Raw genomic sequence first — 235274 nt, forward strand, 5'->3', positions numbered from 1 at the left:
GAAGAGTGATGAAAATATGTTCCACTTTTAATTTTCTCAATCCCTTTTAAGGCCTTAAACAGTTGCCTAGATTGTAGGGTAAGGCTACCAGCTGTTTCATGTAAACACCTGGTAGCTTTACAGTACTGAGAAAACTTCATGTCAGATTGTTATTATCACTAGATCTTTTTCATCTTCAACCACGTTAGTTTCATCTTTACCCATGTTATCCTCTACTTCATAATTTGAGAGTACTGTGGCCCAAATGAAGAGTGATTCATTTATCAGTGTTAACTTAATTGCCATTTTTAGATCTACTGTAATGCCAGTGGAATTTTGATAAAAACTTATATCATTCTAAGAGTTTCAGTCAAAATAATGTTCTACCAGTTATAATTTGAATCAAAGGAGGTGACTATACAACTTTTTTTTTTTTTTGTAGTCGCCTCCTTTCCAATTTTTTTCCTGATTCCTTACTTTCCTTATTCTAATTTCAAAAATTTTATTAATACATGGTCAGAAAATTCAATTTTGAAAAGTTGCATAAAGAGGAAAAAAATGTATTTAGGATTAACCTGTACTTACCCACAATAGTAACTTATTACCAATGCTGTTTATTTCTCCAAATTATTTACAGATGTGTGAAACTGTATCAAGATGCTAAAATCTAAATTACAGTAAACCCCCGCTATTCACGGGGGTTACATTCCTGAGAAATGCCCCGAAAATGCGAATACTGAGTTATGGCTCCCATAGTAATAAAGGAGTTCCGTTCCAAAGTATGAAATATATAAGAAAAACTAGTCTAAAATTTTGTCTATGTATGTATTATATGTACCTTCATAATATGACTATGTACGTAAACAGTACATAGTGAAATGCAAGCATATGGCATCGAAATGAAAATAAGAAACAATTTAATATTAAATGTAATATTTATTAGAAATTTCAAATAAATCTTTCAAACTAGCGCCTTTGCTAGCTAAAAAACTTATCCCGCCAGTGCTATCACCAGTTTCGCTAAAGTGTTGATAAAGGAGTTTTGCCTTTTCACGAATGATGAGTGAACTTAATGGAATTTTATTTTGAGTTCGGTCTTCTATCTACAGATTTAAAGCCTTTTCCATTTTTTCTAATTTAACATCACGAGTTACAGAGCAAATTTTTTAAGCAATTAGCGCGTTTTCATGGACACTACGGCGGATTTTTTCTTCCGATTTTTTGATTGATCGTACCGTTGACTCATTGATTTTATAATGTTTTGCCACTGAGGAGACACGTTTACCATTAGAAATTTTGTCTAATAACTCAATTTTATTCGCTAATGTCATCACCTTCTTTGATCTTTTCACATTTCCCTCGTTATTTGTAGCCATATTTTTGTACGGGTTAGAAAGAACTTGTCCACAATAAAGTCACTTTCTTCCGTTAACACACTCGAAAAAGTCTGTTTTACACTGCAAAACGGTAGATTTATCACTTTTGTAAGCATATCAATTTATAAATTGATAAATTTATTCAATTTATAAGCATATAAATTAAAAGCAAACGGTGAAACCTTCCATGACAAGCGCATAACACATACTGAACAAGGATTAGCGAGAAACATCCACGCTCGCGATTTTGTTTTGACCGGGGGAAAGATAATTTTAGCCACGCCCATATTTTTTTATGGCGGAAAATGTTCACGGCACTTTAAAATTCACATTTTTTTAGGTTTCATTTTATATTAAATCAGCGACCGTGAATAGCGGGGGTTTACTGTATATCAATACTATCCCTTTTGGCTCTTGTGTAACTATCTCATAATATCTTAGCAGACTGGCCATACAAGACCTTACAAAACCATGTTGCAACTTTCTTTTAATACCATTTCTATTGAGCTAACCATTTACTGCAATTTTAATCACAGATTCTATAATTTTATCTTTGTCTTGAACTTTACTTGAATCCAAGGTTATCTTCTGGATAAAAGTTTTGTGACCCACTTTTTTTAGTATAATGAGATAGATACCATAAGCTGTTCTTTATTATCTTTTAAACTGGTTAATTTGTCCTTGAATGTGTTTTTTTTTTTTTTTTTTTTTTTTATTATCATCACCAGTTCACTGAACTACAATTAATTGTTAGCTGAACTTACAACTTCTTCCCCTTAAAAAAAAAAAAAAAAAAAAATACATATATGTATTCCTTTGATTGTGAATGTAAAAACAAAAAGAAAAAACTACAGCTTGCCAGACATTTGTGAGAAATTATCTATACAGGTGCAACCCCCCCTCACCTACACTTAAGTGCTCTTAATTAGGCTGTAAAAACAAGAGTGTTGAGTGAATCTGCATTAAGTAGAGATTTATCTATAGGATAAAGCATAAATAATTTTAACTGGTCGGCGTGACTCGGTTTCTGGCTGACTTTTTATAACTACATTAATTGTAGAAGCTTGCTTTAAATATAAAGCTTAAATACACAAATTATGCGATAAACATAAAAACGGTATACTGTATGTTCAATAAAATGCAAGAAAGCTCACCTTAAAATTACTGAACCTTTTATATATACAGGTTGTATTTACATTATTCATAATAACAGCTTGCAATACTCTTGATTTTCAAAACAAAACCACTAAATCTAGTGCTCATCTCAATCGTCTTTTTAGAATGGCCAATTTAGTTTCTAACAAAACTTCTAACATCTTCTAACACAAAGATGAAAAGCTATCTCTTGATAGCTTTTCATCTTTGTGTTATTAGTACTAGCTGATTCACATGATCTTATTGAGGCCATTTAAAAAAAAAAAAAAATAGCATATTTACAGAATATGCTAAATCAATTACTTGGACACAAAATACACAGAAATAATAAGTAAACTAAAACTCAACTGAAAACAGCATTTCTAATAAGCACTGTGTGGAAGTTTTATAAACAACACTTCAATAAACTTTAGCTAATTGTAACCAGTAGTGGGCACTCAACGGCCTCCGTAGCCGAGTGGGTAGGAGCGGGAGTGCAGTAGCACACGCTCTTGAGTAGACCGGGGTTCAAGCCCCTGACTGCTGAATACGGTCAATCTGCCAACCCGCACTGGACCAGCGTGGCAGATTATGGTCCATTTCCCTCAGCATGATTTGTTGAGGAGGCTTCCATCCTGCAGTGGGTTGATAATGGCTGCACTTTACTTTTTTTTTTTTTAGTGGGCACTCCATTTTCAGTTACACCACTATGCTGGATGATGTATAAAGTGTACATTTTTGTAATGTGTAAGAAATGATGCAGAGACCACTTTTGCACCTATAGTTTGAATGACTATACCATTTTAGAGCCATGGCACAGGAAACTTGTGGCAATACAAACAACCACAGAAAACTGACATAGATGTAAATTTCCAATGGGGACAAAAAAAAAAAAAAAAAGCTTTTGGGGCAAATAAACAGACAGCTTTCAAATTTGCTCCTTGTCATAAATTGGAAATGCTTTACATCCTTTCCAGTTTGGCTGGCAATTCAGCTATATTTTCATTAATTACAACAATCAGTTAAAAGTCAGTTTAAGTCAAAGAATACCGATTTGAATGCAAGTACTGTGAAGAGGGTTTCCATAGCCCAGTGGTCAGGAGCTGGAGTGCAGTAGCACACGCTCTTTGAGTAGACCAGGGTTCAAGCCCCTGACTGCTAAATACGGTTGATCTGCCAACCCGCACTGGACCAGCGTGGCAGATTATGGTCCATTTCCCTCAACGTGAATTGTTGAGGAGGCTTCCATCCTGCAGTGGGTTGATAAAGGCTGCAGTTTTTTACTGTAAATTACACTTGATTAAAAAATTGATTTGAAGACCATTAAAAAATGTTAATACTGTAAATTGATACTGTTGCACATAAAAGACTGCTGCACAAACTGGAGCAATGTGCCCTTAAGGGCATGTTACTGCTATGGATAAAGATATGGTTCAATGGGAAGACAGAGAGTGGTTATCAATGGGTATTGCTCTTTGTGAACTAACGTTATTAGTGGAGTCCTCCAGGTTCAGTTCTGGCTCCTTTGTTGTTTTCAATATTTATTAATGATAGTGATGTAGGTATATCTGGCTTAATGTCTAAGTTTGAGATGGTACAAAGATTTGACAGAGTTGTTAAGTAGATATGTATCTTGTTGCAGTAGTATTAAGCTACTGCAACAATATCTAGGAAAATTAGGTCATGGGCTGAGAAATGGCAGTTGAAGTTTAACATTGACAAATACAAGGTACTAGCATATGGGTAGCAGTAATCCCAGATTAACATACCAAGTGTGTGGTACTACACTCAAGGTAGAGGGAAATGAAAAAGGCCTGAGGGTAATCGTGCAGTGCAAATAGTCTGTGAGGACAGCTTATGGAGGTTTTGTCAATGATATACAGAAACTTTGCTAGCAAGGATAAGGAGGTGATTATCCCTTTGTATAAGGCCATGGTTAAGCTACATATTGAGTACTGTTATACAGGTGTGGAGGTCTCATTTTAGAACAGATGTAGGAACGGGTGCAGAGAAGGGCAACCAGATTGGTGAAGCGAGTAAAAGGGTGTTGTTACCTAGAAAGGCTTCAGTTCTGAAAATTGCAACATATGTAGACTATGTGGGGAGATTTGATTGAGGTGTTTAAGGCCTTGAATGGATTGAGTAAACTAAATGTTGATGGCATTATTCCTCTTGTTTGAGGGGCATAGATTCAAATTGTGGAAGGATGGTTTCAGGATAGATGTGCAGAAATTTGCCTTCAGCCAGTGGATTGTTGATTGTTGGAAAAAACCATATGTTGAAGTGGATGGTTTGAATAAATTCAAGGAAGAACTAGACAGATTTTTGGAGTGTATGGATGGGTGAAATATGTCAACTTTTTTTTTCTGTTTTTGGCTGATGTCTAAGTTTGCTTAAATGTATCATTTGCCACTACTAATACTAAATCAAAGAACACCTCTTTGAAGGCAAATACTGTGAATTGCACTTGATTGGAAAATTGAATTGAAGTGTGTTAAAAAGATTTTTCAGTGGAATGCCTCAGGCATCAAAAAAACCTACTAATGGCTAACTCCTCTGAAGGTGTTTGAAGTGAATGGTGCTATTCTGGGAGATCAGAGTAACTCTTGGGGAGGGTACCAAAAATACAGAGTTCTTATGTGAACAAGCACACTGAGTGAACTGTGCTATAGTGGGGGACAACTATACTGATTCCAGTATTTCCCTCTAGTGGAAGGCGCTTCCGTAGCCAGGTGGGAAGGAGCAGCAGTGCGTAGCACACGCTTCTTGATTAGACCGGGGTTTGAGCCCATTACCACCAAATACGGAAAGGTCAGGGAATAACCACAGCGTATCCCAGAGCAATATGGCCTTAGTTGCTAATGCTCCTAAAAACCAAATAACAAACAAACAACCTCTAGTGGACCAATACAATTTATTTTTCTTTTAAGTATTCATGAATATCTTATCATATGATAAGATATGCATGAAAGAGGCCACGGGAAACTTGTGATTTTGGGAAAGATATGGAAAACAAGTATGAGGAAGGCAGAAATATGTTTTAGTTTTCAGATAAAAGTATCAGAATGGGATGAAAACTATAACTAAGGTAATAAAATAAGGAACACTTTGACTAATATTTTAAAATAAAGAGTAAATACTTTGATGATCTGGTAAATGAAAAAGCTTAAAAAAAAATTGAAATAGGGGAAATGTTGGACACTAGTACTGAGGTAGGAAATATCAAGTATAGAAACTCTGGAGCAAGACATTAATTGTGCCAATATATAAAAGGCGAAAATGAAGCTGAATGTGGAAATTACAAAGGAATATCTCTCTTAAGTGTATCTGGTAAAATCTGCAATTATCTTGGAGAAGAGAAAGGTATTGTTCAATGTGATCTTGGAGAAGAGAAAAGTATTGTTCAATGTGAACTTGGGAAAGAGCAGTCAGATTTCAGGTCAAAGGGATGCTGGGATCAAATTAGACTTCTAATTAACTGGGATCTGTGTCCTGCTTAATTCCATCTTCTCATCTGTGGAGATTCCACTTGATTACATGGTAAAAGGAGGAGACAGTGTTGCTGAAAAAAATGTTTGAAATTTATGTAGTACTATGCACAGGAAGGACAATCAAGAGTAAAAGCAAACTCTGTTGTTTTCCTTTTTCAAAAAATACACTAGTGTTCAAAGAAAGTGCATCACCCCTTAAAATTGCAATTGTCGTCAAATAACATAAGTATATGGCAATATTTCTTACAGATTGCATCAGATAAGATTGACATAACATTGAATTAGCTGTTACTTTCAGCTATATAAGCACGCTCTGCAAGAGTTGCCATCATTCCTTGCTTGTGTCAGGATGGCGAGTTACTTGCAGTTTACATCACAAAGAAAGAGTGCTGTTGTTGCTTTATGTGAGGAAGGATGTTCTTCCAGTCATATTGCTTGTAGTGTCTTGTAATCAGTCGACAGTGAGTAGATTTCTTTCCCAAACTCAAGAATACTGGTTCTGCTGTTAGGAAAAAAGGAACTGGATGCAAACGTGGCTCTATGCCAAAACAGGACTGCATTTTGAAGCACTTATGCCTTAAAAACTGTAAAGCGTCTTTGCCTGAGCTGAAAAGAGAATGGGAAAAACATACAGGAGTGGTAGCAAGTGCAGTAACAGTCAAAAGACGCCTCTTCAAAAATGGATTTGTAGCCCTTCATCCTAAGAAGCCCCTCCTCACAAAAAAAAAAAAGAAAAAGGCCCAATTAATTTGGTGTAAGGAGCATGTCAAATGGACCCCCGAGCAGTGTAAGTCAGTTATTTTCTTGGATTAGAAGAAATTCAACCTGCATGGCTGATGGGAGACAAACGATTCACCGTAGACGTGAAGAATCCCATCCAGACAGTATGGTGTCTACAGTGAAATTCACTACCAGCCAAATGATATCGGGGTGCATTTCATATTGTGGAATAGGTCACCTGCAGTTTATAAAAGGTTCCGTATTCTGGCTATATTGGAAGGCAAATTGCTGCCAACCATTAGAGATCATTTCAACATGCCAAGTAACTGCAGCATCTTTCAGGATGACTCTGCTCCTTGTCATCGGGCAAAAAGTATAAGTAGGCACTTCTGTAGTTACTTTACCTTCATTTCTGCATTAGAGGTTCGACAGTAATATGTTTACATTTGTTACAGGTGAAAAAATGGTCCATTACAACTTTTAGCTGGCTAGAACACAGCCCGGACCTGAATCCTATAGAGAACTGTCGGCATTGTGTGGAATCTGCAGTTGCCAGAAAGAAACCAAAGACCGTTCGTGAACTTCAGGAAGCCATAATTTGTGTTTGGAACCACAAAATATCAGTTGATTATCTTCAGAAATTGATCTTGTCAGTGCTTCGACAGTGTGCTACTGTCATCAGGGATAGTGGCAGTTAAACTAAATATTAGTTTGCACCTGGTGAACTTTTCATTTTGTTTTCCATTTAAAATGATAAACTGAAGCAATTTTGAGGGCTTTTGATAACATTTCAGCTATAATTGTCATGTTTACCAAAACTATTGTATAAAGGTTGCAATATGCTTATTTTGGAATATTTTGAAAGCACCTGTCAAATATTACTTAGCTTTCCTTAACTATTAATAAATATTGTTTATAATTCTATTTGTGATGCTAGTCATTAATGAAACATACTATTGCGAAAAAAAAGGTTAGAAATGTGAAATTCCTAGGTGATGCACTTTCTTTGAACACCAATGTATGTATACATTAAATTTTAAGTCAAATCTTTCCTTCCATAGTATATTTTTATAAATATGAATATGTAAATAAATTTGTTTTTGTCACATTTACAAGTTTTTATTTCATTTTGCAGTTAATCTAGGAAATTTTATTTGCCAATCACCTTAGATAGTGTCTACTGTACTCACATAAGACAAATTATAGAAAAACCATGGGTTCAAAACAAGAACCTCATTTTTTAGTGTTTGTTAATCTTGAATAAAACCTGGAAACAAGTAGATCAATTTTAGAAAAATATGGCATTAAGAATAATATTTAGAAAATAAAAAATTTGTATAACATTGGAAAATGTGAATTTGAAGAAAGCATGAGAAGATGGTTTAAGAAACTTTGACTGAGACAAGATTACACCTCACAGAGTTTTTTTTTTTTTTTTTTTACTTTTCTTGGATCATAAACAAAAGGTGGATTACTGGCAAAGGTTTTTGGAGCTGTAAAAATTAGATCATCATTGTACAAGGATGATTTTGGTGCTTTTAAACAGTAGCTTGCAGGGTTTCTGAAATTTTTGAATAAATTAGATGTAAATTGTAGACAATTTCACATGCAAATTAGTTACATAAAAATAGAAGTTAGAAGTGATAAGGAAAATTTATATTGTAGACTAAATAGCCAAAAATTGGAACGAGGTAGTAATTATGTGTATGCAGGAACAAAGATTGCACATAGAAATAAATAACAGCATAAGAAAAGCAGGAAGTACGGGAAACCCGTTAAACAAATTTCTTTGAAGAAAAACAGAAATTAGTCAAAATAAAAAATTATTTGTTTATAACAGTTTTTAAGTCTATTTTAACCTATGGAGCTGAGAGTGGATAAGAAATAAAGGAAATGATAAAAAAATTTGAATCTTCTGAAATGAGCTAAGGGAAGCAAACTTAAGATGGCATGTACAGGGTGTCCACAAATTTGCTGTACATCTGCATTTGCCCTGTCAAAAGCATGTCATTTTAGAGGTGTGAAAGCTAGATCTGTTGTTGATCATCCTTTTACCTTGATACATGCAAGCAGTAACTGTTGCTCATCTGGTTATCTCCCCCCCCCACTTCATGCTCAAGATTTTTCTACTGTTTAGTTTGTTCAGTTGATTCATGTGTATTTTTGGTAGAGAAAAATGTTTAATGATGGTGTTAAATATACTGAAATGGTAAAATGGAAATTTAACACATGGTCTCCCAACAGTGATATTCTGCATTGTAACTGTATAAGGCAGTTACTGCAAAGTTCTGTTCAACAGGTTGTTTGTGATGGTGTGCAAGGTCTGGCAAACCAACAGCCTTATTGGAAGAAGTTAATAAGGTTTCACTTTGTAGTAACACATTTGCTGCCACTTATATTTGCAAGGGTCCTTTATATGTGCCTTGAGGCACTGGAACAAGCAGGCAGTGCTCTTTAGTAAATGGATTTCATCTGTGAAGAATCATCACTTCAAGTAAAACCAGCATCTATTCTTTGCATCGTTGTAACAACAACAGATTCATTTGAACAAGATCTAGAATTAGCATCACCTGAACAAAATGCAAAAATATTGTTAAAAATTTATTCAAATTTGTGGAGTCACGTTAAACTTTTATTACTAATTTATATTTAATATTATGTGATTGTTATTTTGTTTAAGTTATTGTTTAATAGAATTAAATTTAATTAGAATATGAAACACCTGCCAAATTGAGTGTATGACCTACACTCACAACCAAATCACAACCGTCTTTTGGGAAATGTATGCCATCTTATCACAGATGAATTGACATAAGTTTGTGTTACAAACCCATGTTTATTGGGAATCAGTAAATATTATTTTGATTGTTTGCTTTAAGTACTTTTTACCTGAAATGGTATCCATATAATACATTTCACTTATAAAACCAAATATTACAGATATAAGTGTTCCAGTCCCAACATTGTCAATATTATTTCCTGTTGCACATTCAACCTGACAAACATCTAGCAAAATGGAAAAGTACCATTTATGAAATGCCTCATTTACATAGAAATTTCATGAAAATTGCTTGGGGGGGGGGGGAACCCTCATACACTGTTTCTTTGTTATGATAACAGGACACCTCACTCAAATGTGGAATGATCCTGTTAAAAAAGGGGCTGGTCATCCTGGGTAACATTTAAAATTGGGACATTTACTAGAAGTAAGTGACTGTCAAAGAAATAATGGTACATGTAATATGTATCAAAGTACGTTACACATGGGTAATCTAATCAGATAACTAAAATGGAAAATTGGAATAAATCATTCAATCCCAAAGGGTTAAAAATTCAGATTCATCACTTAGTTTTTTTTTTTGTTATTATACACACAGTCATTAACAAAATTCAAGCAAATCAAAGAAAACCAATTATTGCAACAAAAAAATTCTTTTTATAATACTGTCAAGTTGTTGACTTTAATTTTTTATTGTTACATATATATTTGCCCTTTAATGATTTTCTGAGCGTTTTTTTTTTTTTTTTTTTTTTTTTGTTAATTTTGATAACTAAATTCGCAAATCAGGATAAACTATTCAAATTCACTTGCACCCCAAGGAGAAAACTGTCAATAATTTGGAATATTTTATAAATATTTATTTTTGATATATATTATACAAAAATTTAACAAATATTCAAGAAAAACAATTACTGCAATAAAGGGGAAATTCTTAATTTTGTAATACTATAATGCAGTTGTTGCCTATTTAATTTTTATTGTTTATATTATATATTTGTCCTTTAATATGATTTTTTGAGTATTTTTCTTTGAACTATGTACTAGTAAAGTCAAAATTATTTCTCCATTAATTCTACTTCTAACACACCAAGTCACTAGTCTATTTCTTTCACTTTGCTATGCATTCTTCATCAGACTAAAGATTTGCCTAGTCATGATACTAGGATATGGAATTGACAAAACAAAATGAATTCTGTTAATTTAGTCTTTTTACTTCAGCAACCCTACTCCTAGATCCTGTTATACTTGCTCGTCATGGTATGGTGGCTTGCAGGGGCCCTTGACAACTGATCCTGTCATCCTCCTTTTCTCTCTCTTCCATATGTCTGTTTTCATCTTGCCTTCCCATCATAGTGGGGATTCTTGCCGTGGAGCTCCTCTAAATAGTTGACTCACATTTCTACTCTTGTTACACATCCAATCTCATCATCTGTATCTCTGTACTGTCTTCCTATCCATATTTTTTGTGTAGGTCTGTGTTGTGTAGTTTTCTCCTCTTCATCTTTCTGGATCCAAAAATTTTCCTTAAGATCTTATTTTCAAAAATTATAAGTTTACATTCATCTTTTATCCTTATAGTCGTAGATGACTATGGGATAATTGCTTTTCTATATATTTATAATTTTACCTTTTTTTGGTTGATATGTTCTGTTATGCCAAAACTTTTAAAAAGTGTGTGTAGTGCAGACATTACCACTTTTGAAGTCTTCAGCTAACTTTTCTTAAAGGCTCCTGCTGTTTAACATGGTTCCTAGATATTTAAAATTTATTACTTTTTCATATTCTGTATTAACGTAATGCATTGCTATTGATTACGTTATTGTCAGGAAAACAGAGTCATATATTTTGTTTTCTTTATATAGGGTGGCCACTGAAAGATTGAAGGGTTTGAAAAAGTCATAACTTGTTCATTTTTAATCTTTTTTTTTTTTTTTCTTTCTTTTTTTACAGGTTATAGAGCATCCCTTGGAGATTAAAATGTGGCCACTGAAAGACTGACCACCCTTTCAGAATCTTCTGAAGTGATGTTCTGGCGATGCCTAGTTGAGCAGAGCGACGACGGGTAGAGGCAGATGGATCCTCAAGGACACTCTGCCGTACAGCTTCCACCGCTGCCTCAGTGCACTTAGGACCTCTTCCCGGAAGATCGCCGACTGATCCAGTTCTTTCAAACCGGGCGATTAGGTTCCGAATCATGTTATCGCTAGGACTTTAAAATGTTGCCGGTATTTTCTCTGAGTTTTAATAATTGATCTTTCACTGGAATAGAAAAACCCAATGAGTTTTACTCGTTGCTGGACATCATACGTAGCCATTTTAATCCCCAAGGGATGCTCTATAACCTGTAAAAAAAAGAAAATAAAGATTAAAAATGAACAAGTTATGACTTTTTCAAACCCTTCAGTCTTTCAGTGGCCACCCTGTATTAATTTTGAATCCTATGGTGGTGGGATTTTCACTAACAAGTCAAATGTCATACACAAACACCTGTTGTGGTCCATTCAGAAGTATACTTTTACCAGTCGGTTCTGTTTTTCTAATGATTTTTTTCAAGTGCATTATTAACCAAGAGTGGAGAGAGTGCATTGCGTTGTTTTAGTGACTTAAAATATCTCTATTCCTACCTTGTTTTGATGGTGTTTTCTGTCACACATTTTATCATATTAATAAGTTCTCTGGTATGCCAAATTCTTTCATTATTGTTCAGTTTTTTTCTTCTAATGCTTTACTGAAATCTGTAAGCATAAGATGGGCACCTTGAGAAAATTCAAACTTATTTTTCACGAGCAGGCATAATAAAGCTCCAATGAAGTACTACTTGTTAGATTCTGTTATGGACTAAAATAAAATATGAAAAATTAAGTTTAATAATAAAATGAAGGAAACCCTTTCTCATAACATTTTTGCTCTTGGGAGCTTTTTTTTTTTTTTTATATGTTAATTTGAGATAAGGGATTCAGCCTTAATCTATCAAATTCATTGAATTTTCTGTTATTTTGATAACTAAAAGACGAAAGCATTCTTCTATAATTCCATCTTTTTTCCCATATGATTTTTTTTTACTTTGTAGACACGGAAAGTACCTTTTAGCTAATCCACTAGTGAAACCTTTGGTATAGCTGAATGAATCAAATTCATTTAAGCCATACCAAATTAAAGTCAATGAATTATTTAAAGGTTGCATTTTCTTATCTCTGGCCTTCCTTTATTTGTGCCAAATTAATTCAGTTAGGTTTAAGTTGCAGTGATAAAGTGGCAGTCATATAACTGTTTATTTTTCTAATTTTACAATGCTAATGCATTGTAAAATTAGAAACTTCAGCCAAAATGTGCCACCAAATAACTACGTTCCTGTTCGTTGAAACTGTTTAGTCAATTGCATATATGTTTGTAACATTGTTTTATATAGAAAGGGTAGTAAGAGGCTGCATAAATAAGCCTGACATTTTGTTTGTGGCAGCTTTGTTATTAAAAAGTGAAGGGAAAACATTACAAAGTTAATTCTTTCACGAGCACGTATATACATAAACTCATACTATAACAACTCCTGCTTTTAATGCTCTTTTCTTCTGGCCCCATGGTCATCCCGTGAAGTTCCATGCATTTTTTAATATCTGTAGCACCCCATTTAAAATGCTTTCCTACTTATAACTTTTTTTTTTAAGGAGGCAAAAAGTTAAAACCCAGATATAACGATTTTCTTCCTCTTGCTTTTTGGTCCTAGGAAAGGTATGATAGCACCTAAATCCTAGGAATTGTTTAGTTTGTAGACAGTTTCCAGTGCAGGTTACATTTATTTCATATTTAACTTGAGTCTCAGAAGGTAGAAATGCTGCCCTTTACAACTCCATATCTAGCCATTTCTTTTTGCATTCATTCACTCTCTCCTTAGTATGTGTGTGCAGATCTGTTTAACATGGCATCAATACATTTCATTAACGACAGTACTATTATTAATACTGCATTTAACACATTAATGATGTATGTTTAGTTTAATAGAATCTTTTAAAAAATTTTTCTTTTAATAGCATGCCAAAAAGTAAGAAATAGTACATTTAAAAAAAAAAAAAATCAATGTTATTTATCAAAATACTGATGAAATATGAAAAACAGCCTCCAAAGGCAGGTGGGGGGGTGCCTTTAGGGCTAGTTCCTTATAAAGCACTATAATGGAAGCTCACTGTATACCAAGGATGGCCAATTTTTTCCTCCAGTGTGCACCAAGAAACTACTGGAATCAATACCTCCTTCCACTCCCTTTCTGATCTGTTTCTAGCACCACCAAAATGTTTTTGCATAAAAACTACATAAAGCAATTCTATGCAAAGTGCTTGTAATAAAAAAAAATTAAACAATTTTACATTAGGTTAACAAATAAATGTTTGATAAATGATATAGTTCTTTACTGGTTTTTAGCTAAAGGAGTGAAGCTAAAAACCAGCAAGTAAGAATCACAGTATCCCATCCCATTGAAACCCAGGTAATAATTTATGGTAATGAAAGTTAAATTTAAGCTATATGTGTTTAGCTTCAGCTCTGATTTTTCAAGTTTGGTTGTATAATTTTTTACTTTGTTTTTTTCACATCATGCCACTAACAAGATCTGCATGTGCCACAAGTAGTAGTGGCTGGCTGTCCTTGCTGTATATTTTTTATGTTTGAGCTCTGATCTATAAGTCAATGAAACTGAATCATGTGACACACACACACACACACACACACACACAGAGAGAGAGAGAGAGAGAGATGAAGAGGATATATATTTTTTTTTCATGATTTTTTGCCTTTTTTTTTATTCTGATTTCATTTGACCATCAAAATAAGAACACTAACATTTAAAGTGTTTATTTTTACAGAACTTAAATTCTAGAATTTACTGCCTATAGTCATCTGCATTCGGGAAATTCACTGCTGCAGCCTTCTTGGGTTCTGGGAAAGATTTAAAAGGAGTATTTTGGGATAAAACATGGGCTTCACACAAAGTTTGTCACTCTTGTATTGAACAGGTAGGAAATGGGATTGAGGTCATGAAAATTACTGCTATATCTGAGGGGTAAGGCTATAACAATAAAAAGGGCATTTTATATGCCCTTTTTACTGTTATAGCCTTACCATATCTACCATAAGACCCATCATGCATGGATCTCTCTATACCTTCTCCACCAGAAACTTAGTATATATATATATATATATATATAGTGATTAAAGTGATTATTCCTGAATGAAAACACAAAGTGAAACTAAACGATCTTGTGAGAGAGAGATCCAAGCCTTCCAAAATCTTCTGTAGGGCCTGGGATCAAGACTACATACTAATTTTTTCCAGGAACATCATTTTCTTAATACAGACACTGTTAAGACTGATTTGATAAATCAATTGCAGGAATATTTTAGAATTAATGACTATCTTCAGAGCACCAGTATAGGAGCTAAGTGAGTGTAGACTGTTTATCAGTCCTTCCAAAACCTTAAATAAGCCTTAAAGGCTTATTTTATGATACATCTCTGCTCCTTACATACCTGAAAATGGAAGCATTGTGTTCTCCTTTATAAAAAGAAATTTGTTTCTGTTCTAATTGCATATTTGGTTCACTTGTGAAAGAGATGTATGAAAATTCTTCATAAAGTTAAATAAAAGCCTAGCTAAAGACTTGAAGGTTCTATATATATATATATATATATATGTATGAAAATTCTTCATAAAGTTAAATAAAAGCCTAGCTAAAGACTTGAAGGTTCTATATATATATATATATATATATATATATATATATATATATATTGTTGGTCTATGGAATCAGATTAAAATAAAATGCCATGTATCACATATGAATGAGACAGCATGGCACAAAGTTATCAAAAAAGGCAACCTTGATACAAGATTCAAAAAGTGTATATTTAATACATCAATGAAGTACTACTTGCATTACCTTTACTTCGTAGCAAATTAGAGTTAGAGGCAGTTTGTAAAGAATGGTAATATTTTAAGTATATTTACAATCAAGTTTATCTGATGAAAAACTCAAGTACGATAAAGTTCAAAAGAATAATGAACAATTAGGGAGGGAAATGTAAACCAGCTTCAAAAATGTTCGCATCTAAGAACAAGATAGATACCAATCAAAAAAGTACTGTTGAAAAGCTGCTCAAGAAATTTCAAAAATTAGCATGCAAGATGAGCTCAAAGGTTCTTGTTATAGTAGGGTTTTAGGAGCATCAACGACTAAGGCTGTATTGCTTCGTATATATTGTCTGTAAATTGCATGTGTTCTGAGATCAAGTTTCTGTTTGCTGGACAAAAAAAAGTTTCCAGGAGAAAAAAAACCATGCTACCTTCACCTGAGACTGACTAACTCAGCCACATTGTGAAAAATGCCCATAAAATTTCCTTACATCATCAACTGGATTCGAACTCAGGTCTTTTCAACAAGGTGTGGGGAATAGGGTGATTCTAACTGCTACCCACAAGGGCCAAGGGCTCTTCCACTTCTACATAGACATCTCTGGAAAATCTTGGTACTGTCAGTGAAGAACAGGTGAATGATTTCATTGAGATATAAATGTGATGGGAACCAAGGAAGGTGCAATGTAAACATAATGGCAAATTACCATTGGTTTTTTAAAAGAGAGATGTCTGGCTTTAATGCATACACAAAAAAACCATTTATTTAAGACCACAATATCACATTTATTCAAAGAAATCTGGTTAATATGCATAAACATTCATTTCTGTATTAATTTCCACCATTTCTTCACTTTGAGTTGTCACTTTTATTAAGAAAAAGTAAAATTATTTGGATAATTAAATAAAATTTATGGAATAAGAAACAACATTTTCCCCAGTATGTGGAAAATCTTGTGGTACAAAAACCATCAATATTGAAACAGTCATAGCAAACTTAGGGAAAGTAATATTTTAAAAAATAAAATGCTGGTTTCAGTTTGTAGGTCTATGTTATCTGTCTAATTTTTGGTTGCTCGTAAACTTATTTGTATAACTTTGCAAGGTCAGAATGAAATTTGTTGTTTGCATTATTTAGATACATAACACCAATGTCTTACTAGCATTTATCTTAATCTGATGTTTTTGATTTTTTTAATAATAAAAGCGTATTTGTTTCTATGTTCCTTTGCTTTTGAGCACCAGTATAGAAAGGGCAATCTCAGAGTTCTGTTAAGAGAACAAAAGGTATGTATACAAAAGTTTTATTAAAATATATGGTTGAAGAATCATAAAAGCAGGAAATATAAATGTTGATTTTATGCACAGCACCACCTTCCCAATTTAAATCACTCCTACAAAAGACTATTTTGTCTTCTCTGTCAGCTGAGCACATTTAAAGAGTATAAAAATTGTAAATTAAATTGTGAAAACACTAACAGAACTTGAACTTTCCAACATACTTCTCTCAGTACTTGTAAAACTTTGATTAATATAAAAGTAGATATAAAATTAAGCTTAATCAAGTATGTACATTCAAGCAAAATGTTCTCCTGGGGACCCATCTGATCAGTAACAAAAAAAAAAAACCCACTGAACTCAACACCAACAACATTATCACTAAATTGTACACTCATATTGAAAACATACACTAAGCTCAGTCCTTAAGTTTTGGCAGCCTTTTAATATTATTAGTTACTTATTTTCATTTAAGTTTCTTACACTCCATGCAGAGATGTATCATTTACATAAATGAAAAAGACTATGTATAGTGGTTCAAAACTATTAGAAATTATTTTTGAGTAAAGTGGAACAGAAAACCATCTTAAGTTTCTGTGGTGAAAAAATAAAAGTTTCAATTACTACAGTTATAGAAATAACAAAGCTTGTAATTTCTAAACTTTATAGAATAAAACTGGAGTTATTTATTTTAAAAAATATATAAAATATTTCTTGATATATTTACTTCTCTTATATCAAAGAACATATATAAATAATATGTGCATACATGAAATTATTTAGATTCACAATATTTAGATATTAATAATAAACAAAAATTGCCCTTAACTTTATATACATTCAATTTCTTAATAGATAATCTCAGAAAATATCTGAGGAACTTTAGCATCGGTGCATTCATAGATCTGTAACACACATTGCTGATGTAAGTTTGGAAGAAATTTAATTAAGTACAAAGTCGTATGGTACTTTTTCCAGTTACAACAATAAATTCATCATCCTGTAGGTCTCTTAATGCATCTTCAAATATTTCCCGAGTAATCATCTGAAAAGAGAAAGAAAAATAACACTGATTTTTAAGCAAGGAAAATATCTTTTAATTATAGTATAGTATAAATCAATTAAATTTTTTTATATTATTTCAGATAACATATTCATTAATAATTAAAAGTTTTATTATATTTGCACAAGAAACTAAAAGTAAAAAAGATATCAAATAATAAAGCAGCCCTAATGGAAAATTTGCCAATAGAATTTACGAAGTCTAATAACACATTCAAGTCAGTTCTGGAAACTTTAAATATTGGTTTTTAATAATTACATTTTAATTAGAGTTAAATTGATAAGGGTCTTTGTGTTGTAAATACATATTCATTAATAAACAGATTAATTAATACTCATATATTAAACAAGTATTAGCATAACAGAAGAAAATGTTTATATCATTATAGCTTGATATTTGTCAACTTCTTGTGGAAGAAAGTTTTGAATTGTTGCTGCTTTGTTAAAAAAAACTGCCCAATTTTTTGCAGGAAATGCACTCTGAGAAACCCTACTCAAACAGTCAATCCAAATTGCCTTGAATCACTTTTAACAACTTTTTTTTAGGACTACATGAGGATATTTAAAAATCTTCTATATTAATTTGTAATAAAAAAACCTATGTGCAAACAACTAGGTCCTTGAGGTTGTCTCAGACATTCTCTCAGATATGCCAGACAAGCTGTTCTTGCTACCTGGGAGTCTAAAACGCTGATGGAACTGATATTCGGGTGACACTCAAGTCAAGTGGACCCAATTTCGGCGAAGTCCGGACGGTCTATGACAGCCAAATCCTCTGCTTGCACCTTCACGATGGTGGGACTGTTAGTAATCCTGGGTATAACCTTCATGCACAAGTACATGGTGGGTGACCACCCAGGTGTGAACCAACGTAAGCAGGGGTCGAGGTGTGGCGCCCTCACCACATGGAGGAACGCCGCCCCTCTATGTTACCAGGCAGTACTAGGTGGTAGATGACTCTCATCAACCGGTGAAATACCACCACTTTGCTTATTGGAGGCTTGAAGTGGTGGAACCCATGTTTAGTCTCTAGAGCTAAGTTCCGGCCAACCCTTCCCTATCTCTTCCATCATGCAGTATGATTGATGATTTTTGAGGTTATGATGAATGTCGTGGTGAGATCCAATATTCCTTACATTTCGAGGGTACAGCTCTAAAACGGTGTTCGCAGGCCGGCCGCTAGATAGTACACCGGACCTAACCTATTGGTAATTCTCTAGGAGGCTTCCGGATCAGCTAGTGTATAATCTTGCTACCTCTACTCTGCCAGATAGTGACTGGAGGGAGTCCGAGCAGTGTGTATGCGGGGGAGCATTGTCAAGGCCACGTTATGTCAAGGATCTGGGTATATTCTTACCACGTGTATGCCATATCCAAACATTTCATTACTTCATACAGCATGTCCCACCCACTTTTTCTTACTATTGAATACACCATGAATTGTCAAAATAATAGAGCAAGCTTATCTGCGAAAAGATCTAAACCTCCCAAGGACTTCCTAATTCATTTCACAAATATACGTGGACTCAATTCCAATCTCAACGATGTCCATTTCCACTTGCAGTCTTCCAAACCCCATGTACTTTTTCTGACTGAATCTCAGTTATCAGTTGATTCAACTACTGCTCATCTCAGATGTCCAAATTATTTGCTGTATGATTCCTTTCGCCTCAAAGGTGGTACTTGTGCATATGTCCGTTCTGATATTCCCTGTCAGAGACTTAGCAATTTGGAATCTCCCCTCCTTGATCTTCTCTGGCTTAAAATCTCTCTACCTCATTGTGTAAAATTCATCTGTTGTCTCTACCGTTCTCCCAACTCCACTAATCACTTGGAGCTCTTTGACTTCCTCTCTTTGCAACTTGACTTTCTCCAGTCCAACTTTCCTAACAGTGAGGTAATTTTCCTTGGTGATTTTAATGTTCACAACTCCAGCTGGCTTCCGTTTTCTAGTCACACCGACCCAGCAGGTCGAGATGCTGAGGCTTTTGCAATTACTAATGACCTAGCACAGATTGTTCATTTACCTACAAGAATACCGGACAATCCTAATCATACAGCCAATACGCTTGATCTTTTTCTCACAATCAACCCTTCTAAGTACAAGGTTGAAGTGAGAGGTCCTTTAGGCACTTCAGATCACAACTTGGTGATTGTCTCTTCTCCAATGGAACCTTTATCTCATGGCTATTCCCAACCTCGTATTGTTTGGCATTACAAGAATGCACAATGGGATGACCTTCGAGACTTCTTTTCTTCTTTTCCTTGGTCGGATTACTGTTTCAAAACTTCTGATGTCAGCGTTTGCTCAGATCGTGTCAGTGAAATTATTCTAGCAGGAATGGAATCCTTTATCCCACACTCCACTCTAAAATCTCGTCCTTTATCTAAACCTTGGTTTTCCAATAAATGTGCTAAGGCTGTCCAAGAGAAGAATGTTGCATATCGTAATTGGCTTCTTGATAATTCTTCAGTTTCATTTTCTGCCTACACCAAAGCTCGCAACAATTGTAAAGCAGTTATTAATCAGTCCAAACTAGAGTTTGAACAGGCTAAGAGTAGAAAACTTGCTTCTTGCCCTAATGGTAGCCGAGCATTCTGGTCTCTTGCCAAAGGTATTGGCCGCAACTTTTGCCCATCTCTGCTCCCACCTCTGTCCAAACCAGATGGTTCTGTTGTCACTTCAGCCAAGGATAAAGCTGACCTGCTAGCATCCCATTTTTCTTCCAGCTCATGTATTAATGATCTTGGTAAAACACCTCCCACCATTCCTAACACGCTCCATTCAATGCCTCCTGTGGTCTTCCGTCAAAAGGATATCAGAAGGATTTTGATGAATCTTGATGCTAAGAAAGCTCCAGGTCCTGATGGTATTTCTCCACTTGTTCTCAAAACCTGTGCTCCTGAACTTACTCCTATTCTTTGCCGCCTTTTTTCACTTTCTTATTCCAAAGGTGTTTTTCCTTCTGCTTGGAAATTTGCTCATATCCAGCCAGTTCCTAAAAAGGGTGACAAATCCCTCCCATCCAATTATCGTCCCATTGCAATTACTTCTACTCTTTCTAAAGTAATGGAGAAATCAATTAACCGCCAACTCTTAAACTACCTAGAAACCTTCCATCTGATCAACGATCGCCAGTATGGATTCCGTCAGTGTCGATCCACTGGTGATATTCTGGCTTATGTTACCCATTTATGGACTAATTCAATGGAAAGGTTCGGTGAAACACAAGTAGTTGCTCTTGACATCTCAAAGGCTTTTGATCGTGTTTGGCATAAAGGTCTTCTAAACAAGCTTCCATCTTATGGTTTGCCAACTGGTTTTAGTAATTGGTTATCCAGTTTTCTCTCTGATCGCTCACTGAGGGTGATGGTAGATGGCTCTCTGTCTTCTAACTTCTCCACTAATGACGGTGTCCCCCAAGGTTCAGTTCTTTCCCCCACTCTTTTCCTCTTGTATATCAATGACCTTCTTCCATTGACTGGAAATCCTATCCATAGTTTTGCCGATGATAGCACATTGCATTCAACTTTCCATTTTGAGAAACCTTGTCCAGCTGAATCAGCTTCAAGTTCTCGAAAATCTGCTGCCAATTCCTTAAATGTCGATCTTCAGGTAATTCTCCAGTGGGGCAAAGACAACTTAGTTGATTTCAACCCTTCTAAAACTCAATCTTGTCTTATATCTTGCAAAAAGGATTCTTCTGCTCCTATGCTTATCTTTAGTGACACTCCGATTTCTAGGCAAAATGATATATCTCTTTTGGGGATTACCCTGACTTCTAATCTCTCTTGGCACAAGCACATTACAAATATTGCTTCCTCTGCATCTAAAAAACTTGGTTTTCTCTTTCGCTCTCGGCGTTACTTTTCTTCCAAACAGCTGCTCACTCTGTATAAATCACAAATCCGCCCTGCCATGGAATATTGTTCCCACATCTGGGGTGGTGCCCCCAAAACCTCTCTCAGGCTTCTTGATTCCATTCAGAAGAGGGCAGTTAGGTTAATTAACGATTCATCTCTAACAGAGTCTCTCCACTCGCTTTCTCATAGACGCACTGTTTCTGCTGCATGCCTCTTCTACAGATACTTCCATGGGCACTGTTCTTCTGAATTGGCTTCTATAATTCCTGCTCTCTCTTTCAAAACAGTCCAAACACGTGCTGCCACCAGCCAACATCCATTTACTGTCCAACTTCAAACCCACAGAACCAACTTTTCATCTTCCTCATTTATTCATTCAATTGCCGTTTTCTGGAACAACCTTCCTTCATACGTATTTCCTGAAAATTACAATCTACAGAAGTTCAAGTCCAATATCAACAAATATCTTCTTTCGTCTTCTCAACCTCCAACCCAAGCACGGTACTAAGTACTATAGGTTCTAATACCTCTCGTGTTTGGGGTTCTCATAAAAAAAAACAAAAAAAAAAAAAAGATAAAGACAATTTTGCCCTCCTGGTGGTTTATGAATGTTTCCAATCATTCTTATACTCTTCTCAACTGATTTTTTTCAATTAACTTCTGTAAATGGGCTTTGGTACTTTACCTTTGAAAATTTAATCTTGAAAAAGAAGCAAAACACAAAGCACTTAACTGTTTCTGCAGTAAAATATCTCAAGTTTTGTAATTTTTTATTCTATCATTATCTCATATATTTGATAATTTGAAAACTGCTAGTTTTATGGGCATCAAAGTAAGACTTATTTTGTTTGCCATTGTTTTCACATCAACAGAAATGATGGCAACACCCTAATAAATAGGCCAAAGTCCATTTCATTATTGAAGTAGCTGTACTAGTGTGGCCAGTATATGACCCACAAATTACATGTACAAAAAAAAAATTAAATAAATTTTCTAGTCACACAGGGTCAGAGAATTTAATGGTGATATTCTCTGTTGATTTTAATTATAGTAACTCTGTACTTTCAAATTTACTTCTCAGTTAAAAAACAAAAAAAAAAACAAAAAAAAAACAACAGTTTGTTTGTTTGGTTTTATTGGTAGCATTAGCTACTAAGGCTATAATGCGCCAAACTAAGGTCAAATATAAAAAATTTCAATTTTTCACTGACCTAATTACTTAGGCCAGCATGTCAGTATAAAAAATAACAAAGGTATAAAATGTAGAAAAGATAAATCAATAAGGAAATAACAGTAACATGTAAATATTAAATACAAGTAAAAACCTTTATTGATTTAAAATAACTAAAAATAGCAGACACATGGTCATTGTCGGATAAAATCTGACTGAGTGTATACGGCTCAGTCAGATGATTAAAGACGCTAGAACGGATATTGCTAAAATCTGGACAGTCTATTAAAAGGTGTCTAATTGATAAAATTGTGCCACAAGACTCACACATAGGAGGGTCATCAGCCCTCAGCAGAAAAGAATGTGTCAAATGACTGTGTCCTATGCGGGTCCGGGCAAGAACAACTTCCTCCTTACGATTCCTGCGCAGACTAGACTGCCACGGTTCAATTACAGGCTTTATACAATATAGTTTATTTCCAGTCTGTCTATTCCACGAGTCCTGCCATTGGGAGTGTATGTTTTGGTGTATTATTTGCCTGTAGTCTGTATAGGGGACTGACAGGCAGCGGTTATTATTGGGAATTGCTGATTTGGCTGCGGCGTCAGCCAAATCATTTCCCCTAATCCCAATGTGGCTGGGAATCCAGCAGAAGCGGTTCATGGAGAACGTGAATCTTCTGCTGAATGCTAGACAGAACTGGATGAGGATTATACCTCACAGATATTAAAGCCTGTAACACACTGAGAGAGTCGGAATATAAAATGAACCGTTGGTATTGGCATTCACTAATGTGATCCAAGGCTAACCTATAGCATGCAGCTCTGCAGTAAATATACTGCATTCAGAGGGAATCTGCCCCGATGTAGTGCTGTCTGTAAAGACAGCAGCAGATCCCACATATGATTCCGACTTCGAACCGTCTGTGTAGACTGGCGCGAAGTCAGAATGTTCAGCTCGGTGTGCTGAATAAAGCTGCAGGTAGACTGAAGACGGACTGTCCGACTTTCCCCAATTTCTAAGGGACAAGTCACATGCCGGGACATGAGCATGCCAGGGTGGAAAGGGTTGCTTTGGTGTTTGGGTTCTTTAGTTCTTAAGTTCTTTGAGTAGCTCTTGGAGACGAATACCAAAAAGGACGATTGGCAGTATTACGGGTGTTGTACAAATTTTCCCATCGTGGCTCAAAAAAGAATGGCCACGTAGGATGGTCTGGCAGGGATTTTAGTTTTAAGGCGTACATTAGAGACAACTGCTTACGACGAAGCAATAACGGTGGTTCGTTTGCTTCGACGTATAAGCTCTGGACAGGAGATGTTCGAAATGCTCCAGTAGCGATACGTAGAGCCTGATGATGGACAGGGTCCAGCCATCGAAGGGCACTGTCTCTGGCTGAAGAATATACTTGGGACCCATAATCTAATTTGGATCGCACAAGTGCACGGTAAAGCCGTAGAAGGGTGCATCGGTCTGCACCCCAAGATAAAGAGGAGAGCGAGCGGAGCATATTAAGGCCTCTTGTGCACTTTGTGCGGAGTTGACAAATATGATCCAAAAAGGTCATTTTTTTATCGAATATGAGTCCCAAGAATTTTGTGTTCGCTGCTACCGGAATAGCATTTTGTCCGAGCCTTAATTCAGGTTCAGGATGAAGATTACGTTTGTGACAAAAGTGTACGCAAACGGTCTTCTCCGGCGAGAACCTGAAGCCATTAGCAAGTGCCCAGGAATTCAAATTATCAATGGCTTTTTGCAGTTGTCTTTCAATAACCCTCATGTTGCACGACTGACAAAAAATGCTCAAGTCATCAACATAGAGGGCACTGTTTACAGTTGGAGGAAGTTGTTCTGTGATGGAATTTATTTTGATGGCAAAAAGCGTGACACTTAATACTGATCCTTGTGGTACTCCCTCCTCTTAGCTAAAGGAGCGAGAGAGTGAGGATCCCACACGAACTTGGAACGATCGATTGGCTAAAAAGTTTTGAATAAAAAAGGGCAGATGCCCTCTTAGGCCTAGGCTATGTAAATCTTTTAAAATGCCAAATCTCCAAGTTGTGTCATACGCTTTCTCCATGTCAAAGAACACAGACACCAAGTGTTCGCGTTTTAGGAAAGCATCCCGGATGGATGCTTCCAATCTAATAAGATGGTCCAAAGTGGACCGGTTCCTTCGGAAGCCGCACTGGATGCTGGAGAGAAGGTCATTTGATTCTAAATACCATATTAAACGAGAATTGACCATTCTCTCCAGGATTTTGCACAGACAGCTAGTCAGAGCAATAGGACGATAATTGGTGGTGACATTTGGATCCTTTCCTGGCTTAGGAAAGGCAAGAACGATCGTCTTTCGCCAGGAGTCCGGAAACTGCCCTTCAGTAAAGATTCTGTTATACAGAAGGAGCAGACAATCCATAGATTTTGGTGAAAGATGTTTAATCATTTCATAATGGATGCCATCTGGTCCAACAGCACTTGCTTTGGAAAGAGTGAGGGCTCTTTTCAGTTCCTCTATACTGAATGCCCCGTTGTAGGGATAGAGGCCCTTGGTCTTAAAATTAAGTGCTTGTTTTTCTAGTTTATGTTTCAGGACCAGGAACTCTGGGGAATACGAAGATGTTGCAGTGATATTAGAGAATGTTTCCCCAAGAGCATTGGCTATTGCAGTTGGATCTGCAATAGCGCATCCATTATAATCTAGGATTGAAGAAGGGTGGGATGTATATTTTCCCTTCATTTTCCGGATTTTATCCCAGACTACCTTAGAGTTGGTAGACTGGTTAATAGATGATGTAAAACGGATCCATGATTCCTTTTGACTCTGACAGCGGATATATCGTGCTTTGGCTCGTGCACGTTTAAAGGTTATAAGGTTGGTCGTGGTGGGATATCGGCGGAATATCCCCCACGCTTTGTTTGAGCCTTTTTTGCTGCTGTGCATTGTGAATTCCACCAAGGTTTAGGAAATGGTGGAAACCGGGCAGATGTTTTTGGAACAGCATTCGCAGCTGCTTGGACAATATTTTCTGTGATGTACTTAACTGCATCATTGATAGACTCTTGACTGACTGTGCTAAGATCAAAATTTGCCTGATATTGGAAGGCAGTCCAGTCAGCCTGATCAATCTTCCACCGTGGTAACCTAAAAGGAAGACATGGTCTCCCACTGTGTAACAAGGTTATCACGGGGAAGTGATCGCTTCCGTATGGATTCTCCTCCACTTCCCAAGTGAGTGAAGGGAGTACAGAAGGGGAGCAGATAGAGAGATCAATGGCAGAAAAAGTACGGGTAGGCATGTGGAAGAGGGTGTTCCAGTATTTAGAAGGGAAAGGTCATTGTCATTGAGCATACACTCTATGAGTCGTCCCCTTCCGTTGATATTAGCACTACCCCACAGGGTGTTATGTCCGTTAAAATCCCCGAGAACTAAGAAAGGGGGTGGCAGCTGCGTAAGGAGATCATCAAGGTCTGCCTGGGGGATGTCAGTCCCAGGTGGCAAATAAATGGAGCACACAGTTAATAGAAATCCCACTGAAAGGCGAATTGCAACAGCCTCCATGCTGGTTGTAATTAGCAAAGGCTGCACTGGGGTCTGGTTACCCACAAGGATAGCCACTCCCCCATGTACAGGGCCATCCGCAATTCTATCCTTTCGAAAAAATGTGATGTTGTGCATGGTGGGATCATCATTTGCCTTTAGATATGTCTCCTGCAAGCAAAAGCAAACTGGCTCGTGCTTTTGCAGGAGGGCCTTGATGTCATCCATATTTTGCCGGAATCCACGACAATTCCATTGTAGGAATTTAGCCATTATTTTGGCTTGGTGGGTCCATCAGGTGGCTTCCGAGGTGCTGAGGGCTTACTTTTATCAGTCTTGGATTTATCTTTTTTGGGGAAGAATGGACGCTGTCCCGTGTCCATTTCTTCCTCCGCAAAGAGTTCCAAGACTGAATCTTCGGGTACCTCCTTCTGCTCGACATCCATATTTTCTTGGGTACTGGGGGGACTTCCCCTTTCTTATTCTTTTCTTTCATAATTAACTTAGTTACTTGTGGAGCATTAGGAGGTACTGATATAGGAGTGGCAGCTGATTGGTCCTTTTGTGCAGATTTTTGAGAACTTAAGAGATACCGCGCGATGGGAGTGAAAGACTCCTTTGGAGGAATGGTCATGTCCATCTGAGTTCCGACGGAACATCTCCCTGCTACCTTCTGGGCGTAGGTAGGTCTGTTGATATTCAGGGGTTTGACCGATTTCCTTGCCTCCTGGTATGATATATTTAGCTCTGCCTTCAGCCGTTGAATTTCTTTTTCTTCTTTCCACCTCTGTTATGCTCGTGAGTAGGCCGGGTGTTCGCCCTCACAGTTAATACAGGTGGGTTTTGTGGCTGAACATGCTGCTGTTTCGTGGTCCTTTGCACCGCATCGAGCGCATGCAAGGACTCCACGGCAGGCCATTTGAGAATGTCCATACTTCTGGCATTTAAAACACCGCAAAGGGTTCGGAATGTATGGACGCACTGAACAGTTGATGTATCCAGCTTTGATCTCGTCAGGAGGTTTAGGGGAGTTAAAAGTCAGGATAACGCTCCTGGTTTTAACTATTTTTCCATCCCTTCGCGCAGTAATTCTCTTGACGGCAATAACTCCCTGGGGTTTTAATTCGGAGCAGATTTCCTCCTCGGTTACGTCGAGAAGGTCCCACTCCGAAATGACACCTCTCGATGAATTGAGTGTTCTGTGTGGTGTCACCGTTATAGGTATTCCTCCGATTGATGTTGTTCAGAGTAGATGTTCGGATTGCCTGTCATTTTTAGTTTCAATTAAGAGGTCTCCAGAACGGAGCCTCTTAACTGATTTGGGAGAACCTGTTAAACCATCTAACCCTTTTTGAATAAAAAAGGGCGACATTTTACCAATCGGTTTTTCACCGGTTGAGTGCATAATCAGGAACCTTGGAACAGGCCCTGATGGTACTTCTGTTCGCTGCTTCTTTGTACTAATAGTACTATCTGGGTCTTCGTCTAAGTTTGCAGATAGGGACCGGGTTGGGGCCCCTGAAGAAATGAGTTTATCAGGATTCATAGAGTTTTTTTAATTGTTCAGTGCCCGGGCTCCGCACCCACCACGGAGCCCAAAGGGACGCCCACTACCCGGCATGCAATAAATGCGCTCGGGAGTGGGACGCCAGGGCTACCCAGACACTATACCCGCACCGCCGCCAGCCTGAATCCTGTCCCTCGGACCATTGATACAGGATACTAGCCGATTGATCCTAGCCGGGCCTTCCAGGACCACCCTTGTCTTGTCGAAGCAGGGGCCAAAGTGGTGTATTGAAGCTGGGCCCCTCAACCACCAGGATCCCCCTTTCCGAATTTCCACGGGTCGCAGCGCACGGCAAACACGCCGGATTCCATTGATGTAAGCCTGGAACCTGGGCTGTGGGCGTTAGATCCCAGTGATGCTAGTCTGGAAGTCCCGCAGCATCACTGGGAGGTCCCCTCACCACGTACAGGTGCCCACGTCGAGGGGAAAAACAACAGTATAATGGAGACTATTCTTCACAAAAGATGCTTTTATCAAAAGTTATTTATAAGCTGATAAGAATGTGATATGATTTCTTTTCAAAGGTAAGCATAAAGCAAGGGTCAATGCACGTCTCAGTACTGCTACTCCTCTCAACTTATTATCTCAATCATAAATTTTTCAGTTTGCCATATTGCAAAAAAAAAAAAAAAAAAGGGTGGTGGGGGGAGGGTATAAAATCAAGTGTTTTGTATGGAAAAAGTGCAGTCAAATTATTGCTGTTTCAGGCTCTTGTCAATGTCAATGATATTCCTGTACTTTTAGCAGAATCCACTGTTCTCCATAAATAATGATGTGCTATAAGACCTCAGCTTCTGGATATTAGCACTCTAACCACTCCAATCTGATACTGTTCATTGCTAATTTCAACTTTGGTATTTATACTCCCTCCTCTCAGAAATTTAATATTTTGTTTTTCAAAACAGTTATCTATCATATAGTATGTGAAAGTTTCCTTCCCCTGCCTAAAAGGTTTAAGCCAGATCAGGTAAACATTAAAAAAAAAGTGTCTTTTCATAGTCTTCTGTTACTACCCTGCCGAACAAAACAATCAGATTGAAAAGATCAAACATGATCTTTCTCTGTTACTGCCCCACCCAACACAACAACTGCAGTGAACATGCCACTTTTATCAGTCATATTAATAAAGATCTAGTCAACTTTCATTTTGCTCTCTCTCTCTCTCTCTCTCTCTCTCTCGGTCGGTAGGCACCTCCATAGCCAGGTGGGAAGGAGCAGCAGTGCGTAGCACACGCTTCTTGATTATACCGGGTTCGAGCCCATCACCACCAAATACAGAGGATGCGGAAAGGTCAGGGAATGACCACCGCATATCCCGGAGCAATATGGCCTTAGTTGCTAATGCTCCTAAAAACCAAATAACAAACAACAACAAGCTCTCTCTCTCTCTCTCTCTCTCTCTCTCTCTCTCTCTCTCTCTCTCTCTCTCTCTTGGTCTATTTGTCTTCAGATTCTTTTATTAGATGCTGGTTCTGGATCGCCCACTAGCCTCAATCCCAGTCTCTATACCTGGGATATTCAGCATGAAACTGCTAGTGATAATTCATTTAACTACCTGTAAAATTAACACACCTTCTATTTCCATTGCCCTCCTCTCAGAGATTGAGGTGAGGCAAACAGAAACAGCATTCCAAAAAAAAATAATTCATTTGCTGCTTTACTGTGTCTATAGATCCTAATGGCATCTCAAACCTTTGCATTAAAACTGCAAGTTATAGATATCTTGGTTATCTTGTATAATATATCTGAAATATCAAGCTGCCATATATCTGAAAGATGGAAAATAAGCAAAGACATCCCTGTTTCTAAATATCAGTATTAAGCCAAAATCCATTCATTATATTACTATTACACAGGCTTCATATGGTTTTATTTTCTTAAATACTTTACCTGTTGTATAGCAATTTTTGCCATCCAGTACAATTTTTTTTTTACAAAACCTCTTCACTTTTATATAACTGAGTGGGTCAAAATTTCATTTGGTTTTAAACATTAAGACCATTGGTTGTATATAGATTTCTCCAGAATATTTAAAATGCATGTGTTTTATTATCCCTGGCTTTTTCACTGCCAAATGGAACGGTTTGTGAAGGAAAAGCATTAGCTGAGACACTGCTATAGATATAAGTGGCTGACAGACAATGGATAGACAATGCAATTTTTGTATGGGTACTTGTTTTTACATGCACATGTTTTCATTTTATTTTTCTTTATTTATGACTATAACAGTTCACATCCAGCCAGTTCCTAAAAAAAGGGTGATAACTCTCTCCCATCCAATAATCATCCCATTGCACTTCTACTCTTTCTAATGACATGGAGAAATCCATTAGCCACCAACTCCTAAATTTGTTATCTAGAAACCTTCCATCTAATCAATGATCGCCAATATGGATTCTGTTGGTGTTGATCCACTGGTAATATACTGGCTTATGTTCAATGGAAGGGTTTAGTGAAATTTAAGCAGTACTCTTGGCATTCCAAAGGTTTTTGATCATATTTGGCAAAAAGGTTTTCTAAATTAGCTTCCAACTTATGGATTGCCAATGTAATTGGGTATCCAGTTTTGCCTCTGACCACTCACTACAGGTGATGGTAGATGGTGCTCCATCTTCTAACTTCTCCACTAATACTGGTGTTCCCCAAGGTTCAGTTCTTTCTTCCACTCTTTTCTTCTTGTATACTAATGACCCCTCCCCCCTTCTACTGCTGGAAATCCTATCCACAGTTTTGCTGATGATAGCATTACATTCCACCCTCCAGTTTGAAAAAAAAAAAAAAACTTGCCTTGCACAAATAACTTCAACTTCTCAAACATCCACTGCCAATTCCGTAAATGCTGGTCTACAGGTAATTCTCCAGTAGGAAAAAATAACTTAGTTAATTTCAATCCTTGTAAAACTCAGTGCTATCTTTGAACTTGCAAAAAGGATTCTTCTGCTCCTATGCTTATCTTCAACTCAGATTTCTAAATAAGATCACATTCCTCCTAATCTGGGAGAAGCACATCACAAATATTGCTTCCTCTGCATCTAAAAAACTGGGCTTTTCCTTTGCTCTCAGCATTACTTTCCTTCTAAACAGCTGCTCACTCTGTACAAATCCCAAATCCACCTTACTATGGAATATGCTCCCACGTCTATGGCATTGCCCCATAACCTCTCTCTCAGGCTTCTAGACTCCATTCAAAAGAGGGCAATTAGTTTAATTAATTACCCATCTCTTACAAAGATTATTCACTGTCTCAAGACCTTTTCTGTTTCAGCTGAATGCCTTTCCTATAGACACCAACTTGGGCACTGTCTTCTGAATTGGCTTCTATAATTCCCACTCTTTCTTTCTCTCTCTCTTCCAAATCAGTCCGAATATGTGCTACAATCCTTTTACTGTCCAACTTGTCTGCAAGTTGCAGCATCTGGAGACTAGGCACCCACCTACGAGGTGATCTAATTGAGGTGTATAAGGCTTTGAATGGTTTGAGCAAGTGTATGCCGATGGGTTCTTCCTCTTGCTCAGATTATGCACTTGAAGGGGCATAAATTCAAATTGAGGAAAGATATTTGCAGAATAGATGTGCAGATATTTGCCTTTAGTCGGCAGATGGTTGATTGCTGGAATAAACTTCAATCTGTCGATGTGTAAGTCAATAACTTAAATAGATTCATAGAAAAACTGTACAAAAGTTTGGAGCAAATGGGAAGTTTTTTTTTTTTCCCCCTTTTGGATGATGCTGTATAAGCTTGCTTTACTTCTTTTCTTCTTCCTCATTTATTCCTTCCATTTTCTAGAACAACCTCCAATTCTGAAAATTAAAATCTACAAAAATTCAAATCTAATGCCAACAAGTAACCTTTTTACATTTTCTCAACCTTCAACCCACATGTAGTACTAAGTAGGTTCAGTGACATAATCAATGCCTCCATAAATAAGCAAATTAAAAACTAGATGGTCAACAATATGCAAGATACAAAAGCTAATGGCAAAGAAGGAGGGGTCAACTTTTATGGAAAATATATGATTAAGCATGAATTTTCAAGCAGAAAATAAAATTGACTTATGAGGTGTGGGAATAAAGTTCCTGGTGAAGTTCAATGAGTTTGAAACTAAACAGAAGTACTACATAGTAGTTCTGATTTCATCTAAAAGATGGTAGTACAGAGATAGTCCAGTAGGCTGACAGTTGTAAGTGATGACCAATTTCATTAGCAGCATTAAAGCTCTAAGTCACAATTTTGCAATGAACAAATAAATATCAAATTTTGCTTTAAACTGGGAAAATCTGCAACAGAAATATACAAAATGATGAATTGTTAACTCATCAGAGATGGATGTGAGGATGTTCACAATGACCCAAGAAGTAGGTGTCTGTCAGTTTCTTAAAATGACAACAGAGTGCAAATCTTCAGAAAATTGTGGCAAGAGATTGTCATTTGACCATCAGAATGATGTTTTGAGTCTGATATGAATAAAATGTGTCGTCAAATTCTGCAAGAAGATTTAGGGAAAAAGGAATGTGTGCCATATATCCTTACGGATGAGCAGAAGCAGTGAAGGATGTTATCTGAACTCTTCATCCAGATTTGTTGAGATAATCCTAATTTTCTTGACTGCATTGTCACTAGAGATGAGTGTTTCAGTGCAACCCAGGAACGGTGTCAGAGCATGCAGTGGACGTCAAAATGACTAAGGCCCAAAATGTTTTGTTTACAGAAGTCCAGGATCAAGACTATACTGATCATGTTTTTCAATAAACAGGGTATGATTCACAAGGAATTTGAAAGGGGCGGGGGAGTCATTTCAATGTACAGATGCTTCAAACAATATTGAAGCATATTTCCTGGGTGAAGCTGCAATTGAAGAAAAAGGCAGCTGGTTCTTGTTGCACAACAATGCCTCACCCATTCTGCACTTGTGCAAACATTTCTAAAAAAACATGACATCATACAGATCAACCATCCACCCTATACTCTGGGTCTAGCATCTGCGTGCCTCTTTCTCAAGGTCAAAACTGCCCTCAAAGGAAAGAGATTTCAGGACACTGAAGACAAAGAAAAACATAACCGCTGAACTGAACATCCCTTTGAATGCCACTGCTGACTAATTTCAGAAACTTTCATAACAGTGTAATAAATGCATTCAATCAAGTGGTGATTATTTTGAATAAAAATAAAACCATTTTTGAGCTCCTTCACTTTGTGTTCTTTTTATTGCGCTAGTCCTGGAACTTTACTGAGACACTTTGTACATGCTTCAATATAGTTTCTTGTCACTGGGTTGCTCAGGTCTTCGTAGTGGCCACCCACCCACTAATGAGATCACAAGCAGGCATACATCTTAAATAAATAGCAATATACTTCTCCATTATAGTGTTTTTTTTATTTAGAGTAGCACTATATCAAGGCAACGTGTGGTAAAGTGCTGCTTCCACAATATGTGATCAATGCACTAAGTAGCAAAACTATTACTTATTTTCTACATACAGAATGAGGTTATTCCTTATATGTTTTATATACAATATCTTGTAGATAAGGCTTTTCGCCTAAAGTTTCTTGAGTTTATTTAACCAAAAAAAAAAAAATAAATAAAATAAAATTTCCAGGCTGGTGTTTTTTTCTCCAGATATGCTAAAACTTGCTTTCAGTACATAGCAAGTAAAACAGCTTGCCAGGCAATGAAGACACCTACAGTACCATTTTTATTGACATGTTACTGTGGCATTCAATGAGGTGATGACCACAGTTTTGTTGCTCTATTTAATGCGCTACTTTTTCATTTCAGGTCCAATTTTCCAACTTCTTAAATTTCTGTTAAATGACAGGGCACTTATCTTTTCATGTGACTGTAACTCTTTTATACATGCCGTTAGTTTAGGTTTCCTCCTCAGGTGGGAATTGCTCTATCAGTGCTGGGTTTTTTATTTATTTATTTTATTTTATTATTTTTTTCCCAGTGGTTTTAGTGCTTTGGAGCAAATACTATACAAACAAATAAATCCATTTTTTATTTGTTAAACTCACCACATCTGATTGCTCTTTCAAATCTGAAAAGACTTTCTGGTAATTAAATATTTGTGTCTTTCCTTTAGATTGCAACATCTTTCTTAAAGCTTGGGCTACCTCTGCCCTGCGCCGACGAGCAGAACTGCTCATACCTGTTGTAAGGATAGAAATGTCAATTCTGCCTGAAGATGGGTCTGTTGCTGACTGTTTCAGAGCTTCTCGATGCAACCTAATACAAAAATATAATTCAAAGTAATTACATCTTATACACACATTTAAATACCTTTAAGATATTCTTCGTCATAATATACTTAAAACAGTCACCTGTTAAATATTAAAACAAATATATATTTAGGTTGGATATACTGTATTTTCTTGTATAAGACTTTTTATTTTAAAAAAATTATCCCAAAATCAGGGTGCATCTTATACAAGAGATTGAGGCATTGCAAACACAGCTGGCCAGCCACAAGAGATTCACAGAAATACAATGCCACAGTCTTCATTAAACATGTAGTTTGGCTGGTGTTCATATGTTCTTATGTGATATAAAAGTGAGTGATCAAATTTAAATTACCCTTATGTACACCACAGAGAAAAAAATCATGTATGTCACACACTGCAGGATTAAAATTGAAAGTTGTAAAGTACACAGAAATTCAGGGGAATAGGGCAGCTGAAAGACAATTTGGACCTCTTCAAACTGAAAAAAACATAACTTGGAAAAATCAAAAGTATGTGGTTAAACTTTAAAGAGAAAATGTGCTTTGTGTGGAAAAGGCAACTTATTGCAAAATGGCCAGAATTAAAGTGATTTATTGAAATTGAAATGGATAGAAAATCAGAGACAAAATGGCATTACCATAACAACAAAAAATTATAAGAATTCAGGCTTAAAATATAGCTTCTGAAAAGGATATAGCTGACTTTAAAGGCAGCACAACTTGGTGCTATAGATTTATGAATTGCAAAAATTTAAGTATGCATGCCAAAACCAAATTAGGGCTGAAAATGGCCATTTTCTGCACTAATATGAAGATAAAATTGTTTCATTTCATTGCTTCGTGATCAGTTGTAGGAAAGAAAGAATACCGAACTAAGCCAAATAGGAAATATGAATGAAATTCCTATCACATTTGATGTTCTTTCTGATAGGACAGTATCAAAAAAGGAAAAAAATGCATTACAATGGAGTCCTTGCATGTTGTGCAGATGGAACGAAATTACCTCCAATGTTAATTTTCAAAAGACAAGATACCACAAGGAGTCATTCACCAAAAAGGTTGGATGGATGAGACTGGAATGAAAATATCGATAGAACATGTGAAGGAAAAACAAAATGGGATATTAAGAAGTAAAAAAAAAAAAAAAAAAAAAAAAATGCATTGCTTGTTTTTGACCAATTTAAAACCCATCTCATGGAGGCCATTGAACAAAAAATAAGAAGTGTTAGTGGTGAATTGGTTGTAATATCTGGAGGATTGATATCAAGTTCAACCACTAGATGTGTCTATCAGTGAGCCATTTAAAAGCTCTGCTGAGAGAAAAATAGAATAAGTGGATGCTAATAATAAAGAGTTTACTAAATCTGACAAATTAAAGAGAGCATCTATCACACAAGTGTGTGAATGGGTCAAAATAGTGCAGGCAAAGATCAATACAAATATAATAAAATGTGGAATCAGTAATGCTTTGGATGGTAGTGAAGATGATTCAGAGGAAGTGCTTTTGGAGTTTAATGAGCGAGAAGTGGCTGAAGATACTATAACTGAAGATGAAAACCAGGATTCAGAGGAAGATTTCTTGGGATTCACTGGTCATGCCAGTGATTAATATAACTATATTATAAAACTTATTAGGATTAAGAATTTTATTTTTGTTCTGTGATATGGAAAAATAATTAACTTTAATAAAAGGTGTCTTATACACAGGAAAATACGGTACATGTAGTTGCGCCTGGGTGTGTATAAAGACAAGGAATAAGGATACTGTTAGCTCACTAAAAATACTTCTTTTTTCAAGTTGTAGTGCATCTTCAAAAATCAGTGTTCCTCTTGCATAGTTCTGAAGAAATACTAATTGTTAAAAGCTTAAGGACATTGGGCCATAGTGATGGTATAGTGTATGTGCTCAAACCAATAAATTGCCACAAATTCCATGATCCATTGTCATGTCACATGAGCACTCTTGGATTAGTTTCCATAATGATGAAGTTGCGAATTACCACATGCCTGGTGTGTGTCTTGAAATATTAAAAAAGGAACTTAATACTATGCACCTCAACAGAGGTATAATATAAATTCATATGAACCACCATTAAATATCCAAAATCTGTAAGCAGGCACACAGAAATAGTAATTATTACCAATGCTAAATACACTCTTCCCAACCATAAAATTATGTCATATACTGAAACTCTGAATACATTTAAGGGACAGTAGGAGGAATGAGTCGGTACAATAAAGTTATTTATTGTAATGAATGAATAGAAGTCTTTCAAAGAGGCATAATTCAATTTAATTGAAAGGCTAGTCATGTAAGGATTTCTCAAAAACCTTTCAGAGAAAGTTGTTTCAGTCATTTGTTCATCTCTTAAAGACAGACTCTATGAAAGGGTTCTTGCTGATCCTCAACTGGTCAAACAAAGTGCATTTTCTGTTCTCATGTTCTAATTATAGTGTTCTTTACTATAAGTTATTTCATGTTCAGATGATGTACCTATGGATTAGAGCAAAGTAAAAGGCGAAGTAATTACCTGTAAGCTTAACTTCTGCTGCAGGGAAAATAATGAAGTATTGCATGATCATCTTGACAGGAATGCAGTTATATGGAAATCACAACATGGATTTGTTAAGGAAGAGATTTTGTCTGACCAATCTGATTGGCTTACTATTATGCAGTAACTAAGGGATTGGATGCAAAAAATAATTTTGACATAATATACTTAGATTTCAGCAAAGCTTTTGATACTGTTCTCAATGAAAGACTTCTGTACAAATTGGAACAATGCAGTATTAGAGACAAGTTACTGCCATGGATAAAGAGATGGCCAAGTGGCAGAAAATGGTGGCAATTAAATGGTACAGCTTTTTGGACTAATATTATTAGTGTCATCCCTTACGTTTTCAATATTTATTAATGATGTTGATGTAGGCATATCAAGCTTATTTCCTAAGTTTGCAGGTGATACACAAGTTGCAGGGAATCAAGGCATACTACTGCAACAAGATGTAGAAAATTAGACAGATGGGCAATAAACCCAGAATAACGTACCAATTTGGTGGTACCATACTCAGATTGGTTGAGACGGAGAGGAGAGGCTTAGAGGTAATTGTACAGTCCAAAGTGAAGTTCTCTGAACAGTGCAGATAGGCTGCTAGGACAGCTCATGGGGTTCTAGCAGTGATATACAAGAATTCTACCAGCAGCACAAGGAGGTGATTATCCCATTGTATAAAGTAAGTTATGCTGCATCTTTAGTACTCAAAATTTGGAAGCCTCATTTTAAGAAGGATGTGGATCTGTTGGATTGGGTGCAGAGAAGAGCAACACGAGTCAAGGAGGGCGTCTCCGTAGCCAGGTGAGCAGAAGCAGCAGTGCGTAGCACACGCTTCTTGATTAGACCGGGGTTCGAGCCCGTGGCCACCAAAAACGGAGGATGCGGGAAGGTCAGGGAATGATCACTGCATATGCCCGGAGCAATACAGCCTTAGTTGCTAATGCTACTAAAAAAAAAACGAGTCAAGGACACAAGGGCATTTCTACCATGAAATACTTCAGTTCTGCAAATCACAGCACTTGGAAAATGTGCACCTGCAAGAAGACCTAATATGTGTCTACAGCTTTCAATAGACTGAGTAAACTAAATGCTATCTGCAATTTAGTGTACTCAATTTACTCGTTCTTAAAAAATACTCTGTTGAGAAATTTCAAATTAAGTCTCTTTATGTATGTTTGCCTGAGAAAGAGTAAATTGAGTAAACAAAAAAAGGATGGCTGCAGGACAGATGTGTGAAATTTTGTTTTCAGTCAGAGTAATTGATAGTTAAAATAAGCTTCTGTTTGGTGTTTCAGAAATGGATTGGTGCATCTTTCAAATCACTGGAATGTGGCAGTTAATTCAACTGCACATGTATCTTTGGAAATTCTGTCCTTTAAATCATTTAAAACATCATGAGGTTTTGGTGCATATACCACAGCCATTTCCAGAGACATCCAAAAGCAGTGTCCAGGTAGGCATGCATAGTGTGGGCAACACCATCCTGTTGAAAGTATCTATGATCTAAGACAGTGGTTCTCAAACTTTTTAATGTGAAGACACCCTAAATCCGTTATGAAAAATTCCGGGCACCCCCAGCACCGGGTGCATGCAGAATATTTTGTAAGGTTTATTTAATAAACTTTTGAGGTAATTTTGTGTCTAATTAGAAAGGTTGCTATGTTTTGTAGTGAAATGTCGCGATAATTTGCTTGGATTCATAGTGTCATTTGCTAATATTACTCCACAAACAATACACATAGGATTAGGTGCAAAACTATCACCACACCACGTAAATCCCATTTCTAAGTAACTGTCTTGATACCTACAAGTTGTTTTCTTTTTTATAGTTGAACTTGTGCTTGCTTCAGTTTTTCTGCTGCTCTGTGAAGTATCTTCATTGTATGCCACTATTTCTTGATTCAAATTTTCATTACTATCTTGATTTTTTCTCTTTTTAATAATAAAGTTTTCCAAGGCCACTGTTTTAAAGTATTTGAAATAGAAATATTAACTAAACTTTAACGTGCAAAACATGCTTGACTATATGGCATATCAGTGTGATATGCACACTGATACGCCAAAGGAGGAATGCAAGCTAAGGAATCAGCTAAGTGAGTATGAGCATTCGCAGCGGTGCCGTGCTGTTTCAAATACAGTGTACGCAACGGGCGGCTCAGCTTTCCGTATATGTAGGTGTATGTACAGCAATTATTTCATGACAACTAATTTACACAGTTGCATGAAAATCAACGAGGTTTTGTAGCGACGGCCACAATGTAAGCCAATGATAAATTTGATGTCGCGGCACCCACTTTGAGAACCACTGCTCTAAGATACTGATAGCCAGTTCATCAGAGGCATATTCTTGCAACATGTTGAGGTAATTATCAACATTCATTGTTTCTTCCTGGAAGAAGTAAAGTCCAATCACTTTGTGGCAAGTAACAGCAAACCAAGTGTTCACCTTAGCCCAAGACTCTCTCATATTCACATATGTAATGAGTATTTTCTGGCCCCCAAATAACACCATTGTGCCAGTTCACTTTCTCACAGACATAGAATGTTGCCTCATCTGAGAAGTAGTGTTATGGATAATGTTAGAATTAATGTTCTGCATTTCAAGGAAGATTTCACAGTGCCTTATGCAATTCACTTTATCGCATTCTGATAGTTAATGAAAACTTTGTACATATGGCTGCAAGTATAATTCCTAAGTTACAATTCCCCATACTGTCACGTATAACAAAGCTGTTTGCAGACTGAGCTGCTGCAATGATTTAGAAAGCAATGTTAATAATGCATCTTGGACTTTGTAAATGTTTCAAACAGTGATAACTGTTTTCAGATGACAACTACATGAGGCATCAGCAACAGCGCCACCAGGCACAAACCTTTGGCTGATTCTCCAAATAGAAAGTCGGTTTTTGGGCGTCTTCTCAAAGTAAGCTGCAAACACCCTCTGCACTCATGGAAGATGAGTACATTCCATCAATGTGGCCACTTTCCAATGTTTGTCTAACATAAGTCTGTCAGTTAAATTTTTTTTTTCTGATTCAAAACAGCAATCTAAAACAAACTCCCATAAGAATGGTAACATACTTATGAATCATCCTGTATAACCACATCAGTGATAAAGATGAGTAGGAAAATCCTATCAGAAACGTTTGGGGAAGTATTTGCACAGATGCAGTCTTCTACATGCTACCCCAGTAATTTCTGCAAGCTTTCTTTTAGTGGAGCTCTCAAGAGTTTCTAATGCATCTTTATCTCCATGAGCCTATAGTTCACTTTCCAACTTTACAACTGCTCTTTGAGTCTGTTTACTTCAATTCCTCAGAACGATATATATTTTTCTCATCTGTTCAATTGTCATTTCTTCCATTTTGGATTACAGATATAGAACAGTGTTTCAGCTTCATATTGTTCAGTTACCTACATATTTTCAGTTTTACCATGATCAACAGAGATAATCATGATAAAACTGAAACAGAGATTAAACACTATAAACAAATCTGAATTTCAATTTCATAGCTTGTGCTATAAATGTAGTCTGTATCAATATTGATGTGTCTTATATTCTTCACCTGTGGTGACTATCATCCTTGAACTTGGATTATTATTGTTCACATTCCTTATGTATGATTTTAATACACCATGTACAGAGAATTTCTATGCATGAATTTTGTGAGTTCAACACACCTTGGATAAGCACTGTTATTCTTTGTTATATTACCACATGTGTACGGCTTCCTTGTTCTAATAATCTACCCATTTCCAATGTTTTCACCATGCCTCAAAGTAACAGAGATTGTCTGCCCAGTAATTAAAGGCAGTCTTACAGGATTCCATCACCCCCCCCCCAAATGATAAACTCAAATGGTTTCTTCTTCTTCACACCAACATTTAAACAACATATAAAAATACTTTTTCCGAGAATATGACTGCCAAACTAACATGCCTATAAATATGCAAATCCATGACAGGCCCACGGCTGTACTTTTTGCATGGAAGCAGTCATCCTGTAAGATGTAGATAAAATCTGCCAAGTGTCCTTCTCATCTCACTGATCAGGCCACCACTAATAATTAAAATAAAATGCTGAGAGAGAGAGATCCTCAGTTATATTAAACTCTCATTCAGCCATAATTCCCACCAAACCATAACTCTTAGCCAAGTGCACAACAGTCTGATCACTTGTTTCTCCACTACTGTAACCATCAAGCAAACAGAAATCAAGTGTGAAATGCTGCTGGATGTAACTGTTGTATCACTGCACAGGTTCTCCTCACTTCATACACGTGTGACTGACATTTATCAGGATAATAATTTGAAGTTTAACCTCAACATTAGTATGCTTGAAAAGGAGTTCCAACTTTGAATGTCTGTGTAGGGGCTTTTAAAAATGGATGGTGATATTGTTTCAGGTCAGGTTACAGTTTCAGATAAAAGACCTTTTATCAAAATTAAAACTTTACATGGCCAAGGTCAAATTAAAAACAAGGGATTGCAGACTGGGGATTCCCATACTTGCTGTCAGATGAACAATAAGCAAAGTGAAAATTAGTCAATTACTCACATGTTGCCGACAAGGTGAAGACTTTTTAAAAGGTATTGTTGCCATTGATGAAACATGGACACATGACTTTGAACCTGAACCGAATTCACATTAGTAGATTCAGCTTAGTGAATTCACATTCAGCTCAGTTTCTACTGAGCTGAATGTGAATTCGGTTCAGGTTTGTTTATAGTGTTTTATCTTTGCATGCCCCCTTACATGTTACTAGCAATAATCAAAGGTTGAAACAATGGTTTTCATGGGTAAGAGGGCATTATTCCTGCTGATCATGTGCCAATTGGAAGACTAGTAACGGGAGGCTACTATGCAACATTTCTTCATCAAAAATTGAAAATTCGTCAGAAGCAGCCACAGATGTTGGATGCTGGTGCTCATATTCCATGGAGTCTTGATATGAGTCCTTGCGATTATCATCTATTCCCCAAGCTCAAGGAACTATTGCACGGACAAAGATTTCTGTCTTTAGAAGTGTTGCATGCAGCTGTGCCCAATGCATCAGACAGCTTAACTTCAACAAATAGTTAACAGCATTTGAAAATTATCTGAATGGAGGGAAGCAGTCATAAGGCGTGAAGGAACCACACTGAGGGGTTTTAGTGTAAATTAAGTTATAAATTAACCACTTTTACGCGTTACTTTTGAATAACCCTCTTAAAAAGTTTGTTTTTTGCCATAATGTTTTAATTGGTTCATGGATTAAGAAATGTGGTTCTGAGTCATTTCATGTTTGCCATGGGAAGTTTTCAACTCTTAGATGATTTTATGGTTGAATAGGTATCATACCTAAGATGAATAGGTATGATACCTATTCATCTTATAACTGTATAAGATGAATAGGTATCATACTGCATTGCAAATGAGAATGAAAAAATGCTGCCTTTCAATTGCCATTTATGAAGCAGTAAGTTTTCTAGAGCAGTCTTAGTTAGACAAGCCAAGGTATGGAGCTGTTAGCATCTTTATCACTGATGTGGTTATACAGGATGATTCATAAGTATGTTTCCATTCTTATGGGAGTTTGTTTTAGATTGTTGTTTTGAATCAGAAAAAAAAAATTTAACTGACAGACTTTGTTAACTTCAATCCTAAAACTTGGTCCTGTTTTTATTTCTCTCAAAAAAGAGCCTACTGCTCCTAGCTCATCTTTGATAAGACTGAGTTCTAGATGAAATCACATAATATGTGATCATGCATCAAAAAACTAAGTTTTATTTTTAGCTCTCGACTTTATTTTTCTTCTAAACAATTACTCACTCTGTAAAAGTCTCAAATCCACCCTAACATGGAATATTGTTCCTACATTTGCCCTGAAAACCTCTCTCAAGCATCTTTGATGCCATTAAAAAAAAAAGGCAGTCAGGTTAATTAATGACCTATCTCTTACAAAGTCTCTTCAGTCTTTCAAATACTCAATAGAGCTACTTGCATTTTCTATAGTTACTTCCATGGAGACTGTTCTTTTGAATTGGCTGCTATAATTCCTACCCCCCCCCCCCCATCCAAACCAGTCAAAATGCATGCAGCAGCCAGTCAGCATCCATTTACTGTCCAACTTAAAACTCACAGAACCAACCTTTCCTCTTCCTCATTTATTCTTCTTTTTTTCTGGAACAACTTTCCTTCCTTCACATTTATTTATTGAAAATTACAGCCTACAGAAATTCATGTCTAATGTTTTAATACCTTTTGTGCTTACTTTCATTTATTAAAAAAAAAAACAAGGCTCTGAATTAAGAAAGTTACCTTCAGTAAAATCAATCACATCAATGTAGGATTCGTATTCATATCTTCTCTGTAAAAATTAATCTCTGGTAGAAGTGCATTTTAATGAAAAACTGGAATAATTGTACACCTAATTAAAAAGGATCATTCTTTAGACTAAGTGCCGACCGGGCTATCCAGGTGGGTAAAGTGCCTGCATGGCAACCCAAAGGTCGCGGGTTTGAATCCTGCCTCGGGCTTGGATCACAGTAAAATGCAAAAACCTTGGGAGGTGCATTATGGCCACTGAAGCTGATGCACCAACAACTAACAAAAAAAAAAAAAAAAAATTAGACTAAGTAAAAATACAAGTATGTTCCTATCATATAAATTTAATCTCTACACAAACCTTCTTGCTTCATCCACATCAACTAATTCGACTACACTTGAGAAACGAACCTTAGCATGAGCTTCGGATAATCTTATAAGAGACTCAAGCTGACGAGGATAAGCAGATATTTGACCTCGTCCACTACCTATTTTTCTCATTTCAACATATGCCTGAATGAGAGCCTGCCCAGCTTCTTCACTCAGTCGAGGATGAATGTATGTTCTGGCATATGCAATGTAGTCTTTTAGCAATCCCAAATCCTAACAAATGAAAGTGAAACTGATAAATAATATATAATAATTCAAAACAAATTGAGTTAATGATAAATTTGCTAAAATCTAATTAATAATAATGTTAATGAATATATTTTAAGCAAATTAATTTAATAACAGGCACTCTATAAAGCATAAGTTAATGTATAATAATAAAATTCTTTATTCATAGAAATATAGGACATGATTCCCACTACAGCAATCAGAGGAATCTCACAATTACCTGGATACGTTATAATATTATAATAGATTATACAGAGCTTATATTGAATTATATAGATTTTACAGTTATTATATACAAGCTGCAACACATTGAGACAGTCTGGTAACTTTCACTAGGAGTTGACTAGTTCCACTGACAATTGCAGGAATGCTGACTGCACTTGACTATGGATTTGCACTTTTCTTCTCTGTAGGCAGAAACTCTGGACCACACATCCAAATCAATGTCTGCGGAGTTCAGTGAGCCGATGATGCTGTTTGGAAAGTGCCACTTAAAGGTCGAGAGCTTCTGCAGGTGAGAACAGAGCACTGGACGGTTTCTGAGGGCTCTACCAGGGATTTTCCAGCCTATGATTTCCCAGATATTAACCAAGTTAAGAGCAGCGGAACACAGATTAAGTGCCATTGTGAGCTTCCTCGCATATGTCAAGTGCTAGGCTGGGGTGTATCTGAAATTTATGCAGAACTGTGATTTTGATGTTGTATAGGGTAGATGAGCCCAATTGTTGGCCCACTTTAGGATCCAGAATTCCAGACCCCCGAGCATCTTCAGACTGGACATAGGAGCAGCTGACCAAACTTCAATACCATAACTGATGATAGAACTAAAATAGTAGAGGAGAAATTTTCTGACTGTTTCCTTGTTGTGCGCTCTACAGAGATCAAGTTTCATACCTCAGAAAGTTCGTAATGCTCTTGAACGCAGTTGCTGGATTTGTTCCTTATATTTTAGGTTTTCTTCCTAAGAATTTTACGGAATGAGTGGTGACGAGAACAGGTTGCAGAGAGGCTGCTGGAGTTTTTCAGGGTTTATTTTAAGCCCAAAATAGGCAGTGTATTCACAGAAAGAGGACAGATATATTTGTTCAGGATGACAGACTTCGATAATTCCTCCGCTTGGGCTTGAGAGGTAATATACAATATCGTTGGCGTAGGCCATAAATGCAGGTATCTCATTCATTAGCGGAATAAATATTGCTGAAAAAAGCAGTGCCGACAACAATCCACCTTGGGGTATATCGACTTCCACCTGTTTTGTGATCTAGGTGAGATGATGATATATTTGGATTTTTCAGGGTTTATTTTAGGCCCAAAATAGGCAGTGTATTCACAGAAAGAGGACAGATATTTGTTCAGGATGACAGACTTCAATAATTCCTCTGCTTGGTCTGGTGAGGTGTTAGCCGGGCTTGAGAGGTAACATACAATATTGTTGGCTTAGGCCATAAACGCAGGTATCTCATTCATTAGCGGAATAAATATCGCTGAAAAAAGCAGTGCCAACACTGATCCACCTTGGGGTATACCGACCTCCACCTATTTTGTGATGCAGTTATTCCCTTGCTGGATGGTAAGGCACCTCTTGGTTAGCAGATTCCTGAGGGGCTTTGAGACATTACCTGTGAAACCGTAGTAGTTCTCCAGGAGGCACATAAGTGGCTTGGCTTGCACTGGGTCAAAGGCCACTTTCAGATCCAGAAAAACAGCATGAATGACATATCCTTGCTCCCAGGCTTGAAGGGCTTTCAAATTCAGAGCCTGTATGCGTGTTATTGGTGATCTTTGTGAGAGTGCATAATGTGTATGCTGAGGTCTCTGGGAAAGGATCTGATTGGCAACCACTTTAAACATGCACTTCTCCAGGCATTTGAGAAAAGGGAAGGAGATTGAAATAGGCCTATAGTCAGCAGTTGGGATCAGATTTTGCACCTTTGGGACGGGGATGACTATAATTTAGAGTCATGGAAGCGTCCCAAACATTTGGGAGCGTCCCAAACATTTGGGACGCTTCCCTGTTGTAAGATTCTGTTAAACAACTTCATCAACTCATCGCTGATAAAGTGGGAGACAACTTTAAGGCAAAAGGTGGGAATAGAGTCACTTCCCATTGTTTTCTTATTGGACAGGTCATTGATGGGCTCAATTAGCTCCTCTTCGCCAATCGTCACGTTAGTGAGATTAGTTATGTCGTAGTGGGCACTGTTCCAGGGGAAGTCTGCAGCTGCACTATCTGTTTTGATGAACCGGGTTACATGATCACATCATTTGGCCAGGTCTAACAATTCTGCTGACCGGATGTGATTGGCCGACCAGGATCGCTAGCCACATGCTATCGTCTTTGCCATGAACAAGTTGATAGCCTTCTTCTTGGATTTCTGGAAACTGCATCTAGCTATTGTGTATGCTGAGTATCATCTTTCTGTGAGTGATCTCTTGAATTGGGCATGTAATCATTTTTCTTTAAAATGGTGCATAAGGATGCTGGACTGCCACGGCTTCGAGTGTGGGCAGATGATGCATATTCTTGACATGGCCACTCTAGCAATGAGTGGCCATGTAGCACTCTAGCAATGGCCACTATATATCGATTTCTATATCGATTTCACTGAGAGTTTGCCAGGGGTAGAGCCTAAAGAGATCCATTGCTGTTTCAATTTTTAGGTATTTTGGATCATAAACAGCCTTCCTGATCTGTTCAATCAAGTTCAATTGGTTTGGTTGGTTATAGCATTCTTTCAACAGGATGAGAGAAGCTTCAATTGGCCTGTGGTCAGAGGGAAATGCCGAATTAGAACTGATTACTGCTTAAACATTCCCATGGCCGGAAAAGATTCTGTGTAACGTGGTTTCTCCGTGAGGGGGGGTTGAACACAGATGCAATGGATGTTGAGACTCGACAGATTCAAAATTAACTGATTAAGGAGCTTCAATGCAGCTGGCAGGGGCAGGTTGAAGTCTCCGAGAATTATTACTTTCTGGTTGCACTTGATAGAGGTCAGGAGCCAAGCAGAAAAATTCGTAATGCATTGATCTGCAACGGGTGGGGGTAAGTAAACTGTACACACTAGCAACTGTAGTCCATCGACTAGACAGCAGCCCAGAACAGCCTCAAAATCGCTACCAGGGTATGCCCAAGATTTGATAAGAGGGAACTGCTGCCTTTGGCAGATTAAGACTCCACCTCCTTTCCTATTCGCCAGAATAGACTAATAACCGATGTTGGTAGTTAAAGGCGATATGTCCATGTTGCCACAAAGTCGGATTTCAATAAGGATAACAAAGTCATAATCCGCACTTAGAAGTATGTCAATCACGGCACTGGAGCTTGTTCTTCAGACTCCTGATGTTCTGCATGAAGCATTTCACATGTTTATCGTTGATGGGCTTGATCTGGATTAAGTTTCTAGGGTTCCTTTCCCTGAGGATGGTGGTTGATTGGAGGTGGATTCCTCTTGAGCAGGGTGTGGCACTAGGACCCGCCCTACTAGTAATGTGCACTTGTAGCTGGTTATCAGACTTGAAATGATTGCAGGATTTAGTCAGCACAGTGAAAGGTACAGTCTGGTTTGCTGCCTAGCTATGCAGAGATGTCAAATATATGTATCTACTAATTAATGAATTGAAAGTATTTTAATGTTTATCTAGTAATAACCACACAGCAAACAAGAATATTTCCAAAGACAAAACTATCTTAATTTGCAAGACTGAAAGGTTAAACTAAATAACTTTGATTTATAAATTTTAAAACATGGCACATTATTAACTGCCACGAAAATGCAGCAATGTAGTCCAGCGTAGCGAATTCATAATATTCACCACTTTGTTGTGTCATCAATATTAGAAACATGCTCAAAAAAGCACAGAGGTAACGAGTGACTTGCGAGCAATTACAGAGACAGAACATGGTTGTTTCTCCAAGACTGATTAAACCACCAAAAATAATATTTTGCTAATGCAGCAATTAAGGTTATACTTAGTAAGGTGTGATTCTTCTGAGTACTAAAGGTATCTTAATATTCAAAATAAAATTAAATCATAAAATTTAAAATAAATAAATACATAATTTTTAAAAAACCAAAGGGAAAAAAAAGGTGTTTTACTTTTAAACAATTAAAAACCTAAAAATTTTATTTTAACTTTTTTAATTTTGATTTCATTTCATTAAAAATTAAATTTTATGATTTGTTTTATTTTGAATGTTAAGATACTTTTAGTACTAGGGTAGCAGAATCACACCATTTCAAAATTATAACCTTAATTGCTATGTTAACATGAAGCATTAGAATGGTGGTCTAACAGAGATCAGGTGCTTTCTCAAATGCATTTACCATAATTATTGCGAAATTTAAAGAAAAAGTGGACTAACACCTATGAAGTCACTGATTCTATATTTATATTTCAGTGCATAAAAAAAAAAAAAATACATTTCAAATATGTTATAGTATATAAACATACACTTTACAAAAAGTGTAGAAATCAAAAAAGTAGATTGATTAAGAATGCAATACAGAAACATATTTCACTTAATACTAGTGTATTTCATAGAACAAAGAATAAGTAGAGGGAATTTCTCTCTCTCAAACCATGTCCCCCATTACAAACGCTGAGCTCAACGTGCACTGCTTTAAACCCAAGAGCTGACATGTGAAGACACAGCTCTGAAAAACTGGTATTCCATTCTTATATGAAGTTTCCACCCTGGCATCCACTACAAGTTAAAAGTCAGAGAAAACATTTCACAGCATTTCTGAACCTTCCTTCTCATTCAACCATATTTTCATGGAGCAGAGGGAGAAGCAGAGCATGTTCACCAATGTTCTCCTCAAGAAGCACACGCTGCCATTTCCACCACAAGAGGTTGTTCATGGAGACAAGAGAACAATAGGAAAGCTTGTTCACCAACATCCTCCTTGAGGAAGCAAAAAACTGCCACTCCTCACCACAAGAGGGTATTCCTGGAGACAAGAGAATGGGAAAGTAACTGAGCAGGGTTTTGGTCAAGGAGGTTTAGTAACTTAAGATTAGCATTCATTAATTCTGAGTGATGAAATGTGCAAAATGTCCAAGGCATGGACCATTTGAAGGTTGACTTTCTTTCTGTTCTGGAAAAATTTAGCTCTTTCAATCTTGTAATTAATTGGACTGGTGAACTCTCCTTTCTCTTCATTTTCAAAAGGCCTTCTGCTTCCCCGTGAACATGGATTTCAAACTACTTCAAAACCATAGGCTGAGTTATGCCGTGATTGTGCATGATTTTTCCAATAGCTTTATCAACTGGTTTGGAAGAGATGTCCTACCAATCTGCGGCAGTGAGTTGCTGAAGAACAAGATGTCTGTTGAAGAAATCCAGTGAAAGAAATTTCAACCATGCTGGTAATTAACATAACAAATATGGCTACTTACATATTTTTTTTTCGATTAGCTACATAACTACAAAAAAAAAAAAAAAAAAATCTTTAATTAAAGTTCTTTATGAAAGTTCCTTGATTACATACCTGTCATAACTTTTGCTTCAGTGGAAAGTGTTGGTCCCCTTAAAGGTAATAGGTCCACTTTAAATATCCAATTTTTCTTGAGCCACAAAGCAAGTCAAGGTTGTGGTTCAATTAACGAGCACTACAGAACCTTACTGATAATTTATTCTTATTTAATGCTTAAACTATAACACAATCCATGAAATTTTTAATCAACACATGAAATTAATTCTATTTAAGAAAATATTCTACATAACGAAATTGTCACGAGTGTCTAAAATTATTATTGCAAATCATTTGATTAGAGGGCGCTGACTCTCTTTAAAAATTACAGCTGTCAGTTGCAGGCTCCGAAAAAAACGATAAGTGTTTGCCTTTTTATTTACATAATTGTTATTTTATATTGTACTTAATACGTAGTCTTATAGTTATAGTTACGCTGGTTATTTTTATTTTAATTTAGATAAACAGTTTTTGTAGATATACGTAATACTTAATATCCGTTATTTCGTTCGAATCTTGCAGCCATTGTTTTTGTATATAGTGGTAGGGAATTCAAATTTTTAATTGAGGTAGTTAGGTAGCTCTAACGTATAATTTATAGAGTATTACGCTTCACTGTTTCTATTAGATAGCGTAGTATTGACATTTAATTAATTTAATTTATTGATTTTATTAATTTAAAGTGTCATGCCCCAAACTAGAGCAGCAAAGCAACGGGCACAAAGTGGCAGGAGTGCTGTGACTCGGGGGAGAACTGAGGGGGGTGATTCTCCAACGCATCACAGCCTAAAAAAATGTGCAACTTGTGAAATGTTTGCCGAACTCTCTGGAACGGAACATGACATTGCCATGGGGGATGTCTTTGTGTGTGTGCGATGTAAGGAGTGTAAGGAAATCAGGCGACCACTCAGCGTTGTTATGGGCCTATATGAGAGTTTGAAGGACAGGGTGGATGCCCTCGAAAGATCTAAACTGAGGGTTCTCAGCTGCCCATATCAACGCCAGAGCTTGCACTTGGTCATCACGCAACACAGCAGCAACCCCCAAGGCAGAATGCACTGGTCCCTCAGGAACTAGTAGTTGTTGGAGACTCTATTGTCAGGGAAACGGGAAACATGCTTTGTAAAAAGGATAGGTGGAACAGGACCAGGGTATGTCTGCCAGGGGCAAAGGTTGATGACGTTGTAGAGCGGATATCATCTTTTAAGGGCACAAAAGGTGATATAGTTGTACACGTTGGCACAAATGATATTAGGAGTAGGAGACCGGCAGAATTACTTAACAAGTACAGGTCACTGTTGAACAAAAGCCGAGAATTAGGGTTGAATTTGAAAGTGTCTGCAATTCTGCCCAGACACGATAGAAGGGAGTATATGATGAGAGCCTTATCGATCAATTCGGCCCTGGAAAGAATGTGCAAGGCTCAAGGGGTAGAATTTTTTTCAGCCTGGACTGTACTTGTTAACAAGAGAGACTGCTTCTATAGGGATGGGATACACTTAAATAGAAAGGGTGCAAGAATATTTGCTGATGCTATCGAGACAGTGTTAGGTGGGTTGGGGGGGGGGGGTTCAAGGACTAATAGTTTAACAGTAGCCGTAGGCAGAGGTGAAGGTGATTCTTGCACAACTTCTATTAGAATAAGTAGCAACCTGGAGCGTGGGGTGTTGGGGGTTTCAGGGACGGATGGCAGTCATGCTGAAATAGGTGGGTATATGGGATGCGTTAGGGTAACTAAGAATAGGAATAGGAGCATGTATGCTTGCATGTATACCAATGCTAGAAGTATAGTAAATAAATTTGATGAATTTGAAGTGTTGGCCAAGACATCAAAGGCGGATATTGTTGGGATAGCAGAGACGTGGTGTCACACAGATATAAGGAATGCTGAACTGGAATTTGGGGAGTACAATGTGTACAGAAAGGATAGACAGGATAGAAAGGGAGGAGGTATTATGCTGTTAATTAAGAAAAACATAAAATTAAAAGAAGTGAATCCAGTTGATATATATGAACAGTGCACTGTTGAGTCAGTTTGGTGTGACATAAGCACTGCGAAAGCAAAAATAAGAGTAGGAGTGTGTTATAGGCCTAATGACTCGAATGAGTACAATGAACAATTGTACAGAGAAATAGAGTGGACTAGTAAATCGGAATGTCTTATAATGGGAGATTTTAACTTCCCAGATATTGACTGGAACTTGTGGGTTGGTCACTCACACACTAGTCAGACTTTTGTGGATTTATTGGATGATTGTTTTCTGCAGCAGCAGCAGCATGTTCGAGAGGCAACCAGAGAAAGTAATACTTTGATCTAGTTATCAGCAGTGATCATTCATGTATTAAGAATTTGCAAATAAAGGAACCGCTAGGTGGCAGTGATCACAGTGTACTGATGTGGGATTTACTTAAAGATTTAATTACCATCAGGGGTAAAGGAAAGAATTTTTGCTTCTGTAAAGGTGAGTACAGTGGTCTCAGAAAGTTTTTAAATTCTGTACAGTGGGATCAACTGACGATGTTACCAACAGTAGATTCTAAGTGGGAAGCATTCAAGGAATTAATCGTGGAAGCTACTAAAAGTTTCATACCTATTAAGAAATACTGTTCAAGGTTTAGGCCTAAATGGTTATCTAATGAACTAATGAGACTCGTAACATTGAAGAAAAATGCATGGGATGCATATAAATTATCAAGCGACTCAGAAGCCTATGGCAGATATAAGCTAGTCTGTAATCAGGTGACAAAGGAGGTTAGGCAGGCGAAGGCAGATTACAAGAAATCCTTGGCAAAAGATGCTAAGAAAAACAGCAAGGATTTCTTTACTTATATAAACTCTAAAAGGAAGGGGATGAATCTGATTGGTCCACTTGACATCGATGGTTCGACTGTTGATGATCCTGCTCAGATAGCAAACAAACTGAATGAGTATTTTGCATCTACATTCACACATGAGGAATTAAGGTTTGAAAATGGCAGAAGGTTATCAGATTGTAGCAGGATACTTAATGATTTTGTAATAACTGAAAGCAAAATGGAGGAGACATTGTTGAAGTTAAACATAAGAAAAGCACCTGGGGTGGATGGAATCTATCCAGTTATATTAAAGGAGGCGGCAAAGCAACTAAGCAAACCCTTAGCCATAATTATGAGAGCATCCTTGGACTCAGGGGAGGTTCCCACGGACTGGAGAGGTGCAAATGCATCCCCAATTCACAAAGGGGGATCGAAGGGTGACACGAGTAATTACAGACCAGTTAGTTTAACTTCTGTTACGGGTAAAATATGGAGTCACTGGTTAAAGATGCATTGCAGGATTATCTAGACAAGACTGCAGCAATAATTCAGACACAGCATGGGTGTGTTAAGGGAAAGTCTTGTCTGACAAATTTGATAGGATATTATGATGTGGTTACAAAGGAACTGGATGCAAAAAATAATTTTGATATCATATATTTGGATTTCAGGAAAGCTTTTGACACTGTTGCGCATGGAAAACTATTGTACAAATTGGAACAGAATGGTATTAAGGGTAAGTTACTACAATGGATAAAAGGATGGTTAAGTGGGAGAAGACAGAGGGTGGTAATCAATGGGTGCTGCTCTTCTTGGACTAATGTTATTAGTGGAGTCCCACAGGGTTCAGTGTTAGATCAACTGTTGTTTTGTATATTTATCAATGATATTGATGAAGGTATATCAGGCTTAATGTCGAAGTTTGCAGATGATACAAAGGTTGGCAGGGTTGTTAATGACAGTAATGGCAGTGTGCTACTGCAATGGGATCAAGATAATTTGGGCAGATGGGCTAAGAAGTGGCAACTGAAGTTTAACCTCGACAAATGCAAAGTACTGCATATGGGTAGAAGTAACCCCAGAGAAACGTACCAACTGTGTGGTACTACACTTAAGGTGGTAGAAAATGAAAAAGACCTGGGAGTAATTGTGCAGTCAGATATGAAGTTTTCTGAGCAATGCAGACATGCTGCCAGGGCAGGTCATGCGGTTTTGTCAATGATATATAGGAATTTTGCTAGCAGGGAAAAGGAGGTGATTATCACTCTGTATAAGGCAACGGTCAGGCCACGCCTTGAGTACTGTGTACAGGTCTGGAGGCCTCATTTTAGGAAGGATGTAGATTTACTTGAGTGTGTACAGAGAAGGGCAACAAGATTGGTGAGGGGAATGAAGGGATCCTCTTATCAAGAGAGGCTTAAGTTCTGCAAATTGCAGTGGCTGGAGACTAGGCACCTGCGCGGTGATCTGATTGAAGTGTATAAGGCCTTGAATGGGTTGAGCACGCTGAATTCTGATGGGATCCTTCCACTTGTTCAGATTACGAACCTAAGGGGGCATAAACTCAAATCAAGAAAAGACAGATGTAGATTAGATGTGCGGAAATTTGCCTTTAGCCAGTGGGTGGTTAATTGCTGGAACAAACTTCCATCTGTCGTTGTGGAAGTTGATAGGTTGAATAAATTTAAGGAGGAACTGGACAGGCATTTGGAGGGAATGGTGTGATTTTTTTTTTTTTTTTTTTTTTTTGGCTGATGCTGCATAAGCTCATAGACTTGCTTTCTTGCATCAAATGCCACTGCTACTACTACTACTATTTGCTACCCACAAACTCATGAATTTCATCTGTCCATCTTCCAGGTTTTCTTCTAGCTCCTCTTGGGACCATTCTGTTATTGCAAATATGATTAAACATTCAGCAGGAAATTAAAATATTGGCTTTCTAGATGTGAAATTTACCCTTCATACCACAGTGTCCCTTAAACCATTCTGAAGGTATGTTAATGACATACTCATATAACATTTTAAGCATATCATTCTGAATTTATCATCATCTGTCATTCCGATGATGGCAGAAGACAAGCTTATGCAGGATCAGCAAAAAAAACAATTTCACAACCATTCCCTCTAAAAGTTTATCCTTCCTCTTTGAATTTATTTAAGCTATCAACTTTCACAATGAGAGATGGAAGTTTGTTCCAGCAATTAACGTGGTTAATTGTTGGAATGGATGTGTATATTTGTTCTACGGGTTGACGTAAGAAGCCTCACCCCAATGCCCTGTCCTTGTTTTTCAATGAATGTTGATTTCATTCCAGTTTACTCCTCTCTTAATGACATTCTGTATTCTGCTTTCATCCTTTTCCTTCATAGTCCAAGTTTCAGATGCATACGTCACAATTGGTATGTAATAGGTCTGGTATATGGTCTTCTTACTTCAATGGTATGTTCCTGTTCCAGATCAGATCTCTTGTATGCCTGTAGATATTCCCGCCTGCTTGTATCCTGCTACTTATTTCTTTGTCTATCACTCCAGTCTTTGCGATTGTGCTTCCTAGATACTTGTTAACCATTTTAAGCTCTTTCCCTTGCATTGTAATGTATCCATCAGATACATTACACTCGCCACTCCTCTTTAGAACTATTACTTCACTCTTCTCCTGACTGAAAACCAATCCGAATTCATTGGCCATACTAGCCCACATATCAACTTGCCGCTGCACTTGTTCCCTGCTCTCCCCATATATAGAGGTTGGCTGCAACGAGCATGACTTTCATCTGGTCTTGTCCAAATTGTTTTGCCACTCTACATTGCACAGCATTCATGACAGCTATGAATAGTAGTGGTAACGGGACTCCTCCTTGCCTCAAACCTGATGTTATTTCGAAGCTCTCTGTCGACCCCACCACTGTCCTTACTTTGCTCACTGTGTTGGTGTAGATCTCTTTGCTCTGTTCTCTCCATAAGATGTTCCCCTATCCCCAAGTTTCTCAAAACCGCCCACACTTTCTCTCTATTCATGGCATCAAATGCCTTATGTCCAAAAATGCTATCCATAATCCTTTGTGTTCACATAACATTTTTCCATCAGTTTCCTGATGCAGGAAATTAGATCCACTGTCGACCTGCTAGGCCTAAAGCCATACTGTTTCTCAGCCATCTGGTTTGCAATAATTCCTCTTATCTTCTGCTCCAACACTCTCTCTTACAGCTTACTCACATGTGATGCCTCTATAATTTGAACACTCCTTCTTGAACAACTTCTTGATCAAACCTTCTTTCCAGTCCTTCGGCACCTGTCTCTCATCCCAGATCTTGCGAAACAGTCTGCATGTCCACGTTGTCCCTGCCTCACCTGTAGCCCACAGCATCTCTCCATTTATCTCATCCATACCAGCAGACTTACCTGTCTTGTATTTCCATGCCTGCACTGCATCATTACACGTCTCAAGTCTGTCTGGTCTCTCTCAGGTATCTTCTCTTTCATCCTCTCTTTTATGATCAACCTGCCTTTGTCTCTTTTGCTGACTGTCCTGTACATTCAAAGATTTTCGAAATACTTCTTCCATATTTCTCTTATCTCTTCATCCTTGGTTATTAGGTTCTCATTCTCATCCATCAAATATTTTCTCTGTTCACCATCTCTTCTATTCCTCACCATACCATACAGCATCTTTTTATTACCATCGATATCTTGTCATAGAGTTTCACTCCATTCTTCCAACCACAGTTTTTTTCTCCTCATTGACTATCCTCGTCGCTTCTCTCTTCACAGTTTCATATCTCTCTTTATTTGCCCCAATTTCTGTTGTGGAAGTAGATCCTGAACACATTCTTGTTTTTCACAGCCTCTCTCTCTCATCCTCTCATTCCACCATGGGGTTTCTTTCTATCTCCTTCTACTGTTTGTCCTTTCACTGTCAGTCCTACTATAGTCTTTGAATGCTTTCCATTCTGATTCCGCACCATTCACCACTGTCTTAGGTACAACCTTCCTGAACTCTTCTCTGAACAATGCCCCTTTTCCCTCTTCTTTCAACTTCCACACCCGCAGTTTTCTCTCTCTTGTTATTTTGATCCTCTTCAATTTAGGGAATCTTAAAACTACAACAAGTAATGTGATCACTACCAAGGGACACACCCAGAATGACCTTGACATCCATTAGTCTTCTGTGCTGCTCCTTATCCATGAGTATATAGTCAATGAGGGACTGTCCCAACCTTATCTTGTCACTTTGCGACTCTTTCTCTTCTTGTTTCTTATGACCAAGCTGTTCCGTAAACAGAAATCCAACAGCCTCTCACCATCATCATTCCTAGGCCCTCACCCAGGTGAACTCAGTGTCTTCTAGTCCTTGACTCTCCACTCCGACTCTCGCGTTCAGGTCACCTATGATGACTGTATCTCCATCTGTGATGTTCTCTTCGAGCTTGCCCTCAAACTCCAGCTTCTCCATTTCTTCGTAACCGGTTTGCAGAGATAGCATTGTACTATCTTCGATGTTTCACTGTCATTCATTTGTAATTTAATTGACATGAGTCTGTTGCTGATATTATTCACTTCCAGTAGCCTTTCCTTAATCCTGTAATCTATAATGATGGCTATACCCTTCCTCACTACATCACCTCCAGACCAAAGGAAGGTTATAGCCTCCTCTTAACTCTCTACACCCATTTCCTTTCCATTTTGATTCACTCAGTCCAAGTATGTTTATTTTTCTGTCCTTTAATATGTCTACACACATCAGTTTTTCCTGACAATGTCATAATATTGAGTATGACTAGTTTAATATAGGTCGTCCCAGATATCACCACTAAGATCAGGTGTGTCATGTCCTGGCTTATTACTTTTGAGGCTTCCTTTTCTGTTGAAGGCAAATTTAAGCTGCCGATCTGCCAAACCTGTTGCAGCCATATAGGTGTGGTAGCTCTTATTCAATGGTGTAGCTTCCCTGTGATTTCACAGTTCTATTCATGTATATACTAAATTAAAAACTTCAGCTTGTATGTCTTGATATTCCCTACCTCTTTCCTCCCAGAATTAAATAACCTTTCAACCGTTATCTATTGTAGAGATGGAAGCTAATAAACAATATTATGCAATTTATGCAGATTTTCCAGTCACCATTGAACAAGCAGGTGGCACTGCTGTAGCTCTTTTAACTAATGAAGAAGTCAAATAGCTGACTCTGTATAATTACCATAACCTTGAATTTTACAAAAATTAATAACTCGGCAACAAATGAATATTTTTAACTACAAATTGGTATTGTGAAAATCTCTATAGCAAAGCTATCAAGTAGCACCACTGTTCTATTAAGAAGTCCCAGTGACTGATCATAGTTCCTTAAAAATTTATCGACCTTGAAATTTCCTATGCTTTCTATACCCAAGGATAACAATAGTATATGGTAGCCATTTTGAAAAATGCTCACAGTCGGAAAATGATACCACCCTTAGATCCCAAATCTTAGCTAGCCTATCACTCACCAACATTTATTTTATCTAAAACATAACTTCTTTCTGAGCATAACTCCCTAAATCCTTTATTAATCAACTTTATAGGAGCACAAATTTAGCTAGCATACATCTGGTGCCACCAATTTGTAAGGATGAGTAAAATTAAAGAAAATGAAAATTTATTAACCAGAAACTCTTCTTCCTCTTCTTCTATTGTTCTATGGTATAGTGATACAAGGTGTCTGGCTAATCTCCGATCATATAGCTCATCTTGAGGGTCAAGAATTAGGAAAATTAGATCAAATCTAAAATAAAAAAAAAAAAAAAAAATAGAATTTGTAAATAGATATAACACTTACAGATAATTTTACATTTGAGTTTGTCAACATAATAAATATGGCTACTTACACATTTTTTTCCCCATTGGTTACGTAACTACAAAAAAAAAAACTTCTTTAATTAAAGTCCTTTGTGAAAGTTCCTTGAATGCATACTAGTCAACTTTTGCTTCAGTGGAAAAGTGTTGGTCCCCTTTAATAAGTTATTTAGTTTGTTAAAAAATATCTTTTTTCCAAGGCAGGAATTGCCTTGGAAAAAAGACTTCTTTTGATGAACAAGTGTTTCAACAAAATCAAGTAACATCCCAAAAAGGTTGCAGAAATTTGCATGTGTTTTAAACAGATGTCCATAACAGACTAATTTCTCAGAGTGAAGGCTTTCCGTTACCACCCCAAAATCCAGACTATCTTACCTGATACCTACATTTTCCCTAGGACTCTGCATTACTTGTGCAGCAATGTAAGATTTCTGAACATTGCTGCACAGGTTTGAGCATTTCTGAAGAAACTTTATCTTCATCATCATCAATGTTGACAAAGCAACTGATAAAACTGCCATTTTCTGTTGCAGAGTTTATTTGCTTACTTTCACAAAAGGAAACTGGGATACATACACCAAGATTAATTGTAATGTCACTGTTAAAGAATTTAATATTACACAATAGTAGTACCTGCATAAGCAACTTAAAGCTAGAAATGATAATGCCAGACTTCTGTACCCAAACCCCTTTCTTAAATTTCATAAACAAATCCAGCAGCTTCAGGTCTATCATCAGAAACGGTAGCTTTCACATTTCAAACAAAATTTGAGAAATTTGTTGAAAATTTCTCAAATTTTTTTTTTTTTTTTTTTTTTTTGGTGAGTCAGGAGTTGTCTGTCAGCATAGAATCTTTGTGGTGTAAGTTAGTTGGAAGCAAAGGTATAATTGAGAGGAGTAATCTACAGACAAGTGAGAATGTCTGATTATGGATGACTTCAATCTGCCTCATTGATTGGAATAAGTGGGAGATAAATTCACCATGGGGGACAAAAATTTTTAACTAAACTAGATGAAAAGGTTGGTGTCTCATTCATTTTAGTTCATAGTAATTCACCAAAGTAGATGAAATGACATTGCTTTTGCTATCTCACATTGTGAACGCTCTCACGAGTTGCCTGTTATTGCACTACCTTGAATAAGCAATGCTTCCCCAGTAGAGAAGACTAATGTGGCATCACTAACCCATGTGGCACCGTTTTGAGGCTTGTTGGCCTCTCATCAGTGGACAGGTAGGTACCCAGTGATACAATAACTGACAACCCAGTTATGAAGTTTAATTCCAGAATATAAGCGATGCCAGACAGTGTGCGATAGTAAAGTACTAAAAAGGTTTTAGGGCTAAAAGCCTCAGATTACAGGAAAGTTACTAGACAAACAAGTTAGGGCCAAGCATCTTAGTAAATCATTCTTATTAAATAATTTAAGTAGATAAAATGGCATCGTTTTTGTTACATCTCATTGTGAATGCCTTCAAAACAAATTGCCTGTTACTGCATTACCTCGAATAAGCAACATATTGTGAAGTTAAACTTCATAACTGGATATTGTCACTCACTGTATTACTGGGGATGTACCTACCTACCTACCTACCCACCCACACTTGGAGCAACCCCAAAATAAATTATACACTTGGTGGGGTTGAATTGAAAACAGTAGAGGAATCTGAGAGTTATGAAGTTTTCTGAACAGTGTAAACAGATGGCCAGGAAAGCCTGTGATGTTCTATGATTTATTGAAAATCATTTATTGAACAACATCCCATCCTGTAGAGATAAGGGAGGTTATAATCACACTGTATAAGGCAATTTTAAGACTGAATTTGGAATACAGTGTCCATTTATTGAGGGCAACAATTTGCAAGTGCCACAAGTGATCACTGATCAGATGCAAAGTGTTTCAATAGCTGTGTGGCTGAGAGTCTGCCTTGTTCCTATTCTTTTTACACATAGAAGTTGATGTAAATAAAGAAAATATGCATTTTATTATAGGCTTGGAGTTGTAAGTTCTGAGGGCGAGGTCCCAGTTCCTTTAGTGCTCTTTTAGCTATGTGGTAATTGCTTTTATAGATATCTAGACGAAGCTATGCAATTTTTGGAATTTCTTAAGAGTCCACAGACCATACTAAATATAAGTTTAGTTTAGTCTATAGATGAGATTAAGTAAGGAAAGAGGTTTGGATTTTTCAGTTTTGGGAATGAGGGTGTTCACATGCTCTGGAAACTGAGGGGCTAGAAAGGGTTTGTATTTGCTAGCCTCACATGTGAACTCATCTCCCCAAAGCTAACAACTCAAACTGGGAAGCCTTGCTTAGTCTCATCCATAATGATTCTGAATTATTAAATATCCTTTTCTAATATTTTTTGAATGATTCAGCAATTAGGAAATCATTCTTTTTTGTGTAGCTATTGAGAGAGACAAAATAAATATGAATTTTATAAGATAAACAGTAAACAATAGAATATTTTAAAATTGTGAACTATTTTATTCTCTTTCAAAACCAGCTGCATAACCATTTTTGAAATACTATACATAAGTCTTATTTAGGATTTCTGTTTTATACTGTAATTTATTTAACATATGGAAAGTGTGGCTTGTTCAAAATTCTGTTCTTGTAAAACTCAAGAAAGGAAGAAATTTTGATCTTGTGTGGAATTATATAATATGTACTTCACACATGTTCTGTTTAGTTTCTTAGTCTTTTAAAATCAGTTTATTTTAAGTAAAATAATGATAATTATGGACAAATAAAGTGTAGTGTTGGATTTTTCACTGTGTTACAAAAACACCTATGTGACAACATATAGTGTTATTTATCAATAACAAAACTGAAATCATTAAAAACTGAAAAAGACTTAATGAACATGGAATAAGTAAGAGGCACTCTAGTTTTCAGATGTTTTCATTCTATCTGTGACAAATATTTTTTTTCTACTTACATGGAAAAAATAAAATAAAACAAAACAAAAGAAGTTAATAAATGTATGTAGCTAGAAGGCAACGTTAATGTTAATAACATTAGAAATAAACCAATGCTAACAGATTCGGTTTTGTGTATTTACCTAGAGAGCAGCGTATGTGGCAACTGAATATTTTCAATTATTGTTTTATTCTTATTCCACTGGGATTCAACTGGGTTTGCTGCAGCTAAAATTGATGTTCTAGCATTCAGCTGACAAATAATTCCAGCTTTAGCAATAGAAAGAGTTTGCTGTTCCTAGACAAGAAATTGTAATTTTAGTATTACAAATACTTTATAATTACATGCAAATCAATCACATCTGATAAAAGAAAAATGAGATGAAGTAACACACACACGCTGAATTTTATATAAATAACACAGGTGAATTAATGGACGCTGCTCTTCATGGACTAATGTTATTAATGGAGTCCTCCAGGGTTCAGTATTGGGCTGCCCATCATTGTTTTGTACATTTATCAGTGATATACTGATGAAGGTATATTAGGCTTAACGTACAATTTTTCAGATGATACAAATGTTAGCAAGATTATTAATGACAGTATGCTACTCAACAAGATCTAAAAAAAAAGTTGGGCAGATGGGCTGAAAAGTGGCAACTGAAGTTTAACATTGACAAATACAAAGTATGGCATATGGAAGAGGTAACCCCAGAGAAACGTACAAACTGTGTATTAGTACTACATTCGGGGTGGTAGAGAATGAAAAAGACCTGGGGTAATTGTGCAGTCAGATATGAAGTTTTCTGAGCAGTGCAGATGGGCTACCAGAGCAGCTCGTGGTCTTGTCAATGACATACAGGAATTTTGCTAGTAGGGATAAGTAGGTGATTATCCCTTTGTATAAGGCAGTGGTCAGGCCATGCCTTGAGTACTGCATACAGGTCTGGAGGTCTCATTTTAGGCATGATGTAGAGTAGCTAGAACGAGTACAGAGAAGGGCAACAAGATTGATGAGGGGAACGAAGGGATCCTCTTACCAAGAAAGGCTTAAGTTCTGCAAATTGCAGTGTCTGCAACTAGGCACCTGCAAGGCGATCTGATTGAGGTGTATAGAAGAATGCCATCAGCACATTGAGTCTGCACAACTCTGAATGAGTTGTGCAGACTCAATGTGCTGATGGCATTCTTCCTCTTGCTCAGAATACGAACCTGAATTTCAATTTGAGGAAACACAGTTGTAGAATAGATGTGTTGAAATTTGCCTTTAGTTGATTATGGAACAAACTTCCATCTGTTGTTGTGGAAGATGATAGCTTAAATAAATTCAACTAAGAACTGGACAAACTTCAAAAGTGAATGGATGTGTGAAATAGGATTTTTTTTTTTTTTTTCGGCTGATGCTGTAGAAGCTTACTTTCTTGCATCATATGCCAATAATGAACACTGATAATTTGTTATAAACAGCAAGATTTGCATTTATTTTTTATTCTATATGCAATGGCACCAGTGTTACTTTCTAAGGAATTGTGACAAGTAGCCTCATTGCACTATGTATAACCACTTCTCATGGTGCCTCCGTAGCCAGGTGGGCAGGAGCAGCAGCAGCACACGCTTCTTGATTATACCAGGGTTCGAGCCCATGACCACCAAATATGGAGGATGCAGAAAGGTCAGGGAATGACCACCGCATATCCCCGGAGCAATATGGCCTTAGTTGCTAATGCTCCTAAAAACCAAATAACAACATAACCACTTCTCATAAGATTAGTATGTTGTTATTTATTTGTAATGCATAATAAATTACAGTGCATTACACCAGCATTTCCCAAACTGTTCTGCGGAACACTAGTGTTCCGTGAGATGTGAACAATTGTAATTAAAAAACAAAATAAAATAAATAAATCTTGCATATCTGTAGCGTACACCACTTTTATAATTTTTAACTTTTTTTTTTTACCCAGTTATTAATATACTGGCATAGACTAATAATCAAATAGACCGTGGAACACTGTATTTTGGCGGGCTTTTGCATAGAGAAAATGAACATCTATAAAAAAGTAGCAATGTTTTGTGCGTGATTCAGCCTAAGTACATGGGTTTGTTTGTTTTATTTGGTTTTTAGGAGCATTAGCAACTAAGGCCATATTGCTCTGGGATATGCGGTGGTCATTCCCTGACCTTTCCGCATTCTCCGTATTTGGTGGTGACGGGCTCGAACACCGGTCTAATCGAGAAGTGTGTGCTACGCACACGCCTAAGTACACGGGGTTGAAGGAGAAAGGAAAGTGAACCGATATAACTAAACTCACTTCCTTGTATATATATATATATATTTTGATAATTATCAGTATTTTGAAATATTATTATTAAAATAAATGACCACGGATTTGTGGTTATTAAAAGGAGAAGCAAGTATTTCTAAGTACTGCAACTGTGGTCGACAAAAACAAACAATTTTGTGTCTCTTCAAATTGAAGATGAACAATCGCAGCCTTTTAATAAAAGACCAAAACGAAAGTTATTTGAATTTCGGCTTTACATGTGTTAGAAATAAAGATGCTCCTGATACACGGTGCATTGTATGTAATAAAATATTAGCAAACAATTCTTTCACTCCCACTAAACTTGTTTCATAAGTGTTCCGTAAATATATTGTGAGATGAAAAGTGTTCCGTGACTAAAAAAAGTTTGGAAAATTCCGCATTACACTAATAATAGTGTAATGCGGAATTATGCCCTGTCTCACAGATGGACTTTTTGGTGGTGGTTCATTGCTGCAATACCTGAAAACCTAGATAATTTAAGCTTCAAGATGACAAATGGTGTTTAAAATTCTGTTTTAAACTCTATAAAACAGAATTTAAGAAAGTATTGTGCCTAAATAAATTATTATGAACAGCAGGACTTATCTATTTTTTTCTTACTGACCAGGGAGAAAAGAAATATTTTCATAATGTCACTGATCGCTAATTTGTAATATTATCGCACAATGAGTTTGTTCTCTTATTGCCCTACAAGCGGATGTTCATAAGAGTAGTAAACAATACAATTTATTCATAATGCAAATAAATAGTCTTTTACTGATACAGCATCCAACCTCTCACTAATAGCAAGGCATAATACTGAAATAGCTGTATGGGAGGCAGAGAGAGAGAGAGAGAGAGATTGCATTACAAAACATCACACCAAGAAAATCTTGTGCACTACCCTCACAAAATTAGAGATCAGTGCCATTGAAAATGTTATTTATCTTTACTACAACTTGTATGGATGTATAAGGTGTTATCACAAAGGAAGTTTACTGGCTATTCAGATTGATCTTCTTCAAAATAATTTCCTTGATGTATACACTGATTTCAATGCTTCTAAAACTTTTGAAAGCACTACTGATAGGAACTGCTAATAGTTCATGTATAGTGTTCAAAATAATTTCCTCAGTCATTGCAAACTTGTGACCTTTAAAGGGGGTTTAAGCTTAAGAAAGAAAAAATCAGAGGGAGCTAAATCTCATAAGTATTGGCAGATGGGGAGGAGGAACCACAGTGATGGATTGCTTCATAAGAAATTATTGAATGAAAAGTGCTGAGTGTACAGGGGCTTTGACTGGGTGCAAGTGCCAATTCCCTAAAGTCCACATTTGGCTGACCTGAAAATCAAAAAATACAATAAGCATGACATACATTTTATTGAGATTATCTTAACTTTTGGGCCCTGGAGAAGATGGACTCTTCCAATGAAGAGGAACCAGGCTTTTGTTTTCATGTCAGAGCTACAAACCCACAATTCATCACTAGTAATGATGGAAGAAACTAAGTGGGGGTCAGCGGCACATTGGTAAAGATCCTGATATGTCACAACTTGGCATGATCAGTTGAGGATGGAAAGCACATACTTGGCTTTGGTGTTATTCACCAAACAATTCTAGAAATACATCTTCAGAACAGATCAAGAGGACCTGCCAGTGTTAAACCACATATATATTTTCAGGCTGTTCAGAGAACAGCTTTCTTTCAATAGCCCAAAGAAAGCTACAGGAATAATTTAGAAGATAGGATGAAGAGAAATCCACAGTTCAATCCCACAAGCAGGGGGGGGGGGAGACAAACATTTTCTCCTAAACTTCCAGGATATAAATAAAAAATTCCTTCCATTCATTTTCCATTTGTTTTCAAAATTCCATTTGTTAAATGAAATGCAGTTTGGTTTTCCTGATTTGAATGGTTCAGTGAGGACCAGTTGATGGATGACTAATTTCAGTTGTCATACATCTACCTTTTATATATGAGCCTGGAATGTATCAAACTTTCTGTATGGTACTATGGGTCCACTACTAATTTGACTTACTGACCTTATTCCTGGAGCTCCCATGAACCCTAAATAGTAATCTTATTCCTTTTTCCGTAATGGCAGATTGATCTCACAATCTGCCATTATTTCCTCTGTACAGTTCCACCTGGCTAATTGTTTTCATTTAATGATTAATTGCAAATTTGCACCAATTTCTGTTAAGTTAGTTTTTTGCCATGTGCACAACAATTCGTTCTGGCCAGCTGACAGATTACTAACTTAAGTTTTCATTTAGAATTTCTCAACTTAGTAAGAATTAATTTCACTATTATATTTTCTATAATAATTTAATGATGTACACTCCTGCCTAAAAGTTTGGAATCACAGCACATGAAAACAGTTTTCATTAATTTTTTTGAAATTAGCTATGACAATGTAAGGTTTAAAATATATACAGGGTGATTCACTACCAGTGAGACAAACTTGCAGGAGGTGTAGGGGGCACAAAGACGAATCGGAATCACATAGCATTGCAGGGTCCGAAATGCCTTCGTCATGCGGTAGAGGACGTTGAACGGGAGGTTGCGTGAACAGCGATCCCGCTGGAAGTCAGCATTTGCGAACCGGTTCCCGAGGCAGTAGGATGGACGAGTATTCAAACACTGAACTGGCCGACATGCACCTCGCGTATGGAGCTGTGGATTGTAACAGGCACGCCGCTCTGCGCTTGTACCAGGAAAGTTTACCGCACAGGCATGCTCCTCATCATACGATTTTCGCATGTGTGCACAGAAGGTTACATAAGACTGGTTGTTTCACGAGAGGTACCATGAATCGAGAGCGAACGAGGACGCCAGACAATGAGGAGAATGTCCCACGTCTTGCAGAAGGCAATCCGAGTACGAGTACTCGAGCGATAGGCCAATGATTGGGTATTTCCCAATCCACTGTATGGAGGATACTGTCAACAAACCAAATGAGTTCATACCATCTGCAACGTGTCCAATCATTGGAGCCTGCGGATTATCCACTCCAGAGGACTTTTGCTATTTAGTTTCTTCAACAGAAACGGTTTGCAAATGCTGACTTCTGGCGGGATCGCTGTTCACGTGACCTCCCGTTCAACGTCCTCTACCGCATGACGAAGGCATTTCGGACCTGCAATGCTATGTGATTCCGATTCGTCTTTGTGCCCCCTACACCTCCTGCAAGTTTGTTGCACTCACTAGTAAATCACCCTGTATATAAAAAAAAAACTCCACTACAAAGTATTATAATATTTTTTTATTAAGCATTGAAAAATTTATAGCAAATATTGAAATGATTAATACATATTTTTCATCAAAATATCCTTCTTGAGATTTTATCACTGCCTTACACAGATGTGGCATTCTGGCTATTAATGCTATAATAGTATCTTGACTAACATTATTCCAAGCAATCTGTAAGCTTTCCCATATATTTTGTGAATCTGAGCAGATTTCACAGACTTGATGGTCTAGATCCGTGGTGGCGAACGTATGACACATGGGTCAGATACTGACCCACGAAGGCTTTGTAAGTAACCCACGTGCACACGTTTATTGTAATATTGGCCTACTTTTTTTAATTATAACAGAGAGAAAAGATAATCGAAAATATTAAACAATTATAAAATATAAATATTAGTAAATTGATAAGAGGAGTTTACCTCAATATAGTACGTGGAACACTTCCGTATGATACCCTCCAGAAATTAAAACGAAAAAATCGACAACTTACCGGTACATTAAAGTAAAATATAAATAATTAAAGTGAAATATAAATAATTAAATAATCAATTTAACACAATTCAAAATCAATTCAAAACAATTAAAATTCAAATTAACGCAATTAAAAGAATCTAACGAAAATATTCAAAACGATTTTCCTTCCTGAAGCTGACAATGCTTTTCGACCGACTGTCGTGATCACAGGAATGAAAATTATCGAATCAGGCTAAACCTGCAACTTAAATAGTGATTATGTGTCTTCGCGCATGCGCGTAAAGGTCCACGCATCGGAGATCAAATATGGCCGCCGAACATTAACAGAATTCTCGTGTAATTTAATTTCAACGGTTTCTGCAATTAATAGTCGCGTATAATTACGTTGAACGTTAAGTATTTTGGCCTCGTTAAATAAAAAAGTATGTTTTTCGTTAATGGCATGAAAGGCTAATTCTGACGCTGCTGAATTGAATTGTGTTAAATTGATTATTTAATTATTTATATTTCACTTTAATTATTTATATTTTACTTTAATGTACCGGTAAGTTGTCGATTTTTTCGTTTTAATTTCTGGAGGGTATCATACGGAAGTGTTCCACGTACTATATTGAGGTAAACTCCTCTTATCAATTTACTAATATTATTACCAACGTAGAACATATTGAGTAATACAGCTCTGATTCATACTATCTAAAAAATATAAATATGTAATGTCAGATTTATAAAAAAATAAATAAATAAAAAATAACAAAAATCCAAGTGGAATGTGGACGTTGCGCGTCGGCAAACTGTTCTATTATATTAAACTATGCGTGTGGGTGACTTTGTGACATAAACTTGGCGCGATTTGTCGTTGCATTGAAGAACGGAGATGTATCGGGCCAGTACCAAAGTTAGCAGCTCGCACTCTCGCAGTATTGGACTAAGAGGCAGACTTGACTGTTAATAATAAATTGATTATAACTTAATTTTTCTATTGTCAAATTTTCTCATCTACATAACCGATGTAAGTATATTAAGTGGGCCTACGTTTATAAAAGTTCATCTAAAATTATTGCATCCTACACATATAATATATATGTAGGTTATAAAAATATATATATTTTCTGCAGGCGTAGTCCTGAACTATGTCAGTGGTTAAAAAAATGAAAACTAACGGTACAAGCTCCAGACCATATCAAACAGAATGGTTTCATAAATATGGTGTGATTGAAAAGAATAAAACAACTCTGTGTGTTATTTGTAACGAAAAAGTCACCTCTATTATAATCAATGTAAAAAGACATTTTGAAAATTCAAATCTCGGCTTCTCAACAGACAAAGAAAGGAGAGAATATTTTTTACAAAATAAAAAACAGAATGATTCACAAACGAGTGTTTTAAAAACTTTTTTGACTCCGAAAAATAACATTACAGCTGCTAGTTTTCAAGTAGCCCATTGCATTGCTCGCCATGGGAAACCTCTTTCAGAAGGAGAGTTTGTAAAACAATCATTTTTAGAATGTAGTGCTACTCTGTTTTCTGATTTTAAAGAAAAAGACTCGATTATAAAGCGTATAAATGAGTTACCAATAAGTCGCAATACTATTAAAGATCGAGTAATAGAATTAGAAAGAAATATTAGACATTGTCTGATAAGAATTTCATTGTATAATACACCAGCGAGTTCTATGTGCGAAGCAAGGTTTAAAAACATTTTCTAATGTAATGCCAGTTGTAATTAAAGTTATTAACTTTATAAACGCAAGAGGTCTTAATAAGCGAGAATTTGCACAATTATTAGAGGAAATTGAGTGCCAATATTCTGGGATTTTGACAAACAACAATGTTCGATGGCTCAGTTGTGGCCACGTTCTTAATCGGTCATTTTATTAGACGAAATAAAGCTCTTTTTGAATGAAAAAAACAATAGTTATGACGAATTTTCAAATATAGATTGGCTAAATGATTTAATGTTCTTATGTGATATCACTCAACATTTCAATGAACTAAATAAAAAGACTTCAGGGACATGGACAAGTTGCATTAATGATGTTTTAAAATATCAAAATATTTATGAAAAAACTTGACATCTTTACTAAAGATTTGGAAATGAGCACCATGAAATATTTTCCTCAATTACAAAAACATTTTCGAAACACTAAAGATTTTGAAAATATTCTTGACATTCAAGAAAATGCAATTAAAAAATATTTAACTATTTTGCAAGAAATAAAACAAGCTTTCCGTGAGAGATATAATCAATTTAAAAGTTTGGAAAATGCATTTCGCTTTGTTTTATGCCCACTTAAAGCAGAGTACGATACAATACAGCTAAACAATTTTATGTGGCTAGGTATCACTAACTTAGAAATGGAATTAATTGAATTCCAAAGCAGCATAGTGTGGAAAAATAAATTTGAAAACTTGATTTTCGAAGTAGAAGGAAAAATTTCAGAAAGTAATGCAGATAGGCCTAATGAAGATCCCACACTAAAAGTTGAAAATGTTATATTAAATGCATGGTATTCTTTACCAAAAAATTTTACATGTATGAGGAAACTGGCTAACGCTCTTCTCACAATGTTCGGGTCCACAGATTCATGTAAAAAATTGTTTTCCTCAATGAATTTTGTTAAATCTTCCAACAGGAATAAACTTGGAAATGAACTGACCAAAATGTATTAAAGTAATGAACACGAAGTATGTACCTAATATTAAGAAACTGTCTGAAAGTAAGCAACAACAAATTTCGCATTAAATATACTTTTATCAACTTGATTACACATACTGTATCTGTAATTATGTTAATTATTAATGAAGAATATTTCAAAATAAAAGCGTTTTCTTTTATTCCTTGCTCATTCAAATACTTTTTTTTTTTAGCTCTTCACTTGCAAAAGTTAAAGTTATAAATCAAAAAAGGAAACTAAAACCTTTTTTGGATTATTTCAAAAGTGAGAACCAAAAAGATTCAACTGTCAACTTTACCTCTTAACAAAATGTTTGATGTTTCCAAATAATAGGCACCCTTTTTACCCCCCCCCCCCCACTTTCTAATTGAGGCCACTAACTTATGACTTACGGGCTAGTATTTAAAAAATAAATAAAAATAATTGACCCACTCTTCAAAAAGGTTCGCCATCACTGGTCTAGATCAAGGGTGCCAAATAAAATATCTGTGAGGTAAATGGGCCAATTTTTTTTTTTTTTTTTAGCTTTCCATGATTTTTAGTACAGTGGATTCCGGTTATTTGGGCACCGGTTAATCGGGGCAGCCGTTTATTTGGGGCAAATCTTAAAAAACAAAAACCAATCGAGAAAATAGCCAGAGTTTACTTCGCTTAATTGGGACAAAATGCCGTTTAATCGGGGCAGGAGACCTCAGCACTGGAGATTACCCTACGATTGTCTCTGACCGTACCACGTAGTTCGGAGGCGCCTCCGTAGCCAGGTGGGAAGGAGCAGCAGTGCGTAGCACACGCTTCTTGATTAGACCGGGGTTCGAGCCCGTCACCACCAAATACGGAGGATGCGGAAAGGTCAGGGAATGACCACCGCATATCCCGGAGCAATATGGCCTTAGTTGCTAATGCTCCTAAAAACCAAACAACAACAACAACCACGTAGTTCGGTCGGATTTCTGGAGGTCACGACCATAAAACAATAAAAACAATTAGCAGTCACCTGTTTATTGGGCTTTTCTGTTAGTGCAATCTATCATAAATGGACAGTAAACTCGATCTTACTGAATTTGCGGTAATACCGACAGCTGGAATTCTGTGGGTTATTATGGTAAAATATGTTTACACTTCCATGGAATCTTCCAAATCATATAAAAAAAATTATTTTCAGAATCTTCTCTTCATTCCTATTTTTAAAGCTTCCTAATTTGTTACTCCGTTCTCACTTGCGTGTTGTGTTACTTGCAATTTGTGTGTGCCCTGTTCTTCGTTATTGATTGCTTATCTTTTTACTGTTTTAAATTTCAGCCCCCACCAACAAATGTCAGTGAACAGAAGTGTCAACTAGTTTAGTTAGTATGTACATATTACAGTACGTATTAATTCTTCCTGTTATCACGTATATTCTTCCGATTTTCACGTATCATTTAATTTTTTTAATTAGTAAGGTAATAAAGAGTAAATTTGCGCTTAATATATCTTTACTTTTATAGCCTGATAATATTCCTCCTATTTTCGCTCATTAGAATCGCTGTTTAATAGAATTAAAATTCAATTCACAAACGTGATCACAATGACCGGCGCTTACTGCACATCGTATAGTGAACGGTACTTTACTATGGTGAGTTCGTCGTAACGTGATTTGATTGTACAGTGAACTAATTGTAGGGGGGGGGGTAAATTGTATTTTTAGCTACTTATGTGAAACTTCGGATAATTGGGGCAGCCGCTTAATCGGGCCAAAATGCACTAGTCCCAATGTGTCCCAAATAACCGGAATCGACTGTATTATTAAATTGGTGTATAATGAAAAAATTCTCAAACAGTTATGTTATTTACTGTAATATTTAGACATACATGTATATATAATTAATTTTATTAATAATAAAAAAAACTAAGAGAAACTAAATACAAATTCAAGATAAAAATACAATTAAAGTAACAAAACAGATATACAATTCCAGTAACAAAAATTGCAATATTTTATTTTTATATTTAATGAAAGATTTCATACAGTTTATTTTATCACCAAATCAATATCTGGATTGATATTTGTTATAGCAATGTGCAACCTGTATAAATGGCAGGCCAAATAAAATATCTGTAAGGTAAATTGGACCAATTTTTTTTTTTTTTTTTTAGCTTTTCATGATTTTTAGTATTATTAAAATAGTGTATAATGAAAAAATTGTCAAATAGTTATGTTATTTACTGTAATATTTAGACAATACATGTATACATAATTAATTTTATTAATAATAAAAAACTCTCCAAGAGAAACTAAATACAAATTCAAGATAAAAATACAATTAAAGTAACAAAATAGATATACAATTCCAGTAACAAAAATTGCAGTATTTTATTTTTATATTTAATGAGAGATTTCATACTGTTTATTTTATCACCAAATCAATATCTGGATTGATATTTGGATTGAAAATACTCCATGCATAGCAATGCATGGAGTATTTTCTAAATTTATGTCACAAATTCCATTAATTCAAAAATATATATAATAAACTTCACACCATTTATTATATATAATTTGAAAACGACCAGATTATGCACATTCACAAGGTCAGAGGTTGCCCACTGCTGGTCGAGATGATTGCATAAAAGTGATTCTTGCACTTTCTTCTACTGGAGAATGCAGCAGCCTAGAAAGGAAAGCAAGATGCTGGGCATTTCAAGGCCTGCTGTGGGTCATCATGGAACAAGGAAATACTAGTTATCTTAGTTACTCTAACAGACTGTTTTATGGTAAAAGAGTAAGAACAGGTACATGTATATTTCCATGTACACCAATGCTAGGAGCATAGTAAATAATTTGATAAATTTGGAGTGCTGGTCAAGTCAACAAATGCAGACATTTCAAGACAGAATTTCAATATGTAGAGTACAATGTGTACAGAAAGAGAAGGGAAAGTTATGCTCTCAGTTAAAAAACATAAAATCTAAGGCTATGCACCCAAATTATGGATGGCAAGTGCAATGTGGAGTCAGTTTAGTGACATCTGACATCTAGGAAAACAAAAATGTGAGTAGGGGCGTGTTATAGGCCAAATGTCTGTGATGGGTACAACAAACAACTGTACAAGGAAATAGTGGGCCAGTAAATCAGAATGACTTACAATGGGAGATTTTAACTTTTTCACATATTGACTGGAACTTGTCAGTTGGTCACTCACACACTGGCAAGACTTTTGTGAATTTACTGAATGATGTTTTCTACAACAGCATGTTAGAGATGCAACAAGGCAAAACAATACTCTTGATCTGATTATCAGCAGTGATTCTTCATGCATTAAGAAACTACAGATAAAAGAACCACTAGATAGCAGTAATCACAGTGTGTTGATGTGGGATTTACTTAAAGATGTAACTACAGTAGGCCCTCGATTTAACAGACAGCGCATTTGTCTGATGTGAGACGTTATCAGACAGATGTGCTGAAAATTCCTTATCATAAAATAAAGGCTGTTTTACTGGTAGATAATGCATCTGCTCATCCTAACGTTGAGAGGTTAGTTAGCAGGGATGGGAGAATTAAATGTGTTTTTCTGCCTCCTAACGCTATTTCACTGATACAACCGATGGATCAGGGTGTAATCATTGCATGTAAGAGGTTGTATAAGAAGTTTTTGGAAGAAACAGAAGACGCAAAAGAAGATACAAGAGGCACCAGGACACTGAAAAATTTACATGCATACAACACCAGATCTGCTATCTTCAACTTAGCAGCTGCATGGATAGATATGAAGATTACTACCTTGGCCAATGCTTGGAAGAAGTTGTACGACGTAGAACCTGAAATGGACTTTGAGGGAATTGAGGCGTCTAATTTTTGGGACACTCTTCTGAGGGTCGGCAACAAAAATGCAACTGAGAATGATGTGGAACAGTGGCTCGAAAATGATGAAGGTGATCCGGGCTATCAAATTTTTTCTGAGGTAGAGATTGCGGAGAATGTTCTTCGTGGAGAAGAGGACGATGATGATAACAAAGAATCAGTTGAGCCTCATCCTAAATTGTCTGTTATAAGACAACGTATGGATGATATCATACATTAGACCCTGATGTGCTTCCTTATTATGAACATTTTAGAAAATTTACAGTAATAAGGAAGCAGCACCAAGGTGTAAGTAAGGCAACTGAAGCCTGACGATTTCTTCAAAACCACTTCATTAAAACAGTACCTGTTTCACCAGAACCCTCTACCAGCAAGGAATTAACACCTCTTCCTCCATATGACAGTGTTTCTGACTCTGAAAATAGTGATTCTTTCAATTAAGTTAATATTGAATATTTTTTTTAATGTTTTTTATTCAATGGAGGTTAAGAATTTTAAAGTATTTTTTTCCCCTCTAAAATGGATTTAAATGAAAAGACATTTTTTTTTTTTTTTTTTTATGAAAACTCCAAACAAGAGAGGTATTAGAACCTATAGTACTTAGTGCCGCAACCTTTACATTCCCCGACTTACGTAAGGGTTGCATTCCACGGAATGCTATGTAAATCGGAATTTCCCCCATGCTTGTGCACCACTTGCAACTGTGCTCGCTGAATTGATTGAATCAAAAAAGAAATGTTTGATGAACATGTAAATAGAATTTTTTTTACTCAAGCACGAAAAATTACGAAAGCGTGCAATTTAAATAAATTTCAAAAAAAGAGAGGAGACAGGAATAACGTCAGCAAGTTTACTCTTGAAAATCACTGCCAGAATCAACGTCTTCAGCTGATAAGTACAGCGTTGTGGAGATTTAGAAGGAATCAGCTGCTCAACCTTATGAAAGAACATATTAATGGATGACTGGACAGTGGCTTTTTTCTTTTCATCGTGGATTTCTTTGTAGCAAGCAAGCATATCATTCACCCCTCTGTTAACTTTTAAGAATCGTTCGCTGTCAGGATTCATCTTCTCAAACCTCGACATTGTTGATGCAATTTCACAAAAAGCCATTGCCATCTCTCTGGTGATGAAGCGTCTCAGCCTTTTCTTCTTTCACTATCGCTACTTGCAATTCAATAAGTTCTTTGTTAGATAATTCCTTCTCTTCTTCCTCTATTAACTACACATCTTTGGCATCAATCTCCAACCAAAGTAGCTCTGCAACCTCTTCATATGATTTGTCTTTTTCAAATCTTTTGAAGCCTTTTATGTGCCATGGGCACATTTTCTTCCATGCACCATTTAAACAACTTTTAGTAATTTCTGCCCAGCTCTTATTAATGTTTAAGATGGCGTAGTAAATGTAAGATTTCCAAAAGTCTCTTAACGTATAATTTTTCTCATCATCTACTGCAGACAATGCGTGAGTAAATAGTATGCCTTTAAATTCGAAATAACTTCATTCAACCAACCCATAGGTTGGTTGAGTGAAGTCATGTCTGGCAGTAGAAAATATGACTCTCACATTTGAATTGAAATCATCTAGATGCGTAGAATGTCGAGGAGCATTATATAATAGAAGCAAAATCTTGAAAGGAACGTTGTTGTCTTTACAATATTTTTCAACCTTGGGAATGAAGCAGCATTTAAACCAATCCTCAAAGAGAGATATTGTTCTCCATGGTTCGATCAGAAATGCATGGGCAGGGTGGCTTTATTGATGCCCTTAAATGCACGAGGATTTCCAGAATGGTAACACAAGCAGTGGTTTTAATCTGTAATCTCCTGCTGCATTAGCTCCAAGCAAGAGTGTGGCCCTATATTTTGATGCCTTGAAACCTGGCATTGTATTTTCCTCTTTGGCAATGTATCTTCGACCCAGAATTTTTTCTAATACAGAGCAGTCTCATCAACGTTAAAAATTTGCTGTGTTGAATAGCCACCTTCATCAATAATTTTTTCCAACATATCACAAAATTTCTCTGCAGCTGCAGAATTGGCACTGGCGACTTCACTGCATACTTTAACGTTGTGCAAACCATCACGATGCTTGAACCTGTTAAACCACCCTTTACTTGCCACAAACTTGGGTTGGGATTCGCCGTACTTATCCTTAATATCTTTATAAATACTTGTTGCTTTTGCTTGAATGGTCATTAGACTCGGGCACTTGCTTCTGAATCTGATCTTCCATCCTTATTATTAACAGCTGTTCCATCTTCGATGTAGCACCTGAATGCTGTTTTCTGATCACTGTTGATCTTGAGTGCATTGATCCTTTGACATGTTCTTTTATACATGCACTGTCCTTTAAAATAGTATTCACTGTTGAAGCAGACCTAATTCCCTTGCAATAAATGACAACCTTTGTCCTGCTTCGTACTTCTTAATCATTTTCATCCTCATTTCTAAATCAATTTTGTTTCGTTTCCTAGAATTACCACCACTTATACTTTTCATTGGTCGCTTTGCCTTCATCATTGTAATACGTAAATAGGAATGAAGAGAAGTTTCTGAAAATTTGTTTTTATATGATTGAAGATTTCAGTGAAGGGAAACACATTTCACCATAATAACGTAAAAAACCCACACAATTGCAGTTATTGATATTATCGCAAATGCAATAAGATTGAGTTTACTACCCGTTTATAATTAGATGCACTAACCGAAAAGCCCAATAAACCGGAAAGTGCAAATTGTTTTTATTGTTTTATGGTCATGTCGTGACCTCCAGAAATGTGCTTTAGAAAAATATCACAAAGGCATTCAAAATTGGTTCTTATAATAGGAACATATGATAATGATGAAAGGACAGTGCAATTTCCATTATAAATATGACCTTTTAGAGAGATAAATAGCTTAGTTATATAGTGAAAATTTCAAATTCCAAGGACTTAGAACGAATTACCAAAAAAAAAAAAAAACACCTCAATGTGTTACTGGGTTCCCGTTATATTTTCATTTCACGATACCTCCATTTATTCATTTATTCCGATGAGACGCAAAATACGTTTCCACGATTTTTTTAAGTTTGCACCAGCCGGCAAAAACTTAAGTAAAGTCAGGAGTTCCTGTATTCCTAAAAAAATAGTATTAAACAATTTTACATGGTATTACTGATAATACAACTAATACTTTTAATATGAAAATATAAAACAAACAGAAGTTTCCCTTCTCATAAAATAACTATCATAGTATAATGTTATGTTGCTTTGGTTTAGGTTCTGGACAACAACAAAACAGCCAAATAAATGTAAGCATTTTGAACATTTTCATTAGCATTAGTAGAGGCACATGATGCAAGAAAGCAAGCTCATCAGCCAAAAAAACTCCCATTTCACACCTCCGTTTCTTCCAAATACCTGTCCAGCCCACCCTTAAATTTATATAGGCTATCAACTTCCACAACAAAGATTGGAAGTCCGTTCCACCAAACAACTACCTGCTGGCTAAAGGCAAACTTCCGCACATCTATCCTACATCTGTCTTTCCTCAATTTCAATTTATGCCCTCTCAGGTGATTATTCTGAGCAAGAATCCCATCAACACTGAGCATGCTCAAACCATTCAAGGCTTTATACATCTCAGTCAGATCACCTCGCAGGTGTCTAGTCTCCAGACACTGTAATTTGCAAAACTTAAGCCTTTCTTCATAAATCTTATTTTATATAAAATAATTAGCCACCTCAGTAGAGGCACTTGCCTAGTTCAACAGCATTGGTCAGTTTTAAATGTCATTAGTGATAAATAAATAAAAAATAGAGATCATTTATAATGTGGCCTGCAAACTTTTTTAACCTCTTGAATTGGCCCTCATGCCAAAAAGGTTGCTCACCACTGATCTTGATGATTAAACAACTTAATTTTTACACTGAAAAACACATTACCAGTATTCAAACTTTAAAAAATAAATTAACTATCATCACCTACCATAACTTCATGAAGTACAGACCGGGCACTGTCACTCATTTTATCAAATTCATCAATACAGCATATGCCATTATCACTCAACACTAGTGCTCCACTGGAAAGAAACAATATTATGTCGTTTTTTTTTTATGAAGTCAAAAGATTAAAAAGCTTCATTAAAAAAATATCTGATAGCATTTGAACAAATTAAGAAAATTTAGTGAAAAAGCTTCATTTATATATATCCCTCAGTATAAATCATGCAGTTTTAGTCCCTAAAAGCAAAGTCAAGTCTAATCATATTGAAAATTTTCAGTGACACAACATAGTTTCATGAATCACTCCGATTTCTTGTGGAATATTTCTCTTTTTTAATTTAGCAACATTTGAAAGGCAATCACAAAAAAGCTCTTTCCTTCAGAAAACCCCACTATTTCAATTTCAGGTGTTCTCAAATAAATCCTAGAACTGATGAAATATACCACTGCACAGAATGATATGAAGTTCTAATTTTTTGAATGACAAGATGATAACATCCATTTATTGCAGTTTTTTTTTTTTTTTTTTTTTTTTTTTACAAAATGAGTTATGAAGACTTATTTTGTAAGACCAGAGCAGAATAAAATTTATTTCTAAAAAGACAGAACAACCCACACTTCCAGTGCCACAACTCTAGTTTTACTCAGCAAATGACCCAATACATTGTTTCAAGATGTGGCAACATGGAATGGCTGCAAGGATCCCCTGATCTCTGTGAACATAACTGTTCCTGGGGATATATGTGAAAGGAGAGTTTTGTGACCATCTCTGGAATATCACAGAGTTAAAAGAAGATTCCACAAGAAAACATGAATGATTAATGAAAACGACTACTTCATATCATAAATTTTCAATGTATTTACAATACACACTTATCTTATTTTTAAGAACTAAAATTGCATTAGTAATACTGTGTATATATTTAGTGCAATAGCATCATTAATACACAGCCATTTCTGAATAAACAGAATATTTATAAGGCGGCATCGTTTTAAGTTATATACATATTCCTTATAAATATTCTGTTTATTCAGAAATGGCTGTGTATTAATGATGCTGTTGCACTAAATATATACATAGTCTAAATTTGCTCGCAGCTTGAGGCTTTAGCCCTAAATGCATCTTAGTCTAGTAATACTGTTAAATAAAGGTTTTTCCACAAAATAATGTCAATTTGTTCAAATGATACTGCACTAGCTCAATTCTGCACCCTATACATTTCATCATCATCATCATCATCAGCCATTTTCAATCCACTGCAGGATGAAGGCCTCTCCAGCAACTTTCCAGTTCCTTCTGTTTTGAGCACTGGCCATCCATTTACTACCCAAAAACTCATAAATTTCATCTATCCATCTCCGCCTTTGTCTTCCAGGTTTTCTTCTAGCTCTTCTTGGCTACCATTCTGTTATTTTCTTAGTCCATCTGTCATCATGTCTTCGAGCTATGTGTCCTGCCCAAGACCATTTTAGTTCTTTAGTTTTGATAAGAATGTCCTTTACTTGAGTTTGATGCCTAATCCATGTGTTTCTCTTCTTATCTAACAGTCTGATTCCCAATATAATTCGTTCCATTCTTCGCTGTGTAGTTCTCAGCTTCTCTTCCATTCTTTTGGTGAGTGCCCAAGTTTCACTCCCATAAGTCATGGTAGGGAGTATACATTGATTCATTATTTTACGTTTCAGACAAACTGGGATATTGCTCTTCAGTATGTGACTATATTTCCTGAATGCTATCCAACCAAAATTCATTCTTCTCTTGACTTCCAGCCATTTATCATTATTACAGCTAATAACTTGTCCCAGATAAGTATATGACTCCACCTTTTCAATTACTGCTCGTTCAATCATTATTTCCCTTTCCGTGGCATACTTGTTCATCATTACTTTTGTTTTAGCCATATTCATCTTTAGTCCAAAATCCTTACTAACTGTGCATAACTGATTAAGATTTTCCTCTAATTCTTTGGGATCGTGGCTTATGACCACAATGTCATCTGCAAATCGTAAATGGTTTAGGTACTCTCCGTTCACATTGACTCCTTTCTGCGACCAGTCTAATCTTCTGAAAGCTTCCTCAAGGGCAGCAGTAAACAGCTTCGGAGATATTGTGTCTCCTTGTCGAACTCCTTTCTCGATTTTAAATTTGCTACTGTCTTTGTCTAGTCTAATAAAGGATGTAGCACTCTCATATATTTTCTTCAAAATCATAATATATGGAGTATCTATGCCTTGTCTTTCCAGTGCCCGAAACATTGCCTTATGCTGTATGGAGTCAAATGCCTTTTCATAATCCACAAATGCCAGGCATAATGGTGTTTTATATTCATTTGCTTTCTCCATTAGCTGTGATATTACGTGAAGGTGATCCATAGTTGAGAATCCTGTCCTAAAGCCAGCTTGCTCTTTCGGTTGATTCTCATCAAGTATTCTTTCTAATCTGTTAGTAATGACCCTTGTGAACAACTTGTAGATATGGGATAACAAGCTAATTGGTCTATAATTTCCAATTTCTGATTTATCTCCTTTCTTATGCAGCAAAACTATGATTGCATTATTCCACTGCTTAGGCATCACACCTTTTCTAATGCACTTTGTGAAGAGCCTTGCCAGTTTTTGTGTTATGTCTCTTCTTTCCAATTTTAAAAACTCTACAGTAACTTCATCTTGCCCCGAGGCGTTCCGATTCTTCATTTTCTTCAATGCATGTTCTACCTCATCAGGAAGAATATCGGGTATGTCGTATGTGTTGCTACTTTGCAATCCATCTTCCCCACTGCTGGTATCATTCCCTCGCTCCTTGTATAATTCTCTATAGTAGTCTTCTGCTATTTGAATTATGCCTTCTCTGCTGTTTATAAGTACACCATCGCTATTCTTCAGTTTCAGTATCATTTGTCTTTCTGTATTACTGCTCATGGCTGCTGATTTAAATCCTTTGTTTTCCCTTAATGCTTGTTCTACTTTTCTTGTGTTAAATCTTCTTATGTCCTCTCTGAGTCTCTTTCTAATGGCTTTGCATAACTCAGTATACTCAATTTTCTCCCTGTCAGTGTTTTTCTTGCTCTTCATTTGTCGTCTTCGATTCATCACGACAAGTGTTTCTTGACTAATTTTTTCTTCTTTGGATTTCTGTTTCCCTATAGGTTTCTTGGGCTTTATCACTTTCAGAAAGTTGTAATATTCCTCGTCGATATCTTGGTCCTGAGCAGTCTGCAGAAGCTCAAACTTGTTCTTAAGTTCCAGTACATACTGCTTTTTCTCCTCCTCTGTTATTTCAAAGTCCTTTGTATTATTTACTCGAGTCAGTTTTTTCCTTTCCTTTCCTACATCTATATCAAGTGTACATCTTACCATTCTGTGATCACTACCAACATTTACCTTATTCAGGACGGTAACATCATTCACAATATATCTTCTGTTAGTGAGGATGAAGTCGATTTCATCAGTTGTTAATCCATTTGGACTCTTCCATGTCCACTTTCTGTTCACCCTTTTCTTGAAAAAAGTGTTCATTACTGACATTCCTTGAGATTCTGCAAATTCCACAAGTCTTTCACCTCTTTTATTTCTTTCACCAATTCCAAAATTTCCTATAGTTCCTCTTTCTGCGCTGTTTTGCCTTTTTCCAACCTTAGCATTGAAGTCCCCCATAATAATAGTGTAGTGGGTTTTCTGCTCATCTAGAAGACTCTCAATTTCAGTGTACATTTCTTCAACCTCTTCATCATCATGGCTCGATGTTGGTGCATAAATCATTATAATCTTTAGCTTGTATCTCTTAGAAATCTTGAGTATTAGTCTTGACACCCTTGGTGATGTACTTTTGAATTCCAAAATGTTGTTTTTAAAATCTTTATGGACCAGAAACCCAACTCCACCTTCACTCCTTTCACTGTTTCCATTGGTGTACAGCAGATTTCCACTTGATAAACTTATAAGTGCTTCATTTCTTCTTCTTGTTTCAGCCAAACCGATGATATTCCAATTCACATTTTCTAATTCCTTTTCCAGCTCTAATATCCTGTCTTCACCGATGAGTCATCGTCGTTATAACAGGCCAAGTTCAATTTCCGTGCATGGCAGCCTGGTTGTACCCAGAGATTCTTAGCACCCTCTGCTTCCACTCTAATCCTCTCGCTGCCGTAAGAGGGAGAGTGAAAGCTGCTGGGGACTGAGGGCCATTTGTATTGTTGTGCTCTCATTGCTGGAGGATTTGGTCTTTTCCTCTTCACGCTGACCAGGCGTCTTGAAGAGAACCACTCTACACGTTCGTTGCCTATACATTTAGATATATTTAAACAGAAGAGATAATTTAGAAGTGAAAAAATTCTACCCCTTGAGATTGTGCAAGGCTCAAGGGGTAGAATTTTTTTCAGCCTGGTCTGTGCTGTGCTGGTTGACAGGAGAGACTGCTTCTACAGGGATGGGGAACACTTAAATAGAAAGGGTGCAAAAATATTTGTTGATGCTATTGAGGCAGTGTTAGGTGGGTCAGAAAACTGCTAGCTTGGGAGGATACACAGACTAAAAGGTTAACAGTGGCCGCAGGCAGATGCAAAAGCGATTCTTGCACTGCTTCTATTAGAATGAGCAGCAGCCTGGAAAGCAAGGTAATGAAGATTTCCAGGACTGCTGGGAGTCATAATGGAACAAGTCAATACATGGGCTGTGTTAGGGTAACTAAGAGTAGAAACAGGTGCATGTATACTTGCATGTACACCAATGCTAGGAGTATAGTTAATAAATTTGATGAGCTTGAAGTGCTAGTCAAGACAGCAAAGGCAGATATTGTTGGGATATCAGAGACGTCAAACATATATAAGCAGTGCAGAATTGGAATTTGGGGAGTAAAATGGGTACAGGAAGAGAGGAGGGGTTATACTGTAAGTTAAGAAACAAAATCTAAGGAAGTGCATCCAGTTTATGTTGGTGGACAATGCAGTGCTGAGTCTGTTTGGTGTGAAATAAGCACTGGCAAAGGAAAAATGAGAGTAGGTGTGTGTTATAGGCCTAATGAATCTGATGAGTATGATGAGCAATTGTGCAGAGAAACAAAGTGGGCCAGTAAATCAGAATGGCTTATAATGGGGAATTTTAACTTTCCAAATATTGACTGGAACTTGTGGATTGGTCACTCGCACACTAGCAAGACTTTTGTGGATTTATTGGATGACTGTTTTCTACTGCAACATGTTTGAGAGACAACCAGAGGGAGTAATACTCTTGATCTGATTATCAGCAGTGATTACTCATGCATTAACAATTTGCAGATAAAGGAACCACTGGGTGACAGTGATCACAATGTACTGATGTGGGAATTACTTAAAGATGTAACTACCATCAAGGCTAAATGGAAGGGCTTTTGCTTTCGTAAAGGTGACTACAGTGATCTCAGCCAGTTTTTAAATTCTGTACAGTGGGATCAACTAATGTTACCAATGTTGAATTCTAAATGGGAAGCCTTCAGGGACTTAATTTGGAGGCTACTAGGCTTTTCATTCCAACTAAGAAATACTGTTCAAGGTTTAGGCCTAAATGGATGTCAGATGAATTAATGAGGCTCATGGAAGAGAAGAAAAATGCATAGGATGCATATGAATTATTATATAAATTATGCATATTAATTATATATAAATTATCAGGTGACACAGAAGCCTATGCCAGATATAAGCTAGTCTGTAATCAAGTTACAAAGGAGGTTAGACAGGCGAAGGCAGATTACGAGAAATCTTTGGCAAAGGATGCAAAGAAAAACAGCAAAGAGTTATTTACTTATGTAAACTCTAGAAGGAAAGTGATGAATCAGATTGGACCACTTAACATAGATGGGTTGACTATTGATGATCATGCTCAGGTAGCTGAAAAACTGAATGAGTATTTTGCATCTACCTGTTAGTTTGAGGAAAGTGCCAGAAGTTTATCAAACGCTAACAGGGATCTAAGTGATTTTGTAATAACTGAGAGCAAAGTGTAGGAGAAATTGTTGAAGTTAAACATAAAGAAGGCACCTGGAGTGGACGGGATCTATAGAGTTATATTAAATGAGGCACCAAAGGAAGTAAGCAAACCTTTAGCCATAATTATGAGATCTTCCTTGGACTCAGAGGAGTTCCCCATGAACTGGAGGAGTGCAAATGTATCCCCAATTCACAAAGGGGGTTCAAAAGGTGATACAAGTAATTATAGACCTGTTGGTTTAACTTGTGTTCCAGGTAAAATAATGGAGTCACTGTTAAAATTAGCATTGCAGGATCATCTAGACAAGACTGAAGTAATAGTTAAGACACATCATGGGTTTGTTAAAGGGAGGTCTTGTCTGACCAATTTGATTGGATACTATGATGTGGTCACAAAGGAACTGAATGCCAAAAATAATTCTGATATTATATACTTGGATTTCAGGAAAGCCTTTGATACTGTTGCACATGGAAAACTGCTGTACAAATTGGAGAGGTATGGCATTAAGGGTAAGTTGCTACGATGGATAAAGGGATGGTTGAATGGGAAATGAAAATTTTAATCAAAACATAAGTGTGGTTGATAAAACAAAGAGATTATAATTTATAATGCAACTAATAATTTAAAATCCAGCTGTTCATTTTAAATAATTGAACTGAACACAAGTACTGATGATAAGCAAGCAAATAAGTTTCAGCATTATCATAAATCTGAATCTTTGTACCTGATAAGACTACGAAAATCCAAATAGCAGAGCAATATACAAAAGTACTGTCTAGCTTTCTCGACAACAGGTAAATAAGCATTTGTGCAAAGATACTACGCTGCATTTTGAAAATAAAATTTTTACTGTTTTCTCAGAAAAGGGTGTTTCCGAATCATTTTCTAATGCTGATTTCAAAAAAGATTTAAGTTTGTTTCCATCAACATCAAGTTTCTTCAAAAATCATGAAAAAAATTGATTTTTCACAAATTTATTAATTTTGGCAGAATTTGTGCACTGAAATTATTAAAAAAAAAAAAAAAATGCTACTTTTACCAGACTTTTATATTTACATGTTAAGAACACAATTAAAAAGGGCAGTATGGTAAGGAGTCTACTGAACATTCACTTTTCATTTTAAAAACTGATTTACAACGGGTCAAAATTTCAATTCTTTGATTTTATTGCATGTCCTTCTACTTTACACAGTCCCTCTTCAACATCCAGCAATAAGCCATCGCGTTGACATTCCAGCTCCTCTGGTACCTCATCTCCATGTCTTAAATGTACTGTTTTTTGTTTTTTTTTTCCTTTTTGGTAGTTGTTGGCGCATCGGCTTCTGTGGCCATAATGCACCTCCCAAGGTTTTTGCAGTGCTTTGATCCAAGCCCGAGGCAGGATTCGAACGTCGGCTAAAGTACTGGTGAAACTTCTCGCCCTGTTCTTCACTAACACTTCCTAGATTTTCTGGAAAGTAGTCAATGTGGGAATGTAAAAAATGTACCTTGACACTCATGTTGCAGCTCAGCTTCTTGAAGTTTATCAACATATTTTTTAACTATATTCCTGTAGTGCAGATCCTTGTTATTCCCTAAGAAGTTCCCAATAACAGGCTTGAAGCCAATCCATGCCTGTTTTTCTCTTTTATTCTTAGTTCCCTAAAAATCTCTGTCCCCATCAGTTTGCAAATTTGAGGTCTAACAAAAAACCTTGTTTTAGCTTTTCTTGAGTGATTGATGGGAATTTAGTTACAAAGGTAGTTGAAGCAAGGAACATTGAGGTAAAGCTTTCACAAGCTGTTTCATCAAACCCAGTTTGATGTGCAAGGGTAGAAGGAAGACACTTTTGGGGTCTACCGTGGGTTTATAAACTAGTTTCTTTGATCCAGGCAACAAACTGACCTTCTTTGGCCAGACCTTGATATCCCAGTGCTTAGTCCTTGCCCGACAGTGCCACTCACACAAAAAAAAGCAAGGCATATTTGTGCAGCCAAGATTGCTGTCCAAGTAACATGCCTATCACTTTAAAGTCAGCACAGACCAACCAACCAACCATGTTCTTCGGGCTTAATATTTGTCAACAACTTCAAGTTCTCATATGTTTCTTTCAAACATACAGAGTGAGCTGCTTGAATTTGCCCATATTTATTTCCAATGTGGAGAAACACACCATTGAGATTCCTCAAAGGTGTGTTAGTAAACATTACTAAATATATACACAGTGAAACCTCTCTAAGATTATGGCACGCAGTTCCACATACATTTGGTCTTTTATAGAGGTGGTTGCCTTGCAGAAATATATAAAAAGTCAGATATATCACAATATAACGAAAATTTTAATAAGACAATAGAAATAAAAGTGTTATTTTAAAAACATTTTATTTGAAACTATAAATTATTTTTTTACATTAATTATAAAAATGTCTTAAACTAAACAAAATTATTTATTTACTTTAATATAAAAATCTTAAACCTAAACAGATAATATAAAATATATATTTTTATTTTTTGAAACATTTGAGTAATCCAAACAAACATTTGAGTTTGTTTGGATTATTTTAGAAAAGAAGATTATTTTCTTTTCTAAAATAGTTTCAAAATCATTCAATAATTAAAACATTTTATTATTACCTAAATTGCAGGATAAATTTTTAAGTCCTAAAACAGTATTTAAAGTTTCTTCCATTGGAATTTTAATTTCTTCAACATCTGGTTCATCATTTCTATTCACATTTTCACATAAACTGGTCATTATTCCCAGCAGAATCCAAGTTCTTCCATCATTTTCTCATTTGACTGAATCTTCTTCAAATTCCATATCGATGAACAATTTCTTTTTTGTACTACTATAAAATCAGTCCTAACATCAATCCCGAGGTTAGTATCATGATTAATTCCACATTTATTGGAACATTTTTGTATAGTGTTTTCACTAACAATATTTCAGGCCAGTTTTATGTATTCAATATCTGCTAGTGAAATTTTTTAAACTAATTCTTCAGCATTTTGTGCCATGTCCATATTTACTACTAATCTAGTTAAAATACATCAGTGGTAGAACAATTTAAATGAACGAATGATACCCTGGTCCAGTGGTTGACTTGATGTATTAGCAGGTAGAAATAATTACTTAAATTCCAAATTTTGGAATTTAAGTAATTATTAAGTAATGCAATTCCAAAAATTACATTACTTAAATTCAAATTTTGGGGATGACATGGAGCATTTCGTAGGATCTATAATATTAGATTATAATAGTAGGATTTTCCCATTTTATTTTTTCATTTTTTTGTCTAAATTATGATGCCATTCAGAAACAATATCACTTGTCATCTGTGCTTTTTTTAGTGTGTACCAAGCAATTCACGATTGCCATATTCATGCTTTTAAAACATGTTGGTCTCAGTGCAGTATTAATTATCAATGGTTTTTCTTTTTGTCCAGAATTTATGCACAGTAAAATTGTTACTCTTTGTTTTTCTTTTTTTATAACTAAAAGAATTAGATTCTTTAAATACTAACAATTTACTTGATAAAGTACAATAAGAGGCGAGTTTCATCTCCATTAAAAATGTGCATGGTTTCATATTGTGTGTGTTAAAGATGACATGCAAAATACACTGTTCCACATCATTTTATTTTCATTCACAGATGCATTTTCACCATACAGTCTTTAAAACAATGTTATTTCTGTTACAAAATTTACGAAGACATCAATGCTAGCAGATAAAGGGTTTTTTAAAACTTTTGAAAAGTTCAAAGCTTTTTCCTGTAGTACTGGACCACTTACTGGAATTCCTCTAGCATGAGCACTGTCAAACCAGGCAAGTGTTAACTCATTAACTTCTTGATGTGGTTAACATGTTTCTTGTTGAATATTTTTATTTCATTCCAAATCCACTTTTCTTTAATATTATTTTTTTCTTGTAAAATTTTTTTAATTTGCATTTTACCACAATTATGCTTTACTGGCCAACTGTCTTTACAATAAATCCTTTTCTGAATCTTTTATACCTTTCACTTGAATTTCTAAATTTAAAATTTTCATTTTACATTTTTTTTTTCCCCATCATGTCTGTATTCAAAGATGGATAAATCAGAAATAAATGAATGAAATTCCTATTTGGTAGCAATATTTATACAGACTACAAAAACTCTAGATTCATAGAAATCTGTGAAAAACACGGGCTGCAAAACAACAGGATTAACAGTACCAGTCAAGTAAGACAATGGTCACCTTAAAGAATTACAAATTACCCATGTTTATCTACATGGGGTAACTGAGGCAGACTGTTCATATTAAATTACATTTAGTCCTTGAGGTTGTCACAGACATTCTCTCAGATATGCCAGACAAGCTGTACTTGCTACCTGGGAGTCTAAAACGCTGATGGAACTGATATTCAAGTGACACTCGGGTCAAGTGGACCCAATTTCGGCGAAGTCCAGAGGGTCTGTGACAGCCAAATCCTCTGCCTGCACTTTCATGATGGAGGGATTGTTAGTAATCTTGGGTATAACCTCCATGCTCAAGCACATGGTGGGTGACCACCCAGGTGTGAACCAACGTAAGCAGGGATCGAGGTGTGGTGCCCACACCACATGGAGGAATGCCGCCCCTCTGTGTTACCAGGCAGTACTAGGTGGTAGATGATTCTCATCAACCGGTGCAATACCACCACTTTGCTTATTGGAAGCTTGAAGTGGTGGAACCCATGTTTAGTCTCCAGAACTAAGTTCCGGTCAACCCTTCCCCATCTCTTCCATCATGCAGTGTGATTGATGTCTTTTGAGGTTATGATGAACATCGTGACGAGATCCAATCTTCCTTACATTTCAGGGGTACAGCTCTAAAATGGTGTTTACAGGCCGGCCGCTAGTTAGTACACTGGACCAAACCAATTGGTAACTCTTTAGGAGGCTTCCGGATCAGCTAGTGTATAATCTTGCTACCTCTACTCTGCCAGATATTGACTGGAAGAAGTCCGAGTAGTGTGTATGCAGGTGGCATTGTCGAGGCCACGTTATGTCAATGAACTGGGTAAATTCTTACCATTTGTATGCCATATCCAAAAATTTCTAGCTTCATACAGGTTAATTAATGATTCATCTCTAACAGAGTCTCTCCACTCGCTGTCTCATAGACGTACTGTTTCTGCTGCATGCCTCTTCTACAGATACTTCCATGGGTACTGTTCTTCTGAATTGGCTTCTATAATTCCTGTTCTCTCTTTCAAAACAGTCCGAACATGTACAACCACCAGCCAACATCCATTTACTGTCCAACTTTTCATCTTCCTCATTTTTTTTATTCAACTGCCATTTTCTGGATCAACCTTCCTTCATACGTATTTCCTGAAAATTAGTCTACAGAAGTTCAAGTCCAATGTCAACAAATATCTTCTTTTGTCTTCTCAACCTCCAACCCAATCACAGTACTAAGTACTATAGGTTCTAATACCACTCGTGTTTGGGGTTTACATAAAAAACAAACAAAAAAAAAAAAAAAAAAAACATCTTATGAAATAGATCTAATAAGTGCATTGAAGCATTCAATAATATAAATTTTTATCTGAAGTTATACAAAAAATCCAGTACATGAATTACTAAAATAAAAGGATAAATTAAAAAACAAAACTCACGTTTGTAAAACTAGCTGTCGAGTTTCCGGATCCTTAGTAACATAAGCTGTCAAACCTACAGCACTTGAGCCTTTTCCTGAAGTGTATTGACCTCTCGGAACTAAATTAAAAACATACTGTAGTAACTGAGATTTGCTTGTTCCGGGATCTCCACACAAGAGGATGTTAACTTCAGATCTACAATATAAATATTTTCAATTAACTGTGAATAACACTAAACAATATGAACTACTTTTGTCAAGTGAATTTTATTGCAAAACGTATTATATTAAATAAGCTAAAGTCCCTGTATGGAATTTTAGCTTACTTTAGGTAATACTTTTACACAAAAAAATTCACTTAATAAAAATAGTTGACACAATTTAATTAGTGTTATTCATATTTGATTAATTCATTATGAACAACTATGTAATACCCTAAACACACAAAAAGTAAATTCATATAAATGCTAAATTCTCAAGGATTTTATTTTTGTGTATCACAATGTTCTCGCTACCACTTTTTTTTTCTCGAGTGAACTAAATAAAGATTAATGGAACTAACAGAACTTAATGGAATAAATAAAACTTTTAATTTTTATTTCCAGAAAGGCTATTTAAAATATATAAAATGAATTTATAAATCATATTTTTAGTACAGTAATCTCAGTTTAAGAAGATTGTGCATCCCTAGCAAGTAGTTTGTGAATCAGAAGTAATTTTCCTCATACATATAATGATTTAATGGGAGAATACAGAACAAAACAAAAAAATTTGCATGAAGCAAAATTTGATACATTCATTTAATACATATATAGCACTTTATACACACACACACACACTGATGAGCCAAAACATTATGACCACCTACCTAATATGATGTTGGTACTGCACTTGCAGCCAAAACAGGTCGTACCCAGCAAGGAATGGATGCTACAAGATTTCTAAATGTCTTGTGGTATTGGTACCAACACGTACCCAGCAAGGCATGGATGCTACAAGATTTCTAAATGTCTTGTGGTATTGGTACCAACACATAACCAGCAGATCCTTTAACTCCTGTAAGGTCCGTGGTTGAGATGCCACAGATTGAAGTTACTGTTCCAACACAAACCACAGATGCTCGATAGGATTTATGTCTGGAGAATTTGGAGGCCAGGACAATACCTGGGAGTCTTCCTCATGTTCCGCGAACCAATCTTGAACAATCCGGGTGGTATGGCATGATGCATTATACTGCTGAAAGATGGCACCGCCAGAGGAGAAAACTGTTGCCATTAAAGGGTGTACCTGGTCAGCAATGATGTTTAGGTAGGTGGTAGACATCAGAGTGCCAGGCACATGGATGACTGGACCCAGGGTATCCCAGCAGAACATCGCCCAAAGCATGACACTGCCGCCACTGGCTTGTTTTCATCCCATAGTGCATCCAGGCAGCATCAATTCCTGAGGTAGACGACGGGCATGTAGCTAGCCATGCACATGGTGCAACAGGAAATGTGATTAATTGGACTACACGACCTTCCAATCACTGAAGGTCCAGTTTTGATGCTCGAGAGCACATTGTAGGCACTGTCGCTGGTGAACAGTGGTTAGCATGGGCACTTGGAGCTGCCTATGGCTGCGCAGCCCCATTTTCAGCAGGATTCGATGTATTGTGTGTGTTGTGACACATTACTCCCATCACCAGCATTCCAATTACCAGTGAGTTGCACCACATTCGCCCTTCTGTTGCCACATACCATCCAGGAGAGCCTTCACTCACCTCGAGCATCAATGAGCCATGGTTGCCCAACACCTCTCTGGCGGTTCGTGGGTTTCCCCTCCTCGGACCACTTTCAGTAGGTACTAACCACGGCTGACCGTGGGCATCCCACCAGCCATGCCATTTCGGATATGCTCTGACCCAGTCGTCTGGCCATTACAATTTGGCCTTTGCCAAACTCACTTAAGTCCACTGCTTTTCCCATCGGAAGAACAAGAGTGACACTAATTAACGGAGCTCAGTATCATGTGTTTTTTATACTGTGTCCCGATCCGCACATGTAGTTCACTTGCAGCTGCTTTGATTTGCATAACGACTCACTGGTCATAATATTTTGGCTCGTTGGTGTATATTCAGTACAGCATGCCACAATAAAAGCAAAATGAAGTAAACTGTTACATTATGCAATGCTGGATGAGGTGATATAGCTGATAAGATTACATTTGAAAATATGGCAATTTGCCTATACTAGAGTTGCTAGATTTGAAAGCTTGTATTTTGATGTATTTATTTATTTTAAATTTATTTATTTTCTGAAATTTCTTAGTTGTTATAATGATGTACTGTACTGTACAATAAATATCATATATTGTATTACATTATGATATGGGTGCCTCTGTAGCCAGGTGGGGAGGAGCAGCAGTGTGTAGCACACGCTTCTTGATCACACCGGGGTTCGAACCCGTGACCACCAAATACGGAGGATTTGGAAAGGTCAGGAAATGACCACCGCATATCCCCGGAGCAATATGGCCTTAGTTGCTAATGCTCCTAAAAACCAAATAACAACAACAGTATGATATGAAAGGATTTTGAAACCTTTGAATTCTAGTCAAATTATCCAAACATCAACTGTGGATGGTTGAAGGTTGGGTAGAAGAAACTTGTTGATAGTGGAAAAGTTGCCACAAAGAGAGAAAGTAGAGAAATAAATGAAGGTAATCCAGAACCAAATCATGAAAAATACAGATACAGTAAACCCTCAATTTAATGGGCTAATAGGGAAGAAGTGGTGTCCGTTAATGCCGAAAGTCCATTAAATTGATTGTAACCTAGGTGGACATTTCTTATTGTTCTTAATGTAAAAAAAAGTTTTAATACAATATACCAATGGTTTTCAACCGGGGTGCCGGGTAATTTGGGTTTAAGTTAGTTAAAGTTATTATTTTTTTTTAAATTTGTATATTTATTTCATTATAAAAAGGTGTACGGTATCCATTGTACCATAACTTTAATTTTGTGGTGATCTATAATTGATCTTTATTTAGTACCTCTATATAAAGAATAAAATTTATTATATAGGTATATATTAAAATGTCAAAACCACTGTGTTAGGTATTTCTTTTGACCCAGGGGTGCCATGAAAAAATTACTGACACTAAGGGCACCGTGAACAGAGAAAGTTTGGACACCTCTGCAATATGCAGTACTGTACAATATAAAATTATGTTGCAATTTGGCTTTTGATTTACGGAAATCAGAAACAGTTTGTTTTTTTATGCTGTAAATTTCACAAACACGTGCTACTGAGATGCCTTGTTCTAATTTCTCAATTAGCTCTAATTTCTGTGCCATATTTAAGTTTACACACTTTCTTTTAACTCCTCTATCACTTGATGCCATTTTAAATTGTAAGGATTGCAAAATTATTTAATAAATAATGTCACAATTCAGAAATCACAGAAACACTCTGTATACAACCTGCCTGCACAACAGCTTGAGGCACACTGAGACCGAAACAAGGCAAATTGGTAGACCTGCAGTTTAGTGTCCTGAGTCACGTTCAGCTCGCAAGTCACCGCCTACTCTTATCTGTTATCTGAGAAAACAGCTATTTGAACACGTTTTCAGAAAGAATAAAAAATAATTTCCTTAATTTGACTATAAAAATAAAAGTAGGTAATTATCAAAACAATAATGGAAATAGGTAATTATTATTAATTTTTAATTAATAATAACACTGAAGTTTTGTATAACCTAAAAAAAAATAATATGGTCAAGATTAATATGTACATTACTGTATTATTATTTGTCCGGTCCATTAAAACCGAAATCCGTTATATTGAGGGTTTATGTCCAATTTATGTCAGGGATGTGTTCCTGTAAACCAGGGGTCGGCAAACTACGGCCCTCTCCCTCTTTTTAATCTGGCCGACGGGTTAATATTGTTTTTTACATGAAAAAAATTTAAAATAAATCAAATTACGTGCTGCAATAGCCGATAGTCAAGTTGAGAATAATGATCGCACGTGGCGCTACTGACGTCGCATATTCGCATTCTGTCGTCTACCGTAGAACAAGTGTTGCCAGCATTTCTCTCAGTTTTGCTTTAGCGGCACACGTGGTATTGTCTGTCATGGAGCTCTGCAATCTTTTTTTTTTTTTTCCTTTTATTTATTACTGACCATTTCCATGTCACCCTCAAGACCAAATATGAAGAGAAAAGTGGACTTCGAATGTCGTGCTTTTAAAGCTGAATGGAGTGTGAATTATTTTGTCATAGAAATAAATGACAAAGTATCATGTTTATTATGTAATGACACAGTAGCTGTGCGAAAAGAGTACAATATATGTCATCATTACCAAACTAAGCACGCAGCACAATATTCAAAACTCACAGAAAATCAATGGGAAGCTAAAATTGGAAAATTTAAAATGTAATGCATCATCACAATGCAATTTATTCGTTAAAATAAAAATGATAATGAAGCAGCAACTAAAGTAAGCTTACAAATAGCTCATTTATTAGCCAAGAAAGGGAAACCATTTACCGATGGTGAATTAATTAAATCATGTTTGCTTGCGGCAGCCGAAGAAATGTGTCCAGAGAAAATGGATTTGTTTTGATCTGTCAGTCTTTCGGCGAGAACAACTGTTAGAAGAATTGAGGACATCGGGAGCCACATCAAGAGTCAATTTAAAAGACAAGGCAAAAAATTTCAAGTGGTTTTCGTTGGCTCTTGATGAGTCTACAGACATTACTGATACTGCCCAATTGTTGCTGTTTATTCGAGGAGTCAATACTGAGTTTGAGATTACTGAAGAATTAGCTTCTATGAATAGTCTGCATGAAACAACTACAGGCGAAGATATCTTCAAGGAAGTCGAGAAAACGCTAACACAGTACAATTTGCAATGGAATCAGTTAAAATGTGTCACAACTGATGGTGGTAAAAATATGTGTGGAATGGGGAAAGGATTCGTTGGACAAATTTTTAAGGCTTGTGAAGAAGCTAAATGTTCAAAACCTCTGGTAATTCATTGTATTATTCACCAGCAGGCTCTTTGCGGGGAACACCTCAATCTGCCATGTGTTATTGAACCAGTTGTGTCAGCGGTTAACTTTATTCGCTCTCTTGGACTTAACCATCGTCAGTTTCACGTTTTTATATTACAGATTGAAGCCGAATATCCTGATTTGCCCTATACCATACAGCAGTTCAATGGCTCAGCAATGGAAAAGTTTTATTGGGATTTTTTGAACTCAGAGAAGCAATAGAAATTTTTCTAAATGAGAAAAACTGCCCACAACCACTATTATCTAACAATGAATGGCTATGGAAATTAGCATTTGCTACAGACATCGTGGGATATCTTAACGAATTTAACTTAAAATTACAGGGGAAACAGTGCTCATATGTGAAACGTATTCTATTGTAAAGTCATATCGTCAAAAATTTGCATTGTTTGAAACACAAATCACATTAACCAAGTTTGACCATTTTCCATGCTGTAAAAAATTTCAAATATTAGCGAAATCCCCATTCCCAAAAAATTTGCGACGGATATATTTTCTGAACTTAAACTACAGTTACAACAGCGTTTTTCGGATCTTGATGCAAGTGCAAAAGATATTTCCATAATTCAAAATCCATTTGGCTGTACAATCGAGGAGCTTCCATCAGACCTTCAATTGGAAGTGATTGATCTGCAAAATGATGATATGCTAAAAGTTAGGTTTAAAGAAATGGATCTAACCCAATTCTATAAACATCTTTTGGAAAATAAGTACGGTAAATTAAAATCATATATATATATTTTTTGGTAGTTGTTGGCGCATAGGCTTCTGTGGCCATAATGCACCTCCCAAGGTTTTTGCAGTACTTTGATCCAAGCCCGAGGCGGGAATCGAACCCGCGACCTTTGGTTTGCCAGGCAGGCACTTACCCACTTAAAATCATATGCATAGGGATTTATATCTGTATTTGGGAGTACTTACCAATGTGAAAAGACATTTTCAAAAATGAAATATGTAAAACCAAAATACAGATCATTATTAACGGATGACCATTTGCAAATAACTTTAATGATAAGAAGTACTAACTTTGAACCCCAGTATGATGAAATATTATCTCAGAAAAAACAATTACATTCATCACATTAGTACAAAATTTAACCAGTTCTATAATACGTTTATTAATAAATGGAAATATTTTATTAATTTTTTTGTAAGTGTCAGCATGTGTATAAATATTATGTAAAATATCACTTCCTAATAAAAAGATTTTGAACCTATTTTTTTTTTTTTTTTTTTTTTTTTGTTGCTCTATGAGTAGAATTACCCATGTAAATATCTTCGAGTTTGCTACCTGGCCCGCCGAGCCTAAAAATTTTATGATCTGGCCCTTTCCAAAAAAAGTTTGCCGACCCCTGCTGTAAACAGTAGCATATGAGGTGTGACTATAAAGTTCCCAGACTGGTGCAATATAAAGAACACGTAGTGAATTCAAAAATGGCTTTATTTTTATTCAAAGTAATAATCTACCTGAGTGAATGCACTTATTACACCATTATAAAAGTTTCTGAAAAGAGTCAGCAAAGGCATTCAAAGAGATGATGTTCAGTTTGGTGATTACATTTTTCTTTATGTCTTCAACATCACATTGAGCGCAGTTTTCTCTTTGGGGAAGAAGTCTGCTGGTGCTAGATAGGGAGAATAGATTGGATGGTTGATCTGTACAATGCTATGTTTTGTCAGAAATGTCTTCAAAATAAGCATGGAAAGGGTGGTAGCATTGTCGTGCAACAAAAAGCAGCTTCCTTTCTCTTGAAATTTTGGCCTTATCCAGGAAATGCACTTCAATAGTTTTTGAAGCACCTAAATAGAATTTAGCCTTGACTCTCTCTCTCTCTCTCTCTCTCTCTCTCTCTCTCTCTCTCTCTCTCCCCCCCCCACCCCCCGACTTCAGGGTACAAATCCTTGTGAATCACCCTGTTTGTTGAAAAATATTATAACCATTGTCTTGATCCTGGACTTCTGTAAATGAAACTTTTTGGGCCTTGGTGATGATTTTGAAATCTACTGCATGCTCTGAAGCTTCATACCGAAACACCCAAAACTCATCTCCAGTGACAATATAGTTAAGGAAATTAGGATTGTCTTGACAAATCTGGATGAAGTCTTCTCATGATGACACTCTTCATTGCTTCTGCTCATCTGTAAGGTGTGTGGCACAAATTTTGCAATCACCTTCCTTTTCCTTAAATCTTCATGCAGAATTTCACAAATCTTCTCCTTATTTATATACATCTTGTCAACCATCATTCTGAAGGTCAAATGACAATCTCTTGCCACAATTTCTGGAACTTTTGCAACTCTACCCTCATTGAGAAGTTGACAGGTGCCCACTTCTTCGTTCATCGTGAACATCCTCACATCCATCTTTGAACTACTTATACCATTCAAACACACTGGTATGACTTAATGCTTCATCACAACAAACAGTTTAACATTCCAAACATTTCTGTTGCAGAGTTTCCCAGTTTGAAGTAAAATTTTATATTCGTTCATTGCTCCGTTGCAATATTGTGACATGGAATGTTAATACTAACAAAACTGGTTGTTATTTGCAACCTGTCAGCCTACTGGACAATCTGCAACACCATCTGCTAGTGGAAGTTAACTGTAACATACCACTTCCATTTATTTTCTAACTCAAACATGATCACAACAGCACCAATCTAGGAACTTTATTGCACATCTTATATATTAAATTCATAAATGCTAACACTTAAAGTGACATCTTGTTTCGTCTAACTGAAGTTAGGCAAAAATTTGTATTATTGAATTTCTATAAATCAAACCTGTGGTGCCAAAAATTATCACTCGTTAGAAGGAAAATTCATAAATTGGATAATTTATGAACTTTTAATCTTACAAGCTTTTCATAAATTTTCAAATTATTTTATGTTAAATGACTATCAGCAAATAATTAGTGTCTTATAGGATAATTCCTCAGAGAATCAATAGCTTTTTTTTTTTTTTTTTTTAATGTTTGTTCTTTCTTTCCTCATTGATTTCAAAAAAGTGTGCACCTTTAATACTGTCAAAATCTGTCTTTTAATTATACAAGGGATGTTCAATAAAGATCTAGACTGGCTTGAGTACAAAAACTGCACTTTTCACTGATCACATTGGATTACATTACCTTCAAAATACTTACTGCAAGTAATATCCCAACCTTGTTTCCACTCTACGAACATGCATTCCAAACTGTTCTTTGACATATCCTTCAAAATCACTTCTGCAGCTGTAATAGCTTCAGGACCATCAAAATAATATATTCACACAGTTGCTCTTTACCCCATCTCCTTGTGGGATAAAGAAGAAAGCTGCTAGGGCTATAAGATGGATGTGGAATACATTTGACTCCTTTCTGAATCAAGAATTGAAGCAATGTATATCTTGTGTCATTATGATGTAGTTTCCAACCAACTGCTCTGAGATGCAATTTTTTTTGGTAATGTACGTAATGAGGATTCTCAAAACAGAATGATAATACTCTCCTATGATTGTAGTGTTCTTTCAATTAGCACATGCCTATTGGGGTGATTTCATAGCATGAACTTTCCTGGGCCTAGGAGATCCACAAACCCACTGTATGCTTTGCTGTTTACCTTCAGGATCATTGAGATAGAGGCACATTTCAACTGCTGTAATGTTTGCAGCTGCTATTACACACACACACAGCCTGTTGTTCAGGAGTAACCAGTACAAGAATCTACCTAGCACAAACATGAGACATGTTGGTATTTCAGAATAGTATGATTATGTGTCGATTAAATTTCCAACACACCTACAAGTTGTTGGGCAGTTACTCTACAACCTCATGAACAATAGCAGCTGCTGTATGTATCCACAATTAGTACAGTCATTGGTACAATAGGACCCTCTAGATTTTTTCCATGATTCTCTATCCTCTCCTTAAACTCTTTGAATCAAGAGAAAACAATAGTTCTGCAAAGGGTAACTTCACCATCAACTTCAAAAAGAATACCTTAAATTACACTTTTACAGAATCTGAAGCAAATTTTCGAAGTAGTACACTGTTCCTCTTCAATATCCCTTAGGCAAAGCTGGAGACGAAAAGAACACTGCTAACTAAAGAACCACACGGACTGAAGCACATCTCACTGACCTTGCCATGCTTACTGTTAATTACCACCACCACTAATTTCTTCCAACCATGAGTGCTGAGAGAACAGCCTGTCTTTCCTGAACACTCCCTTTACTTTTTATTATTACTATTTGTGGTTGCTTATTTATTGCTGGCTTAGAAGAAAGAGACATTTTCTTTAGATATCAGGTAGATGGACCCTGGCATGAAAGACTACAGAAATCAGTGTTTCTAAATTTCTTCACTTTAGCCATAGGTCTAAAAGTGGCAGACTGAAATTTATAGTATTTGTTAATGTTAATCTTTAGTTAATCTCATAGCCATTCTTAAATTCAATTTTTACCTAAAGTTAGACTGTAAACTTCTTTATCATTCCTTTCAACAAATGTAGTAAAAGCATCCTCCTCTTTTTCTACTGACACAAATGCAATCCCCTCATCTTCCAGGGGATTGCATTTGTGTCTCAGATTGCAAAAAAATAATTATGACAATTGATTATAATTTAATGAAATGATGTAATTTGGCCTAAGTGGTGTTATTCTCTGAAAAGTTGTTGTTAGTTTGGTTTTTTAGGAGCATTAGCAAATAAGGCCATATTGCTCCACTGAAAAGTTGTAGTACTGAAGATATAACTAAGAAAAAAATAACTTACAATATAATCTGTCATTATAGTTTAATCATAATGACAGACCAATAAAGGCTAACACACCAATTAGGAATGAATATACAAATTTCTTGCTATGCCAAGAAATAGTACAAGAAACATTTCATTGTACTCAAATTACAAATGCATAAGAAATCCTGAGAGAAGGTATTTGTGCTTTATTCATTACATAAATGCATTAAATTTAACTTAATACAAGTACAGTCAGTCCTCATATAGCACAATAGTTGTGTTCCTAGAAACCCTCGTGCAATAAAAACAACAGGCCCTATGGGAAAAATAGGGTTAGGTGCTGACCATCCAAGATTGAACACACATTTTTAAACAAAACATTACAAAACTCAATAAATAATCATAATAAAATATGTAAGTATTTTATTACGTAATAAAATATTGCTAATGCTTTTGCTTCTATCATAAGCAAACTTGTTTTTTGTTTGATTTTCTATCCAAACATGACAGCCATTCCATCTCTTCCAATTCTTTGTGTCTTAATCTAATGGATTTTAATTACACTTTGAGTTGTTCCTGCAATGAAAGTTGTTTTTATTTTCTCTGCATTCTTTCTAATTCTTGGCATTGCCTCATTTAGGCCTGTAGCACGTGCAATATCACATGGTCTTTCATTTCGCTCAAAGCGTTTCACAATTTCATATTTTTTCTCTATCGACAGAGGCGGACTGGCCATAAGCCTTACCGGGTGGGCCGGAGGCCAGTGTGATTTTGGCCATAAACACTAGTATGAGGCCACTACAAATTTTCCCGAGTAAGAATTTTGACCCAGTCCACCTCTGTTTAATCGATATTGCTTTTCTTTTTCTCTCTGAATCTGTAGTCTCTGCACCAGGATGCTTCCTTTTCACACCTTAAGTATTTTACTAATTTTTAGGGAATAAAGCACAGTTACAAAATGAGGAGGCACGCTTGATACACATAAACTAAGCTAGCACATGTAGCAACTGAATAAACAGCACCGTAAAGGCAGAGAGACACACTATTAACACCTCATAAGCTCACATTTTACTAAAGCACATTTCTGGAGGTCGCTACCATAAAACAATAAAAACAATTTCCAGTTGCGTTTCTGCTAGTGGAATCTGTTATAAACTGGTAGTAAACTCGATTTAATTGCATTTGCGATAATACTGATAGCTGGAATTGTGTGGGTTTTTATGTTATTATGGTGAAATGTGTTTCCCCTTCACTGATATAAAAAACAAATACATTTTCAGAATCTTCTCTTCATTCCTATCGTGTTGTGTTCAGTTGGGGTGATTCCGCTTTCGACTGCCATTTCTTGTAAACACAAAGGCGAATCATGCATAAGCGAATTCGGTTCGTGTTATATATGATATCGTTCCCCTATTTATAAATCGTGTATGATCGAATCCGTGTAGTGTAAACACGTGCTATACAAGGACTGACTGTATAGTAAAATCCCATTACCATGAACTTCTCGGTGATGCATGAATCATATCACTGTACTGAAATTTCGTTTAAATGATTATTGTTGAAAATTATTTAAGGTTGAATGAGTGAGTGAGATAGATAGCCAGTCAGAAAGACATGATGAATTCTTTTATCACATTGTTTAAAACTTTTTTTTTTTATTCAAGCAAAAGCTTTCATAGCTGTCAAATGAGCAACACACAGTGGCATTCACAATTTTCCAATAGCGTTTTTGTTGCAAGCCAGTACATTTTAAGCATAAATTACTTCAAAAATAATTCACTGTACTAAATTTTCATCAAACCTGAGTTCAAACAAGACTCACAAAGAACTAATAATAAGGGGACTCAGCTGGAACCCAGAAATTTTCGTTAAAATGGCACTCAATGTAATGGTATTTACTTTGATAAGAAATAATGCAGTGTTGACTGCATTATTTCTTAGCAGAGTTATCAGTTCTCAATAATGTCCTTAAGAACTTATATTGGATTATTAAAATGAACACTAACAACTTTTATCAATGTTACTTGCCTAAATTTCCCTCTGCCTGTATTTGTAAAGTCTTTTCTGGTGCCACCAAACAACTGAAGTAAGATTCCCTTTTTAATATCTTCATTTTCATAAATACCAGGAGCTGTGAGTAAAAGATTATATAGTAATTAATGCTGAATAAATTTATAAGTGACACTACACAGAACTACTGTATGTTCAAGTTGAAAGTTTACAGAAGGATATGAATATTGACATTGTGATCTACTGAGGTACATAGGTACCTCAGAAACATACCACTCCTGTGAGACACCATGGTCCCTATATTGAAAAGTGAAACCAGGGTAGTTTTTTTTTTTTTTTTTTTTTTATTCTTATTACACAGTTTATCTATAGTTCTCATATAATTAGTTGCAACCTTGATTTCAACCCTGATGGTGAGAAGTCATCATCTTCTCCCCACCCCCCCAACAAATTCATGCACTGATTGTGTAGTAAAAATGCCTCTTCGGTGACTCTGATAGTAAAACCCCTCATGGGAGCAAGTTCAGACTCTTGTGTTTTATTAAAAGCAACAGAACTCTAATTCTACAGTTCATTATTAGTAAGGAACTCATTATGAGAAGTTAGCAACTCCTCTAAGTCATCTACATTCACTCTCACACTCTCTCTCTGTCTCTGTCTCCTGCCACTCCACTGATATGGGAAGGAGGGGTCTCAATCAGAACATCAGGTAGTTCTGGTGTACAGCCTGGGTTTAAAACTAGTGTGTCACAAAATATAAGCTTACGACGACTTTTGAAAATGTTTTCAGTAATATCGTCCTCAGTATTTAATAAAATTATTATAAACATGTAATAGGATGTTAGTGTTATTTAATAATTGTTGAATTTTCATATATAGGTAGTTCCCAACTGTACGAGCCAACCTGTTCCTAGTGTGCACTTGTAAAACGAAAACTTGTATAAAGCGGGAATGTATTTCCCATAGATGTAATGTTAAAAACAGGGGTTACGTTACCAACAATAAAATTTGACCATAGTACAGACACTCCCTGGCTTACATAATACTCAATTTACGGAAATTTGACTTTACATAAGTTTTTGCAAACTTAAAAAAATCAAAGAAATGTATTTTGCATCCTGTAGGAATAAATGGAGGTATCGTGAAAATATCGTAATGTGAACCCAATAACACCTTTTTTTTGGTAATTCATTCCAAGACCTCAGAAGTTGAAATTTTCGCTAAATAACTAAGCTATTTATCTCTCTAAAAGGTCATTTATATAATGGAAATTGCACTACATTTTCATCGTTATTGAATTTTGAACGCCTTTGTGATATTTTTCTAAAATACATTTCTGGAGGTTACTACCATAAAACAATAAAAACAAGTTGCACTTTCTGGTTTATTGAGCTTTTCCGTTAGCACAATCTATTATAAACAGGTAGTAAACTCAATCTTATTGCATTTGTGATAATACCAATAACTGGAATTCTGTGGTTTTTACATTATGGTATTATGGAGAAATGAGTTCCCCTTCACTGAAATGTTCAATCATATAAAAAACAAATAAATTTTCAGAATCTTCTCTTCATTCCTATTTATTTATTACAATGGTGAAGGGAAAGGGACCAACAGAAAGTGCAAGTGCTAGCAGTGCTAGGAAACGAAACAAAATTGATTTATAAATGAAGATGATTAATTATGAAGTATAAAGCAGGATAAAGTTTGTCATCTATTGCATGGAATTAGGTCTTGCTGCTTCAACAGTGAATACTATTTTAAGGGACAGTGCATGTATAAAAGAACATGTTAAAGGATCAATGCAATTTAAGATCAACAGTGATCACAAAACAGCATTCAGGTGCTATATCAAAGATGTAGATGTATTAATAATATGGATAGAAAATCAGATTCAGAAGGGAGTGCGCCCCTGAGTCCAATGGCCATTCAAGCAAAAGCAAGAAGTATTTATGAAGATATTAATGATAAGTATGGCAAACCCCAAGCCAAGTTTGTGAAAAGCAACAGGTGGTTTAATAAGTTCAAGCATCGCGCTGGTTTCCAAAACATTAAAGTATGCGGATCACTACCTCATCCGGACTAAGGTGCAGCTCAAATTACGGCATGCAAAAAGATCATCTCGGTCAGCCTCTACAACATTGCCCGCATTGCCCGGCTATACGGTTTGAAGATCAATGCTGGTAAGACAAAGGCCCTGACAACAGATGGGTCGCAAGCCACCAAATGCGATGCCTGCGGCAGATCTTGGGCATCTCTCTTCGCGACCGCATCACTAATGATACCATCCGCGCCAGATGCCAACAGCAACCAACCATTGCTGACCAAATCCAGAAGCGAAGGCTCAGATGGTTTGGCCACGTATGTAGAATGGGCACGAACAGAATACCATCCACACTCCTTTGGAGACAACGACCCACCCAATGGAGCATCCAACGGACCGCGCCCAGGAAAACGTGGGCCAAGCAAGTGGAAGATGACTTGAAGAGCCGACGTCTCGACCTTAACGAGGCCAGGACTGAAGCCATGGATCGTAAGGTATGGAAGAACATCACAGAGCAAGTCTGAAACCCTGCGGCACCTACAGCAGCATACTGGTTGCGTGGCCAACCGCCTCCCCCAGCTGCCAGCTAAGGACCAAAGAAGAAGAGAAGAAGATGCGGTGAAGTCGCCAGTGCCGATTCTGCAGCTTCAGAGAAATTTTGCGATGTGTTGGGAAAAAACCACTTCTAAATCTCCACAGCCCTCAACTTCTGCAGCGGCATGCTTATCAGCTGGAGAGTTAATTCTGGCAATGATGCACAAAAGGTAAAACTTGCTGACATTATGCCTGTCTCCTCTCTGTTTTTGTAATTTTATAATTTTGAAATTTTTGTAACTTTTCCTGTACATGAGATAAAAAAAAAATAATAATTCTATTTACATGTTCGTCGAACATTTCTTTTTTGGTTCAATCAATTTCAGTGCACATAGTTGCAAGTGCTGCATAAGCATTTAGGGAAATTCCGACTTACATAAAACTTGTGACTTGCACAGTTCAGTGGAATGTAACCTTACGTAAGTCAGGGAGTGGCTGTAATGTTAAAGGTCAAAAAAACAATAGTTTATGCTTAAACAATGATTTATTTATCCAAAGAAATAAAAACATAGCCTTTAAAATCAAGCAAATTATAATAATAATGAAATTATTTGTCATACAAATGTTAAAGAATATTTATTCTTCATCATCAACAACTAAATGCACACTCGTTGATGGTTCTTTAACAGTCTTTCTGACCACATGTTTGCTTATGATATCATATTTTGTTTCCAACGTTATTCCTCTTCACTGTTTCTTTTTATTAACATCACTCTCCATAGTATTACTTCGTTTTAGCATGCTGTGCAGTATTAATAAGGTGCATAAATTTGAAATAAGACAAGACAGCGAAAATGAAGAACAATACAACCACTCTTTATAACGTCAGCGTAATAACTACTGTATGTTGTGTGAATTAGTGAGATACTCTCATCTACCTTAACAAATGCACACACACAGTAGTACTGTATTGTATAGCTACGTGCGTGGTTTGAAATGTCATATTTATGAATGTTTAGCATTTATTTATTGCAATTAATGTTCATATTTTTGATTTTGTTGATGCATGATACTTAAAAAAAAAAACTCATAAAGCGGGAACTGCCTGTATTTAATTATTAAATGTAAAAAAAATTAAACCATAAATATAAATGCTGATAAAAAATGCATAATTAGTGAATAAGGAACTGTTTTTGTGAGCCTCAGCATCATCTGTTTTGGTCATAACAAAAAAAAAAAAAAAAAAGAGAAAGACAGAAGAAAAAAAAAAAAGAAAAGATCGGGTGTACTTGGGATGGATGATTTTCAAAACTAGGAATTTCCTCTTGACTTCCAGATACTGCTTCTGCCAGACATCTTTCATACAAAACAGCAGACTTTTAGGCCTCACATAATGTTATGGATTGCTCTCAACGTGTAAAAACTTTTACACGTTGAGAGTAATTTTACACGTTCAGTAATACATTAATGATGAAATTATTATATGCAGTAATTTTAAGGAAGCATGACAAAACTTCCCAGTTACCATGAACAATGACCAAAAGGTGGCAAATCTGAGCATAACAAGTGTATGTACCTAGTTGCCTCCACTCAGTACTATTCATCTGTGGCCCCTACCAGATGTTTTTCCAAAAAAAAATTTTTCCCTTTAATTTTTTGAAATATAAAATCATGTTGAAATGAATTTGCTTTGACCCTGAGCATATATAAACTGTTAAAGAAGATATTTCCCAACATCTTCTTTAACAGTGAATTACACATTCTCAGTACAAGTAACTGAAATTAAAAAAAAAAGTTCAATTTCTGTAAAGTGATGCTTTCTCCAGTTTTTGTTAATATTAAATTACAGTTTTTCGACATTTTACATACAGGTAACCTTTTACATACAGGTAACCTAGGAAGTATTATCAATAAACAGAAAACAAAAGTGTATATACAGAACACAAACTTGACTAAAATCTATATAAAATGGGAAGCTTCCTAAAAACCAATTAACTCCAAACTTCAAGGAAAAATCATAAAAGTTGGTAGGTATGGAAATGTTACCTATAAGACTAGCATAACATGTGAACAGTGTTCAAGCTTCCTTTATGTGCAACTGATTCACATTATATAAAATTGCATATTTAATATGAAATTCGTTTTTTAAACAGAAGAACATTACATTCACTATGTACATACCTTGTACACACTTTTTTTTTTTTTTATATTATCTTAACTACATTCAAATCAGACAATTTTTTTTTAATTGATGTTATCACAAACATTAAAAAGTTACTGAAATTCTATTACACTGGAAGTAAACAAATAGAAAACACTAGTACCATAAATAGAATTTTATAGTATTAGTGTGTTCCTTAGGTTATTATGACTGCTGGAAATTCATAAAGAGCAAAGATATTCCAGAAAACAAAATAGAGATGTAGGAAAAGAATGAAAAAAGAATAATCAGGTTGGAGATGATTCATGAACAGACACTGGTTAGTTGCCCACATTCTGACAAGTTTGTAAGAAAGGTGAAATTGCATATACCAATTCAGATGAATAGCACTCAAAAATATCTTTATAAAAGGCATATAACAGGAAAAAGAGAACATCAGAGAGAGAGAGAGAGAGAAGAATCATGAATGGTTAGATGCCCCATGTTCTGACAAGTTTGAAAGAAAGGTGGAATTACACATACCAATTCAGGTGAATAGCACTCAAAAATATCTTTATAAAAGGCATAGCATATAACAGGAAACGAGAGATGATAGTCTAGTGATACAGGTGTACTAGGAACATCATGCACTGAATGCTATCTGGGACATGACCACCATGATGTAAACATCATATGCAGGTTAAATCAACATGAGAACATGAGAGCAAAGCAGACAGTGTGATAGTGCTAGCAGCCACCTTGTTGCACATACACCAGAATAACAGACTATCTTATAAGTAATAATCACTTTTTAGAAAGAGAGTTTAGCATTTTAGACAAAATCACCCGATCCCTTTTATGAACCAAGAATGTGCATCCGTTTCACTACGTAGGACTTTGATATTACCTGAGGACAATAAAAATGTGATAGATCATGTGGAGTGGCAAAACACAGTTAGCCTATGAGTAAATATTCAATTATGACAACATTCATACAGAAGAACAGTGACACCAAATAGTGGAAGCAATAACATATGGGTTGGAATTGTCAATATTTTACTTGACCCATATCTGCACACAAACAGCTTGAATTGCAAATACTAATTATTAAGCATTTGAGCACAGTGTGTAACAGCTGCTGAAAAACCAGCTTTGCTTGTTCTATGGTCCCAGTGTAATGGGTGCTAGAACATTCTAGAGGCGCCTCCGTAGCCAGGTGGGAAGGAGCAGCAGTGCGTAGCACACACTTCTTGATTAGACCGGGGTTCGAGCCTGTCACCACCAAATACGGAAGATGCGGAAAGGTCAGGGAATGACCACCGCATTTCCTGGAGCAATATGGCCTTAGTTGCTAATGCTCCTAAAAACCAAACAAACATTCTAGAGTATGCGTACAGCAGTACCTGAACAGTGTTCCCAAGTTGGACTGAATGTGGTAATCCCATCTATGGCTGTGATTACCCTTGCTGGGCTTCTTTAGGAACTAAAGAAAGTGAAGTACTACAGGTGAGTTAACAGCTGAGAGAACTTAATGGCCAAGTCTCCAAGCTATTAACTTGTCATCATCACCATTACAGGCCCTAGTATGAAAATGTGTGTAAGCAAGTATACCACAATGTGTTCAGGCCTGCTGCATAGCACAGTGCAGGGTGACCACTTTGAACATTTATTCTTGTAGGAAAATGGGCAAATATCAATGGCATTTTATATCAATATCAATGGCATTTATCAATGGCATTTTATATGTTACACACCATTTGATATGAGATGTTTGTCATACCATGGTTTTGACGTGTGAATTAAACTACACGGGTCATCTAGTTAGCTTATAATGCTTCATTACATTATCTGGCAGTTAGCTTATTATTCTATGCTTTGTTCATGTTTCTTTTATTATTCATATATACATGTATCATCAAAAATACTGCTAGCCATTTTTCTCTGCAACATGGTTATGAAGAGTAGTGCTGCACACTAAAGATTTTTACTTGGAGCTTCTGCAGACTGTTCAGGATCAAGATATCGCAAGGAATAATACAACTTTCTGAAAGTGATAAAGCCCAAGAAACCTATAGGTAAAAAGAAATCCAAAGAAGAAAAAATTAGTCAAGAAACACTTGTCATGATGAACCAAAGATGACAAATGAAGAGCAAGATAAGGATAAACTGACAAGGATAAAATTGAGTATACTGAGTTATGCAAAGCCATTAGAAAGAGACTCAGGAAGATTTAACACAAGAAAAGTAGAACGAGCATTAAGGGAAAACAAAGGACTTGAATCAGCAGCCATGAGCAGTAATACAAAAAGACAAATGATACTGAAACTGAAGAATAGCAATGGTATATTTATAAATAGCAGAAGACTACTACAGGGAATTATACAAGGAGCGATAGAATGATGCCAGCAATGGGGAAGATGGATCAGAAATTAGTATCACATACAACATACCTGATATCCTTCCTGATGTAGAAGAGGTGTTGAAGAAAATGAATGATCAGAAAGCCCTGGGGGGGGATGAAGTTACTGTAGAGTTGTTAAAATTGGGAGGAAGAGACATAACACAGAAACTGACAAGACTCTTCACAAAATGCATTAGAAAAGGTATGATGCCTAAGGAGTGGAATAATGCAATCATAGTTTTGCTGCATAAGAAAGGAGATAAATAGGAAATTGGACCAATTAGCTTGTTATCCCACATCTACAAGTTGTTCACAAGGGCGATTACTAATAGATTAGAAAGAATACTTGATGAGAATCAATTGAAAAAGCAAGCTGGCTTTAGGACAGGATTCTCAACTATGGATCAACTATGGATCACCTTCATGTAATATCACAGCTAATGGAGAAAGCAAATGAATAAAAAACACCATTATGCCTAGCATTTGTGCAATTTTTGTTTACAAATCTTCAAAAATAGGAATGAAGAGCAGATTTTGAAAATTTATTTATGTTTTTTTTATAATTTTCTTGCACGCTAATTTAATTGCAATACAGTGACTTGTTATGTAGTTCCGAGATCAACATTTTAAAAATATGATCAAGTATATTGCTTGTAATATTTGCGTTATATGCATTTATCCGAAGTCTAGTCATCACTCAGTACAGTATTAGACATCGTGCGTAATGGACAGTTTACTCGAACATTGTATCATAATTAATGCAACTAACACAGTTACATTTTCAAAGAGTTAATGGCGGATAAGAATGAAAAAGCAATGTCTGAATGTAGAATATGTAAATGTAAATGTAAAACGAAGACTAAAAATGTAAGAAAAAGACTGAATTTGAAAATTAAATTAGACATTTTGAAGCGAATCGATTCTGGTCAATGACAAGCGAATGTGTGCCATAATTTAGGAATGGCAAGTTTAACTGTAAGAACAATTATAAAAAATAAAGAATTAATTTTAGCAGCGGGAAAGACAGCTGTTCCACTGCAAACAACTAGGGCTAGGCCGGCTATTACAATTGAAATGGTGAGACTTTAACTAATTTTATTGAAGATAATATCCAATGCAGAATTCAGTTACGTTAAATATTATATATGAAAAAAAAAAAAAAAAAAAAAAAAATAGAGAGAGAGAGAGAGACTAGCCTATATGATCTGAAGGAAACTCACTGAAAAAAAAAAATGTTGAACCATTTAACTAGTAAGGGCTGGTTGAATAGATTTAAAATCCAGGGAGAAGCTGCAAATGCAGATCAAGAAGCCGAAACTTTCAAAAAAGAACTTGTTAAAATTATTGAAGAGGGGTATTATGTGTTATACTTCTCAACAAGTTTTTAACATAGATGAAACAGGACTTTTTTGGAAACAAATGCCTAAAAGAAGTTTCATATTGAAAGAAGAAAAAAAATGCCAGGATTCAAAGCTTTATTGTTGGGTGGTAACGCTGCAGGGGATTTAAAATTAAAACCGCTTTTAGTTTACCAGGAAAATGGCCAAAGTATAACCCAAAATCGACACATTTTTCATGATTAAATTCATCAATTAAATTAAATCAATTTAATTGGAATTTTAAGTTCAATTTTGATGCGCAAGTAGTTACCACATAATTATATTCGTATGTAATGCAGAATATTTTATATGTACAAATATTTGAATATTAAATATTTTGAACAACATTTGTGCATCTTTTCACTACCATTTATTATTGATTAAGAAATATCCTATGGCACCAACTGCAACTCACAAATACATATGTTACCTTATGGGAATGTGGCACTCACTTAGCCCAATAAACCGGAAAGTGCAAATTGTTTTTTTTTATTGTTTTATGGTCATGAACTCCAGAAATGTGCTTTAGAAAAATATCACAAAGGCATTCAAAATTGATTCTTTTAACCAAACATAGCAATAAACGGCGGTTTGTTTATCCGGTTATTTTTGAAACAACTTCCTTGTTCGGGAACCCTCTTCATCAGTTATCCTATGTTAGTTGTTCAGACAGAATATTTTTCTGGTTCGTGAAACGTAAAGTGTTTTAATCGGTAAGCACTGCTTTTGCTGATTTAATATTTCTTGTCTATATAAAGTGTGTTTGATTAGTGCCTAAAATGAAGAAAGCTACAACAAAAAAAAAAAAAAAAAAAAAAAAAATTTAATTTAGAGGAAAAATTAAAAATTGTTAAGGAGGTAGAAAATCGCAAAAAGGTTGTGACATTGGACAAGAAATACAGCATAAATGAATGTAGTATTCGACGAATTAAGAAAATGCTGAGAAAATTAAAAGTTTAGTTATCTGTTCCACATCATTGGCTGCAAAAAGCACTACAAAAGTGAGAAATCCATTAATAGAGAAAACTAAAAAATTACTTTCTTTCTGGATAGAAGATCTTAATCAAAAGAGAATGCTTCTTAGTTCAGATATTATTTGTGCCAAAGCTCTGCAAATTTTTAATCGCTTTCAAGAAGAAGAAGAAGCCGGTCCATCCAATGCAGACGTCTTTCAGGTCAGTAAGGATTGTTTTGAAAATTTTAAAAAATGTCAGTCTTCCCAATTTAAAATTAACGGGTGAAGTGGCCAATGCAGATGCGGAAGCTGCTTCTTTGTATCCGAAAACTTTCAAGGATGTTATTGCGACTGAGGGCTACCTAGCAAGTCAAATGTTTAATGCTGATGAGACCGGCTTATTTTGGAAGCATATGCTAAGCCGAACATTCATTTCAAAAGAAGAGAAAACCGCCCCAGGTTTGAAAGCTGCAAAAGATAGGTTAACGCTTTTGTTATGTGACAATGTAGAGGGTGACTTTTAAGTGTAAACCGCTGGTCATTTATACGTCAGAAAATCCTAGTGCTTTTAAAAGAATATCAAAAATCTCCTTATTACCAGTTCATTAGAAATTGAGCAAAAAAAGCCTGGATGACAGCTAAAATCTTCGAGGATTGGTTTTTAAATTGCTTTTGCATCAAAACAAAAAGATATTGCCTGAAGAAGAACATAGCATTCAAAATCCTGCTAGTTCTTGACAATGCACCCAGTCATCCTGCACATTTTCTGATCTGCACCCACAAATGTGAAAGTTACCTTTCTTCCAGCGAACACAAGTTCGTTAATTCAGCTGATGGACCAAGGTGTTATAGCTTCCTTTAAACTTTATTACCTAAGAATATCTTTTTTACAATTGGTAGAAGCTACTGATGGAATAGGCAGTCTTTCAATTCGAGATTACTGGCAGAATTATAACATTCTTGATGCTGTAAAAAATATGGAATTCACATGGGGTGAAGTTAAGAACTCAACAATGAATGCAGTGTGAAAAAAGCTCTGGCCACAAAGCTGCACTAAAGAAGCCATGGTTAAAATGCTGGAGGAAGTTGAGATTGTGAGAATTGGCAAAATGATTAGTGGACAGGGATTTGAAGAACTGGAACCAGCAGATATCACAGAGGTACTTGAATCTCATAGAGAACAATTATCAGTGGACGATATTTTTTTGCAATGTGAAGAAGATGATAAAAACGAAGAAGATGCACACAAAAAGTTGACTGTGAAGAGACTAGTTGAGTTTTTAAGACTTTCAAATCAGCTTAGCCAAGCAGCTCTGGATATGGATCCTAATTTGGAGAAGAATTTAAATTTTCGCAGAAATTTATCATTAGCTTTAGGTCCCTATGAAGAAATTTATAGAGAAAAACAGTATGCTTTTAAGCAAACAATTTTAACTAATTCTTTTCAAAAAGTGGCGGATAGTGTTGCACGTTTATCACAGGAAAGAAGAAGCAATGAATTTAGATTAAAAATCTAGAGGTAAGTATTAGCAAGATTAATGTTAGGGACATGTTTCTAATTTTTTTCTTACCGAATGAAGATAATTTTTTTCAATTTAATTTTTTTTGTGCTTTTTTTTTTTTTTTTTTTGTGTGTGTGTGTGTGTGTGTGTGTAGGCAAGGAACCCTCATTACTCGTTATGTCATATAAACTATGTTTCTCATTGTGCAGATTTGGACTGTGCAGTGTTTTTCTGGAACATAACCCCCACGCAAATCGGGGGACAACTGTATATGAGAATGCTACCTCCTTTATTAGACTAGACAAAAATGCAAATAGCAAATAGATGCAAAGTAGCAAATTTAAAATTGAGAAAGGAGTTCCACAAGGAGACAATATCTCTGAAGATGTTTACTGCTGCCTTTGAGGAAGCTTTCAGTAGATTAGACTGGTCGCTGAAAGTGAATGGAAAGTACCTAAACCATTTATGATTTGCAGATGACATTGTGATCATAAGCCATGCTCCCAAAGAATTAGAGGAAAATCTTAATCAGTTATGCAGATTTAGTAAGGATTTCGGACTAAAGATGAATATGGCTAAAACAAAAGTAATGATGAACAAGTATGCTACAGAAAGGGATATAATGATTGAAGGAGCAGTAATTGAAAAGGTGGCATCATATACTTATCTGGGACAAGTCATTAACTGTAATAATTATAAATGGCTGGAAGTCAAGAGAAGAATAAATTTTGGATGGACAGCATTCAGGATATATAGTCACATACTGAGGAGCAATATCCTAATTTGTCAGAAATGTAAAATAATGAACCAATCTATACTCCCCACCATGACTTAAGGAAGTGAAACTCAGGCACTTACCAAAAGAATGGAAGAGACACTGAGAACTATACAGAAAGAATGGAACGAATTATATTAGGAATCAGACTGTTAGATAAGAAGAGAAACACATGGATTAGACAGCAAACTCAAGTAAAGGACATTCTTATCAAAACTAAAGAACTAAAATAGTCTTGGGCAGGACACATAGCTCGAAGACATGATGACAGATAGACTAAGAAAATAACAGAATGGTACCCAAGACGAGCTATAAGACCTGGAAGACAACGATGGAGATGGACAGATGAAATTCACGAGTTCGTGGGTAGTAAGTGGATGGCCATTGCACAAAACAGAAGGAACTGGAAAGTTGCCGGAGAGGCCTTCATCCTGCAGTGGATTGAAAATGGCTGACAATGATGAACAAATGCATTATTACAATGAATTTTTAAAATCACACAGCAAATGTTATATTATCAAAAAACAAGTAAAATAGTACCCAGTGCCCGAGCCAATCTTTCATAAATATCTGGCAGGTGAGATAACGACTTAAGTTTCTCTATTCTTTCTGATGGAAAACGGCATTCACGCCTGCAACAAATATTAACATACGAGTTAGTATACAAAATAAGACTACTGAAATATACACAAACTACTAATCATAAAATTCTCACCCATCCTCCGTATCTTCATGAAGTCGTTTTGTATCAATCTTCCTAAAGTGCACTACATCAATGTGAGTACGATATACTGCTTTTACATTTCGTTGTCTTGGATTGATGCGTACTGGTACTGCTCTGTAGATGCCAGTAACTGTGATCCTGCAAAGGCAGTTATGGAAGTTACAAAATGACTAAATGAATAAGATAAATTCAATATTACTATAAAATGAGTCAAGGAATGGATGCTGAAAATTTTTCCATTCTTTATGAATTTTTTCTCTCCAGACTTCCTTGGCTAACTATCAATTAACTTACTTGAATGATGGGTCTGCTGTAACTTTAAAGATTAACAAAATCTTGAAACACAGATTTCAAGAATAATCTGTTCCTATTGGGTATGTTGTGTACAGTCACAAGGTTAGGAGCTACTCACAGTGATCTGACAGAGTAAGCCACCTCTATCCATATAAATGAGAAGTGGAGTTCTCTACAAGATTACATGCCCTAGTATGTGTGTGGAGGGGGGTGTCTTTATTATGGTAGAATGGCATATAGATTAAAAAAATTGTATGGAGGAATATACTGCTGCCATCAGAGAAGCTGACCATGGTAAAAGGCAGAAAATTACTGGAAAGAGATTCAGTACTGGATTTCCTCATAAGAAAAAAAATTATTGTTGACAGTGCTTCTAACTATTGGCACTAGAAATGGCTTAAAAGGATGCAAATATTTGTGCTGCAGACTACAAAATTAAGGACAGGATTTGCCACAGCCACTATGTCTTTGAAGTGGGCAGTCTACATAATCCAACTGATGTTCTACATTAAGTACAACCATCTATGAGGCACGGACACCTGCCATTGGCTAGCAACTGCTACTCCATCCACTCTTGGAACACCTTAACTACAACACTCCAAAAAATTCAGTTTCTGTAACACTATCACCCCTTCAAACCAGTATCAGACATCCCTTTTTCAAGTTTGCTAGATCATATCCCTAGCCCACATTGATCAAGTATTTCGTATGGACTGCATGCCATGAGCCTGTAGTATCACATTCACTGGTTCTCACAATGACCAGTATGCCACCAGGTGGGGAGGAACAGATAATTGCTAAAATACAAGGGTAGTCAATGTTTTAACTGAACTGTGTGTGTGCACGCACAATGCCCTACCATTAATATCCAGACACCTTCCACTGATAATTGGTCACATCACATCTAAGCACCAGGTGCCAAACACAACTATAAATATGCTCATAGGCCTTTGAGGAGACAGTAGTACAATTGTGAATGTTGTGATCGGATAATTAAAAGGGTCATTAAAAGGCTTCCAGGGTAAAATAACAGGGTGGCAAATAAGCAACTGACATTTCAACAGCACTGAAAATCTCTGGGTTGAAGAATGGTGTTGTGATCTATAAACTGGAAGTGGACTGGTGCTGAAACCATCACAAAATGAGCCAGAAAACCTCCAAAACTGGCAAAACATAACATGAGAATCATTCGCTCAGAAAGTAGTTTGACACTGATGTAGCACACACACACGCATCCCCCCACCTGGTCAGATGACTGGAACATATCAGCACTAGTACAGTGTGCAATATGCTGCATGATGTGGATTATCATAGTCACGCAGCCATCTACAAGCCACTAATTGCCCCAACTAATGCTATCTTGGGCCCAACTAATGCTAACAATCTTGGGCCATAAACCAATGGAAAGCTTCGCATTGGAGTGATGATTCACAGTACATGGCCTACCAGTCTGATAGTCATGTCTGGTTGCAGCAAATGCCTGGAGTAAGCTACCCACCAGACTGCATCATCCTGATAACAAAGTTTGGTGGAAGCAGCTTGATGGTCTGAGGTTGTTTTTCATGGCTTGGCCCAGAATCATTGATTGTTCTGGATAAAACCACAAATGCTGAGGTCTATCTATATGTCCTGGACAATAACACATTACCTACATTGTGGCAGTATGTCAGGGAAAACCCATAGCTGTATCACCAGGACAATTTCCCATGTCATGCTGCTCGCATTGTGATGGACTAGTTTCAGAACAGAAGCATTGCAAAGTTGGATTGGCAAGCCCAGACACAGCCATAACCTGAATTCTATGGATTGAAAAGAGAACCTCTAGAATGAATTAGCTCATTGGATGTCTGTGAGGGGAGACTGTCCAAAAAGCAGCTGAATTGGTTGCCACTTTGAAGGCTGAATTTTGGAAGGCACTTACAAAAAACTGGTGGAGAGTGTTCCATGGAGAGTAGAAGCTGTCAAAAAGGTTAAAAGTTTCAGCATAACTTATTAGTTTTCCTGTAAATAAAGGTTTTATGTGGGTATGCAGGTGTCTAGATATTAATGATAGGGCTGTTGTTATTATTTGTTTTTTTTAGGAGCATTAGCAACTAAGGCCATATTGCTCCGGGGATATGCAGTGGTCATTCCCTGACCTTTCTGCATCCTCCGTATTTGGTGATCACGGGCTCGAACCCCGGTGCAATCAAGAAGCGTGTGCTACGCACATGGAGGCACCCATAGGGCTGTGTGTGTGTGTGTGTGTGTGTGTGTGTGTGTGTGTGTGTAGACAGAAATAAGCATGTTAGCTCATAAGTCAAACCCAAACCAAACTTTGGCCTTTCTGATCTACATAACAGTGAAGCAGCAATGACAGCAGATTAGTATACATTTTACAACATTTAATTGCTATCCTTTATGTAATTTGGAAAATTTAATACAGATCCATTTCGAAAAAAAAAAAAAAAAAAAAAAAAGGTAAGTGATAATCTTAAATTATGTTATTTTATGGTATTATAGTAATTATAGCCTCATTTGCTGTCCTTACAGTCACTGATGAAGTGGTAAGAACGTAACATGAAATATGATTCCCTTCTAAATGTGATTTCCAACTAGAAATAATCAGATATTCTAACATGCTGAAGTTCTTCATTGCTCTTTTGACATGTTATCTTACCAAAGCACCATGCCACTCAGCAACATCTAAAATATTTAAGTGACTTGTCAACAAAGAAAAGTACTCAAGAGCACTGTTTCCAAAAGCAACAAATTCTCTTACACATCACCATTTTATTCAAGAAATAAAACTGTGGCAATCAGAGTCAAAAAACATTCTTGATTCTTTCAGTGTTGAATCTATCTATTATACACAAACATTCCATATTCAGAGGCCAGTCTTGCCTTGAAAACAGACTCAATAACCAGATCAACTTGGGGTTCCCAAATTCCTGGAAAAATACAATGTTTTAAGCCCCACAATTCTCTCAATTAACAACCCTACTTTATATTCTTTGACCAGCTTCTTCATCAAATTTCTAACTGAACACAGGTACCCATTCTCCATTTATTTAGATCTATATAAACATCTACATAACAGGAGAAAGGCTAACTGTTATGTAGATTTATATATGTCAGCATTCAACAAATCTGCCTTCCACGAACCTCTTAATCCAATCATATGGATTCTAGGACCTGGAGTTATTGTTTCCTTCATTTTGTATGTGTCCACAATGAGAATGTTAATATCTGTGCAGTTACACATTGCTTGTTTTGAATTATTTGTGAATGCATTCCAAAACAGAAATGTAGAGAAAATTTCATCATCAGTTTCAAAACCTATAATACACCTCCTCATCATTCCATATAAGCAAATAACAAGCTCAGTGCATATTATGTCCCACATAAGCTTCCTGTTTCTGTGACAACCCTAGTAAACAAAATGAGTTACTGTGGCAATAATCTGTAGTCCACACAGGTTTGGATGGCACGCTGCAGCATTTAACATTTTAAGGTGGAATTAGTCTGGTTTAATATTCTCCCAATGATTCCCATAACAAGATCTGTGCTGTGCAAGAATTGTCAGAACATGACAAAGTGAATCACATACAGTTCCATAACCAATTTTCAGATTTGAAAAATCAATAGCCAAACATCTAAATGAACTGGTAATATCCAATAAAACTCATTTTCACCTTTTGGGCACAAGAAAATTTAAAAGAAATGCATCCAGCTAAAGTAACTGTACAGCGCAATGTTTCATCCTTCAGTGTGATCAGACCCTAATTTTTGAAAATTACCAAAACAAGAAATATAACAATTATGATAGAATATTACTGTACTATGATCTAAACCTATCTGGTGCTTGAACTACATCATCTCAGCAAACAGAATATTTAGTTTCAACAAGATGGAGGCCTTTTTCACCCAGGCTCAAGTTTCTGTGGAATCTTTGATTTTTTTTTTTTTTTTTTTTTTTTTTTTTTGATTTGGTAGTTGTTGGCGCATCGGCTTCTGTGGCCATATTGCACCTCCCAAGGTTTTTGCAGTACTTTGATCCAAGCCCGCGACCTTTGGGTTGCTGGGCAGGTACTTTACCCACTCGGCTAGCCCGGTCGGCCTCTGTGGAATCATTACAAATCCTGTTTCCAAGATTACTTATTTATTAATTTGGATACATTTTTTGGGCGTTTACAATCTCCAGATTTGACTGTGACTTCTTTTTTTATGAGGGATGTTTAAAAGCAGAGTTTCTAAGTCACACCTGAACACAATTTAGAATTTGAAAATTTAAAATCCAGCAAGAGAACTTCTAGGCCCCAACAGGCACTGCAAAGGGCAATGTCTGTCTTGTGTCAATGTCCAGCAGAGTGTACAGTTTGAGAAGGAGGTCAACTTAATTAAAATTAATTTAATTTCATCATTTCGTGATCAACTGTAGGAAAGAAAAAAAAATTTTACTAAAACAAATAGGAATATGGATGAAACTCCTATCACATTTTATGTTCCTTCTAATAGGAGTGTCAAAAAAAGGCGAAAAAAAAAAGTAACAGTAAGACAAGGGGTCACGAAAAAATGCATTACAATGCAGTCCTCGCATATTGTGCAGATAAACAAAATTACCTCCAATGTTAATTTTCAAAAGAAAGTTAATGCTTAAAGAAAAGATACCACAAAGAATCATTGTGGTATCGCCAAAAAAGGTTGTATGGATGAGACTGAGATGAAAATATGGATAAAACGAGTGTGGGAAAAACTAAATGGGACATTAAGAAGGGGAAAAAATGCACTGCTTATTCTTGACCAATTTAGAACCCATTTCATGGAGCCTGTAGAACAAAAAATAAGATATTGCAGTACTTGTAATACTGGGAGGATTGACATCAAATTCAACCACTAGATGTGTATCAATAAGCCATTTAAAGCTCTGCTGAGAGAAGAATGGAATAAGTGGATGATGGATGATAATAATAGTTTACCAAATCTGGCAAATTAAAGAGGATATTATATTATTATTTATAATATCATCTATCACACAAGTGTGCAAATAGGTTAAAACAGCATGGGCAGATATCAATCCAGATATTACAGTAAAGTTGCTTAAGTAATGTGGAATCAGTAATGCTTTGGATGGTAGTGAAGACAACTTGATATATGAAGATGATTCAGAGGAAGAGCTTTCATAAGTTAGTGATCAAGAAGGGTTTGATTTGATTTGATTTAATTTGTATTTTATTGGTGCATTAGCAACTAAGGCTATAATGCGCCAAATCCAGGTCATATATAAAAAGTTAAACATTCAGTGACCTAATTAGTTAGGCCACCATGTCGAGATATAACATAGATATAAAAGGTATAAAAGTAAAAAATATATCAACAAAGAAATAACAATAAAAGGTAAATTTTAAATACAAGTAAAAAGGTTTACTGATTTTAAATAGCTAAAAACAGCAGACACATTGTCAGATCAAGAAGGGACTGAAGATACTACAATCAAAGATGAAAAACAGGATTTAGATTTCTTAAGCTTCAGTGGTAATGAAAATCAGGATTCAGAGGAAGATTTCATGGGTTTCACTGGTCATGCCAGTGATTAATATATCTATATTATAAAACCGATTAAGATTTTTTAAGAAGTCAATTTTTGTTCTGTGATATGGAAAAATAATTAAAAGAATATTTGCAAAGTCAAGATACTGTGTATAACCTAACTTCACCAATCCTAATCAGCAACTTCCATTGGTTACCAATATCACACATAGATCAATTCACTTTCAAATATCACAATTCTGACAAACCATTTTCAGTCTTTTATTGGAACAAAACAGCCCAGCTAATAATAAAACAATTACTATTTTTCGAAATATCAAAATTTTAGAAATTTTTACACGCATTTTTAAAATATTTCTATAACAACTTACCTATCACCAGGCTGAACAGCATCCACAAGATCATTATGGGCATACAGTATCACAGTGTATGGTGTCTGACCAGCAGGCATATCATCTATATAAATATAATATCCGTCAATTATTCATTTCAATGTTTCTCAAAATGTGTATTTATGAAACAAACACACTACTATGCATATCACTTGTGTATACAGCCCTGCAACAGTGCTGCACAATAATACAGAACTTATAAATACTGAAGCCTAGATCATGTTGAATTTTGCAAACTTTATATTGTATAGGACTGTGAAATGAAATGGTAAAGATCATTAAAGCAGCATATTTAATATACTGTCAATCAAAACTCCTTGACATACATCTCTCACCAGCTGCTCTCACTCATAACTGAGAGCCACAGTAATTCAAACTGTATGTCAATAGTAAGTAGGGTTTTTGATGTGTAAACATCTTTGGCAGCACATACTAAATTTCAGATGGTAGTAAATCAATACACTGTGATACTGTGTATTGATTTACTACCATCTGAAATTACGTAAAACGCTCATACTCATTTAGATCCTGAGCTAAGTCACAGTTTCGATAACGTATTATGCGTGGATACTGTCGTTTCTTGCAGATCTCTTAGCACTGCATGTGTAAAATTACATCATTTGACGTAATTTCACTTCATAACAAAGAAAACACTGAGTCGGGAGAGGAGATCACACAAAGGATCATGGATGTGATTGCGTAAAGGATCATGGGAGGTGACCTTGCAGATCGCCTACTAAATTTCGGACGTAAAATCAATTTGTCACGATTTTGTGATGCGGAAATGACGTCATTTCCATTGCATAACAAACAAAAACAGAGTTGGGAGAGGAGATCGTGCAAAAGATCATGGGAGGTGATCTTCGATGTGCTCAGAGCTGGCATAAACACATTTATGATTCGGGGCATACCACTTAGATGGCTTTGAGCTAACCATTGCCACATGTGGCAGAAACCTTTTGGTAACGAGAAATGGATATCTTGGAAATTTAAAGTAAAGTAAAGCATTTAAAGCAAAGGATCATGGGAGGTGATCTTGGATGTGCTCAGAGCTGGCATGAACCAGCTGGTTGCGGAAAAACGCTTATGATTCAGGGCATACCACTTAAGTGGCTTTGGGCTAACCATTGCCACCTGTAGCTTGTTTGTTTTGTTTGTTATTTGGTTTTTAGGAGCATTAGCAACTAAGGCCATATTGCTCCGGGGATATGCGGTGGTCATTCCCTGACCTTTCCGCATCCTCCGTATTTGGTGGTGACGGGCTCAAACCCCGGTCTAAATCAAGAAGCGTATGCTACGCACTGCTGCTCCTTCCCACCTGGCTACGGAGGCGCCGCCACCTGTAGCAGAAACCTTTTGGTAACCAGAGAAATGGATATCTTGAAGGCAGTGATCTTGGATGTACTTGCAGCTGGCATAAACCAGCTCTGAGCACATCCAAGATCATTACATCACATGCGCTTCAGCCTTACCAGTTGAAGCGCATGTAATGTAGGCATTACAGTACCCATCTGTATTACTGAAGCGGTTGTATATTTCCATCAAGAGGTGAATCATAAATGTTTTTCTGCAACCAGCTGGGCCAGTCAAAAATATTTGAATCAGTTTGTGAATGGGAGATAACAGACTCCAAATTACATGTATGAGTAGAATCTTTTGCTTGTCATTGGCCATTCTCATTAAGTTGCAGAAGTCCTTGTTAGTCATCAAGTTTTTGCATTTCTTTGCAATTGCGCTGAGTCGCTTGAGCATGGAGAGCTTTAGATCCTCATTCATCTCGCTGTTTGGATGATTGTAAAAGTTTCAAAAAGGGGTCTTCTTCTCGCAGTCATGTTAAAGGCTATGCAGGTCATTACCACATGCTTTTTTTCAGGGTCAACATCGTCATTGTCTTGACATCTTACATATTTCAATTGTTTTGTGAATGTCTGAGGCAGATTCATACAATTTACAATTTAGTATGAGCTCTTCGTTGTTGTCGTAGATCTTGACATATTTCACCTCTGACAGTATCTGTGTTTCCTCATTGCGAAATGGAATGTGTAGTGTTACCATCTTGTGCTCATACTCATTGAGATCCTCAGCCAAGTCACAGTTTCGATAACGTATTATGCGTGGATACTGTCGTTTCTTGCAGATCTCTTAGGGCTGCATGCGTAATTTGCGACAAAACATGACAGATTAAAATTATCCAACATGACAGTATGATTGTAATAATACAAATACCTATATTGTTGCAATCATAGTATTCAACAAATGGGTAATTAGGCTATTGGTCTAACCTCTTCCAAACATTGATTCGGTAGAATAAGCAGTGGGCAGGTGTATCCTATTTATCACTAACACTGATTCAGTAGAGTAAGTAGCGGGCGTGATCATAAATTACATTGTTCATGGTTTTGGCTCTAGCTGTTTGAAATTTATTAAGATATTTACACAAAAAACATCTTTCGTGTGTACAGGGTACACATGCCATTTTTTTATTTATTTATATTTTTAACTTAAGGGTTTAGTACATAACCAAGTTGGCAAATTCATTGTGCATGCATTTCTCAATTGCATAGTTTAAAATTAGGAAACTTTACTGTACAGTAAGTGTTAGCTGTGATTAGAGCAACCAATGAGCTATCCAGTATGGAGTTTGGCTGAAAATGGGTTACTAGATCACTGATCTACTGACACAAAACAAGATTTTTTGTTTATTTTATGTAAAATTTTCAAGAGTGCCATTTTTAATTTGTGAATTATTTACATACATCATTAAATATTAAATACAGTAGGACCATGCCAGTCATACAGATTATGGAGAAGATCAACAATCCAGGGGAATTCAAATGAACAGGGATTGTATGATCAACCTGCAGGCAGCAAGCTATAAGAGCAGCAAAATCTGCTGCAGTTGAAGTCAAAACATGGAAATTAATACAAACAGTAAATATTAAAAATTTTCTTATCAATAGTGAAAGTAGTTTATAGTTACATTTGAAAATCTTAAATAACATCGCAATAATCTGCATACAAAATTAATAGCCACATCTTTAAGTGAAAGTGATATCAATGGCAAAGAACTTTTTGAAGAATTACTACATGGTTGATTTTTTAGACAAACAGAAGTTTGTTTACATTGGCATCATTATTGTAACATCTCATATTGTGAAACCCTTCACAATGAGTTGCCCTCCTTATACTTCAAATAAGTAATGCTTTCCCATTAGAGAAGACCAATGTTAATTATTTTTTGTTGAGTACCGCTACTCAGACATCACTGTTTCTAATATATTTGGCTTCTCATCAGTGAATGGGTAGGTACCCAGAGGTATAAGGGTTGACAACCCAGTTTGACTTATTTACAGAATGAGAGATGCCAAAAGGTGTAATTCTTATAGACTAATAATATTTTAGGGTAGAAAGCCTCACTATGTAAAATTCAAACTATAACATTAGTTAGAGCATTTGCATCATAACAACATAGTTGAATTTTTTAGACAAACAGAAGTTTGTACGTCAGCATCACTATTGTAACATCTCATATTGTGAAATCCTTCATGAGTTTCCCTCTTTATACTTCAAATAAGTAACACTTCCCCCATTAGAGAAGACTACTGTTACTTATTTTTAGTTGAGTAACACCACTCAGATGTTACTTATTTTTATAAGCATTATTTATTTGAATACTTTAAATAAACATTACTTATTTGAAGTATAAGGAGGGCAACTCGTGAAGGATTTCACAATAATCCTGCTTGCAAGATTGTATAAAATACCAATAGCAACAGAATCAAGCAACAGCAATATAAAATATCAGCAGCAATAGTTGCACATCTAGAAATCTGTAAAACTTGACTTACTATTTAGAAAAATTGATAAATTAATTTACATTTTATTTAGTTAAATAAAATGTAAACTAATTATAAAATATAAAAATCCAATGCATAATTATATAAATAAAAATAATACAATGCAACCTCGATATAATGTGGCTGCCAGAGGAAAATTTTAAGGCCAACATATATAAGCTATGCTAGAAACTAAATTAAAATAAAATGGAAATTTAATTATTTATGACTAAAATATTGACTAAAAGACATGAGATATTAAAGATAACATCATTTCCTCATTCTCCAGTTACCACACCTATAGATTTCTCTGCATGGGCCTACATAATGGACAAGGTGTATGCAAAAAATGTTAATGTCACAGAGTTAAAAGACTGGATTGAACAGGAGTAACTTCCATTTTTCAAGAGATGCTTCAAAATACTTGGAATGAAGTTGGCTACCATCTTGTAATTCTACATGCTACCAAAGGTACTTGTGTGGAGGTTTATTGAAGTGTGGTTGTGTGATAAAAAATTATGATAAATTTTATGAGTTGCTTTATTAAGTGCAAACTGTTGTTGTTGTTGTTGTTGTGGTGGTGATTTCTGGCACAAGGGCTACTTAGGCCATATTGTGCCAGTGCAAACTGTTTTACAATACCTACTGTTATAGGTATTGTAAAACGTAGACATTTTAATCGAGCTTCATATCCAGGTGAATAATTTATAGACATTCTATATATGATCTTATATAGAGACCTGCGAAAAAAAATCTAGAATCTGTTACCAATCTCTCCAAATGTAAATATTTGTTGTAATAGGTTCCTTAGGGTAAAATTTTTAGGCAAAATATATCTTAAATAGTAAATTATCTGAACAGTCTTTTAAAATTTTTAAGTCAGTTTTGCCAAAATTTGAAGTTTATAAAGCTGTTATTAAATGCTATATTAATATACATCACCTTAATGTCACTGATGTTTATTTTCTGCTACTGGTTGATGAAGAGATATGCACTGAGTTTATCTTGTGAATTGTTTCAAGTCACAAATTTAAAATTAACCACCGTTACGTATAGGGATTTTAACCTTTAATGCCACAATGCAAAACTCTCAAATTAAATGTTGAGAGGACTTTGTTACCATAGAATATGTCACAAATTATATGTCATCCATCAACAAGTTCTGGATTTGGTATTTACTAAGATATCATTGAATAACTTAGTGCGATGGGAGGGTGCTTTCTTTTAGACCATAATCCTATTACATTGTTCTTTGATATTAATAAAGTTCAATTCTCATATATAAAAGGCATCCCAAAAAATTTTTAGAGTACGCCCAAACTCTCTCCTAATTTTTTTAATATAAATGCAGCACTTGAATTACTAAATCTCTTTCCTTGGGATTTGCTTAATAGTTCCCCAGTTGATCTGACTATTGACCTGCTTACCATCTGGCTGCCCTATATTTCTAGAAATAGTTCAGCAAAAGTCACTAGAGTTTCTCCATCCTCCTTTGGATGTGGTTATGAGCTATCTAATGCTTTCAAGATTAAGAAAAAGTTATATAGGGTCAAAGAAAAACTTCCATCAGACGAAAATACAAAGACTAAATGTCTATCAGTTAGCAAGGACTAAATTTGTATTGCTTACAAAATGCAAAGTTAATCAATTACTGAACAGTAAAATCTCACACTGAAAAAAAAATTTATTCCTGATGGGAATACTTGCATCGATCTGGCAACACTGAGTGACTTCATCTGCAGGTTTTCATCTGTAGATTACTGTAAGGATGAAAAATGTTACATTAACTTGAAACAAAATTCCTATCAGAACCTTTCCTAGCATATAACTGCTTTTGACAGAGATTCAGTGAAAGCTGCTATTAACTATCTCCTTCTCTACAATACGACTGGCCCATATCGTGTGCCAAAATTTGTTATTAAAATGTCCAGTGAACTCTTTGCTAATATTTTTAATCATTGTACAAAGGAGAAATATTTCGCTAAGTCACAGTATAGAGTCATCTCTCCAGTTGAAGTAAAAGACTGGCAGTCTATTGCAATATCTTCTATTTTCAAAGATATTCAGAGATTCTTATTAAATTCACAAATAAAAACGATTCCTTTCTCACAGTCTCCCACATTCACTATACATGCTTCTTGATTAGACCAGGATTCGAGCCCGTGACCACCAAATACAGAGGATGTGGAAAGGTCAGAGAATGATCACCGCATATCCCTGGAGCAATATGGCCTTAGTTGCTAATGCTCCTAAAAACCAAATAACAACATTCACTATGGTAAGAAGAATGTCTCAACAACTATAAACCAGCCTGAGCGCTCAATTGGATGTTATTTATATTGATCTAGCATCTACCTTTGATTTTGTCTGCCCAACTATCCCTATAAAACTTCTAATTCTATAGTATTAATAGTGATATTTTGTACTTTTCAACAAAAAATATCTAATCATACCCTTATCTAAGAGTCTGACAATCAAATGCAGTGTAAGTAATTTAAATAGGGAGGGGTTCCCAAGGAGAGGCTCTCTGCCCTTTTTTCAGTTGTTCTTTCTTCCCTCATTCAAAATAACATTCCAATAATTAGCTCTGAATTAATTTTAAGATCTGGGCTATCTCTAGTTCAAGATAAGAGGCTTCAATCAAAAACTCTAAATTAATTGATGCACTTCTTAAAATCTTTAGCTACTTTAAAGCTTTTGGTTTAAACATCCACCCAAATAAATCTGCTCACCTGATCATCTCTAAAATAACTGACTCCACTAAATACAGTCCCCCATGCAAAAGATTTATTCAAGCCAGACTATGATTTTTTTTTTTTTTTTTTTTTTTAATTATGCAGCTCAGAGTGGGATATTCTTTCATTGTGGAAAAAAGACTGCATGATGCATTCCCTCCCCAAGAAAACAAGAGCAAACCCAAAATTAATTCCATTATGTAAGAGAATTTATTTTGTTGACAGATTCTTTTCTTATCCTTCCAAGAAACTAATAAGGTGGAAATGGAACATTGGAAAAGAATTGTAGGGATGTTATCACAAAGCTCCTCTTGACTTCCTAATCTTTTCACTTTCTCAATTCTTCACATGTTTTTAGCTGTGCTATCTTATATTTGGTGTTATCTTGAAGTGTTCTTCTATATTATTATTTGTATTATATTTTTTGTATCTTGCCTGCAAAACATTATACTTTGATCCTGAAAGCTATGCTGTGTTACTTATCTTCTCTAATTAATTTGCTATTGTACCCTATTTATATAAGATTTTGCTGCCCTTTATGTAAACTTCTTGGCCTCTGTGCCATCCAGGGCTGGTAATACAGCAACTTCCCGACTTATATAAAAGTTGCATTCCGCAGAACACTGCCTAAGTCGGAATTTCCCCCATGCTTCTGCAGCACTTGCAACTGTGCTTGCTAAATTGATTGAATCAAAAAAGAAATGTTTGACGAACATGTAAATAGAATTATTTATTGTATTTATTCAATTTTTTATCTCATGCAGAAAAAAATTACAAAAGTGTGATTATAAAATTATAAAATTACAAAAAAAGAGAGGAGACATGCATAACATCAGTAAGTTTTACCTCTCAAGCATCATTGCCAGAATCAACGTAGTCAGCTGATAAGTACGCCGCTGCGGAGGTTGAGGGCTGTGGAGATTTAGAAGGGGTCGGCCGCTCAACCTTACGAAAGTGCATATTAATGGATGACTGGACAGTAGCTTTTTTTCTTTTCATCGCAGATTTCTTTGTAGAAAGCAAGCATATCATTCACCCCTCTGTTAACTTTTAAGAATCGTTCGCTGTCAGGATTCATCTTCTCAAACCTCGCCATTGTCGATGCAATTTCACAAAAAGCCATTGCCATCTCTCTTTCTCTGGTGATGAAGCGTCTCGACTCCTCATTTGGTTCATCTTGAGCTTTGTCAGCATTTTCTTCTTTCACTATCGCTGCCTGCAAGTCAATAAGTTCTTCATTAGATAATCCCTTCTCTTCTTCCTCTAACTCCATGTCTTTGGCATCAACCCCCAACTGAAGTAGCTCTGCAACCATTACAATCTTATCTGTAACCTCTTCATATGATTCGTCTTTTTCAAATCCTTTGAAGCCTTTTCGTGCTGTGGGCATATTTTCTTTCATGTGCCATTTAAACAACTTTTAGTAATTTCCGCCCAGGCCTTATTAATGTTTAAGATGGCGTGGTAAATATTGTAAGACTTCCAAAAGTCTCTTAACGTATAATTTTTCTCATCGACTACTGCAGACAATGCCTGAGCAAATGTGAATAAATAGTATGCTTTTAAATTTGAAATAACACAATGATCCATAGGTTGGTCGAGTGAATTCGTTATTGGCAGTAAAAATATGACTCTCATGTTCGAATTGAAAAGGAGCATTATCTAATAGAAGCAAAATCTTGAAAGAAATGCTGTTGTCTTTGCAATATTTTTAAACCTTGGGAATGAAGCAGCATTTAAACTAATCCTCAAAGAGAGATATTGTTATCTGTGCTCTCTGGCCCATCGAAAATGTACGGGTAGGGTGGCTTTACTGATGCCTTTAAATGCACGACGATTTTCAGAATGGTACACAAACAGTGGTTTTAATCTGTAATCTCCCGTTCTATTACCCCCAAGCTAGAGTGTGGCCCTATCTTTTAACACCTTGAAACCTGGCATTATATTTTCCTCTTTTGCAATGTACGTTCGATCCAGAATTTTTTTCCAATACACAGCAGTCTCGTCAACATTAAAAATTTGCTGCATTGAATAGCCACCTTCATCAATAATTTTTTTCCAACACATCACAAAATTTCTCTGCCGCTGCAGAATTGGCACTGGCGACTTCACCACATACTTAAATGTGGAAACCAGTGTGATGCTTGAACCTATTAAACCACCCATTGCTTGCCATGAACTTGGGTTGGGGTTTGCCGTACTTATCCTTAATATCTTTATAAATACTTGTTGCTTTTGCTTGAATGGCCATTGGACTCAGGGGCACTTGCTTCTGAACCTGATTTTACATCCATATTATTAACAGCTGTTCCATCTTCGATATAGCATCTGAATGCTTTTTTTGTGATCACTGTTGATCTTAAGTGTGTTGACCCTTTGACATGTTCTTTTATACACACACTGTCCTTTAAAATAGTATTCACTTTTAAAGCAGCGAGACCTAAAGAAAGACATTGAGCTTCTTGAAAGGGTGCAAATACAGGTAACTCGCCTGGTGAGATCAGCAAAAGGGCATCCTTAAGTAGAAAGACTTTGAATATGTGGGTTGCAGAATTTAGAAACTAGACACAGTGCGTAGCACACGCTTCTTAATTAGACCGGGGCTCGAACCCGTGACCACCAAATACGGAGAATGCGGAAAGGTCAGGGAACGACCGCCGCATATACCCGGAGCAATATGGCCTTAGTTGCTAATGCTCCTAAAAACCAAATAACAAACAAACAGTTTTCCCCTTCCCACTGGGTGAAGAGTATTTAACGAAGTAGCATTGATTACTCAAAAAGTTGTAGGTGTTTATGCACAGTTTTGAAAAACTGGAAAGTAGAGAATTTTGTACGTTCCATTACTGTTTCTTTGTTATTTGGTTTTTAGGAGCATTAGCAACTAAGGCCATATTGCTCCGGGATATGCGGTGGTCATTCGCTGACCTTTCCACATCCTCCGTATTTGGTGGTCACGGGCTCGAACCCCGGTCTAATCAAGAAGTGTGTGGTAGGTTCCATTACTAGGGAAAATGATAAAGTGCAGTAGGGCAAACTGGGAGTGAAGGACTAGTTATACATTTTTTGAGATTGGCTGGATAAGCAAATTTCAAGAACCAAAAAAAAAAAAAAAAACAACTAATGTAATAAGAGAGTGTAAAAGGGCATCAAACAAGGTTTAACTCTCTTGTGCACAAGTTTTAAAGACAAGTGGAGAAATGCCATCACAACCTGGAGATTATTTAGGATTCAAACCATCTCTTTCTGTCAGAAAAACCAAGAGGGGTGGCATGGTAGAAAGCAATTTATCATGATCTCCACTGTGAGCAGAAAAGTAAGATGCTACTGGGTCAGCTTTAACTTTAGGTAAAGATGAATTGAAACCATCAGGAAGAGATGAAAGTTGTGGTCTATAGGCTTGACAAGAAACCAGAAGGTTCCACTACCATTTTAGACAAGTGGGCAGTTTCCTATGCATATCATTTGCAAAGTCGAGTTTGCATTTATTAATAACTTGTTTACAACCAATGTGAACTTTCAGTGTAGACAAAAATATTAAGTTGTTGATTTGTATGTAAACCAATTGTGTTATACTATATTCTTATCCTGAATGTCTTGGCACATTTTTGGACAACTGTTTCTGTTTCTTATAATTATTATGTGCAGAAGATTTGCATGCATGCTTATCAGATCTAATCACTTATCATAATAAATTATATGAAATACATTTGAAATATCCAAAACCCCAAAAAAAAGAACAAAATAAATAAAAGGCTGACAGAATGGAGAAAAAGTCACGAGATAGGAGTAAAATGCTACTTTGATATGTGTGAATAACATCAATATAATTTTCACAACAAGAACTTAAAACTTTTAATTCAGTTTCATTTCCATTGTAATTTAATTATTTTTGTGAATAAATGTTAACTGGTTGATGCACATGTTTGGACTGGCTCGAAAGAAAGAGGGTACTAAGAGAGGCAATAAAAATGGGTCATTTTTATTACATCTGTAATAAAATTTGTGAATAAAAATGAACAGAGGGGCCACCCTCTTATGAAGCCCCCCCTCCCCAACAGAGCACAATTTGAGTGCTGCTACTGCCCTAAAGAATGAATATACTGATATGGCAGCTAAAAACAAGGTAGGATTCAACATATACAAGGCATGGCAATAAAGTTCCCAAGTTGGAAGCTCAAAAATAGTTTTAATTTTATTCAAAGCAACTACTACCTGACTTAATGTACTCATTACACCAGTCTATTGGTTTCTGAAAAGAGTCGGCGAAGGCATCCAAAGAGATGTCCAGTTCAGCAGTTATGTTTTTCTTTATGCCCTCAAAATCCTGAAATTTCTTTCCTCCGAGGACAGTTTTCACCTTGGGAAAGAGGGAGAAGTCTGCTAGTGCTAGACAGGGAGAATAGGGTAGATCAAATAAAAAACAGGACCAGCTGAATGACAAGAACATGGTCACAGCCATAAATACTTATGCAGTCCCAGTACTAATGTACTGCTTCAGGATCATCGACTGGACCAACATGAAGCTGGAGTAGAATATGAGATTGAAAAGGTAATGATGACCAAGAGGTGCCAACACCACCCGAAGTCGACTATCAAGAGACTGACCATAGCCCATAAATAAGAAGGGGGGAGGGGATTGACTGATCTCATTGAACAAGAGAAGAAGGCAATTAAGAACCTGCAGGATTACTTCCAGGAAAACACAGTACCAATCTATCAAACCATAAGAAAGACAGAAAAACAGAACACAGACATCAAGATTAGATGTATTAAAATGGCTTTCAGTGCTTGGCTCGTAAACAGAAGGTTCTTCCCTGAGACTAAAGGATTCATGCTCACCATCCAAGACCAGGTAATCAACACCAGGAATTACAAGAAATACATCACCAAAAGCCCAAGGTAACAGATGACATATGTTGACAATGCCACCTGGCCCGAGAAACCATCCAGCACGTCACTGCAGGATGCAGTGTGATCACACAGATGGAGTACACTCTCAGACATGACCAAATGGCCAGAATAATACATCAGAAATTAACACAAAAATACCAGCTGACTAAGGAAAATTTACTATATTACAAGTTGAGCCTCAAGTTGTACTAAAGACCTCTATTCACAAACTATACTGGGACCATGTGATCATAACGGACAAGATGATCATGCACAACAGAACAAACAACTCTCATAAAGGAAAGGAAATAGCTACAGAACTGAAGCCTCTCTTGATAAGAGAGAGAGAGAGGCTTCAGTTATAACACCAGAATAATTTGATATAAGAAGTTACATACTTGTTGCCCTTTTTAAGTACCCATTCCAGCAGCTCTACATTCTTCCTAAAATGAGGCCTCCAGATCTGTATGCAGTATTTGAGATGTGACCTGACCATGCCTTAAACAATGGGATAATCACCGTATCCCTGCTAACAAAATTCCTGTATATATCACTGATAAAACCCCAAAAGCTGCCCTCACAACCTGTTTGCACTGCTTAGAGAACTTCATATCTGACTGCACAATTACTCCCAGATTCTTTTCATTTTCCACTACCCTGAGTGTAGTACCACACAGTTGGTATGTTAATCTGGGATTACTACTACCCATATGCAGTACTTTGCATTGTCAATGTTTAACTTCAATTGCCATTTCTCAGCCCTAATTTTTCTCAATCTTATTGCAGCAGCATACCTTCATTACCATCATTAACCAGCATGTCAAACTTTGTATCATCTGCAAACAGACATTATATGTCTGTTTGCAGATAATATGATATGTCTTCATCTGATATGTCTTGATATGTCTTCATCAATATCATTAATAAATACAGAAAACAACAATAGGCTCAGCAGCGAACCCTGAGAGACTCCACTAATAACATTTAGTCCACAAAGAGCAGTGTCCATTGATAACCACTCTCGCTCACCCATCCGTTTATCCATAGCAGTAACTTGCCCTTAATGCTGCATTGCTCCAATTTGTACAGCACTCTTATGTACAACAGTACCTAACACTTTCCTGAAATCCAAGTATATGATATAAAAATTAGTTTTTGCATCCAGTTCATTTGTCACTGCATCATAGTATCAAATCAAATTGGTCAGACCAAGATCTCTCTCTCCTTAATGAGTCCATGCTGTGACTGAAGTATAACTGCACTCCTTTCTAGATTGTTCTGCATTACTTATTTAACAGTGAACTCATTATTTTCCCTCGAACAGAAGTTAAGCTAACAGGTCTGTAATTACTCATATCACTCTTTGTTCTCCCTTTGTGAATTAAGGATACATTCAAAGTAAAGTAAAGTAATATAAAATGTAATAATAAGTGATGCTGTCTCCGACAGGGTGTCTATTCCTTAGATGATGGGAGTAATGAATTGGCCAGTATAAACTCAAATCAAAGAAAAGGTCAAAGAAATTAATACTTACCAGGTGCTTCCTGTAACTTGACCATTTGCTTATCAGAAAACTGTGAACGATTATGGATCAAACTGAATGTATAATTAGTGTTGCAATGTCGACATATTGTGGGTTCTGCAATACGACCCCTGTCTAATTCAACAGTAGTAGTAAAGGAGCATATGTTACAACAAAAGAAAGCTTGTCGCATCTCTGGAATAACATTTGAGGTACGAATTACCATGCCGCTGATAGTAATCAGTTGATCAATATCTGAAGAAAAGAAATGGAACAAATAAATAAATGCATAATAATGAAGGTATGAAAAATAACTGATATTTTTCATACCTTCTAAACATGAAAAGAAAGCTTAAGAAGAAATTAATATAATTATGGTAAACGAATTTTTATTTTTGCATCTCATTATGCTTCTATTATTCAAAATAATCATAATGAAACACTATTCCACTACATTATAGAAGCAATTTGTCCAAGCCAAGGTTTAAAAGTCAAAGATTAAATTCCAAGACTGTGACCATGAAAGTGATCAACTTAAATGTGAACATAGTTCATATAAAATTGAAACTTATTTAAAAAATAGTAAAAACTTAAATAAGTTCACTGTAAAAAAAATAATAAAAATAGTAGAAGTCTGTCTTCTGTCATGCACTTTATTGTGCATGACAGAAGACAGACAGACATTTAATGGCTAAAAAATACACACAATAAGTTACTGAAATTCAGTAGACTGAATTTCAGTAATTTAGTATATTTACTAGGTATCACACATTAATCTCACTCTGGGCCCCCTTTTTCAAAGGAGATAATAAAGAATAATTCGATATAAGATCTTACATACTTAAATAGTTTGTTCTATCTTATATACACCAATGAGCAAAACATTATGACCACTTACCTAATATGATGTTGGTCCTCCACGTGCAGCCAAAACAGCTCGTACCTGGAGAGGCATAGACGCTACAAGATTTCTAAATGTGCCTTGTGGTATCTAGTACCAACATGTAACCAGCAGATCCTTTAACTCCTGTAAGGTCCATGGTTGAAACACCACAGATCAGAGTTGCAGTTCCAACACAAACCACAGATGCTCGATGAGATTGATGTCTGGGGAATTTGGAGGCCAGGGCAATACCTGGAAGTCTTTCTCATGTTCCGAGAACCAGTTTCGAACAATCCAGACATTGCCACGAAAGGGTGTACCTGGTCAGCAATGATGTTTAGGTAGGAGGTCAATATCAGAGTGCCAGGCACATGGATGACTGGACCCAGGGTATCCCAGCAGAACATCGCCCAAAGCATGACACCGCCGACTAGTTTTCTTCCCACAGTGCATCGAGACGACATCACTTCCCCAGGTAAACGATGCATACGTACGCGGCCGTCCACATGGTGCAACAGGAAATGCAATTCATCGGACCAGACGGCCTTCTTTCAATCACCCAAGGTCCAGTTTCTATGCTCGCTTGCCCATTGTAGGCACTGTTGTCGGTGAACTGTGGTTAGCATGGACACTTGGAGCAGCCTGTGGCTATGCAGCCCATTTGCAGGGTTCGACATACTGTGTGTGTTGTGACACATTACTCCCATCACCAGCATTCCAATTACTGGCGAGTTGCACCACAGTCGGCGCGCCTCCGTAGCCAGGTGGGAAGGAGCAGCAGTGCCTAGCACATGCTTCTTGATTAGACCGGGGTTCGAGGCCGTCACCACCAAATACGGAGGATGTGGAAAGGTTAGGGAATGACCACCGCATATTCCCGGAGCAGTATGGCCTTAGTTGCTAATGCTCCTAAAAAACAAACAAACAGCACTACAGTCGCACTTCTGTTGCCATGTACCATATGGGAGAGCCTTCACTCACCTCGAGCATCTATGAGCCATGGTCGTCCAACACCTCGCAAGCAGTTCGCGGATTCCCTCCCTCCTCAGACCACTTTTGGTAGGTACTTACCATGAGCATCCCACCAGCCGTGCCGTTTTGGATATGCTCTGACCCAGTCATCTGGCCATTACAAATTGGCCTTTGTCAAACTCACTTAAGTCCGCTGCCTTTCCCACCTGAAGAACAAGAATGAAACTGATTAATGGAGCTCAGTATCAGGTGTTTTTTATAGTGTGTCCCGATCCATGCTGTAGTTCACCTGCAGTTGCTTCGATTTGCATAACGACTCGTTGGTCAATGTTTTGGCTCATCAGTGTATTAAGACAATAGAATTTACTTATGAAGTTTAAATCTTGCCACCCACTAAATATAAAGGGCAAATTAGTCCTTAGTTCTATACGTTGTGGGAATGGTGGTTGACTTACCAAAATATAATTAAATTGAAGGAAACTCTTGATAACACCACTTAATTATGAATAATAAAATGGCACTAAGAGTTTATGGCAAATTTTTAATCCAAATTCCTTTGAAAATGACAGAGTACAGTGGATATGAATTGTAGTCAGTTGAAGTAGGCAGCATGAAGGGAAGGTCAATGTTGAAAAACATTTGTGAGGAATATTGTTTCTGCACACTCAATCACTGAGAAATTTTGAGATCTACATCTTGTGCTTGCACACTTTGGAACATTTATTCTGTAAGAAATCAGGTAGTAAGTGAAGGCAGTGTGAGGAACAAAGCTTAGAAATGAGTCTAACAGCAATAGCTCAGACTCATTAGGATGCATTAGCTGTAGGAATCCCAGAATGAGGCACAGCAATAAAGCGACTTACTCTCATGACATGCCTTTGTACATGAATAAGTTTCAGCAAATCTTTGTACGGACAGCATATGGGCAAGAGTTCAATTTAGTGATTCTGAGTCAGACTGACTTCATAACAGTTTTTAGAATATCAAAAAAGTTGAACAATGCTATAATATCTGGTATTCAAATTTAATCATCTTATTTCAACTTTAATCGATTTAAGCTTTAAGAAAACAAAAATAGTGAAATCCACACTAATCTGATAAAGGAATATTACTCTATGTTGCTTTTCTTTCTCTGTTTCCTGAGATGCTGTGCTCCCTCCAACACCAAAGAAGGCTTGATCTTATACTCACTTTAGAAACAACACTTATCCATGACTCAACCTAAAATTACTTAAATTTGGTTTTTTGTCAGATGGCTAGTGGCCACTTGAGCAAATGATGCAAATTAAAACCAGGATGTGGACAGTATAATAAGAAGTTGGGAATGTTTTCAGGCCTATCTAAGGATACCAGGATGCTATAGCAAATATACATAAATAAATTTCCTCTATACACTCAGGTGACCACATAAGGTCAAACAGAGGTACAAGAAAACTGCCATAATTTGTAATGTCACATTTATCTTGCCACATTACCCACGGTGCAAATAACTCCTCTTACACAAGCAGATACCATCCACATGGTGCATTTGTCACATTATACAAGCAGATACTGTCCAAAAATTAATAACATATAGAATCCACAAAATATACACAAACATTTAAGAAATATAAACCTATATTTATATTTTTCATTTTTACTAAATGTAATTCACAAGCTAGAAGCCCTTTAGTAACCTTTTGCTAAAGTCAGTGGTGAGCTGTGATTATTTTAACAATGGGCTTGCAGTTTTGCCGACTTTTTATTCTTTTTGATGTGACACATCCCTGGGACACCTCAACTGAGTAAATCTGATTGGTCACGAAAAATGCGACATGGAAGTGACGTCATCTGCAGCTTCTGTCAGAGGCGAATCATTGTAACTTGTATTGTTACAATAATACTTCCTGCAGCTTCCATTTGATTGTAGCCATTCAGATGGCTACAATCAAATGGTAACTAGGCTATTGGCTTATATTTATTATTGATGTTTCACATCAATAATAAATACCAAGGTCGTGTGCACATCACAAATGAACGTGGATTTCGCCAAGGATGTTTCACATAATGTGCTTGCTCGCCACACATATCTTTTTTTTTTTTTTTTTACAACTAGGAAAATATAATGGATACATTTTTTTCGTGATAAAATTTTAATATTGCGAATAAAAAATAACACGAAATATTTCCCATATCACAAAATAAAAAACTATTGCAAAACATTGTAGAATATAAAAACAAATATTACATTAAAAAAAAAAAATTCTAGAAAAGGTACACAAAAATCACAGATTACACAAATATTCAAGAAAAATTTATTCTAAAAATTTCCACATAGAATTTACTTTTTTTTTTATTAAAATCTATGTTCTTTTTATTGTTACAATATTATTGATTACGGAGAAAGCTCGCTGAGTTTCAGCACTGCTAATTGCCATGGTTTCAAGGATATTTCTGACTTTTTTAATTGAAAAGGGAATTTCACTCTACTTTAAAGATACTGTCTTCGACAAAATTTCTAAAATCATTCATTATTATTTTGTATTTTATTAGAAAACTTAAATTTCTTATTTGTTTTTCGCCTTCTTGCCGTGGAAACAAAAGTTCTTCCATATTCTCACGTTTCCGGGTAGAATATGCTTAAAATTTCTTTCAATTCCTCATCGTCAATGATATCATTATTTTCTTTATTTAATTTTAAATTACTCTGTTGCATTAATAACTGATCCTTTAAGCAATGCAGTTTAATAACTTGTCACAAGGTAATTTTTTAAATGCATTCTTACTTTTGATTTTGATTCCTTCAAATTCTTTCAACTTCAACGTGCTCTCAATTTTAGCTTCATAATTTCTTTCGGAATTTTTAAATTAGCAATAGCCTTGATAGTTCATATAATTAATTTATCTTCTTTTACCATAGTGATCCTGCAAATTTGTAAAGCTTTTGAAAGGTAAGAGAGCTCCTGCAGGATGTTGATCATTAGTGCTAAATTGTTAAGAAATTCCAGATTTAAAAGTTGGTTTAATAATCCAGAATATTTAACTTCTGATTCAAAATGTTTGCACAAAATGTTTCCTCCAAACTGCAATTGCTGCCACAAGCTGCCAATTGTGGCCCGAACACACGATCAATCTTTATAATTATCTCATCATGTACTTGGCAATCATCTTTAAATCGTGTTGGTTTTTTGATATTGGTGATATAATACATAGTTTTTTTTTTTTTTTTTCAATTATTGCCTGTATGCCATTATATTTTGGAACATTTTCTTCACAGTGAAGGCCTCAACATAGTTTCAAAATCTGCCAACATTTCATCTTCGGAAAGTTTATTTAATATCTTAATTGCCCTAATTCTCCCCCCCCCCAACATAGCTGTTGTCACTAGTACTTCGAATACTGTCCAAAATGTCGGAATCACTAGAATATTCAGCTATTGTGGCCATGTAAACATAGACAGGAGAAATTTACTGAAAGTCATAGATCACTCACTTCTCTGAAAAACAGATGACTGCTTTAACCCTTAATCTGCACTTTCTAATTGCCTAAAGAACAGATTACAAGAGACTTAACTTTGCACTCATTGTTCGGTCTCTTGTAATCCGTTCATTATATGCAAATTTGCTTTGTTCTATGGAAACTATTTTAAATGTAATTAGCATTAGTACAGGCATACGATGCAAGAAAGCAAGCTTATGCAGCATCAGGCAAAAAAAAAAAAAAAAAGAAAAGAAAAAGAAACCCGCTCCCATTTCACCCCTCCATTCGTTCCAATTACTTGCCCAGCTCAGCCTTAAATTTATTTAGGCTATCAACTTCCACAACAAAAGATGGAAGTCTGTTCTACCAATCAACTACCTGTTGGCTAAAGGCAAACTTCCACACATCTATTCTTATGCCCTCTCAGGTGATTATTCTAATCAAGAGGAAGAATCACATCAGCATTGAGCATGCTCAAACCATTCAAGGCTTTATACACCTTAATCAGATCACCTCGCAAGTGCCTAGTCTCCAGACACAGTAATCTGCAAAACTTAAGCCTTTCTTCATAAGAGCAACCTTTCGTTACATTCACTAATCTTGTTGCCCTTCCCTGTACTAGTTCCAACAGCTCTACATGGTTCTTAAAATGAGGCCTCCCGGCCTGTATACAGTACTCAAGGTGTGGCCTGACCATTGCCTTATACAAGGGGATAATCACCTCCTTATCCCTGCTAGAAAAATTCCTGTATATCATTGACAAGACACCATGAGCTACTCTTGCAGACCGTCTGCACTGCTCAGAAAACTTCATATCTGCCTGCACAATTACCCCTAGGTCCTTTTCGTTCTCTACCACTGTCAGTGTAGTACTACAGAGTTGATACATCACTCTGGGGTTTCTGTTTCCCATATGTAGTACTTTACATTTGTCAATGCTAAACTTCATTTGCCACCTCTCAGCCCATGTGCTCAACTTTTCTAGATCCTGTTGCAGCAACGTACTGTCATTAGTGTCCTTAATAACCCTGCCAACCTTTGTATCATCTGCAAACTTGGACATTAAGCCTGATATACCATCATCAATATCATTTATAAATACAGAAAACAACAATGGACCCAACACTGAACCCTGGGGGACTCCACTAATAACATTAGTCCACGAAGCGCAGTATCCATTGATTACCACTCTGTCTTCTCCCACTCAACCATCCATTTATCCATAGCAGCAATTTGCCTCCAATGCCACACTGCTCCAATTTGTGCACCAGTCTTCCATGTGCAACAGTATCAAAAGCCTTTCTAAGATCCAAGTATATTATATCAAAGTTATTCCCTGCATCCAGTTCCTTTGTGACCACATCATAGTATCCAATCAAATTGGTCAGACAAGACTTCCCCCTAACAAAACCATGCTGTGTTCGAGCTACAACTGAAGTCTTGTCTAAATGATCATGCAGTGCTTCTTTAACCATTGCCTCCATTAATTTCCCTGAAACAGAAGTTAAACTAACAGGTCTATAATTATTTGTGTCGCCCTTTTATCCTCCTTTGTGAATTAGGGTCACATTTGCAACTTTCCAGTCCATGGGTACCTCCACTGAGTCCAAGGAAGCTCTCATAATTAGGCTAAGGGTTTGCTTACTTCCTTTGCTACCCCCTTTAATATAACTGGATAGATCCAATCCACCCTGGGTGCCTTTTTTATTTTTATCTTCAACAATTTCTCCTCCACTTTCCTCTCAGTTACTACAAAATCATCTAGCTCACTGCCAGAGTTTAATTCACCTCTGGCATTCCCCTCCTCGAATAACTCCTCATGTATGAATGTAAATGCAAAATACTCATTTAGTTTGTTAGCCACCTGAGCAGGATCATCAAATTGAACCATCAATATCCAATGGACCAATCTGTTTCATCCCTTTCCTTTTAGATGTAAAGAACTCTTTGCTGTTTTTCTTTGCATCCTTTGCCAAAGATTTCTCATAATCTGCCTTTACCTGCATAATCTCCTTTGTGATTTGGTTACAGACATGTCTCATTAGTTCATCTGATATCCATTTAGGCCTAAATCTTGAACAATATTTCTTAGTTGGTATGTACAGTGTAGTAGCTTCCAAGATTAATTCTTTGAATGCCTCCGTTTTGAATTTGCTGTTGGTAACATCATCAGTTGTTCCCACCGTGTAGAATTTAAATACTGTCTCAGACCACCGAAGTCGCCATTACAAAAGCAAAAACCCTTCCCTTTACCCCTGATGGTAGTTACCTCTGAGTAAATCCCACTTCAGCACACTGCAATCACTGCCACCTAGTGGTTCCTTTATCTGCAGATTCTTAAAGCATGAAGAATCACTACTGATAATCAGATCAAGAGTATTACTCCCTCTAGTTGCCTCCCAAATATGCTGATGTAGAAAACAATCATCCAATACATCCACAAAAGCCTTGCTAGTGTGTGTGTGTGAGTGACCCAACCCACAAATTCCGTGTCAATATCCGGGAAATTAAAATCCCCCATTATAAGACTCTCCGATTTACTGGCCCACTCTATTTCCCTGTACAGTTTTTTATTATATTCATCAGAATCATTAAGCTTATAACACACTCCTACTCTCAATTTTGATCTCCCAGTGCTTATGTCACACCAAACTGACTCGACACTGCACTGTGCAGCGATGTTGACTGGCTGAACTTCCTTGGATTTTATGTGTTATGCTATTAGTTATGCTTACCAAATAGCATAACCCCTCCTCCCTTCCTATCCTTCCTGTATGCATTGTACTCCCCAAATTCCAGTTCTGCATTCCTTATATCTGTGTGACACCACGTCTCTTATATTCCAACAATATCTGCCTTTGATATTTTGACAACACCTCAAATTCATCAAATTTATTTACCAAACTCCTAGCATTGGTGTATACGCAAGTATACATGCACCTGTTCCTATTCTTAGCTACCCTAACACAACCCATGTGTTTACTTGTACTGCAATGATTCCCAGCAGTCTCTGAAATCCCCTGCATCTTGTTTTCCAGGCTGCTGCTCATTCCAATAGAAGCAGTGCAAGAATCACTTTCACCTCTGCCAGCAGCTACTGTTAATCTATTATTTCATGTATCCGCCCCAAGCTAGCAGTTTTTCGACCGCCTAACATCACCAAGAGGAATTCAAAAAACTTCACTATAAAGAAATTACAGAGGTCCAACTGTAATTAAATCAATAATGAAGCAATTTTAAAATACTGTACATAACTGGTCAAGTGCACCCTTAAAATGCTGCACCAGGGGCTAAGACCCCCTTGTTGCACCATAGTTCCTGCTCTGGGGTACTCAATAATTGAATTCAGGATTTAATTTTTAAAATAAATGATTGTTTCAACAATGAGTTCCCAAATTTTCAAAAAGAAATAACAATGGGTTATTGTGAGCCCACTATAGCTCACCACTGGCTAAAATACTCTTTTAGGAATATACAGTATTTGAAGGGAAATTACTATAAATATTACTATAAAAGAAACTATTTGTAGATTTCAGTAAAACATTTTACACTAAAATGTTTTACTGAAAAACGCAAAATAGAATGCTATTAATTGCAACTCCTGAAAACACTATTCACAAAGAATTCAGAAATGCAACCAAATTGTATATCTTAATATTTACGATATACAATTTGTGTTTCAATATCTCAATACTGAAACCTAAAAATAATTTCAGATGTTAATAGTATTTTCCCTTCATATATATTTTGAAAGACCTACCATGTAATGTCCTTTCTGAACTTTGGTCTAATTAAATTAAAGAATTAACACACTAGACACTATGCTGGATACACATAAAATTTAATATCATGATGTTTGAAGAATTATAATACAAATTCTCGTTATCAGAAAGACTGAATGGAAGAATTACAATTTCATCTGATACAAAAAAATTCTGTAAATGATATCAGGGGACTTCTGAACAACGATATATCTAGTCACCAGAAAAAGAATACCTACTTTACTAGTCCAGTTGGCGCCTCCGTAGCCAGGTGGGCAGGAGCGGCAGTGCGTAGCACACGCTTCTTGATTAAACCGCAGTTCGAGCCCGTGACCCCCAAATATGGAGGATGCGGAAAGGTCAGGGAATGACCACCGCATATCCCCGGAGCAATATGGCCTTAGTTGCTAATGCTCCTAAAAACCAAATAACAAACAAACAAACAAACAAACAAACTAGTCCAGTTGTATAGCATGGGGTTAGAACAAATAACTCAAGCCCTGGTTGGGGTATATAAGACTAGAGAAAATAATAATTCTAACACACTATCAAATGGCTGAAGTAGTAATGGTTTCTAATTGACCTCATGTTTACCTGTATTTACCTTTATTGCAAAAAGCACCATCTGACACAATGTAGCAAAATTGCTATTTTGTCCAATCTTCGCCGTACCGCCCTACTTTGGTTACTTATCTTGCTGCTACTTGAGTTACTTAACTCATGCTGTACAGTTAAAATAGCCAGGGATTTCCTAGAGTCACACAGTTCCTTGTAGAATCAATGATATTACTTACAAAATCTTTTATTGCTTACTTCTCCATTCAGTCATTATGATTATGATGATATTATAATTTATGAAACAACCAATGCAATCTCACACTTCTAGTTAAAGATGAGTGATGAAACAAAAATAACAGTAAAACAGAAAATAGAAAAGGTGTGGGAGATTGATAAATATTCTTAAGAATAATTATCAAACCCTCACACTTTTTCTATTTTTTCCTTCACTGTTATTTTGATGAATACTTATTACCAAAGATTTGCAATAAGTATTCTTAAGAATGTGTTTCACGAATATTCCAAATACAAAAAATTAGATCTGTGTAGCTTAAGAATGTAAATGTAAAAAAGATGGCTGCATTATAGACTTATGTATTCAACTGAAAATCATCAATTATTAACTTAATAATCAGCACTCAAGGAAGTCATCAAAAATGGGTGCAATATTTAGCACTGTTTTGGGGGAAAAAAATGTAATGTGAAATATAATTTGTATAAATCCAAATGAAAGATCTCTGCTCAAACTTTAATTTCACTCAAATTTCTGAACTGATCCATCATTTTCCAAAACCATATTACTAACCATGCGTAGAAACCTACCACAGTGATTAAATAAATGCTGCTAATCAGATAAGGAGAGATCCTGACTACTCATAGAAGTCTATCACAGTGACAACATAAATGCCACTAATCAGATAAGGAAAGATATGTATTGTTATGTAAACTTTTATGTTCTGAGGCCAATGTATGCAGGGTAAAAATCCTGGAATAATCAATTTTTGCTTGCAGAAAATAACCTGGCCCTCAGTAGAAAGACTGTTAGAGTTTCCTCTAATCTGCAACAGAAATCAAACCTGCCTTTTCAGAAGAGTAGCAGGGGTATAGCCATCAGTTCTGCTACAGAAGACCTATGCAAATATGCTTATGAACTACTTGTAAGAATACTTAAAACTTAGTTAAGCACTAAAAAGTAAGCAGTAGTGCCATGACCTTATATATTCCTGCCTAAAAGTTTGGAATCACGGCGTATGGCAGCAGTTTATTAATTTTTTTGTAATCAGCTATTACAATGTAAAGTTTAACAAAAAACAACACACCACAAAGTATTTTAAGATTTTTTATTAAGCATTAAAAAATGTACAGCAAAAAAAATTTTTTTTAAATGATTAATATTAACAACTATACTGATTTTTGATCAAAATATCCTCCACAAGATTTTATCACTGCCTTACACACATCATTCTGGCGATTAATTTTATGATAATGTCTTGACAAACATTATTCCAAGCAATCAACAAGGTTCCCCGTAAATTTTGTGAATTTATGGACTTGAGAGTCTAGATGATCCCATAGAAGCTCTAATGAGTTTAAGTCAGGTGACTGGGATAGCCACAACATAATTTACAATACCCCTTCCTGTTCGGTTGCTAGAAAGTCGCTGCACAGTTTAGAGCCGTTCTTCAGGTCATTGTCTTGTTATAATATAAAATTCCTTCCACAAAGTCAAAGTCCACAGGATATTGCATTATGTCCAATAATGTTTTTATATCCTTCTGTTCCTAAAATTCCTTCAATTCTGATGGAACAGAAGCAACCCTAAATCATGATGGAAATACCACTGTGCTTGACTGTAGGCACTAAACAATGTGGCACCATTTTTATTTTAGCTAATTAATCATCTCACAAACTCCACACTTGGATCAAAAAATTTAAAATTTGGTTTCATCTGTCCACAGTATGTTTTTCCACTTTTCAATCGTCCAATATTGATGGCTGTTAGCCCAGCCATACACCTTAAGTACTGTATACAGGTCTACAGGCCTCATTTTAGGAAGGAATTAGAGTTGCTAGAATGAGTACAGAGAACAGTAACAAGATTGGTTAGAGGAACAAAGGGGGTGTGTGTGCTTACGAAGAAAGGCTTAAGTTCTACAAGTTGCGGCATCTGGAGACTAGGCACCTGCGAGGTGATCTAATTGAGGTGTATGGGGCCGTGAACGGTTTGCACAGGCTCAATGCTGATGGGATACTTCCACTTGCTCAGATTTAGAACCTGAGGGGGCATAGATTCAAATTGAGGAAAGACAGTTGTTGTAGAATAGATGTGCTGAAGTTTGCTTTTAGCCAGTAGGTAGTTGATTGCTGGAACAGACTTCCATCTGTTGTTGTGGAATTTGATAGCTTAAATAAATTTAAGGCTGAACCAGACAAGCATTTGGAGTGATCGGATGGGTGAAATGGGAAGGGGTTTTTTGTTTTTTTTTTTTTTGGCTGATGCTGTATAAGCTTGCTTTCTTGCATCATATGCCTCAACTAATGCTAATTTCTTTTGATTTTTTGGTTTTAATAAGGGTTTTTCAGACCATTACATGACCATGAAGTCCTGCTTGTTTAAGACAAAGTTTTACAGTGGATGTAGACACAGGAGAGTCCCTGTTCCTATTGAACTTAGCTCATATTTCAGGTGCAGTAAGTCATCCACTGAATTTAGAAATTGATATTATGGTCTGGTCATGTGCTTCTGATATTACTTGTGGTCATCTTGATCATCATTTGATCAAGAGAGGGCGCTGACTCTCTTTAGAAAATACAGCTGTGAGTTACAGGCTCTGAAAAAAACGATAAGCGTTTGCTTTTTATTTACATAATTGTTATTTTATATTGTACTTAATACGTAGTCTTATAGTTTTAATTATGCTGGTTATTTTTATTTTAATTTATATAAACAGTTTGTGTAGATATACGTAATACTTTATACAACCGTTATTTCGTTCGAATATTGCAGGCATTGTTTTTGTATATAGTGATAGGGAATTCAAATTTTTAATTGAAGTAGTTAGGTAGCTCTAACGTATAATTATAGAAACAGTAATACGCTTCACTGTTTCTATTAGATAGTGTAGTATTGACATTTAATTAATTTAATTTATTAATTTTATTAATTTAAAGTGTCATGCCCCAAACTAGAGCAGCAAAGCAACGGGCACAAAGTGGCAGGAGTGCTGTGACTCGGGGGGGCGATTCTCCAACGCATCACAGCCTAAAAAAATGTGCAACTTGTGAAATGTTTGCCGAACTATCTGGAACGGAACATGATATTGCCATGGGGGATGTCTTTGTGTGTGTGCGATGTAAGGAGTGTAAGGAAATCAGGCGACAACTCAGCGTTGTTATGGGCCTATATGAGAGTTTGAAGGACAGTGTGGATGCCCTCGAAAGATCTAAATTGAGGGGCCCACCAGGCTCTCAGCTGCCCACATCAACGCCAGAGCTTGCACTTGGTCATCACGCAACACAGCGGCAACCCCCAAGGCAGAATGCGCTGGTCCCTCAGGAACTAGTAGTTGTTGGTGACTCTATTCTCAGGGAAACGGGAAACATCCTTTGTAAAAAGGATAGGTGGAACAGGACCAGGGTATATCTGCCAGCGGCAAAGGTTGATGACGTTGTAGAGCAGATATTCTCTTTTAAGGGCACAAAAGGTGATATAGTTGTACACGTTGGCACTAATGACATCAAGAGTAGGAGACCGGCAGAATTACTTAACAAGTACAGGTCACTGATGAAAAAAAGCCGTGAATTAGGGTTGAATTTGAAAGTGTCTGCAATTCTGCCTGCCCAGACACGATACGAGGGAGTATATGATGAGAGCCTTGTTGATCAATTTGGCCCTGGAAAGATTGTGCAAGGCTCAAGGGATAGAATTTTTTTCAGCCTAGACTGTACTTGTTAACAGGAGAGACTGCTTCTACAGGGATGGGATACACTTAAATAGAAAGGGTGAAGAATATTTGCTGATGCTATCGAGGCAGTGTTGGGTGGGTCGGAAAACTGATAGCTTGGGGGGATACAAGGACTAATAGTTTAACAGTAGCCGTAGGCAGAGGTGAAGGTGATTCTTGCACAACTTCTATTAGAATAAGTAGCGACCTGGAGCGAGGGGTGTTGGGGGTTTGAGGGACGGGTGGCAGTCATCGTGAAACAGGTGGGTATACAAATACAAAGCAAAAATAAGAGTAGGAGTGTGTTATAGGCCTAATGACTCGAATGAGTACGATGAACAATTGTACAGAGAAATAGAGTGGGCTAGTAAATCAGAATGTCTTATAATGGGGGATTTCAACTTCCCAGATATTGACTGGAACTTGTGGGTTGGTCACTCACACACTAGTCAGACTTTTGTGGATTTATTGGATGATTGTTTTCTGCAGCAGCAGCAGCATGTTCGAGAGGCAACCAGAGAAAGTAATACTCTTGATCTAGTTATCAGCAGTGATCATTCATGTATTAAGATTTTGCAGATAAAGGAACCACTAGGTGGCAGTGATCACAGTGTACTGACGTGGGATTTACTTAGATTTAATTACCATCAGGGGTAAAGGAAAGGGTTTTTGCTTCTGTAAAGGCGAGTACAGTGGTCTCTGACAGTTTTTAAATTCTGTACAGTGGGATCAACTGACAATGTTATCAACAGTAAATTCTAAGTGGGAAGCATTCAAGGAATTAATCGTGGATGCTACTAAAAGTTTCATACCTATTAAGAAATATTGTTCAAGGTTTAGGCCTAAATGGTTGTCAAATGAACTAATGAGACTCGTAACAGAGAAGAAAAATGCATGGGATGCATATAAATTATCAAGCGACTCAGAAGCCTATGGCAGATATAAGTTAATCTGTAATCAGGTCACAAAGGAGGTTCGGCAGGCGAAGGCAGATTACGAGAAATCCTTGGCAAAAGATGCTAAGAAAAACAGCAAGGATTTCTTTACTTATATAAACTCTAAAAGGAAGGGGATGAATCTGATTGGTCCACTTTACATCAATGGTTCGACTGTTGATGATCCTGCTCAGATAGTGAACAAACTGAATGAGTATTTTGCATCTACATTCACATGTGAGGAATTATTAAGGTTTGAAAATGGCAGAAGGTTATCAAATTGTAGCAGGATACTTAATGATTTTGTAATAACTGAGAGCAAAGTGGAAGAGAAACTGTTGTGAAGTTAAACGTAAGAAAATCACCTGGGTGGATGGGATCTATCCAGTTATATTAAAGGAGGTGGCAAAGGAAGTAAGGAAAGCAAACCCTTAGACATAATTATGAGAGCATCCTTGGACTCAGGGGAGGTTCCCACGGACTGGAGATGTGCAAATGTATCCCCAATTCACAAAGGGGGATCGAAGGGTGACACGAGTAATTACAGACCAGTTAGTTTAACTTCTGTTCCAGGTAAAATAATGGAGTCGCTGGTTAAAGATGCATTGCAGGATCATCTAGACAAGACTGCAGCAATAATTCAAACACAGCATGGGTGTGTTAAGGGAAAGTCTTGTCTGACAAATTTGATAGGATATGATGTGGTTATAAAGGAACTGGATGCAAAAAATAATTTTGATATCATATATTTGGATTTCAGGAAAGCTTTTGACACTGTTGCACATGGAAGACTTTTGTACAAATTGGAGCAGAATGGTATTAAGGGTAAGTTGCTTCAATGGATAAAAGGATGGTTAAGTGTGAGAAGACAGAGGGTGGTAATCAATGGGTGCTGCTCTTCTTTTACTAATGTTATTAGTGGAGTCCCACAGGGTTCGGTGTTGTGTCCACTGTTGTTTTGTATATTTATCAATGATAGTGATGAAGGTATATCAGGCTTAGTGTCGAAGTTTGCAGATGATACAGAGGTTGGCAGGGTTGTTAATGACAGTAATGGCAGTGTGCTACTGCAACAGGATCTAGATAATTTGGGCAGATGGGCTAAGAAGTGGCAACTGAAGTTTAACCTTGACAAATGCAAAGTACTGCATATGGGTAGAAGTAACCCCAGAGAAATGTACCAACTGTGTGGTACTACAATTCTTCAAACAGGCCTCTGAGGTTGGGTATATTCATACTGTGGATTTTAGTGTTTTGCACCAACTTTGCATAGAAATAAAAACAAAGGAAACCGCTGAAGAAGAAGGCTGGAGCCTTTGAAAGCTATGGTTTTTTATCGCTTTTAACTTAGTATATTTTAATGCATTTTATTGTTCATAATGTAGCAGATTTTAATATTTTATATGTATAGTTTATCGTAAAGTTAAATTTATTGTAAATACAGGTTATTATAATTTATTATAAACACAGTTATTAAAAGTCCAGTTTCCTTTGTTTTTATTTCTACGCAAGGTTGGTGCAAAACACTAAAATCCACAGTATGTGTGATACTACACTTAAGGTGGTAGAAAATGAAAAAGACCTGGGAGTAATTGTGCAGACAGATATGAAGTTTTCTGAGCAATGCAGACAGGCTGCCAGGGCAGGTCATGGGGTTTTGTCAATGATATATAGGAATTTTGCTAGCAGGGAAAAGGAGGTGATTGTCCCTCTTTATAAGGCAATGGTCAGGCCACACCTTGAGTAATGCGTACAGGTCTGGAGGCCTCATTTTAGGAAGGATGTAGATTTACTTGAGCGTGTACAGAGAATGGCAACAAGATTGGTGAGGAGAATGAAGGGATCCTCTTATCAAGAGAAGCTTAAGTTCTGCAAATTGCAGTGGCTGGAGACTAGGCACCTGCGCGGTGATCTGATTGAGGTGTATAAGGCCTTGAATGGGTTCAGCACGCTGAATTCTGATGGGATCCTTCCACTTGTTCAGATTACGAATCTAAGGGGGGCGTAAATTCAAATTAAGAAAGGACAGATGTAGAATAGATGTGCGGAAATTTTCCTTTAGCCAGCAGGTGGTTAATTGCTGGAACAAACTTCCATCTGTCATTGTGGAAGTTGATAGGTTGAATAAATTTAAGGAGGAACTGGACAGGCATTTGGAGGGAATGGTGTGATTTTTTTTGGCTGATCCTGCATAAGCTCATACATTTGCTTTCTTGCATCACATGCCACTACTGCTACTACTACTACTATTTGTCCTTTAAACTGCCAGTCTCCTTAAATTGTCGAATAGTAGTTTGTACTCTAAATGAAACGTCTACCATATTTTCCAGTGTATAAGACAACTTGAATTTGAGTTAACTTTTATTAAACTTAATTATTTTTCCATATCACAAAACAAAAATAAAAATAAAATTCTTAATCCTAATAAGTTTTATAATATAGATATATTAATCATTGGCATGACCAAAATGACAGAAAATCAGAGCTGACTGAAAGAGAATGCTGGACACTGAAACTAGACACACTGTAGGATGAAAACATAAAATTACTGACCCAAAAATAACCGTAGAATTTAATACAAGTCTCAGCAATCAAGTTTGTAATAAAATAGTTCAGCAAGATCATAAAGCGTATGGCAGAGCCATTACTGCCAAGCTACTCATTACTGATGGTAATGCTAGAAAGAGGATGCAATGGTGTAAGGAATACAAAAAACTGGACATTTGATTATTGGAAATATCATATTTAGATGAATCGTCATTCACATTTTTTCCAACACCACAGAGAGTTCACATCTGGCAAATGTTAAAGGAAGGGCATCACCCTGACTGCTTTTTGCCAACCATTAAACATGGAGGATTAATAATGGTTTGGACAGTAACACCTCATTTATTCATTCAACTGCCATTTTCTGGAACAACCTTCCTTCATACATATTTCCTGAAAATTATGGTCTACAGAAGTTCAAGTCTAATGTCAACAAATATCTTCTTTCGTCTTCTCAACTGCCAACCCAAGCATGGTACTAAGTACCATAGGTTCTAATACCTCTCGTGTCTGGGGTTTTCTAAAAAAAAAAAACAAAAAAAAAAAAAAAACTTGGTATTTTTAGGTCCTACCATCACCCTGAAGGAATTACTGCCACTGATTACCCTGATATTTTGAGTAACCAGCTTCATTCCATGGTACAAACCGTTTCCCCACAAAATTTGTCATGTTTCAAGATGACAACACACACACACACACACACACACACACACACACACACACACACACACACACACACACACACACAGCTGTGTGTGTGTCCAATCTTAGTTCGAGCAGCACGAAACTGAAGCTAAGCATTGAGCTTCTCACTCTGCTCTCCCAATGTAGGCATATCTCCAGATTAGTGAGAGAAGCAGATTTCCTCCACCTTCCTCACTCAAGGTGAATGAAACGTTCCACCAAAAAGAATGGTCCAATATTCCTCTAAAGACAGCTCAAGACTTAGTTAAATCTATTCCATGGTGTATACCTGTAGTTATTATCATTAAGTACTTCCATTATTTTTACCATCCCCTGTATATCACATATCATAGTAATGCATTAGATAGCAAAGATTTTTATACACTGAGATTATTATAAAACTAAACTACTTAAATACAGGTGACTCTCAACCTCCAGCTGTTCACTTGCATTAACCAAATTTACCTCACTAGTGAAATGCCACTCATGTAGTCTTATGGCAGTCTGACTTAAGACTTATTTTATATTACAATATTTCATTGAAAAGTACAAAAGCAGAACCTAGTATAGATGAGAAAAAAAGAAATTAAAAAAATTACATACATAAAAATCATTTAAAAAAAAATTCAAACTGAAATGTTAATATATAAAAAGAATTTAAACTGTTGTAAAATTACAGTTATGACATGATGGGATCCATTTCCAGTTCTACATGTATGTATAAAGAAATATGTTACCCAGATGGTCTGCTTCTTCATCAGTACCAAATATCTATGTACAATGCATTTTTGGTGATTTTTAAGCACATTTGAATTTATTTCATCCTTAGAAATGGTTGATAAAAGGAAATATCAGTGCACAAATGATGGGTGTTGTAAACAAATGTAACAAAAATGCTATTACATTAGAAGAACAGTTGGCTCTCAGTAAGTGATAACACAGACAGCTGAAGTAATTATAATAGTGATAAGGTGCACTATTACGTATTGTACACTGAGTGATCATTGAATTATGACCTAATGCTTTGTAGGTCCTCCTTTTGCCCACAGTACAGCAGCTATTTGATGTGGCATTGATCCAACAAGATGTCGGAAGTGTTCAGGAGGCGTGGCCAACCAAGCTGTATGTAATGCGACTAGAAATGCAGGTATGGAGATGATTGGTGTATCCAGACATCTGATATGCCTTTCCGTAGTGTCCCACAAGTGCTCTATGGGATTGATATCGGAAGATTTCAGAGGCCAATCAATATGCTGGAAGTCAGAAACTGTATTCTTCAAACCATTCCTGCACATCAAGTGCCCGATGGCTCGGCGCATTATCATCTTGGAAGACACCATTGCCATTCGGGAAAAAGTGTAACATAGCAGGGTGTACACAGTCAGCAAGCAGTTGACGATAGCGGAGACCACTGATACGTTGTTCCACATGCACCAGGGGTCCAAGTTCCTGCCAGTGAAACATGCCCTACACCATACAACTGCCTCCAGCGACCTGCACTTTTGATACCATGCATGATGGATCAAGAGCCTCACATTGTTGATGCCAAATCCGTACACAACCATCCATGGTGTGGAGAAAATAACGTGACTCATCTGACCAGCACACCTTCTTCCGGTCTTCTAACCTCCAACTTGCATGCTCTTTGCACCAGGCGAGTCTTTTACGCTGATCAACCTTGGTTAGGAGAGGATGCTGTAGGGGTCGTCTGCTGATGTAGCCCATACGTGCGAGCATGTGACGCATGGTCATGCCAGATATTGTTCCGGGTTGGTCCATGTTATATTGGGTAGTCAACTCTTCAACAGTGCTGTGCCTGTTTGCCTGTATGAGTCATTGGACTGGTGCTCCCCTCTAACATCAACCTTTCCTGACCTTTGCAGTTTTGCTGTCGGGTCATTGTTTGACTATTTTGATGCCAGTCCTGGTACACTTTAACTACAGCGGCTCTCGAACACCCCACCAGTTCAGCCATTTGGGAAATCGAGGCATCAGCTCGTCAAGCACTAATAATCTGTCCTTTATCAAAGTCTGATAAATCCTTCCTTTTACCATCGCTCGGAATTTTACTAGCTACTAAACCACTGACACCTTATCTATGCTACATAGGTTGACTAACTCCACACTCTCATACTTCACATGGTCAACGAGTTACATTCAGTTTTCATAGGGGTGGTCATAATTCAGTGATCACTCAGTGTATCTACTAATAGTTGATTAAATATGCTTTTTTAAATTTGTATCTATAGAAACTTGTATATATTAAGCTCTTTATCAAGAACATGATTGCTTATTACATTACTGTTTCTATGGGGGAAATCTGTTGTTTTGACTTACATCACCTTTAATGGCAATGTAACCAGCTATCAGTTTAAAGATTGCATGTAAAAAGAACTAAAGTTTACAGTAACACTCTAAAATGAAGCATTTTATGAAGAGAAAATTACTAACCTTCTGGATTTAGGGCTCTTAAGTTTCTCGTTTTTTCAGCATTAAATGGTCTTACTTGTATCTGATGAGGCAAATGACTATCGTGGTATTTTTCAAAATACATCTCATTTACTGCCATATCAAAGGTTGGAATCACTTCCTGGGGATAATTTACCAACTGACGATACAGATCTTTATCAAACTGACACAGGTGAGCACAATTGATATTCAAAAAAGGTTCTTCTAAAGTGTAAATCTAGAAAGTGATTAAGACATGTTACATATAAATGACCAACCAAATCATTTTCTTAAACTACACTCACACAAGCCAAAATATTAAAAATCCCTACTCACTATAAGATTCAGTGATATGAATCTTATAGTGAGTAGGCTATGTGCATATGAGTCTGCACAAATACTGTTACATGAATTCCATCAATGTCTGGAAGTATTCACAGACACTGATGTAATTATGCCAAGAGAAAGAGAAAAAGTAAACATAAGAGTAATCTCAAATAGAAATATGCAATCTTGTCTAATAATCTGAGTGTTACTGAAGATGAACACAGAAGCAGTAGACTTTTTTCGTGAAAAATAAGACAGTACGGAGTTTGAACGATTGAAGTTAACTAAGTTTCCTTTGCCCCATGATCATCAGTCATTTTCAATCCACTGCAGGATGAAGGCCTCTCCAGCAACTATCCAGTTCCTTCTGTTTTGTGCAATGGCCACAAAACGGAAGGAACTGGAAATATGCAAGAAACTCTTGAATTTCATCCGTCCATCTCCTTTATTGTCTTCCACATTTTCTTTTAGCTCCTCTTGGGTACCATTCTGTTATTTTCTTAGTCCACCTGTCATCATATCTTCGAGCTATGTGTTCTGCCCAAGTCCATTTTAGTTCTTTTGTTTTGATAAGAATGTCCTTTACTTGTGTTTGCTGCCTAATCCATGTGTTTCTCTTCTTATCCAACAGTCTGATTCCTAATATAATCCATTCCATTCTTCACTGTCTAGTTTTCAGCTTCTCTTCCATTCTTTTGGTCATGGTGAGGAGTACATTGATGCATTATTTTATGTTTCAGACAAATTGGGATATTGCTCCTCAGTATGTGACTATATTTGCTGAATACTATCCATCCAAAATTTATTCTTCTCTTAACTTCCGGCCATTTATCATTGTTATAGCTAATGACTTGTTGAAGATAAGTATATGAATCCACCTTTTCAATTTCTACTCCTTCAATGATTATATTCCTTTCAGTGGCATACCTGTTCATCATTACTTTTGTTTTAGCCATATTCATCTTTAGTCCAAAATCCTCACTAACTCTGCATAACTTCTTTGCCCCACTGGAGAATTACTGGAGATCAACATTTAAGGAATTGGAGGTGGACATTCAAGAAGTTGAAGCTGTTTGTGCAAGGGAAGGAATAGTGCTCTATCATCAGCAAAACTAGGATTTCCAGTCAATGAAAGAAGGTCATTAACAAGAAAAGAGTAGCAGAACAAATGGAACCTTAGGGAACACCAGCATTAGAGGAAAAGAAGCCATTTGGAGTGCTATCTACCATCACCCACAGTGAGCATTCAAAAAGAAAACTGGATACCCAATTGCATAAAACAGTTGACAGGTCCTTTATGCCAAACACAATCAAAAGCCTTAGAAAGGTCAAGAGCAGCTATTTGGGTTTCGCCAGATTGTTCCATTAAATTTGTCCAAAGGTAAGTAACATAAGTCAATATCTCACCAGTGGATCAACATTAACACAATACATACTGGTGATTTTTGATCAGATGGAAAAGTTTTCTTTGCCAACATCCTGAAATCTCTTTCCTTTGAGAGAAGTTTTCATCTTGGGAAAGAGGAAGATGTCTGCTGGTACTAGATCAGATGATTAGGGTGGATGGTTGAGCTGTACAATGCCATGTTTCATTGTAATGTCTTTGCATCAAGTGAGGAATGGGCAGGGGCATTATCGTGTAAGAAGACCCAGCTGCTTTTCTCTCAAAATGGCAACCTCACCCAGGAAATGCACCTATACACAGAACACAGCATTTTGTTGAAAAATATGATCAGCATTGTCTTATTCTAAACATGTGTAAATGAAACTTTTTGGGACTTGATTTATTAAAAATCAAGTAATAATAAGTAATTTAAAACATTTTTAACATTACAAAATAAGGTAATAATAGTAAGCTTCTTTTTCATAGAAGTGTTGCTTATTCAAGGTGCAAGAGTTAGGCAACTCATTGTGAAGGGATTCAAAAATAAAAGATGTAATATAACGCACTCTGTTTGCTTTCACTTATACAGCTACATAAAATACTGATGGCAATACCTTTACAGTAATTATTTACTTATATACCACTTGTTTTCTAAATATTTAATTGGAAAACAATAAAGTTTTGCTGTTTTACACTTAAAACAGCAAAACCATAGCTCTGCTTAATTTCAAAATATCAAAATCACATATCACTGTGAAATCAACAATTGTAAGAGTCCTCACAGTTTACAAGGAGAAAAAGATCACTACTTGTGACATAAGCTTGAAAGTCTTTATTAAGCTATATCAGAGATTCCCAAAGTGTGCACCTACACTTTTGGAACCTGTGGGGGGGGGGCAAGCACTTGTTTTCACAAAGCACTTTTTAAATAAAATATGGACAAATCATTACACTAATCTGGGTATGAAGTGTTTTTTATATTTTCTATTATTCATATTTTATTTCTTTTTGAAATTAAACATACTGAAGTATATATGTATACTTCAATACATTAATATATGTATAGTATGAATATTCATAGCCAAATTATAAGTCAAATGTTTATTTGCACTTGTTCTGTAACTTCAAGGAGACATGAAATTTATGAAAAATTTCAAGGGGGCTCAAAGTATAAAAGTTTGGGAACCTCCGAGCTATATGAAAATTAACAATGTCTATACAATAAACAAACAGGCCTGGTAAGATAAAAAAAAATAAATTTAATTTTTCACATTACATTTAAAAAACAGTACACAAAATCTGATTCTCAATAACCAGAATTAATGTTAATTTTGAAACTCATTCATGCTAATAAGGAGCTACATTATGAAGTCAAAAATTCGTTGGTACATGACAAAGAAGGAAAAATCTGATATCAAGTAGTTTCTTACAATTACATGCTCTTATATTTTCTAATGTTCAATGTGACCAAAAATCAATTATAGGGCCAACTTGTAACAAGCAGCATTATCAATGTAGTAATCAAAATTACTTTGCAAAGTTTATGATGCTCCTACCTCTTCCAATTTTTGCTGATAAAATGGCTCATCAAGGTTAATATTATCTGTACGTTCATCCATTTCTACATCATGCTCCACAAAATTCAAGATAAACCGTTTAAATTTCTCCTTGCAGTCATTCACTATCACATCAGTTCCCCAAATCACTAACTGTGGTCCTGCTAAAGAATCACTGGTTACCGCTCCTCCAACTAATTCTGACTGTTCCTAAAGAAATGCAATTTTATATATCTGAGAGATAAGTAAAATAAGTTCAGGTAATTAAAAGTAATTAAAAGCATATCTGTGGCTTTATTAGCAAACCTATAATGAAACGTTAAGGGTAAAAACTTACATCAACAGTTCCAACATTGACTTGACGTAATTTTCTTTCATTTCGAATATCAGTTCGATGTCGAATTGGCGTACCTCGTCTAGATATAAATCTCAGAGTAAGAAATAACTTTAAAAAAATTCACTATTTTAAAATGCATTAGGTAATATCTTTTATTAAATTGGATAGATGGCTTAAAATAATAAAGCATTAATTTATCCAAATAAATATGGAAACACAGGCAGTCAAAGGCATATGAAATTATATTAAAAAGAAAAAATTTTTAAAAAAGTAACGTCACCATCAGTTACTTCATTTACCTGTTTCTTCTAAATATTTACCAAACCTACTCTAAATTTAAATAAACTTCACGTATTAACAAAATGATGCAAGAAAGTTACAGCAGTAGTTAAAAAAAAAAAAAAAAAAAATCTTTTTGTTCACTTCATTTGCCTGTTCTGTCTAATAATTTGTCCAATTCTCCTTTAAGTTTGTTCAAAGTAGAGGCACACCCTGGCTTACATAATACTCACAACTTGCAGAAATTCGACTTTACGTAAGTTTTTGCAGGCCAGTGCAAACTTAAAAAAATCATGGAAACTTATTTTGCATCCTGTAGGAATAAATGGAGGTATCGCAAAAATATCATAATGTGAACCCAATAACAGTTTTTTTTTTGGCGATTCATTCCAAGACCTCGGAAGTTGAAAATTTCGCTATATAACTTAGCTATTTATCTCTCTAAAAGGTCATTTTTATAATGGAAATTGCACTACCCTTTCATCATTATCATATGTTCCATTATAAGAATCAATTTTGAACGCCTTTGTGATATTTTCCTAGCTACTGTAGAAACAAGTGCTGTGAACCGTGAGCCTGCTGATATTTAAGGATGTGCCATACAATAAACTTCACTGTTGAAAAAGGAGGCGGATGCCTCTGAAAGCTTCGATATTTCAGCACTTTTATTATCCTGTGTTTTATCTATATTGTTTATTGTAATTTATTTCATTGTATTTTAAAAATTCCATATCATATGGTACAGACAGTTACCTTTTTTATCAGTTTTATCCAGTGTAATTATATCATTCTATTTATTTGTATCATTATTATTTTAATACAACACAATGCTAATTTATTTAATAACGGTAGGTGTAGGATTGTGAAAATGAATATTCCCAACCCCAGAGGCCTATTTTAAGATATTTTTTTAAAACATATTTCTGGAGATCACTATCATAAAAGAATAAAAACAATTTGCACTTTCCGGTTTATTGGGTTTTTCTGTTAGTGCAATCTATTATAAACGGGTAGTAAACTTTATCTTATTGCATTTGTGATAATACCAATAACTGGAATTCTGTGGGTTTTTACATTACGGTATTAGGGTGAAATGAGTTCCCCTTCACTGAAATCTTCAATCATATAAAAAACATAAATAAATTTTCAGAATCTTCTCTTCATTCCTATTTACTTATTACAATGGTGAAGGGAAAGGGACCAACAGAAAGTGCAAGTGCTGGCAGTGCTAGGAAACGAAACAAAATTGATTTATAAATGAAGATGATTAATTAAGTACAAAACAGGACAAAGTTTGTCATCTATTGCACAGAATTAGGTCTCGCTGCTTCAACAGTGAATACTATTTTTAAGGGACAGTACAAAGCAGGACAAAGTTTGTCATCTATTGCACAGAATTAGGTCTTGCTGCTTCAACAGTGAATACTATTTTTAAGGGACAGTGCATGTATAAAAGAACATGTTAAAGGATCAATGCATTTAAGATCAACAGTGATCACAAAACAGCATTCAGGTGCTTTATCGAAGATGGAAAAGCTATTAATAATATGGATATAAAAATCCGATTCAGAAGCAAGTGCCCCTGAGTCCAATGGCCATTCAAGCAAAAGGAAGAAGTATTTATGAAGATATAAATAAGTACAGTGAATCCCAAGCTTAGTTCATGGCAAGCAATGGGTGCTTTAATAGGTTCAAGCATTATGCTGGTTTCCAAAACATTAAAGTATGCGGTGAAGTCACCAGTGCCGATTCTGCAGCTGCAGAGAAATTTTGTGATGTGTTGCAAAAAACCCCTTCTAAATCTCCACAGTGGCGTACTTATTAGCTGGAGAGTTAATTCTGGCAACAATGCTCGAAAAGTAAAACTTGCTGATGTTATGCCTATCTCCTCTCTCTTTTTGTAATTTTATAATTTTGAAATTTTTATAATTTTTCCTGCATATGAGATAAAAAAATTGAATAAATAATTCTATTTACATGTTCGTCGAACATTTCTTTTTTGCTTCAATCAAATTCAGCTTGCATAGTTGCGAGTGCTGCATAAGCATTTAGGGAAATTCCAACTTACATAAAACTTGTGACTTACACAGTTCCGTGGAATGTAACCTTACATAAGTCAGGGAGTGGCTGTAATGTTAAATAAAGGTCAAAAAAACAATAGTTTATGCTTAAACACAACCCTTACGTAAGTCAGGGTTGTGTTCAGGAGTGGCTGTATTTACTTCTAGATGGAAGTTTATTTCAACAGTCACTCTCTGGATAAAAGCATATTTCCATTAATCTATTATCAATTCTGCAATCAACCTTTTTCAAATTAAATTATGCCCCCTTGTGTGTATCATCTGAGAAAGGATAAAGATGATATCAGCATTTAATTTACTCAACCCTTTTAAAGTCACACTTCAATTACATAACTATGCATGTGCCTAGAGAGTTTCAACTCAAGAGAGAAGACTACAAGGGATTGAGCTCAATTAATTGGGTAGACCTGTTTAGTGCCAGATAAGAATATACTATGGCAAACCTATGACACGAGTGTCAACAGTGACACGCCAACGTTCACCAACACCTGACAACTATTCTCCCTGTTTGAGCTCAGTTCAGCTTTTGCATTTGTGTGAACAAGAAGTGCGTTGAATTATTTTGTGCCAGTCAACAACACTGCTGCAGAGGTAAGAAACAGTTATTATCAATAAATATTTTTAATTTCTTGTGAAATTCGTAATTTGTAATACAAAGTTTTTATTTCTTTAATATTCTAGCTGTTATGGAGGAACCTCAAATTAAAAAATCCCGACTGAGTGATAAAGTGGTCGAAGCTTTCAAGATGCATGGGCTGAGAAGTACGCCGTTATTGACAGAAATGGCAAATCATTATGCCTATTGTGCTATGAAACAGTAGTAAGCGGAACGTGGAATGTAAAAAGACATTTTGAAACAAATCATCAGTGCCTTTTGGAAAAAAGTGAGAAAGAAAGGAAGAAATACATTTCTCAGCACAAAGAGCATCAATCAAAGAACTTCCTTAAATTCCTAAGAGGTCCTACAAATTTAACATCAGCAAGTTTCAGCATTGCTCACTCCATAGCTCAGCATGGAAAGGACCTCAGTGAAGGAGAATTTATTAAAGAAACTTCTGAAATGTGCACCTTTTTTGTTTCAAGATATGCAAAATAAAGATGCTATTATTAAGCGTATTTCTGATTTACCAGTCGACAGAAATACCATTAAAGACAGATTGATGACAATGACATCAATTAAAAGGAGACTTAAATAATTGTAAATATTTTTCGATTTGCCTGACGAAACTACTGATGTCAACTCATCGGCTTGGTTGGCCGTCATTGCTAGATTTTTCCGATGGTCAGACAATGAGAGAAGAGCTGGTAAAGCTAGAAACAGTGCCAATAAGTACATCAGGGAACGAAATATGCAAACATTGTTCTAAAAATGCTCCGTGACCGAAGCATTGATATGTCTAAAGTTGTGTCTGTGACGACAGATGGGGCATCCAATATGGTGGGAAGAAAGGTCAGATTTGAGAAACTGTTTATGGAAGCTATTGAGACATCCAATTGTGCCATTTCATCACATTATCCACCAGGAGGTGTTGTGTGCCAAGGCAGGATTCACAGAACTACATGATGTAATGACAGTTGTAACAAAAATAGTGAATTAATAGCTGCTCAACCCCTTCACAAGCAAGAATTTTCTGCACTATTGCAAGAAGTTGAATCATCTTACAGTGGACTGCTTATGCACAACATTGTGAGGTGGTTGAGCCAAGGAAAAGTCCTTGAAAGATTTGTGGAGTGCTATGAAGAAATTAAGTTATATGTTGAGAATAAAAATTTGGAACAGTTTCCTCAGCTCAGTGACTGTACATGAGTCAGCACACTGATGTTTTTTATAGACCTCTCGGTTCATATGAATGAACTGCACTTAAAGTTACAAGGTTTTGGCAAAAGTATTGACATTATGTTTGGACACATAAAAGCCTTTGAAACTAAACTTCAAATTTTCAAACGAGTTGTGGGGACTAAAGTATTTTCCTCGACTAAAAAAATATTTCGAGGAGGTCAGCTAGAATGTGCAAAATGAAATGGAGCCCTTGCATATAAGGTACCAGCACATTTTAAACTCAATAATTGATCAGTTTGGCAGAAGATTTAATCAATTCAGAAGTTTAGAACAGACAATTAAAATAATTAAGTATCCAGATGGATACTTAATGGATACACTACTATGGAATTAAATGATTTCCAATGGCTACAAATTGAAGCTGCAGTTAGCAGAGTTCCAGGCCAGCATTTGGACTCAAGTGTTTGTTGACCTAAGGATCTGGAAAGAAATCACCTGCAGAATGAAGAGTGCCACTACAAACAAGAGATTTTGAATGCCTGGAACTGAATACCGGAAACTTTTAGCACCCTTAAAAATCTAGCAATGGCCTTACAATTTTTCCCTCTACATACCCCTTGCGAGACCTTATTTTCGGCATTAAACAACATTAAAATGGACAAAAGAAACCAAATGACAGATGAAGTTAGTGCTGCTTGCTTGGGCTTGAAGTGCACAAAGTACCTACGTTCAATTTCAGACTTATCCATTAAGATTCAGCAACAAAAAAGTCATTAATTGATGTTAATCAAATCAAATGCAATATGTTCCATGTATTTTTTTTTCAGTTCAATTACAAATTACTATTAAAAGTAGGGTAATTTTTTAGTGCACTATTTTAAGCCCAATTATCAGTGTACATATCGTTTTCTCTATTGTAAATCACCGATTTTTCTTTTTTTTACTTTTTCTCACTTTATACTTGCCATATTTGCCATTTTCCTCCTAGGTGCCTCCGTAGCCAGGTGGGAAGGAGCAGCAGCAGTGCGTAGCACACACTTCTTGATTAGACCGGGGTTCGAGCCCGTCACCACCAAATACGGAGGATGCGGAAAGGTCAGGGACTGACCACCGCATATTCCCGGAGCAATATGGCTTTAGTTGCTAATGCTCCTAAAAACCAAAACAACAACAACCATTTTCCTCCTGTTTGATTAACGTGCTGTATGAAACTTTTTAATAATGAAACTGTTTTAATAATGAATCTGTTTTTTCATTATTATTATTTTATGTGTCCGAGTTTGTTTTACTCGTATTTAATTTTTGTAATTATTTTACGTTTCAATTTATAATACATATTGTTATTGTTATTTTGGTTTTCAGGAGCATTAGCGACTAAGGCCATATTGCTCTGGGATATGCGGTGGTTATTCCCTGACCTTTCCGCATTATCCGTATTTGGTGGTGATGGGCTCGAACCCCGGTCTAATCAAGAAGCGTTATAATACATAACACCACACATGATTGGACTGTATTTTTTTAAAATAAATGAATATGTAAAGAATTATTTCTCCTTTGTTCCGGGGGAGGGGGGGAGGTGATACACCAGCAAAATCAAGTTTTGCATTTTCTGAATTTTTGACATGCTGAGCCTACATGCTGTACTATGGGAAATATTCAAGGGATTTATCCTGAAAGCCACAAATATATTAATACCAATGACAAAGTTCCATAAATGTAAGATGCCCAAAAGTACAAGTCAATTTAAATTTTAATTGAGCAAAAGAAACAAGAATGGGACAGTTACAAACGATCACAGGATTCTGATTTATATGTGCATTATAAGAGAATATGTAACAAAGCCACTGATAGGGTAAGGTAAGCAAAAGCTAATTAAAAGAATACACAAGCAAAGAGCAGAAGTTCTCATATGCAAATATGAAAAAAGAAGAAAATAAATCAAATAGGTCCCTTAAATGGATGCAGCGGAAAATCCATAGAAAGTGAAGCAGAAATAACAGGGAAGTTAAACAGATACTTTCAACAATATTTACAGTCGAAAGCAAGCTTGAATCTTTGGGAAAATTTTAAAGAGCCACACTGCTGCAAAATAAGTGATATAATGATATAAGATAATTTTTTTAAAATGAAAGCTACTGAGCTTAAAGGAGGGAAAGACTCCTGGGGCTGATGGCATATATATTCACTTATAACTAAAAAATCTGCATGTCAGCATATTCAGCTGTTGGGAATGTTAATGAGAGATCATCATTAGACTAAGAGAAAATTCCCTTGAACTGGAGAAGTGCTAATGTCTCCCTACTTCACAAGAGTAGTGCTAAAGTGGTGTTAAGTAACTATAGGCCAGTTAATTTGATTTCTATGTTATGGTAAATCACAGAGTCTATGGTTAAGGATGTGATTCATGACCATCTTTTGACAAGATAGACCCCAGAATACATTCATTTAATATCAACTCTTTAATGACTATTATGATGTTGTCATTAAATAATATGATAACATACTATAATATAACATACTAATAGAATGCAGATAACATTTTTTACATTATGTATATACAGACTTGTATATTCATTATGTATATACAGACTACATAAACTGGAAATCAGAGTTACTGGTAAGATTCTCCTCAATAGACTCTGGGAAGATCCCCTAGAACTTTACCCAACATACAACCCATCTTATGTTGGATCACAAGCTGGCTAAAAGATAGGTGACAGAGGATTGTCATATATGGCTAGTCTTCAGAGTGGATCAGAGTAAGAAGTGAGGTCCTTCAGGGTTCATTATTGGGTTCTGTCCTATTTCTAACTTTTATAAATGTTACTAATGAGGTTATCCAAGAGAAGCTGTCAAAGCCTCTGATGATTTGAAAGTGGGAAAGGTGTTAACAATTCAAGCCACACGGGATTCTTCAAAAAGACTTGGATTGGTTCTATATAGTGTCCAAAAAATGGCAAATAATGTTTAATTGCTTCTAAATGTAAGGTTAGATTATACACTGAAAGGACAGAATTCATGGTATACCTGGTTCCTGAGCAATGCGACGATGTCACCCCTCTTTCTAGTGGACGAACCCACCGCATGGCAGGTGTATATGGGTAAACTGCATCACTGCATTCACATAGACAGTAATTCGATGTCAGTACGAATAAACGTTGTGAGTTAACAGACTTCAAAAGAGGGAAGATAGTGGATGCCTGACATATGGGTCACTCTACTGCAGATTTGGTACAGAAACTACACTATCCCCATTCGACAGTATCAAGAGTGTATCGGGAATACGCCATTTCCAGAATAACCTCTCATTGTGGACAGCGCTGTGGGTAGAGAAAGGTAGTGGATGAACGTGGCTGTCGATGTCTGTCTCGTATTGTTTCAGCCAACCAGAGAGCAACAGTGGCACAAATCACCACAAACTTCAACAAGGGAGGTGCCAGAAACATCTCCACCAAGACCATCAGGCACTCATTAGCTGCAGTAGGTTATGGGAGCTGCCAACCCACCAGATTCCCACTGCTAACACCATGACACAGGACTCTACACCTCAACCGGGCAAAAGAACATCGGCACTGGACCTTGGATGATTGGAGATGGGTCTCCTTGTCCGATGAGTCCTTGTCACATGGCAGTTAGTTCCCTCTAATTTTTTTTACACTTATTTCGAGAGGATGAGAGGGTGTGCATCTGGCAGAAACTACACAAAGCTATGCACCCATCATGTCAACAAGGAACTGTTCAGGCAGGTAGATGGTCGGTAATGGTCTGGGGCATGTTCAACAGCACACGTTGGGGCCTCTGGTATGTCTCGACCAACTTTCCCTCTAATTTTTTTTACAGCTATGCAGACCTGCCACTGCACTGAGCAGAAAATTTTTACACAACCCAACGTCTGCGCGGCACTTTAAAAGTTTTCTGTAATATACACAATAAGAATATTTACAATGAAAACTGAAAAACTTCATATTTTTTATTTATTAATTGAATGGTACAATAAAAATTAGCACAATAAAGAAAATTATTTCACGTTTCGAAAACTCTTTCTCGTCTTTCATTAGAAATCCACTGACTATAAACACTATTTAGATTAATCTCGCATCCAGATGAAAGATAAGTCTTAATCATCATCAGATCATCCAAATGTTCAACTTCCAGCCTGTTTCTAGATTTACATTTGATGGAATTCAAAACACTGAATCCACATTTGCATTCAGCACCAGAAGCTTGAAATGTTCCACAGATGTCAATAAGAATTGACAGAAATGAAGAAAAGAATTCTTCATTTCTGAGCATGTAGTTCAACATATCAGTGAATGACTTAATCGAACCCCCTTCCCAGAAGCAACAAATTTCAAATCACAGTACTGATGTGATATTATTGTGGCAATGCTTTCGTTTATTGTAATGGTAGCCGAGTATTCTTTTATTAGTTGTTTAACATTCTCTTCTCCAAATTCAAAATTGGTTGCGTTTGCCATAGCAACTGGGTCAAAAGTTTGCTATTCTCTTAACTCATCATCAGCAAATCTATTGTCCAAGTGATTACACATATGTTTAACGAATAGAATAATAGGCATAGTATCGACATCAGAACTTATAGATAAAAGCAAACCTTTTACTTTGTCATTTCAATAAACAGTAGGGGCAAGGTACTGTGACCTTATCTTGTTGATTTTTGCTTTTGCATACTGCAGTGCTTCTGTATTCAAACAACTTTTCTGAAGGAATTTACAGAGAGATGCCAGATCTAAAACATTGTTAGCGCTACTCGATATTGTGGATTGGTCAAAACCTTCATGCAGTAATTACTGGTTGGATCGTTACATTCATTAACTTGCTCTTTACAATACCGGATTAAAACTTCGTAATTGCTCATTAAAGCAGTTATGGTAAAATGTCTTGACAGCCATCTCACTTCATTTAGTGATTAAAATGACAAAACATCACATTCTGTGACATTGGCTAATTCTTCTAGCTTTTGTTTTTTAATAGACAACCTACTGAACATTGTATATACTGTTCAAAAAAGTGTTTCTATATATCCGGCATGACTGACACTTTTTTCCATGTGTGGTCCAATCCCAGGTCTTCTCTGTGGACAACACAAGGTTGTTCAGACAGATGCTTTATTTCTCGCTGAAGAATTGCTGCTATTATTCATTCCAAGCATAGCATGTGCTCCGTCTGATGTAAATATCACCACCTTTTGAAGATCAAGGTTGTTCTTGATATAAAATGTTCTTATTGCTTAAACAATAGTTATATTGTCACATGGCAGTTAGTTTCAAAATATCTGCAAACTATAGGAAGTTTCATTTTCTGGTCGAAACTTAAAATACAAAATTAACATTTTCTGTACAGAAATGTCTGTACTTTCATCAGCAATTAATGTATGGAAAGCAGATTTCTGCAATTCTCCCATTATTTGTTTCTGCAGTACAAAACTGACACACTCAACAAATTCAAATGTATAGTTCTTGCTGCACAACTCTCTGGTATATTTACATATTTGGACAAGTGCATGAATTTCTTGCATGGAATGCATTGAAGCATTAATTTTAATTGCTAAGATAATGTTATCAATCAACACCTTGACCATATTAGAGTCATACTTCTTTCGCACATCTTGTTCCACTCTTGCTTCACGCTCTTTTAGAGTTTCATTTAACATTCGCAAAATCCACATTTCTTCTGGTTGCATAATTTGGTACTTTTGTTTCCACACAAATGGTGCATATAACATCGTCAGTATCGCGATATTTAAAAATACTGCCAATTGTTATTTTTAGTTTTTGATGCAAAGATGGTAGTTTAGTTCTACGAGCTGCAAAAGCCACTCCTCAAATCTTGCACAAGCTTTGTTCTTCAAAACATTTAACTCTCCTTCAGGCTTTATTTTCAACATCATAAGGATACTAAAAATAATAATTTTATTATTATAATTATTATTTGGCAATACCAAACAAATTAATTATTAAGTGAAGAAACTTATAATTTTAACAAAACAACTACTGTCATACAAATAATTTTATAGAAACTAATTTTTACCTCGTTCTAAAAATTTTTAATAAAAATTAGAATTGTTAGTGCAGAGTGCACCTTCCATGGCTTCTAAGTTATTATCATCCAGTTTTGTATGAATTCCTTGCAACTGCTGACGGTGCTTCCAGAAGTGTTTTTAAAAGAAAATTTCAGCTGCGTGGCAACAATTTAGCACAGTATGGGCACTCGCACAGCTTAGAGGAAACATTGGTCTAGACGCATCTCCAAACGGTCCATTGTTGCAGACCATCTGAATCCCTTCATGGTCATCATGCACCCACAGGGTAATGGACTCTTCCAGCAGGACAGTGTGCCTCCCCAAAGAGCTGTGGTGACTAGAACAGTGTTCGAAGAGCATTCCGCAGATTTTACCACCATGGAATAGCCTCTCCATTCACTGGACATGAACCCTGTGGAGCATCTTTGAGATGCTGTGGAAAGGTCCGTTCAAGCTTTGAATCCTCCACCCAGGAATGCAAAGGAATTATGGACAATGGTGCAGCAAGCATGGATGGAAATACCTGTGGAACGCTTTTATGAACTAGTAGACTCAATGCCTCACCATGTGACTGCCCTTATCTGGGTGAAAGGTGGGCCTATCTGTTACTAGGTAGGTATCCCTAGTCCACTCAGTGTATACAAAACATCAATAAGCAGAGAACACCACTGTGGGTCAACTTAAAACAAAAATGAAAGAAAACAAAAAGAGATTTAATCAGTGAGCAACCTTTGTCCTCATGGTGGAGAAGGGACATCACACCCCCAACGCGATTTTGCATCTCCATTACAAAGAGGTAGGTCATTACTATCTCCTTGTAGTGGAAAAATATGTCATACATTTAAACTTAAATGGATAATCACGTTTAGGTAATTTAATACATAACAGTGTTATATCTGTAATGGAAAAACACTATTGATCTACTATAACACTACAATTCTGTCAAAACCAACAGAAATCCATTGCACAGGGCCCGGAACCCACACCCACAAGCCTAAACACGAGAAAAACAATTCACCACATACTAGAGCAGCATCCTCCAGAATACTGCAAGGAACTGAAAATAGCCAAACAGCACCTAAATCATTCCCAGGTGGATCACTGGTTCACTTCACCCCTCCCAAATGTTGCATAATGAGCAGATTTACTCATAATCCATTCATGTCTTACTGCTTCAAAGCTCAGTTATTTACAACATTTTTTGTCTAGAGCAGCATGTTTTGAGAGGTGCTTCCTCTTCCAGCAGTTCACAAAACTGTGAGGATCATTGGTCTTTTGATATTCCTTACAGGAATGATCTCTACCAGCACAGTATCCACAGAAAAGGTCACTTCTACAATGGCATGCACATGGTCAAAGGACATGCAGTGGTAACATTGCATGGGGAAAAGGAGGTCCCGCATTCTGTGCAAGGACCAGTCCACAAACACTAACCATGGTCAGCAGAATCTTCCTGACTGAACCTGGACACTGGACCACAAAATTATTCAACTGTTCATGTCTTGCTTTGTTCCTAGCAAGGCCTGTGAATGCAACTGATCTTCAGTAATTCCTGTTCTTTACAAATTCCTTTACCACAGTTGGTCCACAAGATGTTCTTCCGTGACTTGCCTGTCCACCTCAAAGATTACTAACTTTGGTCTTAATTTGGAGAGCCTACTGACCTCCATGTTGAGCTCAGCAACCTCAGGACATGTAGAGTTCTTCTGGATGTTCTCTTCCATGGAAGCTTCCTCCATCTCTTTTGTCTTTTATTGCTCTAATAGAGAGCACTTTAACATCAGTCAGCTGATCTATTTATATAGGCATCCCACAATTTCTGTCCACTCAGTGTACATTTCAGGAACAGAAATCCTGGGTTGTCATGCTGGGGGAAAAGGCATGAAATTTAAACAGAAAACTCAAAGATCAGACTTTTTTAAAAAAGCACTTACCCTTATTTATATTGTACATAGTATATTATACATTATTAGTAACGTACTAATCATATATTTTCGAATCACTGAATTTTTATTTTTATACTAATGTACTGCAAACTAGTAACACAGTACATTAATAATCTAAATATACACTCAGCATTACTGTATATAATATACCTAATAAACTGTTAACAAGAATTTACAGTTATTAATCATTATTGACTTTTTCCCATCCAATACCTTCTTTATAAAGTATATAAAGAATAAAGTATATTGTATAGTAGACACTTGTATGTAGGGGATAATGTATATTGTCCCATTACTGTCTGTACACACACACACACACACACACACACACACACACACACACACACACACACACACACACACACACACACACACACACACACACACACACACACACACACACACACAGTCTGCCAATTAAATAATAGGACTGATTTTTCCTGTCCATACTGTGAACACTACATTAAAAAAATAGTGCACCATTTGAACCACTAAAGTGTGCTCTTTCAATAGAGCACATGCACCCAAGCATCACTTCAGTAGTTCTTGAGTTATAGCAGTTGTAACGAGGCAATAGTGGTACCCAGTGACAGAAATTTGAAGATGGGGCAATGTTCAGTAATTAAATTTTCAGTTGGGTAAAAGTGTGATGGAAGCATTCGAAGACCTTAAAATGGTTTATGGTGGTGAGTGTCTAGCCCATCCGTGCATGCTCGAGTGGTACGAGCTCTTTCATGATGACGTAAGTCAATTGGAGCCAACCTCAGACCAGGATGGTCAGTTTCCATTTTAAATGAAAGAAACATTGAGATTGTGCAATGTGAACGAAGGCCGAAGAATCACCACCCGTATGATCACAAACATATTAATCATTGGTAAATAAATTGTTCGTGACATTTTAAAAAATTATTTAAGGAAACAAACGATCTAATCATGATTTGTGCCACACAGCTTGAACCCAGAGTAAACACAAAAAAGAATCGACTGTTGTCGCAATTTCCTTGAATCTGCTGAAGATGACCTTAACATTTTGAAGCAAATTGTGACAGTGATGAGATTTTGTACTTCCAATATGACCTGGAGATGAAAAGAAAACATGGAGTGGTGATCGCTGAGCTCACCTAGGCAGAAGAAGATTCAACTCAAGAATTCTCATGTTGAGATGATGCTGATCATTTTCTTTGATATCAAAGGAATCATTCACAAGGAATTCATCCTTCAGGGCACTATAGTCAATAGCCACTATTATTTGGATGTTATGTAACACATCTGTATGAACACATGCGTCGAACAAGGCACAACTTATTCAACATAAACAGTTGGCTGCTGTTTGTGTCAAACAATGCACTGTCATACACAGCCCCCTTTCAATGTGAAGCAGTTTTTGGTTAAGAGAGTAATCAACTATCGAGCACCCTCCATATACTTGCCTGATTTGGCATCAGTGGAATAGTTTTTGTTCCTGAAAATTAAGAGTGATGAAAGGACAATGTTTTGATGACTCCAGAAGCGAGTGACATGGCAGCTAAAAGGCATTACTTCGGAGAAATATCAACTGTACTTCCAGGATTTAATTCATTTTGAGCACTGAGTATAGTCATGTGGTGATTACTTCTAAAAAATAACTATTTTTAGACCTTACCATTGTTATTTTGTTTCACTATTTAATTGGCATACTGTATGTGTACATAACGGGGATTTAGTGAGAAACAAAATTAGGTTTTCTTTTTGCGATAACTTTAGTTTTACTTTATACAAATAACAACGTATATCATGTCATAGAACTGTATCTCTTTAGTACTTTACAAGTTACCGTATTTCCCCATGTATAAGATGCACCTTTTTTCGAAAAATTTGGGGTCTAAAAACTGGGTGCGTCTTATACAGTGGTTGTAGATTTTTTTTACTTGCATTTCCAGCTTTTTCGCGCTTGTTGTCTTTGCGCTCATTGTTTCGCACTTGTTACCAGTATATTAGGTTATGTTTTGCCACGTTCTGCCCAGAAATGGCTCAGAAAAGATTTTCGTACAGTGCTGAATTCAAGTTAAAAGTGATCCAGTTTGCAAAAGTGAATGGAAATCGTGCTGCTGAACGTAAGTTTGGTACTCCTCTAACTGAGAAAACAATCCGAGACTGGCCAGGGAAGAAGAAACCCTACTGAAAACGCCAAGGCAGAAGAAGGCCATTAGAGACAAGTCAGCAAAATGGCCTGATTTAGAGACAGAATTGAAGATATGGATTGAGGAGCAAAGGGCATTTGGAATTCCTGTTGTCCACAAAGATGGTTCAGCATGAGGCAAGAAGAATTGCTGAGGAAAAAGAAGTTACTGATTTCAAAGGAGGACACAATTGGTGCTTCAGGTTCATGAAACGGAATGGACTAAGCATGCGTACACGCACCAGACTTGCCCAAAAGATGCCTGAAAGCTATGAGCAGAAGGTCCTTGAATTTCATCGTTTTGTCATTCAATGTCGGAAGACACATCAGTTTGAGCTGGGACAGATGATAAATATGGACAAAGTCCCCCTTCAATTTGATGTTCCAAGTAACAGAACTGTTGATAAGAAGGGGGTGAAAACTAACTGTGAAGACACGTGGACACGTGGTTATACAGTTGTTCTAGCTTGTTGTGCCAACGGAACCAAGCTGCCTCCTATGCTGATTTTCAAACACAAAACAATGCCAAAAGAAGACATTCCTCGAGGAGTGATTGTCCACGTTCATGACAAGGGTTGGATGGATCAGGATGGGATGAAGATCTGGTTTGAGAAAGTTTAGAGCAGGAGACCAGGTGGGCTCTTACGCAAACCTGTCCTATTGGTGCTTGATCAGTTCAGGACACACATAACAAAAAATACAAAGAAGATTGCTGCAGAGCAAAAAACAAAACTTGCCGTCCTACCTGGAGGCTTGACATCCCAGCTCCAACCACTTGATGTCAGCATTAACAAACTCTTCAAAGCTGCCATGAGAGACGAATGGAACCAATGGATGAAGTCTTCTGGGGACAATTTGACACCAGCAGGAAGAGTGAAGAAACCAACTATAGGAGAAGTTTGTACCTGGGTGAAAATATCCTGGGATAATATCAAGATTGAGATTGTTGTCAAGTCATTTAAGAAGTGTAGCATTTCAAATGCCATAGATGGAACTGAGGACGAGGCAATATATGAAGACAGTGATTCGTCATCAGACACAGATGAGGACAAGCTAATGGATGAGAGTTTTGACAGTGATGAGTTGCATGAATTTTATGATGAATAAAACTTGAGTTCAATAACTTTATGTAATATATTTTTTTTTAAATTTCGGGCCCCAAAATTAAGGTCCGTCTTATACATGGCGAAATACGGTAGCTTAGGTGGTAGATGACTTTCATCAACCGGTGAAATACCACCACTTTGCTTATTGGAGGCTTGAAGTGGTGAAACCCATGTTTAGTCTCTAGAGCAAAGTTTCCGGCATCCCCCTCTCCCCATACGTCTCCTTCAACCCATGCTTTTTTAACCCAAGCACGGTACTAAGTACTATAGGTTCTAATACCTCTCATGTTTGGGGTTCACATAAAAAAAAAAAAAAAAAGTACATTTCCAGTAAACCACGAAAATGTGAAATTACTTTTTTTTTTTTTGTTAATTACAAAAACGTCAACTACAAAATGATTTTGTAGTTAACATTATTTGACACTAAACCCTCAATAAGTATTCATGTACAGTTGATCTTTACATATTGCATTTGAAATAAACTTCTATGTAGCATCGTGGAAGTGGATATTTTGGATAAATTGAAAGGATTAAACAACTTATAAAGGGGAATTGATTGAACAAATGGGAAATTGATCCCTTGCATCATTCTGCCACTACCAAACATTAAACATGTCACTTGTAAATGTAATATCTCTCTCTCTCTAGTACTTTTTTACTCACAAAGTGAAAGAGTGACAGAGAGACAGAGATGACATCACTTATTTTTGAATTTTCATAGGTTCTTATTTAAAATTAATATCCTGTATTTTATTAAGATACAATTATGCTATTCCCAGTTTTAACCATTTGAATGATTATAATCCAATAATAATTATTTAGAGGAATAAGATTTAATCTTTAAACTTTTAAACAGCACATGGTCAGGAGGGTGCCTCCGTAGCCAGGTGGGCAGGAGCAGCAGTGCTTAGCACACACTTCTTGATTAGACCGGGGTCCGAGCCCGTGACCACCAAATACGGAGGATGCACTCACAGCTTAACCCTCAAACCAAAAGTACTATGAAATTTCTCCACCTTATGTGTGTGCACCAGTCATGTAAGCAAGAATAGGAGTTGTTAACATTAGTGAAAACAACTTAAAGCAATTCTGAGCAGTTTGAGTTTAGAAGTCTGAATTTAATGGAATTCCTTCTAATCACTGGAATTTATTAGCAGTTAGTAGATGTTTATTTTACTAGAATTCAGCAAGTATAGTCGAGTGAACTATGTAATACAAGTTATTGCAAAATTACCATTTATTTTCTTTTCCAAAATGAACTGTTTTATTGAAAATGAGGTTACAAATGAAAGAGGGTTTCATACTTAAAAATTCTTTACCTCTGGAAATAATGTTTACAATAAATATTACAGTGCTTACCACTATATAAAGAAGTTAGGAAACTCAAGAAGAGGGTTATGGATTTCTTACTTCAAAATTTTATAGAGATGTAAATAAATTGAATTGGGTTTATAAAAGTTTCAAAGGAGACTTTTAATACTTCGGTTTGCAGTTTATTCCAAGTATGGCTTACAATACTGGTCAAAATCTTAAAACGGTATTTCGGTATTTTTAATTTATGAAACCGGAATACAAAAACAAACGTTTTTCTCAATAAATTTTGATGACAATTAGGTGCAATAAAGTAAGGAAAAAAAATTAGTACTATAATTACTTGAATTCATGTTTTAAATAAACTTTTATTGCAATAATAAATATTCTGAAAAAAAAAAAAAAAACCTTAAAATACAGTTATTTTAAAAACAAAGAAATGCATATTGTTACTGCAAAGTTTAGTTATGTTTAAGCATCCACACTACATGTGTGGATGCTTAAACATAACTAAATAAAGTGTCCGAATAAAGTGAGCTCTTAAGAAACATAAGCAAGCAATAGTATGATCGTTTAAAATGGACCTAATTTTGGTACATACAGTATTTGATTAGCGACAGAAAATGCCCTTTCGGATTCTATGCTGAATGGTGCGATTGTACTGAGATAATCATAGGCAATCTCAGTCCATATTTTCTAGGCTTTGAACTTTTTTTTAGCAAGAATAGTAAGTACTTCATTAATTTCCGACTCAAGTTCATCTTTTAGAATCTCATTGGAGTCGGACAATTTCTTATTTTGGAAAGAATTTGCAGAACACTGATGTTCTGTTCCACATTGGTCTTCCATGGTTGAATTATGTTCATCATTTTCTGAAGGAGAAAGACGTTTTATTAAGCGAAGTATAATTTTCACTGTAGTATCTTTACAGAGTCTGGGAGAGAGCAAAGAGTGGGGATAAGGAATAAAGAAAAGAGCAAATAGTGCAGTTAAGGCATTCTTCACATATATAAATGCAAAGAACAGAAGGACAAATCAGATTGGACCCTTATGTAATGGACGTGGGACAGTATTAGATACCACAGCTAAAGTTGCAGATGAACTCAATAGTTACTTTGCATCGATATTTACATTAAAAAAAAAACTCTATGTGTCAATGAGATATTATGAGTGAAGTGAAGTTGAAAAAAAATGTAATTAATGATGTCGAAATTTCAAATGATTATTTAATGAGAACTTTTGCGCCTACAGGCGAGTAAGGCTCCTTTGGTTGATGGTATACACCATATAATATTAAAGGGAGCAGAAAGTGAGTGCATTGAACCATTAAGGCTAGTTATGAGAGCATCACTGGACTCAGGAGAGATTCCATTGGATTGGTGTAAATTGGAACATAAAGGCGGTTCTAGGAGTGTAACGGGAAATTACTGACAGGCCAGTCTAACTTCAGTAATAGGGAAAATCATGGAGGCAATGATCAGTGGTGGAATTCAGAATCATTTAGGTGGAAATGGAATTCTGTAGAATACACAGCATGGTTTTGTAATGGGAAAATCATGTTTAATTAATCTGGTTAGCTATTTAGACAGGGTCACTCAAGAGCTGGACTTAGGGAATAATTTCAACATTGTTTATTTGGATTTCAGCAAAGCATTTGACTCAGTCCCACATGAGTGGTTACTTTATAAGTTGGAGCAGGCTGGAATCATAGGGAAAATCCTTAGATGGATAGCACAATGGCTTGAGGGCACCAGGCAGAGGGTTGTGATAAATGGTTATTCCTCAGATTGGGTTAATGTAAGAAGTGGAGTTCCCCAAGGATTAGTATTGGGACCACTGTTGTTTTTGATTATCTTAAATGACATCTATGAAGGGATGGAGGGCATGAGGTCTTGCGACTTACAGATGATGTAAAGATCAGTAGAGTAGTTAATGATCGCCGCCAAGCACAGCTTCTTCACAGTGACCTAGATAGACTTCTGGAATGGTTAGAAAAGTGGCAGCTCTACTTTAATTCAGCAAAATGCAAGGTCTTACACCTGGGGAACAGCAACCCCAAAATAACTTATACACTTGGTGAAGTTGAACTAAAGTCAGTAGTGGAGAATTGGGACTTGGGAGTTACGATACGGTCAGACAGGAAGTCATCCGAGAATTGTGGACAGATTGCAATGTTGCATGGTGTCCTATTGATGATTTATCGAACATTTGCTTGTAGAGATAACGACGTCATAATCACATAAAGGCGATTTTTTTATAACCTTTATGTGATTAAATTATAAACAATTATTTTTTTTTAAATTAGTACCGAAAAACCGGTATTTTTTGTATTAATACTGGTATTTCAATACAGGAAAAAAACAACCGGGATCCTGGGGGAACCATAATTCCAAGACAACCAAAGGTAACAACATAGATAATTTGGATCTTTAAGTGTGCTGTATCATTTGTTGGGGGGGGGGGGGGTCAATGTAGTGATACAAATAGAAAATTGCTTATTTTTGTAATGATAATTTACAAGAAGAGATCAAGATAATATGCTAGGTATGTTATGTTCAGTGAGATGTACTAGAAGTAAAACTGGTACAACTGAAATAGAGTAAACAATCAATTTTACAGACCTCAATTTAATAGATGAAAAAAAATTAGACTGGCACCAGAGTGTATTCTGAATGTACTTACAAGACAGAAAACTAGAACTGCATGAATCATGGCAGCCAACAGCAAAGAAATCTAGTCTTTTTATGAATACACGTATCATATTATTAAGTGCTTGTCTGTACTCTGTTTATATTATAACCTCACCATCATGGCCCCTAAGAAAACTGGTAAAAAGAGAAAGCATGTGCATCCAAGTGCTGTGCAAAAATTAAAGCTGTTAGAAAAGAGACACTGGTCTCAGTTAATGAAACTTTGATTGGATATTTCAAATTCATTTACATTCATAATACTTACACTGATGATCTAGGTGTTTCAGCTCCTGTACTATGAGAGCTTGGAGTTCCATAATTCAGAGGTGAACTAAGATCAATCTCACTAAACACTAAAAAAAAAAAAAAAAGAAATAAAATAAATAAATGAACATAAAATAAAATTTTATGTTCATTTATTCAAAACTTTTTCAAAACTTTGAAAAATTTTTCACTTTGAAAAATCGGTTTCCTATCAAGTATGCACAAGATCTACAAAGTAACTACAGTCAGTCCTCATATAACACGTGTTTACACTACACGAATTTGATCATACACGATTTATAAATGGGGGAACGATATCTTATATAACATGAACCGAATTCGCTTATGCACGATTCGCCTTTGTGTTTACAAGAAATGGCAGTCGAACGCAGAATCGCCCCAACCGAACGCAACATGATAGGAATGAAGAGAAGATTCTGAAAATGTATTTATGTTTTTATATCAGTGAAGGGGAAACACATTTCACCATAATAACATAAAAACCAACACAATTCCAGCTATCCGTATAATCGCAAATGCAATTAGAAAGAGTTTACTACCAGTTTATAACAGATTCCACTAGCAGGAACGCAACTGGAAATTGTTTTTATTGTTTTATGGTAGTAACCCCTAGAAATGTGCTTTAGTAAAATGTGAGGTGTTAATAGTGTATTTCTGCCTTTACGGTGTTGTTTATTCAGTTGCTACACGCGCGCAGGTTTGTTTATGTGTATCAAGCGTGCCTCCTCGTTTTGTAATTGCGCTTTATTCCCTAAAAATGAGTAAAATACTTAAAAGGTGTGAAAAGGAAGTGTCCTGGTGAAGACAGTGCAGAATCAGAGAGAAAAAGAAAAGCAATATCGATAAACAGAGGCGGACTGGGTCAAAAATTCTTACCCGGGAAAATTTGTAGCGGCCTCATACTATGGTTTATGGACAAAATCACACCAGCCTCCGGCCCACCGGGGTTTCCCCGGTAAGGCTTATGGCCAGTCCGCCTCTGTCGATAGAGAAAAAATATGAAATTGTGAAACGCTCTGAGTGAAATGAAAGACCATATGATTAGATCTGTAGATCCTCATTTAGGTCTGTAGCACGTGCTACAGACCTAAATGAGGCAACGCAGAGAATTACAAAGAATGCAGAGAAAAGAAAAACAACTTTCATAGCAGGAACAACTCAAAGTGTAATTAAAATTCATTAGATCAAGACACAAAGAATTGGAAGAGAGGGAACAGCTGTCATCTGTTTCGATCAAACAAAAAACAAGTTTGCTTACGATAGAAGCAAAAGCATTAGCAATATTTTATTATGTAATAGTCGTAATAATATATGTAAGTATTTTATTACGATTATTTATTGTGTTTGGTAATGTTTTGATTACAAATGTGTGTTCAATCTTCGGTGGTCGGCACCTAACCCTATTTTTCCCCATAGGGCCTGTTGTTTATATTGCACGAGGGTTTCTAGGAACACAACTATCGTGCTATACAAGGACTGACTGTATAAGCAAATTACAATCGTGATGAAATTACTTTGGATTACAGATTCTTCAGTTATCGTTCATTTACCTGTAACAGAAGATTATCATTAGACGTAATTTGGAAAACGTAAAAATAATGAAAAGTAATTAGCTGGCAAGAAATAAAAATATATGAGCGTATGTACTTACCTATGAACATAATTTTTACATTTAAAGTTGTATTCATTATCTAGTAATGCTAATGATACAAGGAATTAATGTTTCATTTATCACATGAATTTATGATGGACAAAAGTGTGATAACTTAAGTCAAAAACTGGTATACTACTAGACAAAACAATCTCTAAGAATGCAAGTAAGTAGATGCTTGGGGCAGTAATAAATCTTGGAGCTCAACAGTTATTCAGGTGTCAGATACCATGACAGGTGATGTTCTCCAAAATGATTCAGTCCCACTGATGAATCACCAGGTACTAACTACTATTCCTCATTTCATTCAAATGAAATAATTTTAATGGGACACCTGATTCTTATGGAAACTGTGTACATCAGGAAATCACTATATGTTGCAGCAACAAGTCCTAAGTGCATCATTTTCTGTAAGCTTTCTCCTAATGCACATGCCAACCAATTTTTTTCATTGGGAAAAAATGTGAACCACACAGATCTTTGAATGCTTATTCCAAATCTGTTTTCATTCCTCTAGCATGTCTAGTTTTTGTGATGAGACCAAATATGTGAATATGATAACACTATACTACTCACATAACAGCCAACCTACATGAATATAATTATTATTTATTTATTATCATTGTTTATACATTCATATTTATGTAACTGTTTGAACATATCTATTTGCACATTATTTCATAATTTAATTATTTGATGTATAAATTACGGGGAGTGGTCAATAAGTATTAACTCTAACCTAGAAATATTTGAGTTAGAGATTTGAAACTTGACAGACAATTTCATGCTTCTCTACGTAGCTACCCTCTAGATCTACACTACCCCCCTCCCTATGTATAAGCTCTTTCAGTCCTCTCAAATAGAACCTCACCTTCAGCAGAAAACCAGAATTAGACTTCATTAATTACCTCTTCATCAGTTTGAAATCTGCAGCCCTGCAATGGTTTCTTCATTTTAGGGAAATGGAAGAAGTATGAAGGCAAGAGGTCAGGATAATAAAGCAAGTGCTACAGATTTTCAAAGCTACATCTGATTACAAAGTGCACTCTGAGATCAGCCTTTTGAGCAGGAGCACTGTCAACCAGGAGGCAGATACCTTTGAATATCTTCTACATCTCTTCAATTTGAAGGCCTCCCTTAACTTTTCCAGGATATTTCTCTAGTACTATCCAGTGATGCTATTGCCTTTTGGAAGGTAGTCTGTAAGGATGATACATGCAAAATTCCAGAAGTTTGACAACACAACCACATTGGCAAAAAACTGAACCTCACCTTTTTTTTGTAATTGGTGGAGATGAATGCTTCCATTGTTTGTCCATGTTTTCCTTCTGAGTCATAGTGATGTACCTAGCATTCATCCACCCATCACAATTTTTCAAAAAAATAAGAATTCTCACTACAAAGCTCCAACAATTGTGCAAAAACACTCCTTTCTGTGGAGCAATTGAGAAGATGTCAACAATCTCAGAGCCTATTGAGCTCCCACCCTAGACATGTACAGGAACTCATGCATTATAATGGCCAATGCTGAATTCATTTGTTATAAAATTTATAATCATATGTCTGTCTTCAAGGACTAGCTGTTCCACTCTACCCACAATGGCAGAGTTTGTGACTGAAATGGGTCTTCCTTCTCTTGGATCATCATACACACTGCTCTGCCCACACCTGAACTGTCTTTTCCAATTTTCCACTCTCTCATATGATGAGCAATCTTAAATTTTTTTCCACATATAATAAGCAGTATTAAATTTTTATCTGCAATCAACATAAATTTATATGTAAATGTAATTTCATACCACTCTGCCCAATGCGTTGGATACCACAATCTGCAAGTGATCACATAAATAACATCAATCATATGGCAAAAATTTGGACCAATATTATTACCATTACTATTAGAAATGGTATATATAGAGGCATTAAGCATAATTTATTGCGACATCTACTAAATTTAAGTTCTTCCACCTTTCTAATATAAATCCTGAAGTCTTGAATATAAGAAATGGACTCACCACAAATTTTCAAAATACAGTAGTTCCACTGAGTGCATTACATGCATAATGACCATGTGAGAGACTTCTCAAATTATCCATGGCCTGTTCACAATTTCACTTGAGTTGCTAATTATATTTAATTTGCAACACTATTTTGAACAAACGATGGTTCATCCATCATTTATCATGGATCAGCTTTTACAGATTCACTGATGTAATTATATTCATTTAGCCTGATTTGATATCACCATGGGACGGAATGTGTTTATAACTAAATTATTTGAATTTATATAAATAAAAAAAGAATCATTTCAAATTTGAAACAGTTAGTCTAACAAATTGCAAATATTTCATAAAAGGATCATGGGTGTATAATTAGAATGCAGTGTATTAGATATACATTTTGTGATATGCAGTGTGTGTGTGTGTGCGTGTGGCTTAGCTGTTTCAGTGCAGTTCTATATGGTTCAGTTTTTATAGTTTTGTAGATAATTGTAGGTACGATATATTATACAGGGGCTTAGTTTAAGTAGTAGTAGTAGTAGTGGCATGTGATGCAAGAAAGCAAATGTATGAGCTTATGCAGCATCTGCCAAAAAAAAAAAAAAAAAAACATCACACCATTCCCTCCAAATGCCTGTCCAGTTCCTCCTTAAATTTATTCAAGCTATCAACTTCCACAACGACAGATGGAAGTTTGTTCCAGCAATTAACCACCCGCTGGCTAAAGGCAAATTTCCGCACATCTATTCTACATCTGTCTTTTCTTAATTTGAATTTATGCCCCCTTAGGTTCGTAATCTGAACAAGTGGAAGGATCCCATCAGAATTCAGCGTGCTCAATCCATTCAAGGCCTTATATACCTCAATCAGATCACCGCACAGGTGCCTAGTCTCCAGCCACTGCAATTTGCAGAACTTAAGCCTCTCTTGGTAAGAGGATCCCTTCATTCCCCTCACCAATCTTGTTGCCCTTCTCTGTACACGCTCAAGCAAATCTACATCCTTCCTAAAATGTGGCCCCTAGACCTGCACGCAGTACTCAAGGCGTGGCCTGACCATTGCCTTATACAGAGGGATAATCACCTCCTTTTCCCTGCTAGCAAAATTCTTATATATCATTGACAAAACCCCATGACCTGCCCTGGCAGCCTGTCTGCATTGCTCAGAGAACTTCATATCTGACTGCACAATTACTCCCAGGCCTTTTTCATTTTCTACCACCTTAAGTGTAGTACCACACAGTTGGTACGTTTCTCTGGGGTTATTTCTATACATATGCAGTACTTTGCATTTGTCAAGGTTAAACTTCAGTTGCCACTTCTTAGCCCATCTGCTCAAATTATCTAGATCCTGTTGCAGTAGCACACTGCCATTACTGTCATTAACAACCCTGCCAACCGTTGTATCATCTGCAAACTTTGACATTAAGCCTGATATACCTTCATCAATATCATTGATAAATATACAAAACAACAGTGGACCTAACACCGAACCCTGTGGGACTCCACTAATAACATTAGTCCAAGAAGAGCAGCACCCATTGATTACCACCCTCTGTCTTCTCGCACTTAACCATCCTTTTATCCATTGTAGCAACTTACCCTTAATACCATTCTGCTCCAATTTGTACAATAGTCTTCCATGCACAACAGTGTCAAAAGCTTTCCTGAAATCCAAATATATGATATCAAAACTGTTTTTTGCATCCAGTTCCTTTGTAACCACATCATAATATCCTATCAAATTTGTCAGACAAGACTTTCCCTTAACAAACCCATGCTGTGTCTGAATTATTGCTGCAGTCTTGTCTAGATGATCCTGCAATGCATCTTTAACCAGCGACTCCATTATTTTACCCGGAACAGAAGTTAAACTAACTGGTCTGTAATTACTTGTGTCACCCTTCGATCCCCCTTTGTGAATTGGGGATACATTTGCACATCTCCAGTCCGTGGGAACCTCCCCTGAGTCCAAGGATTCTCTCATAATTATGGCTAAGGGTTTGCTTAGGTGCCTTGCCGCCTCCTTTAATATAACTGGATAGATCCCATCCACCCCAGGAGCTTTTCTTACGTTTAACATCAACAATTTCTCTTCCACTTTGCTCTCAGTTATTACAAGATCATTAAGCACCCTGCTACAATTTGATAACCTTCTGCCATTTTCAAACCTTAATAATTCCTCACGTGTGAATGTAGATGCAAAATACTCATTCAGTTTGTTTGCTATCTGAGCAGGATCATCAACAGTATGTACGAAGTGTGGTAGATATTGACTAGTGCAATAAAAAGAACACTTAGTGCAGGAATGCAAAAATGGTTTTATTTTTACTACCTGATGGAATGCACTTATTACACCATTCTAAAAGTTCCTGAAAAAAGTCAGCGAAGGAGTCCAAAGAGATGATGTTCAGCTTGATGGTTATGTTTTTCTTGACATCCTCAACAACCTGAAATTTCTTTCCTTTTAGGGCAGTTTTCATCTTGGGGAAGAGAAAGAAGTCTGCTGGTGCTAAATCAGGAGAGTAGGATGGATGGTTAATCTGTAAGATGCCATGTTTCATCAGAAAAGTCTTCAAAACAAGTGTACAAAATGGGAGAGGAGACATTATCATGCAACAAGAACCAGCTGCCTATCTCTCAAAATTGCAGCCTCACCCAGGAAATGCATTTCAATAGTCTTTGAAGCATCTGTATATGGAATGCAGTATTGACTGTCTCCCCTTCAGGTACAAATTCCTTGAGAACCACACCATATTTGTTGAAAAACGTGATCAGCATCAACTTGATCCAGGATTTCTGTAAATGAAAATTTTGGTATTTGGTGATGATTTTGAAGTCCACTACATGCTCTGTTGCTTCGTCTTTGGGTTGTACTGAAACACCCAACACTCATCTCCAGTGATAAAGTCAAGCAAATAAGGACTGTCTTGACAAGTCTGGATAGCCTTCACAAAATAGACACTCTTTGTTGCTTCGGCTCATCCATGAGGCTGTGCGCCACAAATTTTGAACAGACCCTCCTTTTCCCTAAATCTTCATGCAGAATTTGACAAATCATCTCCCTATTTACACACAATTCGTCAGACAGCATTCTGAGGGTCAAATGACAATCTCTTGCCGCAATTTCCCAAACCTTTCTCTTGAGCTGCTTATACCATTCCAAAACATTTCATCACCTTAAACAGTTTTTAACATTTCGTATGTTTCTGTTGCAGATTTTCCTTGTTCAAAGCAAAATTTGATATTTGTTCATTGTTCCATTGCAAAATCATGACATGCAACCTTTGTAGTGCTACAAAACTGGTTGTTACTTGCAACCCATCAACCTACTGGATAACTGGATACTCTATACCATCGTTCGTTGAAGGAAGTTTGAACTACAACATACCATTTTCATTTATTTTCAAACTCATCAAACATGACTGCAATAGCAACAGCACCAAGAACTTCATTGCCACATCTCGTTTATTGATTTTTACTTTGACAGACCAGAAGATAATTATAGTTTTTATGGATTGTGGCTTAACATTTTTCATTTCATTTCATAGTATTTCGTGGTATTTGGCCTGTATACACACACACCCCTCTGATAAAATTCTGTGCTGATGTAAATAAAGATAAATGGCATTTTCTATATATATTCATTTTAAAATGGATTAGAAGAGGAGCTTTTCAACACACAGGTGCCAAGCTTAGAAGATGTTAGAAAAGTAGAAAGGATGAAAATAAAAGTACAGAATGCGAAAATTATTTCTAATGCAAAAATTAAATATAAATTAATTGTCAGATTTGTATTAATGCACAAGGAGGGTCAAGATTTATGCAGGAGGCCAAAATAGAAAATTATAAAAATTAAGATTTTGCAAGGATGGGGATATATTAAAAACCATAGTGTACATTAATACCACAAAGAATTAACGGGGATAAGATTATCACAGCCAATATCTTCTGGGGACTGCAACCATTAATCTATCCAGGACACGGCATTTAAACCTCCATAATGACATAGAAAATAAAGGATCTAAAGTTAATTTGCAAATGGCTAGTAAAGGAATTTAAATGCAGCTGAATGTGTAACAGGATGAGGAGAAATGCATAACAATACATATCTATAATTCAAAGGTTTATATGACAGTATACATGTAGTTTGAGCATTTCTATTTCTAATGCTTCAACTGCACGTAGAGCAGTGCTTTTTTTGGTACTGTAAGCAACGGTACGCCATACCAGCACATTTATTAACAGTGATACGTAATGGTATGCCATATCGGCACCTTTATTAACAGTGACATGTGATATTTGGATGCAGTACACTTCGAAATTTATAACATTCCGTAAATTTTTTCACATGTTTACCTACTATTCAAATAAGCTTAAAGTTATTTAACTAAATTTGCATTTTTCATTGTCTATTGTTAAGATGTTTTCTATATAACACTTTATAACCATTTTTAGAATTCTAAATTACTCATTCAGACCTCTGTTTAACAAACTCCTTTTATAGCGAATTTTTTTGAATTTCCTCTTGGAAGTTACACTTAAAATAGTTTCCGTCGAGCAAAGAAAATTTTCATATAAAGAATGGATTAGAACAGACTTAACTCCGTATGCACTGTTTGCATTTCTGGCCTTCAGGCAATTAGTGCTGCTGCACGAATTAAGAGAGCTAAAGGGATTACCATTCTACAACTTAGGGATACTCATAACACCTATTCGACCACCTGTCCCACATACGGAGAAGTCGCGCTGGTCAACAGTGAGCAGATCAAGGGGTATTCCCGATGCTGCCAGTGGACTTTCCTCAACCTTTTACTGCAGTGGTGTCCAACCTTTTCTCCCAGGTCAGGCTAGCAACCTCTCACCCACTCTTGTTTTTTTTCCCCCCCCCCTAGCAATTTATCCTGGAATGGGACTCCCTTGGCCCAGGGGAGTCCTCCCTCCTCTTTTGTCCTTCCCCTCTTCACCTGACTCTAGTTTTCTTTTCCTCCCTGGGAAACTCGTTCCCCAGAGAGGAGGCCAAGCAGATGAGTACCTGGAGGCGGAAGTCCAGGTGATCACTGCTTCCAGGGAGCCAAAAGGCCAATACAGAACACACACAAGCTTACAGGCAAAATTTGTCTGTCCTCTCACTTTCTCCTGTGTGGGATGAAAATCTCCTGTGCGAGTTTAAAACTTTTTTTTCTCTCTCTGCTTCCTTTTCCCCTATCCCAGTTCAACCGGTTGGAATTTTTTAAATTTTTTTATTACATGATACACACTGGCCGAGTCTGTATGCAACGAGGCAGAGATTAACTTCTGTTCTAGGAGCTGCCCATACAAAAACACAAATACCCTTTTCCCATACAGGGGCAATATTCAAAAAAATTCAAAGTTAGATTTCTTTCGTGGGCCTCACTGAGTGATTCGAGAAAAATTAATGTTACTTTTTCCATATCTTGTTACAGGTAAAAGAAAAATTGAAAATATCCGGAAATTTTATTAAGTAAAATACATAATTACATTTACTGAACAAAACATTTAATGAGAATTTTTTGAAAATTAACAAAATTTTAAATTCTGTTTTAGTTCACTTTCCGCGGTGGGCTTTAGGTTGGACACTGCTGTGAATTAACTTTAAGGGTCCCGTTCGAGAATTAAGAGAGAGTGGTTTTCTTTTACCCCAACAAAAAATCATCTGTTGTTTTGCAGAAGTGCGTTATCTGCATTTTTCAGTAAATTTTCCCCATCTCTGTTTACATGGTCACAGTACCTGAATATCCGAATGATATCATTTTGGACAGTTTCAAAAAAAAAAAAAAAAAAAAAAACAAGAAAAGAAAATATTCAAATTTAACAACTAGCTCAAAGAACTAGTGACAATATAGATGATGAGAGAAGGAAAATGACAACGAAGGTATTAAACCTTCTAAACGTGAAACGTTGGCATTTGTTGAAAATGAAGTTAGAAAATTGTCAATTAGGTTACAGTTAAATGAAAGAGATACAATTCGTGGATTTCGGGGGTACCCAATTGATAAGACAGTTTTAGAAGAATTGAAGCATTTGATAAACGCTCTGAGTATGATACCAATTTCATCGAGTGAATGTGAATGAGAATTTTCACAAATTAATCTGATCGTCAGCCCAACCAGTGCTTCGTTGATGACAAAAACAATTTCTTCACTCCTATTTCTTAAAATTGTAGACCAACCGCTGACACGCTTCGATCCAGCAAACATGTCCATTCGTGGCTGCTTCGGAAACGCCATTCAGCAACAGACACAAACAGATGAAAAGAAGTTGGCATAGTGTGTTGGATGAGAACTTAATAAATATTTGAAATATTCTACAAAAACTTTATGATGAAATTATTTTTACTTATTACTTATTTTACTTTTATTTTTTTTTTTTTTTTACACATTTTACTTATTTTTTTTATATACTTAAATAACAAATTTATGCTTAATAAACTGTGTTAATATACTTAATTTGATGTTCTTAATCCAAAAACATTACTACTAAAGTAACAATATCAGGAATTTTTTTAGAGTACTTTTAAAATTCTAAAAATCCTTTTAATTTTCATTTTCTCTGATAGCAAAGAATGAGTCATCATCATCATCAGCCATTTTCAATCCACTGCAGGATGAAGGCCTCTCCAGCAACTTTCCAGTTCCTTCTGTTTTGTGCAGTGGCCATCCATTTACTACCCACAAACTCATGAATTTCATCTATACATCTCCGCCGCTGTCTTCCAGGTTTTCTTCTAGCTTCTCTTGGGTACCATTCTGTTATTTTCTTAGTCCATCTGTCATCATGTCTTCGAGCTATGTGTCCTGCCCAAGACCATTTTAGTTCTTTCTTAGTTTTGATAAGAATGTCCTTTACTTGAGTTCACTGCCTAATCCACGTGTTTCTCTTCATATCTAACAGTCTTATTCCCAATATAATTCATTCCATTCTTCGCTGTGTAGTTCTCAGCTTCTCTTCCATTCTTTTGGTGAGTGCCCAAGTTTCACTTCCATACATCATGATGGGGAGTATACATTGGTTCATTATTTTACGTTTCAGACAAAGTGGGATATTGCTCTTCAGTATGTGACTATATTTCCTGAATGCTATCCATCCAAAATTTATTCTTCTCTTGACTTCCAGCCATTTTTCATTATTACAGCTAATAACTTGTCCCAGATAAGATGACTCCACCTTTTCAAATACTGCTCCTTCAATCATTATGTCTCTTTCTATGGCATACTTGTTCATCATTACTTTTGTTTTAGCCATATTCATCTTTAGTCCAAAATCCTTACTAACTGTGCATAACTGATTAAGATTTTCCTCTAATTCTTTATGATCGTGGCTTATGACCACAAATTATCTGCAAATTGTAAATGGTTTAGGTAATTTCCATTCACATTGACTCCTTTCTGCGACCAGTCTAATATTCTGAAAGCTTCCTCAAGGGCAGCAGTAAACAAGTTCACAGATATTGTCTCCCCTTGTCAAACTCCTTTCTCAGTTTTAAATTTGCTACTGTCTTTCTCTAGTCTAATAAAGGAGGTAGTGTTCTCATATATTTTCTTAAAAATCATAATATATGGGGTATCTATGCCTTGTCACCCGAAACATTGCCTTATGCTGTATGGAGTCAAATGCCAGGCATAATGGTGTTTTATATTCATTTGCTTTCTCCATTAGCTGTGATATTACATGAAGGTGATCCATAGTTGAGAATCCTGTCCTAAAGCCAGCTTGCTCTTTCGGTTGATTCTCATCAAGTATTCTTTCTAATCTGTTAGTAATGACCCTTGTGAACAACTTGTAGATGTGGGATAACAAACTAATTGGTCTATAATTTCCAGTTTCTGATTTATCTCCTTTCTTATGCAGCAAAACTATGATTGCATTATTCCACTGCTTAGGCGTCACACCTTTTCTAATGCATTTTGTGAAGAGCCTTGCCAGTTTTGTGTTACGTCTCTTCCTCCCAATTTTAACAACTCTACAGTAACTTCATCTTCCCCTGGGACTTTGTAATTCTTAATTTTCTTCAACGCATGTTCTACCTCATCAGGAAGTATATTGGGTATGTCGTTATGTGTTGCTAATTTGCGATCCATCTTCCGCACTGCTAGCATCATTCGCTCGCTCCTTGTATATTTCTCTATAGTAGTCTTCTGCTATTTGAATTATGTCTTCTCTGCTATTTATAAGTACACCATCTTTACTATTCTTCAGTTTCAGTATCATTTGTCTTTCTGTATTACTGCTCATGGCTGTTGTTTTAAGTCCTTTGTTTTCCCTTAACGCTTGTTCTACTTTTGTGTTAAATCTTCTTATGTCCTCTCTGAGTCTCTTTCTAATGGCTTTGCATAACCCAGTATACTCAATTTTCTCCTAGTCAGTGTTTATCTTGCTTTTCATTTGTCGCCTTCGGTTCATCATAACAAGTGTTTCTTGACTAATTTCTTCTTCTTTGGATTTCTTTTTCCCTATAGGTTTCTTGGGCTTTATCACTTTCAGAAAGTTGTAATATTCCTCGTCGATATCTTGGTCCTGAGCAGTCTACAGAAGCTCAAACTTGTTCTTAAGTTCCAGTACATACTGCTTTTTCTCCTCTTCTGTTATCTCAAAGACCTTTGTATTATTTACTTGAGTCAGTTTTTTCCTTTCCTTTCCTGCATCAAGTGTTCATCTTACCATTCTATCACTTCCAACATTTACCTTATTCAGGACGGTAATATCACTCACAACATATCTTCTGTTAGTGAGGATGAAGTCGATTTCATTAGTTGTTAATCCATTTGGATTCTTCCATGTCCACTTTCTGTTCACCCTTTTCTTGAAAAAAGTGTTCGTTACTGACAATCCTCGAGATTCTGCAAATTCCACAAGTCTTTCACCTCTTTCATTTCTTTCACCCAATTCCAAAATTTCCTATAGCTCCCCTTTCTGCACTGTTTTGTATTTTCCAACCTTAGCATTAAGTACCCCATAATAATAGTGTAGTGGGTTTTCTGCTCATCTGGAAGACTCAATTTTGGTGTACATTTCTTCAACCTCTTCATCATCACGGCTCGATGTTGGTACATAAATCATTATAACCTTTAGTTTGTACCTCTTAGAAATTTTGAGTATTAGTCTTGACATCCTTAGTGATGTACTTTTGAATTCCAAAGTGTTGTTTTTTATATCTTTATGGACCAGAAACCCAACTCCACCTTTGCTCCTTTAACTGTTTCCATTGGTGTACAGCAGATTTCCACTTGATAAACTTATAAGTGATTCATTTCTTCTTCTTGTTTCAGCCAAACCAACGATATTCCATTTCACATTTTCTAATTCCTTTTCCAGCTCTAATATCCTGTCTTCACCGATGAGCGATCTTATGTTGTAACAGGCCAAGTTCAGTTTTCGTGCATGGCAGCCTGGTCATACCCAGAGATTCTTAGCACCCTCTGCTTCCACTCTGATCCTCTCGCTGCCATAAGAGGGGGGGAGTGAAGCCGCTGGGGACTGAGGGCCATTTGTTTCGTCGTGCTGTCATGTGCTGGAGGGTTTGGTCTTTTCCTCTTCATGCTGACCAGGCGTCTTGAAGAGAACCAAGAGAACCAAGTTAGGTTCGTTGCCACCTAAGTGATGTAACAGGGCTTACCATCGAGATGGTGTGCATGAATGGATTTTAGGGAGGCAGGCCAACCAGACTTCTCCTAAATCTTCTGTAATAGACAGTTCAGTGTTTTAGACTGAGTGTCTGATAACACACAAAATACTTGTTCCCTCTAAGCCCCGCAAAGAATGAGTACTGGCACCTATTTTTTTTTACAAAAAATAGCACTGACATAGAATAATGGTAAATGATTTGGCAACAAGACAACCATATTTTGTTCAATATGGTTGTCTTGTTCAACCTTTTGTTCAATCCAAGTTCTTTGTTTAGTCCATTTTTCAAAATAAAAAGTCATTCTGTTTCTGCATTTTTGTAAGGATGCTAAGAAACTTCAGAAATTAGCAAAATGGACATTAAGAAGATGATTGATCGTGTAGTGAAGACTCACTTGCAAGAAAAAAAAAAAAAACTGTTCTTTGTTAACAATTCTCTAATTCTAATGAAAAATCTTATTCTTTAGCAAAGAATGCACTTGGAGAACACTAAAGAAAATTGAGTCAGTAACAACCTTTACAATTCAATATAGTTAGAGAAGGACGCTACATGGTTGTTTTCCATTAAGGTTATTTTGTTATATTAAAACCACTCTTATACCACGTGAAAATTAATAATATAGTTTATTAAGCTGTTTGCCTACATTACTATACTTTAGGGTGACATTTTAGGTGTCAGTAAGATACTCGAAACATCGCCCTAATGTATAGTAATGTAAGTGAAGAGCCTAATAAACTAGATTATTAATTTTCACATGGTATAAGAGTGGTTTTAATATAGCAATTTTACAATATTCTGCAACTTCTACAACTTCTGCAATATTCTACAATATTTTACAACTGCATTCAGAAACCTGATTTGGGAGCACTGAATCTGAATGCAGAAAGCTTCTAGATTCCATTCAAACGAGGGCAGTTAGGTTAATTAATGACCAGTCTTGAACAAAGTTATTTATGATCTTCTGTTGACTAATCACACACTTTCCATAACAATTCATAAATTTGTGTTGGCATTCATCCATGTAAAGTTTCAATTTTGTTGAAATTTAATCCCACTCTGTCTCACAGATGTTCGGTTTCTGCTGCATACCTTTTCTATAGTTCAAATTATTAATATTAATATAATTCCCACTCTTTCTTCCAAGCCAGTCTGAACACATGCCGCAACCAGTCAGCATCCTTTTACTGTCCAACTTCAAACTCACAGAACCAATTTTTCTTCTTCCTCATTTATTCCTTCAGCTTCCATTTTCTGGAACAATCTCCCTCCATACATATTTCCTGAAAATTACAATCTACAGAAATTCAAGTCTAATGTCAACAAGTATCTTCTTTCTTTCATCTTCTCAACCTTCAACCCATGCACGGTACTAAGTACTATGCATTCTAATACCAGTCGTGCTTGAGATTTTCATTAAAAAAATAATAATAAAAAAAAAAATTTAAATATACAAAAGTGGTTAATTTAAACTGAATTTATTTTATAACATAGTTTACATTAAAACCTTCAATTTAGTCTTCATCACACCTTATAACTGCTTCCCAATGTTTGGGTAATTTTTGAATGATGTTTAACTGTCTGCTGAAGTTAAGATGACTAATGAATTGGATCATGACTGCACTCAATAGTCGACAAAGATTACTGTCTTTAAAAGGAGACAGGATGTAAGGGGAGTGAGGTGGTGCTTCTTACTCATAATCAGTGAAATCAAGCTGTATAGACTGCGATATAAGGCCTTGCATTGTCATACAGTATAAGCACACCGGCTTCCAACATCTGTGGCTACCTCTACTGAATTTTCAGGCATAATTTCTGATGAAGAAATTTTGCATAGTAGTTTCCAGTCACTGATCTTCCAAGTGGCAAATGATCAGTAGTAATAATTCCTCTCATAATCATAGCAAATGATGACCATTTGTTACAACTTTGATTTTGAATGATTTTGTTATTCAACTTTGAATGACATTTAGAGAGGCATGGTGAAATTCATTCAATCAACCCAGTGCCATCACAAAGGTGAATGGCACTGGGTTGATTGTGACTTCAGGTTCAAAGCTGCAGCCCACATCTAATCAATGGCAACCATGTATTTTTAAAAAATGCTTCACTTTCTTGTCAATAATGGGTTAGTAACTGTATTGCAATTTCTTTATGCTTTGCTTGTTGTTCATCTAACAGCAAATGTGGGACTCACTGACCTTTCATTTTTGTAACACCTCTGGTGTTACAAAAAATGAAATAAATTCTGGTGAACAGAAGATTTTGGCATTTCAGATTCACTGGCTATTTCTTCACAGGTCATACATCTGTCTTCCTTCAAAATGACTAATGTGATTGATGATGTGTTTCTGTAGACATTCTCAGTCTACTTGTTGCGTGCCTTGAACACTGGTTTGATCTTGACAACCCTTTGAAACCAATGTGAAATTGTGCTATGATCTACTGTTGACTAACCCCACACTTGCCATAACAATTTATAAATTGGTGTTGCATTCAACCATGTAAAATTTCAATTCTGATAAAAGATGTTTAATCTGAAACTCTAATTTGAACTGAAGCAATATAGCACCATACATTTTTAAAATGTCTCTGCACATACTCTGTTTCAAGTACACCAATACTGAGGTTAAACTTCAAATTAATTAGACTGACTGACATTTATCAGGCTTATCCTGATAAATGTCAATCGTGCAGCATATGGAGCGAGCGGCATGTGTGCAGTGTGTATTACTTTTGGGATAAGATTTGTACAATGCTTCAGAGCTAGACTCCTTTTTTTTTTTTTTTTTTCTGTTTATACTCCGGGACGACCAAACTGTCAGGAGTTCACAAGATAGACAGAATACAAGAAACAGCACCGTATTCAGCAGTCACGGGCTTGAACCCCGGTCGCTCAAGGCATGTGTACTTATGCACCCGCGCGCCTGACCACTAGGCTACGGCTCCTCATTAGCTGTGAGTTAAATCTGTATTACTGTTAATTAAAATGCTTTAACTTATAGTAAACACTATCAGATTGATGCAATTACTTCACCGGGTCACATGCAGACAGAGTTGGGTTTGGTAGATGCTATGTTATTTCCAAAGTCCATTAATTGAGGTCCGTTAAGTTGAGGGTTTACATAAAATAAGAAGTAAAATTTCAGCTTCTTTTCCTTCTCTCAATCTCTAATATTACCACTCTTCAGATACACACAAAAAAAAATTTAGTATAAAAAATTGACATTTTTTTGTACATATTCCTTCTCTGTTATGGATATGTACACGGTGCCACTGTATGCAAATACATAACTCAAAAAAATAATAATAAATAAAAGGAAAATTTACCTGGAAGATTCCTTGAAAGTTGACTAGATGGATGGTGGACTGCTTCTGGAGGTGACGAAGGAAATGGCAACAGATCACTGCTAGTACTACTTCCTCTGTGAGAGTGGCGAGATGCTTAAAAAGAGATCATTAATGTATAATGAGTTGCAAAAACATAGACAACAATTCAAAGCTGAAGTCAGTATTTTTCATGTCATTGACAAATATATAAACAAAAAATTTTGCACTGTTATTGAATAATAATACAACCTGAAACTTATGGCATCGTTTCTGATCAGACAAAAAGATGTTTCACGTAAGTTTTCAAACTGGGTATTCAATGAAATCCAGGGTTTTGTAAGAGATTCTTGCAATTCCATGAGATTTTTAATGTGTAAGAAAGGGGGCAGTAATTTTACAACCTTTATTATTAATTTTTTGTGGAATTAAAACACTGTTATACCATATTGAAGAGATAGTTGCAGATTGCCACTAGTAATGCTGACAAAATGTCAACTGCTGTTAGCAAGCAAGGACAGAAATGAGTGTTTAAGAATTTCCACAGGGCCAATGCCACTTTGAAGAAGTGGTCACTGCGGTTCCTCTAAACTTTCTTTCATTTTTTTTTTTATGTTCTTTAGTGGGTGTCTGCATTTGTCCACTGGGATAAATGGTGTGGAAGCTTTTTAGCTTGTTTCTGGCAGTAGTTGTGCCATAAATTAAGCAGGCTGCTATGCTTCCCTGAATGAATGTAAGTAATTTTTAAATTTTCTAATTCATGAGGCAGATGATATATCTGCCATATAAGGAAAAATTAAAATAAATGCTGTGAAATTTTAGAAAACTAAAATAAATTACTGCAACAAGTAATGCCTCATCAGCATTACCGGTTACAATTTGCAACTCTCTCTCTCTCTCTCTCTCTCTCTCTCTCTCTCTCTCTTCAAAAAAAAAGGTCTGGGATAAAGGTTTCTCAAATATACTGACAATATCTTAATACAGTCAGGATATATCCAAGATTCAGGACTGTCTAGGTTTTTTTAATCATGTGTTCCATGGGATCAAGTGGTTCTGCAAATGTCCAGTAATATTTTTATTGCTGATTTTTTATTTAATTTGTATATATATATATATATATATTACTGTTTTTAATATACTGTTAATTATTATTGCTTTTAAAGATTATTAAGTTCCACATTATTATTAAGATTCTGAAGTTTCACAGAAGATTTATATTTTAAAAAGGGTTTTATGGTGGTCTTAGATCTATAAAAGGGTTCCAAGCAAAAAGAAGTTCAAAAAAAAAAAAACCCTGCTTCAGTAAGCCACAAGAAAGATATACAAATAAATTGAAAGTTGAAATTTTTGGTAAATTAATTTTAGTTTATTGGAACATGCAAATGTACATATCACTTATGCTCCTTGCTGAATCTAAAACCAGTAGACCTGTTTTCGGTTAGTTGACATTTTAAAACATCTTTGCATTTTATTCTCAAGACAATAACTGTAATGTAATGAAGAGAAAAAAACTAAGATAAATTAAATGATATTTAGGATACAATCAAAAATAAACATAACTGCATTTGCTTTGCTACTTGGTAGTTTCTAAACCACAGAAACCTGCAATCAGTTGTAATCACGATTCCCAAAAATTTTATTTAGTTATAATCAAAGTATAAACTTCTAAGCTAGTTATAAAACTTGCATAAATTTGATATTTTATGACATAACTTTAACTGGTTACAGGGTTTCTCTAGTTTAGAAACTAGTAAGCAGCAAAACAAATGCAGTTATTATTAACATTTTTGCATGATTATATTCCCAATCTAATTTAATTCATCTAAACTTCTTTTGTTTCTTCCCATTATAGATATTGTCAATTTTAAATTTGATAAGGTGCCCAGTATTAGTCTCTTCAATCTGGCTGAAATTATTAGAAAAATATATGCCAACCCCTCTCATGATATAAGTAATATTTATATAGCGGGGGGGGGGGGGGGGTGTTTGGTTTTTAGGAGCATTAGCAACTAAGGCCATACTGCTCCAGGAAATGCGGTGGTCATTCCCTGACCTTTCCACATCCTCCGTATTTGGTGGTGACAGGCTCGAACCCCGGTCTAATCAAGAAGCGTGTGCTATGCACTGCTGCTCCTTCCCACCTGGCTACAGAGGCCCGGGGGGGGGGATATCAGTGTATGTGTTGCCTTGGACCTTCTTTAACCTGAAAATGAATTCAACCAAAATGCAATACATCAACTTATCAGCACAAATCTTCAGTGGAAGATGAATACATACCCATTATGGAATGAGAAAATAGTCTACCATAATAACATCCTAATTGTTGGAATCAGTAGTTGGGCCTTCATGCTGTTATCCTGAACATATTTGCTATATGTGATTCAGTTCCCATTAAATCCTTCCTCTCTCTACTTCAACATTTTTTTTCTAATCAAAGACCCTGCATTATTCATTAAACTCTTTTGTGGGCATACTTCATTTTAAATTAGAGGATCACGTATAAATCAAGGATACCATGGCAGAGATTTCACCCCCCCCACCAACAAGGGTGTTCCATATCAGCTTTGCTGCAATCTATCTATATACAGGGTGTCTCAAAAATATTGGTACAAACGTTTAGGGGAGGTAGGTAACATTAAAGTAATGTGAATCGCATAGGAACCCATAACCGGAAACGTCACAGGAAAGTAGTAGCAGAGGCACAAGAAGCAGAAATGACACAAGACAGTAATTAGTGGCAAACATTTATATGACATAATATTAACAATGGAATAAGAGATGGATGCATTTCATGATGTTACAATAGATGCTCGAAGGTTCCACCATGAGACGCGATGCAATGCGTGACACTGACGCAGCATGGATTGGTGGACACGGTCAAACACGCAGATGAGTCTCGCCACGAGATCCATTTCCGTCTCCACAGGCGATTCATACACGATAGATTTGAGGCCCCCATAGAAAGAAATCAAGGCTCGATAAATCAGGTGAGTGTGGGGGCCAGGCAACGGGTCCACCATGGCCAATCCATCGATGCCCAAAACGCTTGTTCAAATGGTCACGAACACACCTTCCATAATGGGCAGGCGCCCCGTCATGTTGAACCCAAATGTTGCGTCTCACATTTGCTGGAACATTGTCAAGTAACCCTGGTAGAACTTGTTCAAGAAAGATTCGATATTTAGCGGAGTTCATGCGGGATGGTAACAGGTATAGGCTGACTAAGGAGTCACTGACCATACCTGCCCACACATTTATTGCGAAGCGATGTTGTGCCGCATGGGGGCGCACACTGTGTGGGACCTCTGCTAATCCATACACTAGGTGCATGTCTGCCAGCTCACAGTTTGTATATTGATGCATGCTCTTCGTGCGGCGACTACTGCTTGAATGAGTAAACCAGAAATTTTCCCTCTCGTGAACTGATGAACAGCGCCGTGTACCGACTTACAGTGATGTTTCTGGTTATGGGTTCCTATGCGATTCACATTCCTTTAGATGTTACCTACCTCCCCTAAACGTTTGTACCAATATTTTTGAGACACCCTGTATATATATATATTTGAATAATGTTTGAAATAATTGAAAACTGAATCTTACATAAAAAAAGGGGTAAAGCATACATCAAAGGCAGCAAAAAGCATTTTCCTCTACATGACACTTGAGATATAAACTTAAGTGAGAATAATGTATAAAAATGCTATCATTTTTATCCCCTTCGCTCACTTTTTAGAAGCATTTATTCCTCATAGTGCCCTATACTTTTTCCGCGGCTTGTATAAATAAGTAGCGTCATTCCATCGGAATTAACTCTGTTTCACTTTCGTTTTGGCACGTGCAACCAGTCGCCGCCCCAGGGGATGCGGCCGGTGAAACAATATACCACCGTTAAGTGCCTAGTCAATTAGTGACGTCAGTCCCCTCTCCCAACGGCAACGGGCAGGCAGCGAACTCCTAATTGCCCCAGGAACGACAAGAGGAGAACGTGACTTTTGACAGAGAAGGGCGAGTAATCAGAACAAGAGACATGATTTCTAACGCAATCAAATCTGATAAACACATTGACTGTCATTTCAAAATTCCGTTCGTAAAAGTGTATCGATTTATGTTCGATGACCGCGATAGTAAAGCAAAAGAAACTGCCCTACACAAATATGAGATTTCCTTTCTCCATATAACATATCATCTTTAGTAGTCTCAAATACCAAAAGTTGACAGTCCCCAAGTGTAATTCTTTGCCCCACATTATTGACCCGTGAGATCAGAACAGGTCATGGGAAACTCAGATAGGGGATGCAGAAGTATATATATAAAAAGGGGATGGAAAACAAGAGCTTTTGGCAGTCTTAATGTAGATTTCGGAGGATTCAGAGTTGTAAGAGTCAGAGAGCGGATCCGAGGAACTTAGAAAGTTGTTGAAGATATTCAAGAGGTTTTCCAGTATTTGTAGAGTTTTTGTAGAGCCAAAAGTAGTGAAGAGAGAGGTAAAGATCAGCAGATAAAGAAAATCGAGGAAGATAGCAGATACTGTTGACTGAACAGATACCCCGGCCAAAGTCGTACTTATGGATCAAAGAGTAGAATCAAGAAGTGCCGAGGAAGAACGACAATTTGTCAGTAAGTTGACTAGCCTTTTCTAAAAAAATTCAAACCCAACTATTCGAAGTTAATCTTACTTTCTCCCTTCCTTTAATTGAGCCATATCCACTGACCTCTCTTCTCATAGAACCATTCTGACAATTGTGTATCTACTTTTCATAATTAGAATTTAACTGTTAATGCGACCTGTCAACTTAGTCGTTATAATATTCATTTCAATTGTTAAGTTGACATATATCCCTATTCTAATAGTATAACAGTTGTATGGCATGACTGCCACCGGTGATTGTGAATACTCGAGAGAGAAATAGTGGAAGAGCCCACATGAGGAACACTCCAAAATTGTAATACTATTAGCAGCAAGATTAAGCTTGCTATTCAGTTAGTTTACCAAGCAACCATATACCAATTAACCTAAAGCTTTGACCGGTTCTATTATACTCATTTGTATGACTTATATGTTTAATAAACCTTGTTTTGTTGATCATTTTGACTCGTAACAATTCTCTGTTACACATAATTCACTGAGTAGATTATGAACCGTAGTTAAGCGGGGCTCAAAGGTCGAATTAAGGACTTTTGAGTTTAATCACAACGCAATCTTCGATGCTGCAAGCTTGCTCTTAGGTAAATTTGAGTGAGTCTTGAGGGCGCAAGATTTTTATCCTAATCCAAACTACTGGACTATCATATGAAACCCAGGTCTTTCTGGATACACATATTAGCTTGCAGCCTTGACGGTTTGTTTGTTATTTGGTTTTTAGGAGCATTAGCAACTAAGGCCATATTGCTCCGGGGATATGCGGTGGTCATTCCCTGACCTTTCCGCATCCTCTGTATTTGGTGGTGACGGGCTCAAACCCCGGTCCAATCAAGAAGCGTGTGCTAGCACTGCTGCTCCTTCCCACCTGGCTATGGAGGCGCCAGCCTTGACGGAATCCGAGTGATTCACAGAGAGCGTTGCTAGGCAAGCACATGCTACAACAGAAATACCTGCGGAACAAATGATTAAAAAATATAAAATAAATAAATAAAAATGCCAGCAGCATGGCAAGACAGAAGAGCAAAAATTGTGAAAATATACGTAACGATCAAACCAACAGGGAGGGAAGAGAATAAAATTATTGCAGCAGAAACTCTCGAAGATAATTTAGAAAGTCTAAATACAAAGATAATAAAATATAATCAATTAAATTTTGAATAGCCAATTAAATGAAATTTAACGGTGCCCCCTGACGGGCACCAGGTCCAAATTAATATGAAATATCACGAGCAGAGATGTGAACAACTACAATAAAATAAAATTATTTTATTTTATTGTAGTTGTTCACATCTCTGCTTGTGATATTTCACATAAATTTGGACCTGGCGTTGAGGTGGGCTCCCCACTAATTTCTTCTAGGGCATCTACCCTACACCTCAAACTCTCATAGATTCCCATCAGAACACTGAGTTGCCGCCTAATTTTTTTACAGTCTCTGCATCTAGCACACACAAAGACATCCTCCTTGGCTAGATTATGTCCTGTTCTAAACAGGTCTGCAAACATTTCACATTTCGCACATTTTGGAAACTGTGATGCATTGGAGAATCTTCCCCCTTCGGTTCTCCCACAAGCCACAGTACTGCTGCTACTTTGTGCTCGTTGCTTTGATACGCTAGTCTGGGTCATTATTCCGTTTATCAATAATATCAGTATCACCTTTTATGCCCTTAAAAGATACAACATCAACTTTTGCCCCTGGCAGACACCCTAGTTCTGTTCGACCTATCCTTTTTGCATAATACATTCCCCATCTCCCTAACAATAGAGTCACCTACAATAACTAACTCTTGTGGAACCAGCACATTCTGCTTTGGAGATTGCCGCTGATCTCCCTTTGTGAACTGAGGACACATTTGCGCATCTCCAGTCCATGGGGACAATCCTCGAGTGCAAAGATGATCTCAAAATTATGGCTAAGGGTTTGCTTACTTCCTTTAACATAACTGGATATATTCCATCCACCCTAGGTGCCTTTCCTATGTTTAACTTCAACAATTTCCCCTCCACTTTGCTCTTATTTATTACAAAATCATTTATCTCCCTGTTAGAGTTGGATAAACATCTGGTCTCCACCTGCCTACAGACTTCCTCATGTGTGAATGTAGATGCAAAATACAGGAACAGGAACTCATCGACTTATGTAATGATATGCACTCATCGACTTACGTAATGATATGCACTCATCGACTTACGGCTGCGTTCCGCAGAACACTTGTAAGTCAGATTTTACATAAGTTGGAATTTCACCCATGCTTGTGCAGCACTCACAACCGTGCTTGCTGAATTGATTGAATCAAAAAAGAAATGTTCGATGAACAAGTAAATAGAATTATTTATTGTATTTATTCAATTTTTTATCTCATGCACAGGAAAAATTATAAAAGTGCAATTTAAATAAATTTCAAAATTATAAAATTACAAAAAAAGAAAGGAGATAGGAATAATGTCAGCAAGTTTACCTCTTGAGCATTGTTGCCAGAATCGATGTCTTCAGCTGATAAGTACGCAGCTGCAGATGTTGAGGGCTGTTGAGATTTAGATGGGGTCGGCTGCTCAACCTTACGAAAGAACATATAAATGGATGACTGGACGGTAGCTTTTTTCTTTCCATCGTAGATTTCTTTGTAGCAAGCAAGCATATCATTCATCCCTCTGTTAACTTTTAAGAATTGTTCACTCTCAGGATCCATCTTCTCAAACCTCGCCATTGCAATTGCAATTTCACAAAATGCCATTGCCATCTCTCTGGTGATGAAGCATCTCGGCTACTCATTTGGTTCATCTTGAGCTTTGTCAGCATTTTCTTCTTTCACTATCATTACCTACAAGTCAATAAGTTCTTCGTTAGATAATTCCTTCTCTTCTTCCTCTATTAACTCCTCCACACCGTTGGCATCAACCTCCAACCGAAGTAGATCTGCAACCTTTACAATCTTATCTGTAACCTCTTCATATGATTCATCTTTTTCAAATCCTTTGAAGCCTTTTACATGCCGTGGGCATAATTTATTCCATGTGCCATTTAACCAACTTTCCGCCCAGGACTTATTAATGTTTAAGATGACATGGTAAATACTGTAAGATTTCCAAAAGTTTCTTAATGTAAAGTTTTCTCATCTTCTACTGCAGACAATGCCTGAGCAAATGTTGTGCGTAAATAGTATGCTTTTAAATTCGAAATAACACCCTGATCCAAAGGTTGATTGAGTGAAGTCATGTTTGGCGGTAGAAATATGACTCTCACATTCGAATTGAAATCATCCAGATGTGTAGGATGTCGAGGAGCATTATCTAATAGAAGCAAATCTTGAAAGGAACGTCGCTGTCTTTGCAATATTTTTCAACCTTGGGAATGAAGCAGCATTTAAACCAAATCCTCAAAGAAAGATATTGTTCTCCATGCTCTATGGTTCGATAAGAAATGCACGAGTAGGATGGCTTTATCGATGCCCTAAAATGCACGAGAATTTCCAGAATGATACACAAGCAGTGGTTTTAATCTGTAATCTCCCGATGCAATAGCCACAAGCAAGAGCATAGCCCTATCTTTTGATGCCTTGAAACCTAGCATTGTATTTTCCTCTTTGGCAGTGTAGGTTTGATCTAGCATTTTTTTCAAATACAGAGCAGTCTCGTCAACATTAAAAATTTGCTGTGTTGAATAGTCTTCATTAATAATATTTTCCATCACATCACAAAATTTCTCTGCTGCTGCAGAATCGGCACTGGTGACTTCACCACATACTTTAACGTTGTGCAAACCAGCGCGATGATTGAACCTATTAAACCACCCACTGCTTGCCACGAACTTAGGTTGGGGTTTGCTGTACTAATCCTTAATATCTTTATAAATACTTGTTGCTTTTGCTTGAATGGTCATTAGACTCAGGGGTATTCGCTTTGAATCTGATTTTCCATCCATATTATTAACAGCTGTTCCATCTTCAACATAGCACCTGAATGCTATGTCGAAGATATTAAGTGCATTGATCCTTTGACATGTTCTTTTATACGTGCACTGTCCTTTAAAATAGTATTCAGTGTTGAAGTAGCAAGACCCAATTCCCCTGCAATAGATGACAAGCTTTATCCTGCTTCACACTTTTTAATCGTTTTCATCTTCATTTCTAAATCAATTTTGTTTCGTTTCCTGGCACTACCACCACTTACACTTTTCGTTGGTCGCTTTCCCTTCATCATTGTAATACGTAAATACACTGGTGTGCAAAATTTAAGGACCAGTCAGGTTTTCGTATCGTAAAACTCCTGTAGCTTCTCATAGGAGTGGCCTGGATATGGGAAAAGCATACCAAAGGAACCTCGTGAGGTACATTAATAAAGGAAACAACACCGACACAACAACAGAAATGGTACAGAGGGACTTTATTCAAAAATGGCAACATAGCACTGGCTGCCATGATACAGACGCATCACTGCCAAAGATGGAACAAAGTGAAGAGGTGGTCCTCAGTAGGAGATATGGCCACCCCTAATGTCGATGCATGCTTTGCATCGCCTGTCCATACTTAAACAATGTTGTTGATAAGTTCTTGCGGTAACATTGTCCATTCCTCTGTCAGCGCCATCATCAGATGGTGAACATTTTCTGATGGATGTGGACGTGCTATTAGACATCTTCCCAGAGCATCACAATGGGATTTAGATCGGGGGGAAAACGAGCAGGCCAATCCATACGAACAATGTCCTCACTTTCCAAAAGCATATCACAGCTGCAGTGCAATTGGGTGTGGCGTTATCATCCATAAACACAGCCATCGTTATCATCGGGGCCAATGGAACCTTGGAACAGATGCACATGGGGAAGGATTACCTCGGTACAGTAGCATGCATTGGTTACAGTACCGCCATCCAGTATCTGGAGTTGTGTACGTTCATCCAAGATAATGCCTCCCCAGACGAGAACACCTCAATCACCATATCGATCCCTTTCAGTGATGTTTGCGGGGTGACCTACATGCCAACCTCTCGCCAGATTAGCTGATGTCCAGAATCGCTGCTGAGACTGAATCTATCTCATCCGTAAAGAGTACCTTAAGTAAAGATTTTGTGGTTGTAACCTTTAGAAATAGTGTTGGTCCTTAAGTTTTGCACACCAGTGTAGGAATGAAGAGAAGTTTCTAAAAATTTGTTTTTTATATGATTGAAGATTTCAGTGAAGGGGAACTCATTTCACCATAATACCATAATGTAAAAACTCAGAGAATTCCAGTTATCGGTATTATCACAAATGCAATAAGATCGAGTTTACTACCCATTTATAATATAATAGACTGTACTAACAGAAAAGCCCAATAGACTGGAAAGTGCAAATTGTTTTTATTGTTTTATGGTAGCGATCTCCAGAAATGTGTTTTAGAAAAATATCACAAAGGCATTCAAAATTGATTCTTATAATGGAACATATGATAATGATGAAAGGGTAGCGCAATTTCCATTATAAAAATGACCTTTTAGAGAGATAAATAGCTAAGTTATATAGCAAAAATTTCAACTTCCGAGGTCTTGGTTGTTGTCGTTATTGGATTTTAGGAGCATCAGCTACTTAGGCCATGTTGCTCCCTTGAGGTCATGGAACAAATTACCAAAAAAAAAAAAAAAAAAAAAAAAAGCAACGTGTTATTGGGTTCACATTACGATATTTTTGCGATAGCTCCATTTATTCCTACGGGATGCAAAATATGTTTCCATGATTTTTTTTAAGTTTGCACCGGCCAGCAAAAACTTACATAAAGTTGAATTTGTGTAAGTCGAGTATGACGTAAATCAGGGAGTTCCTGTACTCATTCAGTCTGTCAGATACCTGAGCAGGATCATCAACAGCTGAACCATCAATATCAAGTGGACCAATCTGATTCATCCCCTTCCTTCTAGAGTTTACACAAGTAAAGAACTCTTTGCTATTTTTCTTTGCATCCTTTGGCAGAGAGTTCTCTTAAGCAGCCTTTGCTTGCCTAACCTCCTTTGTGATTTGATTACAGACTGGCTTATATCTACTATAAGCTTCTGTGTCGCCTGATAATTTGTATGCATCCCATGCATTTTTCTTCTCTGCCACAAGTCTCATTAGTTCATCTGATGTCCATTTGGGCCTACACCTTGAACAACATATTTTAGTTGGTATGAAAAGCCTAGTAGCTTCCAAGATTAATTCTTTGAATCCTTCCCATTTAGAATTTTCCGTTGGTAACAGCATCAGTTGATCTGACCGTATAGAATTTAAAAACTGTCTGAGACCACTGTAGTCACCTTTATGAAAGTAAAAACTTCCCTTTACCACTGTTGGTAGTTACGTCTTTGAGAAAATCCCAGCTCAGCAAACTGTGATCACTGCCACCATGTGGTTCCTTTAACTGCAGATTCTTAATTGCATGTTTCCTTGTAGTGGCAAATGATGCAAGAAAGCAAGCTTATATAGTATCAGCCCAAAAAAAAAAAAAAACTCACTTCACCCATCCATACTCTTCAAAAATTTGTCTAGAATTTATTCAGACTATCCACTTCCACAACAACAGATGGAAGCCTATTCCAACAATCAACTAGAGCAGGGGTAGCCAACTTAATTTGTGATGCGATGTACTTTTTTGTTTCAAAATGTACAGTGATCTACTATCTCAAGAATTTCGTTGTACATGGTCCACACATCTATCTTGCAATCATCCTTTCTCAACTTGAATTTATGCACCCCCTCATGTGTGTAGCCTCAGCAAGAGGAAGAATGCCATTAATTTAGCATACTCGAGATTTCGGGAATGCAGGATATTCCTATAGAGATTTCTATAGGAATGCATAAAGACATTTGTAATGATTATGTTGAAAAAATTTTAATGGCCAGCAATTCAAATATTTCTAACCTGTCAGGTGAAGTAAATTTTAAAATGATGTATATAAGGTAATATTTAATATTTGAAGGTGATATATTTACCTTATGTATATTATAATATACACAAGGTAAATATATTATTAGGTAGATATATTATAAGGTGATATATTTACCTTATGTATATAAGGTAAATAGCAGAATCTTTTATAGTGTGAACTTTACTCCATTTTGGGAATATTCAGGATGAAAGATGGACTTTGCTGCTTCATAAACATTTTTTCTGCTGATGTGAGCTCCTTACACCAGAAACATATCCACATTTTTTTTTTTTTTTTTTTTCATCATAAGATGTCAGATATGCACTTCCATCAATTCCTGATGAATCTGAGATGGATTCTTCCTTTTGCATTTAGAAAATGAATTACACTTTCCATCCATCCTCTTTTATATCCAACAACTCAATACATCACACTACAAATCATCTCTGTAAATTGCAATACTAAAAATATTTCATTTTAGTTAACGTTTGATACTGAATAGATTATTCAATAATTTCTAGTCAAAAAACAAGAAAGATAGTTAAAGGCAATAATAGCTAAATGAATAAAAACACTTATGACACAGAACAGTTGACAAGAGAAAATATTAATACTTACATGTTTTTCTGATATTCCTTCTTGAAGCTATATTAAAATAATAAAGAATATTTTAACAAAATAATCAGTATACTCCAGGGTATATCTTTACTACAAAAGCCCATTTCTAGTGTAGCAGTCTAAAATATAATTCAAAATAAATAAAAACATTGAAGCAATATCCAGTAAAAAATTTTTATAGATATGAAAAACTTAGCATTATAATACTGTCAACAAAAATCACTGACAATATATCTTTACTACAAAAGCACATTTCCAGTGTAGCAGTCCAAAATATAATTCAAACTAAAGAAAAAAACTGAAGCAATATTGGGGGGGGGGGGGATAATAGATAAAAAAAAAAACACTAATTATTTGCTTCCTTCCTCACATAAATGACTCTAGTTAGCCTTTGAATTTATTCAAACTGTCAGCCTCAACTACCTGCAAAGGTAACCTGTTCCAGTAATCAACGACTCGCTGACCAAAAGAAATTTCCTAAAATTCTAGTCAAATTTCCTACAATTCAAATTTCAGGAAAAGATGTTTTGCCCTAGAGTTGTGGAATTCTCTGTAACAGTAAAAATTCCACCTACATAGATGATATCACAAGTCCTGTGATATCATCTAATTTGTGAGTAATGATGAGGTCAAGAATACTCTCATCATTACTCACAAATGAAGTCAGGCATAATAAGGCATTTGCCCTTGCTTGCCGATTCCATCTGCATGTAAAGGCTTTCATACTCTTACAATCTTCTGGTCTGTAGATTACAGACATGGTCCCAGACTGACTAATCCAGCTGATCAGGAAAAGTTTGGGAAAAAAATTTCCAAGGCTGATCAAATATGTTCTCCTTGAACTAGTATAGGGATATGAATAACTTAACTGAAGGAACAGTCACACTTAAATGATGTCACTACAAACACATTGTAGTGCAAAGCATGAAATCCTCTCAGGGAAAGGTCTCCAAAAAATATATTCATATATCTTTCAACTACTGTAGTTATTATTATTATCATCAATTTATTTCTCTGTTGAGGAGACACTCCTGGGACAGCCATTGGCTGGAAGGGTGTGAGTTACATTCTAAGGTGCGAAGCAGACCCCATGAGCAAAAGGTTACAAAGTCCATGGGACATTCACCTTGAAAGGTTGAATACAGAATTTTGAAATAAATCAGTAATTATGAATTCATAATAGAATATTTAAATTTTTGGTATCTTTGAACATCATAGAATATTCAAAATTTTGACATCTTAGGTTGACATCTAGAATACCGAGAATATATAGTTAAAAGGGATCAGAATTAAATGCAGTTTTTAAGTCGAGTGGCAATAGTTGATGCAATGTTTACGGAAAGCAATAAGCTCTAACACAAAAACTGAAATGAGTGCCATAATTAAAGATATATTTATCCTAAATTCAGGGCTCAAAATATAGAAATAACAGGCAAGCAACTTACGATGATTGGCAAGATTTTTAGCTTCATGAACAAAAACAAATTTAAAAATTAATATTTATTTAATTTGCATCTTTATGTTTACATATCCGTTGTGAGAAATAAATTCCACAAAAAATACAGTAGAGAGATAACTAAATAAATATTAATTTTTAAATTTCTGATGGATGAAGATAAAAATCTCCTTGCCTTTGTTGTATTCCATGATTTGTATGAGGTGCTACCCAAATGTTCCCAAAATTTGAATGTTGCAAGGGAACTACATCTAGTACGGACTTGTGGCACTAGGTAACACTGCATGCATCCTTTGTGAATCAGTGTGCCACATAGCATCGGGCTGGATAGAGTCAATGAATATTTATGCAGTTATTTGGCAGTGTGTTCGCATAGTTTGCAACTGTTGCAATGGCTGATGTGAGAGAGCAACGTGCTTGCATCAAGTTGTTTCCTTCTTAACAATATAGCAGCAGAAACCCACAAGAAGTTGAAACAAGCTTTTGGTGACAATGCTTTAGGCCAGACACAGACCTGCTACTGGTTTAGCCGTTTTCAAAATGGACGAATGACAACAATTGCTCTGGGCATCCATCATCGAGCACCACCCCGGAAAATGTCGCAAAAGTTTGGGAGGCACTCTGTGAAGACTGCAGTCGGATCATCCATGACATTTGTGGAATTGTAGGACTATCGTATGGCACGTGTTAGTGGATTTTGTCAGACGAGTTGAACATGAGAATGATTGCGGCCAAGTTCGTGCCACAGTTACTGAGTGAAGACCAAAAGCAGCATCACATGGAAGTTAGTAGAGATCTTCAAGAACGGGCCAGGAGTGATCGAAACTTCCTTTCTACGGTTGTCACTGGTGATATGAGTTGGGTATATGGGTATGACCTAGAAACTAAGCAACAATCATCCCAGTGGAAGAGACCATCTTCACGCCGACCAAAGAAAGCCCGGCAAGTGAGGAGCAATGTGAAGTCCACGCTGATCTGTTTTTTGGACATTGATGGGATTATCCATAAGGAATTCATCCCTCATGGCCAGACGGTCAATGCAAAGTTCTACTGTGACATCCTGAGGCAGTTAAGGGAAGCCATCAGGAGGAAATGTCCAGAGAAGTGGTGCACAAAGAACTGACTGGGTCCTTCGTCATGACAATGTGTGCGGGCCCACACATCTCTCACTGTAGAGCAGTTTTTGGCATCCAACATGACAATCACCCCCCTATTCACCAGACTTAACCCCTTGCGACTTCTTCCTCTTCCCAAGAATGAAAATCAAGCTGAAGGGTTGAAGATGTGACAGCGTAGAGGATATCCAAACCGAATTGCAGGCGGTGCTGGACACTATGAAGAAGAAGGGCTTTCGGGATGCATTAAAATCATGGAGAAGTGCTGGGATCGGTGTTAATGCTCTAAAGGGGACTACTTTGAAGGTGACGGGCAAATAAGACCCAGGACAAATATAATTTATTTTATAAATACATTTCAGGAACCACCTCACATTTCTTGAGCCTTATTAAGTTAACAATATCTTTAACCCTCTGCCAAGAACAATGGTAGTGAATATCCACTAAAATGACTTAAATTTAAAAATAAAACTATCTTAAAATTGATGTCCATGTGAATTTTAGTTTTCCTTCATTACGGGTTTGACTTTTGATGTGTATCATTAACTGTTTTGTTACTGAAGCAGTTAGGACATATAAAATAAGGTAAAAATTTTGTTTTGTTTTGTTAAGCCTCTCCTTCAATATAACGAGAATTTCTTTTTATAAGAAGCATGACACCACTACCCCACCTTTCATCCCTATCTTTCCTAAATACATTATACATACCATAGTAGAACAAGGATACACAGACTAATAGATTAACAGTAGCCTGCAGCAGAGGTGAAAGTGATTCTTGCAATGCTTCTATTGGAATGAGCAGCAGCCTGGAAAACAAGATGCAGGGGATTTCAGAGACTGCTGGGAGTCATTACGGTACAAGTAAACACATGGATTGTGTTAGGGTAGCTAAGAATAGGAACAGGTGAATGTATACTTGGGTGTACACCAATGCTAGGAATTTGGTAAATAAATTTGATGAATTTTAGGTGTTGGTCAAAACATCAAAGGCAGATATTGTTGGGATATGGTGTTACACAGATATAAGGAATGTAGAACTGGAATTTGGGGAGTACAATGTGTACAGGAAGGATAGGAAGGGAGGAGGGGTTATGCTATTAGTTAAGAAACAAAATCCAAGGAGGTACAGCCAGTCAACATCGCTGGACAGTGTAGTGTCGAGTCAGTTTGGTGTGACATAAGCACTGGGAAATCAAAATTGAGAGTATGAGTGTGTTATAGGCCTAATGACTCTGATCAGTATAATAAAAAACTGTACAGGGAAATAGTGGGCCAGTAAATCCGAGTCTTATAATGGAGGATTTTAATTTCCCAGATATTGACTAGAATTTGTGGGTTTATTGGATGATCGTTTCCTACATCAGCATGTTCGGGAGGCAACTAGAGGGAGTAATACTCTTGATCTGATTATCAGTAGTGATTCCTCATGCATTAAGAATCTGCAGATAAAGGAACCACTAGGTGGCAGCGATCGAGTGGAATTTATTCAAAGAGGTAAGTACCATCAGGGGTAAAGGAAAGGGTTTTTGCTTTTGTAAAGGCGACCTCGGTGGTCTGAGACACTATTTAAATTCTATATGGTGGGACCAACTGATAATATTACCAACAGCAAATTTAAAACGGGAGGCATTCAAACAATTAATCTTGGAAGCTACTACACTTTACATACCAACTAAGAAATATCGTTCAAGGTTTAGGCCTAAATGGATGTCAGATGAACTAACGAGACATGTGGCAGAGAAGAAAAATGCATGGGATACATATAAATTAATGGGTGACATGGAAGCCTATGATAGATATAAGCTGGTCTATAACCAAGTCACAAAGCAGGCTAGGCAGATTATGAGAAAACTTTGGCAAAGGATGCAAAGAAAACCAGCAAAGAGTTCTTTACTTTTGTAAACTCTAGAAGGAAGGGGATGAATCAGATTGGTCTACTGGATATCGATGGTTCAACTGTTGATGATTCTGCTCAGGTGACTAAAAACTAAATGAGTATTTTGCATCTATATTCACACATGAGAAGTTATTCAGGGAGGAGAATGCCTTCAGCATTCTCCTCCATGAATAACTCATCATGTAGTAGTAATAGTAGTAGTAGTAGTAGAAGTGGCATGTGATGCAAGAAAGCAAAAGTATGAGCTTATGCAGCATAAGCCAAAAAAAAAAAAATCACACCATTCCCTCCAAATGCCTGTTCAGTTCCTCCTTGAATTTATTCAACCTATCAACTTCCACAATGACAGATGGAAGTTTGTTCCAGCAATTAACCACCCGCTGGCTAAAGGCAAATATCCGCACATCTATTCTACATCTGTCCTTTCTTAATTTGAATTTATGTGTGAATAACTCCTGAATAACTTAACTCTGGCAGTGAGCTAAATGATTTTGTAATAACTGAGAGGAAATTGGAGAAATTGTTGAAGATAAACATAAAAAAGACACCTGGGGTGGATAGGATCTATCCAGTTATATTAAAGGAGGTGGCAAAGGAAGTAAGGAAAGCAAACCCTTAGCCATAATTATGAGAGTTTCCTTGGACTCTGGGGAGGTACCCATGGACTGGAGATGTGCAAATGTGATCCCAATTCACAAAGGAGGATCAAAGGGTGACAAAAGTAATTATAGACCTGTTAGTTTAACTTCTGTTCCAGGGAAATTAATGGAGGCACTGGTTAAAGAAGCCCTACAAGATCATCTAGACAAGACTTCAGTTATAGCTCAGACACAGCATGGTTTTGTTAAGGGAAAGTCTTACCTGAATAATTTGATTGCATACTATGATGTGGTCACAAAGGAATTGGATGCACGGAATAACTTTGATATCATATATTTGGATCTTATGAAAGGCTTTTGATACTGTTGCACATGGAAGACTGCTGCACAAATTGGAGCAGTGTGGCATTGGAGGCAAATTGCTGCTACGGATAAAGTGATATTTGAGTGGGAGAAGACAGAGAATGGCAATCAATGGACACTGCTCTTTGTGGACTAATGTTATTAGTGGAGTCCCTCAGGGTCCAATGTTGGGTCCATTGTTGTTTTCTGTATTTATAAATGATAATGATATATCGGGCTTAATGTCCAAGTTTGCAGACGATACGAAGGTTGGCAGGGTTGTTAAGGACACTAATGACAATACGCTGCTGCAACAGGATCTAGAAAAGTTGAGCAGATGGGTGAGAGGTGGCGAATGAAGTTTAACATTGACAAATGTAAAGTACTACATATGGGAAACAGTAACCCCAAAGTAATGTATCAACTCTGTGGTACTACACTGATAGTGGTAGAGAATGAAAAGGACCTGGGGGGTAATCGTACAGGCAGATATGAAGTTTTCTGAGCAGTGCAGACGGTCTGCAAGCATAGCTCATGATGTCTTGTCAATGATATACAGGAATTTTTCTAGCAGGGATAAGGAGGTGATTATCCCATTGTATAAGGCAATGGTCAGGACACACCTTGAGTACCGTGTACAGGTCTGGAGGCTTCATTTTAAGAAGGATGTAGAGCTGTTGTAACGAGTACAGAGAAGAGCAACAAGATTAGCGAATGGAACAAAGTGTTGCTCTTACGAAGAAAGGCTTAAATTTTGCAGATTATAGTGTTTGGAGACTAGGCACCTGCAAGGTAATCTGATTGAGGTGTATAAAGCCTTGAATGGTTTGAGCATGTTCAATGCTGATGGGATTCTTCCTCTTCCTCAGAATAATCACCTGAGAGGGCATAAATTCAAATTGAGGAAAGACAATTTTAGGATCGATGTGTGGAAGTTTGTCTTTAGCCAACGGGTAGTTGATTGGTGGAACAGACTTCCATCTTGTTGTGGAAGTTGATAGCCTAAATAAATTTAAGGCTGAGCTGGACAGGTATTTGGAACAAACGGAGGGGTGAAATCGGAGCTTGGTTTTTTTTTTTTTTTGGTTGATGCTGCATAAGCTTGCTTTCTTGCATCGTATGCCTCTACTAATGTTCATGCCAAGTCATCCCCAATTTCTGCACCAAGTTTCTGTCAGTCAGCATTAGTTGTCCTAAACAGGATTTCAAATTCAACCATTTTATTGATAAGACTCCTGATATTAATGTAGATACAGTTAAGACTAAGTATTCTTCTACAGTTTACTACCTTGACACACCCCTTAAAATTATTTAGGCTTGTTTCCCTATCTTTCTCATCCCACTCATTTGAAACATTGCTACCTTCAGAATATCTTGTCAACATCAGCTATTGTGGCAACAAACAAGAATTCTGGAAGTGAGTGCAAGCATCATTTTGACCCATATCATCAGATAAACACAGATTTATATTACCCTTATCTTTGCCCCCCAACTAACAGTTTCCCTGAACACTTAAGGTATCCTCAATGTTATTTGCAAAAATCCTTGCACCCCTTTTGTTCAAATCAATGGCATCTCTACAAAATAGATTCCTTCTACCTACAAGTGTGGGCCATAATGATAAAAATTTCCCTCTTGAATCTTACAGATTCCCTCGTCTCAAGTTAATACACAAGGCTTTCAAGTATATAATTCCTCCTATCGTGCCTGGACAGAATTGCAGACACGTACACATTTCAACCTAACTCGCAGCATTTTTTTCAGCACGGTCCTATATTTCTCCAACAAATGGTCAAGTTGTGTTCATTTAATATCATTAGTCCCCACATGAATAATAATGCTCTCTTTAACCCCCCCCCCCTTAAAATCTGACAATCTGTTGGTAGCATCATCAATTGTTGATCCTGGCAAACTGTTTTGGTGGTAAGCAACACTCATTGTTGACAGGCAATATCATCTTACTCCAGCTCTTCGGATCAGTTCTGTGCAGGATTTTCAAAATGTTAGTATTAGATAATTTCATGGTAGGAGAGTAAGTATTCATATGTGGCTGCATAAGTCTCAAGAAGCAATAGAAGAAGATGTTCCACACAGGAATATGATCATAACTTAGTAAATGAATTAAGAAGCAGAAAAATTCTGTTGGACAGCAAACAAAATTGGTGCTCATGTGGAATCTTCACATCTAAGTCTCCTGGGCATTTCTCATAAAAAACAAGAGTGCTAAAGAGTACTAAGAGAATAGCAATAAATTGTTAAAACCCAGACCCTACAAAATGTCAGTAGAACAATTTCTGCAGCCACAAGATCCCACAGCCAGGCTCAATTTTTTGCAAATGGTTCCTTCAGTCAGTTAAAACTGACCCAGAGTTACAGAAATTGACATCTCTTTGGATGAGGCATGGTTGTATTTGAAAAGACAGGTGACTAGACAAAATAACAAGCTTAGAAAGCCAACATCTTGTGCACTTAGTTCCTCTCCATAATTTAAAAGTAGGTTTTTGATATGCTTCTGAGTGCAAGGAAGATTATCAATCAGGCCTGTATTTTTGCAAATAAAATTAAATCGGAGATACAGGTAGGTCCCGTTTTACGATGGTCCATTTTACAACTTTTCACATTAACGACTGTTTCAAAATATTACCTGAAAAAATTGACAATAACAAAAAAAAATCACAACTCAGTAACACGTTGCAGCAACACCTGCAAGTCCAAATACGCACTAGGGGTTTCTTTTGTTTTTCGTGGTGCATTGTGGGTGGAATGATAGCTGCGCCAAGAGTTGTTTCCATTCAGTTTGCCATGTTCGTTTCATTGGGAATTTTCCCTCAATTGTTAACGGGTTACAGAGTGTTATTTCTCATTAATAATAATTTTTGTGCAACCATGAGCTCTAAGCATAGGGCAGTTTCTGTGTTGGGGGGGGGGGGGGCAAAAAGAGTGTAAAACTAACAGTTAAGGAGAAAATGGATGTGATCATCACATGGAGTCTGGTGAGCATCGATTGGATGTAAGGCATTGAATTTAGCACCTTCTACTGTATCAACGATTATGAACAATGTTGATAAAATAATGTGCGCGCGCGCACACGCACACACACACACACACACGCACACACACACACACACACACACAGGGATAACAAGTGTGTCATCCTCCAGAACAAGTTATTCATGCAGTGAGACAATGGAAAAAAATGGAGGAATTGTTAGTGTTGTGGGCTGATGATATAAACCAAAATAACATTCCTGGTACACAGGTGGTAATTCTGGACAAGGCAAAGTCGTTATTTGACGAAATATGTGTGGAGTCTGGTAGCACTGAAACATTTACAGCCAGCAAAGGGCGGTTTCATCGGTTTAAAAACTGTTGTAAAATTCACAATGTGAAAGTGTCTGGTGAGGCTGCTAGTGCCAACGTTGCAGTGGTGGAAGAGTATCCTTCCAAATTTAAATGCTTAATAGACGAAGGCAACTACCACCCTGATTTAGTTTTTAATGTGGATGAAAGTGGATAGTGGAGTTATCACTTGAGTAAATACGTACTCAAGTGATGACTCCACAGGACCAAAGTAAAATTTTATTTTATTAATTATTTTATATAAGTATAAATAAAACGTGCATTAAATGTTTAAAATATTTAATTATTTATAAACAGAACTATTAGTGCATACTTGGAAAAATTTTGGAAACTATCTCATTCAATTACATTATAATTTGGTCTTGTTTTACGACTTTCATTTTATGACGCTGTTTTGCTGGAACCTAACCATGTCGTAAAACGAGTCCTACCTGTATTAAGTAATTTCTGCAATCATTTTTCAGGGAATTAACAGATGAAGATAAATTCTATGGACATTTTCAGGTTTTGCTACCACACATACTTCCTTTCACTCACTACAGAAAATTAGAAGTGTATTCAGTGAACAGATAAGTCATGGATCATGGTTGCCTCGTTTTCCAAAAATCAGTCGCTGTAATTTTTTCTTGAGGAGAAGGAACACATTTAAATTTAAAGGAATTCTTATAAAGAATGAATCACTACACAAAAGAATTCAGCAAAAATATGAAAGATGAAGTGGCCAGAATATATACATAAAACAGCTGCAGTGTATGAACCAAAATCTTTTCAAAACATGTATGCAGTGCATCAGATCTCACAGTCGTCTTTTTCAGCATCTCCTTTAATGAAGTTAAACAAACTATTATAATAAAATAATATTAAATAATAAAATAAAATGTTAAAATTTATATAATAAATAAAAAAATTTAATTATTTATTTAAATACATAAAACATGATAACCACTTTGGAATATACAATAAAAAAAAACAACTTAAAAAATAAATGCCTACACTCCTAACATTATTGTAAGACACAGTTATATAGTTTACTACCATGAAACCAATTTGAATTTAGGCTTGTTTCCCTAGCTTTAGCTTCCCACTCATTTGAAAGGTAAGAGGCACCATTTTTATTTTATTTATTTATTTTTTTTGTTTAAAGTGGATGCTGCTTGATGTATTTCATGTCATTGCTGAATCTGACTAAGCAAAAATGTAAATGAGTAACATGCCACTTGCTGTTAGTGTGGTCATCTCTTTACAGAAAACCTCTTTACAGGTTCTCAGAAAAACCTCTCGGTACTAATTCTACATAGAAATATTTTTCTTTCTAAATTTATCAGAAACTTACGGGTTTGTGCTTCTTCATCTGGTATTTGTTCTCTTGGGGATAGTCCACTAATGTTCTGAGCAGGAGAAGACATTCTAAATTAAAAATTTTCGTATTAGTAAATCCAATCACATACCAGGGTTGATCAAATTGAAACAGCAAAAATAGATCAGAATATGCAACTATGCATTTAGTATTACTATTGGTATTAGTATTAGCTATATGGTTCAAGGAGGCCCCAGACTTTTACCACACTAGCCAAAAATAAATAATAAAAAAATAAATAAAATAAATTGTGTACAACTCCAGGTAACCCAGCTGACCTTTCAATTTTTACACGTTGTGGGCCTCAAGTAGGCAGCTTATCTAAAGTACACCTCTAATCTAAAGCACATCCTCCATATAATTTGAATTTATGATCCCTGGTCTGGAATAATTTATACCAAAATTGTCTTAATTCAATTTATTATACCCTCTCAGAGCTTCATAACCCTCAATCAGGTCTCCTCTAAGGCACTAATTATCAAGCCCTGTAGCCCACATGTTCAGTCTTTCTTCACATGGGTACCTTTTGCATATCTCACTCACCTTGGGCTACTAAATGAAGCTCAATGCCTTTTTTTGGGTGCCACCTTGCCATCTCCCTCAAAATTACTGGTTAAATACTATCAACTCCAGGAATCTTACATACCTTTATGCTCAAAGAAAGTTTTCTATTAAGCAATCTTTGATAACTTCAATATCACTAATTTCATAATTCTCAGCCTCACTCTTTGGCCTCTCCTCTCTGTGAAGGTTCTTTCATCTATAAATATGATGTGAAATACTTATTCAATTCATCAGCAACATTAACTGGGTTATCTAAGACTTTCCAACATCCATTATGCAGGGGACTGATCTGATGTGTTTTCTTTATATTCATGTACATGAAATATTCATTGTCTCCATTCTTTGCCCTCACAGACAGTGACTTCTCATATTCAGCCTTTGCTAACTTCACCATTTCTGTGGTACTATTACAGATCAACTAATAAATAGGTTTAGATACTTTTTATCACTCAGTAACTGCCCCGTGCTACCTTCCTTTTGCTTCTCTAACACTGGCCAGCTCTATACTCATCCATGTTCACACTCATTCTTAATGTATTATACATTCTGTGACCACTGCTTTAAAGATAGCCCATAATTCTAACATACAGAACTATCTGCCCAGTTAAGAGAGCTGTAAACTGTTATATTCAACTTTCTGATATTAAAATCCATGCCTTTGCCTTTAAGACTTGGAAAAGTCACAAGTAAAACTACTAATGAATAGTAATGTCACTATTATATGGACTACACTTACAATGATCTAGAAAATTGTAATTTCTGAAAAAAAACAATTTTTGAGTTGTGTAACTCTTCTTGTGGATGAGTAAAGTGGTTTCTGCATGAATAGTTGTGGTAACCATTTTCATTGACCACTTGTCTTTTGCTGTTAGAGTTCAAAGAACCTGACACCAACATTAACTTGAAACAGTACCACAGAATTCCAGTTATCCAAATTTTTTTTTCAGTTTTATGTTTTTCCCTAACTTCACTCAAAAGAAACTGTCAATATTATTTATGTTTAAGAAATAAAAGTATCACATGAAAATAATAAAATCATGATTCCATTTATATAAATCATTATGAATTAAGCAAAAAAAAAAAAAAAAAAAATCTTCATCTAGTATAATGCCAACCACACTGATATGATCCAAAAAACTTCACTGCAAAAAAAAAGCTACAAATTTGTCATTACATAAATTACTGTAAATAAAAATGTATGTAATAGTCAATTTGTGGAAATTTTATTTATTTAAGCAGAACTATTATACATCATAACAGCCCAGTCTGCTTGGCTTATTTTTTACAAACGTATCACACTTCCAATTTTTTTTTTTTTATGTGAAACATCCTTGGGGGCACCGCAACCAAGTAAATCTGATTGGTCACATAAAATGCGACGTGGAAGTGACATCATCTGCTCTTCCGCCAGAGGCGAATTATTGTAATATTGTTGCAAGCATACTTCCTGCAGCTGTCATTTGATTGCAGATGCTACCATTTAATTTTAGCTATTCAAATGCTACAATCAAATGGGAAATTAAATGGGTAATCAATGGATAACTGATGCAAAACATCAATAATAAATACCAAGATCATGTGCCGAGTGCACATCATAAATGGATGCAGATTTTGCTAACTTTGATTTTGCCAAGGATGTCTCACATAAAACCATCTAACATGCATGCTCAGCAAACGCACCATTTTTTTATTTATATATACCTTGGTCTTTATAATTTCTATATGTGTATTTCCTTGACTGAACTTATCATAAAAACGAGTTTTTGCAACTCATGTTTATGTTCAGTTCAATAAATTGTAATAAATTCTTTGGAATTTATTAAGAATTCTAGAGACAAAGTGCAAACTACACATTATCTGTAAATTGTTTTCATAATGATCTAGGTCAGCATTTTCCAAACTGGGGTCCATAGACCAGTTTGAGGTGGGTCCGAAAAGCAAACCCTCTGGAACTTTTTATACATATATACACACACACAGAAATATATATATAGGGGTCCATAAACCTTTTGAATTTTTGAAAGGATCTGTAGAACTGGGTAGTTTGAGAACCACTGATTTAGGTTATCACTTTTTAACAGATGAAGAAATGATCTTCCCATTAATTATATTAAACAGAATCAGACAAATTTAAAATGACGAGGGAACAACATTATGATGAATATGCACCACAGAAACAAATAGCTCCAGGAAGAATTTTAACACCCTTTAGATTTTGCAAATTGCAAAAAAAAAAATAAAATAAATAAAAATAAATAATAAAAATAAATAAAAAAACCATCTTTCCAGCAGAAAAATATTTTCACTTACATTAAAGCCATTTAACCCACTGGCCATCATAAAAAATAATGTTCAGAATCCAAGCACATGGGATAAGTTAGATCCCACATGCCAACATTCAAAAAATCAGCAAAAAATAATTCAAAATTGTTCACTTTTTTGATGTCACCTTTATTTTCAATCTTTTAGTATTAGTAGTGGCAAATGATCCATGAAAGTAAGCTTATAGACAAAGAAAAAAATCCCTTTAACCTATCCATCCTCTCCAACTGCTTGTCTTTTCAGAACACAACTGTGAAAAATCGATTTTTTATATTAAAAACATATATTTTCAATTATTTTCTGAAATTAAAACTCCCTTCAGACCTATTGGTAAGCAAAATGCAAATGTGTGTGTGCAACTGAACAACCATTTTGTCAACAACAGGAGTGAAACACTGCGTGCGTCAATGTCAACAATTTGATTCTTGGCAATCCTTCAATGTCGAAAAGCCAGAAGACATTAATGACTGAAGAGGAAATCATGTATAGTAAAGCCAGCCGGCTATCAATAACTGAATGTGACAGGTACCATTCGACATGTGCACATAATCATATTTAACTTAATTCATGAATTTTTAATAATTGTGTGATAATTAAGTTATTGCCGTAAAAATCAAAGAAAACATTTTCAAAAAATGGCTTTCACGAATTTTCAGCTATATAGATGGAATAGAGGGAGCACAAATTAATGAAATACTGTCTTGGCAGGGAAGGAGGGAGGAAGTCTCATTGGCCTTGCATTCCTGACTCAGGGTTAAACATGTATAGCGTAATTAACTACTTTTCTCTTGTTAATTTTTTACTACTTCCCTTAAATAGAGTGCATTTCAAATTGATTATTCAAAATACCCATGGTTCTAACTGACTCAGATTCTACTTTAAGCTGAAATTTTGAACTGCTTACACCTCAGCACAAACACCCAAAACAATCAACAAAAGGAATCATTCTGCTTCATTATAACACAGACTCATACATTACCAATCCCATTCAAATCTTGCTTTAGAAGATATGCTGACGGTTTCGCCATTCACAGTACAAAGAATCATTCTCAGGGAAAAAGAACACAGACACAGAAGCCTATGACAGATATAACTTAGTCTGTAACCAAATCACAAAGGTTAGGCAAGCAAAGATTGATTACGAGAAATCTCAGGAAAAAGATGCAAAGAAAAACAGCAAAGACTTCTTTACTAATGTAAACTCTAGAAGAATCAGATTGGTCCAAGACATTGATGGTTCGACTGTTGATGATCCTGCTCAGGTAGCTGTCAAACTGAATGAGTACCTTGCATCTACATTCATACGTGAGGAAGTCTGTAGGGAAGTGGAGGCCAGAAGCTCATCGAACTCTAACAGAGAGCTAACTGATTTTGTAATAACTGAGGGTAAAGTGATGGAGAAATTATTGAAGTTAAACATAAGAAAGGCATCTGGAGTGGATGGGATCTATCCAGTTATATTAAAGTAGAAAGCAAAGGAAGTAAGCAAACCCATAGCCATAATTATAAGAGCATCCTTGGATGCAGGGGAGGTCCCCACAGACTGGAGATGCGCAAATGTATCCCGAATTCACAAAGGGGGATCAAAGAGTGACAAGAGTAATTACAGACCTGTTGGTTTAGTTTCTGTTGGGAAAATAACGGAGTTAAAGAAGCACTGCAGGATCATCTAGACATGACTGCAGTTATAGTTCAGGTCTCAATGGGCCCAACGCCGAACCCTGGGGGACACTGCGCTTCGTGGACTAATGTTATTAGTGGAGTTCCACAGGGTTCGGTGTTGGGCCCATTGTTGTTTCTGTGTTTATCAGTGATACTGATAAGGGTATATCAGGTTTAATGTCCAAGTTTGCAGACGATACAAAGGATGGCAGGGTTGTTAATAACAGTAATGACAGTATGCTGCTGCAACAGGATCTAGAAAAGTTGGGCAGATGGGCTGAGAGGTGGCAACTGAAGTTTAATATCAACAAATGCAAAGTACTGCATTTGGGTAGCAGTAAAGGCCTCGATAGCCAAGTGGTCATGAGCCGGATGCAGCAGCACACACTCTTTGAGTAGACCAGATTTTACTACTACTACTCGACTGTTGTCGATCTGCCAACGCGCACTGGACCAGCGTGGCAGATTATGGTCCATTTTCCTCAGCATGAATTGTTGAGGCGGCTTCCATCCTGCAGTGGCTGCACTTTACTTTTTAACCGTAGAGCAGTGATTCTCAATGGGGTGAAAATTGGTTTTTGGGGAGCAAAAAAATCATGGGTATTAATGGTTTGTGGCCCTCCAAATTTTAACCTTCCCGATGACATCTTATTCCTTCATATTTAATTTCTCTCATTGGTTTTCTTTTCCCCTGAGACAAATGATTTTTAACATATTGGTATATTATAACAGAAGTGAGTGAGAAATTTTGATAAAAGGAAAGTAGTGGACATGATTTAATTCAACCACCTTTGCTTTTCATAGGCATGAAATGACGGCTCAAGGGTATATGGTGCCCACTGACTGATGCCCCCCTCCCATCAATGCGAAGATTCTCATTTTCTAAGAATGATTAATTTTACTAATTTGTGTCAAGGTTTAGGGGGTACCACCCCTGAAACTTGGTACCCTGATCAGGAGGCCTGAAATGAATGAACAAAAATCTGGAAAACAGCATGTAAGCTAACTCAACATTTAAAAAATAATAATAAATAGTAAAATAAAAATAACTGCATGTTAATGAATACACTAGACTAACTGCAAAGGGGGAGGCACTTTACAGGGATTCATATAAACTCATTGGGCATCACTAATATTATTATCATCATCATTTGGCCATTGTGGAAATACAGTACTCATATGCTACTAAACTTTACAGCCAAGGGAGAACTAAAGCCTTTTAATTATGTCTCTCCCTACATAAGCATGTTCTGCTTCTGTCCTATTTTTAAATAGTACATCTGTTATGTTAAATCCTACTCCAAAGCATGAAAGCTGGGTCGCTTTTTTGTAACAAACTTATAAATTCTTAAAAAAAAATGACAGAATGGCCAAAAACAAAATTACGCAATTCTTTGAAACTTTTTGGTACTTAATTATTAGACATCATTACTTAATACTTTATGATGTCAGGTGCATGCAATGGCATACACTTAATTTTTTTAATGTCATGTTCTTCTCTTTTACTGTTGGACACTACACCCCCTGAGCTCAGGATCTTGGTGTCATTGCACCACGGATGATATTCCACTGGGCATATGCCCTATCAGATATATATCATACCTATCTTTGATGCATTTTCAGTAAAGGTTAAATTTAAATTAAATTTTTGTTTATACTTCACTACTCCAAGAGATCAGAGGTGTGGCACATTTTGTCTTTACTGTTTCATTTCAGCCAATAAAACAGTGCCCGTTATACTGGACTACATTTTTTTTTTTTTTTGTGGCAGCTTAAGTTTCGGCAAACTTTGATTATGTCTACCTTTACACAATTAGTTTACATGCAACAAATAATCAGTACTAACTTACTATTATTACTTTTAATGTACTGATACAATATAATTTTATATGTTACAAATTTCCAATCATACTTTTGATGAATGCAGTATATCAGTTTCAACAGGTTCTTAACCTTTTTTGTGCCATGGACCTCTTTGGCAGTCTGGTGGAGCCTATGAAACCCTCCTTAGAATAATGTTTTAAATGCATAAAATAAAATACATAGGATTACAAAGGAAACCGATTATATTGAAATACATTTATGAAAATATTAAGAAAACAAATTTGTGATATAGTAATATATGTGCTTCATTATTAACGCATTAAATAACAAGACAATACATTAAAGTTAGCAAGTTAAAGTTAGATTTTATTTTTTAAAGACATATCAGTGTGAAGGCTGTTGCTGCTTAGCATTATTAAGGACATTAAACTGTGGAGTGGTCTTTCACAAGGCAACACGCATGTCAGGTTGGCCATCCAATCGATTTTGATGGTTACAAGTGTTGAAAATCCCGATTCGCAAAGATATATTGCTACAAATGGAATTAAAGTTCCATGGGTCGCTTTACAAGGCGAGGACAAGCTTCTCTCAAATAGAAACCAGAATTTTCGAAGGCTTTTCAAGTTAAACTCCTATTGTGGTAAGATTTTTGTCCTAAGATCAATGAGTTCATCTGAAGGTCCTGCTTATCTGATAATAAAACATTTATTTTGTCGTTTAAATAACTTGAAAGAGTTCTGGTATATTTGCAGGGGTTTGCAGATCTCCCTTTTTAAAGAAATTGACAGAGAATTGCTAAATTTCAGTTGGAGGTCAGTGAAAATAAAGATGTAATTTTTGTCCCATCCATGTTCACGGACCTCTTGAAATCTATAAAAAAATACACACACTATTTGAATACAATAACTTTTCAAGGCAAGGCAAGGTTCTTGATTCCTCATAAAATATATGCATCATGCCTGTGAATTAAACATAAACTTAACAAAATGCTCAACAATTAAATTTCAGGTTTCCAAGAAATTAAAACTAGATTTATACGGAAATTACCATATTAATGTATATATAAATCACTGTTTTTAAAGAGAAAACCCAACTTACTTTAAACGCCGCAAATAAACATATGTATTTTGGCGCCAATATTTGCCAACCAAGAAAATGCTCAGTCTTTAAACCACGTGACTATTCGTTTCACGTTTTCATTGGAGAAGCTCAGAGAATGTAGGTTGTGACATAATACCAACATAACCGCTGGGTAGCGGATGCATCCAGATGCAATGTTGAACCTTCAATGAATTTAGCGGGTGGGGTACGATTTTAACTTTTGAATGTAAATAATTTAGTGAAATTATACCAAAATTAATACATTAACTCAAATATATGATTAATATATTGATGAGTTAAAATTAATGTATGATTAATAATAAATTAATGAGTTAAAATTAATATATAATTAATAATAAATTAATGAGTTAAAATTGATATATAATTAATAATAAATTAATGAGTTAAAATTATATGACTAATATTATTAAAAATAAATTAATGAGTTAAAATTATATGATTAATATTATTAAAAATAGATTAATGAGTTAAAATTAATATATGATACAATGGCACTAACCTGTCTGCTAGTGACACTTCGAGTAGCTTGAGACTCTAGCCATAAAATTACCTTAGACTAACTATTGCACACCATGAGCCATCTCTCTAATGTGTAGTTATACAGTACTTCATAACTGGGTTGTCACTATCGCAACACCAGGTTAGCTATCCACACACCGAGGAGCGTCCAACAAGCGTTGAAACGGTGCCGTCTGCGGGACTAGATGCTGCCCGAGTTACAGAGCATAGGTAACAACAGTCATCCCTAATTGCAGAACCGCGCCGAGAGTGAGGCAAACGAGGCTCTTGCTTCAGTTAAAAGCTGAAAAGGTTGCCAAAATAAAAATTCAATAAATGCCAACATTTTAGATTTTGTTTTGATTATTCCAATGCGTTTATCATCTTGCAAAAGCAAGAGGATAAACTTCAAGATGATAAATCTTTTTGCAAGATGATGATCTTTGTCGCGCAAATCATTGAATTAAATCACGTCCACTGTACAGATACCGAGCTCTGCGCGCCACCGCTATTTCGGGCGTCACGCTGTGACATAAGCACTGCGAAACCAAAAATAAGAGTAGGATTGTGTAATAGGCCTAATGAGTCGAATGAGTACAATGAACAATTCTACAGAGAAATAGAGTGGGCTAGAAAATTAGAATGTCTTATAATGGGGGATTTTAACTTCCCAGATATTGACTGGAACTTGAGGGTTGGTCACTCACACACTAGTCAGACTTTTGTGGATTTATTGGATGATTGTTTTGTGCAGCAGCATGTTCGAGAGGCAACCAGAGAGAGTAAAACTCTTGATGTGGTTATAAGCAATGATCATTCGTGTATTAAGAACTTGCAGATAAAGGAACCACTAGGTGGAAGTGATCACAGTTTACTAATGTGGGATTTACTTAAAGATTTAATTACCATCAGGGGTAAAGGAAAGGGTTTTTGCTTCCGTAAAGGTGAGTACAGTGGTCTCAGAAAGTTTTTAAATTCTGTATAGTGGAATCAACAGACGAAGTTACCAACAGTAAATTCTAAGTAGGAAGCATTCAAGGAATTAATCGTGAATGCTACTAAACGTTTCATACCTATTAAGAAATATTGTTCAAGGTTTAGGCCTAAATGGTTATCTAATGAACTAATGAGACTCGTAATAGAGAAGAAAAATGCATGGGAAGCATATAAATTATCAAGCGACTCAGAAGCCTATGGCAGATATAAGCTAGTCTGTAATCAGGTCACAAAGGAGGTTAGGCAGGCGAGGCAGATTACGAGAAATACTTGGCAAAATATGCTAAGAAAAACAGAAGGAATTTCTTTACTTATATAAACTCTAAAAGAAAGGGGTTGAATCTGATTGGTCCACTTGATATCGATGGTTCGACCGTTGATAATCCTGCTCAGAGGGCAAACAAACGGAATGAGTATTTTGCAACTACATTCACACATGAGGAGTTACTAAGGTTTGAAAATGACAGAAGGTTCTCAAATTGTAGCAGGATACTTCATGATTTTGTAATAACTGAGAACAAAGTGGAGGAGAAATGTTGAAGTTAAACATAAGAAAACCACCTGGGGTGGATAGGATCTATCCAGTTATATTAAAGGAGGCAAGAAAACAACTAGGAAAACCATTAGCCATAATTATGAGAGCATCCTTGGACTCAGGGGAGGTTCCCACGGACTGGAGAGGTGCAAATGTATCCCCAATTCACAAAGGGGGATCGAAGGGTGACACGAGCAATTACAGACCAGTTAGTTTAACTTCTGTTCCGGGTAAAATAATGGAGTCACTGGTAAAAGATGCGGGATCAACTAGACAAGACTGAAGCAACAATTCAGACAGAGCATCGGTTTGTTAAGAGAAAGTCTTGTCTCACAAATTTGATAAGATATTATGATGTGGTTACAAAGGAACTGGATGCAAAAAAATAATTTTGATATCATATATTTGGATTTCAGGAAAGCTTTTGACACTGATGCGCATGGAAGACTATTGTACAATTTCGAGCAGAATGGTATTAAGGGTAAGTTGCTACAATGGATAAAAGGATGGTTAAGTGGGAGAAGACAGAGGGTGGTAATCAATGGGTGCTGCTCTTCGTGTACTAATGTTATTAGTGGAGTCCTACAGGGTTCTGTGTTGGGTCCACTGTTGTTTTGTGTATTAATCAATGATATTGATGACGGTATATCAGGCTTAATATCGAAGTTTGCAGATGATACAAAGGTTGGCAGTGTTGTAAATGACAGTAATGGCAGTGTGCTACTGCAACAGGATCTAGTTAATTTGGGCAGATAGGATAAGAAGTGACAACTGAAGTTTAACCGTGACAAATGCAAAGCACTCCATATGGGTAGAAGTAATTTAAGGTGGTAGAAAATGAAAAAGACATGGGAGTTATTGTGCAGTCAGATATGAAGTTTTCTGAGCAATGCAGACAGGCAGCCAGGGCAGGTTATGCGGTTTTGTCACTGATACACAGGAATTTTGCTAACAGGGAAAAGGAGGTGACTGTTCCTCTGTTTAAGGCAATGGTCAGGCCACGCCTTCAGTAGTGTACCGGTTTGGAGGCCTCATTTTAAGAAGGATTTAGATTTGCTTGAGCATGTACAGAGAGCGGCAACAAGATTTGTGAGGGGAACGAAGGGATCCTCTTACCAAGAGAGGCTTAAGTTGTGTAAATTGCAGTGGCTGGAGACTGGGCACCTTGCCAGGTGATCTGATTGAGGTGTATAACGCCTTAAATGGTTGAGCACGCTGAATTCTGATGGGATTCTTGCACTTGTTCAGATTTTGAACCTAAGGGGACATAAATTCAAATTGAGGAAAGACAAATGTAGAATAGACGTGCAGAAATTTGTCTTTAGCCAGCGGGTGGTTAATTGCTGGAACAAACTTCCATCTGTCGTTGTGGAAGTTGTTAGGTTAAATAAATTTAAGGAGGAACTGGACAGGCATTTGGAGGGATTTTTTTTTTTTTTTTTGGTTGATGCTGCATAAGCTCATACACTTGCTTTCTTGCATCATATGCCACTACTACTACGATGGTTGTCGCCCCACTGGTGGTGATTTTTATAATCTTAATTTTAATTTTTTTTATTAAAACCTGTACCAGAAATGTATTTAAAATAAGCTACATTTTTTTAAAATATTTTACGGGGGAGCGCAATTTTTATTCTTGCCTCAGGTACTAAAATGTTTGGGCACGGCCCTGCCTAATGGGGAAGCATCGTCTATTCAAAGGATTTATGGGTGAGAAGTAATTATTCCTTTCCTATTTCAATAGCACTTCTTCTTCATCTCCTACCATCACTTTCCTTAACCTTTTTGGTTTCCTAGGTCTCATAGGAACAGATATGTGGATAACACAGTTTCTTATCCCATTAATAGAGGCATATGATGCAAGAAAGAAAGCTTATGCAGCATCAGCCGAAAATAAAAAAAAAAAACCACTCCAATTTCACCCCTCCGTTCGTTCGAAATTCCACAACAAGGAATGGAAGTCTGTTCCAGAAACCAACTACCCGCTGGATAAAGGCAAATTTCCACAGATCTATCCTACATCTGTCTTTCCTCAATTTGAATTTATGCCCTCTCAGGTGATTATTCTGAGCAAGAGGAAGAATCCCATCGACATTGAGCATACTCAAACAATTCAAGGCTTTAAACACCTCTATCAGATCACCTCGCCGGTGCCTAGTCTCTAGACACTGTAATTTGCAAAATTTAAACCTTTCTTCGTAAGAGCAACCCTTTGTTCCATTCACTAATCTTGTTGCCCTTCTCCGTACTCGTTCCAGCAGCTCTACATCCTTCTAAAATGAGGTCTCCAGACCTGTATACAATACTCAAGGTATGGCCTGACCATTCTCTTATACAAGGGAATAATCACGTCCTTATCTCTGCTAGAAAAATTCCTGTATATCATTGACAAGACACAATGAGCTACCCCATGCAGCCAGTCTCCACTGCTCAGAAAACTTCATATCTGCCTGCAGAATTATCCCCAGGTCCTTTTCATTCTCTACCAGTGTCAGTGTAGTACCACAGAGTTGATACGTTTCTCTGTGGTTGCAATTGGAGGCAAATTGCAGCAATTTGCCTCCAATGCTACACTGCTCCAATTTGTGCAGCAGTCTTCCATGTGCAACAGTATCAAAAGCCTTCCTAAGATTCAAATATATAATAACAAAGTTATTACCTGCATCCAGTTCTTTTGTGACTTCATCATAGTATCCAATCAAATTGTTCAGGCAAGAGCTTCCCTTAGCAAAACCATACTGTGTCCGAGCTATAACTGAAGTCTTCTCTAGATGATCCTGCAGTGCTTCTTTAACCAGTACCTCCATTAATTTTCCTGGAACAAAACCTAAACTCTCAGCTCTATAATTACTTTTGTCAGTCTTTGATCCTCCTTTGTGAATTGGGGTCACATTTGCACATCTCCATTCTATGGATATTTCCCCCGAGTCGAAAGGAGCTCTCATATTTATGGCCCAGGCTTTGCTTACTCCCTTTGCTGCCTCCATTAATATAACTTGACAGATCCCATCCACCCCAGGTGCATTTTTTATGTTTATCTTCAACAATTTCTCCTCCACTTTCCTCTTGGTTATAAGAAAATCATCCAACGCACTGCCAGAGTTTTATTCACCTCTGGCATTCCCGTTCCTGAATAACTCCTCATTTGTGAATGTAGATGTAAAATACTCGTTTAGTTTTTTAGCCACCTGAGCAGGTTTCTCAACTGTTGGACCATCAATATCCAGTGGACCAATCTGATTCATCCCTTTCCTTCTAGAGTTTTCAAAAGTAAAGAACTCTTTTCTGTTTTTCTTTGCATCCTTTGCCAAACATTTCTCATAATCTGCCTTTGCCTGCCTAACCTCTTTTGTGACTTGGTTAGAGACCAGCTTATATCTATCATAGGCTTCCATGTCACCCATTAATTTATACGTATCCCATGCATTTTTCTTCTCCGCCACATGTCTCATTAGTTCATCTCACATCGATTTAGGCCTAAACCTTGAAGAATATTTCTTAGATGGTATGTAAAGCCTAGTAGCTTCCAAGATAAGTTATTTGAATGCTTCCCATTTTAAATTTGCTGTTGGTAACATCATCAGTTGGTCACACCGTATAGAATTTAAATACTGTCGTGAACCATCGTAGTTCGCCTCTAGGAAATCAAAAACACTTACCTTTACCCCTGATGGTAGTTACTTCTTTGAGTAAAGCCTACTTCAGCACGCTGTGATCACGGCCACCTAGTGGTTCCTTTATCTGCAGATTCTTAATGTATGAAGAATCACTACTGATAATCAGATCAAGAATATTGCTCCCTCTAATTGCTTCCCGAACATGCTGATGTAGAAAACAATCATCCAATAAATCCACAAAAGCCTTGCTAGTGTGTAAGTGATCAACCCACACATTCCAGTCAATATGTGGGAAATTGAAATCCCCCATTATAAAACTCTCTGATTTACTGGCTCATTCTATTTCCCTATACAGTTTCTTATTATACTCATTAGGCCTATAGCACACTCCTACTCTCAATTTGTATCTCTAAATGCTTACGTCACATCAAATTGACTTGACACTGCACTGTATAGCGATGTCGACTAGCTTCAATTCCTTGGATTTTATGTATTTCTTAACTAATAGCAAAACCCCTCCTCCCTTCCTATCCTATCTATCCTTTCTTACACATTTTAACCCCAGGGGCTCATATCTGGTGAGTATGGGCTTGGCACACCCAGGGTCCTGAGCTGGATATCATCATTCTTCTCTTTCTTGGTGATTCCTCTCTCTCTCTCTCTCTCTCTCTCTCTCTCTCTCTCTCTCTCTCAAGGTAACTCGGGAATTTTTTTTTTTTCGCTCGTGCAGCATAAGCCTCAGGCTTCCTTGCACCATATGGCTAATAATAATAATAATAATAATAATAATTGTACTCCCCAAATTTCAGTTCTGCATTCCTTATATCTGTGTGACACTACGTCTCTGAAATCCCAACAATATTTGCCTTTGATGCTTTGAGTAATACCTCAAATTCATCAAATTTATTTATCATTTTACAACCGGTACCGTCTGGCTGGTGGTATCCGCTGAGAATGCGTAACACTAGTCTTCTCGATTGGTGAAGCGTTTCTTATTCGATATAGAGCAATATCGTGGCAACAGGGGCTCATATCTCGTGAATATGGGCTTGCCACACCCAGGGTCCTGAATTGGATATCATCATTCTTCTCTTTCTTGGTGATACCTCTCTCTCTCTCTCTCTCTCTCTCTCTCTCTCTCTCTCTCTCTCTCTCTCTCTCTCTCTCTCTCTCTCTTTCTCTCCCTCTCTCTAGGATATAATTAAAACGATGCCAATGTATGTACTTCGGTACTTCCCTAGGTACAAATATGATGCAATGACTTGGTTTGGTTGGATTAAGATTTTTCTGGGGCATTAGCAACGACGGCTATTATCCGCCAAGACAAGATGCAATGACCCTAACCTGGCCGCTTTTTTGACTCAGAACTACTCTAATACTGTTTTCTTAACATTACAATATTGGGAATAATAGTAAAAATAGCCATATAGTACAAGAAAGCCACAAACCTTTGCTACACTGGCCGAAAAAAAAAAAAAAAAACGAGCAGATAAAAACGTGTAAATCCCCCCTTCACATATGTAACTATCCAGTTGACCTTTAAGTTTACTCAAACTGTCATCCTAATCTACCTGTGAGAGCGACTTGGGACAGCAATCAGCGACACGTTGGCTAAAAGAAAACTTCTTACAATATAATTTACATTTAAATACCTTAAAACACACTTAAATAGAAAGGGTGCAAGCATATTTGCTGATGCTATCGAGGCAGTGTTAGGTGCGTCGGAAAACTGCTAGCTTGGGAAGGGGGGGAGACAAAGACGAATAGATTAACAGTACCCACTGGCAGAGGTAAAAGAGATTCTTGCACTGCTTCTATTGGAATGAGCAGAAGCCTGAAAAACAAGATGCAGGATATTTCAGAGAATGCTGGGAGTCATTGCGGTACAAGTAAACACATGGGTTGTGTTAGGGTAGCAAAGAATAGAAATAGGTGCATGTATACTTGCGTGTACACCAATGCTAGGAGTTTAGTAAATAAATTTGATGAATTTGAGGTATTGCTCAAAACATCAAAGGCAGATATTGTTGGGATATCAGAGACGTGGTGTCACACAGATATAAGGAATGCAGAAATGGAATTTGGGGAGAACAACGTCTGGAGAAATTATAGACTGGATAGGAAGGGAGGAGGGGGTTATGCTATTAGTTAAGAAATACATAAAATCCAAGGAAGTGAAGCCAGTGGACATCGCTGGACAGTGCAGTGTCGAGTCAGTTTAGTGTGACAGGAGCATTGGGAGATCAAAATTGAGAGTAGGAGTGTGCTACAGGCCTAATGACTCTGATGAGTATAATAAGAAACTGTACAGGGAAATAGAGTGGGCCAGTATATCAGAGAGTCTTATAATGGGAGATTTTAATTTCCCAGATATTCACTGGAATTTGGGGGTTGGTCACTCACACACTAGCAAGGCTTTTGTGGATTTATTGGATGATTGTTTTCTACATCAACATGTTCGGGAAGCAACTAGAGGGAGGAATACTCTTGATTTGATTATCAGCAGTGATTCTTCATGCATTAAGAATCTGCAGATAAATGAACCACTAGGTGGCATTGATCACAGTGTGCTGAAGTTGGATTTACTCCAAGAGGTAACTACCATGAGGGGTAAAGGGAAGGATTATTGCTTTCGTAAAGGCAACTACGATGGACTGAGACAGTATTTAAATTCTATACAGTGGGACCAACTGATGATGTTACCAATAGCAAATGCAAAATGGGAAGCATTCAAAGAACTTATATTGGAAGCTGCTAGGCTTTACATACCAACTAAGAAATATTTTTCAAGATTTAGGCCTAAATGGATGTCAGATGAACTGATGAGGCATATGGCAGAGAAGAAACATGCATGGGATACATAGAAATTAAAACATGACACAGAAGCCTAGGATAGATACAAGTTGATCTGTAACCAAGTTACAAAGGAGGTTAGGCAGGCGAAGGCAGATTACGAGAAATCTGTGGCAAGGGATGCAAAGAAAAACAGCAAAGAGTTCTTTACTTATGTAAACTCTAGAAGGAAGGGGATGAATCAGATTGGTCCACTTGATATCGATGGGTCAACTGTTGATGAGCCTGCTCAGGTAGCTAACAAACTAAATGAATATTTTGCATCGACATTCACACACGAGGAGTTATTTAGAGAGGGGAAAGCCAGAGGTGTATTCAACACTAGCAGTAAACTAGAAAATCTTGTAATAACTGAGAGTAAAGTGGAGGAGAAATTGTTGAAGATAAACACAAGAAAGGCACCCGGGGTGGATGGGATCTGTCCAGTTATATTAAAGGAGGCAGCAGAGGAAGTAAGCAAACCCTTAGCCATAATTATGAGAGCTTCCTTGGACTCAGGGGAGGTACCCACTGACTGAAATGTGCAAATGTGACCCCAATTCACAAAGGAGGATCAAAGGCTGACACAAGTAATTATAGACCTGTGAGTTTAACTTCTGTTCCAGGAAAATTAATGGAGGTGCTAGTTAAAGAAGCACTGCAGGATCATTTAGACAAGACTTTAGTTATAGCTCGGACACAGCATGGTTTTGTTAAGGGGAAGTCTTGCCTGACCAATTTGATTGGATACTATGATGCTGTCACAAAGGAACTGGTTGCAGGGAATAACTTTGATATTATGTACTTGGATCTTAGAAAGGCTTTTGATACTGTTGCACATGGAAGACTGCTGCACAAATTGGAGCAGTGTGAAATTGGAGGCAAATTGCTGCTGTGGATAAAGGAGTGGCTGACGGGGAGAAGACAGTGAGTGGTAATCAATGGACACTGCTCGTCGTTGACTAATGTTATTAATGGAGTACCTCAGGGCTCAGTGTTGGGTCCATTATTGTTTTCTGTATTCATAAATGATATAGATGATGGTATATCAAGCTTAATGTCGAAGTTTTCAGACGATACAAAGGTAGGCAGGGTTGTCAAGGACACTACTGACACTATGCTACTGCAACAGGATCTGGAAAAGTTGAGCAGATGGGCTGAGAAGTGGCAAATGAAGTTTAACATTGACAAATGTAAAGTACTACACATGGGAAACAGCAACCCCAGAGCAACGTATCAACTCTGTTGTATTAAACTGACTACGGTAGATAATGAAAGGGAACTGGGGGTGGTTGTGCAGGCAGATATGAAGTTCTCTGAGCAGTGCAGACGGGCTGCAAGAGTAGTTCATGGTGTATTGTGAATGATATATAGGAATTTTTCTAGCAGGGATAAGGAGGTGATTATTCCCTTGTATAAGGCAATGTCAGGCCACACCTAGAGTACTGTATACAGGTGTGGAAGCCTCATTTCAAGAAGAATGTAGAGCTTCTGGATCGAGTACAGAGAAGGGCAACAAGATTAGTGAATGGAACAAAGGGGTTCTCTTACGAAGAAAGGCTTAAGTTTTGCAAATTACAATGTCTGGAGACTAGGCACCAGCGAGATGATCTGATAGAGGTGTATAAAGCCTTGAATGGTTTGAGCATGCTCAATGCTGATGGGATTCTTCCACTCGCTCAGAATAATCACCTGAGAGGGCATAAATTCAAATTGAGGAAAGACATGTAGGATCACGTGCGGAAATTTGCCTTTAGCCAGTGGGTGGTTGGTTGGTGGAACAGACTTCCATCCCTTGTCGTGGAAGTTGATAACCTAAATAAGTTGAAGGCTCAGCTGGACAGGTATTTTGAACGAACAGAGGGGTGAAGGGGAAGTGGGTTTTGTTTTTTTTTTTTTTTTTGGCTGATGCTGCATAAGCTTGCTTTCTTGCATCAAATGCCTCTACTAATTCTATTGCTAATAATCTAAACCTCGACTCGTGTAATTTGAATTTATGACCTCTGTTTCGGGAATTCTTTATAACAGTGAGAATTTCACCTTCATTCGTTTTACGAATCCCTCTCAGAACCTTGTAAACGTCAATTATGTCATCTGGTTGCCAAGCTCTTTAGCTCATATAATCAGAGTCTTTACCTCATACTTTCGTCCTTTCACTTTCACCACTCGAGTTTCCCCTCTTTTGACTCTTTCAAGAAACGTGATATCCTTTTCAGTTGAGTTGTGTCTTCTTGAACACAATATTCCGAATGTAGTCGTACAATTGCCTTATACAGTGCGATTATGACCTCTTTATCTCTACACGACTGCATTACATAAATCATGGATAGGACATCATGGGCTTTCTTGGCTGCCTATTTAAAAATTCAAATTCAAATTGTTCTATTAGGGCCACCTGCAATTTCTTGCATATACCCGTGTATGTATGTATTATATCTTCAAAATCCGTGTTCTCTGGTCGAGTTGTGTGTTTTGCTGGACGAAAAAAAAAACCCAGTTTCTGGGGAAGAAATCCTTGCTATCTACTCCTGAGCCCGACTAACGCAGCCACGGAGTGAAAAAAGCCCATTAAAATTTTCGAGTCGTCGACGGGATCTATTGATACTGTAGACAAAGCAATGTATGGGTGATTAGATGTAAAACTCAGATTGATAAGCATCTATTTTCCCTCTTTGGGAACACCCGTTAATCTGCTTACTTAAGCTAAGAACACACAAAAACCTTCCTACCTTGTCCTTTAGCGATTGAATGGATTTTATGACGAAGCGAATAAAAGCCAGAAATTTAGCCACTTTCTCTGTGTAAATAGACGAGAATATACTTGTACATTCTTCTCGATGCCCAAAAAAAAAAAAAGAGAAAAGAAACTCGTCACATGCCTTCGAGTTGTCCTCTTGGGTAGTGTTGGTAGAATCGACGTCTTCTCCACACCAATAGCCTGAGTTCGAATCCCATCGATGATGTGAGGAATTTTTATGGGCCTTAGCATTAGCATTACCATTAGTAGAGGCATTTGATGCAAGAAAGCAAGCTTATGCAGCATCAGCCCAAAAAAAATAAAAAATAATAAAAAATAAAATAAAAAATAACCACTTCCACTTCACCCCTCTGTTCGTTCGAAATACCTGTCCAGCTGAGCCTTAAACTTATTTAGGCTATGAACTTTCACCACAAGGGATGGAAGTCTATTCCACCAACCAACCACCCGCTGGCTAAAGGCAAATTTCCTCACGTCAATATTACATCTGTCTTTCCTCAATTTGAATTTATGCCCTTTCAGGTGATTATTCTGAGCAAGAGGAAGAATCCCATTAGCATTGAGTTTGCTCAAACCATTCAAGGCTTTATACACCTCTATCAGATCACCTCGCCGGTGCCCAGCCTCTAGACACTGTAATTTGCAAAATTGAAGCCTTTCTTGGTAAGAGCACCCCTTTGTTCCATTCACTAATCTTGTTGCCCTTCTCTGTACTCGTTCCAGCATCTCTACATCCTTCTTGAAATGAGGCCTCCAGACATGTATACAGTACTTTAGGTGTTGTCTGACCATTGCCTTATACAAGGGAATAATCACCTCCTTATCCCTGCTAGAAAAATTCCTATATATCATCGACAATACACCATGAGCTACTCTTGAAGCCCTTCTGCACTGCTCAGAAAACCTCATATCTGCCTGCACAACAATCTCCAGGTCCCTTTCATTCTCTAGCACTGTCAGTGTAGTACGACAGAGTTGATACGTTCCCCTGGGGTTGCTGTTTCCCATAGGTAGTACTTTACATTTGTCAATGTTAAACTTCATTTGCCACCTCTCAGCCCATCTGCTCAACCTTTCGTGATCCTGTTGCAGTAGCATAGTGTTAGTAGTGTCCTTGACAACCCTGCCAACCTTCGTATCGTCTGCAAACTTGGACAAACTTGATATACCATCATCAGTATCATTTATAAATACAGATAACAATAATGGACCCAATCCTGAACCCTGAGGGACTCCATTAGTAACATTAGTCCACGATGACCAGTGTCCATTGATTACCACTCTCTGTCTTCTCCCCCTCAACCACCCCTTTATCCATAGCAGCAATTTGCCTCCAATGCCACACTGCTCCAATTTGTTCATCAGTCTTCCATGTGCAACAGTATCAAAAGCCTTTCTAAGATCCAAGTATATAATATCAAAGTTATTCCCTGCATCCAGTCCTTTTGTGACTGCATCATAGTATCCAATCATATTGGTCAGGCAAGACTTCCCCTTAACAAAACCATGCTGTGTCTGAGCTATAACTGAAGGCTTGTCTAGATGATCCTGCAGTGCTTCTTTAACCAGAGCCTCCATTAATTTTCCTGGAACAGAAGTTAAAGTAACAGGTCTATAATGACTTGTGTCGCCCTTTGATCCTCCTTTGTGAATTGGGGTCACATTTGTACATCTCCAGTAAATGGGTGCTCTCCATGAGTCCAAGGAAGCTCTCATAATTATGGCGAAGGGTTTGCTTACTTCCTTTCCTTCCTCCTCTAATTTAACTGGATAGATCCCATCCACCCCAGGTGCCTTTCTTGTATTTATCTTCAACAATTTCTCCTCCACACTACTCTCAGTTATTACAAGATTCTCTAGCTTACTGCCAGAGTTGAATACACCTCTGGTGTTCCCCTCACTGAATAACTCCTCATGGGTGAATGTCAATGCAAAATATTCATTTAGTTTGTTAGCTACATGAGCAGGATCATGTTGACCCATCGATATCAAGTGGACCAATCTGATTCATCCCCTTCCTTCTAGAGTTTGCATAAGTAAA

The 235274-nt window shown here is 36.5% G+C and overlaps 1 protein-coding gene across 1 annotated transcript; it reads right to left on the reverse strand.

Annotated features, from left to right (window-relative positions):
• Positions 1-9190: 9190 nt before the first annotated feature.
• dpa (disc proliferation abnormal) lies at positions 9191-222074 on the reverse strand. The gene is made up of 22 exons (XM_090378338.1): positions 221974-222074; positions 214480-214553; positions 204378-204404; positions 192239-192352; positions 175596-175683; positions 155940-156018; positions 155603-155812; positions 152339-152573; positions 132157-132399; positions 119138-119222; positions 112935-113081; positions 112760-112851; positions 100508-100610; positions 88724-88900; positions 77122-77215; positions 60742-60896; positions 57491-57608; positions 43313-43554; positions 33884-34094; positions 17617-17707; positions 9590-9706; positions 9191-9270 (listed from the first exon to the last, which is right to left on the reverse strand). Exons 2-22 carry the CDS (start codon positions 214550-214552, stop codon positions 9191-9193), a joined length of 2781 nt encoding a protein of 926 aa, XP_090234464.1. The 5' UTR covers position 214553; positions 221974-222074.
• Between the last annotated feature and the right edge of the window lie 13200 nt (positions 222075-235274).

The sequence above is a fragment of the Mastigoproctus giganteus genome, chromosome 7 (genome assembly GCF_048544385.1).
Source record: "Mastigoproctus giganteus isolate SK-2022 chromosome 7, ASM4854438v1, whole genome shotgun sequence".
Classification (NCBI taxonomy): Eukaryota; Metazoa; Arthropoda; class Arachnida; order Uropygi; family Thelyphonidae; genus Mastigoproctus; species Mastigoproctus giganteus.

Bases quoted from the DNA above. Each gene is read 5' to 3' on its own strand.
- dpa (XM_090378338.1), bottom strand. From the start codon at position 214,552: ATGTCTTCTCCTGCTCAGAACATTAGTGGACTATCCCCAAGAGAACAA. The intron at 119,223-132,156 runs GTAAGTATTAAT...ATATTTATATAG, and splicing joins CAAGTTACAGGAAGCACCTG to ATGATATGCCTGCTGGTCAG. The intron at 43,555-57,490 runs GTTAATAAATTT...TTCATTTGTTAG, and splicing joins AAGAGGAAGAAGAGTTTCTG to GATTTGGGATTGCTAAAAGA.